General features: G+C 47.0%; 10 protein-coding genes, 4 long non-coding RNA genes and 2 other non-coding genes across 41 annotated transcripts in view; 11 read left to right on the top strand and 5 right to left on the bottom strand.

Annotated features, from left to right (window-relative positions):
* The window catches only part of TRIAP1 (TP53 regulated inhibitor of apoptosis 1), a 1,708-nt gene extending 1,514 nt beyond the window's left edge, over positions 1–194 (top strand). The window contains exon 2 of the mRNA XM_027714306.2: positions 1–194. This exon is cut by the window's left edge and continues 464 nt beyond it. The gene's annotated coding sequence lies outside the window, so the exon portion shown is untranslated.
* Positions 195–1,633: 1,439 nt separating this feature from the next.
* Positions 1,634–3,253, bottom strand: LOC113984288 (cytochrome c oxidase subunit 6A2, mitochondrial). The gene is made up of 3 exons (XM_027714196.2): positions 3,124–3,253; positions 2,762–2,901; positions 1,634–1,895 (listed from the first exon to the last, which is right to left on the bottom strand). The coding sequence occupies exons 1-3, from the start codon at positions 3,224–3,226 to the stop codon at positions 1,815–1,817; spliced, it is 324 nt and encodes a 107-aa protein (XP_027569997.1). The 5' UTR covers positions 3,227–3,253; the 3' UTR covers positions 1,634–1,814.
* Positions 3,254–3,401: 148 nt separating this feature from the next.
* LOC120323775 lies at positions 3,402–47,649 on the top strand. 2 transcript variants are annotated; one of them, XR_005564606.1, is made up of 7 exons: positions 3,402–3,704; positions 6,132–6,278; positions 7,815–7,890; positions 10,164–10,284; positions 10,662–10,787; positions 23,507–23,572; positions 23,698–47,649. It is a non-coding gene; the product is annotated as an uncharacterized LOC120323775 (long non-coding RNA). The 2 variants fall into 2 exon arrangements; XR_005564607.1 differs by lacking the exons at positions 23,507–23,572; positions 23,698–47,649 and adding an exon at positions 13,439–18,865.
* Positions 47,650–47,657: 8 nt separating this feature from the next.
* On the top strand, positions 47,658–76,342 carry MSI1 (musashi RNA binding protein 1). Of its 4 annotated transcripts, none has more exons than XR_003539448.2 (15): positions 47,658–47,957; positions 48,211–48,251; positions 48,376–48,655; positions 53,395–53,436; positions 55,103–55,195; positions 64,883–64,931; positions 66,899–66,981; positions 67,587–67,704; positions 69,310–69,390; positions 70,660–70,716; positions 73,547–73,615; positions 73,741–73,895; positions 74,404–74,469; positions 75,367–75,412; positions 76,114–76,342. XR_003539448.2 is itself a non-coding variant. In XM_027714187.2 (15 exons), exons 1-14 carry the CDS (start codon positions 47,899–47,901, stop codon positions 74,443–74,445), a joined length of 1,056 nt encoding a protein of 351 aa, XP_027569988.1. In that variant the 5' UTR covers positions 47,803–47,898; the 3' UTR covers positions 74,446–74,469; positions 75,367–75,828. The 4 variants fall into 4 exon arrangements, 3 of the variants coding, with proteins under 3 accessions (XP_027569986.1, XP_027569988.1, XP_027569989.1); XM_027714187.2 differs by lacking the exon at positions 76,114–76,342 and having other exon boundaries at positions 47,803–47,957; positions 48,376–48,457; positions 48,571–48,655; positions 75,367–75,828; XM_027714185.2 differs by lacking the exon at positions 76,114–76,342 and having other exon boundaries at positions 75,367–75,828.
* Positions 76,343–79,987: 3,645 nt separating this feature from the next.
* Positions 79,988–81,825, top strand: PLA2G1B (phospholipase A2 group IB). The gene is made up of 5 exons (XM_039384151.1): positions 79,988–80,021; positions 80,092–80,251; positions 80,975–81,102; positions 81,451–81,465; positions 81,704–81,825. Exons 1-5 carry the CDS (start codon positions 79,988–79,990, stop codon positions 81,823–81,825), a joined length of 459 nt encoding a protein of 152 aa, XP_039240085.1.
* A 313-nt stretch (positions 81,826–82,138) lies between these two features.
* On the top strand, positions 82,139–146,002 carry PXN (paxillin). Of its 10 annotated transcripts, none has more exons than XM_039384198.1 (15): positions 82,139–82,765; positions 84,259–84,348; positions 94,281–94,450; positions 96,449–96,658; positions 97,273–97,364; positions 124,706–124,932; positions 125,417–125,532; positions 127,399–127,538; positions 127,890–128,091; positions 128,591–128,726; positions 138,765–138,935; positions 139,279–139,452; positions 140,007–140,088; positions 140,433–140,581; positions 142,551–146,002. In XM_039384198.1, the coding sequence occupies exons 4-15, from the start codon at positions 96,642–96,644 to the stop codon at positions 142,815–142,817; spliced, it is 1,773 nt and encodes a 590-aa protein (XP_039240132.1). In that variant the 5' UTR covers positions 82,139–82,765; positions 84,259–84,348; positions 94,281–94,450; positions 96,449–96,641; the 3' UTR covers positions 142,818–146,002. The 10 variants fall into 10 exon arrangements, with proteins under 10 accessions (XP_039240132.1, XP_039240136.1, XP_039240134.1 ...); XM_039384199.1 differs by lacking the exons at positions 82,139–82,765; positions 84,259–84,348 and adding exons at positions 87,453–91,254; positions 91,351–91,578 and having other exon boundaries at positions 96,468–96,658; XM_039384196.1 differs by lacking the exons at positions 82,139–82,765; positions 84,259–84,348 and adding exons at positions 87,453–91,254; positions 91,351–91,578.
* SIRT4 (sirtuin 4) lies at positions 87,295–93,441 on the bottom strand. The gene is made up of 5 exons (XM_039384205.1): positions 93,246–93,441; positions 90,720–91,225; positions 89,757–90,051; positions 88,455–88,657; positions 87,295–88,012 (listed from the first exon to the last, which is right to left on the bottom strand). Exons 2-4 carry the CDS (start codon positions 91,217–91,219, stop codon positions 88,493–88,495), a joined length of 960 nt encoding a protein of 319 aa, XP_039240139.1. The 5' UTR covers positions 91,220–91,225; positions 93,246–93,441; the 3' UTR covers positions 87,295–88,012; positions 88,455–88,492.
* LOC113984397 lies at positions 94,879–95,019 on the top strand. The gene has a single exon (XR_003539494.1). It is a non-coding gene; the product is annotated as a U4 spliceosomal RNA (small nuclear RNA).
* On the top strand, positions 95,642–95,782 carry LOC113984396. The gene has a single exon (XR_003539493.1). It is a non-coding gene; the product is annotated as a U4 spliceosomal RNA (small nuclear RNA).
* Positions 140,722–148,499, bottom strand: LOC120323777. Its single transcript, XR_005564614.1, has 2 exons — positions 146,472–148,499; positions 140,722–142,174 (listed from the first exon to the last, which is right to left on the bottom strand). It is a non-coding gene; the product is annotated as an uncharacterized LOC120323777 (long non-coding RNA).
* On the top strand, positions 146,282–149,389 carry RPLP0 (ribosomal protein lateral stalk subunit P0). The gene is made up of 8 exons (XM_027714398.2): positions 146,282–146,305; positions 146,495–146,598; positions 146,974–147,149; positions 147,247–147,334; positions 147,600–147,746; positions 148,046–148,231; positions 148,841–148,981; positions 149,152–149,389. Exons 2-8 carry the CDS (start codon positions 146,545–146,547, stop codon positions 149,314–149,316), a joined length of 957 nt encoding a protein of 318 aa, XP_027570199.1. The 5' UTR covers positions 146,282–146,305; positions 146,495–146,544; the 3' UTR covers positions 149,317–149,389.
* A 336-nt stretch (positions 149,390–149,725) lies between these two features.
* GCN1 (GCN1 activator of EIF2AK4) lies at positions 149,726–190,023 on the top strand. Of its 2 annotated transcripts, none has more exons than XM_027714397.2 (58): positions 149,726–149,842; positions 151,827–151,929; positions 152,546–152,609; positions 153,161–153,292; positions 154,472–154,580; positions 155,240–155,338; positions 155,421–155,555; positions 156,052–156,120; positions 156,200–156,308; positions 156,714–156,788; positions 157,049–157,177; positions 157,403–157,453; positions 157,857–157,955; positions 158,233–158,406; positions 159,086–159,238; positions 159,936–160,028; positions 161,394–161,469; positions 161,645–161,804; positions 162,699–162,888; positions 162,992–163,116; positions 163,456–163,634; positions 163,807–163,900; positions 164,617–164,730; positions 164,927–165,125; positions 165,600–165,755; positions 168,302–168,483; positions 168,726–168,806; positions 169,272–169,415; positions 170,089–170,216; positions 170,384–170,573; positions 170,954–171,024; positions 171,779–171,944; positions 172,896–173,090; positions 173,281–173,527; positions 173,978–174,099; positions 174,408–174,522; positions 174,991–175,170; positions 175,496–175,716; positions 176,428–176,496; positions 176,623–176,761; positions 176,854–177,050; positions 177,389–177,531; positions 178,301–178,418; positions 178,572–178,787; positions 179,108–179,272; positions 179,673–179,834; positions 180,302–180,394; positions 180,635–180,778; positions 181,707–181,976; positions 182,086–182,199; positions 182,724–182,954; positions 183,573–183,766; positions 184,323–184,437; positions 185,488–185,584; positions 186,393–186,538; positions 187,135–187,239; positions 188,513–188,731; positions 189,313–190,023. In XM_027714397.2, exons 1-58 carry the CDS (start codon positions 149,825–149,827, stop codon positions 189,436–189,438), a joined length of 8,010 nt encoding a protein of 2,669 aa, XP_027570198.1. In that variant the 5' UTR covers positions 149,726–149,824; the 3' UTR covers positions 189,439–190,023. The 2 variants fall into 2 exon arrangements, with proteins under 2 accessions (XP_027570198.1, XP_027570197.1); XM_027714396.2 differs by having other exon boundaries at positions 149,825–149,842; positions 186,390–186,538.
* Positions 184,142–194,000, bottom strand: LOC120323776. Of its 6 annotated transcripts, none has more exons than XR_005564609.1 (4): positions 193,771–194,000; positions 191,173–191,229; positions 188,467–189,917; positions 184,142–186,735 (listed from the first exon to the last, which is right to left on the bottom strand). It is a non-coding gene; the product is annotated as an uncharacterized LOC120323776 (long non-coding RNA). The 6 variants fall into 6 exon arrangements; XR_005564611.1 differs by having other exon boundaries at positions 184,142–186,809; positions 189,260–189,917; XR_005564613.1 differs by having other exon boundaries at positions 189,260–189,917.
* A 127-nt stretch (positions 194,001–194,127) lies between these two features.
* On the top strand, positions 194,128–209,141 carry RAB35 (RAB35, member RAS oncogene family). The gene is made up of 6 exons (XM_027714140.2): positions 194,128–194,348; positions 198,005–198,055; positions 198,814–198,937; positions 205,604–205,728; positions 205,817–205,941; positions 206,493–209,141. The coding sequence occupies exons 1-6, from the start codon at positions 194,180–194,182 to the stop codon at positions 206,619–206,621; spliced, it is 723 nt and encodes a 240-aa protein (XP_027569941.1). The 5' UTR covers positions 194,128–194,179; the 3' UTR covers positions 206,622–209,141.
* A 918-nt stretch (positions 209,142–210,059) lies between these two features.
* BICDL1 (BICD family like cargo adaptor 1) lies at positions 210,060–260,217 on the bottom strand. Of its 7 annotated transcripts, none has more exons than XR_003539433.2 (12): positions 259,897–260,217; positions 255,082–255,297; positions 229,003–229,119; positions 228,279–228,290; positions 226,781–226,927; positions 225,627–225,806; positions 225,132–225,350; positions 223,839–223,982; positions 220,467–220,597; positions 217,710–217,830; positions 213,365–214,281; positions 210,060–211,987 (listed from the first exon to the last, which is right to left on the bottom strand). XR_003539433.2 is itself a non-coding variant. In XM_027714135.2 (11 exons), the coding sequence occupies exons 1-11, from the start codon at positions 260,215–260,217 to the stop codon at positions 214,081–214,083; spliced, it is 1,809 nt and encodes a 602-aa protein (XP_027569936.1). In that variant the 3' UTR covers positions 210,060–214,080. The 7 variants fall into 7 exon arrangements, 4 of the variants coding, with proteins under 4 accessions (XP_027569936.1, XP_039240091.1, XP_039240090.1 ...); XR_003539434.2 differs by having other exon boundaries at positions 210,060–211,853; XR_005564593.1 differs by lacking the exon at positions 210,060–211,987 and adding an exon at positions 216,739–216,847 and having other exon boundaries at positions 214,197–214,281.
* Positions 236,105–259,222, top strand: LOC120323768. Its single transcript, XR_005564595.1, has 3 exons — positions 236,105–236,386; positions 241,166–241,253; positions 258,747–259,222. It is a non-coding gene; the product is annotated as an uncharacterized LOC120323768 (long non-coding RNA).
* Positions 260,218–276,768: the final 16,551 nt, after the last annotated feature.

Here is a 276,768-nt window from a genome sequence, read left to right as displayed (position 1 = left end):
AAGGGGGTTGATTTACTTTGTCTCCTCTCTATGCTGCTGAATTTTGGTGGAAGAAGTTTGTTTCATGTCATCCTGAACGTTGAGGGGCTAAAGCATTATTTTCTGTCAGCAACAGGGATGGTCTGAAAGCACTACTGGGCCTTCAACAGCTTGGCTAAAATAAATATAATCAGGTTATATTTTGTTGAAGTTCAGAACTGTTCAGTAGAATCTGACTGTGGCCTCTAGAAGGGATGGAGGTGGCCTGCTCAGAAGCTGAGGAGGAGACTTTTAAGGAGAGGTGACTTACTGAGCCTTTTCTGAGGTAGTGACCCAACCATGAACTCAAATTCTCTCTCCTTTAGCATTACACATTCCCGTGGCATGATCCTCACACAGGGATGGGGAAAAGCTGGCCTCTCTCCTTACACCAACACAGGTGAAACAGTAAAGAATATTATGGCCTGGGGACAAAAGAGAAGTCAACTTCCTAATTATCCTTTGCTTTTAATCACTATCTGATGGATTATTCAGAGGTTTTACTTTAAAAAAAACTAAAAAAGGTGCAGTTCTCAAACTTTAAAGCTGGCCCAGACACTGAGTTATCTGGGCCTTGTGCAGAAGAACAGGAATAACACATACAACCAGTTTGCTTTTCTGTGATCTTTCATGTAGGGCTAAATGTAGCTGATTTTTGTCAGCTTTAAAACAACTGCGCCCATCAGTGCCTTGTTCTGTGCTTTTAACCCAGAAAAACTGTCTCAGCAGTCATTTTACTAGTAAGCAGATGAAATAAATTGCATTGAAACATGGGGAAGGGTGTCCTGCAGCACCCACTTGGAGCTTCTCTCTTGCCATCCGTCACTCCTTTCAACAGCAAGATGCCAAGGCAGCTGCTGCATTCTTCCTTTTGGGAAGGACAACTGAGACAAGAGCTCAGTTTTGTACCATGTAAAAAACAGAGAAGTTAAAGAAAGAATTGGAAAACAGTCGACTTGCAGCAAGGAGAAACTTGAAAAAGAATGTGCTGGCACAGACTCAGGCTGTTGGCTATGGAAGGTCATTAATCCCCTGTAGGTTAAGCAGCTTTTCCATGACACAATACACATTATACAAGTATGTGCAGTGGGGCCAAAACTGTGTTTTCTTTTGCAACACCTAAGTGAGTGACTTTAAACAATCAGACTGCAGCTGTATGGGAAGCAGAGCTGTGAGCAAGATATGTACTGATACACCTGAAAATTTGAGATCTGAGGGGGAATGCTGTGAAGGCACACAGAGCTTAGCTCAACATCTTTGCTGCCACTCCCTCTGCCAGAAGGGACCAAGAGAAAAATCACCTTCATGACTGTGAATAAATATTGCAATAGCTGGTTATGGAGAATGTGCTTCAGTATATATTGAATTTTAATCTGCATACCTGTTCTTCTGGCTGTGAGTTTACCAGTTAAAAAAGACATGAAGAACATGAAGCTGAGTCATGTCCTATGCCAAGTGAGTTCCTGTTGTGTATCAGACACAGAACAGGTATTAACATTCAGGTAGTCAAACCCCTTTACTCCTGCACTGTGTCCTGGGGGAAGCCTCCATGTTTTAAGCAAACACTAAAGAACTTCTAAGGATTCAGATTTAAAAAAACCAGTCAAATCCTAAATTCACGTTCAGAGTTGTTTATTTAAAGGACCTCATCACAAGTACACACAGAAGCCACTAAAACCACTCAGCTTCATCTCAAATGCAGAGTTTCTGAAATTATGACCCCAGAAACGATGGTTCCCACTCAACATGCTGCTTCAAGATGGGGAGAGCCAAAGTTCTGGCTGTAGTCAGGACCTTTAATCTTCATAACCGGTTGGGAGAGCGTTAACATGGGGGTTGTGAAACAGGGTATGGTTCCCATCACCCCAGGGGAAAGGCTGTTGAAAGAAGAGAGAGAAATAAGCCAGTGGCAGCTCCCGAACAATCAGCATCAGAAATAAGCAGCAGTCCAGACTCAAACATCAGGATGAGGGGACACAGCCTCAAGCTGTGCCAGGGGAGGTTCAGAGTGGACATCAGGAGAAATTTCTTCATGGAAAGGGTTGTTAAACATTGGGATAGACTGCCCAGGGAGGTGGAGTCACCATCCCTAGAGGTGTTTAAGGATAGACTAGACACAGTACTCAGTGCCATGGTCTAGCTGACAAGGTGGTGTTGGGTCACAGGTTGGACTTGATGATCTTCGAAGTCTTTTCCAACCTATGTGATTCTGTGATCACACAGCTTGACAGGCTGGAGAATTAAGCAAGCTGGCATCTGCTCCCAGGCTGTAGGAAGCAACGGTTGAAAAACTGTCTCCTTTAGCTGGGAGCCACGGTCTCTGAAGAGCAAGATCTTTGCTCTTGCTTAAACATCTACTGTTGTGTTATCAGACACAAAAACAGGTATTAACGCTCAGGTAGTCAAACCCTTTTGCTCCTGCACTGTCTCCTCTGGGAAAATATGAGGACTCCAGTTTTGAGAATCTGGGATGTCCTCTGTTAGCTTTTAGCTGTGTATTAGTTTAACTACAGCAGCTTTAGGACTGAAACGTTTTTCAGCAGGACATTTTTAGGAGGATCACTCGGGGGTGGGAAGAGCTGTGAGAAACTCTCTTACTGCCTCAGAAACAAAGCCCTGGGGTGAGATCGCGGCTGTGTATGCACGGCACCTCACTGAGCAGATGGGAAAGCAAGAGGTGCTGCAGTGAGCTCAGACACAGCAGCCGCGAGGAAAAGAGGGCTTTCAAACAGCGCAGAGGTACCTTGGTCCTGATCCGGAGATGGGCGTAGGGCACGAACTCGGGCCTCTCGTGGTGTTGCTGCGACTTCAGGTAACAGTTCAACATACACACGCCCACGCCGGGCAGCGCCACCACGAAGGTCAACATCCTCCAGAGCTTAGCTGGGCGGGAGAACAACCACCGCTGCCATCAGCGTCAGCGACCCCAGAGCGCCTCAAACGCAATTAACGCGCTAACGAGGCGCTCACGAACACTGCCGAGGCTGCCCTGGCTCCGCGGGGCCCACACCGAGCGCCGGCCCCGCCCCGCTCCCGCGAAGGGCAGCGCCCGTTCAAGGGCAGCGCGGCCCCGGCCCCGCCCTCGCCCCGCACGGCCCCCGTTACCTCCGCCGCCCTCGTGTGCCGCGGCCGCCATGCCCCGCGCGGGCGGGGAGCGCGGGCCGGCGGCGCCGAGCAGCCCCCGGGACACCCTCGCCAGCGCCGCCATGTCCTCCGCGACCGCTCCCCGGCACCGGAACCGGAACGGAGCCGAGGACCGGCCCCGCCGACCTTGAGTCGGGCATGTCAGCGAGGGCGGGCTGTCCTGAGGGCGGGGCCGGCGCCATTTTGGTGCTGAGGGCGGGGGCGGGGGGGGGGCCGGTAAGGGGGAAAGGTGGCGGAGTCGCAGCGTCGTTCGGACACAGAAACACAGAGTGACAGAATTGTTTAGGTTGGAAATGATCTCTGGGGTCATCGAGTCCAACCTGCGACCCAACACCACCGTGTCAGCCAGAGCAGTGCCGCGCCCAGTCTTAACACTTCAGGGACGGTGGCCCCACCGCCTCCTTGTGCAGCCCGTTCCAATGTCTAATCATCCTTTCTGTGAAGAAATTCTCCCTAGTGTCCAACGTAAACCTCCCGTGGAACACCTTGAGACTGTGTCCTCTTGTCTTGCGTTTCCTGGGAGAAGGGACCGACACCCCCAGGTAATTGTAGAGAGCAATAAATAGTTTAGAGTGTGAAAAGTTCTGGCGCTGTAGGGATGTCCCAGGCGTGAGGGGATCAAAGGGCCCCTGGAACGGGGCAGTTCTGTTACCACTAATGTGTCTTTGTTTATTTGGATTCCTGGAATGATTCCACAGAAATAATAACATCACTTGAATAAACACAAGACTTCAAGGGAAAAAAACATCGTAATTAATTTGCAAATGTCTAGATCCTGTTTTAGTTCTTCATTGGAGCTTGGTGGCCGGCTGGGTGACCTTTGGCAGAAGCCATGTAAACGGAGAGAATGTTTTCAGCACTTAAAACCCCGCAGTAAAATGAGAGGATTCCCATAGCGAGTGTAAATATTTTAACAGTGGGAAAGAAGAGAAACAGGGCTTTGGGGAAGGGACTTCTCAGACCAGACCTTATCACTTGGAGCAGGGCTTGTGTCCAATTTACTGTGTAGCATATAGGAATGGTAAGATGGCCAGGATGTTGGAAGGCTGTTATGAAACACAGCTTGGTATACAACTACTGCTCAGTTGTTTGCTGTATCTTGGCAGTTTAAACTGCTAAAAGTGCTTTGGTTTCTTTGTTATTATCTTTTTTTAAAAAAATTACTATTACCTCTTCCAATAATTTGCTTTCATATTATTTTATTTAATAAGTAATTTCAAGAACAGTTTTGCTTTCATACTGAAAGGAGAAATTATTCCCACGTGGCACCGTGTGTACCTACAGAACTGCTCTTCTGTCTTCACTGATAGGATGTATTTTGTACAGGACAGCCCTCAAACCACTGCAACTCACCATGTGCATGCACACCTGCTTTGCTAAATCCACACTGGAGGTAGATTTTGCCTTTCCCCACCTTCATCCTTTGGATTCAGGTTTATGAGATGTCTAATATCAGACTTTTAATTTAAAAGGAATTTGCATGTGGTTTTTTGGAGGGAACAGAATATCTGAGAATTATTTTGTACAATTTTTCAGTGATGAAACCAAGATTAAGTTCTCTATCCTAAAGCAAACTTGTAGCAGGAGCTACGTAAACAAAACTGCTTTTGTGTGTAGCAAAAAACTTTTAAGTAAGCAACAGACACTAATGTTTACAAATGAGAGAAAACAAAGGATCAGCAAAACAAGCAAACTTCTGTCTGGGATGAGGAAAAGTTCTCTTAGCACAGCTGCTCCAGATGCCCCTTGTGGGCACTTCTACCCACAGAGCTGCAAGAGGCGATTGAAAATGGGGTTTGGTCTGCCCTGAACCTGAGTGTGGTGGCAGTTTCATTACAGCCTGAGTGACATTGGTTTCAAATGGGTGTATCTTAGTCTTTATCATCCCAACAGCTGCGATTAATCTCTGTATGAGGTGTGTCAGGACTCCAGTGGCTCTGATTCACATCTCATTCAAATGTAGAGTAAATTAGGAGTGGCTGCTGGGAGACACAAAAGATTCCATGTGAATAATTTCTTCCAGCTGAGGGAAGACAGGCAGGTATTTGAGGAAACCTAGATATTTTAAGAGTATTGTGAACAATGTTTTGACGTGGTTATGTGAAGTAAGTTTAACAGTGCAATATGTGATGGTTGTTATCACTGTGATGATTGCAGTCCTCCTGACAGCGTGTTTTTACAAAGGTGTGGGGAAAAGGAGTGAAAAGTCAGCGCTGGCTCTGCAGCTCTGTCTGGATTATTGACCCATGGCATGGGAACCCTCTCTTGTACTCACTGCTGTGCCCTGCTGCCTCACAGAAAGGGGGTGTTTTCCCAAAACTGCCTTATCTGAGGGCCTTGAGCTTGATTTAGACACTTGCTTACTATCTTTAAAAATCTGGGTCTAAATCCAGTATTTTGAGCAAGTTTCAACACGTACATTTTTCCAAAAAATCCAGCATCCTGGGAGCCCTTTGAGTGCATAAATGCTACAGAATTAGCCCTGAGAAGGAAAATAAATATATATATATGTCTATAAAGTGCTGGTAGCCAGACACTTAGAGGAAGAAATTTCAGTGTGGTGGTGGGGCAGGTGGAGGTCAGGCCAGAACTGCCCTAACCTGACTTGGCTGCCCAGTATCTGTCTCCTGCTGGATGTGCAGCAGTGACATGTGGCAGTTTGGGTCCTGTCACTGTTCATTTTAGCAAAATTTGAATGATTGCAGTGAGCTGGTAGAGGTGGAGTTCAGTAGAGGTCAAGTTGACTCACTACACCGAAAAAGAATGTTTGTGGCACAAAAGCAAGTTCGAGTTTGTATGGACTGGGCACAGAAATGCTTGTGGAAGTAGGAGGCTTTAGCTTTCAGGTAATGGCCCTGTACTGAGTTTTGAGAGAGGGAGGTTCCACTACGATTCAGAATCAAAGGCCACTTTCCAAAGACTCGTTTTTCACCTTCCTTTTTCTTTTTTTTTTTTTTTTTTTTTCCCAGCCGAAGCGGTGGATAGCAGAGAGGAGGGCACGGATAACAGCGTGAGCCGCCGATGAGATGGGATGGATCCCAAGCGCTCGGAGCAATGCCGGCCCGGCCCGCCTGGTGGCAAACTGCTTTCACTGGAAGCGCTTCTCCGTTCAGCAGGTCTGGGAACAACAAATGCGCTCTCTGGGATTGGAGACTGTAATCTTATGCCTCTGCGTTTCCAAGTTTTCAGGCTCATCCCTCTCGAACAGAAACGTTCCCTCCATCAGATACTGTCTTAACAAACGCTGAGATAGACAGAAGTGCTGCAGAGATAGCGCCTGTGTCTCAAACTTCACAGAGTTTCTGCGGGCAAAAGTTTCCTTCATCTTCTCCCTGTAGTCGTGGAACGGCAGAAATCAATATTCTGACATCTGTAAATCCTTTGTTCCCCTTTTCACCAGGGCTTTATCAGCTTTGGGAGGGAGGGAGGGGGGAAAGAGGGCGTTGAGAGAGCCATTGTCCCTTCTCTCGGGAATGATCTGGAACTACTATGCAAATCTCTATTTGAAGACCCTGGGAACTGGGGGAGGGCTTTAGCTGCGATCTCAGTGGGAGGGGAGCTCTGCATCCCTGCTCACACACTCCTGCCTAGTGCAAGGAGCGGGGAAGAGTCTTTTGAACGGGCAGAAGAGACATTTTGTGCTTTGTGCGCTCCTGTGAGGCTTTGCACTCCTTATGTCTCCTGCTTTGTGCCTTTTTTTTCTGCCTGATTTTTCTAAATGTTTGCATAAGAATTGGGGAGGGGAGAGACCCGAGAGCTGCGATTATCAGGGATGAAGTCAGAAGGGTGCAGGGTGCAGCACCTCTCCTGCCCCTCTCTCACCCCCTGGAGTCTCCCACCAAGTAGTGGAGCAGCTCCAGTGGTTCTACCACATGTACATCCCGACTGCTGGTGTTAGCACAGGGCATGGGCACAGTTTCAGTAAAGCAAATGATTCAGCTGGTCAGAAGGAGTGGAGTGGAATAGTTTGCAGTTCTCAAATTATCACGTTGTAGCCAGGTCTTAAAAAACTGCCTCTTACAGGGACAAAGACCCACAGAGCAGAACCTGCTTTGTGAAGCCCTGTGGTCTGTCCCGTTGGCTCCGTTTCACCTGTTTTTTATTAGGGCAGGGTCACACTAACTGCCAGCTTCCTGGAAGTTGTGTAGGGTCCTCCTTAGGCCTCATGGAAGGGGAGATATCCTGTGCAGCCACATGGATGGATGAAGAGGACAGTGGGGGAGGGACAGTAGAGATCCATATCTAGGCATTTTTGTGTTTATAACTACTGATGTAAAAGCAGTCACAGTCCTTTTGATTTTCAGACCTTCATTTTCATGGTGTCAGTCTCAGTGTTTATCTTTCAAACTGTGAGGAGTTTTGTGTTACAGAAAACTAAAAATTACTTTTGAACAATGACAGCCCTGGAAAATGCAACACTTTTCTCTCTCTCCTGGGCAGCTGAGAAGATGCAGCCATTTAAAAATCTCACCTTCTGTCAAAACCATAGGAACACATGCCCTGAGACCTGATTCCCTGTTACCTCCCACGTTATAGCCAAAGCAATGCAAACCACTGGTGTTTGTTCTGCAAGTACTTTACTGCTTTGTGGAGGGAAAGTGCATCACAGTCGTGCTCTCACCGGCTCTCCTTTTTTCCATGTGTAACTCCAGAGTGACTCAGCTGACTTGGGTGAACCCCTGGAACTGTGCTAGCTGGAAACCAGCCTGGACATGCCCTCTGGCTCCTGTAAGTGCTCCCAATACCTGTGCACACTCCTGCATCCCTGCAGATACTTTTCTGAGGACACTTGTTTGCAGGGGGGCTGATGTCTGAATGCACATTCTTCTCACCCACGCCTCACATGCAAACACACATCCTCGAGTGCACACAGCCATGCCCTTTCTCTCATACACATTTGTGCACATACACAGATCTTTTTGAAAGCTCCTGTTTTCAGAAAGGTTTTATTTATAGGTCCTGCCTGGTTGTGAATGTGAAAGGGAGAGAGTCCCTCAGAGAGTTCCTTTCATGTGTAAATCAGCCTAGGCTGAGAGCATTGGGGTCACTGAGAGGAGGATTTCACTCTTAATTACTCAGAGAGAAAGCAGGCAGGGGACTTTCTCAAACTAATAGGGTTGTTCTCTGCTGGGGAAAGCAGCTTGAGACGCCCAAACTTCTCTTGCATCAGACTTCAGGCTCTGATTCACAGGCCTCTTCTGCCAGTAGCAAGAGCTGGTGTCTGTGTGGCACTTGGAACAAACAGTTCAGCTTCCAAAACAGCTTACTTATTAAAGATGGTTATGTTCACTCTGATAATTGGGTATTCTTTGGAGACCAGCAGAAGAACTGACCTAGCTTCCTTTGGTTTTATGCCACTTTTATTGAAAAGGATATTAGTTAGTGATACTTATATCTGTGATTCCACCTGAGGACCTCAGTACTCTTCCAGACCTGAAGGCTCCCACCTCTCTGCCAAGCAGAAAAATAGTGTTGTCTAGAGATTAGTCCAGTGAGTAGGACTCTGAAGTTGGACTTAAAACCAGCACTGAATTCCCAGTTCAGCCACTGAACACCTTTGTGTCCTTAGCGGTGGAACAGGGTAATCTTCTCTTTAGAATGGGGCTCTTAAGAGCAGAAGTCTTTGGGTTGTGATACTCTTGGTAATAAGGCTGCAAGTGCCAGGGTAGAGGTGGGTGATGAGCGTGTCTGGAGAGATGTGTCTTTTTCCTGGGATGCAATGCAAGCAGGGGGATTCCCCTGCTGAAGTAGCATTATCACCTTTCATCCCTGGACACAAAACTGAGTCTGGAAATCTACTGCAGAGATGAGAATGGCCAGTCACCAGCCAAAAGGTTGTCTACAGGGGCTGCAGGACCTTCTTGAACACCTGCACACTAACAGGAGGTGTAGCTGTCAGTGGTTTCAGCAAAGAGATCTGTGTTGTCAAGTGCACACTCACACACAGGCAAGTGTGTTTTCTGACTTCAGCTGACAAAGCTAAACTTACACTCTCGTCTTTACCTCCTTTTCATTCAGCCTCTGCTTTTCTGTACAGGAAATAAATGTGTTGAGGGCTGAACGTTCCCAACCCATGCACCAGCAGCCTCCTGGGAGCCCTGATTTGGGATTCTTGGAGCTGTGTTAGTTGGGCTTGCCTGGGAAGGCAGAGGGTTTAGTCCAGGAGCACCTGTTTGAGGATGCCCAGCAGTGGTGGGAGCCACGGGCAGATGAGGTCAGCAGTCTGAAGTGTCTGCAGAGGTCAGAGGGAAGCGAATGGGTCATTTCTCTTGCAAATGAAGAGCTGCAGCCTGGAGCAGCCTTAGCAGAGCCCAGCATGTGGGTCCAGGCTGTTCCTTTTATGAGCTGATGGAAATGGGGCCCAAAAGGACTTCCCTGATGGAGTTCTATCACAGCCTTTGTTATCTTTCCCTCCTGCAGCATGCACTGGGCATAGAATATGGATTGGGGGTTATCCTGGCTACCAGCACAGTCAAGGGGATGAAGGCTTTATGGCTGCCTAGAAAACCTTAGGCTGCAGAGCATCCTTATTGCCATTCCAGGAGGAAAATCTTGGTTTAAGATGTAGAACACATGTATATTTCTGCTTTAGTGCTCCCTTCTACCTAATCTACACTAAAATGAGTAAATCCAAGGGCTGCTTTAAAATAATGCACATAACTGAGTAAGGGATTGAAAAGCCTGGATTCTGTTCTTCCTTCTGGTGGTAAACTGTCAGTTACTTTGACAATACCCTGTGAATGCCTATGCCTCACTTTTTCTGCCAAACACTGGAGAAAGATAGTGTATTCTTTTTTCTAAAACATTTTGAGGATTTTAGGTACAGAATGCTTTATATATACAAAATGTTGCTGTTAGCACCGTCTATCAGTGAAATCTCTTTTAGTCTGCTTTTATGCAATAATGTTACTTTCTCTGAATTGTTGATTTAGAATTAATTTTAATGTTGTGTAAACAATGTCAGTTCTCTCTTAACCACTTGCTCTTTTGCTTCTTTGCAGACCACCGGGGAACTCCCTTAGCTGTGACATTATAATGGGAGGTGGAGACACCTCGAGGAGAGGGTCGAGACAGACAACAGCAATTACAGTCAATAACATCTCTGACTTGCCTCAGTTACAGGTTTGTGTGATCTGTGCATGCCATCTTTCCTATGTACAGGTATCTACAGTGAGGCAGGACATGAAAATAACTGTTTCCCATGTAGGAACTTTGAGAGCAGCTTCGTTTTATTATTATTGTCTTTTCACAGCCTCAGATAGAGTTGGGCAGGGTGAGGGGTTTAAGGAAAGGCAGCTAAGGTTGTAATAAATGTACTCAGGGTTTCCCCTCACTGCTGTGATGTCACAGCCATGACAAGCATCTAGAAGTTAGAACAGTCCTGGGACTGCCAGAGCTTACACTAAAGGGAAAATTAACTTATGTTTAGATTTTACTTTTCAACCTCTGCTGTGTGTGCAGGATTGTTTTTTATGGCTTTCATCTCTGTTTTCCTTTAGAAACCTCAGGAGAACTGTCCACCCTTCAAATCTGTTTTGATGTGTTTTAAATGCATGACATGGAGCACAGCCACTCTCAGCAGATTGCAGAAAGAGGCCATCAAACCATAACACATATTCGGAGGGGTGAGCTTGTTCTTTATTTCCTAGAAGCATCAGTCAGGTTTACACCACTTTGTGTAGGAAGAGCTGCAGGAGAAGATGAATGTTCCTGAGGGCTCAGAGGCAGTTTCATGTTTGGGGTAAGGCTGAGGTTAGCCATGGAGCCCGGGTCCAGGCAGTAATTTGACAGCAGACATGGGCACACAGTAATGCAGGCTCTGAAAATCGCAGGAGCCTGCTGAGTTATTGTGAGCTGGAGGAGCTTTTCTGTTTGTGGGCACATGGGTCTGCCTGCCTCACATTGTGCAGACATAACTGAGACATAAAGGAGGCTGGCAAATTGCAGAACACTGATGGAAGGGGGGGCAGGGGGCTGAGGAAGAAAAGTTAAGAGTTCGAAGACAAAAGGCTCAAGCCTAGTTGTGAATTCCTAGCAGGTAGTTGGTCTTTAAATGAAAGCATTTGTCAAGTAACTCACTGATTTAATGTGGGAATTGGATAGATATCTGCAAAGTTTTTTGCACCGTCTGCAGTGTGATTACAGGACATATAACAGAGAAAGAAGTTTTACTTTCTCCCAAGGTATGTATTTGTTCATGTACCTAAAATATATAGGGCAGGCAGTATAGATGACATCATAAAAAGTGAGGCACACATGATACATATAGTGTTTCCACAGATTGTGGCTGATTGCAAATAAGGCCTGTAACTTGCTTTCCTTCTGGTAGTGCCCCATCATACCATGAGCACCATTGTTGGATTACCCAGGGCCTTGCCTTGGCCACACTGTGGCTGTTGGTCTGTATCCCCTGTCCCACAGAGCCTCCTGTTTTACCTGGGCAATGCAGCTGGCATTTCCATTACGAGCAGCTCCTTTCTTTCACCTGTGTTATCTCCTGTCGCTGCTCTGGGACCTCAGTGTCATGATGGAGTGCCTTGGCTGTGCTCAGCAGTGGCTGTGATCAGGCTGCACGTCTGTGCTATGCCCATCACCAAACTGCTGGGACAGATGCATTCCACAGAGCCCAGCCAGCAGCCCTGTCTGGGCAGTGTGTAACCCCTTTTTGTGCCTGTTGGGACTCCGTTAGGGAATGTAACAGGTTGGTAGGCAGTCCCCCTTTAGCTGATGCACAGCCTTTTAGTATTTTTAGATTGGACCATTATTTCAAGTTTGGTTTTGTCTATTTGTTTTGTTTTTTAAACTTTCAAAAGGCTCTTCTTGAGCCTTGAACCATTCCTATGCTGGAGCCCTGTGAGTTAATTACTAAGGACTCACAAGTTGTTGATAGATGCGTGCAGAAAGTAGCTACATGGTTGGTCATTCCAGTAAATCATTGGACTCTTCATGAATTTAATTCTGGTCTTTTCCTTAAAAGCCCTCTCCCAAACTGGACACAAGACAATGGACACCAGCAGGCACAGCTCCCAGTGACTAGGATATTGTCACATATCCAAAAGCCTGGTGGGAGGAGCAGACATTAGGTCTGAATTCATCCTGGCAGGGAGATTTGGCTGAGAGAGAAGGAAAAGAAGGTCAGAGGCAGCTCCAAGGAAACGGCTTTGGTTTAAAATGTTTCATTAGAGTTTTCACACTGGAAACATAAAGTACAGGAATACAATTGCTTGGCAGAGAAGCCACATTTAGTAGCAGTCCTGTATACATTCACTGCTCTGTATGGAAGGAGACACAATATATCCCTGGCCACCTCAGCAAAAGTACAGGTTGCTCTTTGGAAAGGTGACTTTTTTCCAAAATAGCTTACGTAATCTGGAGAATTTTTTTAATCAATATTGATAAAAGATGTTCTTTTTTTCAGCAGACCATTGCTCTCTACTTTATCCACTCAGCCTTTCCAGGGCAGACTGCCTTTATCTAAGCAGTGTATCAATGTCAGTCCAGCTGGGAACACTACTGGGATGCTCACCTCCTGTTTTTTCCCTTCCCCTGTCTGTCTGTCTTTGATTTCTCCAGTTGTAATTCAATAGGATAATCAGGGATACCCTTTTCCAAAGGGTTAGTCTTTCCCTTTTGATTCAACAAGCTCCCTTTTTGAAGACAGTTGTTACCTGCCACTTGGGCTTTGTTGCCTCAGGATGTTTCACCTCCCCATGCAGGCACACTTACCTGTGAGACCTGCCAGTGCAGGGCTATGGCAGATGTCACCAGGGAGGAGGTAGGAAGTGGGTATCAGTGTATCTCATCTGTTTTCTTCTTTTGGGACATAGCTTGACCGAAGAACTGAGTAGTTGAAATGTCACAGTTGAACATTTTGTGGTGTGGATGGATTATTTTTTAAGGGAAGCCAGGATTAGTGTACATTTGGGTTTTTTCTGGTTTAAAATACAGGTGAAAAATTTGGAGGGGCTTTGTCATTACATCCCAATGGCAGTTTTAAGTTTACTCTGACTTGGAAAGGAGGATTTCCCAACAGACTGGCAAAACAAAAGCACACATATAGTGCCCTGCAGAGGTCATTCCTGACCAGACCCTGAAACAGCTGAAGTACAGATTGCCATTATTTCACACTTTCAACCTGTGTGGCATATTTGTACCCAGGTTCTTTTGTCAGCACTTCCAATAATTTTTACGTTCTCCACTGGCTGTGCTGGGCAGTGTGTTGACAGTGCCCTGGGTGCACCAGCTGACTTCACAACCTCTTTTCCCCGTCCTACAGGTTTGGCTGCCTGTGCTCAAGGTCTGTCATGATATGGTGGAGTGTAATCTGGGATCAGAGATGTATGCCAGAGAGCTGGGAGAAGCCTCCTGAGGCCTCTGAGCCATGGCACAGAGCTGCCCTTGTCCTCAGTCCTCATCTGGGATAGGCTGCAGGGTATCTGTGCCTGCCTGTGGACCTTGCTGATCCTGACTTGACTTCCTGGCTTGGCCTCAGACCTGGGCTCGCTGAGCTCTTGGCTAAATGTGGTCACTCTCACCAGAGTTCTCTGCTGTTCTTGCTTGATCACTGTGCCCCTGTGCCCGTTTACACCGAGGTCCTGTCCCTGCTGTCCTCCCTGCCAGCACTGCTCCCCTTTGCTCCTGGGGCTCCCCAGGCTCCTCCACAGCTGCTGCTCTGCCCAGCTCCTGGCATGGACCGCAGCACCTCCGTCTGTCTGAGAGGGCATGAGCAGGGATATGAGAGGCATTACTGCTATGACCATAAGGAACATGTGGCATTAGCTTTGCCTCCCTTCAGCTTCCCGAAAAGCCAAACCGAAATCCGGGTCTGTCGGCACGAGCCCGGCCTCCGGGAGAGCAGCCGGCAGGAGGAGCTCGCCAGACACGTCATGGATCATTCCCAGACAGTCCCAGCCGCATGTTTCAAGGGCATCGCTTTAGATCTGCCTTCTTGGGACTTCCTTGCAGACAAACCAGCAGCAGCAGAAGACAGAGGAAACTTCGTGGCATTGCAACCGAGCAGCCTCAGTGATTTATTCTAATTTTTTTTTTTAGACTTCTCAGGTTGTTTCTCCCACTGCAATGCCTTTGTCTTTATTTCAGAAACTTAAGGTATTCGTGAAGATGTTTGGGATGCCTTTTGGTCCCTGGCAGTGGCCAATTGTTTTATCTTCCAAGAAAGCTAGTGTAAGATTTTATGGACAGCATCCAAACCACAGAGTAAAGAATTCCAAAACAATGTTTGTCTTTGCATAGGAAGATATCTTCCTGGAGTCCTCGTGACCTCTGAGGGGACCTGCAAGCAAAGAGCTCTGAAATGTATCAGCACCACTCTGAATATGGGCCTGACAAAGTTATTCAAACAGCTCTGTCTCCCTGTATGCAGTTCATCTTTGTCTTCTGTGAGAAGCAGATACAGAGGACAGTAGTCACTCTTTTGCACAGCACAGTGTTTTCATCAAGTAGGTGCAAAGTGTCACCCTGCTTCTTCAGGCCAGTCCTGCAGCCCTAAACTTCGCAGGCTCCATGGCCATACCTTTGCACCACCTTTAAAAAATAATGAAGATTAATTTTTTTAATTGATGAATTCTTTACTTTTGTAAGTCTGGCCCTCATTTAGTTACTAAATGGGAACTAGGTGCCTTCTGGTCCTGAATGTGGCTGTAATAATTATTTTGATTCTTACTGTGCCAGAAACTATTCTAATGCATATCAGCGTAAATTAAGTCAATAGAGATTCTTCAAATTTATCCTGGTGTTCAAGAGAATGGAATTCATGCACTTCAATTTACAGCTTATTAAGTGATCAGAATTAATGAACTTGCAACGACCTTTTCTGTTCTTGTTTACACGTTTTCTTCCTATTCACTCATAATGTACATGATTTAGAAGAAGGAGAGTTGAAAAGGCAGCGTGTGGGTCAGATGTGTCCCATGGAGCACAGCATTGTGCTTCAGGCTTTAATCATATCTGCAAAGCTGTGATGTAGGAATGGCACCTCTGTTGATCCACAGAAACCCAGCTCGATTTTCAGAACCCTCTCTGCATTCTGAAGGCTAGAAAAATATTTGTACTGAGGAACAGGGAAGTTGTGTAATAGATGCAGAACAACTCCTCCTCCTTTTTTCTTTCAATGAAGTACTGTATTTCAGTCTGGAGATTGGGAATCATGCAAACCATCAGATCCACCTTTTCTTTTATTCAGGGATCTAGAAATCACTTGGGATGTCACCAAGAAAACCTCACATAAACCCTGTTTTTCCCAAGATCAATTGGAGGTTATCCCACTGTGGTTCATTCAGCTCAAGGTTGGAATGATGAATGTTTCCCTTTGGTTTTCATAATGTCTTAGGCTAAACTTGTGAGGCTGTGTGCTCATCTGGATATTGTTTCTGTCTCACTTCATGGAGCAGGACAACTTCTAAATGTTCCATCTGATCAACTGCAAAAATTTCAGACACTTCCTATTATTCATGTGAGAGAGAACACCACTAATTTGTGAAAATACTAGGAAATCAAAAACGGAAAATTGGGAAGCAGATACCGCTGCATTTGTAGATGAAGCAACTGAGTGATAGCTCTTGCATACCAATACCTTTATCTCATCTCTGTCTATCATTCTAGAAAAGTTATCATGTGAGCACACTCAAAGATCTGTCACCAGATAAATACAGGGCTTGTATGCAACCTTTGCAGAACTGGAGGAGAATGGAGATCCAAAGTTAGAAGGAAAAAGGATGAGGAACACACAGAAACCTCGATGTGAGGGAGCTCAGGTCACCCTGCTAGAACAGTATTGTAAGTGTGCACAGGAACACTGATAGTGATATTTAGAGAACCCATTTATTCAGGGAATGGAGGTAGATGGGGCATTAAAATTCTATTGTAGGAGAGAATAAGGGATTCCTGCAGAGGAAAATGGTGGGATCACAGCAACACATACACAACCTGCTCGGGGGCACGCACATCCCCCAGGCATTGGAAGGGGAGCTGAGAGGCCTGGAAAGGTGACATATGAGGCATTTGTGCAGGGGGCAGGAAGTGAGACTTACGGAATAAATCCCTGCACGAGAGAGCAAAATCTTCAAAGGAACAGCTGTAGATGGTGAATTGCCCACATGAAATAAGAAGTAGAGGATGAGCAGCCACCTCACTCTGAGCAGCTCTGATGGCTGCTAAGAGCAAAGAGGGGCCATGGCAGCAGATTGGAAAGGTGGTTTCAAGCCATGTGGGCTGATTCTGGCCATATATGACTTGCTGAAAACCAGAGAAACTGGTTAGTGAGTCGAGCAGGCGACTGGAGCCCAGGGCCGGACAGAGCTCCAAGCAGAGGCACACAAGTACTCACCCTGAACATGCTGCTCCTCCCTGTGCTAGTGCAGAGGGGAGGCATCTCAGGGACTACCAGGCACTCCCTGTGGGTGAAGGTACCATGCAGAGGCAGGTAGTCCCTGGAAGTTGATGTATTCCTAGTTCTTTTTATCTCTTTTTGCTTATGTACCTGCATACCAATGTTGAAAGATGAGAGAGACCCTCAAAGGCAGGTGTAGTGAAGTGACAGAATTGCCACTGAGGATTTGTTAAAACGGGGGAGGAGAGCCCATGGTTGCATTTAAGGAAGGTACAGCACTCTCGATTCACAGGATTCAGCTTTAACTACAACTGACTTAGAAGTCCAGTTGAAAACCAAACACAGCTTAATACAAGGTTCAAGTGCTGCTCTATTTTCTGAATTTGTTAGCTTTTTTCTTCTTCCCTTCTTAGTCCTGGGTGTTCAAGACCACAAGGCAATAACTTAACAGCACTGCTAGTATTTCCACGTTCTGTTTCTTTAAAAAGTTCATGAAAGTTGTCACAATATCCCAGTAAAGCTCTTTCTGCTGTGCTATCTAATCCAAAGTAGTTTGTATCAGATTTATGTTCTGGCAGCTCTGTGATAAACTTGGACTCTACCACATTGCAAACACAAAAGATTACTTAAAGTTGTTGTTATTGAATTTGAAGGACTCTTCTGTTTCATGGATCCACACCCTCGTATCAGGGTTGTGGTCCTCAATGGCTCTGTACCTCATACGTTTATGAATTTAGGCAGACTGGAATGAAGGCATTTCCACTAGTGACAGTTTAATATTTTAGTAGATTCAACCTGTTCTTTGTGTTAAAATGGTGCCTTTTAAAAAACACAGTAGAAGATACGAAGCATTGGAGAATTCAGTGAGGTCTGGTATTTTGGCCAAAGGGTCCTTGATGTGTAAAAGTTAGGTTTCTCCTCTCTCATGTAAGTCTCCTTAAGCCTGTTGTCTCAGTTCATAAGGCTTTCCTGAAACCCTGGATCAACCTCGTGAAGTTCCTAGACAAAGACAGTTATGTAGAAAATTATCAGACTCTCGATTCCCCTGGTGTGAGGCCTTGCAAACTTGAGCCTGAAAACATAAAAGACTGAAACTGTGATGTCAGTCACACCCTCAACACAAAGATTATAGGTGTAACCAGAGGAGGAATTCATTGCAAAACCTCTCTGATCTGAAGTCAAGCAGAGCTCTGGAAACAGCTGCCAAATACTCAAGGCCAGAGACTTCTCATCCTGGGGCCGGTTCATCACCTGTGTTATCTGGTGCTCTAAAGCCTGTTCTATCCCCAGTTTATGGAAAGAGAAAAGGTAACTGACATCCACTGCAAAAGTTGGATTATTTTATTTCTGTGTTGTATTTGGGTTTTTTTTTTTGTTAAAATGAATCTACATTTGGTGAAAGGAATAGTATTTTTTCTTACTATGACTCCAGGAGGAAAAAAACCTGTTTACTATCTCCACACTTCCAAGTGAGAAGTACACCTTATAACATCAAGTGTGCCTTGGAGTTGCAACTAACAGTGACTACCATCACTAATAGTACAATGGTCTGTACTGTCTAACTGCCCCTGGAGCGAAAAATCACTTTAATAATTTATAATTCATCTTTAAATTACATGTCTTGGAAAGGTTATATAGTCCTGGTGTGGGACCATGCAGCCTCATCCCTGTATTGTTTCTGTGCTCGTGACCATCACAATTTCACATGTTCATTATCTAATTCTGCTGACGTTTGTAAAACACTCATGGAACTTGGGGGTTTTCTTCTAGTGTTATATCCCAAACACATGACTCTCTAGCTCGGTGGGACTCTGGTGGAGGGTCACTCTGCACTGCCCTGAGACCTGCTGGAAGTCCAGCTGTGCACAGGCAGCAGTGAACAGGGCAGGGACAGGCACAGGACATGGTGAACTTCTTAGCTGACTTTTGGTTTCCAGCCCCACGCTCTGTACTGTTGTGTTCTGCTGTGAGAATCCTTCAATTCTTCTTCCCTTTGGGTCTTTAATGCTAGCAGATGGAAATCCATCTCAACTTTCAAAAACTCTGAATAATTTATTAAGAACAAAATTGTTGGGTCTGAGAGCTGATTCCTTCTCTCTTTCTTTCTTTCTCCTTTTCTCTCTGCAAACTGCCTTTCAGAGGCAAAGTTTCTAATTACAGGTCAGGGAGGCAGGTTTAATCACACAGCAGAGCCCTTGATGCAGTATTAGAGAGTGTTATTTATACACCTGAATTAATAGGGATGCAGCATTTCAGCTGAGAAGAATAAGGTGGTTTTCAATTTCACTCTTTTTATGTGAAACAAACCACATCAGATTCACTGGGCTTTTTGACCTAAATTATTGGGATTCTTAACTAACCAGTAGCTGCTGTGCAGAGCTAAAAAAGCAAAAAAAAAAAAAGGAAGAATAGACAGAGAACTGCTCACACAGCAGAGGAACAACAGAAGCAGGATATGTTGGAAAAAGCTGGGAGGGGATGGAAAGAGAATAGAGAGAGGAAGCCATTGGGAAAACTGAACAGGGTAGAAATACACACGTGCAGCTGTCTATCCCAAGGAAGACTTTTGGAGGGTGGTAGCATCCACAGAAACTGGAGGGCAGTGTCAGTCTGTTGGCACACACTCAGATACCTCAAAATACTGCCATACTTTTAAGGCCAAGAATAGGAGGGATGGAGATGAAACATGAAGCACATGAGGGGTCCCTTGTACTCGGTGCTGCAGGGAGTGGGATCCCTGCACTGTCAGCACTTAGAGGCACCATCAGCTTCTGCTGGAGGTATCTGTTCTGTAGCACTGAAAAGAAGAGGGGAATCTGGGCAGGATTGCTCCTGCAGTGCTGTGAGCTCCAATGTGACTCTTTTACAGCATCAGAGATGAATTTTCTCTGCTAGATTGGATGTGAAACTCACATTCACTGTGCACTTTCATCTAGTTTTGTCTCTGTCTCTAGCTTGTGTGGTTTGGCTTAATGTTTGGTTTCTGCTTGGCTGCTTGGAAAGTCTGTGAAAATTTCTAGGGGCTTTCTGGGCTTCTTTTTAGGGTGAAGGGTGGGAGACCCGTGCCTCTGCATCTGATTCTCTAAGCTGTGGAATACACTGAGTTGACTGAGATCCTGGTCTCGGAGTCATTGTTTAGGCTCTGTGATAGGTTTGTGTGTCTCCCACTAGGCAGATGTGTTGGGCCACATGATGGGCAAGGGTCCCCAACACCAGGCCTTTCCTTCTACCACCAGTTCTCCTGATGGTGGTTCATGGATGAGGCACTTTGTCCCTCAGTTGCCCTGCAAAGCTGTGAAGCTCACCATGACCTGCCAAACCAACATATCTGCCATCTAAAAATCCTGAAGTGACAGGGAGGGTTACTGTGCTTCAAAATAGCTAAAATGCAGGTTCTGTGTGTATGGAGCAAAGAACAGCAGCGAGGATACCAGATCTTATGCTCAGTATGTGAGAGTTGGCATGGCCTTGAGCTCCTAGAAGCTGCATTTTGCTGTGAGTGGTAGATTTCTAGAAACCATACCCAGCAGTCTGTAAGCTTAGCTTAGAGACAGATGAATGCAACACAGTCAGTACCTGTGTGATGTATTACTTAAGGGAAAAAGGTTATCTACTTTTGTAAATTTACATTCAATCCCAAGATAATTTTTGTTTAGTATACTTAGACTATGAACCTTGTTCTCATGTATGTCTGCAAATCATTACCACGGTGCTGGAGCAGTGTGTGCAGGGAATAGGAACTGATTCACCAGGTCCAGGGTGTCACAGTGCCCTGGCCATTGGATCTGTCAGCCTGGGTCTCCAGCAGTGTGTCAGGATCCAAAACTGGGCTGCAAGCTGGAAAGAAAGTCCATTGCAGACAAGGGGTCAGAAGCCTGAGAGAGCAAGCAGAAGAAAAGTCTTCAGCAGAGAAAGATGGAAACGCTGCTCTCCTGGACACAGTGGGAGCAGGCAGCTATGCTTCCCAGGCTTTGCATTGCCAACAGGGGGTTTTCTACCAGGCTGCCAGGGAGGAGGATGCGAGGTCTGTGTGTGCTCTGCCTGTGACATCCCTGTTATTACTGTCACATGCAGGTGGCTGACACCCGCCGTGACAGAGGCAACTGAGGGCTTCGTGTTGTGCTGTTCCAGACAACTTGTTGGGTGTGTGATAGTCAGGCTGCCCTTCCTGTGGGAGGAGAATTAGAGAGCACTCTTGGTTTTTGGTATATATGTGGGTTTTCTCCTCTGAAAATAGCTGTCTGTTGAAGTGGGAGTATTGCAGAGATGGGAGAGGATTAGCAGTGATGACACGGATGGTCATATTTCAGGGCAAACACCTGTAAATCAGTCTAAGCCTCTAAGTAGCAACCTATTAAACTGAGTTCACCTCAGCAGCACTAACACTGTCTGCTCAGGAAGGCTAAGAGCCCTTGGAGTATGGCTGCTGCTACAAGCTTAGCCTGTTACCATCTTTGTACCACTGCAAATGGAGTAGATATGGATGTTTACAGCAGACAAGACAAAAACATTTCAAAGAGGTGATGACATCTTTTTAATACATCTGCATTTCTACTTCTCTCTGCTGCAAACTCATATTTAATAAACTTTGCATAACAAAGTGTTTGGAACACATTTCCTATAGATATATGGCCTAACCACAGAGTATTAATGATTGTTAAGTTACTCTGTGAACAAACACTCTGTACCTGTGACCTGGCTGTGAAAACGTTACCGGGTCACAGAGCTCAATCCAGTTCTCTCAGCAACTTCCAGAGTGATTTCTGACATTACAGTATTTTGTGCCTGGGTTCCACTGTTCCATTATCCTGGAAAATAACATCAACATCACCAAGGCTATGAAGACATATGAGATCTTTGGCTAGTCTGTGTGGGCAATTGAGATTGAATAAGGAAAGCATCTTTGTGTTTTCTGGTATTTAAATCTTCTCTTAGTCGCTCTGCTTTTTATATATACTTACACACACACACTTTTATATAATTTACTTTATATAACTTCACTTATAATTTATGTTGAATATTGCTGTGAAAGAAAATCCAGTCATTTCAAATATTAGGTTTTAACAGTAGTTTATAAGTTTTCTTCTTTTTTAAAGGAAGGCAGCAAAGTTTCGTTATTCTTACTAGCCTGTCACCACTAGATTGGAGCATGGGTTTATATAACATTTTCTTTATTACAGGGATCAGTAGTAGATACTTCAGAGCATGTATCTGATATAAAAAGATGTACAATAAAGAATCACTGTTTTCTCACCTGTAAGGGAATTTTTCTTGAAGAAAAAAGCCTGGCTCACCTGATCATGGCAATTGGGTCAAATTAGGGACTTCTTTTATTTTCTCAGATGTTCTCATGATCCTGCAGACATTGCAGGTGATCCCTTTGCTTCAGGCTGGCTGCTGCCTCTGACCACTCTGCCAGGTAAACACAGATGAGTGTCCAGAACAGTGTGTTGTGAACAATGAAGAGCTCTTGGGTTTTTCTGTTTCTTTGTATTTTCATAAATAGCAAGTTGTATGTTAAAGACTGAGAAATAAGCCTAAGTAGGTCCAGGGAGTCATTAGAGTTATAGATAAACAATACAGATCTCTTGGCACATCTTCACACTGGTTGCTGTCACTGCCTCGTGAGCCTGGGGATTCCAGTGATGCTGATGTTGAGTTTTCAAGAAGGAACTGGGAATAAAGAAATGGGACAGATTTTACAGGGGAAGTGCATTTCTACAATTTCCATACGAGCTCAGTAAAATAACTGCTGCAGATCTACGAGGTTCTTAAAAGCCATCACTTCTTCAGGTCAGTGGCATACACCATTCTCCTAAGAAAATTAAAAATTCGCATTCAAAACAATTTGCATCCAAATAAATCACAGTTAACGTCATCATCCCTCATTTACAGATTCAGAAAGTAAGATTTCAGCAAGGATTTACACGAGAGAGAAAAACAGGAGTCAAATCTTGTATAAGGATGTTTCTGTAAATACGTATCCTGTGTTTTCACTACTGGCTTTGGAGTTTGGCTTCTGGCTTTGGAGTTTGGGAATTACTGGGAACAACTGGTGTGCCTCTGAGCTGCTGCGTTCTTCCCTTCAGGATTGTGCTGTTAGGTCGCTTTCCTTGCTGAAACACTTTGCCCTAGTTTCCTTCCAGAAACAAGGGGTGTTAATTTCTTAAGAAACTTTTGTTAATTGTAATGTAAGCAGTTTTGAGGGAGGGGAAAATCAGTTGTATTAGAAAGAGGATCCAGTTCTGCACGTACAGAACAATGGGGATTTGACTGTGGCAAAATCCTGTTCCCAAATTTTCTTGAGAGTTTTTGGGAAAGGCTGCACCTCTGTGGGAAGGATGGTTGGCCTGGCGAGTTGCTGGCATACAGCTGTTGGTAAAAAAATGCACTCTGTGCCACTGCCTGGGTAAAACACATTTCATTCTCTAGTAGGCATAAGGAGGTGCCAGTGTCATTGAAATTTTGTACTCTGAATAGTTGCTGTAAATTTCATCTGGGCAATATCCCCAATTGTGTGAGATATAATTACATTCAAAGTTCTTTTTAATCATTTATTTGGAACATGTCCCAAGATTCAGCAGTTTTGGACTGGGACAGAAATTGAATTATTTATTATCAATTAGAGGTTGTCAGAGCCTTTGACACCACGTCGAGCTGGCATTGTTTGGTATCTGTATTAATGATCGTATAGATAAAAGCATGAAATTATTGGTTAGAAAGCTTTTATTCCGGGCTGAGAAGGCTAGTTTGCATACTTGGCTGGATGCTTCCCTACACTCACTGTCATTATGGCTCTGTTTAATCAAGTCAACGTTGCCTGTGGAATCACTTGCCCGTAAATTGATGAATTGAGTGTAAGAATAATTCCTCCTAGATGGAACCCAGTTGTGACTTCCCTTGCCATCCCTGCCCAGCACGTTTAGACTCTTCTGCTTTGGCTGTGGTCTGCTACAGACCCTGGAACAATCTTTGTCACATCTGTTCTTTTCTTAGGAGAGCAATTTATTGATGGCTATTGGTGCTATGGAAATGCTGGATGCTGAGCCTTTGTTCCCCCAGGTGAGGGATGGAGCTGATAAACTCACAGGTGTTCCTGAGCTCTTCACAGCTCTCTTCTGCATCCTTCTCTCATCAGTGTCAGTCTTAACAATAATTTTTCTTATTGTGTTTTGACACTTTGCAAGAAACCTCAGCTCAAGAGGAAGATCACGTAACAGAAGAGCAAAGGGAGCATGGAGAAGATGCCACGAAGATGCCGCTCATCTGCTTGAGTGGCTGAGGAAAAAGGATCCTCATGTGACATTGTCTCACCCCCATGTCTTCTGGATTTGGTTGTTGCCAGGGTTAGTATGGCCTTACAGGGAAAAAGAGAGGGGGGAAACCCTTCTGAGGACATACTTGCACACTTTTTGTGGAAAATCCATATTTTTTTCTGCCTGCACTCTGAGCTGCTGGAAGCTGTGTGCATTAACCCTGTACAGAGACTGATCCAGCATGTTACAAGATGTGATTTGAACAAGGTTATAAGAAGTTACACACTATATCTGGGGAGAGAGCAGGAACTTCTCATAGGATATCTAATAGTTAATGTTATAACTCCCTCACCAGTTCTACTCTACACTGGAGTCAGTTTTTCTCATATCAGTCTTCTGTGGATTCCAGTTTTTTGAAATTTATGTAAATTTCTCATTGGGATCACTGATCTGTTGGGGGTTTTCTTCTGGTGTTTTTTCTCTGCTTCACCCACACTTATCAAAAGCAGGGCTGTCCCACTGTCACAAGGAAATTATCACATACACCACTTTTCTAATTATTTCATTACAGCAAAGGAAACTGGGAATAGAGAAAGAGTGAAGTTCTCGTTTTATTTGTAAATGTTGAGCTTTCAAAACCTTTTCCATTCCAGAATGCATTTAATTTTAAATCAAACTTTCTTACAAAAGAAACTCTGAGAACATTGGTTTTTTTGATCAGAGATCTGATTTCAGTGTCTTTAAAGTGAAAAAAGTTATTTTATATAGCTTCATCTAACTTCTTAAATAATTGTATATACTTTTTTCTATTTTGAAAAGCTTTTCTCAATAATGCCAAGTACACTGAAAATGCCAAAACAGGTCTTTTGGATATTATTGAAATACCAATTTTATTTTGTTAAACAGAAAAATCATTATGTTTTTTCAAAACAGTTGGGCTTCAAAACAAACATATTTTTTCCTTTAGCATTCCTCCACACACAAACACTCATTATCTAGGCAAGTATTTTAATACTATGTAACTCTCATTCTTTTCAAATTGGTGACTGTGTGGTAAGAGGTACCTCTTCCAATGAGCTCACTTGGAAAAGCTGTAGCTGCATGTATCCAGCCTCTCAGGCTCAGTACTGACTTCCACAAAGGAAAGTATGCAACTGGAATTCCTGGAACAGACCTCTCTTGAAGTATGTGCTTTGTATCAAAGATGCTATTTCTCAAGGAAAAAAAACCCAAAAGCAAAACCACAACAAAACCAAAACCCAGAACAAAACCATAGCCAACCAAAGCCCAGCCCATAACAACAGATCAACAAAAATAAAGCCACTTGTGTTATAAATCAGCTTTTGTCTTGACTTGCAGAAGGTGCAACGGCCCCTTCATCCGCTCAAATCCTTCCACTTAGGAAAAAAAAAAAGAAAGTGGAGATGGAGAATGTGGCCCGTTGAGCTCAGTGTCTGCACCTCAAACCCTGCAAGCAACTTCTCTTCCCCAGTCTGGTAGTGATGTTTCTGATTCCCAGCCTCCCTCTCCAGAAGCTGACAAGCAGCAGCAGCTCTCATCCCAGGCAGACTTGGGAAATGACTAATTAAGCAGTGATTGCAGGATTGCTTCCTGCCCTGGGTATGGGACCACAAGGGTGAAGCTTCATAAAGCTGCAGTGACCGCAGGAAGTGGTGCTGTGCATACTCCCACAATGGGGGCATTATGGAGACATGCCCCGGAGGCTGCCGGAGACCTCGCTGAATGGATCCTGATACCATCGGGGAATGGAGTACCTGCTAGTTCAAAGAGAGCCTGAATGCAGGTTTTAATCCTTTCTGACAATTGTTGAGAGGAAATGGCCTTTCCTCTGACCTTATCGTTGTAAACAACAACTAGTCATCAGGTTTGTCCTGCTGAGGGAATAGTCAAGGTCTGTGCAAGGATTTTACTTCTGATTTTTTTTTTTCTCCTCTGATTACAATGGTTTAATTCTCTAGACATGAAATGCATTCTCACCCCTTAATATACTGGCTTCATGTACATTCTTTCTTAATTATTGAGTCCATGCAGCTCGGCCTGGTTCAAATTAGCTCCTCAGAGCTGTTGGCAGACAGAGTGGCCAGTTTCAGTACTCAGCCCTGTGGTTGTTTTTGTGAAGGGCTGTTGTGGGATGCCTTTTGGATACTCCAGTATCACCAGAACTGGTGAGACAAGGCGTGAGACAAGCTGACAAACTCTTCTAGCATGACAGAAAATCACTGAGAGCTATTCTGACATGGCCAAGAGGCAGGATGGGGAATTGCTGCTGGGCACCATTAGCGTGGCAGTTTTAGCATGATAGAAGGATGCAAACACTTCCGGAATTGCAGAGGTGGGTGGATTTATCTCTGTGGATTCATATGGCTTTTAATGCTAAGACAACACAGATGACAGAGGAAATGAGAGGGTAGCTTTTGCTGCTCCTGGAGTTCGAGCTGACTTTCTGTAGCGAGCAGGACAGAGTGACTTTGCAGCAGTATTGAGATGCACATCACAGTGGCCACCTGTGAGCATCCCCTTCCCAGTTCCTGCTCATCAGGTGCTAAGTGGTGTAAGGGAGATCAGCCATCACAGCCTTTCTGAGAGGGTGAGCTATTCTGAGAGAGCAGAGCTATTAGGAGGGCACTTCTGTGCCTGGTCATAGACCTTGGCAGGCTATATAGGAGGTTAGCGATGGCTTTGTACAAATGGCTTTTTAATTCCAGTGGTGGTTATGGGTAGCACTCACATGTCTCCTCTTTGGTCCCCCACGCTAAGTCAGACAGCAAGCCAGAAGAGATTTCTCCCTTGCACTGCACAACCTGGCTGATCACTGCAAAATGAAGGATGGGCTGCACGAGTCAGCCTGCCTGAGCTCTCTGCAATAAACAGCTTTTCACTGGAGCAAAGGAACATTCCTTCCCTAGGTAAAGACAATGAATTGTAATTTTTTCTTGTTATCCTGGTTGACCCAGCTTAACACCTTCTCTGCTTGTAAGGATTCTTACTATGTGCTTAACAACAGAATTGTGGTGTATTTTCAGCAGGCTGAAGGTCACTATGTATAGGTCCATATTTCTAGTGAAAAACCTGTAAAGGTTTTTCTGTAAGAGGGAGCAGGTTAAAAGCCACTTTCCTTGGGTTTGGAGGAATGTCTGAGCAGGCTGTGGCAGGCCAAGGGGAGACTGCTGGGTTTTTAAAGAAAGGATGTCTGGTTTTCACAACTATGTACCTGTGGTAACCTTGGGCTGTGTTTTGTGTAACATATCCATGAGGAAGGGGAAAAGCCTAAACACTGGTGGGAGCAGCTTCTGAACGCCACATACATCCTCTGCCAAGTGGATGGTCAAGGTCAGGGTCTCAAGTGGCGAAGTAAACAGGGTTGGATCTGCCCTGTGCTTTGTCTCTGGCACCCACATGTGCTGTGGCCAAGAACAGACTGTACCCAAAGGGATGGGTTTCTCTGATTTTCATCAGGGCTGTAGGGCTGTGGGCGGAAGAGGGCATTATAACAAACATTTGCAGTCTGTCCTGTAACCACGTGAAGTTGTTTTGCTTGCGCCATACCAAAATGTGTTGGGATCACTCTGCTTCCAGTTTTGTTCAGAAAACAACTGTACAAGGCTGTGGTGCCTGTGTGCCAGTGGGACTGACGTGAGTAAGTGGGAGTGATCTCAAGGAGCTCTGATGTGATATGCCTGAAGGACTTTCCTTTCCTGGGGGCTGACCCCTGTGGCAGGGTTGTGTAATTAGGCTGCTGGGAGATCTGGTCATGGGTATGGTGTGTGCTCTGTAACCTGCAGGACACCGGCAGGTTGTGGGGGCAGTACCACCATCCCAGTTGCCTTTTGTGTGCTCTCTGCATCACCTGTGCACTGTCTGCATCGGGGTCACATTGTCACAAGACTGAAAGGGAGGCTGTTAGAGGAAGTATTCCCCTTTCAGTTGGGATTAACCCAGTATTTCGGGAAAAAAAAGCTCTCTTTCCGCCCCACCTCTTCTCCCCTCTGAGATTTACTTGTTTATGTGTTTGCAGGTGGCAGCTCTTTGCCTTGTTGTGGTATTACCTGTGCTAAGGAGAATCATAAAAAGCTCAAGCAGTTATTGATTCAGTAGTGGGAGCCGTTTCAACAGTGATAAAATGCCGCCTCTCCCTCAGTTATGAAATACCTATCACATTTTCTCTGTCCACCCTGAGGTTCCCTTTAAGACTTTTTGAATTATTTCCTCCACTTTATAGAGCTGTAACAAAGGATGAGTGGCTGGATCGCTGTGCCAGCTTTACCTGAGTAAAAGGGACCACAGACAGGCTGAAAGGGCACCTGTCAGCAGGCTACTAATTGCATGTGTCCATCAGCAGGTTGTCCTTCTACCAAAGAATGTTATCTTGGGATGAATCCATAGGCAGCACAGAAGGATCTTGTTGAGAGAGGCGGAGCAGGGAGCTGTAGAGTGCTGGTACTTACCTGGATGGTGTCTTCACAGCAGGTGCAAGAGTGAAAGGGCAGCACCAGCTATGTGAGAACTGCTCTGCCTTGCAGTGATTGTGTTAGGAAGGAACACACTTTGCTTTTCTTCCCCACAAGGAACCACTTGCGTTGCATTTTGCACAGCTCTGCAACATTTCTGGAAGTCTGCAGTGACTGGTTGGAATTCTGTGGGGAGTGAATGCTGCTTTTCCTGCTCGTTTTGTCCCATGCATGTTACACTGTGCACTGTCTGTAAAGAAGAGTGATCTTTTTGTTTCAGAGCTTAGTGAATACCATCATGGAATGCCTTGGCAGTCTTCATACCTGAGAATTGTATTTTTTTGCTGCACGGGAGCAGCACATTTTGCTGTTCTGCACAACTCAAGCTGTGGGAGCATCTAAATTTCCTTGTGCAGTTCAAATGTTCCCTGTGGCCTGTCTTGGAAGCTTCTTACTGAGGCCAGGGAAAAGGGCAATTACTTAAAGATATTTGCACGTGGTTAGACTTTTTTCTGATCTACTGAGAAATAATCGCAATCACTTCCAGATTCTTTGACTCAAAGAAAGCGTCACCAGAGCTGACAAGGTCTCACTCTCAATATGGTCTATATTGTAATTAGGATGTATATTGCCATCAGCACCCCGAGACCTTGGGAGAACGTGAGCTGAGGATTTTACTTGTCTGCCCTTAGTGAATGCATGTGAGAGTCTCATGAATATTTTTGAAGCAGGTCAAATACTTGTCATTGCAAATCTATAGAGGCCTTAATGAAAGCAATCCTTTGAGCAGGAGTGAAGGTGGATTTCTCCTTCCTTACAAGAAGGCTCAAGGAACTCTGGAATAAGTTTGAAGGAGTAGGTAATGTCTGTGTAGTGAGGTTTTTTTCTCTCTGAAGTTGGGGAGGGGAGGCTCCTGATCTTCATTCAGCTGCAGGCTGGCACTTAGCGCATGTCTGGGGGCAGTGGAAGGGCCAGGCAGGACTGGGATGGCTGTGATATACTTGATATGGAAATTGGGATGCTTCCCAAAAGCAAGTTTGCTGATTATATGGCAACAAACAACTTGGTGTTAAGGGATAGGGTAGAATCTTCTTTTTTGGTAATTGTAATTATTATTATTTAGAGGCAATTACATTGTTAAATGAACACCTCACAAACATTATTATCCAGCAAAAATGTCAGGTGACACTATGGGAAGGTGGGAAAAACAGTGAAACTGAGGCAGTGTGTCACCTCCCTGATGCCTCCAGAATGAGGCAGAGGAAACCCCAACACTGTTGGAATTCAGCTTTTGTGAAAAAGGGCTTGTGGGTTCTTCTTTTAACCTGACCTGCTAACACAGATGTGGCTGAACCCCCAAAGGAGGGGGGAGAATGCAGAGTATGATGTGCAATTCAGGTGGAGGGACATCAGAAGCTGGTAGGACTGTGCATCCTGGTCACTTCAGAGCCTGACTGCCAAAATGTCTGGTGCAATATCAACCCCACTGATTGACTGAGACACAGGACTACTGAGAACCCACGAGGTTTATCCCTTATCTCAATGTAAGTCCTGGAAATAGAAAGAGGTGGTGTCAGAAGAACTTGCTGTCCACCTGGGGAGCCTGGAACCTCTGCCCACGAAGACTGAGAAGCCTGTATTTGGCTATTTATGTCTTTGGCTGTTGGAAGTGGGCAGCAACCTGTGCTGTTGACCCAAGGTTACATCCATGACTAGGACTGAGTTTCATTCTATTTCCTTGAGCTTATGCTGCCATTCACTGATTTTTGTTGTTGGAGCTCCTTTGTCTGGTTTGATTGCATCCTGACCCTAACCTGGTGAGATTCCAAGCAGTGCCATGTTCAAAACAGAAGTTCCCTCCTCCTAAAGCACATGCAGGATCACTAGTCCTTTTCTTGTACTCATAATGCTCAAGGGGGCTGGAGCTGAGCTTCTGCAGCCCTGGCTGCGTGGTGATGGAGTTGTTCATATGAGAGGAAGCCTGTGTTTTGGTGGACGTGTGGTGTCCTGCCTCCTGTTCCTCAGCAGCCCAAAGGTTTCTCTGTTTTTTAGGGCTTCATACGTCCAGACAGACTTATTTTTTTAAAAAGAGATAGAATAACCTCTGCTCTGGCCTCAGTGCAGGAAAGCTTACCCCCAAACTCTCTCTCCTGTTGCTTTGCTTGGTGTTGCCTTCGAGCCAGGGAGGACCTTTCCAGTAAACTCCTGCACAAGAGGAGGCCTGTCGCTGTGAACTCTTGCATAGTAATTAGAGGAAACAACTTTGGGCTCCCACCACTGCTTATGCAACAGGGCTGGATTTGGAGTTGTTTGTCACCATGCAACCCAGCACCAGCACGCTGGTGCCTCTGTCCTGAAACCCCTCCTTTGCCTCCATCCCCCAGCTGCTTTGCAGATTGCAGGAGTTTCTGTCCCACAGTCGGCTCCCAGGTAAATCCTGTCTGGGACCTTTCGAGGGAAATCGTAGCCCCTCGGCAGAAATGGTCCAAGTTTCCAAGGCAACTCTCCTCTAACCCTGTTTTGAACGCTGCCTCGTTCCCATAGAAAGTTGCCCATTAGTCTGGTCAGCAGCTGCTGCGGGACCACGCCACCTCCAGAGAAGTTGTTCTTTGCTGGGCTCTTTATTCCCATAATGAGCAGCCGGGGGGCCGCGGGTGGCTTGTGCTGCAGCCCCCGAGCAGGGCCCTGCTGGTGCTCGGGAAGGGCAGCGTGTCCAGCACGGAGCTGTTTTGAGGGGGTGCTTGTGCCTTTCTACCTTCTCAGGGAGAAAGAGGTGCTTGGGGCTCCTGGGAGGTGCGTGGAGCAGGAGGATCAAGTGCTGATGGGGCTGCTCTTGGGGGTTTTCTGGCGAGCGGGAAGGTGACAAGTGAATAAAAAGGACACGGCATTTTATTTAATTAGAAAAACCAAACTCCCTAAAACTAGCCTCCGAAGGGCCTCCGTTGTCATCAGCTGCACAAAGAGCTGTGACAAATGAAAGGAACTGAGCAGAGAAAAGGCTGCTTTCTCTTTGTGTCTCTTTCCCAGCTTCTGTTTGCTTTGCTGTCTCCCTTGCTCCCATTGATCAGGCATGTGGAAACATTCCTCCTCCTGCGCTCCCATTGTGGCCGCCCGGTTGCCAGGCTGCCGTTGGCTTGAATAACTTCACTAAGCCAGGCCTCTCCAAAACCATGCCATCCGGCGTGCTGGATGCGGAGCCAGACACTGCCCTCCCATCCTCCTCCTCTCCCTCCCCCTCCCCAGCAGCAATGGGGTGCAGTGAAAAAATGTGCCAAAGAACAAGGGAGGTAACGCGGAGCCCCAGCTGGCCCGACGCGGGGGAGAGGCGTGAGCTCGCCCTAAGAAAATGGGGGCAGCAAGGAGGGGACAATGGCCAGCCTGGGTCGCTGCCTTAAAAAGAGGGTGGGTGGTGGTGGTGGTGGTGAGGGCTGTTAGCCCAAAGTTCCTGAGCAGAGAGGAGACAGAAAGGCACGTTTCCAGGGGATACAAGCTAGTAAAGTGCAGTGAGGTAAACCCCAGCCTTGTATCCTGTGGAGGGGAGAGGTGGCGAGGACAAAACAGGAGACAGCAGGCAGCCGGCTGTGACTGAGAGTGATTCGTGGCCAGCTCTCACTGGCTGTGCCACAAACATGTCCCTACAGCATGCAGGGCACCTTGGGCCAAGCTGCTGGCTTGTGCAGCGCCTCTTGATGATGTGACACCAGTGTCTGGTGCAGGTGACAGCTCTGGCACAGAGTGTGGCTGCACTCCTGAAGACAGTTCAGGGGCAGGCCAGAGGTTGTACCCCTGGGACTTGCCCTTGGAATTAACTTGGGGTGGCTCTGGTGCTGAAGACATTGGGCTGCCAGCCCAGGGACCTGGGGGGCTTGTGCTGTCTCTGCAGAGGGGTGGCACCCACCCGAACCCGCCCGCTGCCTACAGCCGTTATTGTGCTGGGTACGAATCTGGCCTATTGTTCTTAATGCTATTTTTCATCGGTGAAATAGCAGTGAGCAATCTGTGCTTTCAGACGTGCTTTTGACTCAGCACAGCCGGGGCTGGATCCTCAGCTGGTGTAAAGCAGCCCTGGCCCATCAGCTCGCGGAGTCACCCGTGACCCCCATTTAGTCTTCGCCCCACTGGCAGCTGTGTCCCGGCGCTCTGGATCAGAGGAGCTGTATGACCACGGGCTGAGGCTGTGGCCAGGCACAGGATCCCCTCCGGGTGCCGCCAGGTCTGTCCACAGGGGTGGCCCCTGCATCCCAGGAGGTGGAGGGAGATGTCCTGGGGCAGCTGGAGCCTAAGCCAGGCTGGGTTTGCTCTGCAGAGGGGTCCCGGGTTTGTGCTGGGTTTGAAGGGCAGGGACTGCTGAGCTCAGGTGATTAACATAACAATCCTGGGGCTCTGCCTTCATCCTGCGGCTAAAGCCTGGTTTGCTCAATCCAATTTCCAGCCTCTGCCCTTTCTTTAGCAGGCTAATTACAGCGGCAGGACAGTGGAAATGACCTTCTTAAAGCCACAGTGCCCCTCATCTACTTACCTGTCAAAACACAGGAGACAGAGCACTGGTATCATTCAGAGAAATAACATGTTTAGATACAATGAGTGAACGTACTGAAGTGCAGAGCTCTCCCTTGAAGTTCCCAGTAGGAATTTGTGTGTGGTTATCAGTAGTGACTGTGCATTTGTAAAGAACTTTCCAAGCGAGGTCCGCTGGCCAGCAGGCCCATGGAGGTGCGGGTTTGTGCAAATTTAAGGAACAGTGAGTGTGCAATATTACACTGATAAATGTGCAAATGCTACCACCTGTGAGGGCACTGGGCTGGAAAGCTTCCGCAGCGCTGGCTTCTCTCATTAGTCATCCTAGCCTCATTCTGTCTGTAGCACGGAGAGCCTGGCTCCAGTGCAGCTCTGGCCTCCTCCCGCACAAATTTGGATGTGGCCTTTGGGCCCGGAGAAGCTGTGAGTGCTCTGATGGCTGATCCTGCAGGTAACTACTGCCTGGCATGGGCTGGAGCAGGAGCTTGTGTGTGGAACCTGCCTGGGGGCTGCAGCTTCAGATGAAGCAGAATGGGAAGCTGCAATCTGCAGGAAACCCTTGGGCTCAGCACAGGATGCTGATGTGGCCATTGACAGAGCAAAGGATGGGTGTTCCCAGCGTCCTTGCAAGGGCTTCTCCACTGGAGCAGAAACAAGTGATTTCCGAGGAGGGTAGGGCATGTTTCTGTATGAGTGCTCTGACCAGACCTGTGCTGTAGGTGGTCTTCGTATTATAGTTCTTGAAACTGTGTCAGCAGCCACACAAATCTGCCCCTTCACAGAAAGTAAAATCTTGTGCCTGACCACTAGCTTGGCACAGGATAAATCTGTTGTGGTCCTGTTGAAACTGTCAGTGATCTCTTGTTAGGGCTGAGTTTTGCTTAGGATTGGCTTCATTTTGTGATTTTAGTAGTCACAAAGCAAGAGGCAATCTCCTGGATGCAGGAGGACCTGTGAGGTGAAGCCAGTCTAATCGGTGGAGCAGCCGTAGCTAAACTGCTTCTGGAGCTGAAAGAATGGGTTTGCTATCTCTGCTGCTGGGAAAGGAGGAAATATGGTGAGCATCGTGAGGTTTAATGTAACGAAACAGGCCAGGAATAAAATTAACTGGATAGCTGCTGCAGATGTGTCAGTCACACTTTGCCCCAAAGCCACTGCTGATTGCTGAGATACCTGTTCCGTCAGGCATTGAGAAGAGGTAGCAAAACAATTTTCAATTCATGGCAGTCTTGGAGACCTGCTGCACACAGCAAATTTGATGCTGTGATAACTGACACTGTTTGTGACAGACAAATCTGTGGCTTGTGTGGTGAAGCAGTTCAGAAGTGCCTGCTGTCGCATACCAAGAGGTTGCGGAAATGGGACTTGCTAGGAAAAATGTTGCAAGAGGATCCCAACCACCAAAGCCATCCACTGAAAACCATAGGAGAGCAACAAGATATTTGAGCATACTGAGAGGGTTTTTTTTTCCCCCCAATTATTTTTCTTTCCAAAAGCACAAATGGTCTGATCCTGTTGGAAGCTACAAAATAGGGGACTGTTGAGAAACAAGCTGGAATTGGGAAAACTAATACTCCAGCACTGAAGTATAAACTGAACATATCTGAAAGAGAAAGAAACAATTACAGGAAAGCCTGTTACTAGCAAACTACTGGGAGGAGGGCAAATGCATCCAGGGCAACAAGTCTAGGATAAATACAAGGAACAGTGTTGGAGGCATGACCTTGCCCATCTTTATTACGACAGCCTTTTCCTACATTTTGTTACTGGGAAGATAGACACAGGAGTTGTTCTGTCTCTAACATGGAATGCAGGGTTGTAGGAAACAGTGCAGTTGCTTAGTCCTGTGCAGAGGGATGTGGCTTTCTGGCAGGGCAGGGATCGTGTTAGAACTGTGCACAATAAGATGAACCCACAAATGTTACCGTTGATGATGAAGAGCAGCTGGTTGCCTCAAGTGAGTCAGATGTAATTTGAAATTATGCCTGTGGATTATTTAGAACTCTTAAGATAGAAAATTAAATAAATCTGTGTGCAGTGTGTATGCTACCTGTAATGCAGGTGCACTATGAGAAGACACAAGCTGAAGCACACAATAAACATTGCTTGGAAAGGGAAAAGAATGTCTCCATAATAGGATTTGAGGGGCTCCTTGTTTATGTTTTCCCATGTGAGCTCTCCAAGGGAGACTCCCTTGTTGGAGGAAAGCCCTGCTGTTCCTGTCACTGGTCAAGTGGTGACAGTGGGCAGCTTGGCAGAATCTGTGTGTAGACTTTGCAGTATTAGGAATCAAGGCAAGTGGTGTTATCTCTTCTCCATGTGTGGTTAAATGCTTTCTCTGTAGCTGGTGCCAGGCACTGTCGCGGCCCACTGCTCACAAATGCCTTTGCCAGGTGGAGACCACGTCTGCTTTCAGCTGGAGTTAAGGACCAAATGAGATTGCAGTCTATATGTCACTTCTAAATGACACTTAGGCTCCTATTTCAAAGAGGAGGTTTGGAAAACTGGGTCCTATGACACTTTCAATGGGAGAATACACCAATCTCTCTTTTTCCTGCGCTCTGAAATACATGAATAACCCACATGTGTGAGAGCTACCCTGTACCACAGCTGTGTCAGGGGAGGATCTTGTGTTTCCTTCAGATTTCACACCACAGTAGGTGACCCTGATCAGACAGTCTCTCAGAGAGAAGCCATCATGGAAATGCTGTTTGCAGCATCCCACACTGTCCTCACACAGAAGTCAGAGCCCTCCTGTTTGAGTCTGTGCAGTAATCAGTTGCACTGCCCCTGTTTTGGGGGAGATTAGTGCCATGGTGTCTACAAGCAGAGATTGTGCAGTCTAATTTTGTAATGAAGAATTATAATGAAACAGTAGGCAGTGCTTCCTGTAAAGAATATCTGCTGTGTGTGGCTTTGTGCAGGATAAACTGTCTGGCTTAAATATAGAAGCAGTGTTCTTCTGTCAGGAACTCCAGAGAAAATGCATTCGAGTTGGTGTTTGCTGGCAGTGTGTTTGGTATGTCATTCACTTACCTATCTAAATTCCAAATGTAGTAGTTAAACCAACGTTAATTCATTCTCTTGTGATGTACTGGACTGATGGAAATCATTGTACATTTGTGAGATGTGTGTTCCACATCACAGTGGAGCAGTTGTCTGTCAGGGTCTGGCTCACAGGTACCCAGGGTCACTGGGCAGGGTGCTGAACCTCCTACAACACTGACTTCACTCACAAGGACCTTGTTTCAGCTATGTCTGTGGCAGACTCTTAGTAACAAAACTTCTGTCTGAAACGTGCTGTGTCTGGCAAAACAAGCAGCAGCTCCTGTGAGGTCCTTCCAAGCAGATTTCTCTCACCACCATTATTCTCCATGCACATGCCCTCCATGCCTATCCCAGGATTTGCTTCCTTCCTTCTGGTGATCTGTTATTTTGGAGCACAGGCTCACAGAGCCAAGCTAGAGGATCTCCAAGGGAAGTTTTAAGTGTTCAATAAAAGAAGGAATGCAGGGAGAAAAGAAAGCACCGACTCAAATGGCATCATTCTCTTTCCCTCATCCCTTTGAGGTTCTCCTGCCTTCCCTGCCTGCGTGTGACCTCCCTCCTCTCCCAAGCAGCCTCTTTCTTTTTTCAGTCTTCCTCCTGCCCCTCACCCTCCTAGTTCATTGATCTCCCTTTAGGCTTTATTAGTGACTCCCCCTCCCACCCTTTCTCTCCCTCAGTTTTTCTGATTCTCTAACATGAGACAATTGAATGAGGCCAGACTCCTAAGCCGAAGCCAGGGGTGAGAGGGAAGAGGCGTTAAGATTTAATGATATTGCCTCTTTAAGGAATCCCTAATTCCTAACACCCATCTCCTCCCCCACCTGAGAACCAATTAAAACTCAATGAATTCAAGTGGAGGCTTTTGTGCATCACATGTGCTTGACTAACAAAGCCTTCTCCATGCTGGAATAAAAGCTTCTATTCAGCAGCCAGTTTGTTCTAATTCAAATCACTTCCACTCCAGCATCCTCTCCTTCCTTGCTGCTCCTGAGTTCCCAGGCTGGGCTGCCACCCGCACAGCCCTGCCCAGAGCTCCGTGCTCCACCTTGCACAGCCCCTCCTCGGTGGCAGTGGAGCAGAGGATGGGAGATGACCTTTGTATGGTTGACTGGGCAGTCCATGGTCATTATGGCCCTGTTCCCAGGAGCCTGCAGGGCTGGGGGTGAGCCTGCATCGTGCCCTGCAGGAGCTCCAGCCTTGGGAGCTGTCTCCAAAGGGGCTCTGCTCTGCCCTTGGGAAACAGCTCCTCTGGGTGGAGTCCTCTGTGTGCAGACAGAAAATGACCTTGTCTATGGGCAGAGCTCAGCCTTCCTTGAAATGAGTGAAAACTCTCCTTTTCTCTTTGCTGTAGGGGTTATGCAGATATGGGGACACCTGAAGTAACAGGGGAGTCCAAAAGCACACAAAGTCTGAGTCCAAGTAGTTTGTACTTTCATCTGCCTCAGGGTATAAATTGCACTACCTGGGAACCCAAGGGTAGCTATGTCTTCTATTGTGCCTTGAAAATGAGCTTGGATAAGGTCATCTGGGGAATAGAATACATTTCATGCTATTCAACTTCCAAATTTAAAAACCTTACTTGAAAGCTTTGCAGCTGCAGATCTGGGGTTTGGGTGGCTTTAAGTAGAGAGGCAATTCTCTGTCCAGATGTTAGTCAGGTAGTCTTCCAGGTGTAAAACAGGCTCTGCTCAGAGCTTCTGCCTGTGCTTTACTGATCAGTGTTACCTATCTGGTGGCAAAGCTGTGTGCATGACATTAACTGGGTTATCTTTTCTCTGTTCCTGCAGCCTCCTATTTGTAGAGACACTTTTGGATATTTTCGCTCTTGTGAGAAATCTCTGGTAGAAGCAGGTTGAGCGCTTTGCTCTGATGGCAGTGAGGTTTTTACTCCCTCTAATCTCTCCTGGGAGCGAGCTCCAGCACTGCAGGCCAGCTGCCAAGGAAGCTATCTGCTCTGCTCCAGAGCCTTGTTCTGGTACATGGCAATTGCATCGCTCCCGGAACACGTGGGTTTCTCAGGGAGCCACGGAGGAGGTATCCAGCTCTTGAGTAGCTGGGACCTGTCCCACAAAGAGCTCTGGCAATTGAAATGAGCCCTTGGAAGCTGGTTTGATATTTGCAGAGGCACCAATGCTGAGAGGAGCGGTTTGGGTTTGCAGGTAGTTAGGGACCTGTGGTGTCTGACAATGAGGGTATTACATTTTAAACTCCTCTGAGAGTCTGTAGGGCTGGTAATTCTTCCTACCACACTGCCTTGCAGCTGCCCAGCGTGGCAGGGAACAAGTGTTAACACACCTCAGGGTGTGTTGCAGTCTTCTAGTCAACTGTCACGATAGAAAGATTTTAATATCTCTTAGCAGTCCTGTTCCTTGCTATGGCTGTGGTCTCTCACATCTTAGCACCAAACCCCAGCTCTGGCCAACAACTAGAGCTGAATGTGTTTTACTGTTCCCAAAGAGCATGTTTGGGTCTATACTTGTCTGTCTCTTTCATGGAACACTCCTTTGATGTCAAGAGACTTTTGCTATTTAGTAAATTGGCACCCATTTTTCATCCAGCTTTTTTCCTGTAAGTGCAAGTTGGCCTCTTGTTGCAATGATGTGCAGAGTTGAAAAAAAAATTTTGCTGTGAATAGGTTTTCCCCTAGAAAACCCAGTCCTATGTCTACATAACTGCAAAAGAGCAGGGACTCTGACAAGATGCAAAATGCACGAGGTGCTCATGCTGACCCACAAATTGTACAGAACCATTCGTTAGGTGACGAGTTAATTTCAGGTAACGCTGTGTGGCACCGTGACAGTGGAATCTCTGCCCATCAGTGTGGTGAGGGGGAAGAAGATGAGATCAAAATCTGTTGGTTTGAAAAAATACTTCGTTCCTTGTGAGTTAGGTAGTCCTGATTATTTGGAGGAAGTTAAAAAGTATTTCCCTTTACAGCTTTGAGTTATTTTCTGCAACATGTTCTTTCTGAAGATCTCGAAGCGTCTTTGGTTTTTGGGGGTTTCTTTGAGGTAGGGAAGAAAAACCTCAGTTTTCAAGTAGTAAAACAGAAGTTTCTTGGCCCAAATCACCCAGCCAATCTGCGAGAAGAGGTTGGAGCAGCACAAACAACTCAAAAGCTTTACTGAAGAGCTCACTCCTCTTGAGCCTCCTGCGAAATGCAGCAACTGTGTAGTAGCACTCTAAGGTGGGGGCTGCCAGTGCTGTTTGCCTGTTTGGGGCCTGGGCCTGGCACAGCTTAGTTGGTCCCTAGGCTTTTCTGTAATAAACAAGCTTAATTGAAGAGAGCAGAAGATCTGGGCTCACGGGGTTGTGGGGCTCAGTGGGAGAACAGCCCCTGCCTTCGTGAGGCAGCTGAGCTCTCCCGTGTCCAACACTGACCTTCGTCTCTGGGGCTCTGCTCTTTGTTCCTGTTTCTTGTTAGTGAAATGAGTTTGATGGTCTCAGACTTGCTAGTAAATGGTTTCTACTTCAAAACAAAGTGCAGTTAGTTTGGCAGGAGAGTCCCAGGTCTGACCTAAAACTAAATTACAGCTGACCCTGAGACAGTGAGGCCCCTCCAGGTCAGGGACAAGGGCATTGTCAGGACACTGGGAGCTTGCACTGTAATTAGCAGCAAAGGTATCAAATACCTCCGTTTCCAGCATTCCTGTCCTTAAAGCAACACAAGCATAAAAATCTCAAAATTTTTCCTGCTACAACCTCACTAAAAACAAAGCAAAAGGGAAGGAAGGCTGAACAAACTTTTATTGATTTGCTTTTTCTCTGTTCTGCAGTAAATCCCTCCCCATCTTACACTGCCTCCCACAATCCCTTGTTCCCCCAGCATCTGGGAATGAATTTACCAGACGCTGCATTGCTTTCAAGGCTCCAGAATGACCAGCACACTTGAGCACAGTTTGCCTGACAGCAGAAGTGTATAAGAGCAGCTTTCCTACTTCAAAAACTTGTTTGGCCTCAGAGCTGCTCTCCCAGCAAATGCCTCTTTTATTCCCACGTTTCTTCAAAGACCAGAGAGGCTCTTTTAGATTTACCCTCCAAAACGTGATTTGTCTTAAATCACAAACTTTGTGGGGGTTTTGTTGTTTTTTGTTTTTTCCCCACAAACTTTCTCTCACAGGAACATCACAACATTTGAGATAGAAAAACACTTTTACCAGCTTTGTGGATGTCCAACAGAGTGCCAGTAAACAGAAGCCAAGGTGCTATTGCAACTAAAAACATAGAGAAGGTATAAATTACCTGAGCATTAAATTTTTGACTAGTCACCTGTGCCACTACAAATGAACAAACACAGATCTCAGGTGCACACCTTGAGACACCACAAGCTTGTTTTGCCAAAAATGCTGTGTGCTGAGAGCTTCCCCAGGCCTTCTTTGGAATGAGGAATGTTTACTGCATCTCCAGCTCTTCGACTCAAATATTTAAAATCAGTGGGAAGTTTCGGAAGATGCCTCCCTGTTTCCATCTGTCACGAGTGGGCAGTTTCCAAACCCCAGGGGTGTCTGTGAAGCGGCAAACGTGGTGACCCCCAGAGGGGAAAGGCTGGAGCACGGCAGGACATACTGCACAGGGCTTCCAAAAACACCCGTATAATCAGATTACAAGTCCAGTGAGTCAGGATGTCTTAAGCCAGAGTGTGATCCCTCTATTTCACGTGTAACTTGTGAGAGTCCTCTCTTCTAGTGTCTCCAGAAAGGCACCAATCATTCCTGCAAACAGGGGAGTAGACCTGCTCATTGATAAATCAGAAATATGGCAGGCAGATGGAACTAAAATCTTAAACACATTTAATTAAATATTTGTAGGAATCTTGAGCGTGTTTTTTAGTGTTACTATTCCCCATTTTGATACGTGTATCTGAGAGAAACTTTGGATTATAGAGGTTACTGTTTCACTCCTACTTTTAGTAACATTCCACCATGAGAGAGGTTTCCTGCTGCTCCTCCCTCTCCCTGCTTTTGTCAGAGTATCTCCATGTTGCCTGTGTCTCAGCCCTGAGCTAAATAGTGCCTTGGACAGCTACTTTGGGAGCTAGTCCTGAGCTGTTGCGCTGCCTTGGCCACGAGCCAGCTGGGAGCTCTGAGGAATATAGTTTGTGAATCACTTCTTGCTCCTGGTGGGAAAAGGGTCAGTGACTCAGTTTACTTCAGCTCATGGAACTGCATGGGCATGAGGTAGGTGGGGAAAATTCTACCTGAGACAAAAAAAAAAAGATAAAAGAAAATGGCACAAGGACCCTAATGTAGCAGAATCAGCCTTGAGGGAAATCCAGAGCAGGCAAAGGCGTGAAAAGATAAATGCTTAAAGGCTGTGAAAAGTGAGAAAAAGATGGGCAAGAATGGACAAGTAGCAGCAGGAGCAAAGTATTTCCCACTAGACTATGAGCAGTGCAGAATCAGAGCTTGTCTTCTGTCAGAGGTCAGCTCACTGGGTGTGTGGGCAGGGGCAATCGCTGTGTCTTGGGACCAAAGGACAGATTCTGAGCCTTTTCCAGTTCCAAACTCAACACATTTAAAAGCTGGTGAAGGTTGCTGAAACCGGAGCGTTTAGTAACAGCCATCCCATTCCATAATCCCTAACCTGGGAGGATCAGGAGCCTGAAGGAGTGAATGTTGTGCTCTGGGGTGGGGGAAGCCCTCTCTCTCTGGAGGACACCACTCCTGGCCCCGAGAGTCTGTTCTGCTGTAGAAAAGCAGCTCTGAGTACAGCACACACCGGGCCAGTTTGTACCTTGCTGTAGACTGTTCTACAGCAAACAGAAGAATGACCAGAGATGTCCAAGTGCCCCTGGTCCCTGGCAGCCTCTCACCTCCCTTCCCCTTGAGCGAGGAAGAGGCTCAGGCAGGAGTTACGTGCACAGGGCAGCTAAGCCGCTCCTGCAGTCTGAGGATGGGAGCTTTGCCTGGGAAGACACTGGTGTCCGTCTTGATTAGGATGTGATGCCTGATTTAAGTCATGTGACAAGTACAAACAAAATACCTTGGCAAAACCTTGAGGAACCAGGACAGGCTGAGCTGCTTAGGAAGATTTACAGTGTGTATTTCTGTCCTGTGCACTTGCCTTGGTCTGAACCTTTCCCATCTCAGGAACTCCAGGATGCACCCTGGATTTTAAAGATGCTCTTTTCTGTTCACTCCTCCAAATAATCTGCAGACCTTCTCAATGTTGTACTGTTAAGTTTCACAGTTACTTAGTCCCAATTACTTTACACCACCATAGTACCAGAATACTATAATATCATCCTCTGAGAAGTGCTGTTGGGATTTGTGGAGCAAAAGTCCCATCATCTTAGATTAGAAAATAAGTCTTGAAGAAATGGGAGAGTTAAAAGCCAGTGGAACTGTTATAGCAGAGGTAGGAAATCGATTATGTCCTGACAGAGAAGGGATGAAGAAACAGCTTTTGCTTGCTTAGCTCCTGTTCATGTGTTGAGCCAAAAGTTCTCTGTCTGCTCCTGTGCGTGTCTCTTCCTTCTAGTGCTGCTCTGGGACAGTGCCAGGACCCAGATTTTCTGCCTCCTGCAAACATCTCAGCAGGGAATCCAGTCCTCCTTCCCCTGAGCCCTGTTCTCCCCTTGTTCCTCCATTCTCTTGGACTCTGCCTTCTTTAAGGCAGATTTTAGAGGTCCTTGACATGGTGCTGACTTCAGCCCCAGATTAATAATTCACACATGCATCAGACCTGCAGAAGATGTGCAGATCCATGGATAGTGCAGCATCACTGGGCCCTGCCTGCTGAGCTGGTGCTGAAGGCCCAGCAGATTAGACTGGAAAAGCTGTGTTGGCTGTGGTGGAGTGCTGGGGGTTACCCACCCCCCCCTCGCCAGGACACAGGATTTTATTTTTAATTCAGAACTTTAATACTTTTAAAAAATGCTAATACCGAAACCCCTTTTGTCTAAGGGGTTCTGGCAGCCACTGCACTGGCTGGTGCTCTTAAACCTGACCCAGACCTTTCTCTGTTACCCCTGTTCACCCAACTCATTCCCAGACCTCTTCTCCAGTCCTGGTGGTGTTTGGTGCAGCTCAGCCCGTGCTGCACTGTTACTTGCCCTGACATGTGGCTGTGGACCATGGCCTTTAAATTCCTCTGTTATTCCTATTCACCAGCCCCCATCTGTGCATTGGAACACACTCAGAACTCCCCTTTCCATCAGACAAGCCCTCACTTTTGCCTCCATTACTCCAAATTCTTTCTGTCATTTCACCTCATGTGCTGAAGAAACTGTGCAAACTGGGGATTCAAAGTGGTGCCAAGAGGTCACCTCTGTAACGTGCAAGGAATAAAAAGCAGAATGTGATAAACAAACTGATATTTGCTTAATTTGATCTTAAAAATCTTCATGGATGGGGATTCCTTGGCCTTCCTGCCTGATCTCCCCCATCTTTAGCCATCCTTATAGTTGCTACTTCTAATACCTAACATCTCCTTCTGTGCCATCTGAGCTAATTGCCTTACCTTCAGTGAGCACAAGGAATAATTTAATCACTCTTCTTTAAAACAGCCTGGCACGTCTGGCAGGATTTTGGTTGCACCTCTTCTCATCTCTGTTCTCTAATGGCAGGGAAATGGGTCCCTCCGTATCCCACCATGGGAAGCTCTGAGCTTCCTGGCAAGGAGGGGAAGAGCGGGAGGCAATGTTCTGCTTCTGGGCTGGGGAAGAGCCTCTTAACAGTGGCTGCTCTGAGAAAGGTCCCCTTTCCATGGGTTGCTGGAGTGAGGACCAGGAAGGGGTTAGGTAGGAGCAAGGACGCAGCAGAAAGCAGTGACTGATGGAAGTCTGGGACAAATGGCAATTAAAAGTTTAGAGGGAAGGTGGAGCTTCAGGGCACCTTAGAGGAGAGAGGTCTCATTTTTCAAATTTGTTGTTGCTTTCTGTCACTTTGTATGCAATCTTTGGAGTGTTAAGAGAAGTGAAAATGTTTGCAGCTCCTCTTTGGAGAGGGGAGATCCTTTCCAGGCTGCTGCAGGGAGGTGGCACCTGGGGCTGGGCTGGTGCTGTGCTGGATGCTCTCGGTGCACGGAGCAGCCCCGGTGCTGGAGTTGGGCAGTCGAGGCTTCCTCCCTCATTTGCTGGACTGATTTAGACAGGATCATGGAGACTAGACACTGTGTAGTAGTTTTTAGAGCTTGGAGAGAGGGAGAATAGCAGGAAGGGCTCTCTGATTTTTCCCTTAGCCATCATTTCCAGGGCAGCGGGTGGAAGCTTGCGATCTCCTACTGTCCTTCAGAGACCTCTCCTTTTTTGCTGTTTTATGCTGAATCCCTATGCTGAATTCAGTACGCTGCAAGTTCTCTTGATGTTTTATTTTCCATCCCTTGCAGACTTCTTTACCCTTTTTTTTCCCTGAGGCTCCAATCCCTCTTGCTGTTTTGTGGTAATTGGGGTGGTCTCCTTCTCTCCCCTCCCTCACTCCTTTCTTCCAACCTTATCCTGGTTGTCTTTATTTACTCTTCCTACTCCCGTTTCTCCTGCACTTTATTCACCCACACCTACGTTTCTCTTGCTTGCAGCCCTGTTCCTCTCCTGTGTTACTTCCCACCCTGTTCTCAATGCTCTGCACCATGTAGCTGGTTTTCCCTCTGTGAATCTTGCTCTGTGAGGTTTCCTACATGAAGTAAAGAAACCCTTGGTGCTTTTGTAGTCATTCCTCTCTTCCTGTTGCTGGCTCTGTCTCTCCCCCCCACCTGAGTGGAATCTAAACAATTAAATTTCTCTAAATAGCTCCTCTTCCCCTGTGTGCCTGACTCTTGCCCCAAGCCAGCTCCTGCCAGGCAGGAGGTGGCAGAGCAGTGGGTTCCCCTCGAGGTAGACACCCCTGGCTTCCTTGTGCTTTGCCATCAGCCTTTCCAGAGGGTCAGCATCCCTCCCAAAATAGGCGCAAGCACCACTGGAAGCCACTGCCAGAGCCTGGCATTGCCCCCAGGCTGCCTACGGAGCCACAGTTAATATCTTCCAGGTTTGCATGGTCGGCATTGTAATGCAAGTATTACAAAAATGATTTGAATTCCAGTTCAGAATTGTTTATCAACTGTCCAAACTAAATGAAAATCAAAACTTGTCCTAGTACCTCTCTGCCAAAACCTCCTGGTTACAGACAGGTCTCCAAGACACAATCTCTCCTTAAGCCTTATATGATGAGGGAGGAAAGGAGAGGGCTGCTGCCCTGCCCCTCCCCTAACCTCCACTTTTTGGAACCTCCCTCTCTCCATGAATAACTCCAGTGTCTGCCACTGGTGCTGGGCAGAGCTTTGCCAATCATCCTCCTCAGCAGGAAGTGGACATGATTTTGATAGTGTCACTCTACCACACACGAGACACTGAATAGCAGCAAGAAAACTGAGCAGTTTTGTTAATCTCACTGGTGTTTGGCAACCTCTCAGCAGCAGCCACAGAGGCACTACAGCTGTCTGTCTGCAGCCCCAGGAATACAATGCTGCATTATTTTATATTCGGCAGATCATCTTTCCAATCATAAGGTCTGGAACGTTTTATATATTTACTTCTCCGTGAGGAAAGCTTCCTACTGTCACTAATCAACAGATTTTTCGAGACCCACTGTCTTGTGAGTTACAGAGATAAATGAATTGGTACTTACAAAGCACTTTGGGGTCCTAAGGTGGAAATACAAAATATTGTGTGTATGTTTTGGAAACGACCTCGGAATAAGTTACATGGTATGGTGTCATTCCCAGTGATGCAAGTCCAACCACATCCTCCATCCAAATACTCCTGAAGGCTCAATTTTTTTCCTCTGATGTTCACAGATGTTAAACTCACATTGATCCTGTTCTCCCTTCCCCAATGTTATTTTGGCAAAGAAAAAACAAATCAAATAATAAACATAATGCAAAAAAAAGAAGACACAATGAGGCATTTTAACACTGTGTCCCTCAGAGTGCTATACTTGTACTGTCTTAGAAATAACACACATTTAAAATTATAGTAATGCACTGGTAGCAAACCAAGAGAGGTTATCCTTTAGTATGTCCAACTCTGGGCTCTTGTTTCTTTTGTTTCTTTCTTGTGTTTAATTAGTATTAGTCGTGTGATTAGGCTGGACAATTATGGAGCATAAAACCTGTGCCAGGTGACTTGAAAATATTAGTTCCCCCTCTGGAGCATTTGCCCTCCAAATGGGAGAGAGCAGGTGCCAGGAGGCAGCGCAGCAGCCGTGAGCCTGGGCAGCGTGGCAGACAGCAGCAGAGCTTTCTGGCAGCCCAGCTTTGTCCAGGTTTCCCAGGACATGCAAGAGGAGATGGCCGGGATGCTGCCTCAGCACCGCTGCTTCCACTGGCCGTGCAGCCCTTCCGTCACTGCCAGCTGCAGTACCACCTCTGCACGTTGTTATTTATATTTTCCTGCTGCACCAGCCCGGCTGCCCCTCAGGGCACCTCCACCCAAAGTGGTGACTTCAGCCCTGTGGAATGATGAGTGGGTTATTTTGGAGAACCAGCTCAGCCTGGACCAGTGGCAGCAGGAGCTGGGATGCTGTATAGCTCAGTTCCCAGGGGCGGCTACCAAGTCTCTGGTGTTGAGTGTGTTGCTGTGCCCAAGCACAGGGCCAGGAGACAGGATGGTGTCACTGACCCAGCTCAGGAAATGGAGTGGGTGAATGGTGGTTTGGCAGAGCTAGTGGGCAGAGGATGAATTTAACTCAAGAGTTGCAGCCTCAGGATGAGCCCATGTAATGAAAGATACTATTGCAAAGCATTGTTAAAACAGAGGTGTCCTGGTTCCCCTCCAGTAGGGAAATGAGGTGTATTGGCATGTGGAAGAGCAGTCATGAGAGAAGGGGAAGAAAGGTCAAATGAGAATGGCACTGACCTAAGCTGTCAATACCCACTCTAGGCAGTAAGAGGGTACAGGGACTCGTGCTGGAAGGAGACAGAGATGCCTGCAGGGAGTATTTGGCAGCACAGCGGCACATGCCTGGGACCTTGTGATAACCCCTTGCCATGAGAGGGGCTCACAGCACTGTCACCGGAGGTTTTGGGCACTGCTCTGTTCCAATATGCCACAGATGCAAACAAATACTTCCTCCCAGAGCAATGCATGGTGCAGTCAGGAGAGGTTACAACTCTTCTCTGACTTTAGCTTTACAGGTATTTCATTTGTTCCTCGCTGAGCTCCTCCAGCCACGCAGGCCAGGTTGCCCAAGAGTAGAGGCAGCGCACACAGACCTGCTCCAGAAGCAGCATGTGGATGAACTTGTGTGGCAGTAGAGCTCGGCACGAGTCTGTCTGTCAGCCTAAATGAGCAAGAAAACTGCGCGGTGCCTTGGAGGCCAGCCCGACCCCCCTCCCGGTGAGCCGCGGGCAGAGGAGAGCGGCCGGGCTGTTCGTACCTGGTGCCGCGGGGCTCCGCCGTGCCCGGCAGCAGCTCTGCCCGGGGTCCTGCAGCCTGGGCACTGCCGTGCGGGGCCGGGCAGCCCCTGACCCCCGCAGGGTCGCTGCGGGCTGCCAGGGGGCACGAAGGCACCAGGGCTCCGGAAAGGCGCCTCTGCTCCCTCCTGCCCGGCCAGGGTCCCGGGGAGAGGGCAGCCCCGGTCCCGACCTGGAAGCGCCCTCGGCAGGAGCCGGTCCCGAGCCGCCCCCGCTCCGGCTTTAACCCGCCCGGTGCCAGCGCCCGGTCGGCAGCGCTGAGACACCGGGGGGAACCGGGCCGGGGTGTCCGGGGTCCGCCGCGGCGAGCCCGAGCGCGGCGGGCCGGGCCTGGCTCCGCCGCCCTTTGTCCGCCGCCCCGGGGCAGGTGCGGGCGGCGCGGCCGGGGACAAAGCGGCCGCGGGCTCCCGGGCTGCTCCCGCCGCCGAGCCCGGCACCGAGCGCGCTCCTCCGGCGCGGTGCGGGCGCGGCTCCCGGCGCTCGGTCCCGGCGCCGCCGGCGGGTTTTATGCGCAGGGCGGCCGGCGGGCCGGCGGGGGTGGGAGGAGCCGGGCAGGTTGTGCCCGCCGGGCCCTCCTCCCTCGCTCCCTCCCCGCCCGGCGGAGAGGGGTCGGGGGAGGGGGCAGCATGGCCTGTCCGTCCGGCCCCTTTTCCAGCGCTCATCTGCCCCGGGAGTGCGGCGCCGCTCCTCGCAGGGAGAAGAGGTCCGAATGGAGACAGACGGCAGCCAGCCCGGCCTCGCCTCCCCGGACTCCCCGCACGACCCCTGGTACCGCCGCGGCGGCTGCCGCCGACCGCCCTCACCGCCCCCCCCCGGCCCCGGCCGCGGCCGCCCCCTCCCCCGGCCCCGGCCGCCCGGCCCGGGCAGGCGCGGCGGCGGCGGCGGCGGCGGCGGCGGTGCCGCTGCCAACATGGCCGATCCGCGCCCTCCCCTCCCCGCGCGGCCCCGCCGCCGCCACCCCCGCGGGGCACCGCGGCCCCCCGGTGCGGCCCCGCTCACGGCTCTCCCCTTCCTCCCGCAGCAAAATGTTCATCGGGGGACTGAGCTGGCAGACCACGCAAGGTGAGCGCCGCGGGGCCCCGCACCTGCCGCCGGGGCCGGGGGTGGCGGGGCCGGGGCCGAGCCCGGGGGGGTGCGGCGGGGCTGGGACGGGCCGGGACACCCACGGTGGGCGCTGTGCTTGCAGAGGGCTTGCGGGAGTACTTCAGCCAGTTCGGCGAGGTGAAGGAGTGCCTGGTGATGCGGGACCCGCTGACAAAGAGATCCAGGTGAGAGGCCGGGCCCTCGCCTCCCTTCGCCCCCGCCGCGGCCCGGCCGCCACTTTAACCAACTTTCTCTCTTCTCTCCGCATCCCCTCTCCTGCCTGGGCTGCGGGCCTCAGGGGCTTCGGGTTCGTCACGTTCATGGACCAGGCTGGCGTCGACAAGGTCCTGGCCCAATCCAGACATGAACTGGACTCCAAGACGGTGAGATGACTTCTCTCATCTCAGGGGTGCATTTGCCGGCAGAGCGGCTGTGCTCGGAGCAGCCGTCGATTGCGGTGTTTGATTTCCAGTTAGAGGTTGTAAACTATTGATTCCTGATCCGGATCGATCGTCCCCTTCTCTATCCTACTTGCCGGCGGGTAGCTGAGCTGCCGCCCGAGCACCGGGCTCGCCGTTAACCCGGGGCTGATTCCTGGTGTAGATTTGTGGATCCTGGTGATGGTTTTCCTCCTGCTCATCGGTTGTAAGGCCCCTCTGTGGAGTGACCGTGGCCCTCTCGGAACTGGGACACCTGAATGCGTTTGGGGCGAGGATTTGCCCCGGGGAACGGATGCGGCTGCGTTTGGGGAGAGGGAAGCCGCCCTTTTGCTCCGTGTGCTGCCGAGCACTGCTCCCTCCCCAGGGGTGCTGTTCCCCAGCACCCAGGCCCTGCTTCCCCGGCCATGGTGGCGTGTGCACCCCCCTTTGGCAGAGGGCCCTCGTGCTGTGCACCCCAGAGACTCTCCTGTGGTTTCCCCAGGCGAAGTTTTTGTAACGGTCATGGAGGTTCAGGACTTTATTGTCTCCGAGTGTGGCCAGTGCCCGCCCATGTGGGCCACCACCGGCCTCTTGGAGCGCCTGCGGCTCCAGCCCTCGCTCCGCAAGTGGGGTCTGATGAGAAGCCTGGCTGGGCCAGCAGAAAGGTTTTGGTGGCTCCCTGAGCTAGTGGAGTATCGTGGTGGGTCCTGCCTTGTGAATCTGTGGTGCTTGGGAGATGTGCAAGCTGTTTGGAGGGGTGGGGGTGAGGTATCTGAGTGGGAGGTCCCTTCTCTTTAGTTTTAGTGACTTGCCCTCCCCTGAATTCCTTTTCCTTATTGCTGCCCTGGGGTGAAGGTGAGGGTAGGGATGGGGGAGCGGTGGGGGCTGCGATGGGCTGGCACGGTGAGGGGAGATGTTCTGGCTCTGGGCATGGGCTGCCGAGGAGTCCAAATGCACAACTTTATTTCCTGCAGCGCGTGGCTCAGGCGTTCTAGCCTTTATCTTGGCAGAGGGAGAGGGCGGGAGAGCGAGACCCTCTTTCTTAGGGTTTACGGCGTGAGTTGCAGCGAGATTTATGTCTGTTCCTGTTTAACTGCCTGGATCGCTCCCTTTGATGTGCACAGGTCCTTCCTCCCCACGGGAGCTCCCGGTTAAACCTACCCCAGCCTTCCTGGCTGAGGCTGGGTCCCCAGGACTCCCAGCCCTCTTCCTTTCAGTAGTGATATAAAGTGAGTTTTGCTTTATGGGAAGGTTACACTAAAGTCTTTTGAGGAGGGCCCAGGGCTTTCTTTTTTTCTCTTTTTTTTTTTTTTTACTAGCCTGTGTAAACACAGTGTCTGCTCAGCTAGTCCTGTCGTGAGTCTGTGGGCATAGACCCATCTTGGAAAGGCCAGTGATGGATGTCTGTTGTAGCACTCACCCTGAGAGTGTTTTGGGGCTAGGAGTGAGGTGAAACACGCTGTCTCCATTTTTCTTCCTGAACCACCACTGCTGCCTGTGTGAAGCCACTCTGGAGGCCACAGTGTGGCCAACGAGGGTGTGGAGAGATGGGCAGGGCAGGGCAGGGCAGGGGCGGACGGTGGGCTCTGCAGGAGAACAGAAGGGCCTCATGGCGCAGGGCGCGTGGGGACCGGCCAGCCATTGAAATTCCCTGCTGCATCTGCTCCGCTCGGCCCGCCGGCGCGGCATGGAGAGCGGGGGCAATTTTACCAAGGCCTTCCTTTGTTAGGAACTTTGATCCTCTTCCCCCTTCCTTCTTAATTTTGTTTAGCGTGGTTTTCAGCTGTGTCAGATGTTTTGGGGAGTTTTGGCTCACAAGAGGTTGGTCTTGTGGTAGTGCATGAAGCCTCCATATGCCTTTTCCATGCTGAGCTGAAAGACACTGCCGTGAGTCGTGGGTTAAATGACAGAAATTCATCTGAATCTTAATTTAGAGTTTTATGAAACTTTTCAGGAAAAGGCTGTCCTGTAAGGACAGCCTTCTCTTGAGGCTTGGTGTCTTCTGGCAAGCAGCATTTGATAGACAGTGTCTGCTCAACTTGTTGCTTCATTGTTTTGTGATTCTTCCTACCCTGGAAAGGGTGGTTGGCCTGATTCTTTGGGAAAACCTTGTCCTTTTCAGACTCCTCTTTGTCTGTAAGCTAGATAGGAGCAGGCTACAGGGTTATTTTTGAAAATACTTGGTATGAGAATTGGCTTTACAGTCTCAAGGTGAAAGATTTGCGTGACTTTGTAAAGCTGCAGCTCGCTGCTGCCTTGAACTGCTTCTTTACAAGCTCTGGGAAGAGCACTTGGCAGTGCTGGGTCTCCCCGTCGTTTCTTTGTTGCCGTTGCTGAGTTTTTGCTGGGTTTGTCTTTTGTGGTGGAGGGAACAATTCGCAGCTCCCAGACAGCGCAGACCCGCGGGGCAGAGGTAGTGCTGGAGGTGTGATGAACGAAGAAACCCAGTCCTGAGGTCTCCTGGGTCCTTCCCAGTCCTCCCCATGTTTTTGGATACTGATACCAGCTGGGTTAACACAGGAGTTATGTGACCTGAGCTATGAAATGGTGCTACACATGGCCTGAAGAGCTGTACTGAGGACCTGGCTGGCCTGCTGGTACACCTGCGACATCAGTGGTATTCCTCATCCCCAAAGCCTTGTGGGGTGAAGGGGAAGTGGCTTGAGCTCAGGTGACTTCCACTCAGTGCAGCCTGATCTGGGGTTTTGTTTTTTTGGATACAATCTGAGCAGTTCTGAATGCTCTTACTCTTAGCAGATTTCTATCTAGGTTTGTAAAAAGGATCCATTACGTCAGTGGGTGACACTGAAACACAACTCCTCCAGAGCTATTTGTTTTAACACTAGAAATGAGGGAATAAGGTACCAGTGCTTTTGCTTTAATTAGGAAGGGCTCGAGCCACCAAGGAGCAGTCCAGTTTGAGTAACTTGAATCCAGCACTGAACCCGCTCCCCTCCGCATGTTCCCAGGGCTGCGCCCGCAGTCGGGCACCCCGGCCTCCCTCTACCTGCAACAATAGCTGGTTGTGCAGAAGAATTTGTGAAATGACTGCCTGCTCCCTCCAGCCAGGAGGACACGTTATCTCTGCCCAGTTGATCACACTCAGGGTAATGAGAAAATGAGGCTGAGCTTAGCATTGCTGAGTATGAAAGCATCTTATTGGCAGGAGCTGAATGACACTGGCTGAGAAGTAAAAGACAGTAGATTATTGTTTTTGCTTATTATCTGCCATCAACCTCCTGGTCTCCTGCCGTCCCCTGTCCTCAGAATTCGCTGTGGGTGTCTGCACTAGCCAGGAAGCAGTGGGGGGGGTGTTGTGTGCGGGGAGGGGAGGGCAGGGACTGGACGGTTCCGATGCCCCAGGGAGGCACCAGAGGGTTTGCTAATCTGCTGGCGCTTGGAGCTTGGGGAGGGAGGTTTATTTTTGAGTTTATTTGTGCTCTTCACTTTTGCCTCTGTTTACCTACGTGCTGAGTTTATTTATGTTGTAAGCTGTGAGTCAGGATGGAGGTGGGGAAGGCAGGGAGAGAAGCTGGTGGAAGGGCACAGGGGGGCCAAGCTCCGGGGCTGTGTGACAAGTGAAAGGATGCGGGACGGGAGGGCAGCCAGGCTGGAAAGCTGAACAAAGCAGTGAGAGGAGCTGGAGAAACACAGCTTCCTTTTGGGCTGTTGGAGCTGCCGGGCTGATGGGACAATGCTCCGGGCTGCCCTCCCAGCTGCAGCCTGTCCAAGTGCAGGGATGAGCCAGACCTGCCTTTAGTACAGGTCTTTGTAAGCTGATTTGTAGGTCTGGATCATCCCCGATGTGATGTAACTTTTCAGGAGTTGCTGTAAAAATAGGCTATAAAGAAAGAGGTGGTGGCTGAGGAGGAGAGGAGGCTTTGTGGGTGTTTGGCTTGCAGCTGCATTAGTGTTGTCCCAGCTTTTGTGGTGGTGCTGGTGGAGGTGTGAGGCCAATGCAGGCATGGGCTCATCCGTGCTGAGCCCAGCAGAACGCGCGGCACCTGGATGGCGGCGCGGGGCCGGCAGCTCCGGCCGGCAGCAGGTTTACAGGGAAGCTGAACAGGCACAATGGAGGCTCAGCCCGCGGAGGGAGGGAGGGAGGCATCGCGGCTTTGTGTGCGGCGCAGCCTGGGGAGAGGGGCAGCACGTTCCCTGCGGCCGCGGCCTCCGCAGCCGGGGCTCCTCGGGTTAATTCGTGCCATCCTGTCTGCTCTTGTACGGCTTTCACCCTGTGTTTGAAGGGATGAAATGTTGGGCTATTTGTGCACTGCTTCTTCTCTGTCCCGTTACTACCCAGATGAACTCTGTACTTGTAGGCAAGGTGAAGGGTAAGAGCAAAAAGGCAAAAGAAAGCACTTTTACCATGAGGCTGGTGATGCAGGGCACCCAGGGGCAGGCCGAGTGGGAGGGTGCAGCCCAGCCTGTTAATCCCAGCATGTGATGGGCTCTCAGTGCGTCTGGCCAGCGCTCAGCCAGAGATGGACCACTGCATGCTGGGACTTGTAGTCTCCCTGGCCTACACCTTACCAAGAGGGAAAAATGTCTGCAGCCAGCTCAATTTTATGCACCTCAGGTAGATTCCTTGGGTTTTTAGCAAGGTGCCACGTGGGGCAGAGACAGCCGTGCACATGGAGGAAACCCTGTGCCTGTAAATAGGCAGGAAAAGCATGTTCACCTGTTCTTCCCCACATCTCTTTCAGATTGACCCGAAGGTAGCGTTCCCCCGCCGAGCACAGCCCAAGGTAAGCACTGCAGGCAGCCCTTGCACCGCAGGGGGTGAGATTTGTGGTGGTGAATCTTGTCCCTCTGTGCAAGGCTGTCAGTGCACACAACAGAGTCACTCGCTGGGGTTTGCTCAGGACTCTCCTGGAGCACAGTCCTGGGGGTTTGCGTGGCACTGGAGGAACCAGGAGGCCCCTCGGTCGTACTTTAGGATGCACTAGTTAAAGCTGGTGGATTATATGCTGCCCAGGGTGAACTTAGTCCTTCCAAGGTTGCAGAAAGTGTTTGCACGTTCCAGGCCTTAGGAGGTACAGAACAGCTCCGTGCTGCGCTGGGATACAGGTTGGAAGAGTGCCGTGTGTGTGCACCTGTGGGTATGAAGAGGTGTATGGCAGGGAAGGGGAGAAGGATTTCACTTTGTGAAATGCCCTTGTGTGCTTCAGCACTGGAAGAGGCAGAAGGAGTTTGGTGTTGGACCTTATCTATAGGAGGCTCTGGCATTGAAATGTGCAGTGGCAGGAACTTTTTCCAGGTGTGCAGCTAGAAACTTTTAACTGAGGAGCCAGCAGCAGGCTGGAAGCTGCCTTCAGACTTTGGGTCTTCCTTTAACTTGGCTCTTGGATGTGAGTTTTGAAGTTTAGGGTCTCTATTCCAAGTGCTGTCATGAGTGAAAGAGCTGGGGAGAAGCTGTGTCAAGAAGCAGGGAGGGAAGAGGAGACTGGCACTGGGAGGGGAGTAAGGGGTTCAGGCACTGAGAACAATTGGTGAGCAGGTATCCCGAGTAACTGGAGCCAGGAAGCACATGGTAGGAATTGGGTTAATTCCATTAAGCAGTTTGGTGACAGAAGGTGCTTTAGTGTTAGAACGGGCTGCTCTCCAAGCCAGGGAATTGCTGCGGATTAGCCCTATGCTCCTTGGGGTAATTAGGACCATGTGTTCCTCTGAGAGCAGGGGTGTAGCCAAGCAGCTAAGGGGAGGATGCAGCTGGAGAGCCAGTTCAAAGGATGTCGGTGTGCCTCAGCCTGGCAGCCATGGCCCCTCTCAGGGTAGTTAGTTTTCTTCCTTGTCCCAGCTGCATCTGTGACAAGTGACAGAGGGATCTTCCCTTTGCCTTCTTGCAGAGGCAAAAGACATTTAACTGGGAGTTGACTGGGCTCCACTTCAGTGTCTGGGGAATGGGTGTGAAATGAGGCTTGTTCCATTCAGGACTGGATGCTGTGCAATCTGTGGGCTGGAAGGGTAGAGGCTGGAGAGCCTACCTGTGCTGGCAGGCCTCCTGTCTGGGGGCAGAGCAGGCACCTCTGGGGTCACCTGGAGCAAGGTGGCTGTGCAAAGTGGCAAGGCTGGGGGGGGGACAGCTGTGCCCCATGCATTTGGGTGCTGTCCCAGTGCCAAGGGAGCGGTGGCGGGTTAGTGAGGGGAGAGGCTGGTAACGTGCTGCCTGCTGAGGAGGTGGTGGCTGGGTGCTGGCATGTAGGATGGGGTGGTGTGAGGGGGAGAGCATCAGCCTGGTGTGGGACAAATTTGCCAGTTGTGTTTGGCCGGAGGGCGTTGAGAAGGGGGAAGCTCAGCTGCAGCAAAAGGACCGGTGCTTCCCGGCAGCGGAGGGGAGTTAGTGGCCTTTGGAGTCTCGTTCTCTGCTCGCTCTGGGTTTATTTGGTGAATTCCTGTCCTTCCCTTTTCCAGATGGTGACCCGAACGAAGAAGATATTTGTGGGTGGTCTGTCTGTGAACACTACTGTGGAGGATGTGAAACAATATTTCGAGCAGTTCGGGAAGGTAAGTCTCTTGAGTGGTGTTGGATCAAAGCTGTTCTTTCTGGGGCAAAAGGAGTTTTCTGAACTTCTGTGGGGGCGGGATTAGGAGCTTGTGAGTCTTTTACAAGGGTTAAGTAGATTGAAGGTCAGTTACAGACGTGGCTGGCTGTAATGTCCTTGTAGGGGCTACAGCCAGTGACTCCTGCCCTGTGGTGATTTGAAACAGAGTTTCTGCTTGTTCCCAGAGTTGCTGGTACCTCGGCTGAGGGGAATGGTTTTCCAGTTTTCCCTATCCAGAAGCCTCTTGTGGCTCACAGATTTGCAGATTGTTGAAACACTGGAGGAAAGTTTGTAGACACTCCTAACAGAGTGGCTGCAGCATCGAACCTCTGATTTTGGCCAGTTTCTTGTGATTGGTATTTTGATAATCCTTTATTAAAAATAAGCCTTTTGGTCCTGAAACTACTTCTGCTGAGTCTTGGGCAAGTGGTGGTATAAGTTTTGGATATTTAAAGAAAGCTTGGCACTCTGACTGTCCCTTATGTCGATCTGGCTCTTCTGTGGCAGGTGGTGGCTCAGGGGAGGGTGGGCTTCTGTGGCTGGAAGTCACTTGTGCCGTGGTCCATGACATCCAGGTGTGCAAACTGTGAGCCTGGACCGAATCAGAGGAAGGGGGCTTAGTCTTGGCCTTTCAGCTGCATCAGGAGGTTGTCAGCATCCTCAGGAGTGATCTCAACAGTATTAGACTGAAGGATTCCAATATTTTTTAATGGGATTAGGAACTGAAGGGGATGATTGTACCCAAGTGCCCAATGCGGTCACTGTGGCAGGACACTGCAACTATTTCACTGTTGTTTGGTGGTGCTGTGTGGGGATTTGCTCTTTGGGGCAGGCAGTGTTGGATTCTGTATCTGTTGGGATCTTCCTGCCCAGCTGGGGGGAAAACACATTTTGTTGGGCAGTAACATGGCTAGAACGCTGCTGACACCATCATGGATATGGAGGGAAGTACCACAGGAACTGCAGTGTGTGGGCATAAAGGCTTTGGTATTAATTTAATTTTCTTTTGAAAGATCCTGCGAAAGGGTGATGTTATGTTAAGGCCCATTAATTGGTGAAAGGAAGGGGAGTTTTGTAACCAATTTTGCCATATTGTTGAAATTTTTGGGCAGAAAGTTTGGGAGAAGTATTTGCTCAGAACCTTTGTTCAGCTTCTGAAGTCAAATCTCCATGTCCTGGTGTGCAGAGTGGCACTCTGTATTTCTGTTTGGTCCTAAGAGAAAGTGGTCAGATGTCCCCTGTTTGCCAGTTGTTAGCTCTGTGTGGTTTAATTTTCCATTAGAAATAAACAAACTCTGTTGCGTCCCCAAGGGGTTTTACATGGTGTCATTGAAGGTGCCACCACTAAAGGTGGTGTGGTGTCTATGTACCTGAAGGTTGTTTGACTTGCAAGTTCTCCTGCCCTGCTGATGGATGTATTTGATAGGACAACAAAATGTCTTGGGCATAGTCCCTTTTTAACCTCACTGTGTCCCTGTTAATTTGAAGCAGAAGCATGTCATGCGGCACTCGGTTCGCAGGCAATTAGAGCTGCTCTGCTCTGAGCAGTCCTTCCCAGTTCTTTTGGGGTGTTGTGCTGTTACATTCCTCGTTTAATGGTCATGTGCTGAGAGGTGTCCTGACATCAGAGACTGGCAAGAACGGGTTGTGTCAGATTGTTTTCTGGCCTGGGCAGAAGGGAGAGCTCTGCATAGCTCGGTGCGATTCATACCAGCATCCCGGACAACATCCTGTGCTCCCAGTGTGCACGGGGCCGGTGCAGCTGGACTCCTGGCTCAGGGGAGTTTCCGTGGGGAGAGGTCAGGGGCTGGGCAGATTGACTTGCAGTTTTTGGGGCAGTTTTCTGACTCATCTGTTCACTTCAGCTGAAGAGACCCCTTAGAGCTCGTGTGTAAAGCATCAGTCCTGGCCTGGAACCATCTTCCAGAATAAGCCTCAAATAATTCACCCAAGGCCAGGAGAACTGTTTCCTGAGATTCTCTCCAGTAGATAGCTTGGTATGGCTGAGGGGCAGGATCAGTGGGAAAGTGTGTTTCAGAGGAAAGCCTCTGTGGCCTTCAGCTCTGGGATTCTGAGCTCTGAATGTGCTCTGATGGTTTGTAGGGCTAAGAAAGGCCTGTTGTGTTCAGCTTCAGATGTGACTCATGGAGAATGTGATTTTGATACACAGGCTCTGTTGGTGGCTGTTTTGGGCCTTCCAGGTTTCAGAAGTCTCCCAGGATCCCTTCTTTAGAGGTGCTCTGGGCACCTGACTGTGGTTTTCATCTCAATTTATGGCATCTTTAAATGAAAGGTACTGAAGTTTCAGTCGTGTTATCCTCATCTTAGAAAATATTTTTCAGAACAGACTTTCCAAGTCATTTAGGTCCAGTATTACTTCTGGAGTTGGATTGGGACTGTGTGAAAAAGAATCGTTAAGGATGTCCTTTTAAAGCATTTCCTTGGAGGATTTACCCTCTGAGGAAAGGGCTTTGTAACTGTTCACTCTTCTTCCAAGTGGCCCCACAGTTTTCTAGGACCTGGCAGGAGAAGAACTGTTCTTCTTTCCTCCTGCCTGTCCAGGAGAGGCATGGGAACACTTAGGATCTAGAGAGGAGAGAGCAGGGAGCACCAAGTTATCCTGTCTTGATTCCTCAGGCTCAAGGTACCAGGTTCCCGGGGGTAATTTTTAGTTAATCTTGGAGAATCCAGTGGGAAGCTCAGTTTGGGTCTCAGCTTCAGGGAGAGATCATCCTCTGCTTCTGAGGGCAGGGGAGTCCAGGCTGCTGAATAGGTTTTGCATGAAGGTTATCTTCTAGGTAACCCTCAGGCCACAAGCCTAAGTGTGTGTTAGATTTGCCACCACTTAAGGCCTTTAAATTAGATAGATGCCTTTGAAAAATACGTTTTAGCCCAGACAGAAAGCATGCACATGCTGAAGGAATTATAGGAGGAAGTGCTATGGCCTGCAGAACAGATGAGGTCAAATTAGATTATCATAATGTTCTCTCCAGTCCAAATCCGTGAACTGCAGCTCTCAAGTCTACCAAGGTAGCTCATGTTGGTGCATCTTGGGTCAGAAGCAACACACCTCATATGTCCATTAGCAGGAAAAAAAATGGGGATTTAGTTGGGCTGCAGAGGAAATGGTTTTCTGGTTCATAAAACAAAATTCCCAAGTCTGACTTTTCTATTTTGGCATTTCCGCTCCCTCTCCTATTTTTGTTTTGTTTTGTTTTCTTTCCTTGCTGTCTCTAAAACCTTCTCTCAGCTTTGTAAAATGGAAGTGGCAAAAGAAAGATGGAAATGTGTGAAGAGGAAATCCATGAGTATTACTTAGGGATAAAGGAAGAAAGGGAGAGGCTGGCACCCCAATTCTTCATATCAAAATACTTGGTTTTAACAGGCACAAAAGGTGAAGCTTCAAAGAGGATCCCAAATACAGTGTGAGCTTCTCTGCTTCAAAGAGGGATCGCTTCATTTTTTTTTTTCTCTTCCAAAACTGTGACTAAAAAATATGGGCTGCTGTTTTCCTGAAGGAGAAAATACAAAGGTTTGTTTTTTTTTTTAATACAGTGAGAGAGACTGAGAAGGGATCTCAAGCTGTCAGGTGCAGCTGCTGGGGCTTTGTACGTAGTGGGATCTCTAGGAAACACTTCTCTGGTTCCAAAACTCAAATCTCTCTGAGATGCAAGCTCAGGCCACGCACATGCTTTCTAAAGGAGATTATTTTTTCAACTGTAGGACAGAAGTCCTGGAAAGACTTCCATTCACAGCATGTGTAGCTAAGTGTCTTGGCTTAAGTTGGATGGTGTTGGAGATCTCTAGACAGCACAAGGAAGTATTTCAACAGCCTCTCTAGATTCAGGCTACCACCCTCACTGAAACCTGAAACAGGAAGAGAGGAGGAAGGTACCTTGCACTACCACCTCAGGCACAGCTAGTCCTCTGTCTAGTTCAACATGTATGAGAATGCCAGAGGAGTTCAAGTCACAGCTTCCTCCTTTTCTACTTCAACCTGTGGGAACATGTTCTGTATTATTTTTGGGGAGGAAAAGGGGTTGTCCGTCGGAGTAATTTCTTGGGCTGTTGGGTCTCTGATCTTGTAAACAAGGTTATTTGTGTCAAATCAAAACTGAAAGAATGCAGATCATCTTTCTATTTCAAGAGTTGATGTGATGAAGTTTTGTGGTAGAGAAAGTCATATAAATTTCAAGATAGGAGGAGGCTAAGAACAAATAAGGTCTTTTGTCATGGAACTTATCTATACCGTGAGATCTTTGCTGCAGGATGTTGTTGCTAAAATTTGCATAGGCTCCAAAATGATTGGGCAGATTCCTGGAAGGTTTTTAAATACACAGACACCCTTTGATTTCAGGAAATGCCAGGATCACAAATAGCTTGGAAGATGATGGAGTATTCTGGGGTCCATGGTAATATCTTTGCTTTGTCTTTATGTTCTTCCAAAGTCTTCTGTAGCTGGTTGATATCTTGAGAGCTGTTGGGCAAGGCAGAGCCCTGCTCTAACTTGGTGAAGCCAGTCTTTTGTTTGTCATTAGAAGAGAAGTTGATCCTTCCAGAAACTAGAAGTTCAGAGGTCCTGGAAGAAACGGGGGTCTGGACCCAAATCAGGTGTTTGAACTCACAGTTTTGTTGTGTGCTTTTGCATTTCGTGAAGCAGCAGTGCAGGAAATAACATTCACAATGACGTCTTTGCATGACTCACTAATCAGTTGTGGCACCAAGGGTGCTTGGAAAGCGCTTCAACCCCATCTGCATCTCCTTGGGCCTGCAGGTGATCTGTGTATGTGGATGAGTCGGTCGTGAGGGCTCAGCCTCTCTTGTGAGGCAGCTCGTGCCCAGAGAGAGATCTGCTCTCTAAAAATACCCTGGAAGCAAACAAGAAAAAAGATCTGCTGAGGTCTGAGGAGGGTTATGACCTTTAGGCTGCCATCTAATACTGCGTCCAAATTCTGGACCCTTTGCCTGAGAGGTTCTGAGAAATCACTCTGGTACTGTCCCGACAAGAGAAAACCACAGTATCCAAGGGTCTGAATCTGATGAGGGTTTGTGTGTCTGTCACAAATACATATTCATGTGCACATGCCAGAAGAATGGTGTGGTTGACTTGGGTATGTGAAATGAGTTTCCCGGCTGACTAATGGGAGAACCTTCAGATACTGATGGGGAATGTCTGTAATGGAAGACTTGTTTCTGTGCTTATGGTGGACATGATTTCCCTCACTTTGGATCGGGAGAATGTTAATTAATTAATCCTTAATCTGCCGCTCTCTGGAAATTTCAGGGATCAAAGCTACTTGTCAACCTGCTGTGGATTTCCAAACTGGATTTTGGATTTTCTTCCACAGATCAGAGGGCAATTTATGCAAATTCTCACGCGTAACATGGTTGCAGTGAACAGATGGGGAGGGGAGGAGAAGGGGAATCTGATCACCTCTCTTGCAGCAGGAGGCAGTTTGGCCTGTGGTAACAATGCCTCTGGAACAAAGGGTTCTCTGTGCTCCGCATCTGGTAGGCACATAGCCAAAAACACTGTAGCAGCAATGGTCATTCGGGTCTTCTGGGGTTCATCTGATATTTGCCAGGTGCCCCTGTGGGAGTGGGCAGGAACACCTGGACAGGCTGTGCTGCTCACCTGTGGCATACGGAGCAGTCTCTGTTCCCTTGGACGAGTCTCATTCCCAGAGTTTTGAGAGCAGGTTTGCAAAGTGGGGTGAGGAGGGTCCTCGTGGTGCCGTGTGGGTGCAGCAGACCTGCTCCCTGGATCCAGGCTCTGTGTCCATGCATCCTTCTCCCTGGAATCAGCCTGGTAGCTGGGAGAACCTTGCAGAGTTGCTAATGCCCCCTCTTGGCAGGATGGGCAAGTGGTTTCTACATAGTTTATTTTATGTTTCTAGGTAGTTTGGTTTTTATTTTCCATATTGAAGCTGTGTCAGCAGTTATTATTCTTCTGCCTGACTTTTCTGCAAATATGTTGTCGTGGTTCCTTCTAGGACCAGCCCAGCCATTTTTGTTTGCTGTTCAGGTGGAAGGTGCCCATCTCTTCAAACGCTTTGCTTGAATCTTTTCAACTTTCAAGATCTACCCTTTTGAAAGTGCATCCAACATTTCTCATAGAACTTGTGTTGGAAATTATTATTTTCTTACATCTGCATGAGACTGCCATTTGCTTCCTCTTTGCAGATACCTGGGACTGAAACAGGAAGATTGAAAGATATTAGAATGGGATTAAACCTTTAAAAAAAACCCCAGGCCTTTTGGCCAAGGCTGGATGGATCATTTACCATTATGGCATCTTTAAGTGAGAGGTGCTGAAGTTTCAGTTGTGTTATCCTCATCTTAGAAAATATTTTTTCAGACAGACTTTCCAAGTCATTTGGGTTCAGTATTACTTCTGGAATTGGATTGGGACTGTGTGAAAAGGAATTGCTAAGGATGCCCTTTTAAAGCATTTCTTTGGAGGACTCACCCTCTGAAGAAAGGGCTTTGTAACTCTGTTCACTCTTCTTCCAAGTGGCCCCACAGTTTTCTAGGATCTGGCAGGAGAAAAATCACTCCTCTTTCCTCCTGCTTGTCCTGGGGAGGCATGGGAACACTTAGGATCTAGAGAGGAGAGAGCAAGGAGCACCAGGTTATCCTGTCTTGATTCCTCAGCCTCAAAGTACCAGGTTCCCAGGAGCGATCATTTACAAGAGCACACAGCGACAGGACAAGGGGGGAATGGCTTCGGACTGAGAGGAGGTTTAGATTGGAGATTAGCAGGAAATTCTTTGCTGTGAGGGTGGTGAGGCCCTGGCACGGTTTTGCCCAGAGACGCCGTGGCTGTCTCATCCCTGGAGAAGTGTCCAAGGCCGGGTTGGGTAGGGCTTGGAGCAACCTGAGTTCCGACAGGTTGGTGACTCATGTCCGACTCCCCCGGGAATGACGACACGCCTGTGATGGAGGCGCGGGAGGGCACCCAACGGGGGCCAGAGGCCCCCGTTGGGTGCCCTCCCGCACCTCCATCACAGGCCACGGGGCATCGAAGCGCTGCAGGGCGGCTTTGTGAGCTGCTAATCCGGGCCCCAGCTGCCATGGCGGCCGCGTTGCCATCGCGACGGCCCCGCCGGCGGCCGCCCTTTGTTGGGGCCTGGCGCGGCCCAGCCGGGAAGGGGAGAGTAGGAGGGAGGGGTGTGTGTGTGTGTATGTGGTTGTTGTTGGTTGCGGTGGTGGTGGGTGCTGGATGTGGTGCTTCCGTCCCCTGGGTGCGTTGGTACGAGATGTTTTATCCCCTCCCCGCCACGGCAAGAGGTTTGTGCTGAGGCCACCCCTGGGAGGAGACGTAAAGATGCCCGTGGTGGGTTTTAATGGCAATAAAATCCCATCAGTTGTAGCCTTGGTGTTGAGCAGGGTGAGATTATTTCACATACTGTGTGTATAGACACCTAGGTATCTGTCTGAGGTGTAGTTTATAGCAGGAAACAGCTTTCAGAGCACGTGTATTATAGTAAATATGTTTTTGCAAGGGGAGCACGTTTTTGGGGTGCCTCTTAGATGCCTGATCTCAAAAAAATTTTCTTAGGAAAAAAGCTCAGGTCATAGAATATTAGGTATTAGACAGAGGAAGGCTGCAGCTCTGACTGCATATGGTGTGTGGTTTGGAAGGAAGTGGTTGCACATCTCCCAGCTCTTGAGTGCTCGAGCACCACGGCAGTGCCTGGCCATTGCCCAGGACGTTGCTGTGCCGTGGGTTTGTGTGGATGTGCACTGGGCTCTGCCACTTGGAATTGCTCCTGCTTCACAGGCTCTGAGAAGAGGAGGGCAGGTCAGGCAGAGTAAGTCAGCAGCAGGACTCTGCTCATCAGCACTGGGGTTTTTTTTCTTGTGCCGTCTCTCACTGTGACAGGTTTGTGTTCTCCAGCTACCTGAGCTGAAGTCTTGGGGAGGGGCACTGCCTCAGAGTGCCATTGACACAGCTTCCTCCCAGTGTTTACTGGGGAGGGGGGCAGCTCTTTTCCCAGCCATTTGGTGAACCGGGTGGAGGAATGGATTTAGATTTTAAAATGAACAAACCCAGACAATAAAACCTCTTGAACAATTTTGAAACATCAGGTTTGCCCCCAGCATGGCACAGTAGTGCTGCACCACGAAGGGAAATGGTGCAGGTGCAGGAGCAAGGGGTAATGGGGAACTGGCAGCGTGATGAGCTGCCCCCAGTGCCCATCTCCTTAGCTGTGTCTTGGGAAGCTGCTGAGGAGTTGTTTCCGATCTGTCTGAAGTCTTATGTCCCCCATATCTCCAGCTTGGATGCCTGGCACATTTCTCAGGTGTTAGTTAACTTGGCTGAGGGAGGCTGAGCCAGGACAGGAAGAGTGTGAGATGAGCAGGAGCCAGGTTGTCTGTTGTCACCTGGAGTGGATGTGTTAGACAAGGCCAAGGGCATCAAATACGGTCTCTGTCTGCTTATGATGGTACTGGAAACGTTAGCAAGGGCTCCTTCCATCCCCCTGGAACTGAGGTGGAGCCAGGTGTCCCATGTTGTCCTGAGGGGCTGAGAGTAGGATCTTCTCCATTCCCTGACAGGGGCTGTGAGCTCTCCACAGGCGAAGCTCCTGGCTGCCTGTGCCAGGGTAGGGGCAGCTCTGCCCTCACCAGTGGCTGTTCTGGAGAAGGCGGCGATGCAGATGCTTCCCGGGATGAGGCAAGGGAGCAGTCCTGTGGAGTTGGGGGCGTGCAGGGCTTGCTGCCTGGGGAGCGGCTGTCTCACATGGAGGAGGAGGAGGAGGAGGAGGGCCAAGGCAGCTGCTGGCCAGAGACTGCTGCCACCTCCCCTGAGCACTTGCACGTCCAGTTTCATAATCGGATTAAGGCAGTGGTATTAGAGAGGAGGGATGGGTCAGTGGGACAGGTTTACACTGGGGCTTACACGGAGGGGATTGAAGTGTATTTTTTAACCCTGCTCGGCCTGACCCGTGGAGTGGTTTGGATGCAGCCCCGCAAGGCAGCACCCGCGGGAAGATGGGGGGAAAAGTGGCACCAGGCGGTGATGTGCTCGTTGGGGAGGAGAGAAACCCCAGGCCGGCTGGGGGATGGGATCCGGCTGCCCCTCCCCCCGGGAAGGCAGTCCTGCTCAGGCCTTGCAGTAAATTTGCTCTAATTACAGCCTCCAGCAGTGGGAAACCTCACTTAGAGGAAAGGCTCCTCTGGGGTGGGGGCGGGGGCGCTTCCCAGCTTTCCCAGGCAGGCTCTGTTGTCTGAGGCCTCCGCTTCCCCTGTCGCTGGGAGGCCCCTTATTCCTCTCCCCTCTCCAGCTTTGCTTCTCTCCCCCCCTTTAATTCTCCTCTCCTTTGAGGCTGGGATTTGGGAACAATGCCTTCCCTGCTCCTTGCCCCCCGGCTGGAGCTGCAGGCAAACAATCGGGGTCGATTGCTGCCAGGGGCTCAGCTCGGCAGCACCTGCCCCGGGCTGGTGGGGGGACCATGCTGGTTGTGGCTCAGGGAAGTGCCTGGTGTGGTGACTGCTCTGTGTGTGTACCATGTTTCCTTACAGGGGACAGGAGGTCTCCTCTTGATCCCTTCAGGTTTGGGGAGGCCCAGGAAGCTCTGCACAGTTGTGTTGGAGAACGCGTGTGGCAGCAGCAATAATCTGATCGCAGCCCTTCTCTTTGCAGGTGGACGATGCGATGCTGATGTTCGACAAAACAACCAACCGACACCGAGGTGAGAGCAGCCTTCTGGCCTTAGGAGAGGGAACTGCAGAGGGTCTGCCTCCTGCCTGGCCTAGGGAGGGGTCGGTATCCCAGCAGCAGGGGATGCAGGTCGCAGCTGCTCTTTATCTTGCCTCCAGTCGCCCCATTCTTTTGCATCTGCATCCTTTACCAGCAGCCCTTGCAGCACAGAGAGCTTTTGTCCAGTGCGTTTCCTGTGCTGTAAACTCGCCGAGTTGCAGATATGTGAGAGGAGATGGCCCCCTCCCCTGCCCGCTCACCTCCGTGGCTCCAGCCTGCAGTGTGTGTCTTACCTTGTCCCGAGTAATCTGAGCTCCGGGAAAGCTGACACGAGAGCCTGAAGAGTGCCTGCTCCTCGCCCCTTCCTCGGCCCGGAGCCCGCTTGTGCTCCCAGGTCACCTTTTCTTACCCGAGTTCTGCTGGTGGAGTCTGGTTACAGGATGGGAGCAAGGCTGTACTATTTGTGCCATCCAGACCCAGCCCACCCATGGCCATCCTTGCCTTCTGCCTTCCTGGTGAGTCCTCAGACCGACTACCTGGTGGCGTGGCAGGGCTCGACACTTGCATCCAACTCGGAGATTTATTGGCCACAACTTAACCTGCAAACTGCCTCTTCCCAATCAGTGCCAGTAGCAGCCCTGTGCTGGCTGCTGTCGTGTGTGTTGTTTGAAGCACTTCCAAGCACCTCTGCCCCAAGAGCAGCGAGGGAACACTCTCTGTGCCCTTCAGGTTTTTGCTTTTTTCTAAAGCCATTAAATCTACTCTGACTACCAGGCCTTGGATGTTGTTCCAGCTTCATCTTAAAGGGGAAGAAGTGTTAACCCCTGTTCCTGCTGGGAGGTACCTTGGGTACCTCCCAGTCACTGGTCCAATTAAAGAGTTGTTTGGGAAGGAGCAGGGAGAGCTGCCAGCCACTGTGTTGGCAGCGAGGGACTCAGCCCAGGGCACAGCAGGCCTAGTGAGGGCCTGATGGGGCTCAGGGCTGGTTTTGGCATCAGGGTTTTGCTCTTGCATTCCTGAGCTGCTCTGCTCCTGGGTCTTGAGGTCAACGGTGTGAAACCACCTGGGCACAGACAGACAGAGGAGTTTATGGAGAAATGCTTCTGGCAGTATGGAGAAAAGGTTGGGTTCTGGGCATTGGATCCCCATCTGCTTTTAAAAGTTATTTTAAAGCACCATGGAATTGGCCAGTTCTGGAAAGCAGAAAGCTCTGCTTAATCCCAGCTTGCTTGTACAGCAAGTTTAGACATCCTCCCACCTGCCTCAGTTTTCCGGAAACGGCTGCAGTCAGCTGAGAGTTCAGTCTGCCCACCCGAGCTGGGCTTTGCCAAAACTGTCAGCAGAGGGGTTGGTGAGAGAAAGGAGGTGTGAGCGTGGGCCAGGGGCCAGGAACACGCTGTCCTGCCTTACCCCAGATACGAACCTCACTTTGGTGAAACCTTGCAAATCGCTGTGCCTGCGTCTGCCTCGCTCTGTGCAGCTGCACTGCTGAGATGTGCCTGCTCACACGAGGCTTTATGGCCAGTGCCTGCCGAGGGAACTGCAGGGTGCTGCTGCTGGTGGGGTGCATTTAGTGAGGATGGTGATGTCCTGGCAAGCAGCTGTTGGTTCCCCCACCGACTCTTTGTGTGAGTGTCCGCCTGGATCCTCCCCAGTGTTACCAGCCATGTGCTTTGCCTTGCAAATAGCAGAGTCTAAAAAACACCCAAATCTGGTTTTGAGAGCTGTTGGGTTCAGAGAGGGTGGGAAGTACAGGATGAGGAGGAAAGGAGAATCTATAAGGGGATAGTCCTGTTCTTGTGCATAAAAGCAGGATTTGCTGGAGAGGGAAGATGAGTGACAGCTGTTTTAGAAAGGGCTGATTGTACTGTCCTCCTCTCCTGCCAATAAAAGGCTGTGGGTAGCGGGTGCAAACTGTGAGAGCTCTGACCTGATCAAGGGGTTTTGCCTTTTCTCCAGGGTTTGGGTTTGTCACATTTGAAAGTGAAGACATTGTGGAAAAAGTGTGTGAAATCCACTTCCATGAGATCAACAACAAGATGGTGAGTGTCTGGGGCAGAACCTGGAGAAGGAGGGACACAGGCACTGGAGAGAGCAGGGCAGTGGCACAGGGGCAGGGTGTGAGGAACTTGGCTCCCAAATCATTTTTCTCTGCAGTGGGGAGTTGGATTGAGTCTTTTCCCCAAAATCACAGCAGTCAGTGTGGGAAAGGAACTTGTCATGTGGGGGGTGAACCAGCACAGCAGTGAGTTCTCAAGGAGGAGAGCTAACTGTAACAAGGAATTGTGCCGTGCTTGGAGGTTCTGAAATCACACAAAACCTCATGGTGGCCTGGGAGGGGGCAGGTTTTACCTTTATTCAGAAATTATGAAAATTAGTCTTTGAGGCCCTGGTGCAGAGCCAGGCAGAACGTCAGGGGCAGCACCAGGAGGAGAAAAGCAGTGTTTGAGCTCCTCACTGGTGGCTGCAGGGCGAGGGAAGGCTGGCAGTGAGCAGGCAGGAGACAGGGATGGCAGGGAAGGGCAGCAGAGCGGGATGACAGCGGTGGCTGGAGCTGGGACAGGCAGCCCTGCCTGGCCTGCCTGTGCTCTGTGGCAGTGTCCTGTGCCCAGGACAGCCAAGCCTGATCCTTACTTTCTTGTGGCAGGTGGAGTGTAAAAAAGCTCAGCCGAAGGAGGTGATGTCCCCAACGGGCTCGGCACGAGGGCGGTCCCGAGTCATGCCTTACGGGATGGATGCCTTCATGCTGGGGATCGGCATGCTGGGTAAGCCCCCGGACAGCTCCCCAGCTCTCCCCCCTCTCCCGGCCGTGCCAGGCAGCAGCTTAGAGGTTTATTCCGGGAGCGGCGGGGCGGCCAAGGGCAGCGCTCCCCGTGCGGGGCCGGGGGCGCTGCGGGGGAGCCGGGACCTGTTTGCGATCGCGACTTGCCCTCTGGTGGCACCTGGAAAAACTGCAAACGCGTCACCTCTGCCCTGCGACAGCCGGCCCGGCCTGGCCCGGCCCAGCTCTGCTCCTCGGCAGCTCCTCAAGGGTCCCGCAGTGCCGTAGCACATGGACTGTAATTCCTTAATGCCTCTCGTGGAATAGGATGTAACCACAGAGCTGAGTGTGGAGTAATCTGTGCCCAGGCATCTTCCTCCCACTCTTCTGCAGGTTTTCTGATTAATTAGTTGATTAAAGAGCCCCTCAACTTCCACTTGAAACAGTGGTCTGTATAAATGTCTCCACTGCCATTTAAGGACTGTGAAAATGCCCTTTAAGTTCTAGTTCAGTTTTGTCTCGCTCTGTTTCCTCCCTCTCAGATACAGGAATTATCTGGTATTGCAGGGAAAGCTATACATTTATTGTGGGACTATCTTGTAAGGAGAAATTGGTGACAAGCAGGCTGGGTTTCATGTCAATGCTTCCAAGGCAAATGTGTTCAGAGAAAAGATTAAAAAAGGATAAAAAAAGCCAATGGTAGCCTGCACTTCCAGGTCTACAAACCCTCATGCCTGGATCTGAGAGTCAGTTATGATCCTTCCAGCACGGGTGCTGTTCCTGGCTTCTCTCTTTTCCCACATTCATTTGAGCCAGGCCTGAGCTGACCCAAGAGCACTGTTTGCTCAGGATCATCACTGGTGTTGCTGGGCAGGGTGTACTGAGCCTGGCTCTCAGTGCTAAGCCTGCTGAGTAGCAGTTAGTCACTGAAACAAAACCCCCAAAAGGGCATTTTTTCCCTAATGTTTTCACTTGACTTATTGAAGGAAAATAAATCTCCAGCCTGTGGTTTTGGGTTTTGCCTTTTCTAAGCCATCTGAATTTTAAAGTGGCGAGGCCCAAGCTGAGTCACTGGGAAATCCACATGTTCATGTCTTTGGAGATCTCAAATCAAATATTCATCTCTGAGTCAGTGCCCTGCATTCTCAGAGGCTTGTTCTGGATAGGTGGTCAGCTTCCCCGGGAACGGCAGGAGCTGCCCTCCCACCTGGAGCTGGGCAGAAGCGCTCTGCCTGCATTCCCCAGCACTTCTGGTGCAAAAGTGACTCAGAGCTATTCAGCCGTTCAAATGCCCCTTCCTCCCTGATCTCCCGTTTGTAAATCCAGCTGATGCATCACAAAGCCTTAGCCTGCAAAGCTGTGAGTTCGAGAAGGAAACCTCCATGTCCTTACATGTTTGGAGCGAGGAAAAATTAAACAGGCCTGCTAGAACTCCTCTGCAGGCTCGCACGTGTTGTGTGCTCTGCCCAGAACTCTCCTGGGGTTTCTGCTGTTCTCCTTGTTTCTGCTTTCTAGAGCCAAAGGATGCTCATGCTGCTCGTGAGCAGCCAGGCACTGAGGGCACAGACCCTGCCAGCTTGCACTAACAGAGCCCTTTTCTCTTCCCCAGGTTATCCAGGCTTCCAAGCTGCCACCTATGCGAGTCGAAGTTACACTGGCATTGCACCTGGCTACACTTACCAGTTCCCTGGTGAGTGGAGCTCCCTGCTGTTTTTTTTGTTCTGCCTTCAGGTGACGGGTGCCCCTGGCATGATCCATGACCCAGGCTCTGCCCCTTTCACCCTTTCCCCTGTTTGGTCTTTCTTTAAATTGGAGACGGATGTGGAAGGGGGAGGGGAGAAGCCCTGGAATAGGTGGGAACAGCCTGTCCTTCATTAGGATTATCCTCACACTGCAGTGGCAGGAAAAGCCCAAGGCTGCTCCGACGCCCTTTGTGCTGAACTCCTCTGTAGGGCTGCTGCTGTGACACAGAAGGGCCCCGCAGCTCTGCCTGTCTCACCGCCTTTGTGTGTGTCTGTCTCTCTTTACCAGAGTTGCCACCGCTCTGAAAGTAGCACAGAATGTTAAATCCCATGTGCCAGGGAACTCCTGGGCACCTGAAACGCAGGCGCCTGCAGCGCTGCACTTGTGTTCTGAACAGCACCTGGACCACTCACAGCCTCCACAAAGCATCTGCTGGGCCAGAGGGCTGCAGATCCCCTGCAAACTGGGTGGTTTCAAGCTCCCAACCCTGCCATGTGCTCAGAACATGGACTCCACGATCAATGGGTGGAACCTGCTGTGCTGCAGCTGCTCAGAGCTTTGTGGGGCCTCCCCTCCCTCCCGCTCTCTGCCAGGCAGGGGAACGAGGCAGAGCACACTCAATGGATAGCCTCATATTGCTGTTTTTCAGAGAAGTGGCAACTCTGAGCATCCCTTCCTTACTCCATCCCTCAGTGTGATGGTTGATATATGAAGTTTTGATATTAGGGGCTGGGAATGGGAGGTTTCCCCTTTGCCTGAGGCGAGCCCAGGCTGACTATGGCTGAAAGTTGCTGTTGCCTCCTGGCTGTCTGGAAGCTCTCCGTGAATCCAGCTGTAGTGGCTTCAAGTGCCTCATTGTAAACCCATGCCAGGCTGAGCGTGGCACGTAGAGAGCACCCGCTGGCATTGCCACCAAGAGGTCGGATTGGCCGGGTCACAGAGCTGTGCTCCAGGGCAGACCTGAGGCTGCACAGTGAAGCTTGCACTCACCCTGCCCTGGCCACATTTATTCTAAGGATAAATGGATCCTTTCAGCCTTCAGGGCAGGAGTGCAGCACCTTTCAGCACCAGTTATAAATCAGTTTAAAGAAGACTCTGGCCTGGTCGCAGTCTGGCTGCAGGCTGCTCCCCCAGCAGACCCCGGCTGCTGTGTCTCTGCGGGGCCTCCCTCGGGGCGTGTGATGAGTTCCTAAGCTGTCTTGCATTTCGTTTTTAGAGTTCCGTGTAGAGCGGACCCCTCTCCCGAGTGCCCCCGTCCTCCCCGAGCTCACAGGTCAGTCCCGCTCGTTTCCTAAACTCACAAGCTGGAAGGGGAGAAGGGGGCTTTGTGCTGTTCCAGCGGTGTTGCTGCTCCACAGCCTGGCGCAGTTCAGACTGGAAACGTTCCTTATTTCCTCTTTTCATCTGAATGAGCTCCATCCAAAGCTGGGGCTGGAAAGATGGAGGGGCAATCAGAGCCATGGGTATTGCCTGTAAAAAGGGCCATGCAGGTCCTTTCCTGCTGCTTGCTTTGTTTTTAGCTCCTCGCCCCAGGCTGAGTGTAAACCAGATATGGAAAACTGCAAAGAGCAGGGTTACTGCCACAGGTCTACAAATTGTTTTAACCTGAACTGCTGCAAGGTTAAGATTTGGAGTGCTGGGAGAAGGGAGAGGGTGTGGGGGCTATTCCTAGTTATTCCAATCCCACTTCCCTGGGCAGGAGGAGCTGCAGGGAATGCTTTCCTTGCTTTCCCTGACTACTCCGACACAGGCTTCCCAGGGAGAAGTGAGTGTGGTGGGACTCTGCAGAGTCCTGCAGTGCTCACAGGGAGCCGTGGAACAAAGTGAGAGCAGAGGACCATTTTCAGTGTCCTCATAGTGCAAATACTCCCTGGATCCTCAGCCCCTGGGGTGTGTGCAGTGTGTTCTCTCTACATGATGTTCCTTCTGTCTACTCTCCCTTTCATGGCCATGTTTTCCCCAGCTCTGTCCTGTCCATGGTTTTTGTTGTAGAAAAGCAGCTTTGTGTAGCACCCTGCTCCCCGTGTGCCATCTCATTTCCCTGGTGTTCCTTCTCCCAAGCGCTTCCTTGCCCCCACCTGTTTCAGGGTTTGAATTTCTCCATAAAAGGGTGTGGGAAAACTTCCCGGGAAGCTCTCCTGAAATTAGCAATACAAACAGGCTTGAAAGGGAGTTTCTGTGGCACAGAACTTTGTGATCCTCAAGTTCCTAGGGATGCTCAGGTTGGCAGCCACCGATGAACAAATTTCCCTGATGGTGATAAAGGGAGACTAAATCTTGTCTCCCTCTTAACAAAACCCCTCCCTGACACCATGTATGCAGCTGCATAAGCACCTCTGAACCTTCTCATTGCCAAACAAAGGAGATGTGGGTCCAGTTGTTTATTTACATGTGTGTTTTTCAGCAAAACCCGTAAAATTTGTAAGGGAACATTGGTGATTTTGCAGAAATGTTTTTCCCTCCGTGTCCACCCCTGGCTGCCCTTTGCCTTTTCCTAGCAGAGGTGACCTGCATGAGGCCTGGCTGTCACCAGTGGCTGGGGCTCTGTACAACAAGAAGTTATTAATGCTGGTGTCCTGGCTGGGTGCCACGTTAGCTTCCAGTCCTGAGTGTCTCACTGAAGTACCAGCTGGGGATCGTGGCATTCTTCCCTCCCCGCTACGCTTACCTCCTGTTAAACAGGCCCTGTGCAGCCGCTTGGCTGGGCCACGGGCTGCCATTCCCATGTATAGGCTGGAGTTGGCCCCGTGGAGGGCAGGGCCCCTCCGCTCCCACAAAGGCCCAGCGAGCAGTGCAGCGCTCGAGGGCCCTCGTGCCTTGGAGTGGCTGCGGCACACGTGGGCTGTGCTCCATGGGCTTGGCAAGGGGAGACGAGAGGAGGGGATGGCACAGGCAGGGATGGTTGCTCCAGCACCCAGGGTGTGCGCAGGCAGGTGCTTTGTCACCACAGCACAAACCTGGTGTCTCAGCAGATAAGATTGCAAAGGCAAGGAGGGTTTCTCCTGGAAAAAAACCTGGAGTTTTAAGAAGACCTCGCCTCCTTTCTCAATAAAACCGCATTCATTCATGAGTTAGGGACTTGCAGCAGTGATGGGGCAGGAGGGTGTCTACCAGCAGCCTTTCTTTCCCAGGACAGCATCTTTGGGGGTGATGTGAAGCAGCAACATGCCTTCGTTGGCCCAGGGCCTGTAATGAGCGGCTAACCCAGATAGAAGCCTCATATGACGTTTGCTTGAAACAGGCTGGTGCCTGCTACTAAATATTCCCTCATAAGCTAGTCTGGGTTTCAGCCTTAACGCGATTGATTTGTTCTGACCTCTTTTTATGGTGCTCTAAACAGAATCACAGTGAATTTCACATTCAAGCATGAAATGCTGACCCAGTCATTTTAAGGGCAAAGAGAAACATACTGGCTAGATGCCTCCTGCCCTGAGGGCTGGATGCCTGTGGCAGTAGAGTTGGGAATTAGAACTGCTACATATAAATTAAGACTTACTGTTTTAATTAAGCCATTTCTAGTTCCTGCTCCCTAGGTATATGTTTCCTGCTTTTCTACAATGAACAATGAGGGTTTGAGCAATTCAGGAGCAAAATTCAGCGCGGGGAGGATGGTGCATCTTAAGCAGAGACACAGGGAGAAAGAGGCTATTAAAATGTTATTCAAGAATACTACCAAGAGACAGAGGAGGAGTTGAGCCTCAGGACGTTGAGCTTCAGCTGCTGTCCCTGAGCTGCTGCGTTTCTCCACATTTACTGCCAAAATCTGGATCTGTAGCTTCAGATTAACTGCATCTTGCAAGCTAAGTAGTGGCAGGATATATCTGAAATTGCCCACTTCTGGTTCAGCTCTTCCATGTCGTGCCCTGGGCTGCTCTGGGGTGTGGGCTTGGCAGAGCATGGCTCGTGCATTCCCCTGGACATTGGCTGTGCAAAAGGACACAGATAAATGCAGGGCTGTGCACTTCCCGGTTGTCATCCTTTGTTGTCCCCTGTGGTGCACTAAGGCCATATGTACGTGTGGGCCCAGTATTTTGCAGCGGGAAATGAAGGCTTCTGTCGAGGAGTTTCCCATGCCCCTGAGATGGCTGTTCCTTCTTTTCCAGCGATCCCCCTCACTGCGTATGGACCGATGGCGGCAGCAGCGGCTGCGGCGGCCGTGGTGCGAGGGACAGGTAACTGCCACTGCCCTCCCCAGGGCGGGGTCCTGTCACGGAGCTTTGCCAGGGGCCACGGGAGGGGGGTGGGACGGGGTTGCATTTTTGGGATCTTCACTACGTAGTTTTGCTGCCTGCTGTAGGTTCCACCCCCAGTCGCACCGGTGGATTCCTGGGCACCACCAGCCCCGGGCCGATGGCAGAGCTTTATGGAGCCGCCAACCAGGACTCAGGGGTCAGCAGTTACATCAGCGCTGCCAGTCCAGCCCCGAGCACCGGCTTCGGGCACAGCCTAGGGGTGAGTGTTCCCTGTCTGCCCTAGGGCTCAGTACTCCCTGTTGGCTCTGTGGGGGGAGGGAGGTGGAGAGTGGCACGGCCAGGGGAAGGGGCTGTGTCTCCACAAGGTGATGGAGGTGAGCAGCAGTGGGCAGCCCCCTCAGCCCACAGCCTGATTTCTGTTCAAGAAATGCCACCCACTGCAGCATTGGCTGAGCCCCAGACCACAGGCAGCCAGTGCAGAATGCAGCAGCTCACTTGGAACCCCCATCCCTGGTCTCTGCTGGGTCTTCCTGATCACCACTCAAGGTCCTGATTTCCAGACCTTTCTCTGATCTGGCTCAGGCTTTGCAAGAGCCTGTCTTGGCCCTGACACACTGTGATGTGCAGGGTGATGTGCTCTTTAGACTTGCCACCTCCAACTGAAACCAGCTTTCCCAGCATCTGAGCCATGACTGAATTTGTTGTGGTAGTAATTCTCCTTCACTTTTCTTTTGTTTAAGAGTGGGGTTTTAACTCTTTCTTCACAGGGTCCCTTGATTGCAACAGCTTTTACCAATGGGTATCACTGAAGCTGGGGACCAAGAAGGCAGGAGGTAAGAGAACTTTGCACAGGAGTGGGAAATAAGAGAGAGGAGTAAGGTTCTGAGCTGGCCCTGTGCTTGGGCTCTTGGCTGAAGCTGTGGATGCTGCTGTGAGGCTCACCAGCCTGACCCAGTCCTGTGGCCAGCCTGGGGCTGGGAGTGTTGTGGAGAGGTGACTTTGTGCCTGGGCAATAAGAGGAAGGAAATGGAGCACTGACAGGAAGAGGAAAGGGTTGGCCAGAGTCACAACCCAGTGGTGATCCTGAGAGATAAGCTTGGCTCACCTGTGTGGCTGGGGAAGCCTCTGCCATGCAGCTGGTTGTTCTCACTGCTGCTGAGACCAGTCTCTGAGGAGCAAGGTTTTTCATCTCCTGCCTGGGAGAAGGGTAGAAGGAAAATCTGATCAGTTCTGTTTCTGGTCCTCAGATGGGCCAGAGAGGGAACTGGTGAGTGGTTGTTGTTTGCTTTGTAAATGTAACTGAAGTGAGCTGGCTTAAAATAAAATTAAAAAAACCCAACAACCAAGCAACAACCAGCTTTTAAAAAAGGAGGGCAGAAACTTGCAGGGAACAGTGTCCAGGCAGGAGCCTGTGGCAGCCTGGTGGGGCTGCACTGAGGTGGGTGCTGGAGAAATGACTGGACCCTGCTATGTCCCAGCCCTTCCAGGGGTCAGGAGTGTGACAGCCCTGGGCAGGCCACATGGTGCATGGGACCCTGTTTCCCAGGGTCCTATTAAAGATGGAAACATCTCTGCCACGCCCCATCCCTGTGCCAGCGAGGGGCAGAGCGTGTGTTGAGGCACGGTTTGGGTACCGAGTGTTTCTGTCAGATCACACTGGAAGAAAACCCCAAGAGAAAAGCTTGTGGTTGTTCTAGATCCTGTCCCTTCCCTCCCCTGCTGTCCCACAGATTCCCCAGTGACCTAACCGAGGACAGCAAGCGGCTGGAGGATCTGGTGAGCCTCGGGGGATGAGCCAAGGTTACCTTTCTCTTGAATCAAACTGCACACTGCCGGCTGGCTGCCAGGCTCCTGCCGCCCTGCCCCGATCTCTCCCTTTGACCAGACCACACTGGACTGAACCCGAGGAGATCATCTCGCTTTCTTACTAACCACCGACGGTTTACGCTTCCCCCCTCCCTGCCCCCAGCCCACTGATTCTTCTTTTATTTATTTTATTAGCTGTTAGTTTTTATTTTTTTATTTTATTTTTTTATCTTTTTTTTGGGGAGCTGCCCCTTCTTTTTGTTGTTTGCTCTTTCCCGAGCTAGTAGACATATTTTATGAATTGGCTTTGTGATTGTGTTAGGTAGGTTTCATTGAGGAGTATTTTTATTTGGCTTTGAAACTGTTTTGAATATTTTCAACTCTGTTGTTGTTGTCGTCAGTGTTTTTAAAGCACGGTATGTAACAAGAATGCAGTTCTGAAGGGAAGAAAGAGACACAGAGAGAGCAAAGGCTGAGAGGAACTGCTGTATTTCTATTTTTTTTAAAGAAACTGTTTTTAATTGTTTCTGTTTTGTAAATGTGAGGCTTTGAAAAGTGTGAAACTCCAAGGATCCGAAAACGTTGGACATCGCTATGGAACAAAACAAATGTATATTTTGCTAAGTGAAAAACACTATCCTTACAGCTGAAAGATTTTTTTTTTTTCCTAGGTTTAGTTTTACGTGGGGTTTTCTTTTTCCTCCTGTATAATATGTAAATATCGCGAGCTGAACCTGGCTGCCGCCTGCAGCCTGGCTCCAAGGAGCAGCTCCAGGTCCTGGACTTGGAGCCGCAGCGTGAGCAATACTCTCCAGCAGAATCCTGACAGGACTCCGTTCTTTTTTTGTACACCTTTTACTGTAAGATTTAAGATTTTAAGACCTCTGATGAGATGAAAGGGGGGTGGGGGGGGCGGGCGGGGGTGAAATGTACCGGCCATCGGCTGTTTTGCTGAGCGGGTTAAAGCTGCTTCCAATTGCTCGATGTACAGACTCCATTCCTGGGCTCCGTAGTGCCGGCTCTGGGCTGGCTTAGGGAAAGGGCTTTGCCGCCGTTGCTTGTCTTGGTTACTTTGAAAGGAATTCACTCTCCAAACATTATCGCTTGCGTCAAGATTTCCTGGGAAGGGGGATCCTCCTCCGGAGGCGAGGGTGTCGGAAGGGGTGTCAGCCAGGGGGAGATTTGGGTGGTCGTTCTCTGAAGGGCAGGGCGCTGGGATGGGGATTCATTAACAGGGGAGAAAAGCATTAGGGTGGTGATTTTGGGGCGGGTTAAGGGCTTCTCAGGGATTATACGAATTATAGAATTGCAGCTTCCCGTTTGCTTTACTCTGTGTTCTGAAGACTGTGGGAATTTGTCCGTTGTCCTGTGCGGGGCTGATCCGGTCCCTTCTCCAGAACCTACTGGGGCTTCCCCTGGTGTGGTCCAGGCCCCTGCTAACCAGCACTCTGCTAGGGGAGGCCTCCAGCAGGAATACACGGGGCAGGTTTGGGTCTGGATTTCAGTGAACCAAAGACCTTGTTAAGGGGGGTGATTAAGCCTTTTATTAAGATGCAGCCAAACTCTTTTCCCAGGGAAATAACAGCTTCATCTTAAGTTTTAAAAATCATTCCCTCTTTTCCCCCAAACTGAGCCCCTGTAAGGGAGAGGGGCATTTAAGAAAGGACCGGGAGGGTCATGGCACCCACAGGGCCCTTTTCCATCTCTCCCCTGTTTGCTGGAGCTTGTCCTGACCTGGGCGATGCGTTTGGAGAGTTCTGTTTAGGTAAGAAGGTACTTAACAGATCAGTACTGAAAACACAAAGCAATAATTTTTGTTACTGAGACAAGAGTCTGTATGTCTGTTTTTTTAAATATTTCCTAATTAAAGAAGAGCTGCATTTTATTGGGTTTATTTTTATTCTATATACTTCAAATTTGGGTCTGCGGACAGCGCTTTCCTCCCTCTTGGTATATGCGCTGAACTGCTTCCGTGCCCCCTCCAGACATCCCGGGCCAGCTGTGCTGCTGCTGGGCTGTGAGTCACTCTCTGGCCACTGCTGCCACTGCCTGGAGGCTGGGGCTCCGGTTTCAGGGTGGGCATTTTTTTTAAAAGAAAAATAAAGCTGTGTTTTTAAGCCAGTAAGTTATTACACTCCAGTGTTTGTTCTCTCCACACCTGTAACCCTTTTTCCAGATTTCAGTTTTAAATTCCTAATAAATTATTTGAAAACTGTCCTCCTCTGTCATCATTTGGGGGTGGGAGGGTTTTCCAATGGGAGAGGTTTCAGGTGAACTTGGACCTGGCAGGAGTCGCATCCTGCCATTAGGATAAAAGCCCCAGGCTCGGCTCTTCTGCTCCCACTGGCAGTGGCCCAGTTTATAATGTGAGGCAGGTCTGGGTTTAGTAGAGATTGTGTCTCTCCTCTGCATTACAGAGGTTTTGTATAAGTATTTATAGGTTCAAAAAAAGGAGGAGATAATGTGGTGCTTAGAATGTTGGCTCATGCCCTGGGTTCAATGACTATGGTGAGTCAAGTAAGCTAGATCTGAGAAAGTAAATGTGGAGATGAGAAGTCTTTAACAGACAGTGCTACAAGAGAAAGGAGAATTCTATGTGTGAAATAGGGAACCCTGAGCAAGTCTAGGAAAAGCAGTCTTAAAAACAATTTAAGGTTCAAGTCTGTAAGTTGGAACCAGCTGTAAGCTGGCATGTGCTCATGAGTGTACTGAGAACCAGTGGCTTTGCATACAGCACAGGTTGGGGGAAACCAAACATAGCATGGGTGGAAAAATCCCCTGATGGGATTTTTCTCATGAGGCACTCTTGTAATGTGCACATGCTTACTTTCCCACACATGGTGATCCTCTTGTTGAATTAAAACGTTATGAAAATCACCATGAGACATTTTTGATTTATGACTTGAAGAGGCCGGTTTTCTGGAAGTTTTCTGGGAAATGTTAAGTAATACATCAAATACCAACAATTGCAGAAAAAGGAGCTGGAGTTTCATAGATAAGAGAACAGATAAATAATAATTCTAAAAAAAAAGAGTGAAGGTGATCAAAGTATCAGAGAAGAGAGGGAACACTTCAGTGGATATTGAAGGGAAAGTCAGCAGATTGATCTATCAACAAAAGATTAAATTATTTTTTCTGAGCTAACTGCGGTACGGACTGTCCTCTACGTCAGCCTTTAATGTTTGTCCAGTGCTCTGTCAGAACACTGAGAATATTCAATCTGTAACTCAGCATCTGTTTGCTGTAGGTAACCTATGAGTGGGCAGCCCCAGAGAATCATAGTGCTCAAAGAGGTCAGAAATGTCAGAATGGGTTTGGTTGTTCAGCAGCATGTCTAGCTTTAACTATGGATGTATCACCATCCAATGGATACTGTGGGCACCCTGGCATATTTTCAGACCCTGTGAGGAGGAAAATGTCCTTGTCACCCCTTCTGGAACCTACTGGAGGTTGTGGAGCCCAAAGTTTCCTGTGTAAGCACTATGGTATATTAGGTTGTTGTGGAAAGGTGGGCTTTGCCTCTTCCTCTGCTCTTAAAAACTGAAGACTTGTTTAGTACTTTGGAAATAAATGCAGACTCAGACTACCAAGTCTAGGATCTGTATCTTGAGTGTGTAAAAATGCCAAACTTGTCACCTTAAAAATGCCAGAGCCTCTGGGGTCTAAATAGAGAGTACAGTGTTTTGGACTTACCCCTGGCTGATTCCAGGAAGCTTTTTCTTACCCTTTTCTTGAACTTCATTCAAGGTTCCCAACTCACCTCATCCCTTGGCATAGAGAACCAAAGGGCCTAACTGGGTTCTGCATTGGTGCTGGAGAAGGACAAACTGCTCTCTCTAAGGTAATGAAGTCTGCTGTGTATGTTGACACTTCTAAGCCCAGTTCATTTCCAGTGTAAATCCCTTAAGGCCACGTAAAAACAGACACTACTTGTTAACTCAGATACAGACACTTTCCAGGTCACTTGGCTCCTGTTTCTTGCCTAGTAGTACCTCCTTCTCCTCTGTGGTTTCGAAGTAAAGAACAGCTCAAATTTTTTTTTGGTTCAGCTCATGCCAAATGGTTATTTGAGGTGAGTGGACAACTTGAACCTTATTCTCTGAATTAGGCCAGGAGAATCCATGGAGAGATACATGATTAATGATAAGTGGGATACTATAAAAAGAGGATGCAGGTATTAATGACAGGTGGTTATTAGTGTGCCAGCAATTTCCAACTTAACTACCATACTGCTACTATTTTTCAGCAGAGGGGCCTTAAAAACATCCAGGTCTTTCAGGCTGACTTCTAATAGCATCACTACAAGAATTTAATAGGAAAAATTTAGAGAGCAAATATTTACCTTCCCAGCTTCCATAGAGTTCACTCAATTGGCCTTCAATTGGTCACGCCACAACCTCCCACTCACAGTCTCCGATGGAAGAAGTCTACATTTAGTAACATAAATACTGGCTGGTTTATCTCATACCCATGTCAAGGTGAGCTTGTCGTATAAAGAGACACCAATTCCCTTTATCGCCAGTCTCTCTGTCAAGTCCTGCAAGAATGAAGTTCCTGACCCTGCTTTTCCTGTTGTTGGGTGCGTAGGTGCCCTCACCCCCGGACTTGGTAACAGTCAGCCTGACTCTAACCTCTGTGTCTCTCCTCAGTGGGCGCAGCCAGCGCTGATGTCTCTCCCCGGGCCATGTGGCTGTTCCGCAAGTTGATCAAGTGCACCCTGCCAGACAGCCACCCGCTGCTGGACTTCAACGGCTACGGCTGCTACTGCGGCTTGGGAGGCAGCGGGACTCCAGTTGATGAGCTCGACAGGTTTATAACACCCTGCTTTTACAAACCTCTTTCCTTGCTTGTGCTTTCCTGGTTCTGCACCCCAGCTTCGTCTCAGCTGGCCCTGCCTATAAACACTCATAAACCCTCCAGCTGCTGTGAATGAAGCTTCTTCTGACAGATGGATTCAAAGGAACAAGGATGTGCAGTATCACACCTCAGTGCCTTATTACTAAGATAAAATATAATCCCAGCAACTCTCTTTTCCTTCCTATGGCAGCACAGCACGCTCATTCCAGCATTTTTTCCAGCAGTGTTGTGCCAGCAGCCTGGGCGCAGCTCTGCACACTCTGCCCAGTGCACAGCCATCAACACATGCAGGGCTGAGCTGGAAAATGCTGGGAAACGGCTTGGACAGTTTAGAGATCACACAAGTCTGACAGCCAAGACACCGTGCTTTGTGTTGGCTGTGAGCTCTCAGGACCACTGAGGGGGTGTATAGGGTAAACACTGGCTTTTGCTTTCTCTGTGCCCAATAGACAATTGAGATCATCTCCAGTAAGTACACGTGTACCACACACCTCTCGGACCATGAGCTGGCACAACCGTTTCCCTTTGGGGCTGCTCTCTTGTCACTGGGTATCTTTTTGATTTTGGGGTTTTTTTTTGTTCAGTGCCTTGTCAAAGTAACCATAGTATATTTGTGTGTCTTACAGGTCAGCTGTATTTCTGGTAGTTTCTGACCTTTTTCTCCTTGTTTCCCAGGTGCTGCCAGGTACACGATAACTGCTACGGAGAGGCACAGAAATTGGACTCATGCAGATTCCTCCTGGACAACCCCTACACCAAGTCCTACAAGTACAGCTGCTCCAGCGGGGAGATTACATGTAGCAGTACGTCCACTTCCACATGACTCCAAATGTTCTCCATTCTCTCTTTGGAAGGAACAGGGCTCTGTGTTACACTCACACTTCTGTGGCAGGAAGACGGGGGGCTGGTTGTCAGAAAAGGCACACCTCACACAGGCACTGGAGCGAATATTCTCCATATAGCCCACAATTTAAAGTTTATGAAGATATATGGTATCACAGGGAAGCCTGTCTCCTCTTCAGGGGACTGAGTCCCTGTGGCACTTTTCTGGGATTCCTTTTAATGGCAGTACCCAAGAGATCAGCGTGTTAACTGGGCAGTGTTACCCGGCTTTTGCCGGACACCTCTGATGAACGGTGAAACCTTTATAGGGCTCTGGAACCGAGGTAAAGAGCAGAGAGGCCGGCAAACAGCACTGCAGGAGGGGAGGGAGGAAGGGGCCAGAGATGGCCGGGCTGGAGGGCACAGCTTTGGATGCAGAGGTTTAGCGGGGAGAATCCTGTGCACCCCAAAACGATGGCAGCACTGAAACGGGTACACCCTGACAGCAGAAATGCCAGCCTGAGCCACCGCAGTGCCTGGCGAAGGAGCTGCGGGGTCTGAGCGCTCCTCTCTCTCCTCCAGGCAAGAACGACGAGTGCTCCGCGTTCATCTGCAACTGCGACCGCACCGCTGCCATGTGCTTCGCCAACACGCCCTACAACCCCGAACACAAGGATCTGGATAAAAAGAAATACTGCCAATAGTCTCCCTCCTGCCCCTCAGGGCGGCCGCAGGACTTAAAAACCACCTCAATAAACGCCTTACAACAACCCACTGCTTCCCACCGCGCTGCGACGACAGGGTCATGTGGAAGGCAGGGGAGGGGCGGGGCCTCCCCACCTCCCCTCACGCCCCGCCCCCTCTGCCCACGGCTCGCTGGGGCGCGCGTGGCGCCCCCGCCTTCGCTGATTGGCCCTTGGAAGCGGCGGGGGCGGGGCGGGGCGCGCGAGACCGCGAGCAGGTGCGTCCCGCGTGCAGCCCCGCCCCGCCCCTCAGGTACCTGCGGGCTGAGGGTGGGGCTGCGGCTCCGCGGTGCGACTCTCCTGTTTCCCCACACTCGAGGGGATTCTCAGGGCGACCCTCCTGCACTCCTTCACACTCCAGGGGCTCCTCAGGGCGACCCTCCTGCACTCCTTCACACTCCAGGGGCGCCTCAGGGCGCCCTTCCCACTCTCCGTCACCCTCCCGGACCTTCTCAGGGCGACCCTCCTGCCCTTCCGGGGCTCCTCAGGGCGACCCTGCCTCCCTCACCGTCCTGGGGGCTCCTCAGGGCACCTCTCCCGCCCTCGCAGGGCTCCTCAGGGTGACCCTCACGCCCTCCCTCGCCCTCCCTCACCCGCCCGGGGCTCCTCAGGGCGACCTTCCCACACTCCCTCACGCTCCAAGGGCTCCTCAGGGCGACCTTCCCACACTCCCTCCTACTCCAGGGGCTCCCCAGGGCACCTCTCCCGCCCTCACGGGGCTCGTCAGGGCGTCCTTCCCGCCCCCTCACCCTGGCGCCGGGCTGCCCACGCCATAGCCACAGCACAGCTGTCCCCCGGGGCACGGCTGCGTGAGGGGATTGAGCTGCTCGGCCGCTCCCCGCTCTGAGGGAGCCCTTCCGCTGCCCGGCGCCGTTCCCGGTCAGGAGCTGCAGGACAGGAGGTAATGTTGGCTTGGAACGCAGGGACCCCTCTGAGGGATGGTGTCTGCCCCGGTTTTCCAGCCCTGCCAAGGTCCTGTGCCAAAGCCGCCCCCCGCCCTTGGTACTAGTTCTGCTGGCAGAGGCTTTAGGGAGGTGCGGGTGAGCTCCTGGGGCAGGGGCTGCTCACTCCTGTTCCTCACGGGAATGAACTGTACCCAAACATGGAGCAGAACCCAAGGATCTGCAAGAGGGCTCTGAGAAACTAGAAACAGATGGAGAAGGAAGAAGCTGGCTTGATATGTTGTTGGAAGGTACTTGCAATGCCTTCCTATTGAAGGTCACTGGATCTTTGAGGGCATTAGCATGATAATGAGATAAGATAGTAAATTGCATTTTGTTCTTTTTTTTTTAATGAAAGAAAAAATGGAGTGTGTGGCAGCCAGATACTCCATCTTATGGCACATCAAGTCCTAGTTTTGTACCAGTATTTGTTGCTTATTTTTCCTTGGGTGTTCGTGTACGTGAATTTTCTGGAAACGTTGAGTACTTGGGGTCCTCCAAAGAAATCCTGAGGATCCTGGATGTGCTCCCAAGATGTGGCCGAGATGAATCATTCCTAGGGCTGGAAGTGCAAGATGAGATCTCCTGTGCTCACACACTAGCTCTGATTCTCTGAAATTATTTTTTGTAGAACAGTAAAGCTCCTAAGTAAATGTTACTGAAATCCCTTTGTAGTGATAAATTATAAATCCTGTTGTAGAGAAAAAAAAGTAAAATACCATCACTATCTAGAAGGAACACTGTACTTTTGAGCTGTATCATCACTAGCAGAGAAGATTTGCTGGGGTGCAGTTGGAAGCATTTCAGAACCTGTTGGTATAAATTTGGCCTGTAAAAGGAACTCTCTAGATTTGAGGTGAGCAGTGTATTTACTCCTGGCATCCAGCATTTGGGGCACATAGATAGCATTCCATAGATAAATTCAGTGGATAAATGAAGGCTCCATTTCAATTTATATCCATCCTACTCTGTACAGATTTGATAAGCCTACACTTATGTTTAATCCCTTGATCGTGCTTCTCATTTCCATGCTGCTTTGGTGGTGTGAAAGACCTAACAGTAAATTCAAACATCCTCCATCCATAGGGAACCTTCCCACAAAATGTAGCGTGTCAGGCCCTAATGAACGGCACAGGTGGGGAGGCTGAAGGGGTTCTGCTAATTAGGGCTTTGAGGAATGTTGTGGAAAGAGCAGGGCCAGTGATTGCTTGAACTGACTCACTGCCAGTGTATGGAGAGTACAAGGTGTGTGTGAAGATCTTCTGCCATGACAGCCTGTTCCAAAACAGAAACACAAGGTATCCCTGTGCTCAGCAAGCTGGGGAGCTCTGAGGCCCCTCACAGCACTGCAGCTGGGACGTGAGATGCTGGAGGGACAGCAGCTCTGTGGGCTCACACTGCAGAAGTGAAATCTCAGCCTCTTATCTTCCTTTTCTCTATTGTTGTTTTCTAGGCCAAGATTTTTCAGTCTCTGCAGGGAGAGTCGAATTACTCTTAACTATATGGGCATTGCAGAGATGAAAGGGAAAGTGCTCCAGCTGAGGTGAGACATGCAGAGAGCAAACAACTGTGCTTGTGGTAATGATCCTGTGTCAGTTCCTATTCGGGCCTGAGACCAATACAAGACATTTGTACTGTTGGTCTTCCTCTCAAGCTCTTCTCTTCCTCTCTTCTTCCCTGCCATTGTCTAGTTAGTGGTGCAGGAGGTGGTACTTGGGTATCTTTCCTTAGTGGGAGAGGACAGAATTGCAGGTGTCTGGAACAGTCTTTCACCTTCCTGCTGCAAAGGCTGGGAAAGGGTGACATCCAAGGCAGTTATGGGGGAAGAAGCACACTCTAGAAGGTAGATTTGGGTCATTTTCCAGAAGTCATGAACAAGCAGGTGTGTCAGTAGGAGCAATGTGACTGTAAGATGTGGGAGGCTGCACTTACACCACAGCCACCCAGCCCTCCAGGCCATCTGCAGTCTGTGTTGCCCTCACTGGAGCTCAGTGTGTGAAATACCTCTCTCAGGCTGCTGGGCTCAATTACAGTTTGCTCTGAGAATTTGCCCAGAAACAAAGACAAGATTTGCCAAATAGGAAGTGGCTTTTATTTGCTTTGGGTAACTCCAACCCCACTTCCAGAGGAGCAGCAGAAAAATCCATTATAAGGTACTCTCAGCTCCTTTATCCAAACCTCAGGAGGAACAGCTGTAAGAAAAAGGGAAGAGCATAAGCTGTTGATTCAGCTAATTTCATGGTAAAAAAACCTGTCCTTGTGCTGTTGTCTGATGTGTACATTTGGCACCCGCAGGTGCACAGAGCTATGACTGCAAGCCATGATCTAAAATACTGGTGGACTGGTCTAAAAACTATGAGCCAGAAAAGGTGGGAGAGGGTTGAATCATGTGGAGGATGAGACTGACTTAAAGCAGACAGCATAGATAGAAAGGATCTGTGAGAACACTGCTCAGGCTCTGTAACACTTCCCATAGTTTTAGCCAATAACACAAAGATTATGGCCCTTTTGTTTTAGCTTTCAGGAACAACATTTCTCCCCCTTTTTAAACCCTCCTCCCTTGCAAATTCTGCATTGTCTGAGAGAATGAAGCTGAACACTAGGTCAGTTATGTTACTGAGTTTGTTGTTTTCCCACAGCATGGCTAATTCCTATACTGCTCAGCCCTGGAGGTTTCTGTAACTCCCTCCAGGCTGGTGATGACATCAGTAAGCTGAGAAACACAAACTTCTCAGGATAGGCCTTTGCTAGCTGCCTGCAAAGACATAGTTATGTTCTGATAGCTGTTATCTCTCTGCATTGCATCTTCCCACACAAACAGCCCCCAAGGAGTGACAGGGGAAGGTGTCAGTCAGCATTAGAGTGATGCAGATCTGGCTTTTGGTGCAGGATCTTTAGGCGCTCTCAGGCATTTCTCAGTTGAGTGAACTTCTCAGTGGTGTCTTGGAGAACATGTTAAGAGCTGAAGTGCTCTGATCCTACTCTAAAAGAAGTCAACTTTAGTAGTACTAGATCAGCCTAGCAGGAAAAAAAAAAAGGAACTCCTTCATCTCAGCCTCATGTATTTGCTGTAGATATGCTCATTAACATATAGTAATAAACTATGGACATGAAGTCTACTGTAATGTTTGTTTATTGTAAGTCATTGTCTCAGGGACTTAAAAGTATAATCCCTAGAGGGTCAGGGTAATATGACTCATCTGCCAGTAATGCTGAAGAGACACCCTGACTCCTCTCCCACAGGCTCAGCTGCAGAACTGGAGAAGAGGCAGGGATAGATGTGGGAGGTTTAGTTACCTGTCACATAGCTAATTCCAAGTCTTCACTTGAAATGTTTTCTTGTTTTAGATGTTTCGGTAATGCTCCCACACCATCTCAAAATGCTGGCTCTACTGGCAGTAAACCTGCAGCCTCTGTTTTTGACATACCAATGTCACAGGAGTTTCAAGGTGGGGCAGAAGATGATGCAGATGGTGAGAAACTCAGCCCCAGCTCCTCTGCTAAGGAGTGCCTCTTCTTACATGGAAAAACCTATGCAAATAAATTCCCTGTGTGTGGGGACTCTGCTATACTTTAGCCATGATTTCTGCAAAAGCCTTGGTTAGCAGGACAGCTGTACTATGGACAGGACAGGTAAATATGGAGTGACATCTGTGAGCTTTCTTCACTGCCAAACAGAGGACACCTTCCTGCTGCAAAGTGGGGTCTCCATTAAATGAGAGCAGAATGCAGGTGGGGGTCCTGAACTGATCTCACTTGGTTTCTAAGTGAAGCTGTCTCTCCTCTGACCCATAACAGCCAAATCTTGAAATGCATTAAGCCCTCTACCTTCTCCAGAAATTGGGTGCCTATGTATCCCTTATTTTCTGTGCTTTACTTGCTCCTGCCTGGCATGGATTTGAATCAACAACAAAGCAAAAAAGAACTTTGTATCACGTGGTCAGTTGTCCTTGCTTTGCTACTTGACCTTTTAGCAGATGACTCTGTCATCCTTGTTTCCAACTGCTTGTTACAGTTCTTGTCAAAATATTAGTACAGGACATGTTATTTGCAGAGTAGGAGGGGGCATTTGTAAAGCCCCAACAATTAATATCCCTCATAGCCAGAAGGGAAGTGGTAGATTCATGCAGAAGGTCAAGTCAAAAATTTAGTGTTCTAGTTTGTGCAAGGTTCTGTCTTTTACTCTGTAAAAGGTTTGATATGGCTTACAATACCACCCTCAGGATCAACAAAAAATGGTTAGCCAGCAGTGATGGATCTCCTGTTAGGAGTGTGGAAATTGCATCTATTAATAGCTTGAGATTAGCTCCTGAGGGAGACCTATTGTACAGATTTAATTGTATTTCCCTCTTAATTCATCAGCTGCTAGTAATTACATTCTGCATTTTTGCAATGGAAAAAATGGATCTAAACTGGCTATTGAGAGTGTACTTAAATAAATCATAGGAGGGAGAGAAAATTACAATGCAAACAGTATCAATCTTGTAAACAATTTCAATTCACTACTTAGCTATTCATTAATTAAATAACATACTCAGAAAACGCATTCTGGAAAATGTAGCAGCCCCTCTGAAAGCAGTGCTGGTCAGATTAGCTTAAAGTAACTCCTCTGGCATTTCAACAATATTTAATTTTTAAAGGGTTCAAATAGGAAGCAGTTTAGCTTGTTAACTGACAGTTTAGGGAAATGCTGACTTCCCGTCCTTGCTGGAAGATGTCAGCCTTGTACTCTGTGCTTCCAAATAATCTCTTACAAGAGCAGTGTTTTTGTTCAGCTTCTATTTTAAATCTTTTCTTTAAATGACAACTGCAGTTCCTCTTGCCTCCTTTTTCTAGTGACGTTGGATCCTCCAGCAGATGCCCAGGTTTCCCACATCGCCCTCCTGTGCTGTAGCCTCAAGTTACTCAGTCAAAATCCCTGTCCCTCATTCTCCTCTGGGGACAACTGAGGTATTTTGTCCTCAGTTACAGCAGTCCGATTATCCTGTCCCAGTGAATGAAAAGGCACTGTTTACCACGGCAAGGTAAGGCAGAAAAGTGTTTTTTTTTTCATCATCATCCTGTTTCCCGATGGTTTCAATGGAGAGAACTGGCGAGGCCGACACGTGCGAGGCTTGCTGCCCTCTCCTGGTGTCCTCAGTGCCCGTGCACCGGATCTCACAGCTGCCTCCTAGATGGAGGTTTTCCCCTTTCTGAGATGATGATTCCTGCAGGAGTGGAAGGAAGAAGCTGCTTTATCGATGGAATTGATTACTTTAAACGGCAGTGTCTGCTTAGGATTAGCTGGACCAATTCAACCAGGAAGAGCTTTGGAATTATCAGTTGCAAAGGCAACAGTGTGATCAGGTTCTCTGGAACTACAGATGATCCCCTGTAGTTTTCTCATACTGACAAATGGAATTCAACACTGCTGAGTCTTCTGGCTACTCCTGCCCAGTTTTCTGGGAGCATTAGCACTTAGTATGCTTTTTGTTTATGATCATGGGAAACAGTATCATGGCCCATCAGAGCGTAACTGTTACAGATGAAAATTTCCAGCCGCGTTTTGATGCACGCTGTGGGAACATCTTTTTAGTCAGCACATCTCAGCCTCAGCATTTGCCAGGAACCCATCTTCTTACCCTGTGACTGACCAGGGAAGGTACTCACCTTGCAGAAATAACTTTACTCCTGATAGCTACTGGAGCTCAGCGGGTTGGGTCCTGTGCAACAATCAAAGGCAGCAGCTCCCCACAGCGGGAATTCAGTTTTAAGGATGCAAAGTGATCTAACCTTGTGGGCCCGATGTTAAGGACTGCAATTGGCAGCTTCTTCTCCCGGGCAGCGAGAGCAAACCTGTAACCAGAGTATACCTGCAGGAATAACAGAAGACAAAATTACTGGCAGCTTAGGCAAGGGAAGAGCTATGGAAAGGAGTAAGGAAAGGAAAAGAGTTGCTGTTGGCAGCGGGAAAAGGGGCTGTACATACAGGGTTCAGGTATGAAATGCCTTCGTTGTGGAGCGCACAGAAAAGAACAGCTTTTAACCTCTGTCAGTGAAGGATTTGCAATTTCATAGAACTGAAACTTCATAGCCCATGGAAAGAAAACATCCTTGTCTTTTAGTAAATCTCTGCAGCAGCTTTTATTAGTTATCATAGGTTCTTAAATGCTGCACTTTGATGGTTCTCACATGGCCCAGCTTAGGTGGTACAAGAACAAACCTAAGGCATTTCAATCATTCCTGTACAAAGGATTATAAGCTTAAGAAGTGCAAGCTCAAGGAATTTGTCTCCGGTATCCTGAAGCCAAGAGAATCACAAGCAGGCAGCCTTGGTTTTATCTCATTCTGGGAGGTGTTAGAGTAGGGGATTTTAACGTAATAGAACTTGTTCCTGAAAAAATTTCTCTTATACAAACACTATTACAAAATGGTTTAATTGTTTAATTACCTGTTGTTTAATTACCTTACCTTATCTATAAGAGGCTAATGGAGAAAACACACTGTGATACAAAGGACAATCCTAAGCAGTAAGGAAAGGTATTTCAGCTCTCTTTTTGAGAATTTAGTAAGGAATTAGATGTCCTAAAATCTGAAATTTCACACAGTGTGCCACAGGGCCTAAAAAGCTGCCAAAGGCTAAAAATCTCAAGAAAAAAAAAAAGTGAGGACTGAATTGTGCCAGGTTATCTTGGGTTTGTGGGCAATTGTGAACCTACAGCGTCCTGATGGAGGAGGCAGCAGAGAGAGGTCTGAATGGAGTTATTTATAGCAGCACAAAGTGACAGGGAAGCCCAAACAAGTAACCTGTGGAGCCAGATTCCAACCACAGTAAAAATAAAATACAAAGAAGCTCTGCAAAGGCTGATCTGTTCCACAAGCCATTTGTAGTCCTACATTGTGGAAGCCAGGATTGCTGCAGGCAGAGTAGCAGGGAAGCAGGAATGCAGTGTGGGAGGCAGACCTACTTACCTGCATGGAGGATCCTGCCACCAGCATGGAGTCTGATTCCGCCAGGCGCTGGTGCACAAAACTCACTTTTTCCTGGCTCACCGTGTCTCCAAAGAATGTCACGTCAGGCTTCAGGATTCCACCACACTTACGGCAGGCTGGGACTTGGAAGCTGCGCACCTGCTCATCCGTCAGGAACACATCCCCATCTGGAGCCACGCCAAATGCCTCAGCTTTCCAGGTAGGATTCAGAGCCTCAAAGTGCTCCTGGAGCTCAGAGCGCAAGATTCGATCTCCACAAGCCAAGCAGAAAACCCTGAAATTCAGAGCAAAGTCTTAATGGAGAGTTTCATGTCAGCTGAAGATCTGGAGCCTGTAACTGGTTCCTTAGGAGGCCTGTCATAATTGTCCATATTTATTTACCAAATAGTACAGGTCAAGGAGCTGTCTTTCTACCTCCAACTGTTGCTTTGTAGGAATGCTCTAGAGGAAGTGCTTTGAACCCTGTGCATCCTCTCTCCCAGTTCAGGCTGTGCTTTTTCATCTGGAAACCTGGGTAATCCCAGCCAGGCTGTGATGGCCCTTCTCCAGTCCACTCATGCTGTGCAATTCTGGCACTATCCACTCTGCTAGCCCTGGTGGATAATCCTTGTATCCTCAGGATCCCCTTGTCCTCTTCTCTAAGAGGACATTTGCTGTACCAAGGAAAGGGGAAACTGATGCAGGCTTCAAGGGAAATGATCCAAATAATGCTCTGAAAAAACAGAGTGGTGGTCATGTTTCTTAAATACTGTGCTGTGAACAGTGCTGGTTTGTAATCTTTTTCTCCACCCCAGCCCAGCACCACCTTTAAGCACATCATCTCCAGGAGCACAGCATGGATGTTTTGCCTCGTTTCTCAGCAGGTGACACCGCAGCAGCCTGTCAGTCACCCCAAAGGAGGGGCTGGAGCACTGCCCCCCCTCCCCGAGCCAGCAGCGGTACCTGTGAGTGCAGCCGTGCAGTTCCGTCACGCGCTGGCTCCCGGCCTTGGTGTGAAGGGCATCCACGTTCTGGGTCACCAGCCAGTGCAGCTTCCCCAGCTTCTCCCAGTCCCTCAGTACCAGGTGTGCTGTGTTTGGCTGGTGGGAGGAGAACTGGGGCCAGCCCACAAAGTTCCTTGCCCAGTAGCGCTGCCGGGCACTGGCACTGCGAACGAACTCGGCGTGCTGGACAGGCCGTCTGTCTGTCCTGGCATAGAGCCCGACACCTTCGGAGCGGTAATCTGGGATCCCTGACTCGGTCGAGATTCCAGCTCCAGTCATTACAAACAGCCTCTTGGAGTTAGAAACAAAGTGCTGCAGCTCCTCTACTTCCGCGGGATCTGGGGGAAGACAGGCTGGCACAAAAGTCAAGTTTGGAGAGGCTCTGGATACAGAATGGGATCTGAAATGATGGAATCTGATGGCTCTGAAAACTCCAGACAGCTTCCTGGCAGAGAACATGTTCAGCTAAAAGGCAAGAACAGAACACAAGGAAGGTAAAAGAAAGCAAAGAGCATGACCTTAATGCCATTTTCTTGAGATTCTCTGGAAAATGACGCTCCTAAGTATTCTTTGCTCTTTTTTCTGTTTAGCAAGGAAACAAACTATTTGCGAAACATTAACTAAAGCCCTCCATCCGAGGACAGCACTCGGATATCCCTTTGACAGATGGCAACACTGAGCACTGCTCAAGGTACAAGGACAAAGTTAACAGCCTTGACTTGTAGGGTTCCTGCTCTTCTATCCCGGTGTGAAGGACGGCTGCCTAAGAGGACTTGTAAAGAGCCCAGCAAGACCTGAGCATGCAAAGTCTTTCCCAGGTATGTGCAGGAAAGGCAGGAAGGCCAAGCACCCCACCCCAGAGGCACTGGCTGTTCCCTCCCCAGAAGAGACCCTTGCTCTGCTTTTTTAACACTCCTCCTGCTCCCAATCAGTCCTTTCTATTTACCCCATCCTTAACATGTGTTGTGGGAAGGGAAAGAAAAACAACCTTGAAATGTTGGGTTTTTCTCAGGACAAAGGCCTTGACAGGAGTTACTCCTTTGATGTGTGTTTTGGTTTGTTTCTCGATTTTGTTTTGTTTGTTTGTTTTGTTTTATTTTGTTTTGTTTTTCACAAAAGGCCTGGTGCAGAACAGGCCTTGAAATGGGACAGAAGATTATTAGGACACTCTCTAAATGCCTCTGACATCTCCTGTTCTGTGGGTGCCACCTCTCCAGAGTCAGTAGAGAGATGAAGGGGTGCTGCTTTGCTTCTCCAGCACAAACAGGGGCTGAGAAAGAAGGGATCACCCAAATGGGTGTGGGGCAGAAACAATTGCCTGGCAGGTAAGAATAGGACTGACACCCTGCTTAAAGGGAGGAACAGAATTCCCTGCTAGGGACAGGCAGGATGGCTTTGCTGTTAAGTAGCCTGGAATTGTGTGCAGGACCTATTGAGACAGCAGTGGATTGGTTTGGATTTTGATTTTGTTTGGGCTTTCTAGCAGTCTGCAGTTCTTTCTCCATTTCATTATTTTGAAACAATTTTTTCTGGGCCTCTCTACGGTTTTGGATACAAAGTACAAAAAGGTTTGAAAGTGACAGTACTGAGAATTGATTGTTTGGTATTTTTGCCTCCCACCATCTCCCTTGGCAAGGGGGCTCGTACAAGATGTGGGAGGTGGAGGAAGGACTTTAATTACTAATAAAAGGGCATGATCTCTAAAAGCTGATTGCAACAGGCCAGATTACCTGGTACATCTAAGTGGCCTTGCCTCAAGCCTCCAACTCCCCTCAAGTACCAGCTCTTACAGTAAATGGAGCAATATTTAAATACATTTAAAGCTTGGATGTTCAGCTGTAAGTATCATGATATTTAATAGAAGCTAGTGGCAAAGAATAGACTTGTCTCAGTTAATCTCCAGTTCTCAAGGCTTTGCATAATCATCAGTTGAATTACAGGGAAGATTAGACTGCCTCCCTAGTCTGTATTGCTTTTTAAATCTAAGCAGTGGATTCTGTTTGCAATGATTTTTGCCTTGTTTTGCTGTTTATCAGGAGCTGTGTTGGGCATTCCCTCCGAAGAGGTTTAATTTCCCATATGAATTAATTAGAAGGGACAAAGTCTCCCAATAAACTAATTTGCTCCGAGAATAACTTCTGTCATGATGCTCCCCGAAGGCTGTTAAGCCAGTTTGATGGTAATTAAATTGCTTTAACTGATGAAAACTCTTCATTCCTGCCTGTTATCATTAAAATATCTCTCAGAAGGAAATGTTCAGAGAGGAAATGAAATAGAAATGTAATAGGGGTTGGCCCACAGGAGAGAGAAGGCAAAAGAAGCAGATACATTTGAGAGCTGCTATGAACCAGAGAAGGACTGTGGAGGAGAGAAAGTTACAAAGGACAGAATATTTCCTGTCAAATGCAAAGCTGCTTTAAAAATCAGCGTTCTCAGATTAAAAAAATAACTACTGTACATAATAAGTGAAACTCTTTAAACGTACCTATGGAAAGCTGAGGCTTGAGGGTTTTTTTAAAGCACAGCCAAGATGCTCCACAGAAAAAGATCAGGCAAGGTTAAGGTAGAAGATAAACAGGATTCTACAAACGGTTACAGGCCAGAAATCCAGAGGGACTCCCGTGTCATCCCGGTCTCTTGTGTTGTGATAACGGGGAGGTGCGGGGTAACAGCCGAACTAAACCCGGCTAATGAAATAAGAGGGATACAGTGAATAATGCCTGGAAACTCACCTTTCATTGCTGCCGTGCCCGACCGCGGAAGGAAAGGGCTGACTGCCGGAAGAGGAGCTTTCTGGGAAATGTAGTTCGCGGGGAAATTAAGCCCTAAGCACAAAGACTACAATTCCCATGCTTCAAAGAAAGGCAGGGGAGGGGGGGAGAAAAAGGGTATCCCTAACATCCTGACACCTGAGTCAATCTGAAAACGCTGGGAACTCCATGGCAGCCCTCATGGAAACGTGCAAGATTAAAATCCGACTTGATTTGATACAAACGCATGTCACAGCTTTGATAAAATGCGTTGTAAATGCTTGTCCTTATAAAAGATGTATTTTCTTTTCAGTGAACAGATTTTAGGCTGATAATGTGATTCAACAAGTAACAGAAGAAAAATAAACTGAGGGCTGTTAAAGACATCTCCTCTAGCTCGGGAGTCAGGGCTGTGCCAACCTGCCTGCTCCTGGCTCTGAGTGGTCTGGCAGAAACCCCCAGTGCCTTTCTGCTTAGTTTCAGTCTTGATAATCACCTGATAAACTGTACCAATTGCTGGCAATAAGGAGGTTTTTGTGTTTGGGTTTTTTTGTTTCAAAGGGGCCTTATTTTTCTGAGGAACAAATTCATAGGAGGAAGGCCAATCTGCTGCATGATAGCAGCTTGACAATAGATGTTCCCTTGTCTTACAGGCAGTGGGCTCTTTCTAATAATTTGGACTGCTTTTTGAATGCATTTGCCAAAGAGCTCTTGCTAATCAGTTCAAAACATTGCACGATTTCCTAATCCGTTTTTCTTGTCCCTTGCAGTTATTTTCAAGCCTAGGTGAGCCGAGCCTGTGCCCAGCAGCGGGGGTGTAATTTTGTGATCACAGGGAAGAAGCACATCCTGCTCACTTGCTGTGCGGTGCCACCCTGCCCGTCCCTCCGCCCCTGGGTCCTGCGGAGGTGTGGGGCGCGACCCTCTTTTTGGCAGATCCGTGAGTCTAAACCACTTTTAGTGCCTTTTATCTTAATAGTTTAAACGTGTTTTTAAACCCTTGGGTGGGTGCTTTGCTTTGGTGCAAAGGGCAGGTGGCACCCGGCAGACCCCTTTTCACCGAGGGGACCCCCCCGCTCTCACCCGGGATGGGACACGGCGATTTTTGGGCGATGCCCCCGGCTCAGAGCAGCCCTTTCCCTGGCGCTCATTACCATAGCGCCCTCCCGGCACCCTCCGCGTGTCCCGGCCGCCCCGCCGCCCCCCGGTGCACCCCCCCAGCGCCCCCCGGTCCATCCCCGCCGCCCCGGCGGAGCGCGGGCTGCGGGCGGGGGCTGCGGGCCGGCGGGGCACGGGGGGCACCGGGGGCCGCTCTGACCTCCCCGGAGGAGCGGTGGCCGTGGGGCCGGGAAGGGGTGGATGACAGGTAGCTTTGCGCAGTGGCAGTATCGTAGCCCGTGAGGTTAATCCGAGGCGCGATTATTGCTAGTTGAAAACTTTTCCCAATACCCCGCCATGACGACTTGAAATATAGTCGGCATCGGCAATTTTTGAGAGCCTCCTTAGAGGCTGATATTTGAGGTTAAAAGAAAGATACGTTAAAAAAAGAAATAAGCGAACGGTATATCTTGCCAGGCTGTCATTAAAGTGATGTGGTCCTCAAACGAGCAACCTGTCTTGACGACCTCGACCCCCTCCACTTTCGTTTTCAGTGACCCATTCCTTCTCCAGCAGCATTGAAAGAAAAAGGCAAGAATCGAACTCTTTAACTAAAAGTGCCCTCAGTTTATTAAAGGACGTTTACGGCGGGAGCAGGTGGTGGGGAAGGGGCTGGGATGGGGCTCCCCGCCGGCTGTGGCCCCTCGGGGCTGGCTGGGGATGCCCGGCCCCGGGGGTGCCCAGGCGGGGGAACCGCGGGGGCGGTGCGGACCCTTCATTCAGCACCGAGCTGCCGCTCTGACGCCGCTCCTACTTTGCATACTCCTCTCCCACAAGCCTTCGCGGCCGTCCCGGGGCTCGGCACCGACGGGAAAAAACGGGGCGCTCCGGTCCCGGCGGGGCGCGGGGGGCGCGGGGCGGGCGGGGGGCACTGCCCGGGGGGATGCGGGGCGGAGCGGGCGGGGTGCGGGGTTCGCCCCGAGCTCGGCGGCGGCCCCGGGGCCAGGGGCGGCGGCGGCGGGAGAGGCAGGTCAGCTTTGCGCAGTGGCAGTATCGTAGCCAATGAGGTTAATCCGAGGCGCGATTATTGCTAATTGAAAACTTTTCCCAATACCCCGCCATGACGACTTGAAATATAGTCGGCATTGGCAATTTTTGACAGTCTCTACGGAGACTGAATTATGGTGTGAAAAATAGATGAAAATAATGATAAAGAAATCTTACTATGCAGGATGAGCTGATTTATGCGACTTGCATTTAAGGAGGCTTACAGATGATCACTACAAGTGATAAATTTGTCTTTGTTCGCTCTCAGCGATGCCAGCGGTTGCTCGTGCCAAAAACGTGGGTTAATATATTGAGGGCGCTTTTACATAAAAATCTGTGATCTTGCCTCTTTCTTTCAAAGCTGCTGAAGGAAGAATCAGTCACGGAAAATGGAAGTGGAGGGACTGAGGTACTGGAGAAGCATTTCTTGTGTAGCTCTTGTTGAGGATCCTTTGGGGAGCTCGGCCTCTCAAAAGACAGCTTAGGCAGGGAGGAGAGGGAGCATTTCTGGAGCAACTGGAGGGGCGTGAAAGTCTGAATTGTGCTTGACTGGCTCCAGAAGTGCTTCAAAACCTATTAGGGAACAGCTTTCACTGTAAAGTACTGTAACCTCCATTTTGTGTGCATTTCTTTATGTATATCCATTGGCATCACTCGCTTTAAAGAAAAAGAAAAAAGAAAAAGGCTCCTTATTGTCAAAGAAATCACAAACCTTTACTCTGGAAAAAGCAGCTACTGAGTTTAGTGTAAAATCCTATTATATAAGTAAACCGAATCCATTTCTAATTTGCAGCTGTTGTCTTCTTTAATAGCGAAGCAGACCCTGCAGAGGGAGATTTAACAACCATTGCACACCAGCTCCCTGGGCTGAGTCTCCACTGGAGCTGGAAGCAGCTGCTGTCCATCACTCTGTATGAATCAGATGTAGCTTGTGCTGCTGACAGGTTGCCTCTGACGTTCTCTGCACGGTCGCGTGTGCCATCTGGATGCTCCTGCCCTGCCGGTAAGACCCTGAGCTGGGCAGCTGCTTTAAACTATAGCCAGGCAGAGTAGAAAACTTAGTAGTGAACATTAGTGTTCCCTCTTCAATAGTTTTTTTTGTAACATTCAGTTATGCTGGGGTATTATACAGAAGAGTGACCAAAGAGTGACCAAAGATGATGAAACCTCACAAATTGCATTTGCCCCCTCCTCCCGTTTGTACTCCACTGCCAGCAACATCAATTTGAAATCAAAACCTGAAGCATAGGGATGCCATTACCCTTTGGCAGAATAAGCCACACTGGCAAATATCAAAGGCATATGTAGTTTGCAGTGAGTCATACACTTTGTGTAATTTCTTGATTCATATAAACTGTGTTGATAAGTATTGGTTTTATCACTTTACTGTTTCTCATCTCTTCTGCTGGAATTGTCTGTGATAATGCTCTGGTGTGGTGATTTCACTCCGTGTTGCAAAGTTGTGTCCTACATCTTAAACATTTGTTTTGCTGCAATAGATCCTTTCAACAACTGTGAAGTTGGACCTTGAATGGGGAAGCTGCATGTTGTGATTTACTGCCATTGCCTGAAACCCAACGGTCTGACTGAATTTTTCTTTCTTGCATTCACCTGAAGAAAGAGCTGCACAGCACATGTGGCACAGCACAGAGGACATACTGCATTGTCATCACTCTGCAGTTTCAAGTCCCTCTCTGGAATGTGCACAGGTAAGTGTGCCTTACAAGTGAGTGGAGCTTCATATCACTTCTCTGACATACACTGTCTTCTGTGAATAATGGTGCTTTTCATCAGTGGCACTATGGTACTGTGACATGAGCTTGGATCGCTCCTTGGATCGCTTGGTTTGGCAGCCAGTCTGAGATTACAGCCCTGAAGGGGACAGGTGGACAGTTCATCCATCCAGCCTGAGTGTCAAGTGTGTGGGGGTTAAACCACCCTTCTAGGGAGCTGGTCTGTAACTGGTAAACGCTTCTTTGACAAGAGGGAAAGATGCCTTGAGCAAGTACTCTGAACACAGATTGTGTGGAGCCACGAGTACCCTGAACACGGGTTGTGTGGATACAGGATGCCCTGAAGTCCAACATTTTGTTGATGTTGACTCACTTTCTGACTTCATTTCCAGCTCCCAGCCCTGTTTCCCATCTGTAAATGGGGGTCATAACTTCTTGTAACACCTTCTGTGAAAGATAAGGGTAAATCACAATGTGTCTTAGCCACAGGGGACAGCGTAAGAGGAAACCCTGTGTATTTCTCTGATGCACTGCCTGCCTTCATTCCCTAGTACTTCCCATCCAACACCAGTTCGGAGGGATGTAGCTGCTCTCAGCATCGCTTACCCCTCTGGGCACACCTTGGGTATGCTGCTCCAGTGGGAAAGAGTTTGCTGGAGGTGGAAATCACCTGGGAACTGCAGCTGCTTCTGCCCGGCTGTGTAAGGATGGTGCTTGAGCAGGTATTCACAGAGCCAGGGAGAGTTTGAGGCAGAGAGCAGGTAGGTGATGAAAGCACAGTAGTTCCAGGGTGTTAGGAAAGTTAGGAGAGGGTGAACATTGCTTCAGTGAGTTTAGCTTGAGCCTGCAACTGAGCAGTTGTCTTGGCACCTTGGGTTTTAACCTGGCCTCCTCCTCAGGCAATCACTGGAGGGTTGGGGACTGGCAGTTTTAGAAAGAAATGTTAGTGTGTGAAGAATTCAGTTATGAACAGCACATGGCTATGGGCATTGCATGAGAACAAGGTTGATTTTGAAAGCAATATTACTAGAGGATAGTATCACTCATGTGGCAGCCCTGCCTTCCCACCTCCCCCAACCCTTTCAAAGCAGTGCTGAAGCCACAGGCAGAGCTTTAAATGCAATGACTTTTTTATTTTTTTGTTTTTAACACTGAGCAGCTTGGACACAACCCATTTCTTTCAGGTACAACCATAACTAGTGCTATGACAGCTCAATTTCAGCCCTGAGACACAACAGAAATTGCATTCTTGATTTGCGCTCACTTCTAGACTCCCAAAGGACACGGTAGGAAGGTGAAGATAAAAATTGCATACTAGGCTACAGTATGAACAGTGGGCACTTTATTTATGCAGAGGTAAAAATACAATCCAAGCCTGTCGTGTTGCTGGAGGAAACACACAGATCCCAGGAAAGGACACGTTTCTGATGACCTTAGGTCTGCTTTGCCATCAGTCAGTGGTAGTGGTTTATGTTGCTGCTCCTGGGGTGACACATCCTGAAGTCATCATTGCACAGTCAGTGATGGGTTTTGAAAAAATGTAACAGTCCCTTCAAATAATGCTTTAAATTTTGCTACTGGAGACCAGCAATGGGAGTGTCAGGTGAGATCCTTGGCATCAGTGGTGAAGCACACGATGAAAGCCTTTGCTTATATTTGTGTTGTATTTAGATCTAGGTAAGGACGTCATTTTCTGACAAGTAGTGGATTTGGAGTAAAACCTGGCATGAATTTCTTGGAGGCTGTTGACTAATTGTAAGCATTGGCTGGGATGAGGGAGGGGATATTTCCCTGCCCCCCTAGTGATAGTTCTCATTATAGCATGACTTAACACAGGAAATAATGATGTCTGACTTGTGCTAGCAGGGGAAACTGGGTGTGTTTGTGCCTAGAGAGTGAAAAATACAGCACTGGAGATTGCTCGCAGCTGACCTCACGGTCTCTGTTTTTATGGAAACAAAATCCCGTAATCTCGGCTCAACAACAGGACATGTGCTGTTCAGCTCTGGGAACATTCTCTGACTTGGTAGTAATTTTGTAAGGAAAAGTGCTACGAGAGTCGTGTTTCCTGGATCCTTAGCAGTTCCCACACTGATAGTTTTTGGTGTATCTCTCATCAGATTAGGAGCTGAACATTTGGGCTGAGCAACTGCTTTTACTGCCATGTCGACTTGGCCAGAGTGCAATGGTAAACGCTAGCTCTGATGAGGGTGGAGCTGTGCTGTGGCTCGGCCAAGGCAAGGACTTTGCTGCCTTGGAGTGTGGTTTGATAGAGGTTTGAAAGGAAAAGCAAGTGGGAAATGATTCAAGATACACTATCATATGATAAATCCAGGAGGAGTGTTACGTTCTTTGAACACAGCGAAGGAGAAGTGGTCGGTGACTTTCCTTTATGGTGGCCACAGCTTGTGGAAAATCGTTCAGGAAAGGTTTCCCTTGCCCAGCTTCCCTTGGATGGGGTAAATCAGGGGCTCAGAAACGTTGATTTGTTTGAAGGTTTTGGGGTACAGCGCTGCCATGTGCTGGGCTCCTCCGGGCCTGGCACCCACCCAGCCTGGGGAGGGTCCTGCTCCTCCAGCGGAGAGCGCAGGGTTCGGGTCGCGTTCCTGCCGAGGCACCGCCAGCCTCGGCCGTGCGTGGGCCCGCAGGCGAGCGGGACGGCAGGGCGGGCATCACCGCGGGGACGGAGCCCCGCAGGCGGGCGGCGGCTCTGGGCGCTGCATTTCCCAGCATTTCCCAGGGCGCTTCCCCCCCCATCCCGGGAAGGGGAGCGCGGCCGTTCCCGGCCGGCCGAGCCGCCCCCGCCCCGCGGCTCCCGCAGCGGCCGGCAGGGGGCGCAGCGCGGGGCGGGCGCGGCGGGGGCGCGCGGGGCGGGCGCGCGCGCGGGGGCGGGCCGGGAAAGTTGCGGGCGCTGGGGCGGCGGCGGCACCGGCGGGAGCGGCACCGGCACCGGGCACGGCGGCACCGGGCACGGCGGCACCATGGACGACCTGGGTGAGTCCCGAGCCGCGCGGGCTCCCCCGCGCCGGGTGGGGGGGGTCGCACCGCCGCCCCTCCGCGCCCCGGGCGGCGGCGGCCGCGGCCCGCCCGGCCACGCTGCGCCCCCTCCGCGCCGCGGGGCTCGGGCCGCGCCCGCCGGCGCCCGGGGACGTGTCGCTGCCCGCGCACCGCGCTGGCCATCTCGGCTCTCCGCCCGCGGCCCCCTCGGCTGCGCTGCCCCGAGGCCCGCGGGCAGGGCCGGCGGGGGCTGTCCCGGCGCTGCCCCGGCCGGGAAGGGCGCCCGGCGCTGCCGTGCCCGGAGCGGCGGGGAGCGGAGCGCGCTCGGGTTTCACAGACACCTCCTCCCTGTCCTGCCGCAGCCTCTCCGGCTTGCTCTTGGGCGAGAGCAGAACTTTGCGCGGGTACGGAGTGGGGAGCTCTCGGGGGTAAGCGGAGCCCAGCCGGGCTCAGAGCTCATCCTCGTCCTCCCGCTGCCTCTCCCAGGTGTGCTACAACCATCCGAAACCGTGTAGTGGGGAAATGTCAGGCAGCTGCTCGCACGGGAAAGATCTAGAGAGTTTGAGTTCCTTTGGTACCAAGCCGGAAAGGGTGTGGATCTGCCAAAATCCCTTGTGCTCTGGGAGACATTAGGGTGACTGAGTTCCGCTTATGAAACTGATTAAATCAGACACTGGGGAGGGGCCGTGATCCGTTACTTCCATCCTACCTTTAATAGAAACCAGACGTTCTGTTAAGATATAGTCCAAGCAAATTGCTCCTTTTCCTCCTGGACCTTGAAGCTCACATTACAGTGCTGGCATAAAGCTGGTGATCACACCTTCAGAAAGCAGACTTTGAATTGTGCCTATGATAAAACTTAAGGGACAAGTAGTCCATCTGCTGTGTGGCTTCCTGGTGAAAGGTGCACCACGAAGGATTCATCCTTGGGGAGTGAAATCTCACCCTCTGCCCGGGTGGAGCAGCTGGTGGTGGAAAGAGAATGAATTTCCCCTTCAGCTTCTTCTCACGGTTGTTGTTTCTTTAAGTGGAGACAGTTCTGTTTACCTTTTCTCATATCCCTCAGCCCGGTTATCTCTTGGAGATTTGGTGCATGTTCCTAGCGTGTTCAGGAATGCGTTACTAGTCAGAACAGGATTCACCCAGTGTGTGTGTTGACTTGCTGAGTGGCCCTTCAAGGTGAGCATACAGATAGCACCACTGCGTAGGGCCACTTTGGTGCCTCCAGTTTAGTGTCTCATCAACATGGTCTTCAGTGAACCATGGGAGCTGTACTGTACTCACTGCAACTATTGCATTCCTTGAATAGTGGCAGTGTGACTTCCCAGGAAGTCAGCTTTTGTTGGAATAGGCTACTGCGGTTTCATCACACTGTTCCTTCTGTAGAAGGATTAGAGGTGAACTGCAAAGAAATTGTGAAAAATATCTGAATTTGTCTGGCTTGTTCTTCTGAGGTGCTAAATGTATTGGCACTACCAGAGGTTAAAGTTGTGATCTGATTTGGAAAATTGAACTTTTAGTCTCAGCAACTTGATTTCATCAAGTCTTAATTACACCGTGTCTGTCTCAACTTTTTTGCAGCCTTTCAGGCTGGACAAGATCTAATTAACAGTAAGCAGTTGAACAAAAAAAAGTGTGACCCTTTCACTCTCTGAGCTTTTCTTTGGTGTACAGAATTCACCACGGAAAAGCACACCAGCTGTTTTCTCTCTGCAAATCATTGTTAGCCCCCAAATGGCTCACTTATTTCTCTAAAGCCATTCACCTTAGATGCATACAAAAGGGAACAATGTGCTGATATAACTCCCCTGAAATAAGTCAGACTTTCGAACTGAAGTGAGAGTTGTTTGTTTTTCTTTCCTCATTATCTATGGCTGGATTATCTGAGTTGTGGATTAACTGTGCCATGGATACAGACGTCTGTGCTGGCTCTGTCCAGAGTCAAGCTGGTCCGGCAGGACTTGTTGGTTCAGGCACAATGCCATGTGGACATAGCTGCACTGCTTCCAGGACCAGTTTTGGCCCAAAAGTAGTGTACTATTGAGCTGGGACTAACATGCCGTGCAGGTTCAGAGTTGATGTCAAGTAAAATCATCTTAGATGTTTCCACACCATGCTTCTTAATCTGTGTGGTGCAAGGATGACTGTTGAGTGATGGACCTTGCTGGGCATGAGGGAACCCCTCAGAGAGCCCATTGGTGTGCCTGTTTTTAACTCTCTGCCTTTATCAAAAATCTCCTTCCCCGTTGCAGAGTTGGAGGATGTGATCAGTGTGTACTTGTGCACTGTAAAATAGAGGTCCAGAAGTATCTCAGTTTCGTGCTTGGGCTGGAGAGGTTATGAAACATGTGAGAATGGATTTATCTTGCATTGGGGTTTCATTTGAAGTTGGAAAAAACTTTGTTCCTTTTTTTTTTTTCCCCCTCAGTGTTGAAGAAGTGATGTTACAGTGCACAGCTCACATGGGAAACTGTTTCTGCAGGCTGGAACTGTGCACCCTGTTGATCTGGGGGACCCTCTGTGGCACAGGACACGCAGTGCTGGGGCTGGATATAAACTCGAACAGCCCATGGTGGGAAGGGGGGAGGAGAGCAGCTGACCAGACTTGTCCAGATTGTCTTCCTCGGATCTCTCTAAGGAAATGTATTTTGCGGATGTGCTTGGAGTTTGACAGGAAGTTTGCTGAACGAGTTTGCCGCTCTGCAGTGTTGTAAACTGGCACAGAGAGTACAACTTTGTCCTGAAGAGTGAGAATCCTAACTTGGGGCTCTCGTCCCTCTCAGGGGATTGCCAAAGCACAGCCTGTGCTTCCAGCACACAAGTCACCAACCACACATATTCTATTTAGACAATCTGAAATACTGAATTAGATGTTAAATTATTCTTGGTTCTGTGGTGCTGCTTTGTCTAAGTAGTATGTGGGAACAGATCCATTAGGATCTGCTGGTTGTGGAGGAAGAAACCTAATTTGTGTAATGTGTCATGTCTTTTGTGGTGAGAGGAGTAAGAGAAAAGAAGCTTGACATTTGTTTTAGTCAGATACTGTTTGATTTTTGACCCTGAATGTTTTTTACAGCCTTTTCCTGAAAGGGGTTATTTGCAAACACTACTGGGAAACCTTTTGGTTACTCCAAACAGAAACGGTGTTGCTTTTAGAAGCTTTCATTTGATGACTTTGAAATTCTCGTTTCTCTACTGCTACTTTTTTTTTATTTTTAAAGTCTTCAGATTTTTTTAAACTGGATTGTGCAATCAAAAACAAAACAGCATTCAGTAGAGCTTGTAAAAGGTGTTTTACAAAGATGTCATTTCTGTTTAATGAGAATATATTTGTGGCAGTGTTTTGGCTGTGCATGTAAACTAGACTGTGACCTTATTTTAGGTGTGCTTGCTCACTTTTGCAGAAGGTTTGTCTAGCAATGTGTTTTCAAAATTCTGGGAGTGAAGGTTCAGTGGCACAAGAGATTTTGTTCTAAAAAGTTGGTTCCCTCTCTTTTAGGAACTCTAATCCACCTTCTCTTCAGTCCTTAATCCTCTCAAGATTGACTTTAAAGGGAGCAGTCTTGCCATTGATTTTTCATGGGAGTGTGGAGGGAGGTGCATGTGTTTCCATCTGTCATCTGTCCTAACATTTGGAATATTGCTGTGCTCTGCAGGGCGGTGCTGTCTGTCCCTCTTCTGAGGGAGATGCTTGCCTGTTTCTGACTCAGTTCCTTCAGTCTGGGAGTCATATGCTGTGGGTTTTGGTCTTACTTGACTGAAAGTTTACTGTGAAATGGTTCACAGTACAGCTACGCCCAGGAAATGGTATTGGGGGGACAAACTGGTAAAGTAGTTTGGTCCCTTGGCTTTCTTCTGGCTCATGTTTCTTGAGTCCTTCCTGCTGCTGGGCGAGAAGGCTGTAAACAGAACTAATACTCTGCACAATGAGGTTCTGACTTGTTTCAGCTCCTTAGCTGTTGTGACCCCTCGTAAAACAGGGACTTCATTGTCCTGAGCAACTCAGACAGGGAGTCCTCTGCCTCGAGCAGTGTGTGATGAAGAGAGAGGCTTCTTTTCTTGTTGCTCTATTTCCATGGAAAGGCTGGACTCTGTGCTGTCTTTAGCTCCTTTGTCCCTCGCTGGGAGAGGTCAACTTATCCCAAGTGTTCAGCTGCCCTCCTGGTTAAAATTGATCCTCCGACACCATCTCTGCCTCTAGAGAAAGAAATGGGCAACTTCTCATACGTATTCAACTCTCTCTCTCTGCTTGTTCTTTCTTTCTCAGGGAATCATGATGCTTTGATTTCTCTGGACCCCTTTTAAGTCACCTCTTTCCCTTCAAAGTGCATTTATTATATGAAACAAGTTGCGAAACTGCAGAAATGATGGCTAAAATTCTTAAGTCTGGCAGTAGAACAAGCAATAATAATGCACTTCTGGTTAGATCAGAGTTGGTTTTCCGATCTGCTGCTAAGACAGCTAGACAGATAAATTCCTTAATCTCTGCAACTAGAGGGAGGAAAAAGCCTGTCCATGGCCACAAAACAAATCTGTTTGAATCGGACTCGTGTTAGTTGTGATATCCAGCATCCAATGCAGCTTTGGAGACAGCCAGAGCAGATTCTGAATGTAGTTGTGTTGTGCTAGTGGAAAATGAGTGTGAGTGAATAGGATCTCTGGTCCCAGTTTCCTGCTCTGTGTACTGATCTTGTGTGTCCCTTTTTGTCTGATGCGGAAGCTGTTAATGAAGATGCTCTTCTACTCCAGCTGCCTGAAAGTGAGACATTGTCTGTGGGAAGCTTCCCTGTGCTCTGATGAGAAGATGGGGTTTAAGGAATGAGTTTCTTGCTCACTTTAGCCTGTCCTAACTAAGTGAGGTTTAAGAACAAGCCCTGGTAGTACAGGTTGTCATGACTGTTAGGATATTATATTTTAAAATGTTAAGTAGGGAACTGTGGAGACCTTTGTGTCCTTGTTTCAGTGTTTGTAAAATTTCACCTTGCATCTCATCCAGTTTCAGATGGCAGCCAAAAATGGTGATTTCAGCTTCCCCATCTCTTGTGTGTTCACTGTTTACTTAATGAGATCAGGCTCCAGAGTGAATTAGTTCAAATTTCTCATCTTTTGGAAAACTAACCTTTAACCCCAAATTGAACAAATGATTTGCCAATGGATTGATAAGCTGAACTAGACCAAGTGCAGAGTAGAAACAAGGAGTGGCACCATTCCTTTCCACTTTGGGCTGAGGTTAAATGAGTGGGAGAGAAAGTGGAAGTTGTGATCTCAAATTGGTTTAACCTGATTTAACTGCTGGCTGCTGTGAGGTGTGTTGTGTTCCCTGCTGCCATCTCCCTTCCTTGTGTCCACAGTAACTGTTGGACAGCTGGCTGGGTCAGCAAGCTGATTCTTCTCAAAGTCATCATTTTTTTACATGGACAGTGGACTGGGAAGTAGGTGAGGCCACCTCTTTTAGCTGTGGGTTGTGTTTAATATAGCATAAGGTAACCATTTATCCACAGCCTCAAAAATGTGGCCTGACTTAAGGCATATTATTTCTCTGTCTGTTGAACAGGGATAATTAGTCCTTACCTGCAAAGTGTGGTTAATGTTGGTTGAGATCTTTGTGCTTCTGAAATAGCTTCCAGCTGAATATATCAGAATATAACTCTTTTAAGCTTGTCTGGTCACCATTGCTGGAAAAGCTTACAGTAGCCCATTTGAATCAGATTTTCAAGTTCTTATTCCCTTCTCAGCCCTGTTGAATGTTCTCTGTCTGCCTCTCTGATTGCTCATCCTTTCTTTATCCTCTGTTATGACAGGCTGTGAGTAGGGAGAAAAGATTTCCTTTCCCTTCCAAGTTCCCCACAGTAGTTCTACTCTAGTCTTTCCCTTTACCACAGAGCGTCGTGAAGTCATTCAAAGAATGTTGTGTGCTAAAGATATACCATAAAAACAGGAGGTGGGTGATGACTTTCTTGTATCACTCTTAGCTGTTTTTCCCATTCATGCTCATTCTCTTTGCAAATGGCCCCAAAGGAGCAGCACCAGCTGGCTGGGGACAGTCTCCCTTGACTGACTGATGTCAAAATCCATGCTCTCTCTTCTGTGTATGTATGTTTTTAAATCCTGATGGAGCAAACAAAGTAGAAATGGCAACTGGAGTGCTGTGGAGCAAGTTTGGTGTTGGTGTTTCAGTTACAGGAACTGAGTCCCTGAGGTTATGTGTCTGTGCTCTTTAGGAGTCTGGTAAGCTCTTTTTCTGCTCACATAAATGCAGCTTTTTCTTGTAGCAGACAGTAATTATTCTGAATTTACATGGGAAATTTATCTAAGCAGTTTGAGACAACTGTAAGATGAGGAGCCAAGAGAACTTATGGCAGCCCACAGGGGGAGGCAGCCTGCATTGTTAGTGCTTGGCTCCTTTTTCCCTGTGCTGGACTGTCTCTACACTGTGAACAAGTTCAGTTCGAGTTATTTAAATGATGATGAGATAGTCTGAAGTCTTCCAATGCAGCTTGTCATGCCTCTCCTCACAGTGTTCTTACTAAATATCCATGTTTGTGCAGATGGCTTTGCTGGGTGAGGTACTGAGTGTGTCTGGCTGGCAGCATGCAGTGGAGTGTAGCTTGATTTCTTGTGGTTTTTTACTGTTTATTGCATGTGTTTAAATCTCCAACATTTTGCAAATGATGTGAAGAACATCAAAAAAAGTAAATGGCGCTCCAGGGAATAAACTTTCTGAATGACACTTTGCATGGGGAATTGTGCTTTAAATGGCTCAGCTATAAATCAAACTGTATGGGGGCTCCAGGAATAAACCAATCCCATGTTTTTGCCACAGAATTGAGCTGGCAGACAGAATTAATCCTGAGTCTGTCTAGACGCCTCATAGGATCTTGCTTTCTTTCTATTGCTGAAGAGGAAGGTGAGCAGAGAATTTCACTTTGTGCTATGGGGGAAGTTTGTGGTGGCTCAGGAACTGTGGTTAGGCTGGGTTTTAATAAGAGCAGGAGGCAGTAAAAGAAGCCAGAGGTAGAAAAGGTCATGGGCAGGAGAGCTGTAAATAATGTGCCATGGATTAGGGGCTTAATACTCGCTTGTTCTATCCTCTTTCATGGTTCTAAACAAGTTCAAGGCTTCTCTGTGAAAAGGTTTCTTTTGGGTCGGAGCCACTAATTTCAGCTGGGTCAGACAAAAGAGCCTAAGGCTAACTGCACGTCACTTGAGGTTACTGGTGCCCCAGGAGTTGGAATAAGATGATGGCTTGGCTGGTCTCTGCTTCTCATCTTGTTTGACCATTAGTTGCATCTGCTGCTCCCCATTCCTCAGCACCAGCAGCCGCCTTGGGACTAGGTTTGTTTTTGTCTTTTTTGGTGATGGCAGAGGTGGTCCCCAAGAGGAAGGTGCTTAGGAGTAGTACTTCTGGTTTGAAATTCTTGTTCATTATGGTTTTATGTGGGAGACTTTTTTTGGACTGTGTAGGCCTGGCTAGGCAGTGTGATGCACAGCTGGAACTATTCTGTCTGGATGTGAGCAGCTCCAGCAGTTAGACAGGATCCCTGCAGAGAGCTGGAGCACTGGGGGAGGGAGTGAAATGCCATTTCATCCACGTCATGAAATCTCTTATCAGTGGCCAACTCAGTGTTGTGGGTGGGTGAGCAGTGCTGGCCAGAAGAAGCTGCCTTTTTTTTCTGCTGTGAAATGTGAGGAGCTCAGCACTGTCAGTTAGGCTGGGAGCTGTAGAGTGGCTGTGTGGAGCTTGGGATGAATTTGTCAGTCAGGTTCTTATAACCCTAAGCCTGTAGTTTACAGTCTATCCTGCTGGTGCTTAATCTGAGATTTGCTGCTTGGCTGTCCTGAGCAGTTCCCTTGGGCAGTGCCTCACAAGCACAGCTGCTCTGGCATGCTGCTCCTGTACTTCTTGGTTGCTTAAATCTGGTGCCTCCAGCGCCTTCTGCCTTGGGATCATGCTTAAAAAGCCCTGGCTGTGTGACTTTGAGAGAAAATCGGTTAGGTTATCGTTCATTTTTGTGTAGGAGTTGGTTGAGGGCTTCATTTATAAAATGCTACCTTACCATCAAACGCGAGGGAGAAAACTACTTGAAAGAGGTGGCCGTGGTACTGCTTACGGTGGTGTGAAACTCAGAGGCCTCCTGGGCTGCCTGGATCTGCTGGAGCCCTCTGATTGCACTGCTCGGGTTTGGAGAGTGCAGTGTGTGGGACGGAACGGCCGGTGTGATGTGAGGTGTTGGGTGCCACCTCCCCCAGAGCGGTACCGCTCTGGGGTGTTCCTGTCCCTGCAGAGCTGGGAGGCTGTTTGCTGGGGAGGAGGGTTGAAGGAAGGGGCTGGGGGTGGTGCAGGGAGGAAGCTTTATGTAATTCTTGGCTGGCTTTTGAATAATTGTTTTAATGAAATGGAATGCAGTGTATTCAGTGCTTGCTTGGCAGAAACAGCTATTTTTTTTTTTTTGTTTGTTTTCTGTTTCGGAGGGGGGAAAGGAGTTGGGGTTGCTCCATTTTCCAGCTGCTTTAAACTCTTAGGCTTGGATTTGTGGCCGAGATAGAAGTGGAATATTGTTCTTGGTGAGGGGGCAGTTGCACTGCTGTGCATGTGTGGGAATTTGTAGATTTATTGTGTAGTGGCAGAGCCTGGTCTCTCTGTTTCTCTGTGGGCTGTGGATGCCACTGTGGTTTGAGGTGGATCAGGTTAATTTTAAAGTATTCAGCACTACTGGGATGATAGTGATGTGAATAGGTACGTGTCCCTATGAAATACATGCCCATCTAACTATTTGATAGGAAAATTAATCCATTTCCCTCTATGCCCTAGTTCAGTGCATAGCAGGGAAGAATATGATGAGTTGAGACAAAGAAGTCAACTTAATTTTCAGCAAAGCAGAAATGTAGGCACTTGGAATCTTTACTTCTCTAGACTAGTGCAAAATATTCGGTCCAGTTATCTCAGATGATTGTTGACTTTTATCGTAGGATTGGTGGTGGAACAATCAGATCATGGTGAAAACCCTTTTTTAGAAAGTAATTTGAAGAAGGATTTATTTCATGTACCTCTGAAAGGGAAGTTTATTCTCATGCTGCTTCTATTTCAGTATTGCTGGCATTTCCATTTTTGGTCAGTGCTGGAGATTGGTCTCTGTTACTCATCTTTACCTCTCAAAAATCCACTTTCTCTTTGGTCTTCGTAATTTATTTTTTTTTTTTAGTTGCAGTTTTCTGGGAGCTTGCGTTCTCTTGTGAGTAAAACAGCCTTTGGTTGATAGGATAAAATTTGTCTTTGTCAAATAACAAAACACTAACTTCTGTTCAGGGCACTGAGATGAAGAAGCTGTCACGCGTTTAATTGCTTTATTAATACTGCTCTTGGTAAAAAGAAATCCTCGCTATTTCTCTTACTGCTGATGAAGCAAGCCAGAGACTTGTGCCTAATGCTTCTGTCAGGATGCCAGATGACAGGTAGAACCATAGGTCATCTACCTTCTCATGTAGGAAGAGATAAGAAAACCTTAAACATTCTCCAGCTCTTCTCCCTCCACTGGCTCCAATACACTGCAGTTCTAAAAATGTTAGTTTTCTGTTTTGCTTTAACAATTTCCTTTCTTTCAGCGGGCCTCTGTCATGACATTGTGAAACTCTTGAGTCACATTCTTCTGCCAATACTGAAAAAAACCCCTAAGAGCTCTGCAGCTGTAGAGCCATCAGCAGTTTCCATCAAATTACCACCCACATCTCCCAAAGTAGACTGGGGGACCAGTTCCCACATTCATTTCTGAAACATTGTCCTCCTTTCATTCTCAGAATCTCCTTTAAAGTGAAAAGCAGCTGCTTTAACCAGATTTTTAACCATGTGCTCCTTGGCCCTCTGTACTCTGTTGTCTTTCAGAGCTATTGCTTGCCCACTATCTGTAATTACTTGGGTTATCTTTTAGTACAGAGCTCAACAGATTGAAAGCTTAATTTTCAAACTTTCTACCTATTATAGTTATAAGTAGTACCAAGATCTGCACAACTGAAAAATGTTAAATATTTTGTTGTCATTTCCCCCTGCCCTGCTCTGTGAGTTTACATTGTGCTTTTGGCAGTGCTTTGTGTAAAGTCAATTGTTGACGATGACTTAAACTTTTTGGCTTATAAAGAGTTTAGTGTTGCTTCCAAGTCTGCTCCCACCCTATTGCAGAGAATCCTTGCAGAAATGAAAACTTCTTAAAAGAAAAATCCACCATTACCTCCTTAATAATTAGGTTTTTAACAAGCCAGTTAAACCACATATGACATTTGACACAAGTTCCTTTTTTTTAAAAAAAAAAAAAAGGGAAACAACCCACTTCAGAGTGGTTGGCAGGTCAAGCCAGCAAGTCTTTATTTATATCTCAATATACTAACCTTTTCTTTGGCATCCCCAGTATCTGGGTGAGATTTGCTGGGACTTCATATCTCCTTATTGATTCAGGCTTTTAAAACTTCATATATCTTGTTTTTTTAGGGGTAGGTTTGCATTTGCTGAATGCTTTTATATTTATGCTGTTGGGAGATATGCTTGCTATGTACTGAATGGGAAGAAGAAAAATGTTCTCTTCAAGGACTAAAATCTCTCAAGTCAGCATTCCCATATCCCATTTAAGAGCCTTCAGGATAGGAATGCCTCAATGAGACTATTCTAAATATGGATGTGATTGCAGTGTCTCTTTAGCGTCCCCATCTTTTGTTACTGGAATCCTCCTGTTGCTGGTAGCCAGGGCACTCTTCATCTCAGGGGCAGAATCTGTGATTCTAATGCTTTTAATGAATTCAGAATTTACACTAATATTTCAGTCCTTCATTTCATCATCTTTATGTGTGTCTCAAATTTTGTAACTGGCACTTTGCCTGGACGGGTCTATATTCAGCTCTGTTTATGCTGCATGGATAGGATTTCCACAGCTTAAAAGATGCTATTTTTTTTCCTCAAGTTTCATGTCTATTCTTGCATAACCATGCAAATCCTACTCTTCCCTTTACTGGTTATAGGGTCCACATGCTTTCCTGTTACTGTTACTTTTTAAAAGGCTCATAATTAACTTAGAATGTGCAAGCTCTGACTGCGTCCAAACCCATTTTTACTTATGCAGATGGAGAGGAACACAGCAATCTTTGGCAGTGTTACTGACTGTGGTTACCTGTGTGGCAATATGAGATGCCGGGGTGTCTGGGGTGGTGGTCCTGCTGGCAGTTGAGTCAATGTAAGGGCTTGCTGCTGCTGAAAGGGGAGATGGCTTTACTTACACTCATCCTTACCCTGTTCTGCTCTCTGACTGTTTGGACATAGCCTTTCTTGCTGACTGCTGTGCTAATCTCTTCTCTGACCCAAAAGGAGACAGTCAGCTTTTTTTTGGCTGGGTGTATATTCTGTTGAACTGGTTCACACAGGGGTCGTGTGAGAGCCACAGCCTACACAAGTAAGTGGCAGCAGCACATGTCTGGAAGAGGGAGTAAAACCTCTCCATTTTTGGCAGTGGTGAACTGTTAATTCGCCTTTCTGCATCTTGTGAAACTCTATCCTTTGCTCCGGGGTGCTCACTGTCCAGTGGAACTCCTGTGCTCTGTTGCAATGTAAATCCTGATGTAACATGTTTTCCTTCCCTAGAAGAGTCAGAATCAGCAGTTACCAAATTAAGATCTCCAGTGGTAAGTGCTCCACAGCTGTTGTAAGGGGTCAAACCTACGCACTTGTCACTTCCACCTGAGGGATCTGGAGCACAAGCACACAAGGATTGCTGATGCCCAGAGATTTGGAGGCTACTGCTGTGTGTTCACACTGTTCTGATTTGCCACTGCTGATTTCTACTGCCCAGAAACTGCTCAGAAGAGTGATCCAGTCTTGGATTAGAATGTGTTGTAAACTCGGTGCTACGACAACTTCCAGTTCAAGTCAGACCCAACTGCCTAAAGTTATGCAAATCTCAACCAAATACCAACCCAGGGGTTTAAAAAAACCTTCTTTTCAGTGGGCATGTAGAGGTCTTCTTGGTAGTAGCCTGGTGCTGCACATCTCTGCACTCAAACCTTGAGCTTCTTTTTACTCCCTTTACCAGATCCATGGTTTAAAATCCACAGTATGTCATTTCCTGCTGTTTCTATACCCATCCTTGGACTCTTTGTTTAAGGGAGATCTCCTTTGTACTGGATTTGTCAGATGTTTGTAAAATGGCAGCACTGTGTTTTGACCTAGTGCTGCTGGAGTAGCTGTACACTGGTGTAGCAGGAAGGGTCTGGTTCCTCAGATAGCTGGCTTGGCTGAGCCCCTCTTCCTGTAGGAATACAAGGGACTTGGTATTTTGTCCAGAGGCCTTGGCCCTGGGAAATTTTCCCTGACGGGACAGTTCAGTGGCTGCTTGTTTGGTTTTCATGAATATTTTTTTGTTGTTGTTGTTTTGGCAGAGGAGAGCAGATCTTGTTGGAATTTTTTTTAATGTTGATCCCAATTTCTAGAAACTTTCAGAGCCAGCAGCAAATAAAAATTCTTATGACATGCACAAGGAGGGTAAACTTACTATTTTGCGTGCATAAGAATAAATAAGAGACTAAAAAAAATTAGTGTATTGGTGACTAATGTTTTTTGTAGTATTTAAATTTTTCTTTCCATCCAGGATGTTGGCTGGAGTCCAGCTCAGGTCAGTACTGAGGTGGTATTAACTGCTTAGTGGCTTGTGTAAAATGTTTACACTCGCTCCAGTCTCATCCAGGATGTCATTTCGCTCCGGTTCAGCTGGAGCTGTGTTTGAACAGAGCGGGTGTTCCTCGCTTTTGTCTGAGCCAACTCACCTGCCTCCCAGAGGCAGCTGGGTCAGTACTGGCCACTGCTAATGCCTTTGTCTGGGTCTTCCTGGAAACACCTGAGGATGTGTTTGCTGTCAGGGAGATCAGAAATAGATCCTGCACAAGAAGAGCCACTGTAGGAGAGGACTGTCAGAGGCTGTACTTACCCTCCTTGGAGCCCCAAGCTGTTTCCAATTTCACAGTTGACACACAGGGAGTGAAATGGAGACTCTCTAATTTGTGCAGATAGTTGTTCTTTGTAATCTTTCATAGGACTAACTATAACTGCCTGCCAGAACACCAGACGATTTGCTTCCAAAAGGAGAGGATTCTGACAAAAGACTTGGTGGCAGGTGGAGCTCCTAGCAGGCTGCAGATTCAGGCTGAGAAATTCCAACTTAAATATTTTTAGTACAGGCCTGAGAGTCAGACTTGCATTCTATTCTGATATAACGTGGACTTGCCATGTTATGCTGGGCTCTTCAGGGCTGCATATCAGTTCTCCATTTCTGAAAGGTACAGGTTCTTCTGTGCTTCTGTGTTGTCACAGCCTGTTATATCAACATAAAATTGAATACGTGGAGATTTAGGTTTAGGGTGTGGGACTGTCGACAGCTGTGACTGAAAACTGTAACTGAAAATGGATTCCACTGTGATTAGCGCTGTAACTTGCGGGTGGGACAATCATCTGAGGACAGTGGTACTTAAATCGCAGAGGTCTGAATCACTGGAGGTCAAAAGTTGGAGCAGTGAGTAAAGGCTGGTTACGTCTGTGTGAAGCATCACAAACTTCCTGTGCAATCTCCAACTTCTCTGTCCAGTGAAGCAAAGCCTGGCTTTGTGCTCTTCAGCATTGTGCAAGTGTTGAGATCAGCTGGAACTGTGACTTGCAAACCCTTGACAAATTTTTCCTCGTCCTCCTGAAGATTGTTCAGCGGTGGAAGAATTTTTTGACTATGCTTATCCGTCTTTGGAAATGGTTTCCTGTTGTTCAGGACTTTGTTTGAGAGTCCAGTGAATCTACACAGAAAGGAGCCACGCAAGGGATAATTTGCTGTTTTAGCTTCACACAGCTGTGGGCTGACTGCCTGCAAATTGCCATACAGAGGCATTCGAGGCTTGTGTAGCTGGATCTGGCATTCTCAGAAGTCTTTGGGAGCTGTGAAACTGAAAATATTGATTTGTTTAGTAAGCTGGAACATGAATTCAGTTTTAGGCAGCAGGTCTTAGCATAGGGCGTTTTCTCTTGGCATGAGCTGTTTGCTGCTCAGGACTATAAACAGAGGGGAGTAAATGTAAGATGTCTCTTTTCACTTTAAGTGTGGAGAAGGCCATGCTGTAAAAAAATAGGATGCTGTATATGGCAGGAAATAACCCTTCCCTCCCCCCTGCCCCAGCACTTCTGGAAATGAGAAACAAACGGGAGGACACACCTTTGGGGGAGGGGGGAACAGGCTCTGAAACTAGAGATGTCACAGTGCTGCTGCTAAGTTCGAGCACTCCTCTTGGAGGCAATATGGGAAGAACACAACAGCCAACTTCAGCTGAGCTTGCATGGCCTTGCTTTGCTCTATGCTGTCCTTGGATCTTTGTGCCAGTAAGAGTTTGTTCTTCCTGGTGTTCCTGCTGACAGCTTCAGAATGGAATTGCCATGGCAAGTAGAGTGTACAGCTGAGGTTAATTTGAAGAACTTCAAAAGGCTGTGCTTGGCTTTAGCAGCTTTTCATCTGAAAACCAAACAAACCATATTCAAACCAAATTTTCTTTCTTGGGAGCATCAGGTACATCCCCTCTGAAAGGAGACGGTACTTAAATCACAAATCACTTTCACTGTGAGGATGCTCAGCAAACTTGTAACATGCTGAGGAATATTTCTCTCTGACCATGAAAGCAGTTATGTGCCTTGTGAGACTTTCAGTATCTCAACCAACTAATGAACTGTTTTGAAACAGTGGAAAGGGGATGAAAGTTTTTCTAAGGAAGTTGGAGAAAGGCAGAATGACTGCTGTGCTTCTCTTTTGTAGGTGGTGGTTCATTTCTCTCAGCCACTTTGAGCTGGGGTCTAATTTAGTGTTCAAGAGCTAAGTGGAAAAATTCTGGTCCTACAGAAAAATCTTTTGTGGTTCCTTCACACAGACTGGACTGTAGGCCAGAGAGCCCTGATTTGTTTCATCCAGGAAGCTGTGGTGACTCAATCTTTGAGGCACTTGCAGTGTCTCTCAGCCTGTGCTGTGTTACCTTTCTGCCAACTCGGTGATGTGAACGGAGCCAGCAGCTGAAGGACTTCCCGGCCTGTTGCATCAAAGATGACAAGAGGTGGATCCAAGGTTCTCACTCAAGGAATGGGGCTGTGATTCCCAGGGACTGCTGGTGTCAAGCTGCAGGCTGGTCAGCTGTTTTCCTACAGTGTGGCTGTGCCCTTGAGAGCCTGCTGGGTTACACAGGGACCTGCTGCCCCCACGTGATGCTGCCAGCATTCCAGCACCCTCACCATGTAGACAAAACCACCACTGCTGAGGTTACAGGGCAGGTTTGAGTTTCACTGAAATGCTTGTGTTAATTTGAAAGGAAATGATGTGGCCAGTTCCAGAAAGGATCTTGTGGTGACCTTTATGGTTTTCTAGCACATACACAAATAGCCCTCTTGCCCCTCAGAGGGACCTGGTGGAAGGTCTGAGCTCACCTGATGGCTTCTGTTGGGTTTTTGTAGTGTTCAGAGTTGGCTCATCTTCAGAGTTTTATGGTCAGATGGCTCTGTCAAAAGCTCACTCTCAAGCTCAGTGGCACATGAGAGAAAACCAATGGGTACATAACATGTGCTGCCCTACTGACTGAGCCCTGTCACAGTTCTGGGGCTGGAAAGCCAAAATAAGATGTCAGTATAGGCTCAGGTGGAAGTGGCAGGTAATGGTGAGGGATGTCTCCAGAATCTAAGAGCATTTCAGTCTGTGGTATCTGCTGATTGCATCTTTTCAGGCTGCAGTTTTCCTGGTCTGCATCTGAGATGCGGATGAATTATGGGAATCAGACAGGAAGATGGGTGATTTCTTTCAACTAATGGCAGGATGGGCTGGATTTACGGTTTGTCCTGGCCTGAGTTTTGAAGGCGAAAGTAGAGCTTTTCCTATTTGAAGCAGAAGTTTTATTCACTTACTTGGACAATTCTGGCATTGGTCTTTTTAATACATTTTCTAAAAGCTGCTTAAGTCATGGAGTGGTTGGAGCTGTGCTTCCAAGAAACCTAATGAGTTTATCTAAAAAAACCAACAGCCCAGCAAACTTTTATTGGATTAGTAGGTTGAATTAGTTTAGAAAGCATCTGGTGATCAGCAGGGCAAGTTCCAGGAACAGCCTGGGGTTGCATGCTGGGGGGAGGAGGGACCCCATGGCCCTTCCCTTACGCTGGCAGTGGGTGGTGGTGGCAGCTCTGCTGGAACTACAGCCAGAGGACTCCACGGGGTTGCATTTCACCCCCAAATGTGCAGTGAGTAGTTACTGATGAACAGTTACTGAACTTGCTTTACACAGGCTGCATTTGCACACTGTTACAGTCCCATGCTTGGGATGGTAGTAGTGCATGTTAGTTGTGACTAGCTCCTTGGCCACAAGCTCTGGAATAAACTCCCCAGCTTGGGTCTCAGTGGTTGGGACAGGAAGCCACAGTCCTTGCTCCAGCTGCTCGTGCAGACCACATCTCACACTGCAGTGTCTTGTCTTTGTTTAGACATTTGCTGATAGTGGTCAGAGCTGGTGCATGGGCTGCTGTACTGGGCAAAGCTGGCTGGTTTGGCTCTCCATATGGGAGTTATGGCACAGACAGGATTCACAGGGGCTGCCACCACTTGATTTGGAAAGCAGTTCTGTCTGTCACAGGATGAATTCTTGTCTAGTTTGTCTCTGCAACCTGGTGTAGCAAGGTATTACTGCTACTAGGTGGCTGCCTTTGCTGTTGAGCTTTTCTGAAGCACCCACGTGACTTTGTAAATCAGTGCCACAAATGCAAACTTTTCCTTATTCTAAGGGGGTGCAGGTTTGGTTTCAAATTACAGAGAAGCTTCAAGAATTTCATGGATATTATCTTAATCAGAATTCACCATACCATGTATGAGTCTGGACATTCTCTTTATTAAGCAGTGACACATTTCTCATGATAATGAGAAAGGCTTTGAAAAAGCATTAGTACATTAAAGAAATAGCTGAGTGATTTTATTTTTTTTTGACCATGCAATCTGAACTTCCTCTGGGCAGGTGTAGGCAACGTGAACTAAAAATCCCAGTGGCTGCTCTGTACTGATACTCCAGCAGTTATTAGGTCTGGAAAATGACTTATCTTTTGTGCCTTGAACTTTCCTGTATCTTAACAATCTGTCCCTGCTTCACAGAAGGCTGAGAGCTGTTACGTGTCCTGTATTCTAACCACCTTCTTGACATATTGGTTAAATTTTGGGAAACTTTTAAATGTCATCTCCTCAAAATGTTTTGGAATATAAGCCAAGCTATTTTGCATGCTTTCTATATATGTGAACTGGAGAACTTGAGGATTTTAAGAGCATCTGCTTGCACTTTGAATTTTTCATGTCGCTTTTTGAATGTAGTTTTTGTATTTTATTGCTTTCGTAGTCTCTGATCCTTTTGCATTTAAAAGCATTGATTAGAATATAAAGCCTTAGGAACCTGTTAATAAATGTCTTTTACCTGGAAATCAATGCCTGCTTTCACCTGTTTGTTCATGGTTTTCCTATTTCTGACGATGCTCTTCCATTTTACTGAGAAAAGTCAAAACTGCTGTTAAAATGGGAATTCCTGCCATCAGTGTCGGTCTTTGGGGCTCCCCACACCTTCTGGAGTCAAACTCTAGGGCAGTGAAGTCCTACAGCAGGGCTCCAACAAGTCTTCTTGATGCAGCTCTTTCAAGGCACTGCAGATGTTTCTTTTGAAAGGCTGTTTAATAAGATAAATATACCCAGGCTCCCCATTCCTCTGCAGTTACTCACAATGTAAAACTGTCGTGCCAGGGATTGGGTTACCACCTCGAGCTGTCTCCCCATATGTGAGCTGGAGCTGCATTTACTCCTGAAGGTGGGGGAGAGAAGAATTTATTTGAACCTAATGAGATTTTAAAGTTTGGGTTCAGGGATTTTGCAAAGAGGCTGCTCAGATGAGGCTGCAAGCTGAGAGTTCAGTTCTGGACATGCAATTCCCCTCATTCGTTTAGGGGATAGCAAAATATCCAAATAGCAAATAGCAAATTTGGATTCAGCATCTTACAGGTGTTAAGAGAAAAGGGCTGGAGAATGGTTTGTGATTCTGCAAATGAGTGGTCTGCAACTTGTCTTACTCTGAGACGTTATCGTGTAAAGTCCATGTCCTCATTGAGAGCTGCCCTTATGGCTGTTTTGCTTCTTCTTTCCATTTGCCAACCCTCTGGGAATCTTCTGCTGCCTAAACCAGGAAAACCTGTAGCAGTTCTACTTATTTGGATAAATAGAGGTGGGGGAAAGAACAGGGGAGGTGGAGACACCTGTTCTGTGCAGCTGCAGAAGGGGAAGCACTGTAGTCTGTGCTCAGACATCTCATCCCGATTTCCCGTTGTGCTGTGTCTGGGCTGTCAGGGACATGTGGCACCAGAGATCTGGGGGAGATGGGACTCTGTGCCTGAATGCGTTTGCTCTGTGTGGTGGCTGGATGAAAAATCCTGTCTCCAGTGTCACTCACTTCCCAGATGTCCCATGCAGCTACAGGGAACATGCAGTTTGGCGGATGCACAGATGTGGCTTTCAGCTGTTGAAAATGAAAGGCTGATATCTGAGGCATTTGAAGTGTCTTGCTTCAGTTATGCTTCCATTTCCTTCCCAGCAGTAGATGAGAAGTAGAAGAAAATTGACCACCATCCTTTTGATCTACTTACTATATTGATAATGCTGTGATTTGCTGTGTCAGCGGGGCTTAATAATCCTCAGTTCTTGAGAGAGATGAACTGCATGTGGAAATCTGAAGTTGTTTTCTCCTGGCAATAATGTTGTAGTCTTTGAGCTCAGTGAGGATGCTGTGTCTCTCTAGCCCTCACACAGGCTGGAGTCACCCTGGACACACAGTAGCAGATGTGAATTTGTGGATGCCTTGCAGTGTAGGTTTTTACAGAACTAATGCATAATGTTCTGCTTCACTGTGTCACCTTAATCCAAGAGCATTTTTGAGATGCACAGGAAGGGGAGAGTGAACAAAGTATGTTTCCATATGCATGGGAAGATACATCTAAATATATATATATATATCTTTTTCTGTTTAGTGACTTCATTTTTTTAAGGGGGCTGAGTGCAGCTAAGATTTCTAGAAAAGGGTGTTGATGCATCAGTACTGAGGGGCCCTGGTGTTACCCATTCCTGTTCCATACCTTAGAGCAGTGCTGAGATCCCCAGGCTGGTGTTACTGCTCTTTGTCAGGCAAACCTGGGATGTGGGAAGCTGAGGAATGTGCCCCTGGCTGCACACAGGCCGTTCCTGCTGGAGGATTCTGCGTTTGCAGGACAGCAGCGAGTGCTGACACGCAGCGATGGCAGCAGGAGCCTGCCTTGGAGCCCCTGGAATGCGTGAGCTGTTCCTTGGCCCACAGAGGTGTGGGCTGGGGAGATAGCGCAGGAATGTGCAGTCTATAACTTGGGAGATGATTGCCCTTTTCAGTCCAGCTTGAACTGGTAAATGGGGCTTATCCTGAGGGATTGTCCTGTTCTTCCACCTTGCTGATTTTCTTGGTAAAGGGGTTTTTCCTGAGCGGTTCAATGCATTGGGCATCAGCTTGAGAGTTCTTGTCCTGAGCTGTTGAAATGAGCAGCAGAGCTTTGGCAGATGCTGGGAACTCCCCTGAAGCAACACAGTTGGTATTAAGGGTCTCTCATACATATCTAATGTAGGTGCAGAGCTGTATGGGGGATTTGTAGACCAGAATGCCAAAGAGCTCATAGTTAATAATGATTTTTGGAAAAAGGGAGGGAAGGGAGAGAGAAGCAAACTAATGTCCCTGGATCTCCAGATGCCTTGTGCTTTATAGCAGTAAAGGTATCAAAAATTGTGTCATTCTTTAACTGTCCCTCCTCCACAGGAAAATTCATGTTGAAAAACCATTTGAATGCAAACACCAGTGTCCTCCCATACTGGGGAGGATGTGGTTTGAGTAGCCCTCAGGCCTGACTGTGATTTCAATTGAGCATGTAATTTTTGGGTTGCCCAGTGGAGGGAGGAGGACTCTGTCCTTCTGTCTCATGTTTGCATGCAGCTTTATCAGGAGCTTGGCCAAGTTACCTGAGCCTGTGGAGGACCAGCTCTGAGATGCTCTTGTGCTGAGTTAGTTTTATCAGCTCTGTGACTGCTCCAGCATAGCCACGACAAGCAAGAGCAGCTGAGTTGGTGGTATTTTAGCAGGTTTTCCTTTTCATACCCCACTGGGCAGCACAATGCTAATGGAGTGGAAAATACAGGTTTCTGTATGCACAGCCCATGCCTGTGGGTAGGCTGAGCCCTACCAGGTCTTTGGAAACTGGACTGTGATTCTGCTCCATGCACACGTCTGTGAGTTGACATTTTGTCTGTGGGTTGTGTTAGTAGCTTGCTGTAGGGGTGAGAGTGGAAGGAGGGGTGATCCTGTGGAGGAGCAATGGCTTGAAAATCTAGTATAACCCTGTCTGGCTTACTTCATTTCTGCAAAATTGCTAACTCTATCCTCTAGAGATAAATAAGTCTATGATATTTATCTTTGGGAGATCCTGCCTCCTAGAGCTGTGCCTGTAGCGTTGTAGAGAGTATTTGGGGCGGTGGTTAGAGCGGGTGAGGTCAGTGTGTGGTTGTTTGCAGAGCACTGGGCGGTAGCCCCGGGAGGCTGCAGCGTGTGAGATGCAGCTCCGTGGGGAGGTGCAGCACACGTGGCACCGGCAGAAAGTTTGTGTGCCTATAACGGGGACAGGTTCGCGGCTCTGCGGGGCTGAGCGAGTGAGGTGAAGGGAGTGCCAGAGTGGGCACTGCTGCGGGGTTTCCTTGCTCTGTCTGTGTGAGGATGTGGTGGTGCCCTCTCATGGATGGTGCCTGTGGGAACTGGCCTTAGGATGGTCCAGTCAGCTGCTTCCTACGGGTTGGGGGGGACTAAGTGGATGCTTAACACCTCCTGCAGCGCTGTCCCTCAGGAGTCACCTTGGGCAGGAACACTTCATTACCCAGCAAATCGATTGAGCCTTTAATATTTCTATTTAAGCATTTAATATTCCATTTAAGGAGCAGCTACTGTAGTGAACTCAGTGCTGTGACACGAGGTGCAGCACTGCACAAGGCTCAGCATCCCTGTCACAGTTCATCAGGCTACAGCTGCTGGTCCCATTTGTGAGAGCGACACACCTTTTTTCCATTAATAAATCTCCCTTCTTTCCCACCATCTCTTATCTCACATTGTCTTCTGGTAGCGTTAAAACCCGCACAAATCCTAAATGAATGCACAGCGCTTTTGGACCTCTTGGGATGAGGTGCTGCGTGGCAAACAAAGCGTTAATCCCTTTGGTTGATTTTTTTTTTTTTTTGGTTGGGTTTGGAATAATTGCCTCAAATCGCGCTCTGGACTGCAGGACTCCTTGGGGTGACCTCCAAGGGAGCGATTTGCAGCCCGTGCCTTCCCTCTGGCACGGCGATGCCCGTGGGGCGGGATGGGCTCGGTGCCACCGCCGCTCTCCCCGGGGACGTTCTGCTGCCGGTGTTGGACCCTTTAAACGGGCGCAATTTCCCATTCCAGCAGAGCTTCAGGGACCTGTGGTTGCTGATGGGATTGGATCCGGAAACAGGAACAGAGAGGGACGCGAATGGGGAAGACCTTCCCTGTGTCGTGGCTGCGAGCTCGGAGGGAGCGGCTGGGGCGCAGGGAAGGGAGGACACAGGGTTTGCAGAACCTTGGGGCGAGCAACCACAAGGAGAGGTCCTTTTCCACCGGGAAACCGGGGTGTGAGCGCCTGTCCTGCCCTGGCTTGCGCCTTTCCTGCCCCGCCGGGTTGGGGTGGTGCCTTCGTGCTGCTGCTTCGGTATCAGTTGTAAAGTTGGAGTTCAGTTTGAGTAACCGAGTGATTCCTCTCCAGCCTTTTCTCCTCCCTCCGCTTCCCGTTCCTCGGCTCTGCCTTGTTTGCTCAAGTCAGGAAGGGGGAGGGTATGGGGGAAGTTAATCATTAATCTTAACTCCTTCGCAGCCATGGGGCTGAGTACTCCTGGTATTCCCAGACCAATCTTCCGCAGACTTGTAAAAGTAAACGGGTACGTGTAGCCGGGCTCACTCTGTGCCCCTAGCAAAGGGCAGTGGGTTTCTGTCCGATGGATCATCCAGCACAGCGCTGAGCCGAGCAGGGCAATTTTGAGGCGAGATAGACACAGCTGCCTGCCCTGCAGTAAGGGCTGGAGAGTGGAAAAATGGTTTGGGTCCCCTCTGCAGGGCCAGAGGAGGCCAACACCCTCACGGGATTTTCACTTCCTGGTGGAGTTTGATTTGCCTTTGTCATTGGAGGGGAGAAACAAAAACCACTCCTTCTGGGCCAGCACTTCTCTGGGAGGTTGTGTGCATGAAACTTCCAGTCATAGGACCTGCCTGACTGTAGGAATTGCAGCTCATCGGCAGTTCCCTGGAGGTATGTGCCTTTCACTCTGGAATCCACCAGCTGTTCTTTTGCTTAAAAAGAAGATTCAGTTCATTTTTCCCCAGCTGCAGAATGCTTGTATCCTGTCAGAGAATCTGCTTCTGGGGTATTTTGGCCCCTCTAGGAAGATGCCTGTGATTTAAAAGACTTGGAACATATTTTTAACTAAATGAAAGGTGTATAGAATTAATTTAACACAGTATTTAATTTGCTAATGGCTGTATTCTGTTCTCTGAGTGCAGGACCGCCTTTTTTTTCTTTTTCTTTCGTGATGCTTTGGGTTTTGGTAGAGGGAATATAAAAGCAGCACCTTCCTCATCATCTAATGCTGTAATACTGTCCTCTTTTAATGTATTTTCTTGAAGGCTTGCTAAGTGCATTGGCTGCTGTGGTCTGCTGTGCTCAGGGGGTGGCTCAGGGCTGGCAGGTGCTGCCCTGGGAGCCGTGGGCAGCCATTAGGGCGAGCAGTTGCTCGGTTGCTATTCTGGTGCCACCAGATAATTCCAGGTCCTTGTGACCCCAGTGGGGGACACGGTGGGATGGCCACGCTCAGGGTGAGCCCTCACACCCCAAACCTGAGTGTGAGTACCTGCTGTGTGCGGGAGAAAGAGCCTGCTGAGACTAAAGACAGCTGGGTCTGCGCAGGGGGATCCAGGGGTTTCAGGGAGCCTCCCCTCCTGATTGTGCTGAAGTTGTGTTATTTTCTGGCTGAATTCCACATCTCCAAAGGGACCTGCCAGGTATGTCCTGATGCTCCTACAGTCGAGAGTGCCGGTGTCCCTGGTGAACCGACTGGTCTCTAACAGCCTTCACGAGGTGTGTCCAAGTGCTGCTGCCCCAGCGGAAAGCTGGGAATGCAGCCAGGGAGGCTTTCTTTAGAAAGTGAGCACAGCACAGACCTGCAGGCACTCGCTGGAGTTCCCCCTCCAGGGACTGCAGTGGGCTCTGCAGGGTGGGCTCACAGGTCAGAAGGTCCAACAGGTTGGGGTTTGCCTGTGAGTCACTGCAGAGGAGGGCAGGGTTGGGAATGGGCAGAGGATAGTTTGCATGGAGAAATGTGGAAAGCTGGGAATGCCTTTTTTATGCCTTGTCTCTGAGGGAGAGCATTTTTCAGCTTTAATTTTTCTGAGAGGTGCTAATTGTATGACGTGGGTCCTCTCCCTGGCACGAGTGACAGTGTTTTAGCTGGTGGAAGTTTTCCTGCTCTTCAGGAATTTGTGAGCAGTCTCCACCCAGCTAGTTGAGAATTGTTTCCAGGAGAAGAAATGGCGTTTACCTGGCAGCCTCTGGAAACTAGTTAACTGTTTGTATGATGTACTGAGAGGGACTTTTATTAGGAAAATGGAAGCATGTACTTCTGCTGCACCAGTGGACTGATCTGAACGTTTCATGCTTCTTCCACTACCTTAGACTCTGGAGAAAACACCTCCTGAGATCTTGTTTCCTGCAGAAAGCAATGCCTGCGGCCACAGTAAATGACTCCGTGATGATGTGGAGCCTGTAATTAGTCTGTGTCAATATCCTGTTGCGAGTAGATCTCCGGGCAGGTTTTGCCTGGCTTGCTCTTCTGCAGGGGGCAGTGAGACTATGGATCCCTGTTGTTGGGTGGTTTTCCAGTTCAGACAAAAATCTGGGACTGACACAGCTGTTCTGGCTGGTTTGTAACATCTTGGTGTTTTTTTGTAGTAGAAGTTTGATTAACTCATTCATTCCTGGGCAGCAGTAATGTTTTTCAGGGCATTTGGTAGATTACTCTAGTTGGAAAGTCTTCCCAAAAACCTTCTGATAGAGATACTTTGAATGAGAAAAAGGAGACAAAGCTGTAGTCCAGGCTTTTACCATTTTGATTTTTCTGTTTTTTTCTTTCCTGCAGACGCCTTACTGGCAGATCTGGAATCCACCACCTCACATATCTCCAAGCGACCAGTGTTTCTCACAGAGGAAACACCTTACTCCTATCCAACTGGAAACCACACATACCAGGAGATTGCTGTGCCCCCTCCAGTGCCCCCACCACCTTCCAATGAGGCCCTGAATGGAACTGTGATTGACCCCTTAGACCAGTGGCAACCCAACACCCCCAAATACAGCCACCAGCAAGTAAGTGGATGTGGGAGGGTGCAATGCTTGGTTCGTGGGTGCAGTATCTCTCAAGAAAGTAAAGAGGAGGAATAGGAAGAAGTGACGATGAGTTTGGCTGTGAACAGAGGGGGAAAATGGGGAGAGGTGTGGGGTTTTATTAGAACTAACTGGCTGGAGCAAATGGCACAAAAGAATTTGAAAAAAAATTGTTTGACAAAGTGGTGGCGTGATGAGATTAGTGTTAGTCATCTGCCTTGTAGCCTGTGGGAAGCAGACTGGGGGTTTCCAGCACGGAGCTGCGACTCATAGGCAAGTCTGAAGTAAGTGGAGAACAGTTGTTCCTGGTGTAGCTCATCTGATAAAGGCTGGCTTGACTAAAGAGCAGATTTTTTAGAAGTTCTGCTGGGCTTTGTTCTGCCCTATCCGTGTGTGGGTTTGCAATGCAGTAAGGTACATATTTGCTTTGTATTCTCTGTTTCCAATGCAAATCTCATTTCCACAGCCTCAGTCCCAGTCTCCTATATACAGCTCTAGTGCCAAAAGCTCCAGTGCCTCGATTCCTAAAGACGGGCTCAGCTCTCCTTCTCCCCGTGCCAGTGAAGAGGAACACGTCTACAGGTATCGTGTCCCTGTTAAAAGATAAGCCTGACTCACAACTTGAGCCTGCCGTGGCTCAAGCTGCCTTCTATAAGTGGAAACAAGCACTGCTCCCTGTGTGTGTTAGGTTGCCTTGTGTCAGTTTTGATTACCTCTTTTGTAACACGCCACCTTAACTTTCATACTCGCTTCAAAGGCTGACCTGGCCCTTTGGCTTGCTCAGCTGCAAGAGGTTAAGGATCCATCAGACAGCAGGATCTGGATTGTGTTGTGAAGGATATGATCCAGACACAAGTGACAAATCCATCCCCCTGTTAAACAGCACAAAAGTTCTTTGGGAGTTGGGTGGCCTTTGGGTCAGTTAAACCAGGGAACTCAGTACTTGTGCAGTGACTTGAATTTTCAGGTAAATTTGAACCTCTTACAATCTCTGTCTCAGTAGGTGATTGATAGATAACAAGTTTGTACTCACAAAGGCAGCTGCTCTTACTCTGAGAGGTTGGAGGAGTATCCTGTGCAGTGGGACAGACCTTTCTGCTGACGTGGGGATGAGTGAGGAAGAGGCTGTCAGGACTTCATCCTGGACACCTTTTTACAGTCTGCAGACTGGTGTTTCTTTGGTGTCATGTTCTAACCATGCCAGCTCTTTCTGCTGAGCAGGAAGTTGCTTCCAACCAGAACTAACTCTGGGTAGAGGCAGGCCTAGCCAGGGATGGCCCAATGGAGGCAGTAATTGTAATTTTTTCAGACGACTGCATGCAATTAGCACGGAATGGAGGTAATTACAGCCATAAGTCCTCCTGTGCAAGGTCTGGCATGGCTTGGCTCTGTTGTGAATTGTAGCTGGTGTGTGGGTTTGGGATGAAGTATGTTCTCCTCAGATTGCAGTTGTGGATTTTTCAGTCTGAAGAGAAGGATAATAAGTGCCCTTATGGAATTCATAATTGTCACTGGTGTTACAGGTGTCAGAGTCCTTAAACCTGTTAGATATTAACTTTCTGAGCATAATGTGGTCCTGTGAATAAGGCAGAAGTTCCCATTTTCGGTTTGGAAAGTATCTTTTTGATAAAATAAGAACCTCTAGAGCATTAGAAATTGTTCCTTCATTTGTAAAATGAGGAGAAAAAAATTTCCCTGCCATAGACAATGGGAGGAAGAGTGTTACTACAGTGCAATTACTATAAAAATCACTGCATTGGTGCTAAGTCTTGCTTTGAAACACTTTGCAGTTCTGTGTGGTAAATGATATCACCCATATAAGATCATCTGTAATTGTAGCCAGCATTTTATACACGCTTGTGTATCTCACACAGTAGAAAATATATCAAATTACTTTCTTATAAATTGATTAGAAGTCCCCAAATTAAAGCTTTGAGGACTTGAGTGTTGCAAGAGGTTATCACATAACCTCTCGCTTCTGAGTTTTTGCTGATAGCGTGAGGTTTGTACTTTGCCTCTCTCTCCAGTCTGTGCTAGCCCTGCATTCCCTCGCTTCAGGGAGGAGGGTTTTGCTGCTTGGTGTGGTGTCAGCAGAAACAAGTCATTTTCCTGTATGTGAGCTAATGGGTCTGCTGCTGTTCTGTGCATTTTGGATCTGCAGACAGTTAACTCTTTCCTACAGGGCTGGGCAGCTCACAGTCCTAAAATAAGGCCCTGTCCATCAGTGTTCCATCCAGTATTTCTTCACGACTGACAACTGGAGATGTGACTAAGGAGTGGCTGTGTTTAGTCATGTCACAAAGCACACATCTTCCTTCCCCCAGAGCTAAAAGCATCAGCCTGAAGAGAGCACAGTACATGTGTAAACTTTGGGAACCTAATACGAGTTTCTCTCCATCCTTCTGCTGTATCTTGACACAGAAGTTTTCACATTCCCTTTATCTTTAGTTTCCCGAACAAGCAGAAGTCTGCGGAACCGTCTCCCACCATGACCAGCTCCTCTCTGGGCAGCAACCTCTCAGAACTGGACAGACTCCTCCTGGAACTGAATGCTGTTCAGCATACACCTGCCAGTGGCTTCTCAGCAGGTGAGGAATAGCAAGACATTTGGTGTGAGTGGGTACTTTTATTCTCAGAATAGTAGCCTGGTTTTTCCTTCCAACGTCCTTCCTGAGGGAGACCCCTCCAGCCCTTGGTCAAAGGTTCCTTTAATATGGGTGAGGCACCCTGCTCAAAGCAAGGCCAACTTCAAAACTGGCTCTAACTAAAGTTTCAAAGTTAGATTAGGTTGCTCAGGCCCTTGCACTGTTAGGTTCTTAATATCCTCAAAGATGGATGTTCCACAAGATTTCTGGACAGTTTGTTGTTCTTGCCTGTGATTACCATGTATGTGTGGAACTGGGGCTCTGAAGGGCTCTTTTCTGCTCCCCTTTCTTCAGATGAAGCTGGCAGAAGCCCATCACTGCCCAGCGTGGCTGGACCCCACTACGTTGTCCCAGAGAACAGCAGCTCTGGGGGAGGGAAGGCTGCACCCCCGACAAAGGAAAAGCCAAAGCGAAACGGTGCCCGTGGGATCGAAGATGTGCGTCCCAGTGTGGAGAGCCTGCTGGATGAGCTGGAGAGCTCCGTGCCAAGTCCAGTGTGAGTAATGTTTTGCTGGTTGCAGGCTTGGATGGGGTGGGATGGCTCCTGTGGGATTGGTGACTGTAGTGTAGGGGCAGCTGCTGCAGGAGAGCAAGGGATGGAAGATGGGCTTTGTCTAAAGGGTCAGAAATAAAGTGGGCACATGAAGATGCTGCTGCTGCTCTGTTACCTACTCCTGGATGAAAAAATGCATAAGTCATGGGTGAGAGGTGGATTGTTCAAACTCAGCTGACCACAAATGCCTGCTGTCTGACAAAATGAGTGTTCACTCATGGTCTGTGTCTTGGTGGTGTGTGTGTGCACGTGAGACTGGGCAGAGAGGCAGGGCCTGCTTGTGTTGGAGAGGTTGGGGGAGGGCTGGCCGGGGTGGGCCATGCTGAGGAAACTCCTCATTCTCTGCTTGCTCAGGGGAGCAGTGGGACTTCCAGTCTAGGAGTGCCCTCCCAGGTTAAACGCACTCTTTTTTAATTTTATTTTATTTTTTTTCCCCTCCCAGGCCTGCCATCACTGTGAGCCAGGGTGAGGTGAGCAGCCCCCAGCGGGTCACGGCCAGTCAGCAGCAGACCCGCATTTCTGCTTCCTCAGCTACACGAGAACTGGATGAGCTGATGGCATCTCTCTCTGACTTTAAGGTACCCTGTCAGGACACCTTAATACATCTGTCCCTCCCCACCCCCAGTCCCTCTTGCTGTTAGCCACATCTGCTGACCTTGTTTGGTCTCCAGAATGCCCTCTTTACCTCTCACACTTGCCCTGAGAAACTTCCTGTGGCGTATTTGTGCTTTCTGAGTGCTGCTGTAGGTGTTCTTGACTGCTATAAATTCTCATCACTGGCAGGATAAGACAGTTCTGGGATCTGTTTTTCCTTCAGTTCTGCAGTTTGTCTCTTTGCCAGAGATAATGAGCTTTGTTACTGCTCGGTACAGGGTGAATTATTTTGCTGTGCTAAAACTTAATGAGAAGGAGGGGGCATGGGACACCACTCTGCTTACTGACAGAGAACAGGCCCTTCTGTTCTGTGGGATGACCCTCCTCTCTGGAGTGTGTTCACCCTGATGTGCTTTCCCTGAGAAGGATCTTCCAGGCATGTGGTGTGAGCGCTGAAGCCTTTGCATCAGAGAGCTGGAGATTTCAAAGGTTTTATCTTAGAACAAACCCTATTATTCACCTCAAAATGGGATTAAAGTTTGAGCCTCTTGTGGGGGCAGAGGATGGCAAATATCATTCAGAATCTTGTTTGGAAATTAAACTATTGTATTAGAAAAGAAGTGCTATTTCAGTCACAAGTAGCACATAAAAGTCCCATAATAGCATAATTCCAGGATTAACTTGCCTATGGTCCTCTTGATACATGAGGCACTTGGCACTTGGATAACTTGTTCTTCATTCATATAGGTATGTTACCATTCCTGTACTAGTTGATTAACTGTGGAGGTTATTTCATGAGACTTCATTTACCCATAATCATAGCAAAATGAAAAATATTTTCTCACTTTCTACTTTCAACTGTTTTGCTTGTAGCCTTACTATCAACTTGAATTTGTTCTGAGTGTGGTGGAAAAAGCAAATATACTAGATATTCTCTTTGTTAGATTTGCCTTTCTTACATACACAGGCAAGTCTGCTTTCTAATCCTAAGAAAGTCCCTAACTTTCTGTTTTATCCTCATATGGAAGATTCTGCCAGTAGTTGGTGTTTCTTGTTTGTGCTGAGCTCCATCCCCTCCTAGATGACTTTAGGTGGGGCAGCCAGGGCTGAGATGTTTTGTGAGGAGAGGTAGAGGGGACATTCAGTGACAGCTTTGCTGTTCTTTCTGTGCCCTTTGGGTTCCATGGAGGTCAATACAGTACCCAGAGCTCTGACCAAGTGTGTGAGTTCAGAACCCAGCAGTGAACACACACGCCCTGAGGGGCTTGGCTTGCCTTGTGCTTGCTGGAATTGAACTCAGTCTGCCGTTTCTGGCACATGCACTTAATTTTGTGAGAATCTGGGAGTTACTCACTGTTTTCTCTAGACTTAGTGTAGTGTGTATTCAGTCAATTGCAAATATTGACACCTTAGTGTTGCCTTTTTTCTCCACATTAGGTCCTAGGGTGTAGCGCAGGGTATCCACAAGCATTTGTTCAGCCTGGTTGAAACACTGCAGTGTTGTGAAGCTGGAGAGAATTCACACTTGTGCTGCTGGCATTCCCTGCCCTGCCCCTTCCATGTGCTCTGGGAGCTGAGCACAGGGGCCTCGTGCCCCTGCTGCTTTTATCAGGGCTCAGAAAACAAGCTCAGGGTGTGGCTGCTGCCACCAGCCTTTGCTCCCAGGTGAGCTCTTGGCAACTGAGAATGACCTTGCCCAGCACAGGTGTTTTCCTGGCAGGATACAAGGAGGGGACATTTTTAAGTGTGGGTGTTCCAATACTTTGCAGTCTTGAATCTCCAGTAAAACCTGTGTGACAGAGACGAGCTGCTTTCTGTAATACTACCTGCCTTCCTGGCTTGGTTTCTGGTTGACCTCTGAGAGCAAACTGAAACGTAGAAAGATTTTAAGATTTCGGCTTTACAAACACAGCAGTCGTATTTTTGTGAGGCATTGAGATCATCTGTGTCTGAACATTGTTCCTGGAGCACAAATAACATGGTTTCTGTGATCATTTTCCTTTTGTTAATGATGTCATTGACTCTTTTTGAGTTATTTTCCTTTTTTCCTGTCCTCCACGTTGCTTCATTTTCCCTTCAGTCCTTTTTGTTTGGTTATACCTCCTCTGTTTGTGCCAGCTAGTGGTGTTAACTTGTCTGTAAAAATGTATTCTGGTCTGTGCCAGTGTTTGAATATGAGAGAGAAGTGAAGTTTTTCCAAAGGTAAAAGATAAAAGGCTACTGCTCGAGTACCACTACCTGTGATTGCAGGAAATAGGACAGAAAACCTAAGTATGGTGTGTAACTAGTTAGAGTTGGTTGTTGGTACAACAGAAGTTGCAGTAGGTGGGCATGAAGGAGTGGAGGGCACTGGTGCTTGATTTCCCTGGTACTCCAGAGTAAGAGGTGCAGTTGAGGTTGATACATCACCCTTTTATCATCTTTTGCTCACTTTAATGAGTTGCTCATTCTTTTTGCTTACAGAGTCCATTTGATTTTGGTTATCTAGCTCATCAGTCAGCAGGCACTGAGATCACTTAATGCACTTGTTTTTTCACCCTCTGCCATTTCTGTGTAATGTGATGCCTGCTTACTGCATAGCTGGATGCTGGTAGTTAACTATTCTGTTACTGTTGGGTGCTTACCCATTGCTCTTTATTCTGGAACTAGTGTGGTTTTGATACATTGGAAATACTGACTTCTGAGTGAAATGTTAGTCCTGCCTTGAAAATTACTGACTTCATTTGGAAGTCTGGAAGCTGTGAACCAGCATCAAACCAGGTTACTTTTACAGGTGCATCCAGCTTAGGCAGAATACTGGGAAATTACCTCTTTTTTTACTGAATGGTGGGCCTTGCTGTGCTACTCAGGGAGAAGAGCAGTCTGAAATGAATTTTGGTCTCCTGTTGCTCTTCCCTTTCTGGGCACTGCTGTTGTGACTTTGCTAATATGTGTGTGTGTGCCAGCTCCTGGCCCCTCAGGATGGCAGCAGCTTAGGGCAGCTCAAGGTTATGACTCTTCCATCTACTGACAGGTTTTATGTATGTTGTGGTTAATTTTATCCTTTTATTCATGATAAGCATCTCAGAAAGGTAAGTAGAGACTGAGATACCATACATGAGGCTTAGGAATTTATGTGCCCTGCTACCTCTGACTTGAGGCTTCTTTGGAAAATATGACTAGGAATCAGCGCAGGTCTGGATAGCTCTTGGATTTGGAAATCCTTTGTGGATACATTTTTAAAACAGAAGGCTCAGCGTTGGTCTTAGGTTGACCTGCTGTGTGAGCTTGTCCAAGCCACTGTTCTGATTTTCCCTTTTTAAGAAAAAAGGAGTAATACCAGTTTGTCTCCTAGAGTTTAGCCAGGAACCACTGGAAATGGGGAAAGAAGGACCCATGATCTTTTGTTTTCAAAAGACCCTGTAAGTCAAGGAGAACCAAACCCACTGCATTAGTTGCTCTTCTTAGAGTGTATTTTGGATCAAAATTAATACCGATTTTATTACAATGTCAATGTGGAGACTTTGGCCTGAGGGAATGATGTTAATCTGCCACCTAAGCAATGCTCACAAGGGCATGGAGTGACTGACAGACTCATATAGATTCAGTGTGTGCCATGTCCAAGGTGAGATTAGTGATGTGAATAGAACAAAGCCCATGTCATCTGCTCTTGCTGTGAATGCCCTGAAGCTTTGTTTTCACTGCCACGAACTCAGCCAACTGGAGCATTTTATTAGTGTATCAAGAAGAAAATGTCATGCTTTGTTCTCTTCATTGATTGAGGGTTTTTTCAGCTTTGAAATATAAAATTTACATGTCTGTCTGTTAATAAGTTGAAAAAGTGACCTTTCCTCACAGCCCAGACATTCCTGGGTTCGTGTCTGGCTTCCCAGTGGCCGTGACGTGCCCCGTCACAGCTGCAGGTGAACACGTGAGCTGTCACTCAGGAGGAGGCACAGGAAAAGGATCTCGGTGGCTGCAGAACTCATGTGAAGATCAGTACAATGTCATACTGGTTCTGCTCTTTGCTATCTCACTTTCTTTCCTTACTCCTGGAAGTAAGGCTTTGGATCAACATGGCTTTTTGATTTGGAAGTTGATTGTTAAAATGCTTAACTCTTTGCTTTTCCCCCCCCTTCTCCTTACATCTGTCTTTATCTCTTTCTCTCCTTATTCCTTCTGTCTCCTTTTTGCAGACTAGTTCCACTATGTCTCTGATTTCTGAACCCTCCCTAGAACCAGTTCCCAGCTCAGCAAATGCAGACTCCAGCGACACCCCTCCCAGTTTAACAGTGCTGCCCCATTCCAAACACCCTTCTGCAACTCACAGTGGGGACTGGACGGTGCCACCATGTGCCCCCTCAGCAGAACTCTGCGCTGAGGGAGGCAGTGACACTGCAGTGCTGGCTGTTCCAGGGCATCCTGCTGCCCCTCCACCTGTGCCCCGTTTGACACAAGCAGTCCCTGTGCCCCCACCACGCAGCTCTTCTGGTTGTGCTACTCGTGGGGAGCAGGTGACTTCTGCAAGCTTGGCTCAGCTGAGCAGAAAGCCTGACTTTTCTAGAAACTCCTCCCAGGCTCTGCCAGCTTCCAGTGTGGAGCTTCTCTGTAGACCTGCTGATGTGGAGGCACGAGGCCTGGACTATGATTTGGCAAAAGAGACTGAGAAGAAGGAGCAGAGAAGTGACCCCAAAATCTCAAGTATATCCATTTCAAATGCTTCAAATGGTCAGGGGAAGGGGCAGGTACCCAAAGAGCTGGATCAGCAGGGAGCATTGATGGACAAGTCAGCCCTTTCCTCCCTGGGCAGAAGTGTGGAAACAGCTTTAGATGAGCTGTGGGCCCTGGAGCTGCCTGCACATGCACCAGAGATACATGCAAAGAATGACAGCGTTTTGGATTCTGTTAATGAACCCTCTGTTGTTGCCCTGGATCGGTGGGATGTCTTCCCAGACACTAGAAACCAGTTGGGCTTTGTAGTGGAGCAAGGACAGGAGGTAAAAGCTGAAGTGCCTCGTGAAACCAAGGTAGATAATGGTCCTGATCTGGGCAAGAAGAGGCAGGGCAGGGACAGAACTCCTAGGAAGGCAGGTACTGCTAACATGAACAAAGCCAGAGGAGACCAGGACAAAGAGCAGTTCAGAAGCTCTGCAGCTGCTCCGGAATCTCCTGAAAACTTTGGGAAAGCTGAATGGGATCTGCCATGTGTCTCCAAACCACCCATTGAGAGGATTTCTGCATCAGGCCAGGCAGGCACTGAGTGAATGTAGGAGTAGGACAAGTCCTAGCTAGGACTGTTCTGCCAGCACACTAACACTGTGTGTGTGGAGCGAGTGTGCCCGGGCTCACCCACACTAACAGCACGGAGCTCTGAGCAGGGTCATTGCAGCTGCATGGCATGGAGCTTTGGAACCCTCGGCTTTGTCTTGTGCTCTCTCCTGCATGTCACTCAGCAGCACAGAACACAGCAGTCTGTAGGGGTTTCCTCATGAAACGGACTCTTATTCCCTAGCTGGGGTGAGGTTCAGTCCTTACAGACCTCTGAAAAGTAGCGAGGGCTGTTTCATGGCACTGGAGGATGTTCCTGATTGGGATGGCAGCTCCTCTGCTGGCCTTTTTAGGTCCCATTACTGGAGCTGTTGGTGTTTCTTCCCGTGCTGGAAGCACACTTTGTTCACCAAGAGCCTTGTGCCTGTCAAGGGCAAACACAAAGAGCCTGCTCTGTGCCCTTGTGATGCTGAGGTTTCTGTAATGCTCAGTGGAGTGGTCATGCTGCACCTCCTATCTTGGCTTCCCTCTGGTTAATCTTTCCCTTCCTTTTCTAGACAGTTATTTTTGGCCGCTGTGATTATCCTTACAGGGTTTTTCCTTGCACTGAGTCACTGTTCTGGGCTGTGCCAAGAGGAATTTTGGCATTGTGGAATAAATGTCATCACTCTTCCTGCTCACAATTGTCACTGATGTCTTTGAGTTTGTGCTGTTGCATCTTGGGGCTTGCTGTGACATTGCTCTTCTCTGCTGATACTTTCACCTTTGTCATTTAGATTAAATCTTTAATCAAGAGGACGAAAGAGACTGCGAATGTGCATCCAATGTCTCGGGACCTCTCTCCAAGGCGTAAGCTAGGTCCTGCCATATTCCACAAGACTGAGTCCCAAGATCGCTTGATTGAAGAGCTGCAGGACAGACTGGGCATCGCTGAGCAGGAACAGGAGGAATGGCAGAGCCAGGATGCCTGGCTGACAGAGGGGGTCATTGTCACTGCCAGACCCCGGGGGGAAGAGCAGAGTGGTGGACAGCAAGTAGAGAAGGTAGAAAGCGGGGACGTGTGCTGGGAAATCCCAGCATGTCCCTCTGCCCAGATAGCACTGTGTGGTGGTGCAGATTAAATTTGAGTGTCCTAAGCCACTTGAAATGAAGGACTAACTCTTTCTGTTCACCCTTCTCTGGCCTGAGAAGGAAAGCAGCATGTGGTTCTAGTTCTGGGTGTTTAAGAATTAGAGTGGGATCTGAGGGAGCTGGTGATAGTATCTGTTTATGCAGCCTGCTGCTATCACATGCCTAATGTCTCTGTGGGGATTATTTTTAAATCCACACTGGGAAGCCTGTCATAGAGGGGGGGGTTTTTTTTTGCTCAGTGCTGTACCTGTGCAGGACATTTTGGGGGTAAGATGATGCTCTTCCTTGAGCTACACACCACATTTCCTAATCCCCTTTTCTTTTCTTGCTGCTTTTCTCCCTTAGATAAACATACTGATAACAGCCAATTCCTTGTTGGTTCCTCTTTGGATTTATTCACCTTTCTTCTTCCTCCGTGTCTTTCTAGGTGGTTTTTCCTCCAGAATCCCCACTCCTCCCAAGGAGGACAGTCTCTGTTTCAGCCTCTTCCCAGCTCCAGCCTTCCAAAGAAGCTGCAAAGACAGTCCCTGCTAATGCTGCTCCCTCTCATGTCTCTGGCCCTGGACCTCTCCTCCCACTTCCACCTCAGCCTTCCCATGTGCCATCCACCCCGGCTCCTAGTCCAGTCTCTTCCTCTTCCTTTAGCTTGGCTCCCCAGCCTCTCTTCCAGTGGGGAAGTTCTGATGATGATTATCATGAGGTTTCTGTTGTGGGCACCCCTCCTTCTGAGGATCCCAGGCATTCCTGTTCTCCCCAGACCTGGACCCCAAGCAGCAAGACAGTTGTTTCTGTTGGCTGTCAGACTGAAGATGAAGCTTTCTTCCCAGAAATGCAGACAGGCTTCTCTCCCCTGGTTTGTGTTTTTAGCACTGTTTTCCAATCCAACTACTGCTTGTAACTTGATAGCTCAGTAGATACAGTGTTCAGGTAAGGGCTGGTATGAACTGCTGGCTAGGAGAGAGGATTTATGGACAAGCCCAGCTGTAGCATTGCAAAGTACATGTCTGTGCAATAAGCTGCTGGGGTGTGTGGGTCATGTCTGTCCTGACAGTCACTTTGTGCAGCAGGGACTCCATTTCCCTCTGGGATTAAGAAGGTAACTCTGAAACACAACCTGCAGCTCTCTCTGCCATAATCTCTCTTGAAGTGGGGAGAGTAAAAGATGGCAAAATCTCCATACTGGAAGGAGCAGATCAGCAGTCCTTCCTGTGTTTGCCTGTTTAGACAGGTGTCCACAGTGTGAGTGGATGTGGGGAGGAGATGGCATGCTTAAGATCTGTGTTCTGCATCTCCTGTCAGGGAAGGGCTGTGGCTCTGTGGTGGTGGGGAGTTTTAATGTATACAAGCAGTACAGTGTTAGTGTACAGGCAGCTTTCTGAAGCAACGAGCAAGGAAAGGAAACCCTTCTGCATCTTGAACTGTTGTACTTTCCAGGTGACCTCTGCTCCTCCCCTTGTCCCCAGTGCCAATCTGCTGGCTGCTCCTGCACCCCTGGGCCACCCCACCCCTGGCAAGGCAGGACCTCCTTTTGTTTCCTCAGCATGGTGTGCTTTTCTGGTCAGTGTGTGCTGGGATCTGCTCCCGGAGCTCCCAGTGCATTAACGTGGATAATATCCTGTAGTGCATGGTTTGCTGCTCATAGAGCTCCTCACTGAACTTGAGTGATGGCAGATCTCATGGGTGAAGGGTGGGAATTTGAAGGGCCTTTGCATGATGAATTTATGTGGATGCTGTGCTGAGTGTCCCCTGTAAACTGCAGGAGGTGGAAACAAACCTCCTTCAGGTGGGGGCTCCTCTGTGAGCTGTCAAGGAGGCTGGGTCACCAGACCAGGTAGACATTGAGGTGTGCTCAGGTGGTTGTGCCTGCACTGGGTCAGCTGTGGCTGGCAGGAGCGTGTGGTTCCTGAGGTCAAGGGTGAAGTGCTCTGTTGCTACATGTTGAATTCATCTCATCTCCTTTCTCTTTGGATGGAATTTATCACCTGTGTGTGGCATGTGTTCCTCCTGCCCTGCCTGGTGGCTACAAACCCCTGTTTAGAGTGAGAAGAGGTATGATCCTCTCAATCCTCCTTTTCCTTCTGCTGTGGAAGGAAAGCTTCCTTCAGCAGGAAGCTCTGGCTTTATCCTGGGGCTCTGGCTGGTCTTTGTCTCCAAAGGCCTGTTGTCTCCTTGCAGTGCTGTGCTTTGGACTGTCACTGTAACAGTTTGGTAGCAATTGTCTGCTCTGTGGTGGAAGGTTTGTTTTAGGCTCAGGACATTGGGGTGTGATGGGGCTGCTCTGTGCCGCTGGACTAGGAGAGGTTGCAAGTTATGGAACGGCTGAGAGGAGAGAGGAGGGGAAAAGCTGTGTGTCAGGCTCCGTTGGGAGTCATTGCTGCAGGCGAGGCAAGGCTGAGGAGTGTGTGAATGTGTGTGTAAAAAAAGCTGAATTTATGTATGTCATGAGAATTTTTATACAAAGGAACAGAAAGCAGGATTTGTCACTGAGTAAACTAATCGACTGCAAGGACAAGCAGCTGCAGGACAGGGAATAGAGCTCCTCCTGTGGCTGGAAGGGCACATTCCACTACAGCTCTGAGCACTTCGGTATGTCCCTGCTCCTCTGGCTGTGCTGGCAGCACACTGGTGGGTTGTACACAAGTGTAGATTTTATGTCTGTTTTAATTTATTCTTTTAGTAAAAGAAGATGTGCTCCAGACCAGCATCTCAGGGAGGGACTTCTTTGGGTGTCTCTAAACCTGACAGTAGCTGTGGCAGTGCAAAGTCAGCTAAAATAATCTCTCTTTCCTTACAGTGGTTTGTCTGCAAAGGGTGCTGTGGTGGCCAAGGAGAACATATGCTTTGTTTATAAGTTGTGAGCCTCAGTAAAACATTTCTCCCTCTCCTCTGGGAAGCCTTTCCAAGCTGTGTGTGCTGTGGTGGTGTGAGTTTCAGAAAAGGCCTCTGACTCCCCTTCCCTCCACCTGGTGCATTTCCAGGTCTGACAGTAGATGTGGCAGCCCTGTCTGCTGGGGATGCACTGCCCTCTCTGTAGGTAAACAGCAGGCAACTGCAAGGCAGTTGTTTCCTTCCTCCTTCCACTTGCTTGGCTCAGGCACGGGATGAGAGCAACCCAAGGGGCCAAGGGGACTTGACAAACAGATATGCAGAAGGTGGGGAGAAGGGGGAAGATTTTCTAGCTGAAAGGGGAGTGAGATGAGGAAGAGGAGAGCATCTCTATCAGAGAGGAGACAAAACTGACAGCAGCAGCATAGAAATGGAGAGAGGTCAAGGGGAAGGGGCCTTCTGGATGGCGTCTGCTTTGTCAGCTGGCCAGGAACTGATGAGGTAAAGGGAGATTTTTGGCAGAGGCTTAGAGAGCACTGTACTGACTGCCTGGGATGTGCTGGTGACTTCTGCTGTATGTGCAGTGAAGGAAAATCAAATCCTCCGTGCACAGCTCTGCTGTTACACATCCCAGGGTCTCTGCATGTCTCTGCATGGGCAGAATACAAGTGTGTACTCTATTCTGGCCCTCTGTCTTCAGAGACCTGACTCCTGGAAACCCCGTGTGTCTCTGCAGAGGGGCCACTGGCAGCAACAGCAGGCATTTATCTGGTAAAGCACAGCAGAACTCACAGTCTTTTGTTTTCTCTTCCCTGCAGTTCATGGCACAGGGGAAAGCCGGGAGCAGCTCCCCTCCATCCACAGCCTCCAAGCCTGGCAGTCAGCTGGACACCATGCTGGGAAGTCTCCAGTCCGACCTGAACAAACTGGGTGTAGCTACAGTTGCCAAAGGTGTCTGTGGAGCCTGCAAGAAGCCGATTGCTGGGCAGGTGAGTGGAAGGTGCTGTCTCATTGCTGAACCTTGGGCTGCAGCTGGGAGTAATGGGAGGGCTGTTTCGTGAGGCTGAAGAGACTGGAGATGCTGGAGAAACTGAAGTACTCTATTTATCCACTGGCTAGGTACGCTGTAAGCTCCTCCAGTGACCTCTACCCTGCCCCTGAGGGACTGCCCTCTCCTGAGATGATAGGTAATTCAGTTTTCATGCTACCCCAGTCCAGGGCTCACTTGAGTAGTAGAACTTGTCATTCTTGCTGATCTCCAGCTGGTAGCTTGTCATGTGGTCTAGGGGAGAGGGATGTAGAGTTGTTCTTCATGATTTGTCTTCCCAACAGGTAGTTACAGCCATGGGGAAAACCTGGCACCCTGAGCACTTCGTCTGCACCCACTGCCAGGAGGAGATCGGGTCGCGGAACTTCTTTGAGCGGGATGGGCAGCCCTACTGCGAGAAGGACTACCACAACCTCTTCTCCCCTCGCTGCTACTACTGCAACGGGCCCATCCTTGATGTGAGTTCCTTGGGGGATTCAGGGTGCTGGCAAGGTGCTGCAGGGCCTGGGTGTTAAAAATTCCACCCATGTGTCCTGGGTGGAAGATTTTGTTTTGGGATTTCCATGTTTCCTTTGTCCTTGCTCTGAAAGGGAAACAACTTGGCCCAGTCAAATTCTTACACCAGTGAGAGGAGATAGTCTCTCTTGCCTTTTGTGAAGTTCCTTCAGAACCCCACATTGCTCCATCATTCTGATTCCTCAGCTTTTGTGTGTTGGTAGCCTGTGGTAACAGGCACCAGTGCTAGTCCTGAGGGCTGGACGGGGCCCTGTGTAAGGGAGGAGGCAGTGCCTAAGATCCTTTTAGGGTAAAAAAAGTGTGCAGTGGGGAGAGCCTGAACGAGCCAGAGGCAGGGGCGAATTGACTCAGCTCTCTAAAGGACAGTCTATTTTAATGCTTGCTCTTGTCAGCACCAACATTAATGTCTTCTCCCCTCCCTCCAGCCCCCCCTTAGTCACCTCCAAGTTGAAACCATCATTTAATTGACTTGCACTTTGTGTCTTCTCCTGAACAGAAAGTGGTGACGGCTTTGGACAGGACATGGCACCCTGAACACTTTTTCTGTGCCCAGTGTGGAGCTTTCTTTGGACCTGAAGGTACTGCTGGTTTATGCAAGGAGAAAACAATCTCCTCCCTAAAATACAGAGAAGGGTGTAAGGCAGAGCTGCTGCTGGGGGACAGTCTGAGGGGACAGGGGAACTACTGGAGTTCCAAGGGCTACAGCTGTTTGTGGGGGAAGAATGCTACCAGTAATCATCTCTTCTCCCCAGAGAGGAAGAGTATGCATGTGCTGGGATGGGAAGGGAACAGAACAAGGACCCTGCTGTGTGTGTTAGCAGGGGGAGGGATGATCCCACCCACACAGGTTATCCCACACAACTTGTCTGGCCATAGGTGAAGATCAGGAGCTGATCCCTTTGCCTCTCCTCTCCTTTGGCAGGATTTCATGAGAAGGATGGCAAAGCCTATTGCCGCAAGGACTACTTTGACATGTTTGCTCCCAAGTGTGGAGGCTGTGCCCGGGCTATCCTGGAAAACTACATCTCTGCCTTGAACACCCTGTGGCACCCCGAGTGCTTTGTCTGTCGGGTAAGAAACCCAAGGTCCTTTGCACGACCCCCCTCTTTTCCACCCTGCAGGCATCTGGTCCCATATCGGGAAAAGGCGTCTCTGGGGCAGTGAAGGGCAGCCAGTCCCACAAGATAAAAACATGTCAGCAACCAAACACCTTCTTGTTCCTCTGCCTGTTTATGTTGAACTTTCGAGCTGCCTTTCTGTTCCCAACTGCAATTATGGGCTTCTGCAGCAGCTCACAGATAAACAGAGACATTTTCTGTGACCTTTAAATAATTATAAGCTAAGCTTCTCTCTGAGCACTTGCCTCAGCACTCAGATTTTGAGAATCTTCCTCCCATGCTCCATCTGACAATGTAAACTAATGAGGCTGACCTTGTTCAGACAAACATGCAAGTCAGTGAAATAGTGGCAGGCTCCATACAACAGGCATAAGAAACAGGAATACTGCAGATTAAATGCTTGGCACTCTTTCAGAGAGCATTGCAAATATTAACTCTTAAAGGCCCCAAGAGATGAGCCAAATCAACCAGTGCTTCCTAGAGTGGGAGAGAAGAGCAGAAACCAGATGAAGCAGCCAGAACCACAAGCTGCTGATTCCTGGTGTGATGCTCAGATCTGACTGTGACCGTGCTGTTGGCTGTGGCTCCTGCAGTGCTGTGCAGAGAGTGGAGGCAGAAGCTGTGCCTGACTCTGTGGGGCTGGGGAGGGCTGTGCCTTCTTGTGCAGAGATTGAGACTTTATCAAGCAGTTCTGCTTTCCTTTCCCCCTGCTGCCACACTGCCTGAATTAGTGGGGCCAACATGGATGTCTTCCAGGACACAAGATGTGATTCTCTTCCTGCTTTTGCTAAATCAGAGCAAACTTTTCAGCTGTCCTGCTGACTGAGGGAAGACACTGTTTATTGAACTGTCAGCATTAGTAAAGTCTTGGACTCGCTGCAGGCAAACTGTATTCATCCTGGTATTGTGAGTGTTTAACAACTCTACCTGCTGTTTGCTGTATCCCTTTCCACATGTTGGGGTCCAGCTGTGTGTGATAGGTCAGTGTCCTCCCCGGGGAAGAGGTCAGCAAAACCAGGATTCTGCAAACATGGCTCCTCCTCCGGGCCTTGCTGCTGATATATTTGGCAAATCTGGCAGCGTCCTCGACTCTCCCACACTCTGCTGCTTCATTTTCCCACTCATACAAGGAGTTTCCCACTCATACAAGACCACCCCTGGGGGGTCTCCCCAGTCTGGTGGGGGTGGTGGGTGCTTCTGTTGCAGGTTCTAAAGTGTAGCTGCCTGACACCAAGGGGGAGGAGGAGCTCCGGACACTAATTAGCATGTAGCTGGTGTATCCTCTTCTCCTTGTCTGTTCAAAATCATTAGCGCTGTAGAACAAACAGTTTCTCCCAGCAGTGATCCGTGTGTAACTGCTGGAGATGTTTCAGGTTGGACAATCCTTTGCAGAGTGTACCAGCCTAATGCCAGCCATTGTGGAGAGGTCACTTGTGAAGATTAATTGTGCCTCATTTTCTCAGCTGGAACCAGTCCAGTATTCATCAGGATTCTGCTGCATGAAAGTCTGTGTTGGTCCCTCCTTCTGCCTGCCCTTGTGGGGAAGCTGGAGTGAGAAAAAACCGAACAGGGAAAGGTGCTTCAGTGTTTCCCACCTCAGAGGAAGGAGTGTTCTCCTTTCTCCTGGCTGGACACATCTGGTAGCTCATCCATAGTATTTTCTTTGTAGAAGTGAAGCTAGCTGGGGGAAGGAGCTGGTTAATTCCTTTGCTTGTGCCTGTATCTGTCCATCTCTCAGCCTTTTCTTGGAAACTCTTCTTGGTGGACAGTTTGGCTCTGGACAACGGGACAGTAGTGAAGGGCAGCAGTTCACCTGCCCACAGAACAGCTAGGCTGTGCCACAGAGGTGGCTTGTGGAGCTGCCCCTCCCCACATCCCTGGCTTCTCACACAACCTGTCCCCTCTGCTTTGTCCTCCTGCAGGAATGTTTCACCCCCTTCATCAATGGCAGCTTCTTTGAGCACGACGGGCAGCCCTACTGCGAGGTGCACTACCACGAGCGCCGCGGCTCCCTCTGCTCCGGGTGCCAGAAGCCCATCACAGGACGCTGCATCACTGCCATGGGCAAGAAATTTCACCCTGAACACTTTGTCTGTGCCTTCTGCCTCAAGCAGCTCAACAAAGGAACCTTCAAAGAGCAGAACGACAAGCCCTACTGCCAGAACTGCTTCCTCAAGCTCTTCTGTTAGAGGCACCATCAATGGGCGCTAAAGCATCTTTCTGCCACCCCCTCGGCAGTTCTGGCTCTCTGAACATTACTGTGATTTAGGAACCTTACCAGGCAGGGGAGGAGGGGGGTGGGGGGTGGGGAGTGCTTTCTGCTGCTATGGAGAGGCAGTAGATCCAGAGATGAGACGGACCATTAAACTGGAAACGCCCTTGCTGTGTCTCAGTAGAGAGAGGCCGAGATCCCTCATGACGGTGTGTGTGTCTGTGTGTGTGACTGACAGCTGAGCTTAGCTCGAGGGCTCCAACAGGGAGATCTTCCCAGCCCCCTCCTGGCAGCAGGAGTCTTTGCCAGTACGTTTCAGCCCGTGTCAGCTCCCTGAGCAAATCGAGACACTTGCAGACAACACAGCCCTCTGCTTTGACACCTCCTTCTCAGGCTTTTGCCTGCACGTGTGCAGGGTGAGCAACAGCCCAGCAAGGGCACCCTGTAACCTCAGGGCCACCCTGGCTCCCCTCACAGAGCCACACCATGTGTGTGACTTGCTGAGACCAGAGCACCAGCACAGGCAGCCAAGACCCTGCAAGGGTCTCTCCAGTTCCATTACACTGTAGGGAGATAATACCACTTACTTTTTTTTTTTTTTTTTTTTTAATTAAGAGGAATCAAGATGTTAATGTGTGGGGTGGGGTTTCCCCCCCCTAGTTTGTTATGCCCTTTCTCAATGCCTTTTCTCAGCACACCAGAGCAGAAGGTGGGGTAAGCCCTGACCATCCCTCAGCACTGATGTGTGCTCCTTGTGGGAACATCCTATGCCAGGCATCTCCATCCAGGCCAGCTCAGGGCATCTGCTCCCCTTGCCTGCTGCTCCTGGGAGAGAGGAAGAGGCATCATCCCTTCTTTAAATGCAGGTGCAGGGAGGTCAGAGCAGCCTTTTTCATCCATCCCTGTTATGAATGAGTGTGATGTGTGTGTGTTTATCTGGCCTGAAAATCTCCCATCTGTCAGGGCCTGAAACTGTCACAAGAGTGGGGAGAAGTGGAGAGGGTTAAGAAGCCAGGAGAAAAAAAAAAAATCCTAAATTTATATCCTTTCTTCCTCTTTGCTAATGAGACCTGTCAGCCCCTTGGTGTTTCCATTTTCTGTGCTCTTGTTAAACATGTTCTACTGAGAGATGCTACAGCAATAACCTTTTATATTGACTGTTACTGGTATAACAAGTCCCATGGGTCAGGTGTGCGTGACACACCTGGAGTTTTACTATCAAAGTGAATACTGTATCCAGTCTTTGATAAGAACTGTAGATTTCTACACTGATTTTGAATTCATATCTAATTTACTTTTAATCCTCTTATACAGAAATTGGTTTTGAAGTGATTTTAAGAAAGCAACTTTTATATCAAGCTGTGCTGTTCTAGGCAGTGTGCCAGTTGTGCTGGCTTACTGCATCTATAACCTCAATGCTTTGTTAAGCCGAACTAACATTCAATATTTCCTTTTTATTGCGGGTTGGGAGGGGCTGGAATCTATGGGGAAGGGAATGTGACTTGTATTTTTTCCCTAGCACAGGCAGGTGAACTGTGAATAGCTTTTTTTTTTTTTTTCCCTCCTCTGGGTCACCTAAAAGTGTGTTTTCTGGTTTTATTGTAACCTGTAAACTGCTGTATTTGAATCACCTGCCTTTCTCCCAAAGCCCAGCTTCCAGGATGTTTGAGTAAGTCTTAATGTGATGCTTTGGGGGAGGAGCTCAGACCTTTGCCCTCTGTTTCTCCTCTTCAGCCACCTGAAATCAGAGCAGGGTAAATTGAAGAAAAAAGGTCTTGTGACTGAGGAGGAGAAAGTGGGAGAGACAGACTGTTCCTGACTAGCTGTGTAATTTTGGGCCAGTCACTAAACCTTACTGTGCCTCAGTTTCCCCATCTGTAAAATGGGGGCAGTTTAGCCTGGATTTGTGAGGTTATTGTGAGGCTTAGCTCGTGTTTGCTAAAGCACTTTTAGATCTCTGGCTGGATGGGGGGTGCTATGGAGAGGGAAGGACTGCACTGAAATTCCCGGTGCCGTTCTGTGGTACCAGCTGAGGCAGCCCAGGGAGCAGTGTTTGGAATTACTGCTACAGAGTGCTACAGCACTGTCACCAGAGGCATCTGGGTGTGCTTTGCAGCTTGGCAGGTGCATTAGGGGCCCAGGGGTGGCTGTGTCAGAAACCAGCCCAGCCTTGGGCTGGAAACTGCAGGTCCCTGTCACACAACCTTGTCGCGGTGCTGCCCTGCCCTGCTTGGGTCACTGAAACTGTTTCACTCATTTCCCCTACAAATGAACTCAGTGTGTGGGTGTGAGGCCGAAGGGAACTGTGGGAGCACTGGAGCTGTGTCAGCTGGGCTGAGTGTAGCTCTGGGAGAGTTCATGAGGCAAGAATCCTTATGCATTTGCCTTTTCATCTGTGAAGTCGATTTAACTTCAATGGGTGTTCCTAAGCTGTGTGTGTTTATCTCACTGAAAAGGTCAATCCTTGGTGCCGCTGAGAGGACACACAGCTGTTGTGTCCGAGTGTCAGAAAGGGGTGAGATGTTTCTGGCACTGCCACTGCAAATGGCATGACATCTGCAAACTGTGTAATCGCGTGCCTCAGTTTCCCTGTGCGGGGAGTCTTTAACCTACCTCACTCACTGCTAGTTGAGGGTTGTGTCAGTGACACTCCTGGCACACGTGGAAGGCCCTGGGTGCTGTGAGGGCTGCTGGGGGCCGAGGGGAGGCTCGGTGTCCTTAGTGCTTAACTGAGATCATTACACATTTACCTCCTGCCTTCACCTGGTGCCTGACACGCTGGGATGCTGCACCAATGCTACTCTGCCAAATAACGACTTGTGGTGTCCCAAATGCCTGTGTAGTTCATTGCAGGTGCAGTTCTAGGGTGGCACAGCCGGGTGTGGGGCTGGGGATGGTGCTGGGGGGTCCCCGGCCCTGGAGAGGAGCTGGCAGGGGCTGTGGCAGGTGCTCCGGGAGGGTCTGTGTGTGCACCCCCGGACCGGGCGCTACCCCTGGGGAAGGTCTTTCTCGCCACGTCCGGGCTGGGCTGGGGGAAGCTTGGCTGGGTCGACAATTATTATTTGATTTTTTTCCCCCTCCCATGTAAACTTCTAACTCCGCTTTTTTTTTCCATTTAAAATTCTTGCAGTTACGCCAATAAAGTTTTTACCGTTATTCTCACGACTGTGTCGCGATTGTTTCCAGCCCCTGAGCTGGGGAGGGATCAGACCCGGAGCGGTTCCCCCTCAGAGCCGGGCTGAGGGGGGGGCGGTGCGCTCCTCCCGCCGCCAGGGGGCGCCGCCGCCCAGCCGCGCGCGGCTGCCGCGCCCTTTCCGCTGGCGTCACGCGCCTCTCGGGTGATTGACGCGGCGGGCAGCCAATGGGCGGAGGGAGCGCCGCAGCTCGCTGTGATTGGACTTGAGCCGCGGTATAAAGGAAGGCGGGCCCGCCCTCCGGCCCTTCTTTCCCGGAGCCCTCGTGGAGGTGCGGGCGCGGCGCGGCGGCTCCGGGGCACGGGCGGGGCTGGGCGGCCGGGACGGGGGGGAGCGGACCCGGAGCGTACCCCGGGTGTACCCGGAGTGTACTCGGGTTCCTGGGCCGCGGCCGGACTGGGGGGAGGAGGAAAGGAGAGGGAAGGGTGCGGACCCACCTGACCGTGCTTCTCTCTGGCAGGTCCCAGCTCGTCTTTAAACCCACCGGGCGATCCTTGGAGCACCGCCGAGATGCCCAGGGAAGACAGGGCTACGTGGAAGTCCAACTATTTTATGAAAATCATCGTGAGTGTCGGCGCGGGGCAGCGGGAGGCGGGCGGGCCGTGCTGCGGGGGCTTGTGTAAAGAGATAAGTGCTGTGGTGTATCTGCTTAAGGAAGGATTACGTGGCATTAGAAAGATATTAAGACAATCCACAGTTTTTCCTGTGAGAATCTGCTGCGGTAGTTGCAGAGGTGACATGTTCAGGGATGTGACTCGATGGCTGAGTGAAACGTGCAGCCTGTGGCACGCTCAGCCTCAGCTGGAGCTCAGCACTCTGAAACTTCTGACAGCCTTTTTGTACGTTTTAACGTGTGGAGGTTTTAATGCTGCTCTGTGCTCTGAGCACTCTGCTCTGTCTGGCTGTCTTTGTATACTTACAGTGTTCTTTTTGTTACAGCAACTCCTGGATGATTACCCAAAATGTTTCATTGTGGGAGCAGACAACGTGGGATCCAAGCAGATGCAGCAGATCCGCATGTCCCTGCGTGGGAAGGCTGTTGTGCTGATGGGGAAGAACACGATGATGCGCAAAGCTATTCGTGGTCATCTGGAGAACAACCCTGCCCTTGAAAAGTGGGTACTGCTGCCTGAGGGCACTTCTGGGTGCTCTGTCTGGGAGGAGGGGATGTTGTCTGAGAAACAGAACTGAAGGCTGTCGTCTTCCCTTCAGGCTGCTGCCTCACATCCGTGGGAATGTGGGCTTTGTCTTCACCAAGGAGGATCTGACCGAGATCCGGGACATGCTGCTGGCTAACAAGGTAGGGAGACCAGCCCTCACCACATCTCTGGGCTGTTATTATGGAATGAAAAATAAAACTGAGTCTTCACGGAGGATACGTCATTAGTAGGAGTCCTGAAAGGCTGGGAATTGGCCCCTGCAGCCTTACACAAACTGCTTGAGTTCAGCTGTGTCACTGGTGTGTGCTTGGGTGCTGTCCATCCGGGAGGAATGTGTCAGCAAGGAGATGATCCCACAAGATCTGAGGTGAGCATTCTTGCAGCTTCTCTTCTCCCCTCTCTCAGGTGCCAGCTGCTGCCCGTGCCGGTGCTATTGCTCCTTGTGATGTGACTGTGCCAGCCCAGAACACGGGCCTTGGGCCAGAGAAGACCTCCTTTTTCCAGGCCTTGGGCATCACCACGAAGATTTCCAGAGGAACCATTGAAATTCTGGTCAGTGAGCTGCGTGCTGCCTTTGTCAAAGCTGTTCCTTCACTGGGGGCTCAGACTGTGGCAGCTCAGGGAACTCTGAAGGCCAAAGCTCCCATTAATTCTTAGATACTGTATGAGCAGTGTGACTGCTGCACTTTGGGGACTGGAAGGAGGGTGTCTGGCTTGGCTTGTGGAATGAACGTGGAGTGTACGTGTTGGGCTCATTTGCTCCATTTTCACCATTTGTGTTTGTGTCCCCTTGAACTCATGTGCTGGAATTCTCTGTGTGTATTCACTGCTTTTCCCTCCGATCTCCTCAGAGCGACGTGCAGCTCATCAAGACTGGAGACAAAGTGGGTGCCAGCGAAGCCACCCTGCTCAACATGCTGAATATCTCCCCGTTCTCCTTCGGGTTGGTGATCCAGCAGGTCTTTGACAATGGCAGCATTTACAACCCTGAAGTGCTGGACATCACTGAGGAGACCTTGCACAAGCGCTTCCTGGAGGTGAGCACCACAACTCACTCCCTTGTGCTCTGCCCTGCTGCTGTGGGAGCCAGCACTGCCCCAGAGTGAAAGGCCCTGTGTGGTATTTTCTGTGAGGTCCTGCAGAGCCAGGAGCTCTCCCTGGTGCCCTGTATGTGGGATTGTTCATCTGAAGCTGCTTCAAAAAGTGAGGCTGTTTGGAATCTTAGGAAATCCTGAGTTGGAAGGAAACCCACAAGAATCGTTAAGTCCAACTCCTGGCCCAGCACAGGACACCCCAGCAATACCATCTTGTGCTTGAGAGCATTGTCCAAATGCTCCTTGAGCTCTGGCAGGTTTGGGGCTGTGACCCCGTCCCTGGGGAGCCTGTTCAGTGCCCAACCACCCTCTCTGGGGAGAATCTTTTCTTAGTATCGGACTTAAACCTCCCCTGACACTGCTCCTTGTCATTCTCTCAGGTTCTGTCACTGATCACCAGAGAGCAGACATCAGTGACATTTAAATCTTGTTGCCTTGATTGTCCCTCCTGTTGGCAGTGTAGAAGTCATCACTTGGCCATCCTCTGCTGCGGTTTCTAGTCCAGGTTATTCCTCAGAGCACAGAAACATGAGTCTCTCTCTCTCTCCACAGGGTGTTCGTAATGTTGCCAGCATCTGTCTGCAAATTGGGTACCCAACCATTGCTTCTGTGCCCCACTCCATCATCAACGGGTACAAGCGTGTCCTGGCCGTGGCCGTGGAGACCGACTACACCTTCCCACTGGCTGAAAAGGTAATGGCTTCGGTGTAGCTGAAGTGCCTTTGGTTCTTCATAACTGGCAGTGATAAATGCACATTTGGCTTCTAGCAAGCTGCAAGTGCTGCCTTTGCAATTGCAAAGGTTCAGCCCTTCAAAGTGTTTTGTTTCCTGTGAGTTTACCTTTTTTTCCGGCTCCTTTGCAGGTGAAGGCCTTCCTGGCAGACCCCTCTGCCTTTGTGGCAGCCATGCCTGTGGTCACTGAAGCAGCTGCACCTGCTGCTGCTGCTGCTGCTGCTCCAGCAAAGGAGGCGGCGAAGGAGGAGTCGGAGGAGTCTGATGAGGACATGGGATTCGGTCTCTTTGACTAACAGCAGCCACCACCTGTCTGTTTGTGTCACAGTTGGCCCAATGGAAGAAATAAAAAGCTATTTTACACCTTCACATGTGCCTGCATCCGTAGTGTAGTCTCCACGTCACCTGGGGCTTGGGAAAAGTGTAACCCGAGGGGGCCCGGGTGCTGCAGCGGTTGTTCCTCGGGCCGAGGAGCTGCAGGGGAGCAGTTGTTCCTGGAGCCCCGTGTGCTGTCGGCGAGCATTTGTTCCTCCTCCCGGTGTGCTGCAGGGGAGGGTTGTTCTCGGTGCCGCTGCTCTACACCCGCCGGCAGCTCAGCCCTTCCCGGCCGAGCTGAGCAGAGGCCTCGCCCGCAGCTGATCTGGGCGCTGCAGCCGCCGCCCGTCCGTGCCTGTTCCCCCGCGCTCGAGGTCGGTCCCGCCGTGCGGAGCAGCCGCGGCTCCCCAGGACGGGCGGGCAGCGCCCATCGCCCATCGCCGGGCCCGCCCCGGAAGCCGCTACCGGTTCCGGGGTCGCGGCGGAGCGATGGCGGCCGACACGCAGGTGAGTGCGGGACGGGCCGCGCCGGCCCGGCCGGACAGGGCAGGGCAGGGCTGCGGGGGCTCCGCTCGGGGCCGCTCCCGCCCCGCTGCGCCCCCGGCCCGGCGGCGGGGCCCGGCTCGGTGCCCGCGGCCGTCCGGGGCCGTGTCCGCCGGCTCGGGGCGGGCCCGCACCGCGCTGTGCCCGGCCCGCGGGAAGGGCCCGCCCGCCGCCGGCGCTGCCGCGGGGCCGGGCCGGAGAGGAGCGGGGGGCGGCGGTTGCCGTCCCGGTCAACGCCCGGCTGCGACCCCTGTGCGGCTGCCGGGCTCGATGGGCTCGGCGGGCCCGCCGTTCTCCCCCGGTTCACACCGCCCCGCCGGGGGAGCCCGGTGTGCCCGCTTCCCGTGCCCGGGACCGCCTGTTTAACCCTGATGGGCTTGAGGTGTTCCCAAGGCAAACTCCGGTCTTCTCAACTTAGGTCTTCCAAACTTGTTTTGTTATATTACCTTTTTGTTCTCTCTGTTTGCCTGCAGCAGCGTTGCTTGTAGGCTGGCTTTGTATGCGTGTGTACATAAACGTCCCAATAAAAGGAAAAAGCAAATAGGTGTAGCCTGTCCCAGCTGCTCTTGCCTGGAGACTGGGGAGTCGGGGTTTGTGCAGGTTCTGTAAGTCACTGAGATGCTGGGGAAGTCCTGTAGTGTTATGCATAATTTATAATTTCAGTTTCTAGACTGTTGAGAGAATTTAAACACGTTTTTCCTGTTTGTACATCTGCCTGCCTGCTTGTGATTAAGCAGCTTGAGTAAGTGGAGCTTGGTTTGAGTTTGCATATGATGAACTCCTGTATTGGAAGGTTTGAAGGCAGAGCAGTTCCTTAATGGCTTCTGGTTCTGTCGGTTGTTGGTTGTCCTCCACAACTCGACCAAGTCCTTGCTGTTCAGGGGTGCAGCCCTGCTTCCAACCAGTTTTAAGGAGAGCTGGGGGTGTGAAGTGGTCACAGGCTCAGGGAGGTGTGGATGGTCCCTAAATCCCAGGTAGTTGCTGAGCAGGATTTGCCTTCCAGCATGTCAGCAAAAAGCTTCACTGAAGGCAGTTCCTGAGAAGCTCTTTGAAAAAGACTGAAGGGAGAAGGAACAGTTTTGATGAGTTTCTAAAGACATGCTCATTTGCTGCCCTTCCAAAAGATGATGATTATTGTTAAGATATAAACTGGCTGAATTTAAGAGCGGGATTTCAGAAGCCCTTCCTGGAGAGCTCTGTTTTGGTTTCTGTAAATGCAGAGGTGAGTGATTTCAGTCCCATCCCTCCAGGAGATCCCAGCACACATTAACACAGGCATTAAAAAAACCTTTGGGTTGTGTGATGTGATTTTTGTTTTGCTTGGGTAACCTTGGACACGGCTGATGGCACGCGGAGGAATTTGGTAGCGAGGCACAACCTTTTCTAATCTGGCAAGTCCATTTTACAAAATCCTTGCAATGTGCTTGTTAATTTTGGGAAACAGGAAATGCCAGTACAGAATTTCACAACTACTGACACCTGGAACCACAGGTCAGTTTTTCAGGATGGGCAGTTACAGTCACCCTGGGTTGTCTGCAGTTTGGAGTCTCTCTTCAGGGCTGCCTGGGCTTTAGGCTATAACGTACATGGAAAAGCTCCTTTGAGTTCTTGAAGTGCATTATTTTTTGCTTTCAAAGGTCCTGCACTCCAGGTTATTGGTGTTAGCTCTTACTCTGTGTTACTTTTAGAGGGGTGTCTCTTACAGAGCATGAGCACTGTGCCAGGGGGACAGGTTAGCAAACAGAGAGCAGTCATCCTTCAGCCAAGGAGACAGAGTTTCATGGTGTGGTGCACAGTGACCCTTCCCTGGCAGATGAGACCATGGATGTCCAACATTTGGGCACTGAGAGGTCATGTGGCAGCAGATGACATGTTCTGCTTGCCTGGTTTGTGTTCTGTGGGTTGATATCAAAGGCGGTCTGATGTTGTTTCCTCTTTGTGGTTTCAGATTTCTGACACACTGAAGCGCTTCGCGGTAAAAGTAACTACAGCCAGCGTGAAGGAACGGAGAGAGATCCTCAGCGAGCTGGGAAAATGCATTTCTGGGAAAGGTAAGAGCTTGGGGGACATTGTCCTGCTTACCAGGGTGGAGGAGAATATTAAAATCTTTTGTTTCAAGGGCTGTGTGAGGGGTGTTTTTGTGAGAGGGGGGATGCTGGCAGCATTTGGAGTCTGTGCTCCGTCACAGCGTTAATTCCAAGTGTGGAGTTTGTAGGTAGCACAGAAGCCTGTTTTTGGGCACATGTGCTTTTTCCAGTCAGTAGTTGTAGCACTGTGTGTATTAGTTCTTCATTAGTGTTTCAGTTGCCTGTTTCTCTCCTGACTCAGCCTGTTTTTTTAATTCTCATGGAATATTCAGATACACGTCTATGGAGGGGAGTGTAGAAAATTTCAAGTGGTCTGAATAAAACAGCTGAAGCAAATTTTTAAAACTTTCTTATTTCTCTCATTTTCTGAAGATGGCTGTGTTCCATGTGTTCCAATTTTTGCCATTATTTTTAAAAATATGCATAAAACGTACAAAAAGAGGAAACTTTTACTTGCAAGCAGTTTCATAGATGTGATGTGAGCAGTTTACTGATTTCAGTTGTGGAGTGAATTGTGTTTGTGTTAAAGATTAAGAGCTCATCAATTTATGAAGAAATATTTTGGAATACATTGTTACAGATCTTCCAGAGGGTGCAGTGAAGGGCCTTTGCAAACTCTTCTGCCTTACTCTGCATCGATACCGGTGAGTAAATTGATGTGGAAAGGCTGTATGATTTAATCTATCAGTATTTACATGTTTGTTAGTTAGACTGTTCTGGAGCATCTGGAAATGTTAGCATGCAATGTCACAGAGATGTGTGTGACACTGAAGGGTGTCATTTGTAATTAGGCTCTCAGGATAGGTTTGACATTAGAAAGTTTTGCAACACTTGCCTTGCATTTTACCTTTAATTTTGAAATTAAAACTTTTGTCCTGTGGTTCAGTTTGCAAGAATGAACACCCATGTCCTTGTGAAACAGGACTGAGGTGTCTTTTAGATGCCTTTTAGACACTTCTAGATGGGATTAAATCACGATCTCTTGCAGAGGAGCTGTTCAGAACCTGTTTTCTTCTGCAACATGCTGGAGAGCCTCCACGTAACTGCTGTCGCTTGTGGAAGGGAACGGAGCTTTCTGCCAGAAACTTTTCCAGTTTTTGGAACAGAAAGGATAAAGTAGTTACTATCTCCACACAGAGCCCTGTGTGTGATGTTGGCAGGTTTGTGATGCTCACTGGCACGTTTGTCACTGCAGGGATGCAGCGTCCCGCAGAGCCCTGCAGTCGGCCCTTCAGCAGCTCGCAGAGTCCCAGCCGGAGGCAACAGCAAGAAACCTTCTGCACTCTCTGCAGTCTTCAGGGATCGGTGGCAAGGCTGGAGTTCCCAGGTGCTGGATGAGTTGCCTTGTGTGGAAATGGTTCTGAGTTGCTGGTAGTTGCTCCTGTGTTCAGAGTGGTTGTTCTGCTGCTGTTTGGCAGAGGTGTTAAAAACCTTCAGAGGCAAAGCTGTTAATGCCTTTCAGATGTTCCTGTCTTACCTCTCTCCTTGTCTTCTGGGAAAGCAGTGTAAATATCCTGGTATCAGTGCTGGTGGATTGGGTCTGAGATACAGCTTTGCTTTTGTTAAACTTCAGATCTTTTATCAAGAAACAGTCTCCAAAATGTTTAGGAAAGGGGATTTCCTTACCCATCAGATCTTCAGCTGGTGGAATTCAATCCCTTACTATAGACAGGGAGATAATGAAATTGGAAGCTGAGCTGAGCAACAAGGAGCTCTTCTCTTGTGGTAACTTCTGGAAACACTTGTGGTTCCAAAGGGTGACTTAGGGTATTGCTGAGCTGACACAGGCCACAAGGTGCCATCCTGTAGTGCCTCTGTGGCTGAACTAAGTGCAGCTTTAGAAAAATCCCTGATCTGGGTTTCAAGGCTTGCAGTGACAGGATATTCACCCTTCAGTTGTGGTGACTGGCCTTGTGTGCAGGGACACTATCTACATTTTCTCACTTTGAAAGAGAGATCTAAAGGGGGTGAGGATCCTCAGGGAGCTGCGAGGTGGGATCTGTTGCCTGGAGCAGAGGGAGGGGGTGAGGGTTGGCAGAAACCAGAACCACGCAGTGTGCCAGGAGGGAATGTGAGCTGAGGAAAGATTTGGCAATCTAAGGCTGGGAAGCTCTTGACAGTAAAGTTGAGCAGCAGGTGAGAAATCTTGAGTCACTTTTTGGGCACTCTCAGTTGGTAAATTCTTTAACTCTCATTTCTCTAATGCCTCTGGGAAGATCCAAAAATGGTCTCTTTCTTCTGCTAAGGTTTCTCATTCGCAGCAGGCAAGACTTATCCTCTGGTGTGCCATTTGGAAGCTCTGAGTGTCAAACCAGAGCTGAAACAGCTTCTGAGGGCTGATAATTTCCATTAAAAGCAAAGGCTTTAGCTGCATTTTTGTGTGACAAAATTGCCTGTTAGTCAGGTGCTTTTCTGACATGGGCAAAGATGGGTCTGTTATGGTCTAGTAGATGTAGATTCCTCCTGGGAGCTGTAGATTTACTTCCCTCTCCTGTTTGTGCAACAGTAAGAGCAGTGGGTCTGCAGCTCTGCTGGCGCTCTCCTGGACGTGCCTGCTTGTACGCACAGTCTTTCCGACCCCTGAGAAGAGACAGGGAGAAACATGGAAAAAACTGGTAGGTTCTTTTTGGTTTGCAGAAGTATCCCTTTTGGAGATAAGGACTTAAATATTTCTAATGTCTTTAAGTTGCTGAAACATGGCAAATAATTCTGAATGTAACTGATAACAGCAGGTTAAAATGCAGGTTTACAAGGGACTCTGGTGTATTTTGATCTCTCCTGTTCTGCTGGAGGAAGCAGATGTGTAAAGCATGAGAGAGGGGCAGTCTTGCAGCTGTGCATACAGAGGTGGCTATTGGTGCTTCTAAGGTGTATCTGCAGTGTGGCATGAAGTCCTTGTGCCTCCCTTGAAGTGTGAGATTCTGTCATACAGTATCAAGTAGCTTTTTACTTTCTTTTCACCTCCTTTAACAACACGAACCTGTGACCACGCTCACAGCACCTTGGGATATAGTTGAAACACACTTTAAGAAGGGATGTAATCTGATATAAATTGCTGCTTTCAAAGGTGGAGTTTCCAAAACTGTTATTCATGGTTCTGCAAAGAGGTGCGTGTGGGATGAAAGCAATGGCAGCCTGTGGGAAGAACTTACATGACCTAGGGACATTTTCTTAAGCAGATTCTGCTAATCAGTGGCACTTGGCATGTCTTATTTGATATGAGCTCTCTGAGAAGCACGTGCATGAAGGTTTTCTTGGCTGTTGCCCTTGGCAGGTGGAGGTTCAGTGTTTGCTCCTCTTGGAAGTCCTGGGAGGTTCTCATAAGCAGGCGGTGGATGGGGCCGTGAAGAAACTGAACAGGCTGTGGAAAGAGGTGATGTATAACCTTATGTGCCTTAGTCAACAGCTGTTCTGGCTTCTCTGGTGTTAACATGCCTTGCTGTTTTTCTCTTCAGAACCAGGATCTGGTGGATCAGTACCTATCTGTCATTCTTGGTCTTGAACCAAACCAGAGTTATGCTGCAATGCTGGGACTTGTGGTGCAGTTTTGCACAGCCCAGAAGGAGATGGATATTATTAAACGATACAAGGTACATCTGTTGTACTGCTGGTTTTTTGGGGGAATAAGAAGCGTCACTTGTCATCATGGAGAAGGGGCTGAACAGATGTCTCAGTGAGGCTGGTATTTTGCATCTGCCCCTGTTTCACTATATATATTCAGTAGTTCTACACTTCTGCCTTTAGAGGATGTTTGGAGGTTTAGAGGAGGTGCCAGATCTGTGGCTGTTTGGTGTTGCCTCGGCATTTCTGTAGGTTGCCAACACTGCAGCTTCCTGCCTTCTCTCTGTTGTGGGAATGAAAGGCAGCTCTCAGTGTGGTTTGAGTGTTGGGCTCAGGGTAGAGCAGAGAGCAGTGACTTCTGCTTGACTGACTTATGTGAGGGTGGAAGCAAAGCTGCTGTGTAGGGAGTAGGGCAGCCTTCCAGAGGAGAAGGAGGTGGGGTGTCCAGCCTGGTTTCCCTACAGTGTGCTGGGAGCTGTGTACAAGTTGTGATGTGGCTGTAATCTGGTGTTTCTGCTTGCTCAGAGTGCTCTCCTGGATTTCTACTTGAAGACCATACTTATGAGCAAGACAAAGCCTCAGAAGCACGTGCTGGTGAGACACTGTTGCAGAGGTGCTTTGCTTTGTCCCGTGGCAGCATTGGGGGTGGTGCTGACGCTCTGTTCCTTTGCAGGACAGCTGTTCCCCGCTCCTCCGCTACATGTCCCACGCCGAGTTCAAGGACTCGGTTTTGCCAACTCTGCAGAAATCCCTGCTCCGGAGTCCTGAGAATGTAATTGAAAGTGAGTGTGTTGTCTCTGTGTGTTGCTCTGTCAAAGAGCCTCCTTAGAGGTCTGGAGCTGTTGGGGCAGTGTCTCTCTGGACTGTGCTGCTGGTACTGCGAGTGCAGGCAGCAGGATTGTCTGGCATCCTAGGGTTAGATGTGGAGAAGCAACATTTGTGGTGTGATCCCAAGTGTCAGGGTATGTTTTAGCTACTGTTTGCACCAAGGACGGGATTTCACAGCTGAGTGCTAAGAATAATCCTGAATTAATCTATTCACTGGGCATCAATTTCAGTAGGGTTTTTTTATTGCTACTCCTTACTACCCTGACTCTCTTGATGTGAATTGTGGGGAAGGGTGTATTAAAATGCTAAAAACAGTTACTTAACAGAATGTAATGTGCCATTATCTCTTCTGTCTTCAGCAATCTCTTGCTTGCTCGTGTCTGTGAACCTGGATCTCAGCCAGTATGCTCTAGACATTGTGAAAGGACTGGCCAGTAAGTGCTCTCACTTCTGGGGGGAATGATGAATTCAGAATAAAGCTTTCCTCAACTTTCTGGCTACACCTGTAACAGCTTCATTACTGACGAAGAGGTGGTTTTACATGGGAGGGAGGATGATGCTGTAACTTGGAACTGGAATAGTTCATGTGATGGTTCCAGAAGCCGAGTTAAGCCACGTGTAAAGATATGTCCTTGCCTTGCTGATTTTATGCAGTTTGTCGTAAGGAACTCTTAGCTTGTGCATTATTTTCTAGGTCACCTGAAATCCAACAGTGTGCAGCTGATGGATGAAGCAGTTGTGGCACTGAGGAACCTGGCTCGGCAGTGTAGCGATCCTTCGGCTGTGGAGTCGCTGGGCAAACACCTTTTTGCCATCTTAGGGGGTGAGTAAATTGTAGGATAAGCAGTGGGGATGAATACAGGTTTGTCAGCCTCAAGGAGTTCTGTGTATCATATTTTCTGTTGTCTGTAGCTGCTTGTATGGCAGGGGTGGCTCAACCTGGCTCAGGGATAATGGGGCAAGCTGTTGTATTTTGGAGAAGATTCTCGATGTAGCACATAGCAGTTGTCTGTAAGTCACCTGTCACCCATGTGTTCCTTGTTGGCAGGCTCAGAGGGGAAGCTGACAGTTGTTGCTCAGAAGATGAGCGTCCTTTCAGGTGAGGATCCTAGAAGAAAACTGCTTCTTTGGTGAAAGAAATTCAGCAAAAGGCTGAATAGGAGGGATCTGTATTTCAGCCTTCAGGATTCCCTGCCTGTCTCTGAATTGGCTGTAGTTGAAGCCATAGAGGATGCTGGATACCACATGCCAGTTCCTGACTTTCTATTCAAAGAAAATAATTGGCTGGTAGGCCAAATATTTTATTCAAAGAAGACTTGTTTCCTGAGTAAAAATGAAGACAGAGATCCTCCAGTGTTGGTACCTGGTGGATGTGACATCTAGATGTAGTGACAAGAAAAAAGATGTCTGTGCAAGGATTGAAATGTGAAGGGTCATTCTTTGTTGGCTTTAGATTTTGTGCTGGTAGTTTGGGAACTGCTGAGAGAATTCTGTCCTTTCAGGGATTGGCAGCCTTAGTCACCATGTGGTTTCTGGACCCTCCAGCCAAGCTCTGAGTGGAACCATGGCTGAGCTTTTCATCCCTTTCCTGCAACAAGAAGGTGAGACCTCTTGCCTTTGTTCTGGGTTTGCTAAGCTGCTTTTATCTTGAGCAGGATTTCCACATGGCCTGTAATCCAGGGTAAATCTGGAATCTTGGCCGCTGTGTTATGGAGTCTGTTGCCCTATTGTGATGAGCAGCCCCATGGAAAAGTGCAGTGCCTGTTAGGAACACATGTGTTCTTTTCTTGCACTCTGACATTGTTACCTGCTTTCTGGTTTATGTTCCTGTGCTTGATGCAGTTGCTGAACTGACATGAGCTCTGTGTTTCTTCCCAGTCCATGAAGGCACGTTGGTTCATGCAGTCTCTGTCCTGGCTCTCTGGTGTGTTCGATTCACCACAGAGGTTCCTAAAAAGCTGGTAGAATGGCTAAAGAAAGCCTTCAGCCTTAAAACCTCAACTTCAGCTGTGAGACACGCCTACCTGCAGTGCATGCTGGCCTCCTTCAAAGGTAAAACTGGGCACCTTTATTTTTGTCTTACACTAGAATTGTAAGATTTCTAGCTCAGGGACCATGCTTTTGTTTTATATAGCACCCCGCTCACTGAAATCTTGGTTTGTGTCTTTGACTCTTGGAAGCTTTAAAAAAAAGAAATAAAATTACTGTGTTTGAAATGAAGAACTTAAGAAATTATTATCTTTTGGTGATCCTCTTGAGATTTGCATCTGTTGGTCCTATCCCCTTTGACTGCAGCATTTCATCCACAGTTGTTAGACCTCTGGGATTCCTTAACTTGTGAATGTTTGAAGGGGAACAGATGGTCATGACTTGCCAGGAATTTACTTTCCCTCTCTTAGGAAAACATTAATCTTTGAAGTCAGACTTCCTGTGATTTGAACTAATTCCTTTAATGTAACTGAATTAGCATTTTCTTTTGCATCCCATGAACAGAAACTGGTATTGAGATGGGACTGCTCTGTCTGTGAGGAAAGGACTGATGTGGTTACCATCTAGCTTTTCACAGTTTAATATTACTGATTGGCAAATACTCTGGGAGATTCAGAATCCCCCCCCCATCATGTGTCTGATTCCTTTCCTTGTCTCATAACAGCAGAAGAAACACTGATACCTGGGTTGTAAAGTGAGAAGAACCATGTTGTTTTGTAACCTGTCTCTTTTGTCTCCTCAGGTGACACATTATTGCAGGGGATGGACTTGCTGCCAATGCTCATCCAGACAGTAGAAAAAGCAGCGTCTCAAAGTACTCAGGTTCCCATGGTAACTGAAGGAGTTGCTGCGGCTTTGTTGATCTGCAGGATGTCTGTAATTGAGGGACAAACTGGTAAGGTCACAAAACATCTGGCAGAATCCAATATAAACAGGTTCTGAGGGTTAACACTTCTTCCTGATAATGTGCAGGGGATACTGTTCCCTAATCTGTGGATAGTTTCTGCATAGAAAATCATTACTATTTTGTAAACCAGGGAAAGATTAATTCCTGTCTCATTCAGGGAAGAATTCTTGCTCTTCCATGGCTTTGCAAATTCCAGCTTCCATTCAGTTAAGGCAATATTCCTCTTTATTCTGACAGATGATGTTCACTCAGACCTTACATGGTAGGAGTTGACTGATGTATTGAAATAATTACTTGATTGTTATTTGGGTAGTGTTTTGGAAAGCATGAGGAACTGAGTTCATACATCTATCAGATATAAAAACCAAGTGTGTTCTACCAAAAGCCACCACTTCCCTCCTTTCCTTCATTTTTGGGAAGGTTTGCCCTATGAAAGATTAAGGTGAATCAGACTTTACATTTCAAATGTGTAAGTCAGAGAAATGTATTTTTGTCAGCAGGTGGTTTTTTGGCATGTTTATAGTTCTGAATGAGAGAGATGAGAGGCTTTAGAACTGAAGACAAGTAAGGCTTAGAAGTAACTTGAGGGATTTCAGGAGACAGAATTCTACTGTATTTTACGTACACTGGTGATTCTGACTTATTTTGAAACGTCCTTGATAGACATCTGTTCTTTTCCTGTCAGAGTCTAAGCTGAGTGGGTTCTGGCAGCTGATTCTGGATGAGAAAAAACAAATTTTTACATCTGAGAAATTCTTGCAGTCTGCATCAGAGGAAGGTAAATTGGCAGTTATTGTATATCCAGTTGCTGTTTAACTCTGTTTCTTAGTACTTACAAGAACTAATGTTTTTGTTAGCCCTGTTCTATGATCCTTGGAGGATGGAATTTCAGATTAAAATGAACAGTGTACTCTTCAGAAGTACACCTAGACTAGTTGTAGTCTAAGCTTGACAATGAATCAGTTTATTTCTTGATGGACCTGTTATCACACATTTATCATTCCAAACCAAAATGTATCTGAGTGGTGTTCCCATTTGTAAGTAAAGAGGTGCAGCTAATCTGAGGGATGTGGAAAAGCATAAAATTTAGAATAAGATGGGAGAAAGTAAAATAAGGCTGGAGAATAAAAAATGTAGGTGAAAATCTTAAGAAATGTGGGGGAAGAGTAATAACAGACAGAAATGAATTGGACTATAAATTAGTGTTTCTGTGCTCTGTTTTGATCGATTGTGTTTAAAGATTAATTGAAAAAAAAGTAATGGAATGTGCCCAACAGAAAACATTACTGACTATCTACATTGTAAACTGGAAGTTTTGAAAAACAGTTCATTAATCATTTCTCTGAAATGAATTAATTTATCTTTTGTACAAAGGTACAATAGGTAAAGTTTTCTAAACGGGAAATGTAATTTCTCCTTTGCTTCCTGCAGTCCCTGCTTCCTGAAGGCACTGTGCATATCCATTCATTTTCTCTCCTAAGTCTGCAAACATCCTGAAACAGTGTGATTTGGAAAATTTTGGAATGGTCCCTTAGGATGTTAGATCCAAGAACTAATGCTGAGAGTAAATACTGTCATGGTTTGTTGTTGCTGATTCAGGCAAAGCCGTCCAGCTGTGACATCATTAACGTGCCCAAATCACGGTACCTTGGATGTCAGATCCGTGCTTAGGGGGTTATTACCCACCCCATGTTTCAGGGCTTCTGCTCCTGCTTGTGTGATGTGGTTGAGCATCCATTCACAAACCAAAGGGTCCAGTGACAGCTGACACTCAGTACTCATTTTGTCTCACTGAAGCTCTTTGGGGAGGGCTCAGGAATTAAAGTACTGATGCAGTGAGTGTGGTGTTTATCATTTGCTTTGCTCTGTCAGCTTAAACCAAAATAGGTCACACACAGTGGTCAGGAAAATTGTCCTGGGATCCAGCTAACAACACTTCTATGAAATCATGGTTCTGTTCCCAGTCTTGGCAGACCTGAGTTGGATTTGTCTCTAGCTTCACTGAGAAGATTATGTAGAGGCTCAGCTTGGGGAGCTATTTCACTGTGTCCTGCTTGCTGTTTGTTTGTTTTCAGGTAAAAAAAAACATATCTGCTTCCTTATGAAGTTCCATGCTATTTTAAATATTTGTCTTTTCCCACAGCCATGTGTACAGTGCTGCAGCTGACAGAGCGCCTGCTCTTGGATCATGCCCAGCGGCTGCCTGAAAGTAAAGTTCAGTACGTAGAGCGCACTTGTGTCCCAGATCCGTGTCTGATCCCGGAGTGCCGGTGTGGGCAGTGGGGAGGGTGGGCTTGGGACGTGGCATGGAGAGTGGAACTCTTGGTGCTTTTGTGTCCAGTTGGTTTGCAGAGCTGCCTCCCTGGCTAAACCCGTGTGTTTGTCTGTTTTCAGGCAGTATCACCGTGCCCTTGTTGCCGTCCTGCTGAGTCGGACCTGGCACGTTCGGAGACAGGCCCACCAAACAGTTAAGAAGCTCCTGTCCTCTCTGGGAGGGTACAAACTGGCCTATGGGCTCTTGGAGGAGCTCAAAGTGGTTCTCAGTTCTCACAAGGTGAGTAGCCAAGAAACCTGGTCTGTGCCCAGGCAGTTGTATACTGCCAGTCACCTCCCTGCCCTAGATTTGCTGTTAGTATTGACAAACAGCCTGATGTGAAGATTATTCAGCTCCAGATGTTCTCCTAGAATGCCATTTGTTACTGGATTACTGCATATTACAGTAAAAATGTCTATGGTGTGCCTATTCTTCCATATATATATACAAAAAGACGTATTATTCAAAATTATTTGGGGAGGAAGCTGTAGTTTTTCATGGCCTTCTATTAATTTAATGCAAATTTAATCCCTGCTGGAAGACCAAGTGCTTAATTCCTTTCTTTGTATTCTGGTTCCTTTGCCCTGGCTTATAGCTCAGGCTGCCTATTTAAAACAAATATAATATAAATACTTTAATGGCAACTGTAATAAAAAATAAAAGAGGAAACACTGAGTCCTGTATTATTGGGCTTGCTGCTAGGGCAGCACCATGTCAAGTTGTGTAATAGATTAAGTTGTATTAATTACGTAGCAAGGCTGGGACTTGGTAAATAATCTTCCCATGTAACAGACACAGCCTGAACAAAGTATTTTTGAAAATATGCTGGGTAAAATTAGACTGCAGAAGTCGGGCATACTGTTCCCAGCCAGCTGGCTCAACCTTTTCCAAAGTCTTCTTTGCCAGAAGTGATCATTTTAGTTTTATTTTACCCCAACTGAGTATAGTCCTCCATGCCTGATCTTTCTGTCGCTGTCATCTCTGTGCTCTGGTTTTGCTGTTATCCTTTATCCCTTCTTTCCTTTGAAAACTTCAGGGGTTTGTTACTGACAGGGAGGTGATTGTTGGCATTCAGTCTGGTGTTACTGTGGGGAGGTGCTCAGGGCTCAGGAAGGTTTGGTGTTGTCCATCCAGGTTCTGCCTCACGAGGTCCTGGTGATGGAGTCAGGAGAGCTGTCGGAGCTGGGAAGGACATACATTCCCCCCCGAGTGCTTCTCGAGGCACTCTGTGTCATCTCAAGTGTGGCAGGGCTTGATGTGGATTCCTTTGAGCCAGAGAAGCTGGCCCTGGAGATGCTGCTGGTGAGCCATCATCCTTCTGTAGGTAAGTGCAGGGATAAGACACTCATGGTCAATGTATGGGGTTTTATTGTACGTCTTTATTTCATTGTATCAGCAACCTGCTTCTCATTTATTCTTCTTACCAGTGGCAGTGCAGCCCGGACTTTGGCCAGCCCTCCTCATCAAGATGAAGATAGATCCCAAAGACTTCATTAGCAAACACCTGAATGACATCTTGCCCAGGATCACTGCCCACACTCCAGAGAACCAGGTGATTAATTCCTGCTTTCCTTGTGGTGGTTTTGGGAGATACCTTGGAACGGGAGAATTTTCTGGAGGAGTTCAGTACTAACTGATCTATAAGGAAGGAGATCTATCTAAAAGGTGAGGGAAAGGCAGGTTCAAAAAGAACGTCTCTGGTGAAAAGGAGGTGGAATTTAAGGGAGAAAGAATGTACCAGCAACTGAGTAGAATTTTAGATAAGATTCAAGGACCCACTAAACAAGGAATTAGGGATTAGAACATAATGGGGGCTGCCTCAGCAGGGTATACTTCTTGGAGACAATTTTAAGGAATTCTGATTATGTTTTTTCCTTCATTTCCCTGACAGTCATCTATGAATGCAGTGGGATCTCTCTCTCTGCTTTCACCTGGTAGAGTGCTGCCACAGCTCATCAGCACTATCACAGCATCAATGGAGAATCCAGCTCTGTGCCAGGTTACTCGAGAGGAATTTGCCATCATGAAGACACCTGAGGGAGAACTGTATGACAAGTCTATAATACAGAGGTAAGACTTAAATTTCTTCTCTCTCTGCACCTGGGGATTGATCACTGCTGGCATGTTGTCAGTGGGTGACTGGGTGTGTCAGATGCTTTTTCTGGACTGGAGTTCCCAGATTTTTGTGTCTGGATCTCAGTCCAGATCAGTGCTGATTCTTTTCTCTACTTTTCCTTCTCAGTGCTCAACAGGATAGCATGAAAAAGGCTAACATGAAGAGGGAGAACAAAGCTTATTCCTTCAAGGAACAAATCATTGAGCTGGAGCTGAAGGAGGTGAGTTGATGGGAACAGGAAAGCCAGGCTGATCAGAACCTTCACTGCAACTCATCTCTGTTGTCGCATGGCTTCTGGCATATGTGTGGGAAAGATTCTCTGACCTTCTTTGAATAATTAAACGTTGTCTTCTCTTGTATCTGTATGTATCTATTTCTTTTCTGTTATATTTGTATTTTGATGTGCTGTTCTACCTGTTTGTGAGAGCACTTACTACTTGCTAGTCCCTGTTTTCTCTCCTCATCTCTGGTTCAATGTGTCTTGTGTAACTTTCCCAGTAAGAGTTGTTCCATAGGTGCTTCCATCTTGTCATCAGCCAGCAGATGTGTTTGGCCTGGCCAGGGCAGTGGGTGTGGGTGGGGGGGAAGAACGTGGTGAAAGGAGGGGAATGTACCAGGTTGACTGGAACAATCTTTTATTAAAGGTTGACTTCTCTTTGCTCTGGGGAGGACAGCTCTTTTTAACGATATTAAATGATTTGTGACCAACTTAAACACGGGAGAAACTTCTGCTGCTAATGGGACATTAAAGTGTTGTTAACCTGCTGATTTCCATTTTGTGTCTTTACTCAAGAGGGAATATATTTGGAAGCATATTTTGATACTGTTTTAAAAGTAAACTGCAAATAATCTCAATGTGTCCAACTTTCTTCTCTACCTAATTGAGTAGCTGGTGTTAATAACTAGCTTAATAATGTCTATGGCTCTCTACTGCAGGAGATAAAGAAGAAGAAAGGAATAAAGGATGAGGTGCAGCTGACAAGCAAGCAGAAGGAGCTGATGCATGCACAGCTGGAAAGGGAGGCTCAGATAAGAAAACGGTTGAAGGAGGTGAGTTTTGATTGTATTTTTTGCCACCTCTGCAGCTACCATGACCCAAGTGATTTTGATGAAAGGAAAATGATGTAACATAGAGAATATCTGGCAATCACCTGTTTGTTTCTTTTATTAGAAATTAGATTTAACAACTTGTTTTTTTCCCAATGGAGTTTTTTTATGGTAACCTTTTGAATTGTTTCTCTTACAGCTTGATAATGAGCTGGAAACAGCTCTAGGACTCCTGGACACTGTTATAAAGAAAAAGCCTCCTGGTCTCACTCAGTACATCCCTGGTCTCATCAGTTCCTTCTTGCCACTTTTTCGATCTCCTTTGGCTGCTCCAAGGATTAAGAAACTTTTTCTTTCCTTAGCTTCCTGTGTCATGCCTGCTCGACTGAAAACCTTTGGTTAGTATTTGCAGTTGCTATTTAAGGGCAAGGTAGATTATTTTTGTGGCAGGGCAGTGAAAATTCTTGCTCTTACAAGCTGTGGATCACAACCAAGAAAAGCCAAGAGGAAAAACCACCTGGAACAGTTCTTAGGGAGATGACTGTGATTTCCCAGAGATACGACTTCTGGATAGGACTGGGACCAAAGACAAGGAGTTATCTGGTCATTGTGACCAGCTCTGAGGAGCAGTTGGTTGCTGTGGGACCATCTCCTGTGTGCAGAGTTTAGAGGATGTGAGTGTAACTCACACATGTTGTGAAGAAAGCTGTCCCCTGTCAGCCCTGGGGCTGGCCTTCTTCTCTGTGCCTCTTTGCAGCCTGACTGTTGCTCTGAGCTTTGTCACAGTTCTTGAGTCTGTGTTCCTGGGGCTTTTCCTCTTGAGAAATCTTTGGGTTTAGTCCTCTCATGGATTCTTCGTTCTTTCTTTGCAGGTACTTTAGTGAGCCACGTGACCTTGCGGCTGATGAAACCAGAATGTGAATTAGATGAATCCTGGTGTCAGGAAGAGCTGCCCACTGCTCTGAACAGAGTTGTCAGCTTGCTGCATGCCCACACCATCCCCAGCCGAACTGGCAAGGGAGAGCCAGGTAAGAAGGATGGTCAATATGTGCTGACATTCTTCCCCCCTCTCCAATAAATATAAACTGGTTTAGTTTTCAAAGTTTGTATAATATTTTGTGAGGCTTCACTTTTTTTATTTTAATTGGATAACTCTTCATAGATATCAAAAACCTTAAGGGTTTTTTTTTTTTGTGTGCTGGTAGTAGTAGAAGTGATGTTACAAGTGTAGTAAGTGTAGAAAGAAAATAGCAGTATTTTTTCTTAAAATGGTTCATACAGAAATAATAGCAGTGAAATTAAGGCTCATCTTTGCCAAGGACAGCTCCTACATTTCAACACCACTTAGCATAAGGGATTCAGCAAGACTAAGTGGAAAGACAAAATAATTGCTTGTTATCTGTGATCTCAGCAGTGAAGTGCCCGTGGCCTCTACTTGTTTGCTGTGTGGTGCTGCAGTTCATGAATATTTTATTATGGCATGGTTGTAGAAGGAGCACTTCTTTCCACTCTGTAACACGAGGGCAAGCGTATGATCTGAGTTAAAATAAACCTTTTTTTCTTTTATTAATGGAGATAGTTTTAATCTAGATCACTTCCAGAATCCCCTTCACAGGGGGGTGCACAAGTGCTTGTGCCACTCCACTGACAGTGACAGTAGAGAAGAGGAGGGTTGGTGTGTGTCCTTTGGGGGCCGGGCTGGCTTAGGCTGTCTCACATCATCTGCTGTACTGCAGGGATATAGAGGTGGTTCACCCAGCCTTTGAGGCTGTTCCTCATCTAACTCAATAAAAGCTGCTGTGGTAGATGGTGTATATTTTTAAGGGAAATGTGGGGTTCTCTTTGGTCCCTTACCCCCGTAGCTCAGTTCTCCCCTTGCTGTTCAGCTGCCGGTCAGATGTGCAGAGGTGTGACTGTGGCACATGTCATTGTCACAGCTGAGCAGTGGCAGTTGACCATGTTGAACAGCACTTCAGTGCTGAACAGCTTGGTGATAATTCAGTGTCTCCACTATGCAATTTACTGCCATAGTAAGTGCAAGTTCATTAACATTTGAATCCATTTTCAGGCTTATTTCCAGAGAAAAGTGGAAATATTTTGAGTCCTTCAAGATTTCCTACAGTGCTTAATTAAATTAATATCCAATAATTTTTTTTCCACTTCTGCAGAAGAGAAAGGCAGTAGTTTCCATAGCACTTTGTTGGACAAGTCATGTTGCATTCCCAAATGATTTTTTCTCATTTTCAAAGTTCTTTGGAATGTAGTTGTTTTCTGTGTGATTTAGTAGAGGTTTTCTCTGGTTACCATGAGACCTAAGACAGACCCTACCTTCTTGTAATGTGGATGATAAAATTTATCATTCATTACAGAATATATCTTGGCTTTTCAGCAATCTTTTTCATGTTGGTCAATACCAGCTACTGTATAAATAGAACATTTATCATCTCAGATAAAGCTTTCTTTCTCCTGCTACATATAGAGGGATAGTGGTTGAAGCCTAGAAATACCTGGCCAATACTTCAAAATGAAAAAAAGTGTAAAAGCAAACAGATACTGAGAAAACAGAAAAAAATCCCACATCAGAAATGGAGGGGGTTTTACTGAAGCTGTTCATGTTAAATAGGAGCTCACAATATGTTTGGGATTTAATACTTCTCCCTTGAACTACTTTTGCAGTATCTGTGCCCTACATAAGCTGACTAATACTGCAGTATTGTATCTGCAGTGCTCTTCATCTGCATCTTGGAAATTTAAACTTGGGTGTTCTCTGTCAGCACAGATTGGATGTAGAAAGGAAATGTTTTCCCCAGGCATCTGATACTTGAATTTTAACTGGACTAACTGAGGGACTGGAAGGAGCATTTGCTATATCCTATAGCCAAGGTTCTGTTAGAAGGAAGGAGCAAAATCTATAACAGGAGGAATCCAAAAGCTTTGATTTTTCAAGGAGGGGAGTTGAGATTTGCACCAGAATTAGATGGACCTCATTCTCAAGGATCCAGCTGAAGACTGGAATGACAGGTTAGCTGGTTTGGCAGGAAGTGTTTAAAGGAAATATAGCTGCCAAACAGGCCCTTGCTTTGGTACAAATGAACTTTAAAATTGACTAAAATAGATTTTATTTCAGCTTTGGTTGTGTAATGGATCTGATTTTGTGTCCCATCCCCTGCTGCCTGCAAGTATTTCCAGTATAGACAAAACCTCAGTTTTGCCTGTCTACTTTAATCCATTGAATTGTTTAAATTTCATTTACAGTGTGTATTTTTGCACTGTTGAGGCACTGGAAGTAATTTGGAATCCTAATGTGACTTTAATTAAAGCCAGACAGAATCATAGAATCATTTAGGTTGGCAAAGATCCTTAAGATCATCAAGTCCTACCCTTAACCTGGCACTGAAATGCCAGAAGTCACTGATGGAGCAGGGGCATAGCAATACTTAGGGTCACTCAGCATGTTTGTGCGTGAGGCTGAAGCTTGGCCACACACCCAAGTGTACATTTTATACCAATCAGTGTTATAAAAAAGCCATGGGGGGATCATCTGTGCTCACAGGGTTGTTTTTCCTTTTCGCAGGTGCTGCCCCATTATCAGCTCCAGCATTTTCCTTAGTCTTTCCTCTCTTGAAGACGGTTATGACCGAGACACCTCATGACAGCGAGGACAAGGAGGAGTTCCTGGTCAAGATTCTGCAGATCCTTACAGTCCATGCTCAGCTGAGATCATCAGGAAATGGCCAGGCATTGCTGGTGGATGAGGTGAGAGCTGTGGGGATCCAGCAGTTGATCAGATGAGCCTTAGGATAAAACAACTGATACGTAAACTGGACAAAGCAGATTAATTCTGCAAGTTAAAGTTAAGAAGGTAGAGATTGTTTTATGTCACAGGTTTTGGTACCTGTCCAGCCCTAGGTTTTGGTTGTGATTTTTTAAGAAATGTCATACACAGGCAAGGTACTTCAGAGTCACAAGACATAAAACTTTTCATCTTCACTTTTCAGAATGGCCCAGAGTTGCTGCCCCGGAGGGACATGCTGGTTCTGCTGACCCGGGTGATAGGAACAGGTTCTCCACGGTTACAGGTGAGTCCTCAGCATCATAACTATCAGGATTCTCCCTAACTTTCATCAGCACCTAAATAATGGAAATGCACTCAACTGGTTTAAGTCTCTGAGGCTGGTGGTCGATACAGTCCCAATTTTCTCCTGTGTTTGTGGTATCTTGGAATAAAATGTCTACATCTTTTTTTCCTGTGGGTTTTATTGCACGAGACATATCCTTTAGTCTTCCACAGGTGACATTGTTTCCTTCTCTAAGGCCTTGCTCTGCTGAAGAAGTTCAGTAGTGGCTTCTCTCAGGGTTTGCTCTAAGGGATGAGATGGCAGAAAGGTCAATGATAAAAATCAGAGAGTAGGACTGAACTCGGTTTTGTCACTGTTCTTTGGGAATTCCTCCTCCTGTGATAGCACTCAGCCCCTACTCTGCTCTTGCTTTGACAGAAGTACAAGTTGTAGTGGAATCCCTAATATTTCCTCGTGGCATTTTAGGTGTTGGCTTCCGAGGCGCTGACCTCGCTGTGCGCGAGCAGCAGCGGGGAGGACGGCTGTGCCTACGCCGAGCAGGAGGAGATCGACGTGCTCCTGCAGGCCCTGCAGTCTCCCTGCATGAATGTTCGGGATGCAGCTCTCAGGGTAGGTGGAATCATTCAGGGTCACACCGAATTCCTGAAATCTTTGGGAGCTGAATCTTCTCCAACACTGATGAAGAGAGGCTTCAGCTGTGATGGCAGTCTTAGGGTAGTGTGCCTGCTGGAGGGGGCAGTCTGAACGATAATGCTCAGTGCTCTTTGTGCTAGATTTAGGGGTACTCTGGGCTTATGCACATCTTTGTTTTATTAAAACAGGTGTGATTAGGACAACTTAACACCTTCTATTTACGATTGCATAGAGCTTGGTCTTAGAGAGAGAAACGGTCAGAAAATTCCTATGTGTGTATTGGAAAGCCTCAGCTTAGTCACTTCTGAGAACATAGAAGGAAACATCCCAAGGGTGCTTGATTTTCTTTGCCATGAAACAAATTCCAGCTTAGCTCACCTGAGCTGTCTTTGTACTTAGAAGCAGAAAAGACTGTAGTCACCAGAGCCTCTCTGCAGCCTGCCTGTGGAGCACTATTCCTGAGTTTCACCAGCTCACCTATTAGCAATAGGAAGTCCTTGACCAGCAGAGGCAGTGTAAGGCACCAGCAAACATGAATTTTGACACTTCCAACCACTGAGAGCTTGACTGGGCAAAGGTTTTAAGTGTTTTAAAGCATCTGTTTCTGAAAATCAGATCCTTGCATTGATTCTCCTGTAAACTAATTCAGGGCCTGATGGAGCTACAAATGGTTCTGCCGACCCCAGACAGTGATGAGAAGAATGGACTGAACCTGTTGCGGCGCCTCTGGGTAGTAAAGTTTGATGTCAAAGATGAGATTCAGAAGCTGGCAGAGAGGTGAGAGTTGTTCTTGGCTGATTTTTAAGGGGATCTCTGCTCACCTCGGTGAGCTGCACTGTAGGACTTTGCCCCTGCAGCTGGAGCTCTAGGCCACCTCGATATTACATGTAGCAGTGGCTTCCCTTGCTGAAGGGTGACCCGTCACCTCTCTGTGTGCCCTGCAGGCTGTGGGAGTCCATGGGGCTGGAGCTGCAGCCTGACCTCTGTTCTCTGCTGATCAAAGATGTCATCTACCACGAAGAGGCAGTGAGACAAGCAGGGGCTGAAGCTCTTTCCAGAGCTGTAGCTCAGTACCGAAAGCAAGCAGCAGAGGTCATGAGCAAACTCACGGAGATTTACCAGGAGAAGCTCTATGTAAGTACTCTTGTCCTAAGGGATTGACAGGCACGAGCTTGTGCTTTGTATTTTTTGTTGCTTTTCCTTTCGTCTCTCTTGAAGATGTGCATTGAGCCTACTGCTGCTGTGTTTGAGCTTCTCACAGACTTCAGTGTCTTGCGCCAGCAATAGCACCACTGTACTGAAGGAAGGTGTGCCTTAGGTGGTCCTGTGACAGGGCAGGGTCAGTTTAAGTCATTTGGGGTCTAAACTTTCTTCTTGTTTTTTTACTGTGCTCTTCTGCCAGTGGTATCATACCTCTGTGCAGTATTATCAAATGGCACTGCAGCTATGGCTGACAGATCCTCTGTGTCCCTGTCCTTGGAAAAGGAATTCTGATGAAATTTTTTTCCTTCCAGAGGCCACCTCCAGTTTTGGATGCTTTGGGACGAGTGATATCTGAATCACCACCTGACCAGTGGGAAGCAAGGTACAGTCATCTTCAGATTGAGCTCATCATTTCCTGTGCGTCTAAATGAGAATTTTTGATTTTTATTCAGAAGAACAAATTATACGCAATTGTGTTGAATTGCTGGCTTCACGTGTCCTTCTGGTAGAGAATATTTGTGCCACTCGAGCAGACTGGGCAGGCAGAACTGAAATGGTTTTAGTTCCATCAAAATACTGGATGCTGTCTTCTCTTTGTCCTAATAAGAACAGTCTTTCTCTCAGACTGTCTGATTTTTGTCTTATCTTACTGTGTCCTCACCTCTGTATGGGCCATTGATTAGTTCAAGAGCAGCAGTGCAAGCCTTAATGAACTGGATGAATTCCAGTTTGGATAATTAACTTTTTGTTTACTTGTGTACAATACAGGTTTAATTGGAGATCATCTTGTTTGCTTCTTGTCTTGAGCTAATCTGTCCTTTAGTCTGATGTACCTTGTAAAGCTGCTGTATTTCAGCAGCAGATGAGGTGATCCTGATGTCTAAGATGGCTCAAGTATCTGTAATGTGTAATCGAGATAAAAGTCCTTCTATGGCTGAGGGATTGTTGACCTTTTGGGAGGCTGCAGCGTGGGGTTATGTAATGAGATACACAGAGGTTGGACACTCTGAGGCTCTTTGTTTTCATTATGGCTCTCTCTCTCAATTTTTTAATGTACTGCTGATAGCAAATGTGATTGTGAGCTCAAGTAAATTCTGTGAAAAGTCAGTAAGCTTACAGGCTCACCATCTTCACAGGTGTGGCATAGCTCTGGCTCTCAACAAGCTCTCAGAGCATCTGGACAGTTCTCAGGTGAAGCCCCTCTTTCAGTTTTTTGTGCCGGATGCTCTGAATGATCGCAGTCCTGAGGTCAGGAAGTGCATGTTAGATGCAGCTCTTTCAACGCTCAACACTCATGGCAAAGTAAGTCTGAACATTTCTTTCTCTAGCACTGGAACAAAGCTGTGATGAAAATGTAGATAGTGTCTTGGAGCCCACAGATTTTATTTTTTAAATTTTTTTTTTTAACTTTCTTAGAAGTTCCTGTTACTTGTAACAGCTGAAAACTTCATTTAGGAGTTTCTGTGTGTTCAGAGTTGTTCTGTTACTGTTGACTAAGTGTGGTTCTTCCCTGTCATTGCTATAAAAAAGAAATACCCTTGAATCAACTGGATTTGCAATGGCATAAAACTAGAGTAATAAAAGTGAAATCAGACCACGGATCTTTTAATCCTGGGAAGATGAGAATTCCTTTTCAGGCTTCACGTGAAGCAAAACATGAAAGCTTGCCGATTGCTGGCTTAATTAAACTGAAAACAGCTGAAGTCGTTGAGGGAACTGAGGACCATCCTTCTCCCTGCCAGCCCTTTCCAAGCAGTGTCACGTGGGGGAGGTGTGCAGGGTGGGAATTGCTCAGCTTCTAATTTCCTTATACTTGCCAGTCACCTCTGGACAAATGTCTGTATTCCTGTTTAGCCCAAGACAATCTGGGTATTTTCATATTATTCGTTCTTTCCTTCTGTTTCTTAGAAAAACTGTGTGAAGTTTGATGTTTCTGCTCTCCCTTTGCAAATGGGGCAAGCAGAGGAGCAGGCACTGATGCTCAGGCCCGGGAGCTTGCACTGCTTCTGGCAGAACATCATGCTGGCAGGCTTGGGGAATCTAATTTTGAAGAGCTAACTTCTCTCTAGCAGGAAATATTTGTTGCCTATTGGGATGGCACAAGGTTTTATGCGATGTGACACATGAAATGAACTGTAAATACAGTGTGATTGTTCAGTTGTTGGCTCAGAGAAGAACAAACAAGTCCACTGAGCATAGCAAATCTCATTCTGAGTGGACTCTAGTGGCAAGTTCTGTGGTTTTGTTTTTCAGGACAATGTTAACTCTCTCTTGCCAGTGTTTGAAGAATTCCTGAAAAATGCTCCTAATGATGCCAGCTATGATGCTGTCAGGCAAAGCGTGGTCATTCTGATGGGGTCACTGGCAAAACATCTGGACAAGAGTGACCCTAAAGTGAAACCAATTGTTGGCAAACTGATAGCAGCCTTGTCCACCCCATCTCAGCAGGTAGGTGCCTTCTGGGAGGAGTTCTCAGGTTCCCCACAGAGGCAGTTTAACACTAGGATACTTTTAGGGATGTCAGAGAGATGAAAAATGGTTCTGGTGACAGAAAGGTGTCATTGGGGGTGCAGTCTAGGGAGGAGTTATGTTAGTGATGAATATTTAGTGGTCTGATGGCTGGTGGATTGTTTTACAGGTTCAAGAGTCAGTGGCAAGCTGTTTACCACCTCTGGTGCCTGCCATTAAGGAGGATGCAGGAGGAATGATCCAGAAGCTGATGCAGCTGCTTTTGGAGTCTGATAAGTACGCTGAGCGCAAAGGTGCAGCCTATGGGCTGGCAGGGCTGGTCAAAGGCCTGGGCATCCTGTCTCTCAAGCAGCAGGAGATGATGACCACGCTGACCGACGCCATCCAGGACAAGAAGAACTTCCGCCGGCGGGAGGGTAAGGGACAAAAGCTTTTCCCTCCAGATACCCGATATTTCTCTGTACCCGCTACCACTCTGGTCAGATGAAGTGCCTGCACCCTTGTGCTTGGCTTAGCTACATTTATTTTACTAAAGTTTGAAGAGAAAGAAATGGGAAGTGACTGTTTTGAGGCCATAAAATTGCTCTGTTCACATCGTGGTGGAAGAAGGGTTTCTGGTGCTAGACCATACACATGTGCCCCTCCCTCCTGTTTTCAGAGGCAGGTTTTGCTGGGGGGGCTCCTTTTCTGAGGTCACAAATCCCCACTACAGCACAAGCCACAAGGGCAAGAAAGCAAGAGACTTTAATCTGTGAGGTTTTAAGTGCTTCCGGAGGAATTGTCAGATATTTTGCAAACAATTTTCTTTTTCCATCCGCTTTATATGAAGTTGTGTTTTCCTCTGATTGTGCTTTTTGGGTTTTTAGGGGCTCTGTTTGCCTTCGAGATGCTCTGCAGCATGCTTGGGAAGCTCTTTGAGCCCTATGTGGTTCATGTGCTGCCTCACTTGCTGCTTTGTTTTGGAGATGGGAACCAGTATGTGCGAGAGGTAAGTGCCTTCACTTTCTGCAATCACAGAGCATTAAGAGAAAAACAAATGGAATGGTTATGAATCCTGTTTGTAACCAGGCAAATTGAGAAGATGACCTATCCCTTGAGATACCACTAATAACAATTTGATCTTCTTAATAACTGAAAGCATCTGATTTCGTTGGCCATTAATTGGGAGCTACTTAGCCAGCTGCATCATTGTACTGAGACACTATTTACATGAAGGCTTTGTTCCCAGTGAGTCTCAGAGGAAGGGAAAAAACACGTGTTGTGTCACAGTTTGTGAGTGTTCTCTTCTCCTTGGAGGCTGCAGATGACTGTGCCAAAGCCGTGATGAGCAATCTGAGTACTCATGGAGTGAAGCTGGTTTTGCCATCACTTCTCGCAGCCCTAGAAGAGGAATCTTGGAGAACTAAAGCTGGTATGGAGCAATATCTGACTGACAGGATGAGACTAACTCACAGTGCCCTTATCTGCCCTTCTCTGTCATTCCCCTCATCATCCCTACAGATGGCTGCGATGGTTTATTATCTGTGGAACTTTTAGAGCTCTTGAGATACAAACAAGTTCTCTGACACATTTGGGCAACCTTTTTTTCCCCTCAGCATATTGCAGGGACAGTTTGTACTTCTGTCTCTATAGAAGTACACCAGAACCTGGAATTTTCCTCCCACACTTCTTTTACCTAGTACAAAAGAAAAAAAAGTATTTTTTAGTGTCTTTAGGTGTCATAGAGTTGGCTTGATGCATTTCAGCCTTTCTTTGTGTTCTCCAACTGGTAGATTTGAATTTGAGATAAATGTGATTATCTTCTCATATCGATTCTTAATGCTGTGTATTGTTTTGTGTTTTGTCTTTTTTCATTTTTTTTTGTGTACTTTGTGCACAGGCTCAGTGGAACTGCTGGGGGCTATGGCATACTGTGCTCCCAAACAGCTCTCTTCCTGCTTACCCAACATCGTGCCCAAACTCACTGAAGTGCTGACAGATTCCCACGTGAAGGTGCAGAATGCAGGGCAGCAGGCTCTCAGGCAGATTGGGTCTGTCATCAGGAACCCAGAGATCCTGGGTAAGAACTGCCTGCATCTCTAATGTCCTGACATGACAATGGTTTATAACAGCAAGATTTAGGTTCAAATGCAAATTCATATAGAAATTAAACTACTCCTATGGGAGTATAACATGCAAGCTTGACAGCTTGTCTGCTTCCAGGCTTTTTAAATGCTCCTGTCCCTTTTGTCAGCTGGTGTTAATAGGGTTTCCTCTGTCCCTGTGCTGCTGGTTCCTTTAGAAGGATCTAAAACATCCTGTGAGAGAACACCAGCTCAGCCTGACAATGCATGTTTGGTTAGGTACAAATAAAGTTTTTTTCTCTCCCTTTAAAAAATGTTCAGCAATCGCTCCAGTTCTGTTGGATGCTCTCACTGACCCCTCCAGGAAGACCCAGAAGTGTCTGCAGACTCTACTGGATACCAAATTTGTCCATTTCATTGATGCTCCATCCTTAGCACTGATCATGCCAATTGTTCAGAGAGCTTTTCAAGATCGTTCCACAGACACCAGGAAAATGGCTGCCCAGATCATTGGGAACATGTACTCCCTGACTGACCAGAAGGTGTGGTGCTAAAAATGCTCTCTAACTGTATTACTCTAATACATTACTGGTAGGGGATGACAGACAAGCCCTAGAGAGAATTTATTTGGCTTGGAGATTTTCCTGTTAAGATAGAAAATATTAGCATCCATGCAGATTCTTTAATTAAATGTATATAAATGAACAGATCATGACTAAAGACAGTGACAGTTCTCAGATGCTTAAGACTGTCTGCTCTGTGCTTTGGTCACCTAGTTAGTACCATATTTATCCCTGCAAAAAGGTCTTGTAATTTTTACTATATAAGAAATGCCTTAACAAACAAACAAGTGAAGCACAGATCAGCTGCTTACAAATGGATCCAGGGTTTGTTTGAAAAGTATTTGTAGGACCTGAATGTAGGCTTAAGATCTATGTTTAATTTTTGTGCTGATAATCTCTACATTTAAACCTTGTGTAAATGTTAACAGTGTTGGATTTTCCTTAGACAGAAGGTGCTGGGTTGTGAGTGAGCATAGAAAAGGTTTTGATTTGTACAGAACTGGTGGTGTTTCTTGGACTTGCAGAACAACTCACTGTGCTAATTTGCAGGATTGTGAAAGCAACTGATTAAACTCTCAGGATACTAGGGATGTTTGCTAATAATAAGGGGTGAATGTCCTTTACAAGAAGGTGACTTATGGTTTTCTTCATTTTGAATCTGGTTCTTACTCTCTGGGTTCTTTGTTTCAGGATCTGGCTCCGTACCTGCCCAGTGTGACTCCTGGACTGAAAGCATCTCTGCTGGATCCTGTTCCTGAAGTAAGTCTTTAGTACAAAGTTTTTCTTTCAGTGCATTAGGTTGGACATTGCCCTAACCAGTCTGACCCATCTGTTGTAGGAACTCTGAGAGGGTGTGTTGCAGATCTCTGTTTCTCTTGTCTGTAGGTGCGCACAGTGTCTGCAAAGGCACTGGGAGCCATGGTGAAGGGTATGGGAGAGTCGTGCTTTGAGGATTTGTTGCCGTGGCTGATGGAGACACTGACATATGAGCAGAGCTCAGTGGATCGCTCTGGTGCTGCTCAAGGTGGGGAGAGCCATGTCTGAATCTCCTATTAAACCAGATTAGCTGCTTGTTTCTTGTGTGTATCAGCTCTGTTCCCCGCTTTTTTCCCTCAGGTCTGGCTGAAGTTATGGCTGGTTTGGGGGTAGAAAAGCTGGAGAAACTTATGCCAGAGATTGTAGCTACTGCCAGTAAAGTGGATATTGCTCCACATGTACGAGATGGTTATATCATGATGTTCAACTACCTGCCAATTACCTTTGGAGATAAGTTCACTCCCTATGTTGGACCCATCATTCCTTGTATCCTTAAGGTATGTAGCAGACATGAAGAATTTTATTTATTAAGGGATTAAAAAAAAGTCTCCAGAGTGTTTTTAAGTATCATTTCCAGTAATTGTGGGACATGTCAGAAAAAAAGGGGGAATTTAAATTATAAAAATTATTTTTTCTTCCAAGTTGTTTGCTTGCTGTCTTTCGTTTGTAGTCACCAGCCATTTCTTGAAATCACCTTTGTGCATTCACAACTCCCCACTTCATTTGCTTTTCACGGCCGAGAGAGAAAAAAACATAGGTTTGTTTTCCTCCTGTAGCTTTTGTGTATTGTGCCGAACCCCCCAGTTTTCAGAGCCCCTTTTGTGTCTGTGTTCAGGCTCTGGCAGACGAGAACGAGTTCGTGCGGGACACGGCGCTGCGGGCGGGGCAGCGCATCATCAGCATGTACGCCGAGACAGCCATCGCGCTGCTCCTGCCGCAGCTCGAGGATGGCCTGTTTGATGACCTCTGGAGGATAAGGTAAGGGATAACCAGCTTATCCACAGACATTTCTTTTCCATGCATGAAAAGCTAGTGTGATTTAGACTCTGCATTGCTCCTCAAGGAAAAGCAGAGAACCTCCCAGGAAGCAAAATCAAGTGCGTCTTTTTGCTTGTTGATTCGAGTATGATGCCTTATAACACTGAGGCTGCAAAGCCCTGCCAGCCTGGATCAGGTCTGGATACCTGCAGAGTATCCCTGCTGGATTATTAATTCTGGTGGTGACTGAAATGCACTTCCAAGGCAGTTGATTTGGCAATATTTAGCCCTCATGTATTGTTTTTCATTTTTCCAAATGCTGAGTAAGTTATTGTTCTCCTGTGTATGGAAATGTGCAGTGGAGCACTCACAGCTGATAGTAGTTGCTCAAAAATTAGTTGCACTAAATGATTTGTGTCAGCTGAGTGCTGCTGAGTGCTGTTACCCCAGGTGAATGTCATTTGGGTTGAGACAGATGCTGGCAATGTCTTGCTCCTTTTTAGAAGCCAGGCTATTCTCAGATCCGTTGCTTTGATTTGGAAATTCTCCCAGCCTTTCCAGTTTGGAATTCATTCCTTCCCTTTCTCTTTAGCATGCTGCTTTCAGCCATGTTGGCAGACTGGTGTTACACATCAGCCTGTGCAGTGTTTCAGTGCTGACACAGCTCTGCCTCACATTTGGCTCCTGTCTGTAGCTGATGTCCTGTCAGATTTTGACAGGTACCACCTGAGTGCCCTGTTTGTAACACTTGACTTGCTCCTCTTGGCAGGTTTAGCTCAGTTCAGCTCCTTGGAGATCTTCTATTCCATATCTCAGGAGTCACTGGAAAAATGACCACAGAAACTGCCTCAGAGGATGACAACTTTGGAACAGCCCAGTCAAACAAGGTAAAGCTGTTCTTGTGTGTTGTGCTTTTATTTCTTTTTTAATTCTCTTATTTTAAATCAGCATGGAAAGCCTGCTGGAAAGACAGATTGAGTAATCATGTATTTTTGTAAGTTTCATGAGTGGATAATACAATTTATGCTATTTCTTTTCAGGCTATTATTAATGCTCTGGGAGTGGAGAGGAGGAACAGGGTGCTGGCAGGGCTGTACATGGGCCGCTCTGACACCCAGCTGGTGGTGCGCCAGGCCTCCTTGCATGTCTGGAAGATTGTTGTCTCAAACACTCCTCGCACGCTGCGTGAAATTCTGCCAACACTCTTTGGGCTTCTGCTGAAATTCCTGGCCAGTACTTGTGCAGATAAGCGAACGGTGAGAAATGGAGTTCCACCTTCCTCTTTCTGCAGGTGACTCTAGAAACTGATTCCTGAGGAACACAGGATAAATCGCTTCAAAGCTGTCATCACTTTAAGTGTTCTGAGCATGTCTGAGTTCTGTGTTTGCTGAAGGCAACTGTGATGAGAGTAAAACTAATTTTTCTGTGGTTATTTGTAATAGTAGTGTTTCCGTTCCTACTGCTCTGTCCGTACTGTGAACAGTAGGTTATGATCAGAAGTTAACATTTGTTTAACTTTCACCTTCTTAAGTTTTATAAAAAGGAGAATAGTTAATTAATACATTTTTGGGGACAGGTTGCAGCACGGACATTAGGAGACCTTGTCCGAAAGTTAGGAGAGAAGATCCTTCCTGAAATCATTCCTATCCTGGAAGATGGGCTGAAGTCAGACAAGAGTGATGAGAGACAAGGAGTCTGCATCGGGTTGAGCGAGATCATGAAATCGACCAGCAGGGATGCGGTGAGTTAGATGTTCCAGGGGGAAATTCTCAGTTTCCAAGGTATTTATGTTATGGTGCAGGTATTGCACTTCAGACAGAATAATACACATAGTGCTGGACTTGTTCTGTGGACTGAATTCAGGGCTTATAACTACATTGAGTTGCTGTTCAGGCAAATGTATGGATTTGTATCTGTTGGTAAAGTCTAACATTGCACAGTTCTGACTTATATGAAAATCTTCCACTAGGTAGCCTTAGAGCACTGCAGCTTGTTTGTACTGAGTAACTCTGTTTGTCTGCCAATATATTTCAATTAAACTGCAGTTTAGTTTCAGTTGTGCAAATTCTGCATTCTCAGCCACTTCACTAGGATAAATGTGACTGTTGTGCTTTAGGTATTCTGTAATTTTACCTCTTCAGGTTCTGCTTTTCTCCGAGTCCCTGGTTCCTACAGTGAGAAAAGCACTGTGTGACCCTCTGGAAGAAGTCCGTGAGGCTGCAGCCAAAACATTTGAACAGCTGCACTCAACAATTGGCCATCAGGCTCTTGAAGACATCCTGCCCTTCTTGCTGAAGCAGCTGGTGAGCATTGCTCAGCATTAGTCAACAACCTGATTAATGATGCTGTGGGACAAGTTTTGAATAATTTACTTAAAGGAGAAGGAGGATTTTAGAGGCAGACCTTCCAGGGAATGGCAGCGATATTTTGTCTCCTCCATGGAGTCATCCTAGCCATTGGTAGGAAGGATCTTGTGGCTAAAGCTTAGGTCTAAAAGTTGCTACACCTGGCTGTGCTACGGAATTGCCATTGTCATCTGCTTAAGTTGCTTGGCCACCATGCCTGAAATGGAAAATCTTTCTAATGGAAAATCTTTCTAATGTGACAGAAGAGTGTGATTTTGGTCTTGCTATGTAGTAAGAGAACATTTTTCAATAGAAGGGCTTGGTTTTGGTTATAGGATCACAGGGTAAATTGTCCCTTGAAACGGGGTTTAGCTCGGTGTGTCACAGATAATTTCTCAGGTTTGTCACTTTCTCTTTCCCTATAGGATAATGAAGAGACAGCTGACTTTGCTGTGGATGGTCTTAAACAAGTTATGGCTGTCAAGAGCCGTGTGGTGCTGCCTTACTTGGTGCCAAAGGTACAATGGGAAACAAATTTTTAACTTCATATCTGTGCTGTTTCCTCTGCTTGCTGCCAGTTTTCTTTGGACCAATATGGCAAAAGGAAGATCATAATTTGAAATTTTCTTCTGATTTTAAGCTCAAAACATTGTAATTCGGGTTGCGATGCATAAATTTTTCATGTTGTAGATGAAGTGAGATTCCTTCTGAAAAAACTTTGTCTCATTTTTTGGTGTTATTTTTTTTGGGTTTTGTAGCTGACTACCCCTCCAGTGAACACCCGTGTGCTGGCTTTCCTCTCCTCGGTGGCAGGGGACGCTCTGACACGGCACTTGAGTGTCATCCTGCCTGCCATGATGTCTGCACTCAAAGAGAAGCTGGGCACCAGTGAAGAGCAATTGGCAAGTAGCACAGCTCAGCTCTTTGTTGTGACAGGTTGCCTGAACATAGTGCATCAGGTTTACTTCCCAGCCCAGAATCTGTGTTCTCTAGATTCACAGATTGCATGTTTAATTCAGTCCATTAGCTTCTCCAGGATGAGTCTTTTTGCCTGGTGGCATATTGTGAGTCAAAAAACGTATGCTTTCCAAATCTATTTGTATCCATTTAAAAGTCTCTTTGGCCTGCTACAAGACACAATTCTCAGTTTACTTATTCCTGGAGAACTGCCAGAGTGTCTAGTTAACTTCATATTTATTCTTGGTGTAGAAGACTGAGAGATTAAAGGGCTGCAGGAAGGAAATCTCCTGTTTTGCATGCAGCACTCCTCCTGTACTGCTTTCCAAAACATCTGGTGTTTGGACTCCAGAGAACATCCTGGAGTTGTGACTGCGGACAGACATGTACATAATCAGTCAGTGAATTAGGAATGAGTGACAGAGTCCTGTTGTCTGTCTGCCATGGATGCCCATTAGATCAGCTTCTAGCCCCAAGTCTGCCTGGAGATCTCTCATGTACCCACAGATGTGCTTGTAATTAGTGTTATGACTCACAGCATTAAACTACCTAAATCAGAAGAATGTTATCTGACAAGACTCACAGACTGTCTTGGATGAGTAAGATGGGGAAGACTGAACTACTCTTAATTTTTGTAAATTAGCCCTCCTGTAGCTGGTGCAGCAGAGTTTGGTCACTTGGTAAATGTTAAGAATTGGTCATAAACCTATGTCTGCTCCAGGACTGAGACAAGCTTTTAGTGGTGATGTTAGCAGCTATTTAATGAGAAACAATTAGCAAGTGAGGTGTGTTGTAGTATTTCTCTAAGAGAAAATGCTGGGGCTAAATCTGTTCTGTTTGAGAGCTAATGTAAAGTTAATTTGGACTCTTCAGGAGATGGCAAACTGCCAGTCTGTAATCCTGTCTGTGGAAGATGATGTTGGACAAAGAATTATAACTGAAGATTTGCTAGAAGCTACCCGCAGCCCTGAGCTGGGCATGAGACAGGCAGCAGCCGTCATGCTGAATATCTACTGCTCCAAGACAAAAGCAGACTACACTGGTCATCTCAGGAGCTTGGTTTCGGGCTTGATTCGTCTGTTTAATGACACCAACCCTGTGGTTCTGAATGAAAGCTGGGATGCGCTTAATTCCATCACCAAGGTGAGAGGCATCTCGAAAAGGTGTCGGGGTAATGCCTGGCCTGAGAAGACTTCACAAAGAACATGGATGCCATGTTGCCTCATCTTTGTCTCTTCCCTCTCTTCTGCAGAAATTAGATGCTGGGAACCAGCTTGCTCTCATTGAGGACCTGCACAGGGATATCCGGATTGTAGGGAATGAGGCCAAGGGGGACCATGTGCCGGGATTCTGTATTCCTAAGAAGGTAAAGGATCAGAATGGATGTGGATTCATCGCAGCCACAAGACACCCACCTCTGGGGAGAGCTGACTGATATGACTTTACAGCTCTTAGAAGCAGCAACTATTTGGGCATTCCAAATCTGTGAGTTGGAGAGACTTTTTGTAGGTTACAGCTCTCCTGAGTTACCCTCCAGAAGAGTCCTCTTGTAATGAGGTCTCTGACAATTCTGTTATGCATGTAAGTCATGGTCACTGGCTGCTTTTTGTGGGTGAGTAACACTGGACTTCTGTGCCAAATTTCTCTGGTTTAAAAATTCCCTGAGCTGCCACCACTTTCCTCATAGCAACTGGCTTAGTAAGGCAGAGAGGCATGAAATCAAACCAAATAAAAGTAGGTCTGTCAATGTGGAATCAGGCAGCTGAAGGTCAACAGGAAATTGAGAGAAACCCTCCAAGTTTGTGCATCTGGTGTATAATGAGAGCAAAAATAAGGTACATATTTTTTGCATCTTAGCTTCTAAGCTTTCTTATCCGATTTTCGTGACAGGGAGTGACTTCAATACTTGTGGTGCTGCGAGAAGGTGTTTTAACTGGGAATCCAGAGCAGAAGGAGGAGGCAGCAAAGGCCTTAGGGCTGGTTATTAAGCTGACTTCTGCTGAAGCTCTTAAACCATCTGTGGTGAGCATCACTGGGCCGCTTATTCGAATTTTGGGAGATCGGTTCAGCTGGAATGTCAAGGTGGCTCTGCTTGAAACATTAAGCCTGCTTTTAGCTAAGGTAAGATTCAAAGTATTGGTGGTTTGTGAACATTTTCCATGATAACCTTCAGAAATATCTGTTGCTGTTCATGTAAATACAGCTGGGATGCCTGCTGCCATGGATTTGATATTTAGGGATAGCACTGTAACTGGATTGCATTCTTCCAGCAGTTTCTGGCCTACCAAAAAAGCCCCCAGTGCTGAATCACTGGTCTTTTTTATAAATATTGCTAAATGCTGATCCCCCTTTCCAGTGATTAAAGCCCACCATGTAATTAATCTCTCCTGTGTCCGCCATTTTTATGAATTGTTAAGTGCAAAGATCTTATGTGTCTTTGAACTAAGCTGAGCTTTTATTCAGTGCTCTGTATACAAAAGGCTGTTCATGACTGTAAAATCTCTCAGCGTTACCCTTGTGTTTCAGTATGCAGAAAATAAGATTAAATTTGAAAAGGTTAATGGTTTTGTGGTAAATTATTGTTTCATGTTTTTCCTCTTTTAGTAGCACATTAGATCTAACAGGGGCTCTCTGATAACAAACTGCTGTAGTAGAGGTCATGCTGTTTCCAGGCTTTGATCTCCAGCTGCTGTTTCAGACTTGACCCCACCACTTCCCATTTTTCCATCTCTGGAATAGGTTGAGATTGCCCTGAAACCATTTTTGCCCCAGTTGCAAACAACCTTCACCAAAGCTCTACAAGACTCAAACCGTGCTGTTCGTCTTAAAGCTGCCGATGCTCTCGGCAAACTCATTGTCATCCACGTCAAAGTGGATCCTCTCTTTACGGAGCTCCTGAATGGAATTCGTTCCAGTGATGACTCTGCCATCAGGTAAGCTGCAGGTGATGGCTCAGATTTTACTGCTGACTAAGGGTGAAAGAGAGGGCTGGGATGGATGAACAAAACCCCCAATTCTGAGAGTAACATGTTAGTGAAAGCAGTTACCTGTTATCCCAGGGTTGTAAAAAGTGTGGATGATGGAGCCTGCCTGGGTCAGAAGCTGAGCTGTGAGTGTGTTTGGGAGAAGCAGTCCTTGGTGTCTTCCCCCCTTCTCCTCTCTCCTGGGCACCCCCAGCAGCCCACTTTCAGATAAAAGACACTATCAACTGCCAGTCTGACCTGAAGTAATGCAGCTGTTCTAGTATCCTAAGGGCACACAGCCCTAAGACATGGACTTCCTGACTTGAGAATTTTTTTAATGTTTGAACAGTCAGAAAATATCTATAGTGTAACAGACAGACACAAGTACAGAAACATGGAAGTACTCTCTAGGATGGAGTTTTCAGCAGTGCACAGAGAGGATCAGTCTCCCAAACTGTAAGGCATATCAGTGTAATTGCTGTGCAAGAATTTGCTGCAGGTATCCAGAGCAAAATTTCTCTTCCAGGGACACGATGCTGCAAGCGCTGCGGTTTGTGACACGAGGAGCTGGTGCAAAAGTAGATGCTGCAATTAGGAAGAATATCAGCACGGTGCTTCTCGGGATGCTGGGACACGATGAGGTACTGCTTCAGCCAGCTGCAGAGGACCCCCACTGAAGACAGTCTTTCTCTTACATTTAAGATCTGAACCTTCTAACAGAGTTATTTTCTAAAATAACTTCCGAGGAAATTCCTAATGATGTAGTCAGGAGCAAGAATTGGAGATCCCTGGCCAGTCCTTGGTAACTCTGAAAATCTGCCAGTTTAATGTTTCCTTGGCAACTGCTTATGTGGGTTTGACCTGTAGCTCCTCACCAACAGGTTTGAGCCAGCTCTACAGTCAGGATTTGCTTTTTATCTTGGAGAAAACCTGCAGTACCCTCCCTGTGAGCACGGATGTGTGTTTGAAGCCTCTCAGCTGGGGTTTATTGTTTAGTGTGAGAAATTTTTCAGATAATGGCAGATTTTTCTCCAACAAGCAAGAAGCTCTCCAAGTTTAATATAGGGTCTTTTTTATATGGCAGATAGCAACAGTAACATCTGTGAGATTAAAATTAATCATCTAATAATTTCTTTCTTATGTCAATCAGTGCAACAGACATGCAACTGTTGACATTCTAGAAACAGAAAAATTGAAACATTCCCATTGGGTTGTAAGTTTCAGTGAGAAGATCAGTAATGGGATCGTCACATAAGGAAGCCAAAATAACAACAGCCTGGGAGTGTTAAATTAAAAGTAGTAAGAGTTTATCACAGAGATGAGCTCATCCAGAGATGGCTAGAAGTAACACTTATAGTAAGTGAATCTAAAGTAAACTCTTGTGCACACATCTTTTAAAGCATTCACTTTCATCTTTATGACTTTTCCATTTAACAAATCAGAACTTAGATAAGATCTGTAATTCTTCAGTCTCTGCTGGCTTTTTTGACCATGGATTTGGCTTTAAGTTCCATTATGTACAAGAAACCTTGTGAACTGGCAGAAATCCACAGGGATTAGGAGTGAAATACTACTATTTATTTCCTCCTTCTCTTTTTGTTTCCTGTCATCTTCTGGCACTTGCTCTGCTTGCTGCCTGTCCCTGGTGTGTTGAGCTCAACCCGTGTTCCTGCTCTCCCATTCCTCCTCAGGACGCCACCCGCATGGCCTCGGCCGGCTGCCTCGCGGAGCTGTGCGCGTTCCTGTCGGACGAGGAGCTCAGCACTGTTCTCCACCAGCACTTACTGGGTAGGTGAAGCTGTTCACAGGGACTGGAACCGATTCTGAAAGCAGGCAAGATTCCTTCTCAGCCACTGGTTCAGGCTTTGTGACTGAATCTCTGCTCTGTATTTTCTTGTGCGTTTCTTTACCCGTGGCTGTTAATTTGTGCACCCTGGTACACAGTGAGCACAGGGTACTGGTTGTCATTTGGGGATAGCCAGACTCTTTTTTCCCTGGATTTGTTATCAGACGACTTGATAAAAGTACCAACATGGCTGAGTAATTTCTGGTGCTGACACAGAGAGGGTGGGAGGTGACAGGATGTTCAGGCAAGGGTGGACAGGAGGGCCATCCCACCTTTTGGCTTATGGTAATTGCAGACCACACGTGGTGGCTTCACATGCTTCTGAAGAATTGACCGATTTGCGTCCAAGTTAGAAAAAAACCACAAATTTTATAGGAGCTCATAGTGTTTGGGAGTGCTACGGATTAAAAAGGGAATCTGTTAACTGGTATCAAATTACAAATGACTTTTACAATTTTATTTGAGAGTCAAAGCCTGTATAATTTTGCAACCATCAGAAGTACTTGAGTTGAACAAGAGAGTCCCTTGTTTGTGTGTGCTTCCCTGTCTGCCCAGGTGCTGTTCCTGCCTGGTACAGGTGTTGTGTTTTAGCTCTTTTTGGGAGGAATGGAGGAAGCAAGGCATCCCTTTAGATGCTTCTTGTTTTTTCATTTTATGGCAGTGAATTGACAAACTGCCAGAAGCCTCCTCAGATGAAGAGGAATGGATGGTGGGGGACTTGCCATAGTTCTCTTCTTTCCTCTGCAGCAGACGTGTCTGGCATCGACTGGATGGTGAGGCACGGCCGGAGCCTGGCTCTCTCCGTGGCTGTGAACGTTGCTCCTGGCAGGCTGTGTTCCCCAAAATACTACAACAGCGTTCAGGAGATGATCCTCAGCAACGCCACAGCTGACAGGGTGAGTCCTGCCTGAGGATGGGTGAGCACTGTCACGAGCTCTTGTTGGGAGCAGCTTTGAAAGGTTGTGTGACCAGGTTCTCTTGTGTTACCAAAGAAGACAAAACCCCCCAAGTGCCATCTGGAGGTTCTCCCTTGGCTAGGTGCAGTTTTTGTGGTGAAATGACACAACTGTTCTGGTTCTTCAAGTTCTCATCTCTGTGGAGATGAAGATTAAATAATCTTCAAATGCAGAGTAGCTTTCATTGGGAGTAAATTCCACTTCTGATTCCCTGTGAAAGGTGCAATTCACAGGCCAGGTTTACAAGAAGAGCAACTTATTTGTTTTAGGAGGATTTTAAATCAGGGGTTGAATGAGTAGTTTGGGGTAGGGTCTTGGGGGCTCGGTGGGGCCTGCCACCTTATTCCATCTGGCTCATGGTTGCATTGGGACTTTTTCATCATATCACCCAATAACATTAACCCAATGTTTTCCTGCTTTGGTGCTGCTGTTCTTTTGAAAGATGGGTTTAGCCTTCCACAAAAGCTGACAGACCATGGTTATAAAGGCTGTTGAACTCTGCTGCAGTAACACCAATTCTTTTCTTTATGTTGAAGATCCCCATTGCAGTTAGTGGCATCAGAGGGATGGGCTTTCTCATGAAATACCACATGGAAGAGGGAGGCAACCTGCCTCCCAAACTTTCCAGCCTCTTTATTAAGGTAAGAATTTTTATGGTAACTACCTGGTGGTGTTCTCATGTGATCTGAATCTCTCTCTGAGCTAACTCATGAGTGCCTCTCTATTAAATCTCTGAAAAATCTAAACATTTCTTTTTGTGGCAGAGCAGACAGAATCACTGTATCAGCCTGCTTTGCAACTGTGGATACAACACTGCCTTCCCTGCTCTAATATGGAAATTTGCTTTCGAGTTTTCTGTGCTAAACGTCGGGTCTGAATCTTATAAGTGCGTTTTTCCCTTGCAGTAACAAGCAGCTGGCAAGGAAGCAGAGAAGAGTAGGGGGGAGCTGTTGGGTTTTAAGGTTGCTAAAGGTTAAAGGGCCTTTGTTAGAAACGCATCAAATACCAACCTCATCTTACCTGAGAGTGTTGAAGTTAACACCTTTTTCAATTCCTACTTATTTAAGTATTCTACATCAAAATATCTTTATTGGTTGTTCTAATTTTTAGGTGTGTGGCTGGATTTCTTTGGTTTGTTTAGTTGTCTGCCCTCCCTGCACCCTCCACTCCCCCACTGTCCCTCTTGGTAGATGGGTAGATAGAGTGAGGGGTCATGCTGGAACATGTTACATTTTCAAAGTTTACATTTCTTTGCAATTTACTTGAAAAAATACCAAACATGCAAGTTGGCATGATGCAGGCCAACATCCTTTAAAGCAGATTTTTTGTTTGAAATCCTACTTTTATATATTAATATTGTAGTATTGTGTTAAAATATAAAATACCACAATAGTCACAATACCTTTATCACCGTATTAATAATGCACTTGACATTCAGATATTAGCTTTCATGTTTTAGGTGTGTTAAGATTAAATTAAAATACAAAGCTCTGATTTTTTTTTAATTTTAAAGTGAAATCCGCTGTTGAAATGCACCTTATACTCCAGCCAGAGACTGACTTGGCCATTGCTGCTGAGTGAGTGTATTTTAGAGGTGCTGACACTATCAGCTTTTCTGCACTTAGTGGTCATTGTCATTTCCTGAGACAGTTGAGAGGAGCATGTGACACTCTCAACCACATATATAGAAATTTTCTTTGAAAAGGTGTTTTGCTTTCAAGGTTTGTTCTTCTCTTACCCAGTTTAGTCAAACTTGTTGGTATCAAGTGTATCTCTTGTGTACCCGTGAGTTGAAAACTGTTTGCTTTTCTTAGTATAGTTTAAAATACTTAAATTTGAAAAAAAATATAAACAACTGCTTTAAATACCTGTTCTTGGTATACTTGAATTTAATTGCACCTTTGTATCCTTCAGTGTCTTCAGAACTCATCCAGTGACATAAAATTAGTTGCAGAAAAGATGATTTGGTGGGCAAATAAAAGCCAACTTCCCCCACTGGATCCCCAGACAATTAAACCAATTCTCAAAGCGCTTCTGGACAACACAAAGGACAAAAACACCAGTGTAAGAGCCTACAGTGACCAGGCTATTGTCAACCTTCTGAAGATGAGAGCGGGTGAAGACGTGCTTGAGGTATGAGACACAAGGAAATGTCATTGTTGGTAGCAAGGCTGTGTCACCTCACTCTGCATTTGTCTGTGGTGCCTGCAGCCTCAGAATGTACTGGAAGTCTCTTATGAAGTAGGTGGAGTGGGACATTCCTATTTGCATTTAGGCCTTCAGCAGTATTCTCATGCTAAGCCCTGAAGAAATAAGTGATACTGATACTGCACAACCCTACAGTGCAGCATTAACAGAATCAAGGCTTTTAATGCACCCCCCCTGTTTGACAAATGCCTTAAGCCTCCCCTGTGCTGGAGTTCCCTCAGTTGGCACTGATAATTTATTGCTTTGGCCACTTGTATGATCCCACTGCAGTGGTGCTAGGGGGTATTTTAGAATGGACTACTTCATGCATCCATTTCCAGACCTGTTTTCTAAGTCTGACCTGCTTTTGGATAGTTCCCATGTCTGGAATTGTAAAACCAGATGAAGAATTTTGGTATATTCGAAAGATTTTTAGCTAAATGCAGCTTGTAAGGCACTTATGCTTATTCTTACTTTGAGTGGTGTGTCGTGAGGAGCTGGTAATTGGTGTTGCCTTCCTTCCACAGTCGGTTTCCAAGATTTTAGATGCTGCCAGCCTGGAGCTCCTCAACGAGAGCTGCCGGCGGTCCCTGCGGAAGCTGGCTGGGCAGGCTGACTCCGAGGAACAGATTGATGACACCATCCTGACGTGATACGGCTCCGGAGGACACGGAAACACTGAACCAACCGCTGCATCAGCATTTCAACTCAGAACACCTATTTTAAATGTTTTCATTTTTGAAAATGTTAATTCTGACGGGATTTCAGGAAAAGGACTCCCAGAGAGTATTTTAGTATCAAATATACCAGAATAGCCTTAATTAGACCCACATTAGCTGAAAATTAAAAATTTGGTCCCCTTTTTGAAACAGATAATGAGCAAGAGACAGACATACTAACCAGTACTGGTCAGTTGTGGCCAGTTGTGAGATGTGGCTAGAGCACATCAGGCTTAAACTCTGGTGACAGCTATTTCCTTTCCAAGGTTTGTGCAAAACCTCCAGTACTGGAAGTGTTGTTGGTCTTTCCACGCACCCTGGGAAGCAGGAATAGAACTCAGTGAAAGTTCAGTTGCATTGTTTTTGTGTACTCCTAACTTGCTGCTTGTGACGGTTCTGAAGACTGAAAATCCCTGTAAAACGAAGTATTTAAAATAGCCTTAGAAATCACAGATGGGAAAGGGGGATTAAATGCAGTCTGTTTAGAGAAGGAACATTTAATAAAGGCTCTGACTTTGATCCTGCTGCTGTAAACTGTTCTTTTCACAAATGCATTTGTCAACAAACTCATACTGTGATTTACTTTTCGGACCTGCTTGTTTTAGGGGATACAGTTTGTAGAATGGGCAGCACTGTGGTCTCTAAAAATCTTTTGCAAAACTGAGGCAAGCCAGGGTTTAAGGCCAAGCCAGAACTGACATTTAATGTAATTTGTAATTACTGCTGTTGATTTCCAAAGCATTTTTGGTGACAGACAGCTTTTCAGTTATCCAACTTGTGAAAAGCTTTCCATGTTTAGGTCTTCAAAGGCTTCACAAGATACTTGGCACTTCCACCATTGGGTTTTTTGGTCATTGACTTGTGCTGCTCCAAGAAAGTATTTTATTTTACCTGGTCAATATATATCTCTTTTAAAAAATTATTTTAATTTACTAATACCTTTTATGTTACTTGATGGAAATAGTGAGAATCTTGTTGCAGAATACAAATTTTTAGAAGGCAAAATGAGCTTTACATTCCATGCAGAGTAACAGTTAAGTGAGCCTTATCTATTTTCTGAAACTCTCAGAAGGTGGTTGCACCTGAGGAGCCAGAGCATTAAGATTTGTTGTTTCAAGTGGTGGGTGGTGTGTGGGGAATCTTTCTTGATTGTAACTCTAGATGGCTCAAACCGTGGTGATGGGAGGACAACACAGTATTATACATCATAAAATTTGAAAGCATAAAATGGAACCTCGTGGAACACACATTCTGCTAGAACCAATTTGTTGATTGCTGTGGCAGTAGCAGCAAACACAAAAACATTCAATTTTTACCATATGCCTCAAACAGCAAGATACAGTCTCGAGTATTTGGGAATGCTGTGCTTTGTTCTGGTCAGAAGTACAAGAACCTGTCAAAAGGTTCTTGATGTTATGTCAACTCCTGAGCCTGTGGTGTATCCTCCTGACAACAGGGAATTGCTGTAGGAGTCAGTGGAGGGGTGTTGGAAGGGACTTGGGAAAATCAGCCATTTTACCCTATATCGAAGATGGACTCAGTTCCAACTAAAGCATTCCTAGCTGAATTCCACATAATTATTTTTTAGAGAATTGTAGGATGGAGATCTGATAACCTTTCTATGCCATTTATTTAATTATATAAACTTTTTAGACTATCAGAACTTACCTCATGTCTAAAAAAACAAAACTTCCTTGCTGCTCCTTGAGTCCATTGCTGCTTGTCCTGTTCCCACAGACATTGAAAACAGTTTGTCAGTTCATTTTTGCAGCAACCACATTGTTACTTCAGCGTTCTAAACTAAATAAGTTTAGATCTTCTAAGTATTTTCTCATAGATTTTCATGTTTTCTAAGCAAGGTCTGGGTGTTCTTTTGTTGCAACACTGCTGTGTTGTTGACATGTTATTTTGTGTTCATCTGCAAACCCAAGCTACAAAATTACTCTGTAGCTAATTATTTCTAATCTTGCATTTATGCATTTCACTGTCTACACAACTGCAGTGCTTCCCTTTTAGTCTGACTGAAATTGTGTTCTACTTATCACATTTAGCTCCATTCTGAAGGTGTTTTTTAATTCTCATTTTTGCCTTTCAAAATACTTGCAAATCTTAAACCATCTTAAAACTACGTATTCTGCACTGAATTGGTAATAGAGTGAAAACTCAGCTAAATGCTCTTAAGGATTTGGCAGCTCAGGGCACTGGAATGAGTTTCATCTGTAATACATTAGTTGTGCTTTGGGATAACAGGAACAGCAGTTAAACCATGCAGTGCAAAAACCTCTGCACTGAAACATGTACAAAATGTTATGCCATTCAAAAGCTACTAAATAGATGGCAAAAAGCTCAGCTGTTGTACTGGAATCACTCACTCCATCACTGCAGACAGGAAGGAATGATAAAATGGCAAGTTTTGGGGAAGAATGGCTGTTTGAGCTCTTGCCTGCGGGCACCTTGGCTTACCTATTTGATATCTGATTCCAGCTGATGCCCCACATAAAAACATGGGAAAGAAAATTACAGTTAAAGAAAGCCTTTTTTATTAATTTGTTAATTTTTGCCAATAAGATCTTTTGTTACTCAGGGTATTTTGATGATCTGTAGTTCCAACTTAGGTGGCAGAGAGTGGAAAAAGTCATTCATCTTCCCAAACAGCACCTGAATTTCTGCACTGAGCTTAGTTGTTTCTGAGAGGAAGGAGTGAAAGATAGGAGCTCACTTGCACTTACGGAGATTATGCTGATTTTTCAGTCACAGTGAAACACAGATTTGGATTTTGATAGCTACTTTTTGCTGAACTATTTATACACTGCACTATAATACATCGGAGATAAAATACCCCTAATTTTTTGCCACAACATGATATCTGATAAATTGATTGTGCCAACTCGGAGACTAAAGAATTAATTTTTTTCTCATTTCAAGTGTCTTAAAAATACCAGTTGTCAGTAAAAGATAATTTTTCCCTACGACTGACTGTAATAACATCTTTGAACTGTCAAGCAAACTGTCTCTGAGTGACAGCTGAACTGTGTGTATTTCAAGAAGATCAAAAAATAATTTATGAGAGAGGTTTAAACTTACAGGGTGCTGAAAATTACAATGGAGGAGAGACAAATGTAAAAGCATAAAATATTCAAATATTTTGAATTTTTCTTTGATAAGTCACAGTTCTTACTGTCCATTTTGTTAGGTATCATTATGCTGCCTCACGCTTTTCACGTGATGAGGTTTCATGAGATTAAAAATAAAGGTAATAGGAGTCCCTGTCATTTTGGGTTTGAGCTGGTGGTTTGCATGCTGGATTCAAGGGATCTCCCTGCACCTACGTGGCATCCTCAGTGGTTTCCAGGATGTGGGGGCCTTAACAGGGGTGAGCTGTGAAAGCTAGAATACGTTTTTTGAAGGTTGAGATTAAGGAAAGTTTATAATTAAAACCACAGACATACTGTTGATCAGAAGTATTTAGAAGATGCAATTTTATGTGGTAAAAAAAAAAAAAAAAATCTTTAACTCAGACATGTTATTTGAGCCATCCTGTTGATTTGTTTCCAGATGAATTTCTAGTCCATACAAACTGGACAAATAAACCTAACATATGCTTTTGTTGCTGTGTTTTTACAAATGTATTAAAAAGCCTTAGCAACTGGGAAGTCCTAAGTAATTTACATATTCTACATCAAAACTGTGTTGTTTGATCTTTAGAGTTCGAGTATGAATATTTTTGTAGAAAAATTAATCAAAGAGAAAACCAGCACTTTTCTTGTGCCACATCTCCGCCTAGAAGTGGTTACTGCCTAAAAAGTGACCATAGTCTTGCAGAGTTTGTGTAGTCAGTGTCTGTGCAACTATTACTAAAATTATTCAGGCTGTCCGTGTGTTAAAACAACTCTGAGAGTGCTGTTTGAACGGTGGATTTGGGCTGTGGATGGTGCAGGCACAGCTGATACACGCGACGCTCATCTTGAGCCACACAGAGGCACTTCTGTGGATTAAAAACCCCGGGAATTTAATTCCAGATTGGCCTGACGTGCCAGGCCTGTGACACACACTTGGCCATTTCGTATCACTCTGCTGTGACCTGCAGGCTGGGCTTTGAATGGGAACTGTTCCCGCAGCTGCACAAATCGCTGCTTTGGTGCACAACATTCTTGTTAAAGCAGCCAAACACACTCCTGCTCTTTGTGGTCTGCTCCTGTGCCTTGCCAGAAGCTGACAGTGCTGGGGCTCCCTCACGCCTTGGGTCTGCCCTGCGGGCAGTCTCACCTTCTGCCACGTCCTCCCTCACACGAGCGCAAAGGGAGCTGTGGGCGAAACACTGAGGGGGACACACTGAGGGGTCAATCGGCGGCTCGGCATAGAGGGAAGACAAGCTGCCCGTGGAGGGGAAGCAGGACATGGTTCTCAGGGCAGTGGAGGGCGGGAGGCGGCGGGTCCCGGGGCGGCGGGTCCCTCACAGGGGTCCCCTCACGGGTCCCCTGACGGCCCCCCCACTGCTGCCCAGACGCGCGAGAGCCCTCGCGCTTCTCCTCTCCCCACCGCGCAGGCGCGGCGCGCGCGAGGGCGCGGCCGTTTCCCCGCGCAGCCGCGGCGTGGGGCGGGGCGGGGGCGGGGCCGGCGCAGGCGCGGCGGGCGCAGTTGGCGGGTTCTTCCCACCCCGGTGGCGGCCCCGCGCATGCGCGGCGGCCCCGCTGTCAGTTCCGGCTGTTTGTCCGGGAAGTGGCTCCGGCCGGAGCCGCCGCCGCCCCCCCGGTCCCCCCGATCCCCCCGCACCCGCCCCCCGCCCGCGGCCATGGCCCGGGACTACGACCACCTCTTCAAGCTGCTCATCATCGGCGACAGCGGTGAGCGCGGCTGGCGCGGCCCCGGGGGGCGCGGGTAGGCCGCTGGCGGGGTGTCCGCCCCTTCGGGCCGTGAGGGGCCTGAGGGCGGCGGCGCGGGGGAAGCGGGGAGGGGCGGCCTCCTCCTCCTCCTCCTCTTCCTGCTGCTGTTCCCGGGGCACCCCCGGTTCCTGGGCTGTGCCGGGACCCCCCGCGCTGTGTGTGAATGGGGGGGCGCGTTCGCTCGGGCGTTCGCGGGGTTTTATCTGGTGAACCTGCGGAACTGGCTGCCGCAGGATATTATGGTAAATAGCTTGACTGCGTTTGGGAAAAGGCAGATTGGGCACGTAGAAGTCAGGACAGCACTGGCAGTGCTGCCGGCATCAGCCCTGGCAAGCGCGTGTTTTGACGGCGCCCACTACTCTGTTGCTGGGATGAGGAGGGAATTCCCTTCTCCTGCTGACTGGCGGTTTAAAGATCGATGGGAAGGGCTGGCTGCCCTAGGGACCATTGTTTCCAGTGTGGCAACTACTACGTTTTGATAGTCATTGTTATCTTAATTATTCCATAAGACACTTTCTGTGCTTCAGCCTGAAGTCTCAGTTCTAGAGTTGGTCACTTTTTTTGAATAAATCCTTGAAGAGTTGGTAGCTTTGTGTATTTCTGCTTATAGTATAGGATGCAAACATCTATAAACAGAAGATAAAGGGGTAGTTTGAGTTTCTTCAGAACAGACCCCTAAATTCTTCTGCAACAGCTTCAGAAAGCTCTGGAGGGCTGAGAACTCAGCCCGTGTCTGGTGCTTTAGTCTTGGTACATAAGAACTGGGACTGGGAAGATTTCTGCCCTCAAGTCCAGTTCAGTGTTGGTACCAATCCAGTAGCTCACAGTTTAATTTCCATAAACTGGGGAAGATTGCATCCACCCTCCTCTTTAGCAGAGGTGTGGTCCTGGGGCGGCAGGTCCCGGCATGCAGCGAGGAACAGCTCTTGGATGAAAGTGTAAAATTGCACTGTCTTACCAGTTGTCACCTTCAGAAGCTTTAGCTGTATTTAAAAGTGTTTATTCTACATGAAACTGTGTCTGCATGGAGGGATCTAAGGAGGGAGAAAGAGCAACAGCTTCAGAACAGCTAAAACCCCAGGCAGTTTGGGGAGCCTGAGGATTATTACAACCAAATGCTGCATTCCGAGTAAAACAGTAGCTCTGCTGCTTGCTGATGAGCTTCAAAACTGTTCAGGCAAGACAAACAGGGTGGTGAGAACTCTGAGGAAGACTTCTCTTCATTTTAAACAATTAAATCAAATTTCTTAACCGAGTCTTCTTGAGCAAAGTCCCTACAGTGTATCCAGTGAAAGGAAAGAAGTGTTGTGAGAATTCTCGGGCTGCCTGTGGTTCTCTGTTGTAATTAAATCTCACTGTGTAGTTTGAGTATTGATTTTTCTTTGGTTTTGTTTTTACTAACCCCAACAGGAAGGCTTTCTCCCTGCTTTCACAAAACAAGTTTGCTTGCCTTGTTTATTGACGTTTATTCCCTGCAATAGGAAGTAGACTGACACTGGATAGGATGATTCTGGCACATCTGCTTTCCCCTGTATGCAAATCTGTCAAGAGGGTAGTAGGTTTGTGTGTTTTTAGAACAGGTCATCCTGAAAAGCTGCTGGTGATTTCGGCTGTGCCAGATATTTAAAAATAATACAGATGATCTGTGCTTTGCATCTGCTTCTTTAATTCACTCTGCTGTTCAGTAGAATATGGCTCTTGGAAACCCTGTCTGGCGCTGAAATTTGCTTTTAATTTTGATTGTGTGGGCAACAGGCCTTTTTTGTTTGTTTGTTTCATTTTGCTGTCTTCAACAGGCCGAGGCTCTTGTCTTCAGATCTTCAAATAGCTCTGTGTGGGAAGTGGGGGGTCACCAAGAGTGTGGTTTCTCTATGTGTGAACAGTGTGGGTCAGAGGCAGTGTTTGTTTAGTGAGATCGTTGTCATCGGGAGTGTGGAGAACTTCCTGAGTTCGGGAGGTTTCTTCTCCCTGGGAGCTGCCAGCGTGCTGGGAGCAGTGCAGGCTGTGCAGAGCAGGCTGTGCAGTGCAGGGCAGTGTGACAGAGCAGTGTCATGTGCAGCTCTGCAGCGTCGCCCAGGGCCGGCTGACTTTGGAGAAGGTGGTGTGGTCTGACAGGTCTGTGGGGTCTGGCATCTCTACTTGCTTTTTACTAAGCTGGAGGCCAAGGCCAAGAAGCATAGCACTTGCTGAAACATTTTTATTTTATTTCATTTTTTATTTAATTTTATTTTCTTTCATGTTATTCTTTTTTCTTAGCTGACTGGGATTTTGCAGAGGTTTAGCTTCTGTTGAAGAACAAGTCCTCTGTTAAAGTTCAGGAACTGCTCTGCTACCTTTGTTGAGCTCAGAGCTATTGACTATGTGCACCCTGTAACTGTCTTTTTTAGAAGCTTTTTTCCTTCCTTTCCCTTCCTTCTTAGATTGGTAATAATAAGAAGTGAGCATGGCTTCTCCAGATGGCTGCTGGTTTCAACTCTTTGCAAACGAGGCCTGGCTCACTGGAATTTTGCAGATTTTTAGGTTGGTTTTTATTTTTTGTTGGTAGCTATCATCACATGCCAGCAGCTGAAAACTACTGGAGTTCTGCACTGTCTTTGCATAGGTCTTTTATTCAGAAGAACTTGCAAGTTATACATCATCAAAATAATTAACTTGAATAACTTCTACCTGAAAAGATTTAATAGATAATTACCCTGGTGAAGTTGAATTTCCTACTCATGCCATAGCAGATTTATTTTGGGGAGGAAAGGTCATTAACAGCAGAGATGTTATGCAGAGATAACAATGTGGAGGCATTTGGATACCCAGATTCCCCTGGCTGGCTGTGCAGGAATGAGTTTCTTACAGTTCTTGTCTGAAGCACTGTGAAAAATGCTTCCCTGCAAGAGGGTGTGATCAGGGTGCAAACAATGTTTTATGGAAAACCTGGATGAAGTGCTACTCAAAGCACTTAGAGAAATGTTTCGTGGAACATTTTGGCAGCTTCAGAAAGGTGTGTTAGGTGTGTAACAGGCCTATTTTGGATGGCAGTACAGAACAGTGACTCCCAATTCCCCTGTTTGGTTTAGACTTCCATTAGACTGTGGCCATGATAAGCTTTATAGTACCAAGTCTTGGTCTGATTATTGTCAGAGCAGTCCAAATTCCACCAGGGCACAGAGAATGGGAGGTGGGCAGTGGAATTCAATAGAGTAGTTCAGAGCAGTGTTCTGAGCCCTTGTTAATTAGCAGGACATGCCTCTTTTTGGCTCTTTCCGTAGCAGATTTAAGCCTACTGGTTGTAAACTTGCTTTTAGTTATTACTCTTCTCTGACCTCTTGAACTGACCAGTGCAGAAGGTACTGTTGGAGGTTTTGCTGAGGGCTGGAGGAAGGAAGGGACAACCCCCCCTTGCACTGCTACCAGAAGCATCCTGAGCCTTGGGGTGACTGTGCTTGGTCAAATCTCTGAGGAGAGTGCTGAGATGAACAGTCAAGGTGGATGATACCAAATGATCTGCTGAGAAAATACATGGGTTACAGTTAAAAATGCAATGGATGGGCAAAACACTGTTATTTTGGGTTACCTGACACCCAAGATGATGTATTCAAAGATCTTGCTGTGTTTGTTTGTCATAGGTGTGGGCAAGAGCAGTTTGCTGTTGCGTTTTGCAGATAATACCTTCTCAGGTGAGTGGTTTGTTTACTTCAATAAGTGAAATGCTCCAGGTTTGCTCCAGTGCTGCTGGTTGGCAAGAAGTTGTTCTGCATTTGCCCACTGATAGCTGTACTAGGAACACATCGTGTTTCTAACTTTGCAGCTCTTGGTGTAAGCCTGTACAGGCCATCCTGTCTGGTCTTCACTTGAAACTGAAAGTCCCACAGTATTTAAATACTGACATGGTTACAGAAATAGCTTTGGTGGTTGAGCTTATGCTGTACTCTCTGCAGACTTCCCATTAGCCATTTGGAGTTTAGATTGATTCAATGTTGTGGTAAACCACTTACATTTGTGATATAACCAGTTTATTGGGAGGAAACTTTTAGAACAGACTGTATTCAAAATCAGTGTTTGCACAAGTATTTACAGGAGAGCTTTGTCTCAACATTTTCACAAGTGAAATACTCTCCTAGTTACTGTTTCTTGAGATATCTAAGTGCTTACTCTTGATCACCAAGAAGAATAATTTTGTTTTGTAGCCCTGACCTTTAAATTTTAAGGGTGGCATGGAAGAAGTGACTTTATGGCTAGGAAAAAAAGCTGTTTTCTGCAGATAAAAATACACAGATCAGCATGACTTAAGGCATTTTAAACAGTAAGCAGATATGGGGAACCTTGTCCTCCTGTCCAGTCTGAGAGTTGCTGCCAAGCAGCGCTCAGAAGTGTGCTTTGGGACATCCAAAATAAACAAGACTTGAGTTCTGACTTACCCACACTTTCCCTCCAGGCAGCTACATCACTACCATTGGAGTGGATTTTAAAATCCGGACAGTTGAGATCAATGGAGAGAAGGTGAAACTCCAGATCTGGGACACAGCTGGCCAGGAGCGCTTCCGGACTATCACATCAACGTGAGTATCGCTGGGCTTTGTGACGTGCAGCTCTGGGGGCAGACCTTGTAGTTCAGCGTTAGGGTTGAGGTGTTTGGATGTTGCAGTTGATGAGGTAACCGTGGCTTTGTGGTCTGCACAGTGGGACTTCTCTCCCAGCTGACTGTGGTGGTGATGCCTTGTGGCCTAGGTTTGGAACTAGGATTTCAGATTTCCTCACTCTTCTGTGCATTTCCATGGTGGCTTTGACTTATTCCTCTGCTGGTAGTTTCCAAATGGCAGAACCAGAGTTATTTCATTGCATATAGCAGAAAACTGGTCTCTGTAGCCTGTCCAAGATTGCCCTCTGATTAAATGCACTGCAGAAGCACAGAGTGCAAACCCTCTGTCAGTGTCATGTAAGTAATGAACAGCTTGGAGACTGAAGAATGGGATTTCTGATACTTAGTTTTCCTTTAGGACAAATGCGTTTTAGCAGCTATCTTTGTGTGGAGCTCTGCTGAAGCAGACGCCCACATGATATTAACCTTTTCCTTGGTTGGAGTTCAGATTCAAGCTCATTGTCCTTTTGAACAGTGTGTGCAGAGCTTTTCCGCTTCCTGAAGAAACCACACCCAGGGCTGCAGCAGTGGGAACTAGGAATAAAATGTGTTTGTAAACTGATTGCAGTAAAGGTGGGACTGCTCACTGTTGCACTGGGGGAAGAGGGAGAAGTACACTTGGAAATGGAACTTTTGTTTCCTTGGGTATTAACCGAAAATAGCAATTCTTAAAAGACCCAGGTGTTTCACTTGGTCTTTCATGACTCACTTCAGCTTTGGCCCCTGTTTTAGAGGAGGATCTCTGATGAATTGGTTAATTTACTCAGACCTGAAAATGAGATTGGTTGCATGTGTGTTATGTCTGAACAGCTAGAAGTGGCAAAATTGGAGCCGATGTGTGCGCCGCCCCTTTCCTCCGTGCTCCTATACGGACATTACTGGATTACTCCCATTGTTTCTTAAGTGTTTGGCTTGAAAAAACTCAGTTGCCTCTTGTAGGGTTCCTGTGTGTGACATCACTTCTTGTTTCAGAGCTGCAGGCAGCTCTGGGAAGGAAGTGGTGAGGGGGAGGCAGCAGAGCGGTGCTGCGGCCCCATCAGCTGTGACAGGCGAGTCAGAGTGCCCCAATTACTGCTGAGTCAGCAAATGGCCTTCCTGTTTGCAGATTCCCTGACTCGACTCGGAGCTGCGTTAATGAGCGCTGGGTCGTGGGGCTGATGCCAGCTAGTTTAGAAAGCCATGGTATCCAGCCCTGAACAGGGAACACCAGGAAAGGAGGGTTCCTTTTGTGAACGGGGATAGCTGCACATCGGACTTGGTGTAGTGTTTTATGTAATTTTTTTTTTTTATTAACATTTAAAATAGATAAGCTGAGATGGTTTGAGGGTGTTTGTGCCATGACCTGTTGGAACTCTGCTACTACTTCCTTTTGCATAGCTTTTTACCCAAGTGAGGTATGTTTTATTCTGGGGGTAGTGAAAGCCCCAGTTTTCCTGACTTATCTCTGCTAAAGTAGTTACAGAGTCTGGGAAGAAAGATTTGAATTTTGTGCAGTTCATGTGTCCAAGTGCATTTAAAATGTCGAGGAAAACACTTTGGGAATGCTGATTACATGGACACAGGGATTCCTCTTGCTGCTAGGTTGGCAAGCTAGTCCAGCATTCCTAATCATATCACCCTATAAAACCAGGAGATAAGTTTTGGATTTTAGAAATGGTTCTGCCTTTTTTTTTTTTCTATCTGTTGGCAAAGTAATACTATGACTGATTTACCCATCCCAAACTGAGTGACAAATCAGTTGCTAGTACTTACAAAGGGGCTTGGCTGTCAAATCATGGGTGGAGTGTGAGTGCCCTGTCAACAGAATGTAGTAGTCTATCTAGTCTTTGACTAGATTGAGGTTTACACTGAATATAAAAGGTGTTCCTTCATTATTACAGTAGGCCAGGAAGTCCCTTTACAGTGAAAGGCAGAGTTCAGATTGATGTTGAGCCAAGGCTGGCAAGCAAGCCTGAAATTAGAGCCCATCTGGTAATTACAGTAATAGGTTGGAAGTACTGCTGTTTGGACTTAGAATTGCAAAATGGTAGAGGTGGTAGGAAGTTAACAGTGGAAAATTGGGAAGCATTAAAAGGTTGTACTGGTTTGATTTTACTTGACTACAGCTACAGAAGCTATAAAACAGAATAAAACTGTTAAGGAACAGAAATCATGTTGATCTGGAATATTCTGCAGAAGCTCAAGAAAACTAAACTAGGTCAGAATTTCATACTGGGAAGTATAAAGGCAGCTGTTTTTATTGTCTGTTAAATGTGGAAATACTGGGATAGCTGGTGCCTAGTGGGAGGAGAGGCCAAGCTGTGTGAATTTGGTTGGCATGGAATGTCATCCAAATTAAATTTAAATTCACCAGAGATTTAGCATGCCAGGACACAGCTATATTAGCAGGAACAATTAAGATGCATGAACAATCAGTCCCTGCACTTACTTTGCTCTTGCAGACAGGACTACTTTGTCCTGATTCAGGACTGTGGGTTTAGGGATTTAAGCTTTACACGATAGTTGTCAGATGCCAGTTCAGGATGAACAGTGAGAGCAGAGGGACCTTCTGCCATGGTGTCCCTTGGAATGGCGTGTTCAAGAGAGGGATAAGCTTTTTGAGATGGTAGCATTGCTGTGTCGTGTAAACCAGATATGACTGTTAAAACACTGGTCTGTTTGACCTGTGACAATAGATGTGCTTCCAGGAACCTGAAAGAAAGATGAGTATGAAATCAGATTATCAGAAGTCTTTGGAAATGGTTAGAATTCTACGTGAATGAAAAGCAAGGAAATGTGTGCTACAAAGTAGTGAAATGTTAACAAAGAAGTTGGATTAAACCAGTGACCTATCCTTCACATTTGGCAGTTACCTGCTTTCCTGGCAAAATGAACATATGGGCCCTACTGAATGATGTAGTCAATCATACTGTGTCTCTTTTAAATCTGACGTAGCTACTGCTGTGCTTCATGAAACCAACTGATAAAACTCCAGATGTTAATACTGGGAAGCATTTAGTAGAGGGAATATGAGAACCTTCTCACTGGTATCTTGCAGTAGGGAGTCCCCAGTAAATGGCAGATGTTCCCTCCTGCTTAGTAAGGCCGTGTTCAGACTGGAGGGGAGGATGATGGTGGCCAAAGGACACGGTGAGTTTGGTAACCACTTCTGAAGATCCTCTGTGCCAAGTCTGCAGTATTACTAGGTAGTGTGTCAAAGGCAGTAAGCTTATGTCTTTAGGCTTTAAATTTAATTCTGATAGTAGAGTAAGCAACTTAGGTGTTTTTTTCCAACTTAAATGTTGGCATTCTTAAGCCTCTTCCACACCAAAGCCAAATGTAAAGCCTTCAGATCTAGGGAACTCTTCCAACCAAAGCATCCTGCAGTATATACAGGTCAAGTTTATTTGTTTTTCACCTCAACAGGATACTTTCATGGACACTCTAAACATGAATGACTGGTCTATAATGTTTTTTCCATATTTCACTGAGGTGTTTATCACCAGGAGCAGTAGCAGGTGCTGGTTTTGGAGGTTTGCAGGGTACATGGCAGAGTGTGCCCACCATACAGAGGCAGCTGGCATCAGTCAGTCCTCCAATGGGGGGCTGAGATTGAGAACTTCATTTCTCTTCCACTCTCTTTTCTGTGGTATCCATCTTCCCTAAAATGTGGATGGGAAGGAAATAAGACATTCTTTCCTTTGTGTCAAAGCCTCAACTACCTCTTGGTTGCCAAAAGCACAAAATTTACACCTACTCCTCCCTGAATGCCAAAAGCCCCATCTGTTCTCTACTCGCCAAAGCCCACAACTTGTTATAAAAGCAATTCTGCACTGCATCATTCTGGAAGTTGAAGTATGGGGTAGGATAAATCAGATTTTGTTTTCTAGTACTGTCCTGTATTTGGGGTTGGAGAATCTTTGCTGTACTTGTTTACAGTGTTATCTAGGATGCAGAAGTGATAACAACTGATAGAAAATAGCATGACCAGCCTTTTGAGAGAAATTGTGTATAATGGGGCTTAAGAGTTAGAGAATGACAGGTAGTCATGGTCTTTTCTCTCAGGCTTATTGCTCTTGGTAATGACAGCCAATGGAGAAAAATGACACTTTAGTGCAGATGAGGGGTTGGTAACCTTTCTAGAACGATGTGCCAGACAATTTTCCCTTCCAAAAATAGAAGCAGTGTGTGCTGGTAGGCACTCAGCAGGAGTCAGGGGTTGCTGTCTTGCACAAAGGAAGATATTCTGATAAACTGATTAGCAATATTAGTGCTTTGTGTCTGGAGCTCCCAGCTCCTGCAGAGTTTGGTTGCCGTGGTGGTCTTTGTTGCCGGGTCCAGCCCACGGTCCTCGTCCCAGGAGCAAAAACAGAGCGTGTTGACGACCTGTCAGGAGTGGGATCTGAACGTGCTGGCTGCGTGTTTTCTGCTCCCCGACATCATGTGCTTTGCTTAGAAGAAAATCTAGGTGCGTGGGCAAGGTAGGAGCAGCAGGATGCTCCGTGGGGTCCTCTGGTTTGGATGACAGGATCACCAGGCTCGCTGGTGTGCGCAGCAGAACGAAGCAGCTCTGCGTAGGTGTAGCTGAACCACCGCGCTTCTCCAAAGGCTCAGTGTTGTCTTTGCAAATGTAATGCTCAGAGTTAGGGAGGAAGTGGTAGGTCAGCCTGAGGGCTGCTGAATTAAAAGACTATTAGGTGATATGGGAGAGTTTGGAGATAATTAGTTTATTGTTCAGCTGTAGAGAAATCCAGTGTGTTGGTCCCTCTCTGATGTTATCTCACAAAACAGTATTCATCAAAACCAGTGTGCAGTGTGTCAAGAGAGGATGGGTTGTTTTTGCAACATGTGGATTCAGGCCATGGAATACTTTTCCTCTAAAGGATCTAAGTTATGAATTAAAGTAGAGCTTGTAACAAAGTAAAGCACAAATGCAGTGCTGTAGCAGGTTTTGAAGCTGGTAAAGGAACTGACTGTGAATGGAATAGAACATTTGACAGTGCAGGATCTCTTACGGGCCGGGAATAAGTAATTCTTACCTGAGTTAGTTCTTGCCAAGGAAAGTGAATGTACAGCATAAATTACTGATAAAACATGGTGTGGGAGAAGTATTTGACTGTCTTCTGCAAATGCCCAGATGAGCAGTAGGAGCAGACTGTTCTACTTCTGTAGAGCAGGTATCATGTCAAGGAGGAGTGCTGATACCCAGGGGTGCTGAGATCAGGAGAGGAAGGTGTGTGACTGTGAGTGGTATGTGCCTCTCTTTATAGATCATCTGTCTGATGATCTATAAAGGCAGGTGGCTTCTGTTGTAGAAGGATGATGAGGCTGGAGGTGGGAGGAGATGGTGATTTGTTCACAAGTACATCAGTAGCAAAGTGAGCTGGAGCTTCGAGATCTTCTGAAAGGTGTGTTTGGGTTGAATTCAAAGGCTTTGAGGTTCAAAGGTGTGTTCACTGAGATGGAATAAATTATCAAAGAGGAGCAGAATGGTCACAGTGGAGATCCCTGAAGTGCAGTGGAAGGGAGAGTGCTACATGTGGTAAGAGAGCAAGGACTAGGAGTACTGTCAAAATTTAAGGGAAGATCCTCAATATTATATGCTGGTTTCTTGAATTTGTTTTATTAAAAATTTTAATGTACATATGAAAGAGGAGAGGAGGAAAGGAAAAGAACGAAGCTACACATAACATAAAAAATGGATGCTGGTGAAGACTTCACTATCAACTGTTTTAATTACTTTTTTTTTTGGGGTGGGGGGCAAAGTTGCCTACTTTGCAGTAGGGAACATACCTGGTAGCCTTGTGAATGTGGCTGAAAACCAATAAGGTGGAGCTTGCTTTTTTTCATACAGCATTTTCCTGGTGCACACACTGCCTGCCTTTTGTAGGTTCGTGCAGGTGATGATGTTGGAACTTGAATTCAGATATTTTTCTTGCATATCAGAGTTGCTCATCGTCTTTTAAAGGTGCTGGTTGCCCAAGATTAATGGGAATAAACTGAAATGAAGCTTATTTTTAATGGCTAAAGGTAGCAGAGCGCAGTGAATGCACATATGGAGTCGATCTGTTGAGTAGGAAGGTGTGATCAGAACACAGTCGCTCAACAAGACAGAAATTTTTGTGAGCTCAAGAGAGCTGTGATTGAGGGTTGAGTATATTTGGAGATCTGCTGAAATTTTAGTCTGTAAGTGATCTTTCACAAATAACAAAATTACTGCAGAAACTCGATGTGGCTTGTACAGCACCAGGGTTCACATCACAGCCAGTTCTGAGGGACATGCTGGGGTTGCACTGCCTTTGGCCACGGAGCTGGAAGACAATATGAACATTTGAAGGTCTTGACAACCTGAGCAAGGAAGTTATTATCAGTCTTTGGACTTTGAAACCTACTTGTACAGACTGAACGAGCAGGGAGGTCTGTAGGTTTAGAGGAATAGCATGTGATCAAGCTGTTATAAAAGAATTAAATGAGTCTTCATTGAAAGAAAATGGAGGCACTTGATTGCTGTAACTTGTGGATTTGTTAGGAATCCTATGGAGGCTAAGTAAAAGAGCTGAGAAGGTGACACCCAGCTTAACATTTACTGTCCTTTGCTGCTCCACAGGTATTACAGAGGAACACATGGGGTCATTGTTGTCTACGACGTAACAAGTGCAGAATCTTTTGTGAATGTAAAACGGTGGTTGCATGAAATTAATCAAAATTGTGACGATGTCTGCCGGATACTAGGTAAATAATCAGTTACATCATCTCATTCAGTGGGCTCACCTGCCAAAGTGCCAAACTGACTCTTCTTTCCTTTCCTTTCCTTTTCCAGTGGGGAATAAGAATGATGACCCAGAGCGAAAAGTGGTAGAAACAGAAGATGCCTATAAATTTGCTGGGCAGATGGAGATCCAATTGTTTGAGACCAGCGCCAAAGAAAATATTAATGTGGAAGAGGTAATATAATATTCAGAGGAGTGTAGATACAACCATTTGGGGATAGTGGTGTGGGGAAAAAATTAAAATTACATTCTTCCCATTGAGGAAGAAAAGATGAAGTGCTTTGTACGAGTTGCGAGTAGGTAAAATGTCAAAAAGAGACATCCAGCTGTGCTTGGAAGAGTTGGGGAAGCGAAATGAAGGAGCCCACGCTGCTATTTTCAGTAGCTTTGCAGTGCTCACATATTAGACAGGGTCTCAGAAAAGACTTGTCATTAGGGAGAATGCTTGTAGCAGGTAGGACTGCCCAGTCTTCACTCGTGGCCTCAGCTGCCAAACTGACCTGTTTTTATTTACTGATTTGGAAAAGGGGATAGAGGTGCTATCAATTTATCTTGGGAGTGGGTTGGGAAGGTACTGGATTTCCTCTTGGCCTGTAGTGGGTTGGGGAAGATCTCTGAAGCATGATTGAAATACCTAGAGCAGTGGAGTCTCTTCAAAAGAGCAGCACCCCCACAGGAGCCAGCCCGAGTTCTGGGGAGCTCTGACCGCGCTTGTTTCTCTTGCAGATGTTTAATTGCATTACAGAGCTTGTCCTGCGAGCAAAGAAAGAAAACTTAGCAAAGCAGCAACAGCAGCAACAGAACGATGTGGTGAAGCTAACGAAGAACAGTAAAAGGAAGAAGAGGTGCTGCTAATGCCCTTTCCCTGCTGCAGAGACTCTGCTCTCAGACAGATCAGCCCCTCCAGCTAGACTCGGGCAATTCCACTGGGGCAGGCTTTGGGAGGACTTTCTCAGTTTTGTGCCGTTATTTAAAGATTATTTTTTTCTCCATGTTTTCTATCAAGAGGCGCTGGCACCTTACCACTTCAGTGCCAAGAAGGTATCGGATGGAATCTTGCCCCCCTCTCCTCCCCTGCTCATTCCAGTGCGCCTTGTAGACAAGAAGGACGTTGCCTACCAAGTGGACTAATTAACCCAAGAGTTTGTATATAATGTATATTGCTTTAACCAGCCTCGCCTCCCTGTTGTCGCTTTGGCTTCTGCCTTCTTAATGTCAACCAATCATGGACTGCAGAGTTCATCTTTTTAAAGAAATAGTACAAAGTTCTTAACTCGAGGTGGCCCCAGGCTGGCAGCGACTGCTTCCCGGGGCCTCTGGCTGCATTTCTGTTGGGCTCCAGGCTGGCAACTGGTGCCCCTGGGGCCTCTGGCTTCTCCTGGAGTCCCAGGCTTTTACTGGGGCTCAGGCTGTGTTTTTCTAGGTACCAGGATTGCAGGTGTCACTGCTGGAGCCTGGGGTTTCACTTCACCAGCCCCTGGGCTGGCAGCTGGTGCTGCTGCTGGGGCCTTGAATTTCAGTTTGCCGTGGTCCAGATTTGTGGCTGGATCCTTGGGTTTCACCTCCTTGTGCTGCAGCCCAGCTGTACCTGTGCTCTCCTGTAGTTTGTATCAAGATACTGGAAAACAAACTGACCTGCAGAAGTGGGATTTATTTGGATAAAACCTTTTTTTTTTTTTTTTTTTTTAAAGCAAAGTTTAACTCTTTGACCTCTGCTTCTGGTTCTGCCAGTGTCCTAAGTGAGGGTCCATTTCTTTTGAGAAGAACAAAATTCATGTGATTCTGCCAAAAAACCCAAACTTCTCCTTGTTTCCCTGTCCACAGATAGGCAATCTGAACTTGAATGTGAATTTTGGTGGCAAAGCTTTTGTTTTTTGAGAGAGAAAAGGCATGAAAATAAATCCAGCTGTTCTGGGTTGATGTCTGAATATGAAAGCTGCTGCAGGATCATTCCCAGAATTCTTCTGTTAGGAAGGAGGACTGCTGTTTAATGCAAAGAAATGGAAAGCTTGCTTGCTTGGGTTATGTGGTGGTGGAGGATCACCCTTGGAAACAAACTGGGCTCACTGTGCTCAATGTTTTCCTGGCCCTTGTTGGCCTTTCTGGGAAAACAAGGGCTCAGCTCCTCAGCCTGAATAGATGTAGTTAAAGGTGGAGAGTGTATGTGTGTGTAACTAAAATATCAAATGTCTGGGCTGAAAGGACATGCTCAGCACCTGAATAATTGCCTAAATAATATTAAAAAATAACTTTTCCTTAAAATGACTAAAAGGCATGGAGGGTATGACTTCCTTTACGGCCTTGAAGGTGGGCATAACTCAGTGTGTCTGTAAGTGGCCCTATGGAATTGCTGGCCTTAGTTTGGTAGGATGTGATTCACTGCTGTCCATGAGCTTGGAGTCAGCCCACTTCTCTCCCTTCCTCCCCCTTCCCCCAGGAGAGGCTAAATTTTAGTCACTTATTTTGCCTGCATTTTTTTAGATTTTTCGGGTTGTGGTAAAAGCCCCGATCATACAATCACGTCACAGTCAATCACTTTAGAGACTTTTTACAAAATGCAAACAATGAATGTGTAACACATGGTTTTTTTAATCAGTTCAGGTGCTGGGATATGTATCCAGCTGCCTTCACCCGTCTCTTTTCTTCACATATCTTGCATTGGTAACCCAAGAATAAGAGTGAGCTGGGATGATACTGCTGGAGTGAGCTCTGATAATTGTAAGACTTGAGTGGCTGTGGAAAGTGGTGGCTGAATTCCCACCAGTCCATGCTCTCTGGTGTTGAATGTGGTGTGTGCCAGGAGGAGCTGGGCCATCCCTGGAGCCTTCCCGTGGGAATGGAGCTGTCCTGTGACAGTTACCCCTTGCAGAGTAAAGGGCCCAGCTGTGTTAACTTTGGGACTCTTGTGGTAGCGTGTGTGCAGATCTAGGAGGGAGTAACTTCATATAGGCAGAAGTACAGAAAATGTCTGAATTTACTGGAAATGATGCAATAAAATGAGGAAATGGTGCACCCAAGCCTGGAGTGTTCTCTTATATGGAAAAGTTGGTCCTCTTTGAGTCCAGGTCTTGGTGGCCATGGTTTGAACTCTGCCAATCCAGGTTTCCATCTTCCTGGCTTAAAGTGGGAATTTCTTTTTTTTTTTTTTTCCCCCCAGAGCTGGCTGTAGAGGAGCAGTTACCTCTGCTCTTGCCACAACTATTCACTTGGAAGGGGTGGGGACTGTGTCTCTAGTGGTGCTGATGTGAAGTTTCCTAAATGTTGAGCAATGGAATGTCTAACTGGTTTGCTAGGATTATTTCTGTAATGAAAGTTTCTAATTATGCTTTTTAAATAATTTTAAAAAACTAAAAATAAAGGTTACAAGCTGCCAAATCTTTTTTTTTTGAGGCTCTGTTTCCTCTGCTGACCAGCACCTGGAGGTGGAGGGTGGCAAGCCAGGGGTGAGCTCTGCTGCTGTATTGTTTTTTTCCTGGGAGGGGATATTGACAAAACCACAATTAATGCTTTCAAATGTCCAGTTGCTATTTTAGTTTTAAATGTGAATGAAGGGTAAACTGGAACTGGTAACTTATTTCTGCGTGATGCTTGTGATTGTGCTGTAATCTTTTGTCTTTCTGTTCAACAAGAAGTCTTGAGTGAGCTTTGAAAGCTCCTCCAAGGCAGCAGGGGTCAGCCCCTGAGGTGATTAAAAAGCATCTGGAGACTGTCCTCACTTTCCCAGGAAATTAATGTGTGTTTAATTAATCTGTGCAGGAACTCTGCAGCCATGGCTGTGTGTGCTGCCCTCAGCATCTCCTTGCCCTGCTGCCCTCCATGCACGAGCAGCTGCCCAGGGCAAGGCCTCACTCCTGGCGAGGTGTGATGGAAACCTGCTGTGGGAAGGTGCCTTTTCTCCATCTGCACCCTTCTGGTAGGACTAGGGAGAGGGGAATCCTGAGCACGTGTGGATGGTCTGAACTGTGGCTGGTGCAAGCTGGAGGTGTGTCACTGTCTGTGTGTTGTGTCTAAACTCCTTACACTTTGAATCTGCCTCCATATAACAGCCAGTAAAACAACACAAGTGGCTGGAAGGTGGGATGATTTACCAGCTCCTCTGGTAAATCAGATGCTTCAGATGTTTTGGTTTTTTTTCTCCTGGCCCGTTCTCTTCTGAACACACACAAGTGCTTTACGTGGCTGAATTTCTTGGGATGATGCAGCACTAAAGATGCTGTTGGGTGTTAAATGACAGTTCAAAAAATGAGCTTGTTTTGCAGCTAAGCACAGTAAGCAGTGAGAGCTGAGACAGTATCTTATAAATGATCTGTTTTATTCTGAAGAGAACTATTTACAAAAGAAGTAGAGCATTGTTTTTACTAAAAATATGCCTTTATAGATTTTTGTAATATGTATCTTATAAAAACCATACATTTATTTACATTACTGCTACATACAAAAATTACAGCACTGTGGTATATGTACATATCTATAGATACATTCTTTCTGCTTGTCCCTGCTGTGTGCTTTTTCCCTCTCGATCCAAGGGAATCATTGCTGCAGCACCCAGACACTTCCTTTCTTGGCTTTTTGGTTCAAACAATCTTGCTTTTTATAGCTGAGTGGGGAGTAGAGAGTTTGCCTGATGGAGAGGCAAATCTGGAATTTACCATCCTAAGTAGGACAAGTGCATCGGCCCTGCCTGCAGCCTCCCTTCCTGCTTCTCTGTGCAAAATTATTCTGTTGTCATTAGCTGATCTGCTGTTCACCTGGATGGCAAGTTGCTGATCTAAGTTTGTAATAAGATAAAGTGCTAGTGACTTGCCTTTCAGTTACACTTGTTCCTTGTTTACAGTGGCTTCCCTTACAGAGTTTGTGAAGGGGAGACTGATCCCTTTTCCCTCGGGCTGCCGTAACAAACGTTTGCCCAAACAGTCACCTGTTACTGAACTGCGGGAAAGTCCTTTGTAACCTTAATCTCAGCAGGCATCTCTTCTCTGTGCAATATTTGAACAGTGACTGTGCAGCACTACTGCTTTATTTACCATTATCTCAAAAGCAAGGCTGAGGGTTGTGTTTAGAGCTGCTGATCCCACGCCTTAAATCTCCTTTGAGATCCTGAGTACCTGCCGGATTAATGCGCTTCCTCCATCTCATCCACTGGAGCCGATGTGTCCGTTATGCCATGTGTGTCCTGGGAGCATCAAGTACCACGAGTGAAGTGTCTTCTAACCAGCACTGCAAGGCTGATTCCAGGCTCCTGGCTGTGACAGGATGGAGGTGAGTGTTTTGATGACAGTGGGAAGTGAAGTAGTCGGGACCTTGTTAAAACACAACGTGACAAATGAGTGTGAAGGACTGCACGGGTGAGGTTTTTGAAGACAGAACGACAAAACCTAGCTGCTATGTTAAGGCAGTTTCTGTTCCTGTGGAGTAGCAGCTCAGCACAAGGAGGTCTCCTTTGGTGTGTTGTCCAGTTCATTACACCCAGTTCTCTTGTATTTCTGGGTTTAGTAGTGCAACTAAGTCTTTAGGGTTAAGGGGCTAGTTTGAAGAAACCATACCCAACTGGCACCTTGGAACACGCTGACTTTCCTCTTGCAATCTCTTCCATCACTCTTATTAAATACATAAAACTGCACTGGGATTAAGGATTTTCCTTAAATGAAGAGATGTGCTGTGCCTACCCCTGCAAGTGAATGAGTCGCTTTCCTCAGCAAACATGTAGCAGAAGGCACCTTTCTTCATCTCATTACTGCATCTTCATGGGATAACTTAAGGCCCTTGCCTTTGGATTGCATCCATCCATCCATCCATCCATCCTCACGAGGGTGGAGTCCCACACAGCTGCTGGGCATGTGGCTTGAAGAGAGAGCTGGTGGGGCCTGGGAAGTGACAACTGACAGCAGAAACAAGGTCTGTGAGGACCGAGATGTTCACGTGGCTCTCCCACAATAAGCAGAGCATCCTTTTCAGGGTGTAACTGTTCACAGGTATTGCTGGCATCCGTGAACCCTCCTTTTGCAGGTATCAAAGGTTACGTTAATGCATGTGGGTGTAACAGTCCTGGCAGCAGGAGATGCTGAGCATGTGCCTCATGTCTTTGTCCTGTGGAGAGTCACAGTACAGGTAAGACAGGAGGATGAGGACTCACCATCCTGAGAGCACTTGGCACTGTGCTACATCCCTTTCCCTCGCTTGCACAAGTGGATACAAGCAGATACTCAGCAGTTGAGCATTGCCTAGAAAGGAGAGGCCAAGGTTCAGTTTCTTTTCCTGCCTGTGAGACTTCGGATTCCTTTCCCCATAAGCATCAAGCTGTATTGGTGGGGCTTTGCCCAAGTATTTCCTGGAGCAGGCTCTGCAATCCAGGTTTCATTGCTTTCAAGTAAATGGGTCTTACCACTCAGCTCTTTACCATAGCTTCCAACCTCAGAGTACTCTGCTTCTTGTACATGGAGCTATCTTAGTGCAAGATGATTTAATATCAGTGCAGTAGTTTCATGCTAACAAGAAAATATGGGAATGCTCAAATCTTTGTAGGCAGAAAGGATATTTGTACTGAGGTATTATGGATGTTCTGTCCCATAGGTAAGTTGAATAATAATAAAACCCAAGCCACCAGCCTCTTACCTGCTGCTTAGAAGAAGGTTTTTGATACCTAATTCTAGCAGAAAGCTTGTTCCTGTAAATAGTGAGCAGAGAGAGCAGCTCCCTGTAGGATGGTGTTTTAGCACCAAAGTTGCTGAGCAGGGCAGAGCTGAAGGTGTACCCAGCTCTGTTTCCTGTGGGACAGTGTAGGTGGTGGCCTGTTTAAAGCAGCAGGGAGACAACTTAGGGCCTGTGGGTATCATAAACTGCAAGAATGTGTGAAAATTGCATGACAGCAGCAGGACATCTCTGAACTGAGCCTGGCATTCCTCACTGGCTTATGATGGTAGACTGTGTTAAAGAGAAGAGCTGTAAGGTGCCTATCCAGTGCAGAGGGAAGGTCCTTAATTGAGTATTGCAGGATTTCCAGCACTGCTGTGTGCGTACACCAAAAAAGTCACGTTGCTTCTTGTTGATGAAGTCGTGCAAAGCAGGCTCTGATCATCTTTGATCAGTAGGAGGTTTGGTTCCCTGCTTGCCAAAGGGCTGAGAAGTAACTCACTTGCAGGCAGGGACAAGTACTCCTCCTTTCTGCCGGGCCCCAGCCAATGTTACTGCATAGGGCAGAGTAACCTGCAGGCTTTCCAGAGTTTTGTAGACACCCTGATGGCCTTTGGCCTCAGTGAAGGCAGATGCCAGTGTGCTTTCTGAGGATTGAGTGCCAACCCAGTGTCAAAGACCCACTGACATCATTATGGGTAGGCTTTCAGTGAATTATTAGTTGGGTTTTTGGGGACCTATCCAGTTAAAATGACAGGTTTCTTCTCTGTTTGGGAGGTGTGCATGGCTTTGGGGAGAAGTGTGTGACTTGCTGAAGCTCCTCAACTACCTTTGGTCACCAGAGGGACAGCAGCTGCCCCAGGACCAAACACCCACAACTTTAATCCAGTCTGTAATCTGTTGTAGATGGTCAGTCTCTTGGGGAGAAATCCTTAACATTCTGTGTAGCTACAGACTGCAACTCTTACCTCTGTAACAGGAGGGAGCTGGAGAAGACAGTGACACCAGCAATCTGCCCCCTGCCCTGAGCTGTGAGGAGCCTGGATTCCCAGCGAGGGTGAACAGCCACGCAGAGCTGCAGGTGCCCAGGCAGGATCTGCAGTGAGGGCTCAACTTCCACCACAGAGAAAGCTACATTTGTCAAAACATGGCAGTGCTGGGGCCAGAGTGACTCCAGTCTTGGTGGGATGGATGAAGGATGTCACAGCTGCCAGGACTGGAGGGTGGTATAAATGACTCCCCTCTCTTCTCTTACATTCAGCCTCTTCTTCCCCCTGTGCTCACTGTGACAGCAGTTCTCAATCCCCTGCACTGCTCTGTCTTGGGGCTGCTTATTTCCTTCTCCAGCATGAGAATGCTTTTAAGACAATCAGAGTATTCTTCACAGCAGAAACTGGACTGTGCCGAAGCGCCTAAAATATACCCTGAAGTTTATCACTTCACTTATAGAATAAGAAAAGTTTCTTTCTATTAGTATCACATTGTCAATTTGCAAATCTCCAATTCATGTAAACATTTGGTTCAGACCAGGTGCGGTGTAAATAGTGCAGAGTCTCAAGGGTTAACTCCTTTGCCCCCTTCTTTTTTACTCAGTGGATCAGACTTGGGTCCATCAGCAAGCTGGGCAGCTGCCCCACTCCCCATCTTGAAGCAGGAACTGTTGGAGAGTTTTCTCTTTTTCAAATCAATTTTTCTTGAAAAAGGAAAAGAGACGGTTTCCTTCCGCCCCGACGGGCTCGTCCCCCTGCTGCTCCGGCCTGAACGCGGGGGAGGGTCTGGCACTCCGCTTGGCTCCGGAGCCACTGGAGAAGGAATAAGCAAGCTGGCTCCATTCCTTCGGGTGTTTGTCCATCAGCTGCTGGTCAATGACCCTGTGCATGTCATCCTGCAGCAGAGGGAGAGGAGAGGGGTGTTAGTGGCAGCTGATGCTCCAGGGGAGCTCGCGCTGGGATGCGGCTGAAATGGGTATGAAACGTGCAGTGATGAGATGGAGCAGGGATGACAAGAGTGGGGACAGGTCTGAGCCCCCACCCGACAGCAGGCTCAGCTGTGCTTGCTGCCGTGAGGCTTTTCAGTGAGCCAGGAAGATAAATCACACAGTTCTGAGGGATAAATCACTCAGGTGCTCTCACCCAGGAGCACTGAGCCTGCTTGGGACCCTGTGACACCCCTGAACTATGTTCCTCTGCTGTCTGCAGCTTGTAGATGTCCCCTTTGGGGGGAGAAATAAATAAAAAGAACAAATGCAGCTGAAAGCAGATGCTGGAAGAAGGAAGGACGTCTGTGCTGAGCAGGCCTGTGTGTGCACCGTGGGGAGCAGGCAGGTGTGGCAGAGCTGCCAGCACAGCCACGTTAGTGGGGCTTCTTCGGGGAAGGTGCTGAGGGGCTGGGGAAGGTGTGGGGGCCGTCCAGACCCCACGTGGGCTTTGCACCAGACTTACCAAAGAGAACTGAGCTCATCCCTTAAATCTGCTCCTTCCCCCAGAGCAGAGCAGTGGAAGCAATCTGACTGGCAGCTCGGCATGAACTGGGGCTTTTGAGATGTACCAGAAATTCTCTGTTTTTGTCCATGTTTGCAGCACAATGGAATTACTCTACACAAAATAATTAGCCAGTTCTGTTGCCAGTAACGGTGAGCTGCCGTGTTCCTTGAAAACATGGCTATCAATTCTACAGATTTTAAACCTTCAAATCCGTTACTTCTGCTCTAACTGTATGTTTAAACTGCAGCTTAGTGAAAATGTGTGTCCACAAACTAGCCCTGCAGGAGGAATCAAATGTTCTCCAGCAGCTTGGTCCCTGATTAGGACTGAAGGCACTATCTGGTGAGAACAAGGATTGTCTGGATGGGCTGTAGTGGTGGAAGTGCTGTTCATTTGGCACCTCATGCAAGGCAGCCTGTCAGGGAAGCACCAGGACAGAAGGGAAGGTGCTGCCATTGCCCAGCAGGTGACCCAGGTGCTCTGTGGAATCAAATCAGCCAAGTAGAAGTGGAAACTTGAACGATGTTTAATCTCTTGTTGCAGCATTTTCTGCAGGGAAAAGGATCAATAGCCATGACCTGGACCTGAATTTATTATGGAGACTTTCCCTGGAGGAGCAGGAGGGTGCAGAGCTACAGACTGGGGAAGCTTTGGATCTTTTAAGAGCAGGGCTGGAGAGAGGAAAGGCAGAGGGAGAGTTGAAGAGGTTAAGGTAAACATCAGTATTAAAATGAAACAGGTTTCCAGAGCTGAAGCTGCCATGTGAAAATGTATGGCACTGGGATTTTGAAGGCACCTCTTCTAGTAAATGAAGTAGGTACCCAGGCTCCTGCATGGCAGATCTGTGTCCTTGATCAAGCACACGACAAAGGGTGAGTATGATTTATATATATTTTTTATATATATACACAAAAAATATTATATATATATATAAAAATACAGTATGCACTATTGAGAGTCCACTGTGTTTGGGCCCCTGTCTGTCAGATGTGTGAATCAGAGAGCACAGCACTTGGCTGTGGAGGTTTTTTGCTTGTGTCCTATTTTATAGCCAGTATGATTATGTGTTTACAGAACAGAGTAATCTTGTTGAGAGTCCTTGGTAAAATGCAGACTAGAAGGGTGCAAGAACAAAATGCTATCAGATTAAAGCTTTTACTTATGCCCAGCTAAAGCAGAGACTCTTATTCTGTTTTATCAGAAACATTCACCTTTGGAAAGCAGCCCCCAGAATACATAAATCACCTGACTTGTTTTGTGCCTCTGTGGTTGAGCTGCTGTTCTGGGGACATTAGGTGTTGGAAACTATTTTGCTGCTGTGTAATAATGCTTTAGGTCAGTAAGTTGGAGACAACTTACTGCTGTGCTAGTGGGCCTGGGCCTCACCTCAGAGCTGGTGGGAGCAGCTCTGGGGTTGTTGTATTGCTGCAGTAGGACCTGTTGTTAAACCCTAAGCTGGGTTTACTCTAGCACTAAATACTAAGTGTACTAAGTAGGTCTCAAATACCACCCATCCAAACTGAAGCAGAACTTGGATCCAGACAGCTCCTATGCCAGTCTCTATTTCAGGAAGTTTTCCAGATCCTTGATAAGTGGATACAGAGGGTTAATAACATGTGCACCTCAGCCTGGCTTTTCCCGTGGTGACCAGGTAAAGCCTTGCCATGGTGACAAGGGGATTCTACCCCTCGTGCCCTGGCCTGGTGCTGGGGTGGGGGGTGTGTGTGCAGAATATTGTGGGTAATGGAGATCCCCCACTGGCCCCTCTTGCCAGATGACGGTGAGGGCAGAGAAGGATGTGGGTGATGGTGGCAGCAGATGGAGCAGGCAAGGGGATGGCGAGGGTGTGGGGAGCTCACCTCAAAGGCAGGAGGGGTGTACGACTAAAGCTGTTGGTACAGGAACTGAGAAAGGCCACTAGATCAGAAACCAAAGGAGCCAGATAGTAAAAAGCCCTGAGGAAGCAAACTGTAAGCAGGAGAAAGAAAAGAAAAGAAGAGAAAAAAAAAAAGAGAGAAACGAAAACACAGTGGAGTTGAGACAGGAGCGAGGTTGTACGGGAAAGGTTTCTACTGGTCAGGCTGGTTTTTAGCAGAGTTGGGGTCTTGCACGGTCTGCAACAAATCACTCTAAATGGCACAGACCTTTTGATTCTGCTTTATTTGGTGTTAAAGTAGCCCTCCCTCAGTGCTGGTTCTGGGAGGAGACAGCTTTGCCTGCTCTCAAGGGCTCTCTGCCTTGATGAGGGTTTTCCCCACTGACCCCAAGCAGAGCATCTCCAGGGCAGCTGTGGGACTGCCATGGGTTTGGTTTTTTTACCTTGGTGGAGAGCTGGGATTTTAGCTTCTCCGTCTTGATGGATCTTCTGAGTTGATGAAAACAGTGCAGCAACAGTCATAACAACCCCTCTGTCTCCCACCCTCCCACCTTTCTGGTCCTTTGTGGAAATGCATGGACATGCTGTGTCCACACATCCCCAAGGCTGTACCTGCTGGGGACACCTCCTGCACGGACCCCTCCCCTCCAGGGGCACAGCAGGTTACTCTGCCATGTGCACGTTCCCCATTCTGCTTGCAGCCATGAGACACAGTCTGTTTAAATGAGTGTTCCTGTATCATGAACAGCTCTCAGCTGAACACCTTGGAGCAGGGAGGGCAGCTCAGCCCCCTGAGTCCCACTGCACCACTGGCTCCTGCAGAGCCGAAACCAAACCCCCCAATCTACGGGCTGAGAACGCAGCAAACCCACAGGGAGGGGGGACAGTCACCCAAAGGTGCCTCTGGGACCACGTGCCACCCAGACCCTGCCCTGTGGGGCCGGGGCTGCTCACCTGCCAGGCCTCCAGCTGCTGCGAGAGGTTCACCTTCTGCTGGATGGCATCCAGCAGTTGGCTGTTGAGGGACATCATGTCGATCTTGCACTTGCTCAGCTCCACCTCCACCGCGTTCTTCCTGTGGGGATCACAGAAATTGGGGCATGTGACTTCTCTTTTTTCTTTTTTTTTTTTTTTTTTTTTTTTTTTTTAAAGCAAGAGTTAAAAATATCCTTGAGGAGAAGTCAACAATTTCTTTCATTGGCAAGTCCTCGCTTCCTAAACTGTTCATCTCCATTCTATTCTGGACAATCTATTAATTTGAAGAGTGGGACAGAGCTGTTGACATCATTACTATAAAACCAGCAGATTTCTGGTAAGCACACAATGAAGAATACAAAAAGAAAATCAGATGCACTGCTGTGTAAGGTAATATTGTGCCTGGATAATGTGCACGACCTGCCAGTAAAGTAGAGATCTAAAACATGGTAAAATCTATATATAAATATTCTTTCCTTTTCTTCTGTTTACTAATGCATAGAAAAGAACAGTATGTGCTAAAAATCAAATGACCTGTGTCTAATCACTTGATCAATAAATTGAAATATCAAACAAACAGACAAAACCTTTAAAGAGTACAATTGTGCTTTTACTTGGTACTTGGACTGAAGGAAGAAAGGAATGAGAGCTTATCACAGCAAATGCTTTTAAAGAATGACAAACTGTTAAAACTGTTTGAATTAAATGTTATGCTTTAAGGAGAGATCCCAATTTCAGTGGGGTTGGGAACACCACTGCTGCATTTCTTTCCAGGCATTTGATGGCCTCTGGGCCTGTAAGACCATGGACAAGGTTGCCCAAAGGGCCCTGAGTGCTCAGTGGCTGAGATGTTCCAGCTGCCAGTGGAAAGGAATTATCCTTCAGGATGGAGTAAGCTGCCCAAGCCAGGAAATGCTGCTCACCATACTGGGAGCACAACAGGTGAGCACAAAGCTTAAGTTTTCAATTAACTGCTGTGTGATGGGAAGCTGCAACATGACTTGCTGGGAACCATCTTTCCTTGCAAACATTTTCGAGAGAAATAATTACATCTTATTAACTGTAGCTAATTCCTCCCCTCCTAATAGCTCCCTTGTGCTCCCCCTGCAGAAGAGCAATTTGAGAACTTGTGTTTATATTCCAGGTACTGGTTGCTTAACACTTCCTATTATAGGATCCTGTTTTCCTATTGCTTCCCATGTTGCCAAACTTCAGCTTCAAGCAAAAATTTTCCACGCCAGATGTCTGCCTCGGGCAGTGATTTTATTTCTGTTCAGAGTCAGGGATTTTTTGGGGGATGGGTTCAACAAAAGCAACTTAACCCTTGAGGTGTGAGGTGGGAAGCATATCACGAGCCTCCCAGGAGGTTCAGTGCCTGGGAACAGCCCACTCGGTCTGGGAGGGATGTTTTCATTTCCAGCAACAAGTCGCTCTTGTCTGCTTTCACTTGCTGCCACTTTCTGCTCATTAATCACCCGCCACTCCCCCCTGCACACTCCTCTCGTCCCCGTTCCTGGGCTCCTGTGCTGCACGACAGTGAGCCGTAAATATTGGTGCTTTGTGCCAGCAGGGTCATTAGTGGATTGGAGAAACTGTGCCCTTCCACTCCCGGCTCTGGTTTGAGCACCTTAGACAGGCTTTTGCTGCCGAGCTCCCCCTTGCTGGCTGGATATTACCAGGGGATTGATGGCAGCGTGTTGCCATAGCCACAGCACAGCCCGCAACCCACACGCACTGGAAATGTCAGAACCACCTCTCTCTGCGCCTGGCAGACAGCTGGGATGCTCCTGATCCTTGCCAACAGATGGAGGTGTTACAGGGGACAGCGATGGGAATTCGGTAGCCAGCTACCTGGGCAAGAGCAGCAGGGATGATCAGGTCACTTAAGAAAGGTGAAGGGATGGTGCAGGCTGATTTAGCTCCTGCACCTTCAGAGCTGCAATGCTCCTGTGCTTCTCCTCTTGCCCGGGGCTTGAGTTTCCCTAAGAAGATGGACTTGTGGTGTCCTGGTTCATCTGCTTATTGAAGAGATTACCACATATATCCTTTCTAGCTGGAGCACAGAGGTGTGAATGTTTCTGCCCCTCTCCTCGGGGCAAAGAGTGCTCAGGGCATTTTGGCAGGCCCAAGGACAGAGCTGGGGAAGGGGGGCATAGGGTACAGGGGAGCAGAACTGCACAGGTGTGCAAGGAGGATGGGGAAAATAAAGAGCCAAACCAGTGGGAGAATCCCAAAAGGAGAAACAGAGAATTACAGGACTGGAGATGTAAGAAAGATCCTGGAACAGGAAAGGAGAGCGAGTGACCAGAGAAATGAAATGGTTTAGGGAAGAAGCCCAAGCAGGGCTGTAATGGGGATGGGCAGGAAAGCAGGGTGTGTCTGGAAGAGCAAAAGAATTCAAATACGACAAATAGGGCAGACCATTTGGTTCCCTGAAGTCCTCTCCTCCTTGCAGTGACTCATGCCAGCACTAGGGATGGCAAAAACATGCTTCACAGCATCCTCTTTAATGTCCCCAATCCTGCCATGGGGCAGCTCTGGAAATCCGCATCTCCTGCCCTGTTCCCAAGCTCCTGGCAGCATTTCCCAAGTCCAGTGAAACCGAGACTCGCTCCATCACACTGTAACAGCTACTCAGATTTGCAGAGGGTAGACAAATCCACCCCAGAGGCATCTCCTGCCAAGGCACTCTGTAACTGCTGACCCAGCCTGGCCTTGGCTGTTCATGCCACTTACTTGGCAATGGCCTCGTCCCGGTCCCTGATGGCCTGCAGGAGCCGTTCGCTTGTCTCCTTGTCTTCGGCAGCTCCTCGCAGCCGGTCCCGCTCCTCCTTCAGCGTCGTCATTTCCACACTCAGCAGCGTGACCTGTGGGCAGAAGGAAGGTGTGAAACCCAGGGCTGCTCAGGCAAATTCACCACGACTGTGTGTGTGGAAAAAAACCCCACATGGGCCAACCTGGAGGCTGAGCTCCCCTGCTTGTAGGAGAAGCTGTGTCTGCTGGGAGGGGGCTGTTAGTGCTGGTGCAACACCTCATAAAGTGTGCTGGCTTTCCCTGGGATGGTGGCAGTGCTGGTCTGAGTGAGATGGTCACTAAGCCTCAGTAACATGCAGAAACAGCACTGAAAACAGAGCAGGACCCATCTGTGACTTTGCTGTCACTATGGCATCAGCACTAAAATATTGCCCCTCTCCAAGCAGTTTGTCTTGTGAATGCATCCTCTGAGCCTGCCTGTTGTAATTCTGATCTTTCCAGGGTTAAATTATTGCTAACATAATGTAGCAGCAAATAAGATTTTTTGAAGGGGCCATTATGTCTCCTGTAGAATGAAGCTGTAGACAAAGGATATGAAAATTCCCTTTCATGCCATGGAAGGTGTTACTGACACATCTTACAATTTTAATTAGACTTTAAAATATGTGTGGAGTCTTAAATAGTCTGAGAAATGATCTATCGTTTTGGTCCTGTGCAGAGTGAGTTAATAGGGTGTGAAATCATGCAAGGATCGCATTAGCAGAGCTTTGCAATATTTCATACACGTTTAATTTCTTTTGTCTAGGGCACACACATGCTCTGTTACACTACTCCATCACCTGGAAACCCTTCCAGCGTTTGACCCACCTCCTGTCTCTAAATGCAGCTCAGTAGTGCTTGAATCTTCAAAGAAATCTTTAAATAGAGGGCAGACAGTCAAAAAGGGCTCATCACATCCAGGGCGTGGGAGGATCTGCCGTTAGGGCGGTGTGGCTGGGCGGGGCGGAGGAGGGTGTGAACACACCCTGTCTGTGTGCAGAGACTCCCCATGGTGTCCCGGGGCTGCCAGGGAATTGGGGAGCTGTTCCTGAGCCCTGCCCTCCCACAGCCCCCCGTGGGGTGCGCCTCAGGGCAGCGATGGGGCAGAGAGCAGTAGTGGGGCAATGTGAAAGGTGCTGAGCACTTCTGCAGAATTCCCAGGGGACAGAGGATCAAGAGGCCCAAAACACAGTGTTTGGGGAATGTTTTGGGATTTTAACTAGTTTTATCTGTGCTTCAGGTAAGAATGGGATGCCACTGAGGGAGAAGACTGACAGGGAGAAGATGTGAAACCATTTCCCAGTGTAGACAGAGGCAGGGGTGACTCCCATCCCCACCAGCTCACCTTGCTCTCAAGCAGGAGCAATGAATGTGTGTGGTGCTACGGATCCAAAAGCCATTTAGGAGGAGTTTCCCTTTGTATCAATACCAGTGACAGCACAGAGGAATGAGGAGGCAGCAGAGCACTGCTCCCCCAGGTTGGACCAGATTTCCATGTGCATTGATTTTCTTTAGCACCTGAACAGAAGATGATGTTGCCTCTTCGGTGGAAGGTGAGAATAATTATTAACGGGGAGCAAGTGCAAGGATGGGTTACAGGCAAAAGCTGTGGGAGATGTGTGCTTGCTGTGAGAGGCTGGAGGATTTCTCCAAGAGCAATGTCTGCTACACTGGTAGCTATGCCCCATCTTTCTTCATATCACATAGAGGTGTAAGAAGAAAATAGAGGTGCAGTTTTCGCTTTGTTCACTAAATATTCAGAGCTCTGGTAGTCAGAGACCCCTAAAAGCAGAGACAGGGTTCCAGATTTGCGATCCAGGCCAGGTCTTCTGGTCCTTCTTGGCTTGGGAGTTTGGGACGATCAGTCACAGCAAAAAACAACCACGTGCTGCTCCCTCCTAGTGTCCTGTCAAGGCCTCGTGTGTGAGGTGCTGCTCCAGACACACAGGGTGGTGTACAGGTGGTCACTCAAAACGTGTGAAAGAGCCTCGAAAGGTCTTGGTCAGCAGAGCCAGGTTGCAGTCATCAAGCCCTTGTGTCCTCTGTCTCAGGTGTGTTTAAGGGCAAGGGGGACCTGGGGGTGATGCACAGGACCATGGCAGCACAGCCAGAGAAGTGTCTGGGCTCATGTCTCACTGGGGCAGAAGTTTGGACCCCCAGTATTGTCTCTTGTGGTGGCCACATCGCTGCGAGGAGCAGTCCTCCGAGAAGGATGGGCTCCAGGGCTGCTCCCCTTCTCCACTCTGCCTCTGACCAGCTGCTCTGTCAGCAGGACCATTTCCCACCCCCACACACAGGCAGCCATCACTGCTGGGGTATTTAATGATGCTCTCACTCTTTTCAGTCCCGTGGTGGGAGCCCCCACAGCCCTACACAAGGCTGTCAGACTTGTGCTGACTTTCTGAACAGGGATGTTTTCCTATTTATTCTCTACAGGGTTACATCAAAAGGGCAATACAGCACCACTGCCAAGACCAGTGTTAATCCCATTCCCTGCTCCAGTGCAGTTGGCGCTGCACAAGCACCTTCACCAAAGGATGCTACTGCTGCAGCCTCTGGATCCCTTCCAGCATTTGGAGTCTTGACCCACAGAAACAGGGATTGCAGAGCATCTCTTTGGGTGCCTCTCTCCATTTACTGCTCTTGGCACAGGACCTCAGACATGGGTGGTGCTACGGTCAGTGCGGTTGCAGTGGGATTCTGTGCCTTGGGTGTGGAGTTGGTTTCAGGGCTGGATCATTTGTTGCTGTTGAGATTGCCTTTGCCCTGTTGGCCCTGGGGTGACAGGCTGGCCATGATTAGGATTCTCTGGGTGTGCATTTCTGAGGGTTTTGTGATGCTGCTATGGAAGGGGTCAAACCCTGCTTCATGCACAGCAGAGGAGCATTGTTATATCCATCCAGGGGATGTATATGTCTTTCACAAGGGATTAGTGCAAGCAATTTGGGTCAGACTGGAAGCCTTTGGGTTTCTAGTACCCCATATCAAGCAGACTTGTACTTTGGGGTCTTCTGCTGAGATGAACTTAAGCAACACAGATTGGCTGAAAAGTGGACTGGGAGAAAGGTTTAAAGGAAGTTTGGCTGTTTGAGACAATGCCTGGGATGGATCCCAGACAACCTGTCAAAAACTCTCCTTCTAAATGCATAAATCCTCTACACTGGGTTTAACAATGTCTCCCTCATCCAGCCATAAGTGGTTTTGGCCTAAATCCTCCTGGGTTATTTATCATGTTGATCTCTTCGATGGAAGGCATGTCTTGGAGGATGAACACTGGTGTTACAAGACCACATGTAAAGTGTGGGGATTGCTAACCTGGCTGTGCAGTCGCTGCAGCTCCTCCAAACTCTGCCTCAGTTTCCCCCGTTCTCCCTCCATTAATTCCCTCAGGGCTCGTGAATCCTCACTTGTTCTCCTGATCTGTTCCTCTAACGTGTCGTCGTCGCTTCGTCGAGAGCTCTGAGAGCGGGAGAGAAATCTCTTGCTCAGATTTCACTTTAAAAAAGGCAATTGCATTAATTTGATACCGGTTTGGGATGGAGGTACTAAACAAGGAAGAAGGAAATGTGAATGTGACCTCGGTAGAGTTTCAGGGTTTTTCCCGGATACCTCCACAGCAGAAACATGCTCAGCCAGTGGTAGTGCTTCTACATATGATACAAAGAGCATGCAGAGCTTAACACAAACCAAATGTACAGAGACCTGCTTGGTAACATATGGCTACAATCTCTGTGTCTGTGGACCTTTTGCAGGACTTTCCACATTTTATTTAACAAATACAACTTCATCTCTATACTCAGCCTTCTTGCAGCTGTTATGGGTCCTTAAACGAGGAGGGTGAGTACTCCCATGCAGGTCTGCAGCTGCAGGGTCTGCACTGTGTTCCTCACCATGGCATCTCAAATAAGTCATCCTGGCAATGCAACCAGCTTGTGGGGGATGGGAACAGGCCTGATTTGAGCCATTGTGAAAAGTGAGGTGTTTTTTGTAATTCTGCACTCCTGTGGATGCTGAGTGGTCCTCCCCTCCTGCTCAGCAGCCTGGGGACAATATCCCACAGACATCATCTTGTGCCAGCAAAACCTTTCACCCGTCTGGCAGCTCTTGCCACGACACTCATACCCAGTGACAATTCGCAGGGACAGAACCTACCCACATAGGGGTTATGATGCTTTTGTGATGCTATTGCTAATAAAGCAAGGTTAGGAAAACCCTAAGAGAAATAACTGAACTGTGATGTATAAGGCAATCTGCAGTATTTCCACGTTGAAACTCTAACTTACTGAAAATCTCAAAGTAAGCCTACGTTTATTAATTTTCCAGAATGACTCCCAGGCCAACGACGGTTGCATGAGCTTGAAACTTATTGCATGAGCTTGGAACTTTAGGTGGTCTGACCATTGCAGGGCTGAAACCCCACGTGCTTGGCTCTTGTCTGACCATTTGAGACACATGGAGCAGGCTGTGCACTGTGACAGCCCATCTCTGTGGGCCACAGAGGTTTTCTTGGAGACTGGGAACTTCAAGATCCAGCAGAACCTGCAGCAAGCTCTGTCACCTGGGCCCGGGACATGCACAAGCCAAGGTGTCTCTGTGCCACCAACTTACCGTGGAGTCTGCCCCATCCAGCACATTCTGTATCAGTCTTTTGAGCTCACTGAGAGCTGCCCGAAGGCTCCCGGCTGGGACGTCTTTGGCTGATGAGGTTTCTGAAGACTCGTCCATGGAGGAGTCTGTGGAGACGGCGGAGTCCGCGCTGTCGTTCCCTCTGAGGTGGGAGCAGAGATACCTCACTTGGCAATAGGCCTCCCAGAGCTGCAGCCTCAGCTGAAACAAGAGACAAGAGGCTGGGACACCAAGGCCATGGAAATCCTCCTTCCGTGGTAAAGTGAAGCATGTGTTTGCTGAACCTCACAAATATCTGTCTAGCTTGCTCTGTTGGTTTTGAAATGGATGCAGAGGTTTGGCTTCATATGGTCAAAAGAGTGTTGTTCCCAATTTTCTGGCCCTTTCCAAACCCAGATCAAATGCAATAAACTCCCTTTCCCTCAGGGGCTGGTCACAGAGGCCTGTGGGCTTTCCCAGGGGCTGGAGGGCAAATACCTGCTCTCGTTCTTGTTCCAGCTCCTCTGCCTCCATGCTCTGCTCTATCTCAGATAGGAGGGATGTGCTGGTTGTGTTGAGGTTTTGGAGGCTTCTCTCCTCACTGAGCTCCTCTACCTTCCCCTGCAGCTGCCGATAGGACAGACGCACCTCCTGGAGCTCCATCTGGCTTTGGTGCAGCTTGTGAAGAAAATCAAGGTATGGGAAAAAAAGTATTAGTGGAGGTGATAAGGACTGGATGAATCTCTTGGTTTCTGAAGGAGCTGGGAGGGAGAAATGAGTGACACAAAGCAGGGTTTCCAGCCAGGAGAAAAGTACTCTTGGCTGGTGTTGCTATTTATTGGAGCTTAATAATCTCCAAATGTCATTAGACATTGTTTAGACTCCAGAATATCCTGAAAGATAAAAATAGCAAGTTAATCAGCACTAAAATGAGAAACATTGTGAAGAAGTTAGGACTCAGGTAAAACAGTTTGCTGAAAACAACACAGTAGGAAATGAATCCAAAAAGAAAGTGATACAGACAGATTTTTAAAAAATATATGCACAAATACAAATACATGTTAAAAAAAAGGAAAAATATTTCAGGGCTGTTTTGCAGACCTGGGGATTCAGGGGTTGTCAACCCATGGCAGCAAAATGGAAAAATCTTGCTCTCTCTCAAGATGCCATAAGCCCCAGAGGTGCCAGGTGGTTCTCTGGGGGGTGGTTTGGTGACACATGGCTATGAACAGCACAGGAAACTGTCTGAGCAGTGAGAGCCATGAGGCCAGTGACTGCCCTCTGGGACAGCAGTGTCTAAAGAAGCCCTTTCTGAAGCCAATTCTACTATTAGAAAGTTAACTAAAATGAACTACAACCAAAATTCTCTGCTTCTTTTGATATTTACCTAATTTCCGCAGCACCCTGTCCCACTCCCTTGCTCAGATCTCCCTCCTAAGCTGCTCTTTGCTGTCACTGAGGCTCCTGTTATCTGTTCCCAGATCCCAGGGAACACCTGGGACCTTACTTGCTGCCATGAGGCATTTTATTCTATGGATTTATGAGTTGTTTTGACTCTCAGTTCTTGATTATCTTCCTGGCCAATTTTGCCCCAAAACGTGTCTTTTACTGCATTTCCCCATCCCTTCCCTGCCTCACTGCTGCCTCCTCACCTGCAGGTCCTTGTCATGGCTTTGTCTCTCCAGGATGAGCACTCGGTCCTGCAGCTCCTCCACGGTTCCCTGAAGCAGGTCGTTCTCCTCCATCATGGCACTAAGGCGATGCTCCAGCTCCCGCTTCCTGTCCGTCAGCATTTTGATCTGCAGAGGAAAGAGAGGCAGTGTCAGAACCCCACACTTTGCAGGAAGCAGAGAGGAGGGAAATCGCATTCCGGAGAGAGAAATGGAACAGCAAAAAAAAGCCAAAGTATGTGCATAAGTATTCTGTACCTGTATGAGAGAAACTTTGTGGGTGTGGTTTAAAGCTTAGGAAGGCTCTGGAAGGAAACTCCTCCTTCTCCAGGCTGCAAAGGCAGCTCTAAAAGGGCTGGATGGGCACTGGCAGGTCAGGGAGCAGGTAGAAATGTCCAAAAGGATTAAACAGAGACCAGCCCTGCCCACCCCTTCTACCTTAACATTTGCAAGACTGGGCAAAACTAGTTACTTTTCCTGGCTAGTCCCTAACTGAGCATGGTGGCATGTTCTCCTGTATGGGTGCTGAAGACCACAGGGTGAGCCAGCAGGATCCAGGGTGAGCCTGTGGGATCCTGCTCCCCACAGGGCTGTGCCACAGTACTGCTCATAGCTGTTCTTAATTGCTGTGTGTTCATCAGGTCCTCATCAGGGATTTTTCTGTCTTTTTCCTTGTGAAGACTCCTTTCTGTGCCATGCTTATTTTTAGCCTCCCAGCGATCAGTTGCTTTTAAAATTGGTTCATTTCTTTTAATTGTCAAGGGCAGTGATTTCAGGCGGAGGGACAGTGTGCCAAACAAACCCTCCGTGACTCAGTTAGCTGGGAACAGTGCACAGGATGAATCAGCACTAGCCAAGGTCACTTCTTGTTTAACCAAGAAGAAGGAGCCTTTTCCCAGATTAGTACACACAGGATCTCTGGGGACTGGCATGCCAGCCATCCACCAGCCCAGTATAACTCTAAATAGTCCCTATGGCCTCCTTTCAACCCATGGACCGTAGACAAATTCAGCAACTTCCCATTGTTTTCTTGGCCTTTTTAGGACCTTGTCTCTTTGCTGCTTTCCAGGTTGCTGGAAAGATTTGGCTGCAGAAAGGAAAGTTAGCCAAGTGTGTTGACTTGCTATTTCCGTAGGGTAAAGGCTGCTGGAGGTATTGGAAACTGCTCTTAGGTGACTAATGGCTTCTGAGATGTCTCTGCCCACCACCATCATGATTTGAGAGGGTTGGAGAAAGAAAAATAAGAGGTTTAATACAGAGGTTGTAGCGAGAGTTTGTATTTGGCAGGCAAACCAGTAATGAACACAGTGTGAATAACTGTATAACGGAGCCCTGGGCCATGGGAAGGACATGGGGAGAATGGGATTTGGAAAGCAAAACAGGAAGGAGGTGAGGAGGCAAGGTGGGCATGCACAGTGACAGGCATGCATGGTAACAGCGATGTACACGCAGGCAAACCCTTCCAAGCCTCCGTACTTACTTCAAGGACCTGCTGCTCCACACCAAGGGGAGGGGAAGAAAAGGCGAGGGACCAGCAAGGAGCAGGTGGGAGTGGGAGAAAAGAACAAATTGAGAGATTTTAGGAAAAGCTTTTCCAGACGGCCTTTAAATAAAAGAACTGGCTGGGCAGTAGAGTTGGACATCTACCTGTGTAGTTCCTGCCTACATGGTTCCCAGTGACACCTCATCAGGGAAGGGAAGAGGAAGGAAGGTTGTATCATTCCTGCTAATGTACCAAAGTTAAAACAGGCAGGGGCTCCTTGCTTTCCCAAGTGCGTGGCTCAGAGGCAGGAGAGGATTGCTGCTTTCTTTGCAAGCATGAGGAACAGGATAAAAAAACCCCCTTGCAGTCCTTCCCACCGTGCCCCAGAGTTTAACCCGAACTGGGCAGCAGCCCTGCAGGAGCACAGCCGTGGTTTAGCTCCTGGAAGATCCTTCTCATCCATTCATTTTCCGGGCATGCTGTGGCCAAGGCAGCACTGGAAGCTGGCCTGAGCCAGCCCAGGCATCCCTGGGCTGCAGCAAAAATTCCTGCTGGAGGAGTCCTTTGCCCCACTGCTGCCACCCCTCTGTTTGCTCCAACAGCAGGTTCTGTTTACTCAGTTCAGGGAGGGTCATTACACAGGTGAAAACAGCCCTGGCTGCCTTTTGAAGGAGCTGGGCGAGCGCAGGTGACTCACCTCGGCCGAGCGCAGGTGACTCACCTCGGCCTGGAGGCTCTCCAGCCGCACGATGTGTTGGCTGCTGGAGGAGTTCTTCTCCCGAAAGTCCTCCCGGAGGGTGTGGACCTGCAGTGAGAGCTGCCGCTCCACCTCCGATGCCTGCAAGGAGACACCAGCTGGCGTTACCCCAAGGGTCGTCGCACAGACCCAAAGCAGTTATCTCCTCCTGCACAGGAGACCTGCCCTCGTATGACTTCTGCAGAAGTCCTAGTTTTGGCAGAAACTCTGGATCCTGCACTGTTTGGGTGAGTGAAAAGCTCATCCTGGACAGACGTTGAGGAGAGCTGCCATTTAGACCATGCTGATTTTTCCCTTGGGGCAGCCAAGGGGACACAGCCCTTAACTTCCTTCCGCTGCAAAAATAACATGATGATTCCCATGTCCTACAGGATAATCAGTTTTCCTCAAAAACAGTAGCCTAGTTGAGGTTGAGGAGGAGACGAGGCCACTTACAACGGTGAGGGGAGCCAGTCTCCACAGCTCCCAGGAAATACTACTATTAGACTTATACTTTCTTAACCTCTGAACATCTTTGGCACAGCTCTAGAATAACAAGTGCTCTTTGCCTCTGATTCCCAGCTCCCGTCAGGGCCAGATGGAGAAACATCCGCTCCACATGACTGCCAGTGCAGGATGGCTGGGCTTGTCCCTCTTTCCCATGTTGAAGGAGGGATGCCCCACTTATGCAGGGTGGTTTGAGGACACTGGAAAGGCCATTCCCACCTGCAGGATCCAGGCTGCAGACAGCCCTTATAAATGACAGCTTAGACATGTTAACTACTCTCCAGAGAGCTTTATGGCTGATTTTTACATGGGGAACACACTTGTTTAGGCTTGTAAGAGAACATAAGGTTTTTATGACAAATCCCTAATGAGACAGCACGAATGGATGGTTTTCTATTTAATTAGCCTCCATCAGGCTCCATTACACTTAGGCACAGACCTCCACCTCTGGCACATTAGCTGGAAGTGAATTGATTCCCCTCAAGAGGTGGCACTGCCATCCTGCTCGGACATCCTGTACAGGTGGCACTGATGTCCTGTACAGACAGAGCTGTGTGTCCAGTGGCAAAAGCCATCAGCAGCCATAATGTCTCAGACAGGGAGGTGAGATGGGAGGGAGGGAGGGGGGTGAGCAGCTGTGGGCGGGTTTGGGAGTGTATCCTTATGTCTGGCAAACGTGGGTCAGGATTTGACTCTGGGACAGAGTTCCCAAGGAGCAGCCCCACCAAAGGGTGCAATGGCTTTGCTCTAGCACCCTGTGACTTGAGGAATGAGCACACAGACCCAGCCTGAGCTGCCCACAAAGGCAACACTACCCCTTTCTAAAAATGGTCCCTTATTTTGCACAGTCTGCAGCAAAATATTTCAAATCAGAAGCATGAGGTAAAAGGCTGTTCCAGCTCCATCAGGTGGAGGAAAGTGTGGTTGCCCCAATGCTGCTTGCTTGGAGGGGCAGCAGCAGACAGAAGCGTGTCCACCAAAATCAGCCAGGCTCTGACCACTGGCTTCTGGAATGAGAAATGGTTTCCAATAATAAGAAATATTCTTGTCTACCAATTGTTTTTTAGTTCCCTTCTTATCCTGGATTGGCATAACTGGTCTTTTACCCTTTTTTAAAGCCTCACATCAAAGCCCTTTGCATATTGCCCTCACCTCACTTATTAAATAAAGCTTCTTTGCACTGGCAAGGTACTCAAAATATAACGATAGCACAGCACTATGGGAAGGGGTTGGTTATTTTTCTTCCCTTAGGCAGCTATAGGTTTCAAAGCATCCTGAGCAGCTATTAATTGATGACACTAAAGAAGATGGATGGATTGTGCTTTTCTTGAATGATTCACTTGCTTTTGTAATGACTGCTGAAACATCTTCATGCTGAAACACTCTGCAGGAGCTATCAAGGATGAAAAAGCACCAGCTGAAAAGTACCCAAGGATTTTGCCTGCAAGATGCTGACCACACTCCCAAGGAGCACAAGTGGCACCAGTGGAGATGACACACCAGAATTCGATGGTTCACGGTATAACATAATTGATATGCTTGAACAATTCTACACACAGAGAGTGTAAATGCACAGTACAGCAGTAAGAAACAAGGGACTATTAATGGCACTGTAAAAATCCCCGGTAAGACAATAGATAGCTGCTCTTGCTGGTTCTGCTCCCCATGCTCAGACTGCAGCAGGTGAAGGGATGAGCTGCAAGGATGATTCAGATTGTGGAAAGTCTGTTATACGAAAGGAAACTAAAAAAAGGATGGCTTGTTTTATCTCATGCAGTGAATGCTGAGAGAGGACTCCCTATAAATACATCACGGATGAGCACACAGAAGGGAGAAGCGCTATTTAAGCAGAAGCACAATTTTGGCAGGAAAGAATTATGTGAATAAACTGAATAAGAGTATATTAAGGCTGGGAATAGGAAGATTTCCACATTTCCAAGGAGCTGCAGGAGGATTCTTCTTCCTGCACTCTTACAGTAGTAGAAATGGTGGAAAAAAATTAATTTTGTGATGGGGCTGTATCACTTTATCATGTAGTTTCTTTTAGAGGGCTGCCTATGACAGAAGGGAAATGAATTGACCTCAAAGGTCCTCTCCAGTACCAGACTGCATGCAGGACTATAAGATTTGTATTCACCAGCATTAAATCATCATCTGAAATTCATCTACATGCTGCTCAGCTTACACACGCACACATCTTATTCCCGCAGTTATAACCCACATAGAGGGAAGAAAGGACTCAGTTATGGTTAGTATTTAGGTCCCTATGGCAGATGGAATGTTCCAATGTCACCTCAGTACACACCATTCACATCCTACCTCATGCAGTAGAGAACAGTAAAATTAACACTTTCTTTAGCCTCATACACAGTGCAGACAACACTCTCTGACCAAGTGTTCAGCAGAAGTAAACAGAAATGTGTTTCCCTCCACAGGAGGATGAGGAGAGGTCTTCATCCAGTTCTCCTAGACAGGGAAATGGCTGATACCATTTTTGCACAGATTTGATTTTTCATAGACATGAGACAAAGCCTTCTGAGCTGAGTTCTGCTCATGGAATCCCCCTTGTCATGCTACTTTTGTTTCAGAGGTTATTAACACTGCTGCCAAACTACCCTTTCTAACTGATTATAAACCAGAGATTTTAACATCAATTTGCACTATTTTATGGAAAGCCACCTTGACAGTGTCCAATGTTTTTCAGGCTTTATGGTGTATTTTCATACAGCTTCTAATTCAGTTCTCCACAGTGCTGTACATGTGCACGTGTTACACGTGTGTTTTAAACCAGGAGCTCACTACTGATTACTTCTAACATACTCTTTCCCTTAGTGACACCAATTAAGATATAACCTTCCATCTACACTTGTTCTTCATGGCTCAAATAAGCTATGGTTTTTGTTAAATGGAAGCCTGCCTCAGCCAGTCTGTTGGGCTTTCTCTTCCCCCATCAGTGTTTCCTAAATATTAAAAGCTAAATCTTCTGTGGTTATGCCAATCATTTAGTGATGCATTGATCTTGCTAGAGACAAGTAATATTCTTTGCAGAAAGCAGACATGTATTGCCCAACATCACAGCTTTGCTCTGTAGTTAAAAAAGAATTAATTTCCTGGGTATGGGCAAATTAACCAACACAGCCAGCAGGCAGGGTTTGAAACATATCTGCAAAAGCATAGACATCAATTCACAATTAGAAATATTCAATCAACTGTGAGATTTGTTTTCTGGACTTCAGGCAAAGTTTCAATGAGATTTGGGCAGTGTAAGAAGAAAGGAAGAGCAAGAGGACGTTTTGGCTTCTGCTCTAATTAAGGGCTTTTTATCATTGCAAACCTGATTAAGTTTCTCTCATGATTAATTCCCCAGTGCTAAAATACACAAAACTGTGTAGATCTTTGGCAGAGAAAGATGGCTTGCCAGTTACAATAACTCCATGAGGTTTAACATCTGGAATATATAAGCAATAAATAAATAAAATAAATATAAATGAATTGGATCACTGACACTCCTGTGAAGTGGGGATCTTTGAAACACTTGGGATGGACTGTGAGAAATTAATGACCTGTAGATTAGTCTCATTCAAATAAAATACTCTTTTAGGAGAAAATTTGATAAATTAAACTAACTCTATGCAAAATATCTAGCTATAAGTCAGAAAGAAAGAGAGAATGGCAAAAGCTTTATAGACTGTAGATGGGTAAAGAAACCAATGTTTCCATATGATTTACTTCTACAAACAAGATGATTCAGATTTAACAAAGGATATTGAAGATTTTCTTGCCTAAAATAACTAAGACAGAGAAGTCCTAATTAGTGCTAAATTTATAACACTCAGGAGATCGTGTTATTCCTTTTATTAATTTGCTAATAGCTGAGTTCAAGGGACTCCCCGTTCCCACTGTGGTCCCATTAACACTTCAAACCACTAATTGCTGCCTCCCCTGGCTGCAGGTTCCTGGATTCCCAGCTCTTCTCTGGAAAGAAAATATATTTGGCTATTGAAACACAAGGAAAGGAGGAAACAACAAAAATCTCACTTTAGAATAATACTTTCAAAAAAATTTGTTAGGATGGCACCATAAGCCACCATCAATATTTTGCACACCCGGGGGTTGCTCAGTTTGGGAATTCTTTGAGAGACTTTTACCAAAGTTTTTAATTCAAGTCAACTTTAAATTATTATTCAAAGCATTAATCTATCCAGGAAAGTTCTTACGTAATAGTGGTGCTTGCATTCATCACCTTTTGAGGGCTTCAGCTTGTATTTGCTGATTTATGTGCCCAGAGGGATTCCCTGTGTCAAGGCACCTCCTCCATTAAGTGTGGAGAAGAGGACTGGAAAATGTGGTGGGCTGGCCAGAACCCACCCAGCTGCTCTCACTCCCCCTCCTCAAGGGTTGAGTTAAAGAAAAGGAAATCACTTACCATTAGAGGAATTTGAATTTAAAACAGTGACTGGAAAAGTAAAAGGCAAAGCTCAGACTGGCTATTGCCAGGGGCTGGATTACTAGGGGGGAATTTTTTTTTTGTTTAAAAGGGTGAGAGACGAGGATGGAGCTGTACTGAGGGTGTTTATTGCCCACCCTGGCGGCGTTGTGGCGGTGCCGCTTCCCTTTTTGGTGTGAGGAGATTTTTTTTTTTTGTGGCTGATATCATCAGTAAAGCTGTGAAGGGTGTGTGGCAAGCAAGTATTTTAATGACAATTATTAAATACGCCTTTTGCTGAGGCGAGGAGGGGAATTTATTGGGCCCTGGTGCCCAGGCGCTGTCGGTGGGGCTGAGGGACCCTCTGAGGGGAGGCCGGGGCGGCCCCATGGTGGACACAGCTGGTTCCACCACAGCCCCACTCAGGGCACGGCTGAGCTTGTCATCCACTGCCTCTGGAAGAAATGCACTTAGGAAAGGACAAAACACTGTCTGGCAGTGACAGCTGAGGTAAAAAGTGTGAGAAACAGCCCCGTGAGCACCATGGTTGAAGGAGGAGGAGGGTGGGCCTGGCTAAGGGTTTTCCAGAGGCCCTTTTCCCACTTCCCCCCAGTGCAGCGCAGGACACTGGAGCTGGGGAGTGCTGGCCAGCACTGCCCCCATCCCAGCCAAACGATCTAGTGGGTACAAATCATCCTCTTCTTGTCTCACCCCTCACTCTGCTACTGCCCAGGTGTGGGGGATTTAACTACACAGAGTATATAGCCACTTGGTCCCGGTGTGAGAGCTGCAAACTGCCGGGAAGAAGGTGTGTGGAAAAATGAGAATTCAAGGAACCTGCAACACTTACAAGGTATTTTGGTTGTAAATATCCAACAGAGACGATTAACATTGATCCTACGGGATATTTTTAGAAAAAAAAATGGATTTTTAACACTGTACAAGTGCTATTCAATACATACTTATTGTATATGTGGTAGCTATAAGCAGACAGGCAGGTGGACTAAATACCAGTAGCCAGAGTGGCTATATCTGCTCAGTTTTTGCAGGTGAGATTTACTTCCTAACAGAGGTTTCTTTTTCTGCTCAGGAACCATCTCTGCAACCTGCCATAGCACCTGTCAGCCCACCCTTTGTGTTCTTCCTGCTTTGACCCTCTGACTGCTGCTTCATTTAGGTAAGGTACGTGAGGCAGCCTCAGTAGGGACATGCAGCATCCAGCCTGAGGTGTCCTCACTGGGGCCTGGCCTTGAAGCCATACACCTATGTGAGATTGTCAGCTGGATGTGGCACCTGTTTCCCTCCCTCTGCACCTTTTTCAGTGCAATTCAGGCAAATTACTTTGTATCTGGCATTTAGTATGTTGGTACCATACCCCTTCACGCTCAGCTATCTGCACTTTTCTTTGCACACCTGCAGGTCTTCTCCTGGTTATTCGTTCTCTCCTCTTATTTGGAGGGTCCCATAAATCCCTATCTGCTCAGGCAGAAGGATTTGATTCTGTGACACAGTGCCTGACCTCCTTTGTTACAGCCATGCAGGCTGATGAGCCTTCCCTTCAGTGGGAAACAGGCTGGCACAGGCGAGCTAGATTGGTTGGGGGGTCCTATATGACAACAGAGCAGGGGGACAAAAGAGGAAACAAAAGAGCATTATTTTTGCACAAAATGGATTTGTCAAGAAAAAAAGGAAATCAAAGATCCAAAGGGTTGCTAAAGCCAGGAGACTGACTAATGGAGAAAAGGCACTGGAATGACTCTTTTATAAGCATCAGGCTCAGGACACATTACTGATGGGAAAAGCCTCATGGCTGTAGCTTTAAACCTATCCTGAGAGGATTCTGTGAGACAAAGGGCAGCAGTGGCAGCTTATGCTAAGCTCTGCACTACTTTCACAAGTGAGACATTTTGGAAATATGAGCCTTCATTTTCCAAATGAGAAAGTGAGAATTCTTTGCTGCAGATTTATTTCCTTTCCCTTCTGTAGGACAAGTGGGAAATGCCTGGCATGTCCTTTGACCTCCTATTTACCACTGAACTCCCAATCACCTGTGTTGTAAAATAAAACAAACCAAGAATGTGTGCTGTTTCTTCTCAACATGTCCCAGTCATGCAGTGGGTGGCAATGGGTTAATGCCCATCAGCTCTGATGCCTCACACCTGAGAGGCAGAGGCCCAGCTGGCCCTAAGGGAGAGCAGGGAGCACCTGGGACTTTTTCTAGGGGAGTGGGCTGGAACCTACTCGTTGAGGTGAAGTGTTGTTAGAGTGGAGATGTTTAGTTCCTTGGTGGAAACCTCTGTAAAACTTAGCTTGCCTCAGACTGAAGCTGGATTGCCTGTTTTGGGAGGTGAAGTGTTTGCCTTGGCTGACTTTGGTTGCTTCCCATGTTTCTCACGGCTGGAAGACTGGAAGTGCTGCTGGAGTGGACATAATAAGGTACTGCTACTTTTTTATTTCCAAGTGTCCTTGAAAAGTCCTTTTCATAAAGATAGTGAACTTTTGCTGCATCATTAAGCAAAGCATGAAAATAGAGTAGATTGGCAGGGTTTTCCTGGCAATGTAATTGTTCTTTTTATCCCTTCCTATAAGGTTAGGTTATATATGAGAACCAGTTTGTAAGGCAAACACCTGAATGCTTTGGTGAAGAGCTTAGGGGAATGAATGCAAAATGGTGGTCTTCATCTTGTCTTTTATTAAGTGCTCAGATAACTGTTTGACTGAGGCCAAAGACCATTAGCTGGGACTAAATCAATTTACAGGATTAGGAACTGCTTTTTAGAACAAAAGCACAGGCAGTTGTGTGCCATATGGGGGCAACTCTATCTGGGTGCAACATCTCCAGGTTCATTGTCTGAATGAGAGAAATGGCTTCACAAGTGGCTGTGGGTTGTGCACATGTTTTAGGAGGTGCTTAAACACGAGCCTCCCTTTTTTTTTTTTTTTTTTTTTTAATGTTTTATTCTTGACCTAAGCATTTGGCTCTTGTGGAGAGGAAAATACAGTGTGTGGAAAAATGAGTCAGCCAGCTTCCTGTGGGAGGGACTGCCGGAGGCACGATGCTTTGAATGCTGCAATAAATTAGCACTGGAGATAACTCAGAGGACAAAGTGTGCCTGGAGGACACACCATGCTAAGTAGTGCACGAAGTGGCTCCTGCTCTCTGTGTGCAAATTCCTCTTGCAGAAGTAGTGGGGGAGATGAGACAGCTCTGCACAGAGGCTCCCAGGCTGGTGTCTGGGCTCTGAACAGAGCTGAATATGGGCTTGTTGGCAGCAGCCTGGCTCCTGGTTGTTGAGGAGGAATAGGGTAAGAACATGTAACACTATCAGGCTCTCCTAGTTCCGTGTGGATGCTGCACATCACTTGGAATGAAGCATTTGTTCCTCTGCACTTCAGTTATCTGTTTGCACATGGAAGCAGAAAGGGCTTATGGCTGCAATAATTGATCTGGTCTTGCTCAAATGGAGCTGAGAGGAACCACAACATTAATTTCAGTGGAGCACATCTTGGGTCCAACATGTTGCAAGGGGGTCTGGGACCTTCAGGTTAAAAAGTCTGTCATTCCCCCCACACCTGTGTGTGAGACTGCAGTTCCTGAAGTTTTGTCTTGGACTAGCAGAGGGAATGGTACAGTTTGAAAGGTAGATGGTTCATGTTTTGCATCAGTAAGTTCAGCGGTCTGCTCTCCTAGATAATTTCTAATGCATTTCTAATGCCTAATTTCCATGAATAAGTTATTTTTCCCCTGACAAAAGGCATATTTCATCTTGATAGAGCATTTTGGCTGTTACCTTTGATGTGGGTTTTTAATCCAGATTTGCTTGAGCTTAGTCTGACTTTTCTATGTGAGCTAAAGGTTGAAAAATATTCCAGTAAACTTCTAGTGAGCCATAAGCATGGGTCAGATGACAGGATAATGAAATACAAAATGCCTGACTAGTTTGGAAATAACTGAACTGGAAACGTGAAGACTTAACCTGGTCATTAAAACCTTTTGAAAAATTAAGCAGAAGGTTGTGATGGTGGAGGCAAGGAGAAATGTAACATTCCCTCCTGCTCTGAGGGACTTTGCTGTCTTCCCCTGGTAGCCAGAAGTCAGGACAGCCAATCTCCATTCTTGAATTTATTTTTTTATGAAATTCTTTTAGTCTAAGACTTTAAGCCTGAAGGTGTTCAAGCTCAAATGTGCCTGGAAGAAAGCGACAATAATTAAACTTTTTGCAGTCTCTTACTCTGGCTTTAAGCACTTTCTCTCCTTTATTTCAAAGAAAATTAAACTGAGCTCCACTGGGGATATCTAGTATGTGTTGGTAGGCTAGCAGCTCTGTTTGCTCTTGCAATCTTCATCTATACACCTTGTTAAGCTCACAATATACTGGTTTAGGATTTAGTAGTATACAAACCAAAAGTTTTCCAATATATGTAGACCTGATGCTCAAACCTGCAGTTACAAACATGTCTGAGTGCATGAAAATACTGGTGTCTGTTCCCATACATGTGAAATGACTGAGTGCCAAAAAAGATGGGGCAAAATTCAAAGAGTTGGTTTAAAATATAATAATCTCTCTCGAGAAATCTTCAGACAGGAAGATTTTTCTAAAATGTAGATTTTATGGTAGATTGACCTGGAGATGTTTTATTAGCTTTTAAATCCCTGCCAAGTTTGATTCCAAATAACTTCTATCAGGCTGTTTTTTTTAAAAGTAGTGCTGATGTGTTTGCTACTTTCTTACAAAACTTGTTGAATTTATTTCAAAACTCAGAGGAGGAAGAGCTAAGAAGTAATTTTTAGGAGCTTGGCTTAACTAAACCAAGACAGAAGATGTTTTGTGCAGAGGGCTTATTTCTCATGGCTGATACAGTAGAACTTGTGGGTCCTTTCTTTAGAAAAATAAGGAAACCCAAACCCTATAGTGAATATTGGCCAGGATGAGAGCTACAGCTTCAAACTATTCCATTAAAGCCTTCTCTTCACTAAATGCTTTAATCACTGATATGTGCAAAAGTGTCATAAGTGAAAGGTGAATGACATAAAAATGAGTAAATCCATGACAAAGTTTTTGGGGAAAAAAACTCCCAAACATGAAAATCATGTGGCAGTATGTCACATTCCAATGCTTAAATAAAAAGGTACAAATCTGCTTTCTTGAGGGATCGTTCTGGAGCTGTTAGGTAACACGTTACTTAAAAATATTTCTTGGTCAGCTAGTATTTGATCTGTCATTCTAAGCACAGCAGAACTGGGCTGGATACCTGCAGACAAAAAGCTGCTAGAGATATCATTTAACTTAGCAATGCTTCTTCCTGTACTTTGGCAGCCTCCAGCTATATCTGAATTGTTCTCCCTCACTGGCAGCATGAAATGATCTGTTTAGAGCATAAGGTCTTTGGAGCAGACTTTGAGCACAAGGCAGACCTTGCTCTTGGTGATCGCTGACAAAAGATAATTACAGTGTGTTCGTAATAACATCTGAGCACTTTGATCTGCTGCAGCCCAATCTATACTTTGTACATTACCATATGTAATAAGTACAGGATCACTTGTCTCCTTTCAGCCCAGCTTTGCTCTGTTTCCACCAAGGTTCAGCCCATGACTCAGTGCAGCAGATGATGGAACACAGAAGCACTTGTTTACCTCCTGTGCAGTGCCACAGATGTCGGCACTAAGGGGATTAAGTCTTTAATTCGTAGATCCTCAGGGCAGGGCTTGGCCTTCAGAGCAGTCTGCACCTCCACAGCAGTGTGTAGGGGCAAATATGCAATAGTAACTTCTCATTTAGAGCCTAAAGTAAGCCACAGCAGGTGTACTCAAAGTTGAAGATAAATTTTCTGAACAACACCTGTAACCCAGCTTTTGGGAAGCTGCTGAGTACTTCTGTAAGAGGCCAGCTCTTATGCATGTGCCAGCCTGGCAGGTGAGGTGCTCCTCTGAAGAGACTGCATGGGTGTAGCTGTGGCCAGTCTCTAGATGATAGGAGGGTCTGGAAACAAGAGTGTGGATCTCTCCTTGGAGCTTTGTCCTCCTACAATCTAGCTTTTTAAAAGTTCTTGCATGAATTTATTTAAACAACAGCTTTTGGCAAACTCACTGGCATCTCGGTACTTTAAGTCCTACAAAAAGCTGTGCTTGGAATTAAAAAATAAAGCAAGTAGATGTGGAGAGCAAACATAGCTGAAAAACGAGGTGGGTGCAGCACATGCTGTGGGATGGCATATAAAATATACCATGCCAAATCATACACAGGCAGGAGGATCATTATCAGGGAGTGGAAAGAGCCCCTCTCTATATGAGTTTCAAGCTTTGGTGTATCTGTAAACATCAGTAAAGGTAAAGCATGGATAGTCCTGTATGGGGGAAGACAACACAGTCACAAACCCTTCTTGTGTTCAGTTATTTTTCTGAAGGAGGAGAGGTGCAGTGCTGCCAGAGGAAGAAAAACCTGCTGTAGCAACATCCCGGCAGCTGTGTTAGAATAAAGACTGTCTGGGAGCTGGAGTCCACTGAAAGCATCACAAAGACTGTGCTTGGCTGTGGGCAGTGAATTTGGCCCAAACATGTTAGATTTAGACTCGCACCTGTAGCCAAGGTTTTGCAAATGCAGGTCAGGTGTCATTGAATCGCAAGCCCTTTTCCCCACTAAGATGCTGCTTAGAGGGGTAAGAATCATTCAAGCTGTGCTTTTTTGGCACAGAGGCTGTTGCTTTCTGACAGCTGACTCCAAGCAGGCTCTCAGGAAGCCTGGGCTGAGTCAGGGAGCAGTGACAGGCAGGTCTGGGGACTGATCTGCAGTCCAGGCGTGGGGCAAACCAGTGCTGGGGTGTGGAGACCTGTAAGCACTGCACAAGATCTTACACTGGGAGATGTTGTGCAGATAGAATTGGCAGCCTGTCCTGTGTGTCTGATGCTGAGAAAAGATCTCTTAGCCCTGGCAGGTGAAGGTTTGATGGCTGAGGCTTTGTGTGGTAAGGAAAAGCACCCTTGATAAAGCTGTCATGAAAAGAGAAAAGGGGAGCATGCTTCCCTTCACCAAAGTTTCCTGTGTCATCTTCAGTGATTTGTCTCGGAGGGGCAGAGTGTGTAAAGGCCTGGAGGTGCCCTTTGGGGACAAGGGGAGGGGATAGGGAAAATGCTGTTGGCTTTGGCTCAGGTGCTTTTAAGCAAATGTCAGTACTGATGGCATGTACCCTGTGCATGTGCTTTTTGGCCCTAACTAGGGAACAGGAGACCAGCTATAAAGTCAGCAAGAAAAACACAACAAAACTGGTGTGGCAGCAGTTGTTCTTCAGCTTTGAAGACTCCCTGGTAAGTTACTGCTGGGAGTGTGCTTCATTTTGAAAGCCCTGTTTGAGTGTGATCATACTTTACTGCGGCAAATTTCATTGCTTTCTAGTTATGTTTTAATCACTTTATCTTCAGCAGAGAGGGCTGCCTTGCTCAAGTGTGTGGGGGTTATCCTGCACTTGAGCACGGGCTGATCTCCTGCTCCAGTTCTTCTACTACAGTAGGATTTTACACTGGGATCTTCCCTAGCTTCCCTGCATATAAATGATTAACTTTCTCTTCCTTTTGCTGCCTGACACCAAGAGCGATGTGACCAGTGACAGAGGAGATCATGGTATTCAGCTTCCAGCAGTTTTTATTACTCCTGCTGCTGTAGCTGAATTTCTCTATGTGCACAAGCCTGTGGTAGCAACACTAAATCTCCTGAGCGCCTGCTGTGTGCTGGAGTGTCTAAAATGGTGCTGTTTGGAACTCCTGCCAGTACACAGACATGAGTTAGGAAGATTTTTATCCTATCTGTGCTAAAAATCCCCTGCCTGAAGCCACTGATCCCGCCTCTCCTTCCTTGCATGTCTTGCATGTGATGAGGTGTGTGCTGGAGCTGGCAGATGGCTGGGGAGCAAAAGGTCCACAGAAACATGCAAAGAAACCAGGCTGCATCATTGGTAACCAGCTTGTGCCAAGACTTGGATTTTCTTCTGCCTGTCACTACCCTGCCTGCACTGGCTTCCCCACCACCCCTTGGCTTGACTGTTTTGTGACCTACCTCCTGGAACAATCTTGGAGACCTTTTTTCCCCTCCTCCCTCAGCTCTTTCTAGTTGATTACTCTAGTAGATATCAGCCATGGCACATTGTTGAATCCCTATATAGGCACAGTGCTGTGACAGAGATTTGTTTGCTTAATTACAGAAATACTATTATTTATGCTGTAGTGTGTCTGCATTTGGTTTTGCTCCTGAGGCTGGTGCTGCTTTCAGCCTCCTTTCTTTGGCTCTGCTTAAAGATTTTTTTTTTTAATTCAGTTGAATTAGAGCAGATGTCCTCAAGCTGGGATGTTATAAAGACTCAGAGTGAAGAAGGAACAAGTAGTTTAACCATGTCACTAGTGCATCACAGTCTGTTTTTAATCACTTAGATACTCCAACCCTTAACACTTATACACAGTGCAGTGCTACTCAGCTCCCTGCACTGGCAGACTCTGCATCCTCCCACGTGGGGACAGGTCTCAAGTCAGGACCATACATGGCAAAATTTGGCCCAGGAATGCCAAATGGGCTTCCGAGAGACAACCAACTTCCACACCAGGCCCAGACATGGTATGGAGCAGAGACATTCTCCACTTGCAGAAAGCTTGTGTTGTACTTCCTTGGCTTGATGCTTTGGTGATGTCTGTCTGCTTTGACAGTGGGGCACGAGGGTGCAGCACATAGCTGCTTGCTCAGAAGCAGAAAGTCTCAAGTCAGACAGTGTATGCACATCATGTGATGACCTGAAACCCAGCTGGTTTACAGAAATTAATAGGTTAAAGTATAGCATAAATTTGTTAAGCTCTTGCAGGGATTTGGCATTTCCCAGTGTGATCCCCACTGGCACCAAGGGACGGGGAAGATAAAGATATTAGAGCCCAAGTTTTTAGCACAAGCCTTTTTTTAAGTCCTAATTCAAAATACAGCCTTACATGTCAAGATGTGAAACACCAAGTGTATCCCTGTCTCAAACTTATTTGTTTGGGGGACAAGACAAATAGTACCACTTAAAAAGCTCCATATTGGTTTTCATCTTTACTCAGGTTTGCTGAAAGGTTCTTGGATTTAATATTGTTTATGGCAACATTTAAACATTACCAGGAAAGAAGAGTGTTTGGTCAGGTCCCTTCATAGAGTTGGAATTTACACGAGGGTTATAAGGCTCATTGGGGCTAATCCCTGCTAGCATTATACATCATCTGACAGTTGCCAAGGAGACAAGGATAATCTGAGTGAAACAAGATATGTGAGAAGGGTATTTATGGACATTTGCTTAACGATGCTGGTGGAATGCACCAAAAAGTGATTATATGAGTGCCTTTGAAGTACTGTCTCTTCTGTGGTGAATATGGAGGACTGGTACACATGCAAAAAATGCTCCAGTGATATTAAAGCAGCAGCAGCCTGGCCTTGATTTTTCCAGTTCATCCTGCAGTGGCCTCATGCAGTGTTGTGGAAGGGGCAGACAAGGCTTTTGTGGTGCTGCAAGATGGTTGTCCAGCCACCTGCACTCTGTGGTATCAGCAGAGTATAAATAAGGATAAGCAGTATAAAGAAGCCATTTCAGTCTGTGGTGCTGGCAGAGGCTTAATGAAAACCATCCACTTGATGTGCCCAAAATACTAGGAGGTGCCTCATGCAAATGTCTTGTGTGCCAAGGGATGTGAGGGGAAGGAAGAGTGGAGGAGATGTGTATGTACATACAGGCATGGAGGTTCTATGTGCTTTGTCAGTGGCTTTCCAGACAACCAGCTGTTTCCCCCATCCCTGTCCCCAGGGTGAGTTCAGTTGCCCGTGGCCACCTGGCTGTGGGCTTTGGGTGCTTATGTCACATTCACCGAGCTGTGGGCAGGATTAACATCATGGGCTACTTGGGATGTGGGTCTGAGCAGGTATTTTGGTCAGTTATGCCACTTTCCCTGACCTGGGGTGACTTACAGCTCTGCTTAGGGAGATTAAAAGAAGCCGGAGAGTTAATATCTTCATTTGAACAAGTTCATGCTTGGAAAGGCTTCTGCATTCCCTGTTTCACATGGCAAAATATTTTCTTGGCATTGTGCTCACTGACCATGAGAAGGGGCAGAGACTGATGGAGGAGGCCCATGTCTGGGACCAGGAGCACTAAAGCTCTGTGGTCTGGAGCTGTCCCACACTGGGCAAATCTTCCCTTCCTGTGCTGAGGTGAGGCAAATGAGGGCAAAAGGCTGCCTTGTCTCCTTCCCTCTCCCCCAGCTTGACCTCTTTAGTCTCTGGTACTGTCTCTTGATGGAGGATTATGAAGGATGGGAAGACAGAAGGAATTTCCTGAGTTTTGAAAGCCTGAGTACTCCTCTGAAAGGGGGGAGCTGCTGAGAGCCAGCCTGAAGCTGATGGGCTGTGTCTCGTGATGCCACAGTTAATCTGGGTAAGCAGAGATTAACTGAGCTGCTGGATTGGATAATGCCTGGAATGGTTTCTTGCAGCCTCTGCTGATAAAGCAGCCCAAGACTAAGAGACCCCTCCTTGTCTGCAGCTCTGCAGGGTGAGGGCCTGTGCCCATGGCACCACTGCCCCGGCACAGAAAGGGCCCGGGAAGGGGTTGTATTAATGAAATCGATTTCATAAGCATTTGCCTTGAGCTCTTAAAGCTTTGGTTATTTATTGGTTAGTCTTCACTAAGATATCTGGTCCCTTGTGCTAAGGTGGAAAGGGAAATGAAGACTAAGCAGCACAACATTTAGGAAGAATTTGTGCATGAAGTGAAATAACACAGAGTAAAGCCTAGGGAAATAAATCTCTCTGGAATAGAGGCAAACTTACAGGAGTAATTTGAGTTGGCAAATCCCTGTGCAACTTCATAGCTGATCAATAGATGTTATTTGGACAAATATCACACTGCTAAATTCTACAATCTCTTTTGAACAAACATGGTCATTTCAGGCTTTCTCATTTGGCTTTATCTAAACATAAATCTGCTGGAAAGTGTGACTCCCATGAAATCTGAGTCTGCTAAGAGCTCACGTTCAAGCAAAGGTTGGAACCTACCTCTGAATAGTGGCCTGTTTACATTTGTTTGCACTCTTTCATTCCTTTATGCCCATGAAGATGAAAGTGCAAGTCAGTTCCAAAGTCTTTGAGATCACTTATGCCTTGTGAGTACTCCTTCAGGCGTCTCTGCCTCTTCTCTTTAGTATTCATACATAGCAAGAAGGCTTGACCTGATGTTAGTGAAAGTCTTGTCTGCATAAAAGAGAAACCTCAGAAGGCTTAACTTTGCCTAGTTCTTCCCATGTCAGTGCAAAAACTGTTCAGCCATGCCTGACCAGTGACTACTTGGCCACTTCCCAAAAGCTTCCTTTGTTGGAGACTTTGTAGAATCTCTGGGCCATCTCCTCTACTCAGCCAACCTTACAGCAAGGATCTTTTTCTTCATGTCAGTCTAATTCCTACCCTGCAAGTTATACACATTGTCCTTTATGTAAGGGATATGAAGAATGAGGCTTAAACTTGTCAAGGAGTAATGTCTGACTGCTGGCCTTTTCCTGGGGTGGTACATTTTCAGTATGGGACATAGGTCACTAAGTTTCTAATCCACACCTTAAAAACCCAGTTCATCCCTATTCTGTAAGATCAAGAGCTCTTGTGTATTCTGCCTGAGTGGAAAGGAGACTTTTCCTACAGTAGGGTCTTTTTTTATTGGTTTATACTGACAATTGCTGCCTAGTCTGTCAGTGTTTCAGTCTTCTGGTGTTGCAATAAAATCTATGCAAATCACTTGTTACTAAGTAAAGAAACACTTGAGAACTCTTTAAGTACTTCTCCAAAAGGTTCCCTTCTCTTAAAACTTGTGGGTGTTTATTTGGTCCTGAAACACTTCACCTGCAAAAGCTATTGGGACTGTGGATCTCTTCTGCAAGTATAGACCCTTCCCTCTAGCAAGTCTCGAGGCTTATACCTCCTTGGAGTCCTGGTGTGAGCAACAAATCTGCTGGTCTAATACATGAATTACAGCAGACTTCAGTTTTCCTGGATCTGAGTGTGTAAGCAAACAAATACAATGGTGCTTTGTTCAACAAGTAACCATGAACAGCTTAGGCTAAATGGTTGCCAAATGGAACAGCTTTCTAAGAGCACCTCTGTCACTTCAAAGCTCTGCCAAGTCTGGAAGCGGATTCCAGACTTCCAAGGATGTGGAGAACAAGGGAATCACAAGGTTAAATTTTCCTCTCTTGGTGTACTGCAAGTCAAGGCCAAGGTGACCTCAAAGAAACTGGTCTCACAACAGCTTAAGGAACAAAACTGCAGAGACAACTACCAGCATGAGGCTGGTGATAGCTTAAGCTTCAACTGATTGCTTGAGATGTCTCCAGGAGGGGAGAATGAATGAGGGACAAAAGGGAAGGGGGGGGTGCAGTAAAGACAAAATGCAACAGAATTTTTCTTTAAAGTCAGATGAACTGCATGGTGAAACTAGTAAATGGTATTTAAAGGGCAAATTCAATGAGCTGGATGCTTTAGTTATCCAAACATCCTCAGATCTTGTAACTGTTCTGTGAGAACTCTACGTTTATGACACATCTGCATTAATCATAACCCAGCTGAAACTACCCAAGAAATCCTTCCTTTTAGAAGTGTTGTTCCCATGCTTCAGCATTAGAACCTTCCTGGGAAGAACAGTTAGGAGATGGTGAGAACAGCCAATGGAACTGTTCCCAACACTTCTGATCTCGACAGTCCCCCCTCAAACACTGACAGGGGTCCTCTCCATGATGGAAACCTGGTGCAAATCTCAACAGCTACAGAACTGAGCCTCTACAGGAGGCCACCTAATGAGGTTGTTAGTGAGATGCTCCCTTGGCCTACTTATGAGCAGCCTTTCACTCCAGTTGCTCTGTCATGCAGGTCCCTTCACTTACGTCCTCATCCATCACTGGTTTCCTGTTGTACTCTTGCCTCTGGATGGTGTTGTGTTCCCACCTGTGGTGGCATTTCCCATCCCTATGGTGGCACTGCCAAGCATTACCCAGCTCTGTATTGCACTGTGGCATCAGCAAGTCTTGCTGATCCTATATCTGTGCTCAAAGCAAGCTGGGTTTTGCTAAATGCCATTCTAAACAAAATGTTGGTTAAGCTCTGGGCTCTTTTGCAAGGGGCTTCTATGATTTCATGGGTAATCAGAGCACCCAATACAGTTGGCAAAACCCCTGCAGTGGAGAAGAGATCTCCCTCTTGAGCTATTGTCTACTAAATTGCATTTAGAAAAAGCAATCCTACTTGAAAAAAGGAGGAATTTAAAGACTTTCATTATAAGGTGTGCAAACTTTATAACCCAGAATGGCTCTTTAAAGATCAAATGTTTTTAATTGGTTTTCCTGTGTAGATATTTGCAAAGCCTTCAATCATGTTCAGCTCTGGTTCTAGCTAGTAATGCAGTGGCTGGATGCAAACACCTTGTGTGTCCTACTTTGTAGAATCTCCTGGAGGAAGTGTTTACAGCAAGTGTGAATAAGCAGAAATATTTTGAAAGAATTTCTTCTGCCCATGTGTTCCTACCTCTGAGCTCCTGCACAGTAAAACAATTCCTATAAACATAATGACATGGGTCTAAACAGAATAGCCACTTGAAATTTTTAGTGCCATGCAAGAGGGGAAGAAGGCACTCATTCAGATTTTTATCTCCTCACTCCAGGACAAATTCAGCTTCAGTTTCATGTTGGATTCTGGCTTTCAGGTGTTCACAGCTTAGTGCTGCTGATGATGTCTCAAGGCAGAAGCCTTGCAGGAACTTCAGAAATCTCTTCTAGAACCACTGGCTAGAGGAGAAAGATGGGCTGTGAGCTGGGCTCAGCTGAAGTGCAGGGAAAAACAGTGTATGGCAGACTACCACGTGCTTTATATCTGTGTGTATTTGTCCTAGATGATGCTCTGGACACTTGTTCTGCTGATGTGCTGCCCTGGGGAAAGGAGAGGTGGTGGGACAGGAGGTCTGGGCTCTGTGATGTCTCTCGGGTCCAGCCTCTGCTGCTCCATCCAGGCACCACAAGCCTCTGAGGGTGTGAGATGAGCCATGCACAGTGTGGAGGCTCAGTGGCTCTGGCAGATAATCATTTCTGTCGTGCCATGGTGTAGGCTGGACTCCAGGGACATGCCCTGGTGGAGTCACCCTCTGTGGGCTGAGCTCACAAGGGACTCTTTCTACCCAGGAAACAAAACATTTACCTGTCCCCCAGCAGGCTCGGGAGCTCGTTGTGGGTGGCACGGACAACAGGCTGCACTGGGCTGGGACAGCTCCAGCGGGGTTTTGGGGGGGAAAAATTGCCGTGAGCAGGGGAGGAAACGTGGGGAGAGGGGTGCGGGGGGTGAGGTGGCACTGCGGGGACACGTCCTGGCAGCGAGCCGAGCCCACGGCGGTGGCAGACGGACCTCGGCCACCGCCCGCCTGGCTCGGACGTCACCAAGTGCGTTTCCCTGCGCGTCCGCTCGCTGTCGTGGCACCGCAAGCTCAGGAATCACACCCGGTTGCCACAGCAACATCACCAGCTGGGACGTGCGGTGCTGTCATCCAGCAACCAGCCGGGGTCCCCGGGGATGGCGGGGAACCTGCTCCGCTTCCCCGTGGGGGGATGAGGGTCCCACCCAGCCCCCGGGACCCATGGATGCCATCCTTTCACAGGGATTTTGTAGCTCCACTGCCTTAACAGTAACATTTATTTTTTTAACCTTAATAGTAATTTTTAACCCTTTCCTTAGGGAGGGCTTTGCTATTCAGTAGCCCCTGTATTATTCCATGTACAGCTTTCTTAGAATGATGGAATGTTAAGGGGCTTAAAGATCACCTAGTCCCACCTGCCCTGCCATGAGCAGGGACACCTCCCACTAGACCAGATTGCTGAAGGCCTTATTCAACCTGACTTTGAAGGCTGCCAGGGCTGGGGCATCCACAAATTCTCTGGGCAACCTGTTCCGGTGTCTCACCACCCTCACAGTAAAGAATTTCTTTCTAATATCTAACCTAAAATTCCCCTCTTTCAATTTGCACCCATTAGTCCTTGTCCTAACACTACAGTCCCTTGCCTTTCTGTCCATTCCCTCAGTGCTCACCAGCACTTAAACTAAAGGATTCCAGGGTAAAAATCTTTCATTAAATGAGCGGGTGCAAAATTTTGGGGCAAACTCTGTAGGGATGCCTTTCACCCATCTTTGCTGAAATTACTTCTTTAGCATTTCCTGTGTTCATGCCTTGGTGTCTGGATGGCCCTGTTCCTGTTGGGTCCTGAAGCTCTGGGTGTCCTAAAATGGGGTTAACAGACAGACTTTCAGCAGAGGGTTGAGCCTTTCTCCCTGCCTGTGTCCCTTCCTCCAGAGGGATGGTGGGTAAGTGCCACTCAGCAGTGACCTCGAGATGTTTCTTCATTACCTTCTGGGGCACTGAATCATTTCATTGAAGGACTTTGCAGGCGAGAACACGCAGCTGCAGTCACGTCCTATATTTACAGCTTTAGCATAGAAAGCCTCAGCACTCCAGGCCTGATGTGGCACGAAGCTGAATTATTAACAAGTGCTCTCTGCTAGGGGAGAAGTAACTGGAGAGAAGGAGCCTTTCCTGTTTGTGCACTAATCAGTATTCCCTGGGTGATGAGGGATCTGGCTGTGTGGTGTGAGGATCTGCTGATGCTCCAGAGGGGCGGAGACCTGGGGAATGCTTCATGTGGTTCATGGGAGGTTTGCTGGCTTCAGTGTTTGGCTCTGTCTTGTGGTGGTATCTGTTTCCTCTCACAGAAGCATAAATGAGCCTTATGCCAGGCACAAAGCAGTGCTGGGAGGACTCTCTGCCTCCCCCGGGGAGTGAGCAGCCCTACCTGAGCTGCCATGACAAGCAGGTACTTCAGCCCCTAAAGTAGCTGCTGCCTTTTCCAGTGCAATCTCCCCCCCTCCACTGAATTTATACTGCTCAGATCAAGATTGGCTATACAAAACTCTGTGCTACTGAGTAGTGCAGAGGGGAGTTCCTCATAGTAAGCTACTCACTGAATAGGTCCAGTAAACACTTTGAGCCACAGCAAAAACTGGGCAATTTTTATGAAAAAGAATTCAGTGTAGTGACTGATCCGCACCTCAAAATGTGGGGCTAGTCAGAGCAACTCTTCTTTAGCTTAGGTGCACCCTGGATCCTCTTCTGGTTAAAAATAAACCCCCTGAAGCAGGACTTAAATTCAGCTTGACTCCTTTGCCTCTGTGCTAAGCATGAAGTTCCCAATAGACCCTGTCAGGTTATCAGAGACAACTTAATAAACAAGAAACATAAGGAGGCTTGCATTAAGCACCTGTATAGATAAAATACAGAATTAAAGACAAGCTAGTTCATAGTGTAATAGCTACAAATCTGTCATGGCAAAACCAGTGAATCTTGCTCAGCACACTTGTTCCAGTAATTTTTTTCAGTGAATAGTCTGAATTTCTCAAAACCAACATTGTTCCTATGCTGATAGACCCAACAACTAACCATTCAGAAAAATCTCCTCAAATCAATAACAGACAACAGGTTCACCTCTCTTGTGAGTGTGTTCTTGACCACAAAAGGATGTATTTAAAATAAAAGTGGTTTGGAAAGGAGAATATACCATGGTCAGCTTATTCTTGAATAAAAACCCGTTTCTCTAAAATCCAAGCCAGGCAGTGCCTGCCAGTCCTCTGAAGCTATGCTGCATGTTAGAGCATGAAGTTAGAAACAGAACTCCTTCAATTGAAAAATTACTGAAAGGAAGGTTTTGTGGCTAGTAAATAAAACCTCCTTTGGAGACTTGTGGGCTGGCTGATCATGTTCTTGCTGTACCAGAAGGATTGACTGAAACACCTCATTCTTTGTAGCAGCATGTTGGCTCTAGATGCTGAGTGAATATAAGAACTTGGTGATTGAGGGCCCCTCTGAACACAAAGAGCTGTTTCAGTGGTGCAAGATGACACGCTTCTTCCTGCCACTGAAAACAGATTTGCATTGCAAAAACTACCTGAGCCTGACACTGTGAAATTGCCTCCTTATGCTCCGTGTACCATAAAGGAAGCCCAGCTGAACAGGGAAGGATACATGGATACATCCTCGCCCAAGCTACAGGCAGCAAACAGCTACAGGAGCCCAGAGCTGGGTAGCAGGAAATGTGTGGGAAAGCCATCTGGTGAAGGCACTTAGAAACAGTGTGAAAGTCTTTTTTTTCATTCACTTCCTGACAAAGTAGTAATATGTTGCCTCATTATAGGAAGAGGGTTGCCTGTTATTATTGTTTGCATTAGTAACTCCTAGAAGCCCAAGGTGGGGACAGGATTTAAGCTGTGTTACCTGCTGTGAGCACCTATAAGAGGAGAGCTTTCCCTGTACCCACTGCCCTCAGATTTTATAACTAAAGGACAGAGAGCACAGGATTTTTTTTTTTCCCAAGTGGAGAACTGAAACAGATGGGAGAGACTGAAGGAGCTGGAAACAGAACATGTAATAATTCCCAAGCCTCGACTTTCTCAGCAGAACTGTTCTTTGACTCCCATACTTTATCTCTGAGCATTTCTGGTGAGCAGTTTGTACCCTGGCATCCTGCTCACGATGAGCTTTGCAGTTCTCCTTGGTAAATTCAGCATTTAGCTTGGTGTGGACACACTGCTGAGAGCTCCTGCTTTGCTGTGCTGAGGCAGGGGGAGGGAAATCAAAGCAATGTGCAGAAGGGATTTTAATCATCACTTAGCAAATTAAAAAATAAGGTTACTGTGGAGATCTTAAACTTGGTCTTTGGCATCTCAGTTGTTTCCTTCACTATGCACTCCTGGTCCAGCTCACCAAATTTTCCCCATGGTTTAATGCTGCTAAAACCTCAGGCAATATCTTCATTCTGCTAAAAGCAGAGAACCAAAGGCTGTATTTCAAGAGGAGGCAAAGTTCCTTATAGCCTACTTACTATTATTAGATATTTAAAGTTCTCCTATATCATCACCTCATCGGAAGACCTCAAATCATTTTAAGGACCTTATTTTAGCCTCTTGGCAGAGGCAAAAGGATAATTTTTAGAGATTGGAACAGACTTAAAATCCCTATCCTTGAGTTTCCCTTATCAGTCTTTGCTAGAATTGAGGCTGGATTTTTTTCAGTCCCCTTGCTATCTGTGTGTGGGGGGTGTGCATGGTTGGTTTGCATTTGTGCCACGTTTAGACAAAGTATGTGCTTGTGTTGGGTTTTCATCTCTGGGGGAGGCAGGGTTAAAAAAATGTCCTAAAGCCTAATTAGTTGGTTAAAGAATGTCATCAGCAGCGGGGAGGAGGAGGGTTAGGATGGTGGCTGCTGCCCTGCTTTGAGGTAAAAGAGGCTGAAGCCCAGGGGCTCTAGAAGGAGCAAACAGGACCATGTGGGCTGGCAGCTCCTGAGGCTGAGACTGTCATTTGACATGTAGAACCTAAGCCAAGGGAATACCTTCTCCAGGAGGGAGATGATCAAGTATTGTGAAATGGGGCCATGAGATGTTAATTGCCAAAAACTGTGGAAATTCAAATTTAAAGAGCTAGTGCCTACTAGTGTAGAATGACTCATACCAGAGAGCAGGCCCCCTTTCTGTCCCGTGAGTGAAGCAGGGTATAACAGTATTGGATGGGGCAGAGTTGAGCCTCTGAGTAAGGCTTTCACTGCCTTATCCCAGACTTCTCCTAACCCCCTCCTCCCAAAGAACCCACCATCACACGAAAGGCAGGTGCAAATGAAGAACCAGGAATTCAAGGAGGACACCCCCTCAAAGGTCACAGAAGCTGTAACAGCACTTCTTTGTAGGACCTTTCCTCTGTCAGTGCTCAGTTCATGATCCCAGGCAGGACTCCAGCCTATGGCAATATGGCTGTAGGCAAGCACATCCATGCAGCTCTGTTTGTCCTTTTTATTAATTGAAAGCCTAAGTGGCACAGGAGCCAGGACTATGTGGGTGCAGGATTTAAGCACTACCACTGCCTCGGGGATTACATGCATAACCTCTTCAAAATAAGAGACCAGACACGAGACTGCAATTGCACTATGGAGCAGCAAATGTGGAATACTAAGCAGCCAGTAATCAAGTGCTAATATAATGCTGAGATTTTAAAAAGCCTCAGCTAAATCCCTGTGAACAACAACAGATCATTCCCCACTCTCTTTTAATTTGCTCAGATTCTCCTGACTTTAGGAAGACTGTTTACACCAGTGCTATATCCGTTGCTGTATTTGAGTTACTGGCAAGTTTTGGCCAGGTAACAAACTCGATGAGCACTGAATCGTGCCTTGGCATCATTCTGCTTCATCTGCATTGGAGAATTACAGTCCTCCAGGCTGGGAGCAGGGCTGGGCCAGAGCGGGAAGGGCAGCACCGAGACTCAGCTTTTTCACATGTGGCAGTTCTGGAGTGGGTTGATGAAGACTATTTCTGGCAGTAATAGGAAGTTAAGGGAACAAAACCCATGCTGGGACATTACATGCTGGTAGACTTGACTTGGTGGCTCCTCTGACAAGGCTTAGCTGAATGTCTCCCTGAGCACCTGGCTGTGAGCGGCTCCCGCAGCGCAAGTGTCATGTGAGGATAATCCCATGTGGTTTAAAGCCCAAAGCAAGCTGTCTGGTTTTCCTCTCCTACCTTCTAGTCTGTTCTTTCAATTTATACTTATGCTGGAACCATAACAAGCCTTACATTTCCCAGTCAGTGACAGAAATCATCCATACACAGGAAGTTATTGAGGGTCAGCCAGTCTGATGGGAGACAAGTTCTTAGCCCTGTATAAGAAACTTAACACACAGCTTGTGAAAGCTTGGGTGGAATCTCTCATCCATGTTGTATGTGAAATATGCTGTGTCCAGAGAAAGGGTGAAATATCTTCTCTAGCTCATCTGCTGCACTTGGGAGATATTGCTTTAAAAACATGGATAAACTTAGCAATGTTCCTGAGTTAAGGAAGTTGAGGTATTTTTGTATTTTTTTTTAAAGCCAGTTAAAAAAAATCAAATTGCACTAAGTGGCTTTTTTAGTCTTTGACAAGAAAATCTACAGCAGAATAAGGAATGATTTCTTCAAGGATCAGTACAGAGTGTCATACCCAAAACTTGTTCTCTTACGTCCAGAGGCACAGGAAAACTGCATACACAGATTGAGTGAAGACCTGTGTACTTGGCCCATTTCAGAATCTCCTGGTCTGGGGTGAAAATCCCATAGGCAAAATCCCTGTGTCAGCCTCAGAGACTCACCTAGGAGAGAATCTAGCCTGCAAGATGTTCTTAGAACATTAGATGGGCCTCTTCACCATGAGTCTGTGGCGTGTGTTTTTGTTCTAGGCTATTTTGGGAATAAGCAACTGATAAGAAGAAAATGCCTTTATCTGCTGGAGAAACTGTGTTCTCAAGCATTAAAATTATGGTTTGTACCAACTGTCCAGTGGGGAGAAAAAAACCAAGGTTCTTCATTCTGGAAGACAGGTTAACTTGTGGGGGAAGGAGGCAGAAACTGTTAAGTCTTTTGCTGTCAGAAAGAAACTCATGCTGTAAGTATTCAGTCAATTAGGCTGATTTGTAGCAGCCTCGCAATAAATCCTCTTTCATTCACAGGCAAGTTAAGCTCTTTGATGAAAGATGCCATTCCAAGGAATTTCAGTGGGTTCTCACACATCTAACCATGGCAAAGTTATCTGTAGTGACACACCGTCCTAGAATGACAGGGTATGTTCAGTTTTACAGTACAGCCAATGTAGCTCAAAAAAGGGAGGCCAGCAACATGCCTTTCCCCTCAGTCACAGATCAGCCTTTTCCTTGCATGCTACATTTGTTCAGCCTATTAGTAAATTAGAAACAGATTTTCTAAACCAGTTTTAGATACGAAAAACAGGTGAGAGACATCTGTGCAGTAAATGACCATTCAGTCCAGAAACATAACTGTTTTACCAAAGAAATGCATCACTCCTTAAAAGTGTAAAATCAGTTTAAAGGCAGCATGTGCAATATGACCAGAGGCAGAACCATTTGTTTTCCTGAAAGTGGGAGCTTCCCCACTCACTTGCCCAAAAGGTGGCTTACAGCAGAGCTGCTTTCGTGTGCCCAGGGTGGCAGGTGCCTGCCCTGGCTGTGCTGTGGGGACTCACCCTGCTGAGCTGGTCCAGGAGTCTTTGGTTCTGTTCGGAGAGTTCCTGGACCGCCCGTGTCTTCTCGCGGTCGGCTTCGCGCAGGTGAACCTGCTGCTTCTCCAGCTCGTCCTGCAGCTGCTTCACGTCGCTTTCCAGTTCAGACACCCTTCCTTCCCATTCTCCTTCCTTGTTCTCAAATCGCCTCCGTAGCTCGTGTTTCTCTTGTTCTAGGTGCTAAATAACGGGAGAGAAGAGGTTAGGAAGGGAGCAAAAGGAAAGCGAACATTGTCTCCTTTTCCTTGTCTATGCTTAGGGTTGAAACCTTGTGCAGGAAAGAGAATGGTACTAGAGCGTGAGAATGCCATGGAGATTGCAGTCCCACATCGGGGCAGGTCGCTGGCACTGAAGTTGTTTTCCATTTCCAGCAATTGGCCTGTCCTCGGCCGCTGGAGATCAGCACATTGAATTTTTACTGAAATAACTGCCAAAAGAGTAAAGTAGGCTGCATGTCAATAGACAGAATATATAGGTCAGGCAGAGCAATTGATTTAGCAGAGCCCAGCTTAACTCCAAAGCAATATTTCAGTGGCCAGTAGAATAATTCTTTAAAAATTGCCTTTATAGTCAAAACCACACGAACTGTATTCTTACTGTTGATGAGGAATGTAGATGAGGCATCTTTCTTGTCATATGGGTCTTATGAACAACAGTTGAATCATCTATCCATTTGCTCCTTCTATTCCTGACCTAATTAGTTGTCTGAGAGTTTGATGGTGCACAGTAACTCCATTGTTTGATGCAGTCCGCTCTGGAATGGCAGTGGATGCAATGAACTGGTTGCTATAGACATTATGTATGTGCAAGTTCTGGGTTTGGGTTTCTTAGAAACCACTCAGTTCTGGAGACTCTGCTCTGCTCAGGATTGGCTAGAAAGTGAGGGACAGCATGAATCTGAACCTGAAACTTTTGCCTGTTTTACAGGCTCAGTTAAATGAGGGCTTGACTGAAACAGAGCTGCAAATCAGGTCAGAGCAGATTTATGTTGTGCCCATTTGAAAGAATCCCTGCTCCAAAAGTGAGCTTGAATTTCCCCTGGTGACTGAAGCCACACTCTTACTTGCAGAATAATCACAGACTGGGGACATGGCCAAGTCCCAGGATTAGCAGGGAAACCTGAAGAGCAGGAGTCCTCTCCTTGTTGGTTGTCTTCTGACCCCCAGAATAATCTCCTGCTACTCTCTGTTGGATTCACCAGTCTTTTAGGAATGTGTTTTAGCAAAGAACAGAAACCTGCTGGGCCCAACACTGGCAGCACTCGCCCATTTTTCCCAGAGTATGACTCCCTGGTGAACAATTCCCATGGCACTTCTGAGAGGAGGGGAAAATAAACCTGCCAGGCGGAAAAGAAAATTGTGCTGCATTTATGTGAAGTGGCTTTTTATTGCTTGTTAGAAACACAGGCTGTGAGGGGGCTGTTTCCCCTGGGTGCCTACTACTGATGACACACAGCCTGCCTTGCAGGGTCTCTGTCACCTTCCTGAGCAGGTCTGAATGTCAAAGCCCTCCAGTTCCCCAGCAGCCCTCTGGCCTCTCTATCACTAATCCTCCACCTCTTTTGCTTTGCCATGTTTTCTCTTTCTTGACCTTATCTCCAAATCCTTTCCTATGTTCCTTTCAGCTCAGTGTAACAGCACCTTGCTTGTGTCCTTCCAAATCCTTCTGCAAATTCTGAACTTTCATGAAAAACCCTCAAATGTGAGGATGATCAAAAAGAGTGGCCCATAGCAGAGTATTACCCCATATTTCAGACACTAGAAGAGTGAGCACCTTAGCAAATAAGAGAGCTAAGCAGTATTATAAATATTTTAATGCAATAGGTAGGCATGAGATCCCAGCACGAGGCCCATGACAACCTTTGCAAAGGAATCTTTTTTGTAGCTCAGGTGGGGCTAGAGCAGCCACAATTTCACTTTTAGTGGCACACTGAAAATTCTGTCTTTTATAGCTCTGCCTCCTTCACTGCTAGGCAACGTTCAGAAAGATCCAGGGCCTTCTCTAAATGGAAAATGGAACTTCAGCCTGCTGAGGAGCAGCACTGCAGCTGAAGTGCCCCAGACACACTCAAATGTGATTTAGAAACCACTGATAAGCCTTGTCAATCATTTAAAAGGTACTTCAGTCTTTCACTGTAAAAGAAAACCCACTCTACACTTGGTTCCAATAGGCAGCCATGACAAAGGCTGGAATTAGAGGGAGGTGAAGAATATCAAGTTTATTCTCTTGTGATGGAGAAAGCAGAACTGTGGGTGCAGTGGGGCGCAGAGAGGCTGTTGCAAAGAGGAGGATAAATCAGACCAGACATGCTGACTGGTCCCTCCTGCCTCTCTCAGCAGCCATCTCCCCTCGCCTGCCCTCACCCCAGCACCTTCACAGCTGCAGATCTGGACAGGGGTTTTGTGCACACAGTGCTGATAGGGCAAACTGCTGTCCTCAGTAGGGGAGTTTCTTGTTTCCTGAGTGTCTTTCCATTCACCAGCTGCTCATTGATTTTTGCACAGAACTGCTTTCTAGAAGATGTTTTCTTCTGAAAACAGCTTCTCTTCTACTTAACTGAGCTGGGCTGGTCCTCATTTAAAGAGATGAAAGCAAGGGGGTGTTTCCCAGCCGATAGAGAGGGTTCATACTGTAAAATGCTTGGACACAGCAGGCTCCTCTGTGTCAGAGGAGCAGCGGTATTAACTGTTTTAATCCCTTGCAGAGGATAAAACTGACTAGGATCGCATATTGGAATTTATTACAGGACTTCAATTCCATGATTAAATATGAATTTAAGTCCAGGTTGTGAAGTGAAAGGTTTGCTAGAGTAGGTGTAGGCAGGAATGCTGTACCTCAGTAATGAACCCACAAAACTAGAACGTATTTAATCTTGCGGCAAAGCACCTGAGGAGCAGGGCAGCACCTTGGCTGTTGTGAAATAGGCTTCACTGAGCTCTTGTAACCAACTGTGAACTGGGAGAAAATCTCTCCTAAATGCTACTAAAACATCATTATATCAGGTTGTCACCAAGGATCTCATCTGAGACTTCGCACCTGGTCTCCTTCTCTTTGCTGAGAACTTTCTGATGATGGTAACAGCTGTGGGTCCTTCCTCCCTGCTCCTCTGAAATTGGAAAGCTTATTGTGAAATTTTATTCACTTCAGTGGCAACAGGAGGAGGCCAACATTTAATTTGCAGAGGCTAGGATTACCAGGCTTCTGTTGTAGAAGATTAATGTTTAAATTTGATTTTTTTTTTTTTTATGAAGTAGCACTGGGTTAGATTTGCCAAACCCATTGGAAAAAAAAAATGACCCTTAAGTAGATAACACTAACTCTATCAGATCGGTAGCCTGGAAAATAGCAATCTGTTATTCCAGTGGGAAGTTAGGGCAATAGTAATGGGATGAAAAGATGTAAACAGTTGGTTGTGTTTACAATCCTTTCATTCACCTTCTGAACGGGCCTGTGAGAGCACAGGTAAACATTTGGGGGATGTTATTTAAAGTGCTATATAAAGTCATAGTTCCCCCCCCTCCTTTTCATCTTCACATTTTGCAAACAGTGAGTGGTATTTGAGGCTCCTGAATTCCCTGACAGGCTGCTCAGTGAGTACCTAAACTTGAGTGTTTTTCCTTTAATGACAGAAACGATTCTACTCCGACTCATAAGGAAAACCACGTCAGCACAACGTCACATACGTCTGTTCTTGCTTAAAGACCAACCTGAAAACATTCACCCTGGCAAGTTTTAATACTCTGGGAAATTCTAATCTGATAAACAGAGCCACTAAACAACAATTTGAGCAAATGTCACCTTCACTATTCTTTGGTCGGAATAATAAAGGCAGAGTGATTTCCCTGCAAAGAGGAAGGGACCAGTTAGGGGGGTAAAGTGACAAGTTTAATAATAGAGAGGAATTTTTTCAGGAGAACAACGGCCATACAGTAATTTCACAAATCCTCTTGAACTTGAGAACATGAGGAAGGAATACAGGAATATGCAGGACTGTGCAGAAAGAACTGGTCTAGGGCTGTGACTTGAAATTTGAATGTTCATCCAGCAGTGTTCAAACTCTCCAGAAAGGTGAGAGAGGCTCTTCTCAGCCTTCTAAGCAGTATTACTTACAGGAACAAATACTATTTCAAGAGCACCTCTGTGAAAAAGAGTGCTGGTAATAATAGTGGCTCTCTCACATAGTTGTGCAAGAGAGTTGTTCCAAAAGAAGCTGCCTGCACAAGTCTTTTTCTTTGTAATAGCTCTATTGTCCTTAAAAATCAATAAAGAGCTCAATCCACTGAGTCCCTGGCAAACGGCTCTCTCCAGATACCTGTAGGTATTTTCCGGAGCAAGCAGCTAACAGAGATGTATCATTAGGGCTTATCTCCTGCCATGCCTAATGCCTGAGCTGCAACAGCTTAAGCATAAGGGTCACATATGCTCTGTAGCTCGGTACTTGCTGCGCAGATTTAACTTCCGAGGTATTTCTGTGACGAGATGAGCCGAGCACCGCGCACATCTCCTCCCCCAGGTGGTACCTGGGTCCTGGGGCGAAAGGGCCCCCCGGGGACCTCCCGAGCACGGCGCTGCAGCCCGGCCCCAGCTCGGGAGCGGGGGAGAAAGCAGCAGCTTTGCCTCCCCCAGGCCTCGGAGGGATCGCTCAGACCCTTCCTTCCCCGTCAGGGCCTCGGGGAGTCCCGTGGGCTGCCCGGCAGGGCCCGTGCCCGGGGCCGGCCGGGGAAGGGGCCGCGCTCCGATGGTCCGCCCGCGGGCCGGGGCCGGGCGGCGGGGCCTCACCTCCAGCTTGTCGGTGAGCTCCTTGTGCATCCTCTCGTACTGCCGGCTCATGTCCTGGTTGCGCTCCAGCAGCGCCTTCCCCAGCCGCGCCGCCAGCACCAGGTCCTTCTCCTTCTGCCGGATCAGCGAGAGCAGCTCGGGGTCGCGGGCGGCGGCGGCGGGCGGCGGCTCCGGCGGCTCCCCGGCGGCGGCCAGCAGCGCCAGCTCCTCCTCCAGGGCCAGCTCCAGGGCGGCGGCCCCGGGCGGCTCCATGCCGCCGGCGCTGTCCGCCTCCGCCGGTGCTGACCCGGCGGCGGGCAGGCGCAGGCACGGCGCCGACATGGCCCTGCGCGCCGCCGCCGCTCCGCTGCGCCCCCCGCGCCCGGCCCGCGGCTGCGGCGGCTGGGCGGGGAGCGCCGCCGCCCCCGGCCCCCGCCCCCCGCCGCCGGGCCCCGCCGGCGGCTCCGCAGCGGCACCGGCACGGGCACCTCCGGCGGCACCGGCATCGCCGCCGGGCACCGCAGCGGCACCGGGACCCCGCGGGTCGCTGCCCGGCCCCTCCTGGAGCCGCCTGCCGCCGGCAGGTCTCGCTGCTTCTGCCGCAGCCCCAGGCCGAAAATCCCCCCAAAACATTGGGAAAGCCCAAAAGCGGAGCTTGGCACCCCTCCGGAAGGGGCACAGCGCGTTCTGCCTGCCCGCTACCCTGAGCTCTAGAGGGGATCTTTTGGGTACCAGAGCGGCTCTCGGGATCTTTCTGCTCAGTGGTTCGCCCTGGAGAGCTGACTACAGCTTCCAACAGCCACCGGGGCTCGCTTTCAATTTCAGATTGTTTGGGATGTTCCCGGATAGCGTTTGTCCTAAAGGTACCCTTAGTGAACGTTGGGAGTTGTAGTCAATTCTTCTCCTGGCACTGTTCTCTCTACTGGGGTCAGGACTTGTTGGGTTTTCAGTTTTGGTTTTGTTGTCTCACCACAGGAGAGAGGCTGAGGCAGAATAAGGCAGCATAAAGCTGTATATTGTCACGTTTGCTGAAACCCCATTCCCTCAATTCTGTTTATGCTCTAATTTCAAATGATACTTTAATAGTGATTGAACAAAAACATTTTTAAGGGAACTCGTGCTTTTGATTCCTGGATTCTGCAGAAAGGAATTACAAGTGTTACAGCTTTTCTCTGTAGACCCGCTTTCCATGGGGCTTGCTTTCCTTTCCTCTACAGAATACTCAGACCACATTCATCTGTATGCAACAGCCCTGATGCATCAGTCCAAGGATGCTTTTGGTGCACAGTTGGTGACTGATGCAGTTTTCTAGCAGGGCTGGCTCCTGCCTCGTGTCAGACCCAGGGCCCTGGAGAGCTGCTGATTATTCGTAACAGTTAGAACATGAATTGTGGGAATGCAAACTTCCCTCTGGCCATCTGCCACTGGGACTTGGCCTTCCGTGGGGATACGCCCCAACAGCCCAGCCAGCGGGACCTGTCTATTCTCGGCCCTGTTCTTGGCAGCGTCAGTTAACATTTGGGGTGCTTTTTGTAATGTGAGCTCCTGCTCTCCGAGGGCCAGGCGGACACCTGGTACCTCGTGCCAAGCTGCCAGCACCCGTCCCACCGTGGCAACTGTTGGCCATTATGACCGTCGTGATTTCTTTTGCGCTGCTGACCCAGAGGTGACGCTTCCTTTATCTCGTAGCAATTCCCCCAGGCACTGATTTTTCTAGTCCTTTTGTCCTGGCAGTCAACTGATGCTTACATTGCTGGAGAGGAGGATTCACCATAAGGTGAGCTGGTTGGAACAGCATTGGCCCTTTTGAAAGAACCCCTGCCCTGCCATGGGAGCTGTGCTTTCACAGATTTGATCATCGCTATTTAAACACAGGAGGGCGTTTAATATTTAAGCTGATTGTGAGCACCTTCTGCTGGAAGTGCCTACTACAGCAAACCAAGCCTCCTGGTGTGATTAATGAAATCCATTGTGGCATCAATTTTCATCTCTAATTCTTTCTTCAGTGTATAAAACAAAAAGAGATTATACTGAGATGCTTTTAATCCCCCAAACAAAGCCTGAAGCAAAACCCGTAGCTGCAGCTGTTAGGATAGAGATGAGGAAAAGCTATTGCTTGGATGGAGAGGAAAAAACACATATAAATCAGTGGTATGTATTGTAAATATGTCACCATCTTAGTCAGGCATCTATGCAAGCTTAATACTCTTTTGGGGCCTATTGACTGTGAAACATTACTGTGTATCTGGAGTAACCTCGGATTAAAGCTTTGTTTACAACACATGTTATTGACTTCCACTTTAAAAAAATAATAATTCTGTTGTCCTGTGAATTTAATTATTGATTTGACTTTTTAGAAATAATTAGGTTACTATTTTTTAAAACTCCTTTGTCTGTTATTTTACTAGTATTTTATTTTGTGTGTGTTATCCCATTCGAATATCCATGAAAAGCTATTAAGAATATAATAATACAGTTTATTTACAGTCATATGGTGGCATTATCTATTAGGATCCTGGAATTTATTTCAGCTGAGAGCTGGTACAGTTGCTGCCCATAAGTGGACACTCGACTCCCATTTCTGCTCTTCTTCCCCTTACTAAGCTTGGTCATGTCCTTTGGAGAGCCTCAGCCCAGAAAACAGAATAAATTTTTTACATGAAACAAGTGAAACAGGAGGTTGCTGTTTTTTAATTGCACTGCTGAAGCCTGATGTGAGACATCACTCCTCAGGTACTGAGAACTGCTCTTGCAACACAGAATATTCCTGTGTAAAGCACAAATTATCCTTCAGCCTGGAAATCACCACAGGGATGACCCTTTCTGAAAATGCAAAAAGGCCAGACTGACTCAAGCACACAGAGAACTGAGAGCAAGTGATGTCATCACAGAACACAAAAATGTCACCTTGTCCAGGATATATAAAGGCCTTTTCTGTGAAATTGGGAAACAAGGGTGAAAATAAAGCATAGGTATGAGAGTGGTGTAAGATTGCCTGTAAGAAGATCAATCATTCTTTTCTTGCTCAGATGAAAACTTAGAGGTCTGTATAAGAAAATCAAGTAGCAAAAAGTTCTGTCCTTATGGGGCAAAAGGACAGCACTGACTTTGTCCCTAAGTCATTTCCCCTTCTTGCATTTCCTCATCCCACGATGAACCCATTCAGTAAATAAGCTGTGGGGATGGCTGGAGAACTCGACTCAAGAGGCCATTCAGAACAACCTACCAGTGCAATTCACTCTGCTAAACAGGTTCCTAAAAAAGCAAGACACTGAAACCAGCAATCCAGCTTAAGCTGTGGGTACAGCAATGTGTATTGTCCTTCCCAGAGGGTCAAGGAGAGGTGAACTCTAAGCTGTGCAGGCTCTTCAAGCCCAGTGTCAAGTATATTGCTAAATCCAATGCTTTCAAGTCTATATCCTGCCTTCCAGGAATTTCACTGGTTGGTCTCTTCATAAAGGAAGTGTGGCAGAGAGTCTGGACCTTTAGTGGTTACACTAACAAATGCTGGAGCATGTAGGACTGTATGAGTTAAGCAGGTCAAAACATTTTTAACACATCAGAAAAGTCACAAATCCAATAAATGTCCAAGTGCTTCAATCAATACCTTCACCCCGGCTGTGAAGGCAGCACTCAGAAAACAAGCTGAGCTGCAATGGATCATCCTTTTTTATTTAGAGTAAGGGAGGAAAAAGACGTGTTGTGGAAAAGTCACAGCCAGATCTGTAAAAGTAGATTATTGTCCTGTGCTTTTAAAGCTGCCTGTGGTGAGAAAGGAATTCCCATCAGCATCTTTAATCTTCCTGTCAGTGGGCTGACAGACTTCCAGGAGAGGCAGCACAAGCTATCAGGTTTCTTTTCCCATTCTCTCTCTTTCTCTCTCTCTCTCTCTCTCCCCCCCTCTCCCTCCCTCTCCCCTTCTCCCTCACCCCCCTTTTTTTGAGTGATTAATTGCCTTATTTTCTCTTTGCTTTACTGCACATTATTTCTGACAAATGTTTCAGTTTTTCTGGTTGTTTGGGACCTCTGTGCTGAGGTGTTTGTGTGCCACAGCCTCCTGCTGCTGCAAGATGGGCAGCAAGAGGTGCAGGTAGCCTCAGAGTTTGCTGTTACCCTAGTGAATAATTGAAGGACATATGTGTCTTGCTTTCAAATCAGGCCAGAACTGCAAAGCCAGAGGTAAGGCTCATGTGTGACCTTTCTTCCTCTTTGCTTCTGTAATGTCCAAAGCTACGTGGTACATGTGTGCCAGGGTTTTCCCTGGTGCTGGATAGAGAAAATACAAGATGGGAAGGTATATTTGCAAAAGTTGATAAGGGAGAAAAGAACAGAAATTTCTCATTAAACAGAAGGGAAAAGAAAGCTGTTATGAGTGTGTTAGCCAAGCAACACATAGTAAAATAAAAGACCATCCTGATTTTTTTTCAATATCCCCACAGAGTTTCTGACAAGTTTGTTTTTTTCCAGGGTTATCAATAATACATCAGAGCAGAAAGAGCACTCACCCACCAAGGTGACTCATAACAACAAAATCAGTGGAAACATCCCTTGACTGCTAAGGTGCAAAGCATGGCCTGGGTGACTCAGGAATGCCCAAGGACAGAGCCAACACCATGCTGTGCTCACCCTGCCTGTGTGTAAGGAACAAGGGGTGCAAGAACAGGGAAATAATTTTGACCTGTGGTATGGAACACAGAAGTATCATGCTGAGACATCTGAGTTAGAGACGTGAGTACTTTGTACCATAGCTTTTAGTCTTTTTGAGGTGTAAAGTTTGGAAATATGCTGGAACAGCCTCTCCAGAACAAAACTGTCAGTGCTGGGAACAAGCAGAACTACTCTGGAGCTGGAGGAGTTGCATGGCCAATATTTCAGGTCAGCTTGATCTGTTTGGGGTACCACAGCAGAAATTTAACTTTGGTTCACACCTGGCCCTCACCTGACACACAGGCTACTTTGTACCTGGGGCTTTTTCTTGACTTACCATGCTCCAGGTAGACTCTGGACACAGGATCCAAGCTGGCTCCTTCTTGCAGTGGCAGTCTCTGTGGGGAGATGTAGGTCTACATCTAGACTAGGGCTGTGTTTTTCAATGAAGTAGGTGTTTTCAGCAGTGAGTGTGAGCCACTTCCTCTTGGATCTTACCACGTGGCAATGCTTGACAAGCCTTTGTGGAACAAACACCCCTTTTGAGAAATATAAAGTAGCCTGTACCTTTGCTCATATGAAGATACCAAGTGAGAGAGATGTTCTTGCCTGTATTTCTTTACAGCAAACCCCTCAGATCCTAAAATTGCCTGTCATGGTGTTGCCCATGGAGTTCTGCAACCATTAAATGATTGGACATGACTTTGTGCTTTGTTGTGGGGAAAAATATTTGTTCGCTATTATCTTGCTCTGCTTCTTAGGGATATGCTGTGATTTGTAATGACTCATGTTAGGAATGCTGCTCTTTGATCTGGCATTACTGGATTGTAATTGAATATGTTGACACATGGCAATGTGGGGTTTAATGCAGCCTCTTTCACTCACTGTTGTGGTCAATTATTTCATGATAATGGCAACTCTGCCAGGTATTTTTGCTTCATTGAGCAATTATGTTGTTATGGAAACTGGTGTTCTATAAATTATATGAAGAGAGACCTGATTCACTTCTTGGGAACAAGAAATTTTAAAGTAAAAAGTACAGGATAATAGGGTTTTTTTATTAGCTATATATTTATTTGTGTAATTACGAATCCTTAGGGCCTGCTAACTCCTTGGTGCAAACACCACCAGCTTCGTATCCTTGCAGGATCTGCTCAATTGTTGTCCCTCCTTAGAGAATACGTGATTAATGGATGCTCACAGCTGAAGATGAGGTTGTTCCTGTCTGTGTTTAGGTGGTGCCCTGGCCAACCTTGCTGGATTTCGAGAACATTTCTGTGTTCCACCTGCAGGGCTCATGAGCTTCAAAAACCTTGCTCTGGCTGTGCTGTGGTCGCTGCTGTGTGTGGCTGTGGCAGGAAGGATTTGTCCTTTGAGAGCAAGATTTATGGAGGACTGGACACTGCAAGAGCTTGATAATCTGATACAAGAACCTCTTGCTCCCGTTCAGTCATTTAAACATTTCAGAGAGGATGTGTGTCTAACAGAGTTTCCTTTCCATGTCTTGCTGGTTTCTTGCCTTAAGGTGAAGGAATGTGCAGCTTTAAGAGATTTTTTAGTTTGGGGTGTTTTGCACAAACAAAATTTACCCTTTCAACCAGTGCAAAGGAATCCCCTTACTTACTAATCCCAAGCACTGGAAAAAGTCCCAGAGCCTGAACTGTCACATTATCAGGAGCCAGACAATCCTGTCCAGGTGGAGGCACCCTGGATATGTGCAGCACAGAAGCTTTCACAAGGAGCTTTTGCAGCACCCATTACCTATGAGAGTAATCCCCTTTCATCCTCTGAGCTGTTTCCTCAGCACTTTCCAAGAGCACGAACTTCGATAAACATGTGGGTGGGAAACCATTGAACAGAAGTAATTAAGTTGCTCCTGGTGAGCTGAAGCTCATTCTACATGGATGAGGGGCCCTGCACTAGCTTGAGGTAGTCAGTGCTATTCCCCAGCATCCTTCCCCTTTTTCACGCTTTCAAACTGTGATTTCTTCCATTTCTTTTTAACAGCTGAGTTACTAGAAAGAGTGTTGTCACCTTGTTCAGCCTAAGCCCGAAGTCAACTGCCTGATCTTTTTGATACCCAGGTGCTGTGGCAGGCAGGTGAGATGTCTGTCAGTGTGTGTTCTGGTAACAGGATCATATTGGGAAACATTCTTGGTTTTCATCTTCCACATATCAGTTTCAGCTGGAAAAGCCAGCTGTTGCTTCTTAATGTTGATTAAATATTACATTGCTTTGTAGTACTTACTGAATACTAGCTCATGAGAAACAGTTGAAACAGATGTTCAGAGAGTGAAAAAAAGAGTGAAAGAAGCAACAAAACTTCTGAATATTTAAGTCAGAGAAGTCCAAGTGACTTCTATTCAAAATGCCCATTCCTTTCTTTTGGAAGGCGAAGTGGTGTCTGTGAATACCACAGGACAGGGACCACATTCAGCCTCCCTGAGCCCCAGGAAAAGGGCTCTGCAGGGTGGTCAAGACCAGGAACCCCTTCTCGTCTTGGCTCTGCAGGGCACCTGGAAATCTCTTTCCTCTTCTGGCCTGGCCATGGGGAGACCTGCAAGTACTAGGAAGTGAGTTTCCAGATGATAAAATGTTTCCCTGAGTAGTGGTGTTTAATTTGAGAGCAGTAATCAACCTTGCTATAAAAATACCCAAGTCTTAATCTCTCCAGAAAAACGGAAATCTTATGTCTTCTCATCTAGTTGCTGCTTTCTAAATCCCCTTCAATTTGTCAGAACCCTTCCACTTCACAGAGTGGAGAGCTGCCAGACTGGTATATCATCTCTCTGGGGTCTGCTGCCCACGCAGCAGGTAGCACATTAAATTCAAAATAGCAGACTTTGTAAGAGTGCAGGACAGCTTCAGTTGGCAGTAGAAGATTTGGGTTCTTTACAAATGTGGTTACATATTGCTGTATGAGAACAATTCACAATGAAATAAAACTTGCTATGAGTAATTTCCATTTTAAGCACATATTATGTATAAGAGTTTCCAAAAGAAAAAGAATTGCCAAATAATAGCTAAGACATACAGTTGAATTATGGGTATCGGTTTCTGTTGTTTAATTACCTGCACTATACTGCTGGAAAGGCAACAGCAGAACAGTTCAGCTCTCTTTCATTGGGCAAATGTATTTCTTTAGGATTATAAAGTAAATTATTTCCCATCATTTATACTGCTCAGAAAACCAACACCTCTTTTCTCCCCATTTGGGGGCTTGCATCACTAACAGAAGCAAATCTTTGAGAGCTTTTTTATTTGCCTGCTGTAGTGCAAGCACAAGAACTCCTCTGCCCAGCACTGTGCAAAGATCCCCGAATGTTACACACGTGAAGTGGCATCTGCTTTTGGAGAGGCTGCAAACCCAGACCTTTCCCTAACCTACACATCAGCCCTTCCTGGACTTCTAAGCAGTCCAAACTGTAAGAAGGGAATTCTTGGAGTAACATTGTTCTGTAATCCTTGTTGGTCTTTCACAGAGGGGTGAAGAGAAGCCAAGGCAGTAACTTGCCAACAGCCCCCAATTCCAAGTCATGCAAATCTCTTGTTGAAGTTGTGACCCTTAGATTACAATTTCTCTTCAAAAGCCGTCACAAGAGGAAAACAAAAGAGTTCCTGTCGATATCTTCTTGTAGTGACTACACTGCTTTGGTTTTTGAGAGGAACCTCAAGGATCAAGGAGGGGGATGCTGTGACACAGCTGAAGTCACAGATGTGGGATGGTGATGGTATAAAAGAGCTGAATAGAACATGAGCAAGAAAGAAGGTCACAGCTCCAGAGAACTTGAGATCAAAACATAAGGCACATGGAAAACATGAAAGAGATTGTTCTTAAATACCAGAAAGGAGCAATGGGGAGAATGAATCCATATTACAGTAAATTTATTGGTCAGCTTTTAAATTGTGAGATAAATTGTGAGATAAATTGTGCTTGTAATTTAAAAAAGTATTTCTTTATTCCTGCTGGGAGGACCTAGTTGACACCAGCTGTAAATGTGTTAGGACAGAAAAATCAAAGTGTTTAACTGCTGCGAGGCACTCTCATCATATCATAATGCCTTTTGAAGCAGTAATTCAATGATTGATCAGAGGAGATCTAATTAACTAACTACATTATATGAAAAAAGCAGCCATGAAGAAAGCTGTGATACTCTGGGTATCACATTCATCAGAATCTTTGCTCTGCTGCATGGGTGTGGGTGTTCTATGGAAGAGCCAAACCTTCATTCAATGTATCACCTAAAAATAAACCTTAAGATTAAAAGTTTCCTTTCTCTTTCTATCCTGCCTTTCACATGTTATTGCTTTGCATACTTCTAGACACTTTAGGAAGTGCATAGACCATATTTGTCACTAAAAGATTCAGCATTCAGTTAACTGCTTAAATCTAATATTCACCCACACATGATCTATATTGGGGTGAAATTCAGATACGAGCATTACCTTAACAAAGTGTCTTCTATTCTCATTTCCCATTTTTACATTTTGCTGTACAGCATTCTGTGCCTGCAGAGGCCTGGTGAGCTCAGTCACATCAGAAATGACATTTATGAACATTTAGCGCAGCCTCGGCGTGAGTTCACAGCAAACTTCTCCCGTGGGGTGCGTGAAGGCAGCGTGACCTGCAACAGGACAAACGAGAGGCGTGACAAAAATGAAGCCAAACATAATTCACTGGGAACGATGAGGACCTGACATGCTGTTGTAGGGGATGTAGAGGTCGGGTGCATATTTTGCTGACCTGATGGCCTTTCATCCTGGACGCAGAGACTGTGATAAAGCTCCACAGCAGCTCAGGCTCTCCAGCAGAGCTGGGTTTGGCTGAATGCCCTTTGCTCTGTGATTCTCCTCTCTCTTGGAGATCAGGTCATTTTATAAAGCTTCCAGACTTTTGCCTGACACAATCTTTTGAATCACATGAAATCAGCCTTGTTAGGCAGGAAGGGAAGAGTCATCAGAAGTCATCTCACACGTTTTCAGTGATTTCAGTGCTGTGGGTTAGCTGGCCGCATATTTGGGTATCTGGATTCTTTCAGCAACACTTTACTATTAAAATTGTATCTTAGTTTAAATAAATAATTTTTTTGCCTCTTTTAGGTCAGTGTTAGATGTAGCCTTATGTAAAGAATTTAATTAATTTTTATATTTTCCCTTGCTGTTTTGATTTAAGGACATCACATAGATGAATATCGCTTCCCCAAATTTACATTTAAGTGAAGAAATTTCAGTGAAGACCAAAAGGGAAGGAAGCAACTACCTTCCAAACATTCCATTATTGAATATCCTCCCCAAAGAGGCTGTATGGCTTCCTGTGCCACAGTCTGGCCCATAGCTTGGAATCCTTGCTGTTCCCTGGATGAGTTTTGTGTTGTTCAGTGTCTGTGACATGTAAGATACACTCTGTGTCAGTTTTACTCCAGTGTTTAACTCCAAAGGAGTAACCTATATACAACCTACTGAAATATTTATGGGTTTGCCCTTCAAGTGTTTTTGTTTGCTTGGTGTTTCAGAACGTACTCAGTGGGAAAAAGAAGATGCTTCCACATAGCATGATACGTCTGCAGAGCTCAGGAAATACTGTGTTACTCTTCGGGGCACACCAACATCCCTGCCCCGTGCAGGAGCCTCCCTGGACCTGGCTGTGGTAAGAGCAGGCTGCTTTGATTTTTATTGTGTCTGCACATGCGTCACCCTTGGTTGCTTCCCTTTTTCTCCTGATGACTTAGCAGCTCAATAATGTGCAGCATAACTAACCTGAAGTGCTAAAGCCACCAGAAATTGGAAAATCATTCAGCAGCACAGCTGGGAGTCAGACTAAGAGCCCACCCCCAGCCGATTGGGGAAAAGGCTTCTGGGTGAAGGAGGTGATTTATGGGAATCATTTCTCAACTGCCATAGAATGAGGGCTTAGAGCTGGAAGGAGAATCTGGAATAAAGGAATTTACATCTTTGGAAAAGTGCCTTGCACTGTGCTTCCAATAATGTTTTGTTTTAAAAGCTGGAGTTGTATTTATAGAAAATTAAAATGGGGTTCTCCTGTGCCAGCATATGCTGTGGAAATGATCCTCCAGCCTTTCGTGTCTAGTATTCTAACATGCTTCCATTAGCTATCTGTTAGTATCTATTAGCTGTTAGTCTGTTAAACTCTTCCTGTATCTCAATTCTTTGAGGAATAACAGTAGTTTGATATAGTTGGAGAACGCTGAGTAGGCAAGTGATCGTGTTTATAAAACAGAAATATTATGTTCCTCTTTATTTACAATCACTGTAAATGGAAAATGCATCTATTGTTTGTGTTTCTCTGAAATTAGGTATCACTCTTTCAGACACCTGAAGACCCATTATCACCTCCAGAATTTTTGTGTTCCTTTGTCTGTGAGAGAAAATGCCCTTTATTGGCTGATCTCAGAAACACCATCTCATCAATTGGGAACCAATTTAGAATCCTTTTAATTCAGCAGGTCATTAGAATATATATGGCACTTCCAGGGAAAATTAAACCTTGTGGAAGCAATAAAAGACTGGCAGTTATATCTGATCAACAGTAATAGTCCAGCATCTAGGGAGATAATGCTGATGTATTTCAGCTTGGAAGCCTATCAACATTTAACAAAGCTGAGTTTTGTATTTTTAGCCCATTGCAAAAATGCCAATAGCTGGGATTCTTTTTTTTTTATTATTTTTTGGCTTTTGTTTTTTTTGGAAGTGGAGGGAATGGTAGAAAGACAGACAGCTGCAGGGACTTGCAGCACATTCCGATTCTTTAGTTTGTTTGACCTGATTTAACAAGCTTCCTCTGTTGAAATATCATCGCCTATGTTGGGAATTATGTCAGGAAGCACAATATGTGCAGTGTGGGTGAGTGAGCTTGCAAAAACTGTCAATGAAGATCAATTATAGGAATTATTGAATTACACATTAGATAAGAAGCAGATGACTTCTTTTTGCATGCAAGTGCAGTGTTGACTATTTTTGTCTAAATTAAAATACAGCCATATAGGCAGTGAAAACCTGTCACTAAACGTCACAAGCTGCCCAGGCTTATTGATTATTTTCTTCTTTACGACTGAGGTCCTGCAGTCTCGTGGGTTTTGGCACGAAGCACTGTGCAGATGAAGCCAGAGAGCATCAATCCACTAACAACGTGCAATTTATATGCAGCTTGGGCAGAAATAGCCCTTTACAAGTGACTTGATAGTGATGCAAAGGAAAATGTTATTTAGCAGTTGCCATTTTCTGATGTGTTGGTACTCCTGAATCGTGCTGTGGGAGTTGTGTGTCCTTCTCTCATACCACAGCTGGGCAGTCGACAACAGGCTGGTGAGACAGGCTTGTTCCTGCACCTTCTTCATTTATAAATACCTTATATCAGCCTGTTTACTGGATATTTTTGAATGCTGAATAGTATTTTTTGCCCCAGGAGGCTACAGATAAGGTGGCAAGATTGGTTCTAGAATAGCCATCCTTTTGCAGACTCTACCCAGCTGCTGAACACCACTGCCAGCACTGCCTGGCTCTGCCTCTGGCTCAGCTTGGAGCTGAAGAATTCCAGAGAAACAGGAGGATTTAAAGAACCCTTTTCAAGAGAGAAACAGCACCTCTTATTCACAGGAACCAGATGATATATCACCTTTTGAGGCTGGGGTACTGAAAGGCATCAGAACAAAAGCCAGGGGAATATAGAGAAGACAGAGGTACAGCAAGCACTGCAGCCTGTGTGCAGATCTCTTCTATTCCAGCATCTTGTATTCTAAATAATCTTTGTTTCCCAACACCTATTCATGATGGACTGGGTTGATGTAGAACCCAGCCTCCTCCACTGCTTTTACTGCTGTTTTCTGGAGGATTTTAAGAGGGTAGCTGATGTTCTGCTTTAGAAATGTTGTAAGCAAATAACAATTACTTAGCATAGATTTTTTGGTTGTTATTTTTTGTCATTTTGAGGTTGGCTATTAGGCTTTTTCTGATAACTGATATGAAAAGCTGACTACTTTCTTCTTCATGCTTAAAAGGGTTAAGATGTAATGTGTCCTATGCCCCAATAAGTCTGCACCTCTCCCCTTGTTTCCAAGGGAGTAATTGCTCTTAGCTGTTCCCATCCACCAGCACAGTTTATTAATGTTGCATCTGATCCATTTCAAAATTTCTGAGAAGCAACACAAAAGATCCGTTGCTCTGAGGAAAACTGGACAGCCAAGTGATGGGAAGAGCAGAAAGTAGAAAATATTCTACTTTAGGGTTTATGTCATTCATTCAATTATAGATGAATTTGAAACTGTAGCATAAAACTACCTTTTATTAAAAAGCAATTTTAAAAATAAAAGCCCATCTCCAGTACTTTAAAAACACTGGGGGGAAAAAAAAAAGAAAAGTAGCCTAACCCCCTTTTTTTGCAGGAAATGTTTATTCCATAGAAACTCTTTCCCGTGGAGTTTCTGTTCCTTTCAAGACTTGTATTTTGGTATCCAGCATTTGGCTAAAAATGGCTAAATGCAATTCCTTGGCAGACCAAGAGAGTTGCATCATTGCATCGACTTCACACCGTGCTTTATTTCTGAGGAAGAATATACTGGTTTTGTAGCCTTTTCTTTCCAGGTAGTAAAGGAAATTTAAAAGTGTAAGGAAACAATGTGAGCCAGGCCAATCACTGGGAGGAATGGTGAACAGCACTCCAAAAAAAGCAATTTGACCAGGCAGTGACCTCCAGAGCAGCCAGAAAGTGTCATTCAATTCCTTTAGGAACCTTATGCTACTTCCTTGTTTGTCAGCGTAATCTCTTAATCACTTATTCATCACAATTCTTAACATGGAAAAACTGAATCCCACAATAGTCACTGTAAAATATTCCTTGGCCTCCAAGCAAACAGTATAGAACTAATTCTAGAGGAATTAAATAAAGTAACGTGTAGGCTGTCATTGCTGAGTTCTTCAAGACAGGAATGAACACACCCACTCAGAGCAAGAACATCTCAAATCTGTAAAGCACCAAAATCGTGATTCCAGATTAAAAAGTAGATAGGCAATCAAATCTAAATTTCTTTTAGTCTTACCTGGAAGAGTCCTTTGATGTTAAAGCTGCCATTGCCTCATCTGATGGTTTTATTTATACTGTGCACAAAGTGCTATTATTGTTCCTTTTTTTACCCTATTCACACTTCCCACCATGTTACAAGGCTGCAGAGCACAGATCATTGTTTACTGGAATTTTTGGAATAAATATTCAAAGGAAAAATATAGAATTTATTTCAAGTTCAATCATGTGAATATATGCTTCCTTCTCCTTAAGGGTGGGTCGTCACAATGAAGAATTCAAGTCTATCTCTGTATCTTAATTCACCAGAGTTAGTAAAAAGTTGTGGGTTTTTTTGTTTTGGCTTGTTGAGTTTTTTTAAAAAGCTGACATAATTTTAGCAGACATATTTTGTTTAATCTATTTTTATACTTAATTTTGATGCTTCAGTCTGGCAGTATTTGTTTTTCTAAACTGTAGGTTAGAGCAAGAGATTTTGTTTTGCTTTTAGATGACAAATCTTGGAACTCTGTAGTATGTTGTAGTATTTTGGGAGCAGTGGGTGCTTAGCCTGGAGAAAAGGAGGCTCAGGGGGGACCTTATCACTCTGTACAACTACCTGACAGGAGGGTGGAGCCAGGTGGGAGTTGGTCTCTTCTCCCAGGTTACAGGTGACAGGACAAGAAGAAAAGGCCTCAAGTTGTGCCAAGAGATGTCTAGACTGGATATTGAAAAATGTCTTCACTGAAGGGAGAGCGGTCAGGCACTGGAACGGGCTGCCCAGGGCAGTGGTGGAGTCACCACCCCTGGGAGTGTTCAGAACCCATGTGGATGTGGCACTGGGGACATGGTTTAGTGGTGGCCTTGGCAGTGTGGGGTTAGCGGTGGGACTCGGTGATCCTGGAGGACTTTTCCAACCCTAAGGATCCTGGGATGCTGTGGTGCACCTGCCAGCCAACACTGGGCTGCAGGAAGGCACCTTGTATTTCCAATGGCTTCTCCAGCAGAGACAACTGGAGTATGGATTTGATATGAGCAGGTTCTTCCCAATTGAATCGAGTTTTCAACTGGCATTGAACTGACCTATTTAAAACCCCAACCAAACAACCAACCAAACATCCCTGTTTCAGAAAGGGAGATATTTTCTACTCCAGTGGAGAACTGATTCAGTGATGCTTCCCTCATGGCTGCCTGCCATGTTGTTACATCCTGTAGTGCCAACAGAAATATCATCTTATTTATTCCAGAAAATTCCAAACAATAACTAGATCTGTTCTCCCTCAAATCACCGCGGTACAGTGACACTTGAGTGTCTTTCAAAACCAGCTAAATCCTGAATTAATCCAGCCAGAGGTTTCTGGGTGTGCAGGGCTCTGCAAGGCATCCTTGCATGGGCAGGGAGATGTGTCTGGCACGTCTCTGCCTCCGGCTGATCCCTGGGATCAACTAAGAGCCTTCTACTTATACTAACACAGAAGGGCTCTTTTTGGACACTTTCCCTCAAGGATGGTCAGATTTCCAGTTTCCAAATATAGTCTGTGGACTGGATCGAGCCAGAAATTCTTCCCCCACAAATCAGGATACAGAGTGTTCTGGAACCCACAGGAGGCTGGGAATGCCAGGTTCCTAAATGGAACTTCAACACATGGTGATGAAGCACCGATGCTCACCCCACAAACAAGCAAATTACTGTTGCAGTAAGTGAAAGGGTGTCCTTCCTGCAGAAATCTTGTTGATTTAAGGCAAGGAAAGAGTCTTGCTGCAAACATTCAGAATATGTTCATCCTAGGACCAATATATGATTCAATTTTAATAATAAGTTTTAATTGTGCTCTCAAAAGAATTCGGTGTCTTCACCATAAATGTATGTCTGTTCATAATTTCTTTTGGAATCTGGGTAAAATATAATTGGAAATGGCCATTTTTGTCATGATTCACTGCATTCCAGAGTAACTGAGCGTTTTGTTAGATGCAATTTCCAGCTGATAAACTGCACCTGTTCCATTCTAGGTTTTATCTCCTAAGCCAGAGTTCAAGGTTGTCTTCCCTTCTGCATCAATGAAAACATGCAAGTAGTTCTTTAGTGACGTTTAAAACAAAACGTTTATTATAGTGGCTCAGATACTTTGTCAGTTTTGCTTTAATTAAGCGCCTGTCACTTGTTGCTCTGCAACATGTAATTCCCATTAAGTCATGACAAATTTAGTTTTCAGCTGCTCCAGAAGATGTTAATGTGAGCACATCAATATTCATGTGTCTTGACAGATCGTGAGGTTTAATAAATTGCTTTCTGTAAAATAATTTCTGTGGAATCAGGGGTGTTCCTCTGATAGCACAAAGGAAGCATGATGCTGAGATATATAAAATACAATTTATTTTTCACTGCATCTAAAATTTAATAAATTATTTCTTCAGAAAGTAATGAGGGATTTGTTTTAGGCTAAATATATAAAAAAAGTGGAAGACAATTAGGATTAAAAAAAGCTTCACTTTCATGTGGTTAAATGCTCAGTTTACACATAAAGAAAGATTGTCAGTGACCCAATTCTGTTATCATTTCATTTTGGTCACACCAGAAATTTTGTTTTGGCTTACAGAGAAATTCAGCACATGGCTGTGTTAGGAGAGTTTGGTCAGAAAACATGGGCAGGTGCTGACCAGTGTGTGCTGGAATGAGGAATCCTCAGAACTGGGATTTGGTCTGAAGAGCACCACATGTGTCTGCTTGCATTTTTATAAGTAAAAGATGATGGCTGTGTATCTAATAGGAAGGGCATGTGTATTTAGAGCTATTTTAGTGGATTTTATTTCTGTAAATATAAAGAAAATAAAAGCAATGTATAAAAACCCCCCCAATGAACATTAGCACTTATATAATACAATTATTACTATATTGCTAATACAACAAAAAAAGGCCTTTAATATTTGAATCAAACTAACCTTGAAGAATATTATCAGGTGTAGCTCTGTGCCTAACTTGTAGTGAAAGTCTATGGAAAAAACACCAAACAGCCTTTCAGGTCATTTAAAGTTTCATTTCCTTTCTGCTTATCCCAGGAAGATGACTGCAGAGTGGTCTTCTCCCAAAAATCCTCAGGAGGAAATTAAAAATACTGCAGAAGGAAAGACAATATAATTTCCTGATTATTATTTCTCTTTGCCTTCCTATCTTTGAAAAGGAATTTATTTACCTCTTCCATAACTGTTATTCCCAAAGATGTGTTGTGCAAATA

The sequence above is a fragment of the Pipra filicauda genome, unplaced genomic scaffold (genome assembly GCF_003945595.2).
Source record: "Pipra filicauda isolate LSUMZ 115617 unplaced genomic scaffold, ASM394559v2 scaffold33_size4404698_pilon, whole genome shotgun sequence".
Classification (NCBI taxonomy): Eukaryota; Metazoa; Chordata; class Aves; order Passeriformes; family Pipridae; genus Pipra; species Pipra filicauda.
The sequence above is the reverse complement of the archived record's forward strand: the minus strand, read 5'-3'. Positions and strand labels throughout refer to the sequence as shown.

Bases quoted from the DNA above. Each gene is read 5' to 3' on its own strand.
- LOC113984288 (XM_027714196.2), bottom strand. From the start codon at position 3,226: ATGGCGGCGCTGGCGAGGGTGTCCCGGGGGCTGCTCGGCGCCGCCGGC. The intron at 2,902-3,123 runs GTAACGGGGGCC...TCTCCCGCCCAG, and splicing joins GGCACACGAGGGCGGCGGAG to CTAAGCTCTGGAGGATGTTG. The intron at 1,896-2,761 runs GTACCTCTGCGC...TTCTTTCAACAG, and splicing joins ATCTCCGGATCAGGACCAAG to CCTTTCCCCTGGGGTGATGG.
- MSI1 (XM_027714185.2), top strand. From the start codon at position 47,697: ATGCGCAGGGCGGCCGGCGGGCCGGCGGGGGTGGGAGGAGCCGGGCAG. The intron at 67,705-69,309 runs GTAAGCCCCCGG...TCTCTTCCCCAG, and splicing joins GCTGGGGATCGGCATGCTGG to GTTATCCAGGCTTCCAAGCT. The intron at 73,616-73,740 runs GTAACTGCCACT...TGCCTGCTGTAG, and splicing joins GGCCGTGGTGCGAGGGACAG to GTTCCACCCCCAGTCGCACC.
- PLA2G1B (XM_039384151.1), top strand. From the start codon at position 79,988: ATGAAGTTCCTGACCCTGCTTTTCCTGTTGTTGG. The intron at 80,022-80,091 runs GTGCGTAGGTGC...GTCTCTCCTCAG, and splicing joins CCTGCTTTTCCTGTTGTTGG to TGGGCGCAGCCAGCGCTGAT. The intron at 80,252-80,974 runs GTTTATAACACC...CTTGTTTCCCAG, and splicing joins CCAGTTGATGAGCTCGACAG to GTGCTGCCAGGTACACGATA.
- SIRT4 (XM_039384205.1), bottom strand. From the start codon at position 91,219: ATGTTCTCTGCCAGGAAGCTGTCTGGAGTTTTCAGAGCCATCAGATTC. The intron at 90,052-90,719 runs GTACCGCTGCTG...TCTGAATTTCAG, and splicing joins CTGCACGGCTGCACTCACAG to GGTTTTCTGCTTGGCTTGTG. The intron at 88,658-89,756 runs GTAAGTAGGTCT...TTATTCCTGCAG, and splicing joins TGGCAGGATCCTCCATGCAG to GTATACTCTGGTTACAGGTT.
- PXN (XM_039384202.1), top strand. The intron at 128,092-128,590 runs GTGAGTAATGTT...TTCCCCTCCCAG, and splicing joins AGCTCCGTGCCAAGTCCAGT to GCCTGCCATCACTGTGAGCC. The intron at 140,582-142,550 runs GTAAGAAACCCA...GTCCTCCTGCAG, and splicing joins CCGAGTGCTTTGTCTGTCGG to GAATGTTTCACCCCCTTCAT.
- RPLP0 (XM_027714398.2), top strand. From the start codon at position 146,545: ATGCCCAGGGAAGACAGGGCTACGTGGAAGTCCAACTATTTTATGAAA. The intron at 146,599-146,973 runs GTGAGTGTCGGC...TTTTTGTTACAG, and splicing joins ACTATTTTATGAAAATCATC to CAACTCCTGGATGATTACCC. The intron at 147,150-147,246 runs GTGGGTACTGCT...TCTTCCCTTCAG, and splicing joins AACAACCCTGCCCTTGAAAA to GCTGCTGCCTCACATCCGTG.
- GCN1 (XM_027714396.2), top strand. The intron at 175,717-176,427 runs GTGTGGTGCTAA...TCTTTGTTTCAG, and splicing joins ACTCCCTGACTGACCAGAAG to GATCTGGCTCCGTACCTGCC. The intron at 187,240-188,512 runs GTAAGAATTTTT...TGTATCCTTCAG, and splicing joins TTTCCAGCCTCTTTATTAAG to TGTCTTCAGAACTCATCCAG.
- RAB35 (XM_027714140.2), top strand. From the start codon at position 194,180: ATGCGCGGCGGCCCCGCTGTCAGTTCCGGCTGTTTGTCCGGGAAGTGG. The intron at 194,349-198,004 runs GTGAGCGCGGCT...TGTTTGTCATAG, and splicing joins GCTCATCATCGGCGACAGCG to GTGTGGGCAAGAGCAGTTTG. The intron at 205,942-206,492 runs GTAATATAATAT...TTTCTCTTGCAG, and splicing joins AAAATATTAATGTGGAAGAG to ATGTTTAATTGCATTACAGA.
- BICDL1 (XM_027714135.2), bottom strand. From the start codon at position 260,217: ATGTCGGCGCCGTGCCTGCGCCTGCCCGCCGCCGGGTCAGCACCGGCG. The intron at 225,807-226,780 runs GTGAGGAGGCAG...TTTCTTCACAAG, and splicing joins GCCATGACAAGGACCTGCAG to CTGCACCAAAGCCAGATGGA. The intron at 220,598-223,838 runs GTTAGCAATCCC...TTCTGCCCACAG, and splicing joins TGCAGCGACTGCACAGCCAG to GTCACGCTGCTGAGTGTGGA.